At 38.5% G+C, this 288,358-nt stretch overlaps 1 long non-coding RNA gene and 1 pseudogene across 1 annotated transcript; both read left to right on the forward strand.

Moving 5' to 3' along the window:
* The first annotated feature begins 96,442 nt into the window (after positions 1-96,442).
* LOC121455379 lies at positions 96,443-98,726 on the forward strand (annotated as a pseudogene).
* Positions 98,727-126,107: 27,381 nt separating this feature from the next.
* LOC121454944 lies at positions 126,108-235,999 on the forward strand. Its single transcript, XR_005975390.1, has 3 exons — positions 126,108-126,172; positions 169,881-169,923; positions 235,961-235,999. It is a non-coding gene; the product is annotated as an uncharacterized LOC121454944 (long non-coding RNA).
* The last annotated feature ends 52,359 nt before the right edge of the window (positions 236,000-288,358 follow it).

Raw genomic sequence — 288,358 nt, forward strand, 5'->3', positions numbered from 1 at the left:
TGTGTCTATGGAAAGATCTGGGCTACTCCAATTCCTCGCAATCTCTTCTTTCTTTTACAGAATATTGTAGGATATTCTCTTCGAAACCTAAAATCTAATGCTTCATCCAGGCAAGAACCTATTTTCATTCAATGTACACTGGATATTAGACACAGGCCATGCCCACACTTGTCACAAGCTCTGCCACAGAGCCACACCCCAAACCTCAATGGACCCTTTCAATTAAAAAATGCACATCCTTGGCTTTTGGGGACTTTATGTTGAAGTATTTCTTTGATCATTTTCTCCACTGTCTTCCCTCCCCTCCCTTCTAAATACTCCCCTCCTTTCCTGTCACTCTCATTTTTTGAGACAAGATCTTAACATGGTGCAGACTGACCTAAAAGAACTTATGTAGTCAAGGATGACCATGAACTCATGATCCTGTCTTCATGCTGGGAGTCTAAGCATGGAACAAGGAGTGCATTACTCCCGCAAGCTTCACTGCTGCTCATACTGCTTTTATTACCTCCAAGAGGGGCTTAATTTGCAATCTTTTCTCTCTTATTTTTCTATGTCCATATTTTCATATTTTGCACTATTTATTTTCTTCTCACGCAACATGGTAAACATAGCCACAGCTAGCCTCATATATAGGTGAGGATGACATCCAACTCCTGATCCTGTTGCTCTGGAGTGGCGGAATTTGTGGTCATGTTCTACAACGCCCAGCTGTACTTCTTTTGTCCTCACTCATCTTCCAAGCCTTGGATTGAATATTTTATTTTTATTTTGTGCGTGCTTTATGAGAGTGTATATATTCCTGAGAAAGTCACAAGATGGCTTCAGAAGTCCTGGAACTGGAGTTACAGACAGTGTGTATGAGCTGCTATGTAGGGGCTTGGAATTGAATTTAGGTCTTCCAACTTGGAGGTTTTATTCATCTCTGATGCTGGTTATCTCTGAGTGGGAATGGTAAAAAGCACATGGGAGAGAATATCAGGAATTAACCACTTGCAAATCAAGTCAATGTCCTTGGTTTGATCCCTGACACTACAAAACAAACAAAAACATAAATAAAAACACAAAACAAAATAATAATAAAAAACAAAAACTGTTAGACATAAAGCAAAGAAAAACCAGCCAGCCTACAGTCAACAACCCTAGAGAACCTAGACAACAAAGAGGATCCTACAAGAGACATACATTCATCTACACAGGAAGGATAAAATGACCAGCTCTCCTGAGTAAATTGGAAGGATGGGGGGGGGGGTCACAGGAGAAGGTAAAAGAGTAGAAGGGAGGAAGGGAGGGGAGTGGAGAAAAATGTATAACTCAATAAAATGAGTAAAAAACAAAAAACCAAAAGCAAACAAAACAAGATAAAAACAAAAACCAACCAACCAAACAATAACAACAAAACAACCAAATAACCATAAAAAAGACCCAAACCAAAACAAAAAACTGCAAAGGGTCTAGAGTGATGACTCAATGCTTAAGAGCATTGACTGCTCTCCCAGAGGAGTTGGGTTCATTTTACAGCACTGACAAACAGCTCACAACTGTCTGTAACTACAGTGTCAGGGGTGATGGTGCCTTCTATGGTTTCCCAGACACTATGTACACATATGATATGGAAATACATGCTGGCAAAACATCCATTCACATAAATTTAAATAAAAAGGTAGTCAAAAGTAATTGTAAAGTCTGAGTACAATTTCACAAAACTTTAATTTTCTTTCTTTTTTTTGTGACTACGGACAAACTCATGCTACTGTGTCTGAAAAGGGTGGTTGGTAGACATTTTTGAGGAATCATTTTCTTCTACATGTGCCCTTTAAAGCATTGTCTGTTTATTAGTCACAGCAGTGAGGATCTACCTGCTGAGTCATCCCCATGACCCGTGTACACATGTGGGCTATGCATCTCACTGCAGATGAACTGGTGGGGCTATTTCCTCATTACCAGTACTTTTAGAACTCTTTTGTTAGGTTAGGCAGGGTCTTCCAGGAAGACTATTCATTAGTCACCTGGACTCATGTGTCTTGAAACTGAATGAAGGCTCGGATTTTACACTGTATCTGTCAATATCTGCATCATTCTCTGCTCTAAGTACAGAATGCCCTTACTAACTGAAGTCAATGTCCCCAAGCCTTATGAACTCTGGGTAACGAGAACCTGAGAATAAAACCATAACTTCCTAGCAATTGTTGAGGTGCCATAGTCTTGTAAAGATCCATTTGTGTCTCTGCCTCTCATGGTATTCAAAGTATGTGCCATCGTAACAAGTGAGACCATTGTTTCTTACAAGACTGAAAGAATTAGAACACCCGAGCCATCAAGGAAGTGAATCTGAGGTACACAGAACAAAAATGTGGGACCAGATTCCTATGTCACTGTCCAGGAAACAAGGAGAAACAGAATTAATCCTTGTGGGCTTCAGAGAGAAGGGAAATAGGCTCTCAGGTATGTTCTCCAGAAAGTGAACTGCAGCAATGGCCATTTCTTATTTTATTTTCATGATGAAAGGAGGTAATTAATTGATTCCAGCAAGCTATCCTCTGACTGATACATCATGCTGTGATATGTGCCTACCCTCCTACCAAATAAATAAGCATAACTTAATTTTTTTTTTTAAAAAAGAATGACCTTAAGACTCCTACCACAGAATGTCCCATGGGATATGAAGAGGGTGTTGTAGTCATGATGGCTGGTCTACAATTCTTACTGTCATTCTCTAAAAGGACTGTGGTAGAGAAGAGTCAAAATGCCACAGCCCACCACTTTTAATCTGGGTTATTTGCAGAAGGGGAAAGAAAGTGATACTGTGCTGTGTCCCATTCTTTCTTCCTGGACTTGGGCCAACCCCACTGAACACTTTCAGCACACTGGGCACAGTGTCTCAAGAACAAAGCCTGCAAGACAGCCAGTTTCATTGGTCTCCTACGCTGTATAAACCCCAGATACAAAGACCTCCTGGCAATGGGCAAACCTCGGTATAAGTCTCAGAAACCTTACTGAACATTCTGCCTGCTCCTCACATTATATTTTCTACTGTCAGGGCAACTTACTCTTCCAAAAGCCACCTGTTGACGAACTGTGCAGATGCCTACATCTTCAGGTCCCTTGCACTTTGCAGTTAGTGTCTGCCTGGACCTAGAAGATAGTACTGTGCATTCTTTGACTGAGTGGTGGATAACTGCTCTCATCTTAGAGGAGTGTGCTTGACAGAATAAAGCAGTGAAGGTGATCTGGACCAGCTGTGCGTCATCCAGGCCAATTCATCTTCACTAAAGTGGGCTCTCAGCTCTAGTTAAGGCTTCAACAGACCACAGACTGGCTTGTGTTTCATCACAAGGTACAGTCTCTTTGAGATAATCAGAGGTAGACAATTACACACACATCATTTGGAGCATTTTGGGTCTTACAATGGTATCAGTTCAGTTACAAATTCCAGATGGTGATTTTCCCCTTAATCAATGTTTCAGGTGATAAACTTTTTTGGTGGCTTTTTTTTGGGGGGGGGACAAAGAAAAAAACCAAAGTCTCAAATCTCTCAAAGGGAGCACACAATAATATGGTTACACGAGTGAATCAAATGGAGGGATTCTAGCCTAAGTGAAGAATGGAAAACCAGATGTTTTAGCTTCTGTGGGCCAAGCCTTAGTGCCCCTATCTACATAAACATCAGAGGACAATTTGTGGGAGGTTTGTTCTCTTCTTCAACTATGTAGGGCCCTGGGAAGGAATGCAGGTTTGTAGGCTTGTGTGCATTACCTTTGATCATGTAGCCTCCTCACCAGACACTCACCACAAACCCAAAATCCAATGAGCTATGTATCTTATTTGTGTTCTCTGTGTAGATCTGTCCTTTGTTTTAAAAGAGTAGCTTCTTTTTACCCCAAGCATGAAAACTTGCCTTGGAGAAAATACATGCTCAGCTAAAGACAAGAAATGGAGTCTGTAGAGGGATCTGTGAGGTTGTAGGAGGTCTTAAGCCAATTTGGAGAATCCTATTTTGTTGTATGCCACACCTCTGGATGAAATGGAATTATTTTTCTTCCCCTTTGGCCCTACAGTATTGGGAAACCTCCTTCAGCCAATAGCCTTTGAGAGGCTGGATCAGTTTGGGTATGGCTTTTGGGTACCAAAAGCCCATGGGAGAGCCTGCTTGGCCTCTTCCCACATGCCACACCTAGATGTTGGACCCCATTCTTGTTTTCTCATCGTGATCCACGAGTTTCCCTTTTAATGAAGAAAAACTTTAGTATACCCTATTCAGAGATAGTGTGGGATGATTTGATTCATGTTTCCCCCATTTGACATGTTCCGCTTTATCTGACTGCCCAATGAGGGGCTGAGTCCATGCCAGCCAGGGCATGTTTCTTGCCCACCCACATCCCACCTGCTGCTGCTTAGGAACCTGACTTTCCCTGCTGCAACTTGACATCTAAGGAACTTGTGACTGAGTGGGGAGCCTTGGGTGTCCTTATTAGTCTTTCCATCAACTCTCTCCATGTATGGAATTGTTTTAATTGTCCTTAATAACTGTTCTTATTTCATTAAACAAAGCATATTTATCAGTGACAGTGTGCATGGAACCAGTGTGGGAAGCTGTGTGGAACTAGTGTGGTAACACCACTGATCCTGGAGAAGCCTGCGGGAGCCCTGGCTGCTCAGGTCCCTCTGCCAGGTGGCTGCAATCATGATATCTCCTGGCCAATAAAGATTATTATACCTACTCTAATTCACTATAATAACCTAGGGCAGGTAAGTAAATTGTAAAACTCAAAAGTTATATGATGATTGATGATACTACCATTCAGGAATTTAATTACCATTATGCTTACACTATGGATGGTATTCTATAAGGATTATGTGATTTTTCTTTATACATCCATTTATTTAATTTTGGGAAGTAGCTTTTTTATATTATATCTTTAAGAAAATGGTTTGATAACAGAGCCAAAAATGAGGCACATATAGAAATGATACAGTCTTTACAGACTAATAATGAACAGGTAGCTCAAAACATTAATACTAAAGAAAAGGATAACATTAATTTGACAGACAAAATTCAATTCATGTTTAATGGTGCTGAGAAATTATCTGAAAGAATTCATACTGTTGAATTTAACAATTGGAATCTGTTGAAAACTTATAATAGGTTAACTCATGATAGGATAAGGTATCTCTCCAGTAAGGCAATATGCACATCATCCAAATAACATCCAAGGATGAGACATTATCTTTACTGGACAAATTTCATGCATTGGAATCATATGTGCAGAATAATGACCAGAACTAAATGAATCAATGAGGGCACTAGAACAGCACATAGGACTGGATATTTAGACTTTACAAAAGGCAAAGAGATTTGAGATAATTGAGGAAATTGTTGGAACTGATGAGCAGGGAGCAAAGGTACAAGAACAGACTCACCAGTATGGGTCAAAGTCAGGGATGATTTATCCAGGGTTTTTACTGCTTATCTGGCAATCTCCTCTGAGAAGCCACCTGGTACAAAATATACTAAGGTAGTCGAAATGTAAATGGCAACCTATAGGTATGAGAAATCTAAAGGAAATTAAGCATGTAATATTATCTTATATTAGGTAGATGGTGAAACCATGGGCTTCAAGTAATAAGGCCACCCAACAAGATTGGCTTCAGTTAGTCTCAGTGGCCCTAGAAGATGGACTTAAGCTGGTCTGGAAATGCTGTTGGTGAGAAGAAGCAAAAATTTTAGAACAACAGGGAAAAGCAAAAGGACTTGAGGTTTCCCAAGATCAAATTCTTGGCAAGGGCTATTATTCTGTTCCTCAGGTTCTCTATGATGAACAAACTTTGTCCCTATGTAGCACAGCAGCTTTAAATGCTTGGGACAGGATTAAGGAACTAGGAAAGAGAATTGAATCATATATCAGGGATAAACAGGGTCAGAGAGAACCCTTTAGTGACTTTTTACAAAGATTAACTAAGGCTGTACAAGTAGGAGTAACAGACTCAGAAGCTAGATTTGTACTTATTATTATCTCTGGCTTTTGAAAATGCCAACTTAGAATGCAAAAAGGTATTTTGGATTATAAAGGTCACTCAACACCAATAGATGAATGGATCGTGCATATAATTAATGTTGAGACATTTGAGTATAGTGCTGAGGCTTGGGTAGGAGAAGCAATTTCCAATGGTATGAGGAGACACCAAAATGCCAAATGTTTTAATTGTGATAGAATAGGAATCTGAGAAGGTATTGTAGGTGAGAAATAGCTAGAAATAAAGTCTTCTCTGTTAGTGGCAAAAATAGAAGGTATCAATCTTCTTGGGTCATTCCTTTGAAATTCTGAAGTGTCACCATGCACCATCTACCAAGGGCTTACCAACGGAAGAGTAGGGATATTGAATTCTCTCTGTGACATTACATTTAACTTAATTATGTAGAATGCACATCGTATCTTGGATAAATTCTGTATGAAACACACAAGGGAGAACATGTCACATCTTTAGAAACTATGTATGAGGGTTTAGATGTGTTCAGGGTTAACTCATGCTCCGTGATTTAGGACACACCTTTAAATATAACATTACATCCTCTTATTATCAAACATGCTTCCTTAGCATACCTCATCATTTCAAAATTACACCGTTGTAGATACGTTTGGAGTTTGGATCAACCACATAACATTCATCATGATTCTCCCCGCTCAACATTTGGTGTTGTGTGGTGAATAATTTATGGGGTCCTTAGGCTCTCTTTTCCCCTAAATGCAGCCAGTCTTGATTATTCTGAAATCTGGAAGTTATCTTTGACCTTGACATTTTGACCATCCTAGGGTTACTCCAAAACTTCATCATCTGCAGGCACAGTACAGGTGGCGAGCTTAGCATGCTCCCTGAGGTCATGTTTCCTGTTATTGTCTGGTTATTGTACTGTCACACAATCCTCAAGCAAATCCCACATGTGTTTCCTTTATACTCAGCTGGATCACATCATACTCTGAGGGCTTGGGAGTCTATCTCTTTTCAGTTGATGTAAGAAACTAAGGAAAATGGAGGGGGCCACTTTCAGGGAGTGTGCTCAGGAGGATTTCTGCTGGAAAGCCTGAGAACATTGAGCCTTGGCTATAAGCACTTTTCTCTCACTGTTACTCAAGTCAGACATCCATTGTACCTAAAGGAATCCTCTAGGGGTGACATGCACTGATGCCCTGAACTGTGCTGGGGACAGTTTACTCACCCCTTGCTGCCTCCTGCTCTTCTTAGTTTGTCTTACAAACTCTGAACCCCCCAGAGAAGTTAAAGCTAAAAGTTCCCAGCACAAAAACTTTGGCCTTATCAGTTCCTGTCTTCTGAGACAATTTAATGTGCTGGAATCCTTAAATTTCAGGAGCCAGGACAAATAGGGAAGCCAAGTTGATTCTTTAGAGTCTCTTAGTTCCTGAGATCCTTTACTGGAAGACCAAGCTCAAACTCACCTTTCCAGTAAGCTTCTCCTTTCCTGTTCAGGACTCACTATGCCTTCCCCATGATCATATATTTCTATTTCATGTTGAGACAGAAGGACAATTTCCTTCTGCCTTTTTGGTCTCGCTATGCTACCCATTCTCTCTCACAAGTAGCCCGCTCAGTCTTGCCCATGTGTCCCTTATAGGCACTGGAGAATGCTTCAAGAGCAGTTGGTGTCTCCACAACAAAGTGACATCACAAAGGATACCCAGGATATGATAGAATGTCCAGGAAAGTGACTGCTGAGGTCATGGAGAACTGTCCTCAACTACCTACTAACTAGCTCTCCTCCCTAACTACCAGAAATCAAGCTGTCCTTTCCAAGATCCTCTCCTGGATATAGGGAAGCCCTTCAGCACATCCTTCTTCCAAAGCTGGATATCTTTCTCTGGGTGGTTGGAAACCCGTCAGTAATTCATATAAAGAAAACTGAGTCTTTACTTTCCAAATGCTGCCCAGGAATATCCCATTACTTCCTCGAAATCAACCTATTTGTTATGATGAGCAGTAAAATACTCCCAAGAATTGCACTACTGTATGAAGAGGGATCAAACAACACACAGCAGTTCCCCCCTACCCTCGCCCCTGAGAGCAAGGTAACCCCCGCTCTGTGGGTATGTGTGTGGGGTGTGTAACTGTTAATGGAGATCAAACACAGGGCACAGGGATGCTAGGCAAGCACTCTATCACTGAGCTACATTCCCAGCTCTACTCTTTGGAAAAGGCTACTGCCAGAGTCCCGCTCCAGAGGAGAGCAGTCTGAAGATGGGTGGATGCGAGAGGGGTGACAACCTGTATCTCTCACAGGCCAAAAATGCCAAGAGCCAGCTCCGATGGTTGACTGGTCCCTAGAGGATGTAAGGAGTAGGCAACAGATGGAATGAGCCAGGCTTCATTGGGAGAAACTTGCAGCCTGACTGCCTAGCAGCCAGAGTGCATTTTTGTTTATACAGAATTTTGTAAGCAAGGTTACATTTATATTGTTCCAAACATAGAGCATATCTTTTTTTTTGTTTTTGGAAACGTGTCTCACTTCCTCTTGCTCATCTTTTAGTCATCATTAATAAACTATGACAGAGCAGACTTATTCCTTCCAATCATTTCCCCTCAAGTTTTGACATCATTATTAAACAATTATCATTTTTACTCATTAACACTATAATTCACTGTTTAAGAACCCAGAGACATATGAGATAAAAAAATTGAATGGACCCATAACAAATGAAAAGATTGATACAGTAATAAAAAGCCCTTTGACTAAAAAAAGTCTGGGCCCAGATGAATTATCAGCTGAATTCCATCATACTTCCAAAGTTTCACAGTTATTCCTTCTTATATTGTTTAAAAACAAAAAGCCATAAACAGAATAAATCATTTCAAACTCCTTCTGTGAATCCAGTAATACTATAAGACTAAAGACATGACCAAAATAAAACTACAGAGATATAACAAAATAATACAAATACAATAGCTAATGGTTTTAGAAAATGGGTAGTCCTTTTATATAAGAAAAACAAGCATGCTAAGAAAGGCATCATGAGTACACTCTCATTCACAATAGCCTAAAGAAAATTATATCTAGAAATGAACCTCACCAAGATATCAATACTTCATTTATGAAAGCATTAAGATGCCAAAGAAAGAAATTGAGGAAGATATTAGAAAATGCAAAAACCTCTTCATCATCATGGACTAGAAGAATTCAATATTGTAAGAGATGACTATTCTACCAAAAGCAACTGAGAGATCCCAGTAGCACAGATACTGAAAGCAACAATTAATAAATGGGACTTCCTGAAACTCTGCAGTTTCAATAGATTCTAGTGACATGATTCACAGAAATGTGGGAGTTTTCAGATTTTTACAGGTGCACAAAAGATTCAGAATAACCAAAGAAATCCCTAGTAAAAAGAACAATGCCCAGGGGATTTCATCATACATGATTCCATGTTATATTACAGAGACATAGTAATAACACCAACAAAGTACTGGCACAAAAGCAAACTCATTGATTAGTGGAATAGACTAGAGAGCTTGGCTACAAGGCCATGCAACTAAATCCACATGGTTTTCAACAAAGATACCTAACATACACATGGATATAAAAGTGACACAAAGATTAAGGGATAACCAAACACTTTTGGATTGGATTTGAGGCCAGGCAGGCTACACCCCTGAAACTCTCCAACTCTCAAAGTTGGGTTCCACAGACCCACTTTCTCATCACAACTTCTGCCATGCCCACAACACCCATTGACATTCACCTACCTATAATTTGGGGGAACATTCCTCTCGAGTACAGGTCATGCCAGTAAGAAGGAGAGATGGTCTACCTACCTCGGTTCTCTAACACTTCCTAGGTGGTTGTCGAAGATCAAATTTACCACCACCACTCTCCTCTTCAACCAATATCATACTACCAGCTCTGTGTCCTCACATGGACTGACATGACTGCTCAGTGCAGGCTACTCCAGCCAAAAGTACAGGAATCCCCCACTGCTCATGAGACATGAAATCTTTCCCAAAGATAAAAACCAAACATGACATCTTGCCGCCCCATGTCCCTGCTTTGCAGTCATGTCCCTGCCTGAAACTAGGCACGTCCATCCACTGGCAAATTGAAGGTCACACCATCAAGAAGAAAAGGAAGGCTACCTTGCTGCATAAATCTCCCACTCCATAGGCTTGGCAGGCTTGTAGACATTTGTAATTCTGGATGGAATGGCCTGCCCTGGAGACAGGGATGGGCTATCTAAATTGGAGGTAAGAATATAGCATTTGGGTGAAGGTAGGTGTGGAAGGAAGCTGTGTGAGAGATGTTGTACATGGGAACCTAATAGAAGTGAAAGGATCTTCTTGAGGTCAGTCTATCTGTTTTCCTGTGACCTGTGGTCTGCTGTTCAGTAGGAGAAACCCACAGGATTTCTGGATATGATCCTGCCTTTGTTGTTTGGTTGAGGGTCATGGGAATGATATAAAATCTCCTCTGATCAAGACATAGGATTTTTACAGAATACCTCCATGGGCATCATACCTTTTCTTAGTTTTTGGAAGGCATGCAAGTCATGTGTGAATATCTCACTGCATTGCATGGGAACTGTTACCTGCATGATGACTGGGGAGGGATGGGGTAGTAGCACATTGTGCTTTGTGAATGATTATTTAATGAAGATTTCATCAGAGGGAGATAGGAGATTTCTTAGGTGCCAGACATTTTGCAGAACACAAAAGAAAACAACTGATGAACTTTGCCAATGCAAGGCAGAACAGATCTTCAGAATTTCTGCTTTATGGAAAAGTCTTCAGAATATTATGAGCCTGTAGGCAGAAGATTGAATGCCCCATATTACAGAAGAACTTTGGGTGACTGTCTAGGTAGTGAGATGTATCTGTCAATTCTAAAGTTTTGAAAGTTGCTTACCATGCACTTCCTGTTTACTTAGGTAATATATTTTTCTGGAGTCTTTGATAGAGTTGAAGAATACATAGTTATAATTATAGTTTTCCTTAGTTATGATAAAAGATAAAGTAGGTAAAAATATTCTAACTGTAATTCTTGTTTGATACCTGTTTTGTTAAATGTAATTTTACTATGTTAAAGATAAAACCTTACTTTTTATTTAAACAGGAAAGGGGAGGTGATGTGGTATTCCCCTCTCTATGTTATGAATACCAATGATTAATAAGGAGACTATTTTGGACCTATAGCAGGGCACAAAACAGGTAGGTGGGGGAAAACTATACTGAATGCTGGGAGAAAGAAGGTGGAGTCAGGAGAAGCTATGGAGCCCTGCCAGAGACAGACACCAAACTTTACTCAGTAAGCCACAGCTTCATGGCGATACACAGATTAATGGATATGGGTTAATTTAAGATATGAGTTGGTCAGAAATACACTTAAGCTATTGGCCAAACAGTACTGCAAATAATACTGTTTCTGTGTGATTATTTTGGGGTTGAGCAGCCGGGAACAAACAAGTGGCCAACAGATGGCCAATCACTATGGAGCCTCGGTACTAAAAGCTGCTTGTCCAGTCTCAGCAGAGCCTGGTCTAGGGCATGAATGAGATTGAGGTCATGCTCCTGCTACTGGAACTTGGGACTTGTTAGTGGAGGCAGCTGGACATGGCAGCAGGAGGTGTCAAGGCCGAGCTGAGTGCCTGCGGAAGCTATTCCTGACCAAGGAGCAGGACCACTTCTAAGACCTGTGCTCCATGCTGGAGAAGATGCTGCCTCATCAGCTGCCCATCCCTTGGGCTGTTGCACTCCTCCTACGGTGTGGGTGAGTAGCAGTCTGTTCAGCCTCTCCTGCTGTTCTGCTGCCCCCTCTCTCCATAGTTCATTGGGGGAGGCCAGGTCAGTACCACTGCTCTATTTGAATAGTAAAGGTGACAACTTTTTCTCTTAGCCCAACAGGGGAGAGACAGATGCCTGAACCTGAATTCACACTTCCTACCTCTGTCCTGCTGGTTTTTGGGAATAACAACACCCTACCCAAAGCCTTATCTTCTTGTAACATTTGCCACTGCTTCAGAGTCCTCAGGAAGTTTTCATATCCAGTAGAGCACAAACAAAAGTAACACACCTTTACACAGTTAAAGTAATATTCTGCAGCATAAACAAATGTAGCACACGTTTTCTCAGTTAAAACTATATTCCACAACAGGAACTCAGCTAGTCACATTCCATATGAAGTCAAGAGCAGAGAGAAGCAAAGGCCCCCATGCTGCCTGTGTGTCTCTGGTTATGCTCTAGCCTTCTTCACTGTTACATACCTCCAATCCCATGCAATGAAATGATCCTGCCCCCCTTTCTGGTGGGTGTTCCCATTTCAATTAATAACCTATAAAGTCCCTTAAACATTTCCAAAATTAATCTGATCTAGACAGTTCCTCACTGAGGGTTCCTCCTCCCAGGTCACTTTAGTTTGGGTCAGGCTGATAATAACAATAACAAGAATACTACCCAGCATCACTGTCAAGCTTTGTGAAGCTTTGGGTCTTCATCTAACATCTCCAGTAGGACCGTAGGCTCCCAAAACATGAAAGGACTTGCAAAGGAATTTCCTGAATGTCTTTTTTTTCCCATAAGGAAACTAAAATGTTCTGTGTGGCAGATTCCGGCTCTCTGACCACCTTTATTACCTAATAAGAGCAGATCTGTTGGAACTATCAACACAGTGGACATCACCCCATGACACATATGCTGACAATACAGATCATAGTCACACTGTGAGCTCCTCTGACCATATCACTCCCCTATGGGTATTTATTTTTAGTCTGACACAAACACTGCCTGTCCCATTACTACTTCCATTCTAAACCCAAGAGAATCTATGTATTTTCTTTTAAGAAGCAGTAACCAGCTGGCCTTGGTGAGTTCCCAGGAGAATATCCCCATTGTCTCAGTGTGTGGGTGCACCCCTTGCGGTCCTGAGTTCCTTGCTCATGCTCTCTCTCCTTCTGCTCCTGATTTGGACCTTGAGGTTTATGTCCGGTGCTCCAATGTGGGTCTCTGTCTCTGTCTCCTTTCATCACCTGCTGAAGGTTAATATTCAGGAGGATGCCTATATGTTTTTCTTTGGGTTCTCCTTATTTAGCTTCTCTAGGATCCCTAATTATAGGCTCAATGTCCTTGGCTTATGGCTAGAAACCAAATATGAGTGAGTACATCCCATGTTCCTCTTTCTGGCCTGGGTCTGGAAAAGCCTGGGATAAAACCGGACTCTCTGAACATAGCGGACAATGAGGACTACTGAGAACTCAAGAACAACGGCAATGGGTTTCTGATCCTACTGCACGTACTGGCTTTGTGGGAGCCTAGGCAGTTTGGATGCTCAACTTACTAGACCTGGATGGAGGTGGGGGTTCCATGGACTTCCCACAGGATAGGGAACCCTGATTGCTTTTCGGGCTGAGGAGCGGGGGGACTTAATTGGGGGAGGGGGAGGGAAATGGGAAGCGGTGGCAGGGAAGAGACAGAAATCTTTAATAAATAAATAAATTTTTTAAAAAAGAAGCAGTAACCAGAAGCCCATAGCCAGTACTTTTCCTGACCTTTTCTTTCTTGCATCATATCCTTTTTTATCTCTTTCCTTCTAGGGCATAGAAATAGCCAAGTAGCCAGGCTGTGCAGTGGGTACACTCAGCATAGAGCAGTGGTGAGCCAGGCACTCACATGATCATGAATAATTTCTACTTTGTAAGAATAGCATCTAAATCCAAAACAATGTGGTAGAAGCTGCCAAGTTCTGCTGCTTGCTGGGGCTGGAACGTGACCCTCTCATTTGATTATGTCTTACCCAGCTTTCTGTTTCCCTTCACTGCCCATGCTTGGCTGTCCTTGAGTTTGCTCTGTAGACCATGCTAGCCTCAAACTCATAGATTCACCAGCCTCTCTACCTTCTCAGTGCTGGGATTAAAAGTGTGTCCCACCACACCCAACTCTAAAATTTTCTTTAATTCCCTATCCCATGTCTAACTGGATGACATCTTGTCTGAGGTCCCCATGCTCCTTTTATTCCATTTCTTAAGCCATTTATCTTTGTGAACACAGGATTTAGTGCTATTCCATTTCCTGGTGTCCCCTTTCTCAATCTGTACGTTTTTTATTTTTATTTGCTCAGCATGCTCCTTTTCGTTATAAATCTTCATCAGACTTAAGACTAATAACTACATGACAAAGTCTATACTAGGATCTTTTGAGATTTCCTTTGCCAACAGAATTAATCCAAAACTCTTTACTTTAGCCTCAGGCAGACATTTTGGATAAGGGCAAAATGCAGCCACATTCTTTACCAAAATATGACCAGAATGTTCTCCAGGCCACATACTCATATTCCTCTCTTCTGAAACCTCTTGAGCTAGCATGCCACTGTTGAGATCACTCTATGCACCACTGTCTTCCATGTACTCACTAGTATGACCAATTAAGCAATGCTTCAAGCATTCTGCTGCTTTCATAACCTAAACTCCCAAAGTCTACATCTCTCCAAACAAAAGCATGGCCTGGTCTATCACAGCAATACCTCAGTCCCTGGTAATCACTTCTGTCTTAGTTAGGCTTTCTACTGCTGTGAAGAAACTCCATGACTACAGCAACTCTGATAAAGGAAAACATTTTACTGAGGTGACTGATTTACAGTTCAGAGGTCCATTCCGTTATTGCCGTGGTGGGGAGCTTGCTCACTGGGAGTATGGCAGCATGCGGACAGACACAGTGCTGGGGGAATTCTGTATCTTGCCGGCAACAGAAAGTGAACTGAGGGTCACACTGAGCAAAACTTGAGTAAAAGAGACCTCAAAGCTCATCCCACAGAGACATACTTCTTCCAATAAGGACAAACATGATTCAACATGGACATACCTCTTAATAGAGCAATTTTCCTTCAAACCACCACAGAAAGTGATGGGTAGAGTTCTCTCAGCTGATATATGGTAGAATTGGGCCTTAGATCCTGAGTCAGCAATCCTGAACCTCTAATATTTCTCCATTGTGCGCATCCAGCTCTTTGCCCTTGGATTTGGTTGTTTCCAGGAATATTGAGTACATTGTCCTGAGAATCCTGGTGACCATCAAAACTGAGCCTTTCAAGATGTTGATGAAGGCTCACAGGGCACCAACCCATCCAGGACTCATTCTTTGAGACAAATGATTCCTACATACCTTTTGTTACATAATTAATAGCAGAAGGGTACCATTTCTCAACTTTACTCCTTGTCCCATCTTTACTGAATAGAAGAATTTTGTGTCTCTTGGATGGAAGCCTGAATGACCTTACTGGTACCCATGGTCAGACAAGGCCCATGAACTCCACAGGAGCTCCACAGTTGGGGAACTGGGACTCTGCTTGTGTCGTGACCTGTGGGGGCTCTATATTGTTGCTCACCTGATGTAAGTGCCTATTCCACTTCACTCTGTTCCTGGAGAGTCTCACACACTATACCCACACTTAGCTGTGAGACAGGTTTAGGTCCATAGAGACCAGGATGTAGTCCTAGTTTCCAATGTCTCAGTTATATTGGACTCTGTATTTACGTACTCATGTAAACACATTACTGTTCTTTAGTCTCTTGGGGAGATTTGCACTGTTGGTTGTTGATTTTCTTTTCAAATGAAGAATATGTAGAACCAAGAAAATAAACCTCAAAGCATCTCTGGAAAGGCACCTCAGAATGCAAAGTCCAAAATGCAAAGACTAGGCCCTCTTCAGGAACTGTCTTATAATTTAGATGCCTTAAAGGGAAGGGAGATAGATGCTTCTATTTTCCCAAGAGTCTTATGTATCCAAGCTGTGTTCAAACTAAATTTGTATCAAATGTTGACATTGAGCTTAGTATCATATTGCTTCTACTTCCCAAGGGCTCGTATCACAAGTAGAGCCATTAAGGCCAGTGAGGACAGAGCTGGTTATTAAACCCTAGGATTTTTTGCATGCCAGGAAATCACTCTGCCAACTGAGCTATGTCTACAGCTGTTCTTTTTCCCTTTACCCCTTTTATTTCTTTAACAAGCAATCTTAATGTAAACTCACAAGGCTTGTTACCTATCTTCCTTTAGTCTCTGTTTAGTGCAGAGTGGAGGGCACCACACTCAACCCAAGGACACTTTTTTTCTTGGTGACCCATTCTGCCTACAGCTCATCACACTTCCCCAACACTCTGATGGCTGTATTTTATCTACCTGCTGAGGCATCTTGGAGCAGTTTTCAAGAAACTGGGCACATGTCTCTTCTTCGAGAGTATCCCTTAGCTCAATTCCCATAATGTAACCAGCCCTGCAGGACCTCCCTGGGTGAAATTCTAGGCACCTGTACTGGAGGCAGGTGATCTGTTCTCCTATCCATTCATCCTTAAGTAATTTCCCTTGGTGTTTTATTTCTCAACTTGGTGGAAAACCTAGATAACAGAGAGGTAAGTGTGGTTCACTGCAACCTCACCATTCCCTACTCTGGACATTCTAGTGTATCCTGGAAAGACTTGTCACCCTCTGTGTGATGTCATCAGTGTTGTGACAATACCAAGTGGCCTTAAATACATTTCTTCAGTGCCTATAGTGTTCACTCATAGATATGTTGGCAAGACTGAGCAGGTAACTTGGGAGAGAGAATGGAGAGAATAGAGAGACCAGAGAGGAGCAGAAGGATGCTGGCCTTCAGCCTCAGTGTAAAACAACAAGAAATAAATTGTCCTAGGGAAGGTGGGTGATTCCTGAGCAGGGGATTGTGATCTTCCCAAGGAATATGGGCTTGAGCTGGGCCTTCTAGGAATGGGGATCAGGATCTGGGAGCCTCTGGGAAGGAAGTGTACTACATAGCTTGTCATAGTTCCTGAATGACAAGGTTTTCGTAATATTCATTCATCTATACTAGAAGCTAGAAACTTGGAAGGGCCCAGTCAGTTTGCTGAGAGCCCCAGGTTTCCACTCTTATTGTCTGGGGAAAAGGCCATAAAGAAGCAGGGAGGAACTAGTGAGGTGTCAGAAACTCAGAGTACGGCATCGCTGCACTTCAACCCCAGTGGAGTTCTTTGGGTACAATAGATGTCGGATACTAGTCAGCTGGTAAGTCAGGTACTTCTGGCCAAAACCTATGGTCTCTGACCACTTTCGGTTTCTGAGTCAGAAGCTTGGGTGCAGGTAGTTCTCTAGTTCAGCAAAGAACTGTTCAAGCCAATAACCAACACAGAGGCTGCCTCCTAATTGTTGGCTCTAGGGGTTCTAGATGGTGAGTGGAATTAATTCATGAGTCTACTGACCATATTCTACCCCTACATTGCTTCTCTATGATGCTGTAGTGACCTAGCAAAGAATCTGGGCATCTCCACAGCACCTGAGTGCTTGTGGGCTTTGACATGTTTATCCTGGCTCCTGAAACCATGCAGTTCAGTGTTTTGAAGCCAAGTTGCATCCTGTGGCGCTATAAATATTCCAGAGGAGTCTGTCCGCCATTTGTGTCCACTGAAGCATTGCTGCTGGAGCCAGAGGAAATCAGCATCCATTTCCCTATAGAGATATAGGAAAATTAACATCACAGCCTGAACTTTCAGAAAAAGCTAGGAAAAAGCCTCAGCTGTCAGTTTCCTTCCTGAACATCCTTCAGTGTGCTAGGAATGTACTGTAAAGTAGTTTGTAGGGCAGGTGTTGTTCCTCAGCTGCTGCACCTCAGTGTCTGTGGGAGACACCCAATCCTCTTCCGTGACAGGCAAGGCAGTGAACAGCAATCTCAAGCAAGGGGCTCTTTCTATGTTTTCCTTGGGTGGGGCTTGGACCGTGCATATGTGTTGTATCACACTTCATTGTTCATATGGGCAAGCTCTCGCTCTCTGAAAGCACCAGGGCACAACTGTTTCCCAGACGCCCTCCTAGGTCTGAGATTTGCAGGCATTCGTTCTTGCTTTGCCTTCTTCATCCCCTATTCCATCCGTTCTTCATCATGCATATCCACACTTGTGTCATTTTGTTATTTTCTTTTGTTTGTTTGGTTTGTTTTTGTGTGTACATTCATGAGGGAAGTTCTCAGTTTTTATACCAGTTTAGAGACTCTTTGCTATTAAACTTCATGGGAGCCTGCATAAGAAAGCTGGGAGCTATGGATGGGGCAGAGTCAGAATGTTCTTCTCACAAGGTGGCCTTCTAGAAAGAATTTCTTAAACTATAGATCAATATAATGAAAGCAAGGACATGAAAACAGTGTGATGCCAAGTATCTTTCTGGGAAAGCAGTGTGATGGCATGTATCTCTCTAGAAAATAAAGGCAAAGGACTGGGAGGAACATTCTTTGTTTTTCTCACATGAAAAAAGAGGTGAAGACAACTCCAGGTATATTCCCCTCACGATACTTATATTTGTTTAAACTAACTGAATTCACCTCATTTTTTATATGTGTTTTAATCAGGGTGTTTAACATAACAGAATTTATAGAATGACTCTCTTTCTTTCTTTCTTTCTTTCTCCCTCTTCCCCTCTCTCTCATTTATTTAGCTGCTATCTATCTATCTATCTATCTATCTATCTATCTATCTACCTAGGTACCTACCTAGGTACCTACCTACCTGGGATTTACTACAATGTTAGGCTGTGGTGGATCTAATTTAATAATGACTGCCTATGGAAGGGAGTTCCGAGAATCTAGTAGTAGTTCAGTCCATGAGTCTGTGTGTCTCAGCTGGTAGTAGATAAAGGGATCCTGAAGAAGTTGCCTCTAATGCCAGTGTAAGAATGGGCTTTTTAGGGAGGATGAAGACAAGCACACAGAGAGACAGACAGACAGAGAGAGAGAGAGAGAGGGAGAGAGAGAGAGAGAGAGAGAGAGAGAGAGAGAGAGAGAGATTCCCCCTTCTTTGTCTTTTACATAGGCTGCCATAAGATCAAATTAAGGATGTGTCTTCCCACCTCAATGATACCGTTTAGCTTCCAAACTGAACGATGTAGATTATAAGTGGATCTTCCTACTTTAAGTGATTTAATTACAAAACAAAACAAAAAATCCTCACAGGTTTGTCCGGTATTTGTGTTTTAGTTAATTACATATGTAGTCAACGTGGTGAAAAAGAATAGTCATTACAGGTTGCTTAATAAAAATGAGAAGTATTTGTTTGCACTGTTCTTGAGCTCAAAAGCCTTGCTTTCCCTGGTGTTGTACCCAGGTCTTTGAAATATGCTTTCATCTGTAGAGATTTAATCTCATCAGCCATGAGTCAGATTAGCAAACTCCAGTGTGGGCTCAACTTCTGATCCCTGTAAGATCCAATTTCCAAATCGGGTACACATTCCACTCAGCTGTAAGGGAATTCAACATCTGAAAGACAGTCCAACCATTTGTTATGGAGTCTAGGTTCAGGGAGGGCACAGGAGGTGTACTTAGGAGAACATACTACAGAGCTCTGGAGAATTTGCAATTCAGGTTTATCATTAGCAACCTTTTCATATTCAGTGGTCATCAGTAGAAGTAGGCGGACTATTTTTGGCTTTTGTCAAGTTGTAATCTTCAGTTTGCTAGGGACAGATTGCGATGGATTAGTGTGCATGCTATGTAATGTGCTAGCATGTACATGTGTAGTTTTTCATTTGAATTTTGCCTATATACTTCTCTGTAGCCTATAAAGTCTTCCCCCAGACAGATTGATGTCTGGTGGCAATACTGCAATGTCTTTGGTGCTAGCAAAACATCTAACTACTTTGTGAAGTTTGATTGGCCCCCCACTTATCATCTAAAGAATGTTGTTTGTCTCTACTTAGTGGTTTGCATTATCTGAGACAGAAACCCATATACAGACAGTTCACATATTGGCCATGTTCCCACTTCTTTTCTCCACGTAGGAAAGACTTGAGGGTTCAGAGTTTGATAATCCAGGATGTTTCCTCTTAATCCTAGAGCAGTTTCTAGGGAGGTGATGAGCTTTAGATGCAAGCCTTAATGTTTTCATGAATTCCCAGATGTCTCACAAAGGCACAAGTTCACGTCTCTATCAAGAAACAAGGAAGGTCATGGGCTTCCCATTTCACCATCACACTGACATTAATTTAAGCCCAAACTTAACTCTTATTTTTGATATACTTTTTCATAAATATTTAGGTTAAAGTTCTGCCATTCCTCAATTCTAGGCACTGCAGGTAGTCAGCAGCAACCATGCTCTCTAAATTCACACAAAAGTGTGTGTCTGTGAGAAACATGATATCCTCCTGGTCATCACTATTTCTTTAGTGTGTTGCACATGCTGCCCAACAGTACTGAATTCAATCAAAGGAGAAGAGCATAAAATGTATGCTCTTTTCTTACTGGCAAGATAGAAAACAAAATCTGAACTGAGGTTATTTTCAGAACTTCCTGGATGCTTTAAGAGTCTGAATTGAGGACTAGAACCCATTTCACAGTCCATCTAAAAACATTCTGAAGGCTTTAAATGGTGAGAGACAGAGCTTGGTTCTTCCTGCTAACTCTGGGTGTCATGAAAAGATACTTGGGAGGATGTCTTATTTAGTCTGGTGACCATGTTCTGACCCTACGAGTCTTCTCTAACCACAGGTAGGCTATAGAGTGATCAGGCAGATTAACTGGGCATCACAAACATAACTAGAGTGTTGTGAACTGTGAGAAGTTTCTTGCTTTTGAGGGGAAGACTTGAGAGCTCTTAAACCAAACTCTATCCTATGCAGCTGTGAATAAGCTTGAGGAGGCTGTTCTCTAGGTCACCTGAAGCCTGTGAAGTGAGGGAGAAGAAACCAGCTAGCAACCGAAACACATCTACTCTCTATAGAGAGATGGGGAGAGTTGATAATATTCACAGAGTGGGAGTCTCAAGCCTGAATGTTGATAACCAGGAAAAGTCTCATCTCTCAGTTCATTTCCTACACACACTCTTAAGTGCCAAGGGTAGATTGAGATGAAGTATTGTGGAGGGCAGCTGCTGTCCCCTGTCCCCTGGATCTCTGGGTTATTTGGAAGAACAGTAAGTCTCTTGTGGCACAGGCGATCAATGCTATTAGAGGCAGGCAGATACAGGAGGAGGTTCAGTGTGAGTTTACCTGGGCTGCCATTATATATCTCCCAGCCTGTGCCTTTGCTCATGGAAGTGTGATGTCTCACAGTTATTTGTTGGAAATGCCAAGCTGTCTGAAGCATCAGTGACACAACTGGCTCCAGGCCACTTTCTTAGTTTCTGGGATTTATAGGCAATCCTTTGTATCTTCCTTTTAGATCTACTGACTTATCCCTGCCTTCATTTTCACAAGGTATATTCTATACTTCATTGATTCATTATTCATTCATTTTTCCACCTTCTCTCTGTCCTCTCTTCAGCTGACTCCCACTCCCTCCTGTCTCTGTTTATAAAGATGCTTTTCATACCAGTTTAGGCACATACCTTGCTCCTAAACTCCAATATAGCCTCAACTTGGTGATCCCTACAAAATCCTATTTAGACATAGGTTGACATCCCTTCTATTAGATTAGTATTTCAACATCTGAATGGACAGAGACCATCAGACAGTCTTCAAGAAGTCTAGGGCACAAGAACAGATTTTCAGAAGGAAAAGTCCAAAGATTTGGAGAATGTACATTTCAAGCTGATTGTGGGTTGGCTTCTCTTTAGTGAGACTGTCGGGATAAGTAGGAGACTTTGATAAAGCTGTATGATACAAGAACCCTGAATCTCTTAGATTGTCTGCACCTTGCTTGCCCTTTTCCCATTCTCCTAATTGTTATTTTACCTAAATCCAGAAGTGCCACCTATTCGAGAGTATCTAAATTGTCACACATGGCTCTAGACCATGGAATTTGTTTTTTTGTTCACTGATTGAAGCACGATAGCAAGAGTTCTACCCAATGGCTGTATGCTTCTCTCTTCCCCCTCTCCCTTCTTCCCTCCCCACCTCTCTCATGCATGCTCTCACTCCCATTCTGTCCTTCTCTGTGTGTTTTATGCGTGTGTGTTTATTTCTCTCTCATGATGCCTCTACACAGCCCAGGCTGACCTTTTTCTTGCAACTACTCTTTCCTTAGTGTAGCTCAATGCCTGCTCTATGCACCATGCCCTACAGTATGGTTCGCGAGTCAGGCAAGGGGCTGGAAATTAAAACACACACACACACACACACACACACACACACACACACACACACACACACGTAATGTCAAGAATGCCCCCTTTATTGTGTTCCAGAGCAGCTTATATAGGGTCTCCTTGACTAATGACCATGCCCTTACTCTCAGCTGCAAGCCCACCAGAAACCACTCCCCTGCCATTAGGAATTCCTAAGGGTCTCATGCTCAGAACAGCTGCAAGCATAGGAAAACAAGTTGTTTACTCTGGCAAGCAGGGGGTCACAGGAAATTTAGGGTCTGGGGTCCACAGTCCCCAGCACCTTAGACAAAGGATTTCAGGTTTGGAATATCAAATACTTTCCAGGAGTATTTGCTTTCAATTCCTGGGGACATTCCTGTGCTGACACAGTGTTTAGGAGTGTCCAGTTGGACCTGTCAATAGCCCTCACATCTTATTCATCCTCATGGCTGGAGTGAGATCTCCTAATGTACTGGGGGAAATTTCCATCATTACATATATGATTTCTCTTTGTTTTGACCCCAACCCCCAAACTGTAGCAGTTTGAAAGTCTTTCCCAGGGGTTTGATCATTTTAGGGGACTCATCCCCCCATCATTATGACCATTTGTTGAAGATGCTTTTTTTCCATTGTACAATTTTGCCTTCTTTGTCAAAAATCAGGTGTTCATAGTATATGGATTTACATTAGGGTCTTAGAGTCAATTCCAATAATCCACCTGTCTGCTTTTTTTTTACCATACATTTTATGTCCTGAACTTTTCCCCCTCCCCTGAATTTCTTTTCTTTCTTTCTTTTCTTTTTTTTTTTTTTTTTTTTTTTTGATTTTCGAGACAGGGTTTCTCTGTGGCTTTGGAGCCTGTCCTGGAACTAGCTTTGTAGACCAGGCTGGTCTCGAACTCACAGAGATCCACCTGCCTCTGCCTCCCGAGTGCTGGGATTAAAGGCGTGCGCCACCACCGCCCGGCTTCCCCCTGAATTTCTGTACTGATATTTCCCCTAACATTTTGGCAGGATATTTTACTCACCATTGTGTTGAACTTTTGGCCAAGATTTCACTCTCAGCGTTTGCCTGTAGTTTTTGCACGTATCTTTTTTTGCTAGATGTTTAGCTTGACCTTTATGCATAGATTCTATCCTGCATTTTTATCAGGATTTTTCATCCCGCCTTTGGGAAGTACTTATTGATCTTGATTTTGATCAAAATGAATGCACTCATGTTCTTAGCATGGTTTTTTTTTTTTCTTGTTCTCGGCCTGGATTTTTTGCCCAGCTTCTTCACCTGGCCTCTTCAGCAGGATTTTCTAAAGCAATCTTTTTCCTAGCCTTTGTTCTCAGCTTTTTTTCTCTCTTGATTTTTTTGCCCAAATGTTTCTCTTGGATTTTTGTCTGAACTTTTTCATCCAGGCTTTTCACCTGGCATTTTTACCCAGCTTTGTACAGGATTTTTAGCCTAGATTTTCTTTCTCCTGGCGATTATGTGCCTATTTTTCATTTAATTTTTCTCTTAAATTTTTGCCCCTGCATTTTTATGCAGCCTTTTCACCTTGCATTTTTACCAGGGTATGTCAAAAGACTTTTGGGATGTACCTCTTGCCTAGATTTTCCTCCCAGTTGTTATTCCCATATTTTTGGTAGGAAGTTTTTTCCTACATTTATGGCTTAAAATTTTGGCCCATTCTCTCTCTCTCTCTCTCTCTCTCTCTCTCTCTCTCTCTCTCTCTCTCTCTGTGTGTGTGTGTGTGTGTGTGTTTTGTACTTTTGGCCTCAGTAGAAGTAGTTTGGTTTTTTTAGTCAGCTGTGAGTGTGGTTTCTAAATGAGTCCCTATATTGCCAAAGTCACATTAACAAACTTCCCTCCCATGCCTCTCTCGTTCTAACCCTAACCCTGACTCTCACCTAATTGTATTGTCCTTCTGCAGTGCAAAATCATTAGTATGTTGTATTACTGAGAGGCTGTGCTTTCTTGGAAATAATCACTACTTATGTCTGAGGTGCATTGCCACAAAAAAGTTTTGTTGTGGTAAAATAACTACAGTTTTCAGCCTGTTATTTTTAAAAATTAACTGTACTTGGGAATACACATACCATTCTTCTAATCCAAGCTACCGTAGAGTATTCAGAATGAAACTGACTACACTGTTGGAACTGGGATTGTGTCGTCGCTGTGATAGAAGTGCATTGGTTTTTAGGAATATGCCATTGTGAGATGTTTTAGTCGCTTGGCATGTGTTTTCTAAAGATGACACTCGGTACCTCACAGACACTTATGCTCTGCCCTCTTATTCCCTTCTTGTTAACATGTTAGCCATAGCTCTAACTCAGATGTCCTTGTACAGGGAGAGCTATGATAGTAAATTCATGTGCCTTGCTTTCTTACGCTAAGGCACCCCTTCCTTACTGAGTTTTGCACAGCGGTGCATTGACTTAAAGAGTTCTTACTCTTGTAAAAGTTCTATAGTTTGCCTTCTTGTCTTATCAAACTCACTCTACACAGGGATGTGCACACTTCCTTTCGGATGCAAGCAACTTTAGAGTTTTCATAGTAAAATCAACCATGTTGTAAGGGGCGACGTGTTCTACAGTAGACATACAGTGGTTTTCGCAAATTTGCCACCCCATGGTGTTTTAGTCAAATGCGCCTTTGGTTTCTAATGAAGTCACTGTGTTGCTGAAGTTACAGGTGCTTATCCTCTTCCATCACTTTCATTTCCTGTTCTAGCCCTAACCTCAAAGCTCTCTCTAATGTCCTTATGTGGTACAACCATGTTGCTATTGTATTGCCCATGTGTTGTGATTTCTTGTGAATTATCAGCTCTCCCCTATAGTACTTCCCTGGAAATGGAAATGCATTATAACAGAATTCTTGCTGTTAAAAAAAGTTCTACCATTTTCACTATTTTTTAAAAAACTCTATTTAGTAATTCATGCTCCGCACTTCCAATGCCAGCAACTTTGGAGGTGTATGACTAAATTTTTCCAAACTGTATTAAATGACTTTAGTTTTCAGTGTAGTAGAAGCATGTTGTTTTTTCCTAATGCGCCATCTTGTGGTGTTTTTGTCAAACGCATGTGTAGGTGCTAAAGAATTCATTGTGTTGCTAGAGGTATAGATACTTAGATTCGTCTCTCCTGTTCCCTTTTGTTCTAACCCTAAAGCTATGACTTTTACCCTAATGCCCTATGAAATGACACAACAGTAAATGCCTGCGCACTGCTTTCTTGTGAATTGTCACCATGTCCCTTCATGTACTTCTCTGTGAGATGCAGTGTTATAACAAAGTTCTTGCTATTGGAGAAGTACTATGTATTTCATTCTGTATTTTAAAAACTCATATTATTTGGAAATGTACATATTGTTCTTCTGATTCAAGCTACCTCAGAATATTCAGAGTGAAACCAACCGCACTGTTGCAAATGGGTAATTTTAACTACATTGGAATTATATGTAATATATTATATATAATGTATATATATATATATACTTATTACAATAGTTAGAAACATGAGATCTGCTTCTTTTCTAATGTCTGAGACTTTATAGATATATGAGAAAACCTTTCCAACCTGTTGTGGGATAGCTTTTATTATAGTAGAGGTACATTGGTTTTTGCAAGTATGCACCTGTGTAATATTTTAGTCACCTGTGAGCATGTTTTCCAAAGACAGTGTCATGTAATTACTAATGTCAGAGACACTCATCCTCTGCTCCCTCGTTCCTTACTGGTTATAATTTTGTTTATAACTGCAGTCCAAATGTCCTTGTACAGTGCTGCAATATCAAACCCATGTGCCCTTCTTTCTGGTACTAAATCACCAATTCACTGTCGTGGGAATTCATTCAGCCAATCGCCTTTTAGAACCAGCCCATTAAGCCATGGTTTGAGGTACTATATGCACAGACAGGAAGTGCTCTTGCCTCTCTCTTTTTCCCTTTACTTGGTTGGTAGTCAGAGTTCTGTTCGCAACCCCAGTGCCCATAGGGCAGAGGGACACAGCAGCTTTCTTTTGTGAGTGTTCTCCAATAAACATTTGTTATCCTTTATTATGGGCTTTTGTGAACCTCTTTTAATTACACAACATTCTGGACTCCAAAGTCCATGTGGTCTGGACCCCACTGCCCCTTCATGCCTGCCAGTGCCCCAACTGTAATGTCATTGAGCGGGAAAGGATAGTAAACTCATGTGCGGTGCTTTCTCGGGACCAGTCACCACTTTCCTTGAAGGGCTTCTTTGTAAGGTGGATCATTGTAACAGTTCTTGCAGTCCCAGGGGCACTATCAGTTCCACTGTTTTGTTAAGCATTGCTTAGAAATGTATGATTTGTTCTTGTGGTACAAGCCAATTCAGAGATGTATGAAAAACCTTTTCAAACTCACCTTCATCTTTCAAAGTAACCCCATCCCTCACTCTAGCCCTACATCTCAACCTAATGCCCTTGTAACAGTGCTTCAATAATAAATTCATATGCCCATATGTCCTGCTTCCTTGGGAAAAATAAGCCAGTTCTTGCTCTTGTGAAAATAAGAGTATTTACACGATGTTTTGTAACAAACCTGCTTTGCGTAGGAACATAAACACAGATGTTCTGATGCAAGCAATTTCAGAGTAGTGGGGAAAAGTCCCTTCCACTCTAAATGGGATTTAGGATTATATGGTCTAAAAGTACAATGATTTTTGCAAATAGGCCTCACTTACTTGTCTACTTCACATATGAGTGCGTTTTTCAAAGACTGTCCTAATAAGGCCACACATTTACTGGTGGGATGTTTTATTCCTTTCCTGTCCTCTAACCCTAATCCAAACCTTAGTCTTAACGCTAATGCCCTTGTTGAGGGCTCAAACAATAAACTCATGACCCTGCTCTTTTGGAAACAAAGTTCTTGCTCTCACAAAAGGGCTGCTGTTTTTAATGCATTTTTAAAATGTGCTTTATTTAGGAACATATGCAGTTCTGATATGAGCGCCATCAGACGCTCATTCTAGTTCATTCTGAAGGGGATTTGGGTTCTCTGCAGTGTAAATACAATGGTTTTTGGAAGTATGCTGCTCTGATTTGTTCTCTTCACATATGCATGGCTTATTGAGCCTCTGTCCTTCTGTAGTTATGAATTTTTATGCTCAGATATTCTATTCCTTTTATGGTCTTCTAACTGTAATGGACCTTGACTCTATCCTAACCTAAAGTCCTTGTGTCATGTTCTAGTATTAAACCCATGGTCCCTACTCTCTTTGGAAACAAAGTTCTTGCTCTTATAACATAATGCCATTTTCAGTTCTTAAAACCAGCTTTATGTAGGTAGAGTTTCTCTGTGTCTTGGCAGCCACTCCCAAATAACCATTCAGATACTTACTTTAAAGTGCCTGGCCAATAGCTCATGCATATTACTAGCTAAGTCTTACATTTTAAATTAACCCATATTTCTTATCTACCCTCTGCCATGTGATGGTAACTACTTTTACAATGACATGTTGTTCATCTTCTTTGTGAATCTCTTGCTGCTCCTGAGATACCATCCTTTTTCCCAGCATCCTCTGTGTCTTGATGTCCTGCCTTCTACCTCCTGCCTAACTACCAGCCACAGAGCTCTTTTATTAAACCAACCAAAAGGCACCTTGGCAAAGACACATCTTTGCAGAGTGCAAAAAGGTCATTCTATAACAATTCTCAAGCAGTCCAGGACAAGAGAGTGAGATCCTGTCTCAAACAAACAAATCCACAAAAGACACTGAGTACTCTCAAATTATTGTGTGTTATCATACAGCTCCATTATCTAAGGGGGGATAACATTGAAATCTTGAATATGGCTGGTATGAAGTGATAGCTGGGCTTCCACTCTGTGCCAGTGACCCCACCCTTGATGCTAGCATGCTGAAAGCTTGAATGCACTCAGAGCCCTGTAAAGCAATTGACTTCTGAAATGGTTACAGGGTAAAACTCAGTTCAGTGAATAAATTGATATAATGAATAAACTATAGATGAGTTGGAACACGAATGAATAAATCTTCAATATAATATACCTTCAAATACGTTCAGGAGAGTGTTGCTGCTGCTGCTGTTAAATGGATTTTAGTTAAATGAGTTAAAAAGGAAATAAAATTTAAAACACTTCATTATTCATTAATGTACTTCAACACTTCATTAATCAATTTGAGATCACTCAGGCCCATAAGTGCCTATTGTCAAAAAGTGATAAATTGTGAGGAATGGCTTTTTATGAAAAGTCAACCAAATGCAGTAATTTTCCTTATATGCCATTAAGGTCAAATCCATTGGGCATAAAATAAGTGTCCTTGCCTCAAACTTTTAGTAGGAGGAATTATCTTCATGTATAGATGTAATTCTACTTAAAAAATCTCTGCTATGGTGGTTTGAATAAGAATGGCCCCCAAAGGCATGAGGTATTTGAGAGATTGGCCATTAGGAAGTAGTACTACTTGTTAGGGATTAGAGGTGTGCCCTCTTTGGAATAGGTATGGTCATGTGAAGGAAACATGTCTCTGGGAGCAGGCTTTGGCATTTCAAATGCTCAGGTCAGGCCCAGTGTGTCTCTCCTGCCTACGCCTGCAGATCCAGATGTAGAACTCTCGGTTCCTTTCCAGCACCATGCCTGCCTACATGCTGGCATCCTTCCTGCCAAGATGACACAGGACGAAACAAATCTCTGCATTGTAAGCAAGCCCCAAATAAATGCTTTCCTTTTAAGAGTTTCCATGGTCATGGTGTTTCTTCAGAGCCATAGAACATTGATTAAGAAAACTACTTAGTAAATTTAGCATGAAATGGAAGAAACGTCGGAATCTTCAAGAACCCCAACATTCCTACCCAGAGGGAGAAGACCAAATGAAGGATTTCCCTAATTAAGGGACTAGTCAGAACTTTCTCAATAGTGGTATTGCTCATTTTGTCTTTAAGAAGTAAAGCTGTACATCTTGAAAGCATAAGAAATTTAAAAGAAGATATACTTCTCTATGATTTTATAGATAGTTTTATAAACAGTTTAGACAGAAACTGTCTGCTACAGGCTCTTTCTTTGAACAATTGGTTTACAATTAGTGTTTCTGTTTTGGGAGGTTGTGGAGCCTTTGGGAGGTGGGTTTAGCTTGAGGAAATATGTTACTGAAGGCAGTAGACCATGCTGTGAGCTGGATTTATAGAGATACAAGAGGCATGCATGAGATAGTACTGAAGGCTTGCATTAATCCAGACAGGAGCCTTGCTGGAGGTAAAGCAATGAGAAACAGGGTTAAGTGGGCTATGCATGACATTGTGAATGTTGAAGCCCAAGTGGAGTTGAAAACCTTGGAATTTTATTTTATTTTTTTAAAATTTATTAAAGATTTCTGCCTCCTCCCTGCCACCGCCTCCCATTTCCCTCCCCCTCCCCCACTATGTCCCCCTCCCTCATCAGCCCAAAGAGCAATCAGGGTTCCCTGCCCTGTGGGAAGTCCAACCTTGGAAATTTAGAGACAGGGGCTCTGAGTTAATGGGAATCTTGAGACTCAGAAGTGGTCTGGACTTTAATGTAGAAACTGGAAGACAATGAGGGTATTTTTTGAAATTAGAGAGCATTTACATTTGAGATGGCCATGGGACTGTGGAAGGCATCTGTGGGTAGAAGTTCTAACATATCAACACACACTCTGGCAAAAATAGTCCATGTTTAGAGTTGTCTTACATTTTTTGGAATTCCTTAAAATTCAGTACAAAGTGAGTCCTGGAGATAACAAAGCAAGAGTTAACGTGCAATATTTTGCTTTTAAAATGGTTTTGTTTTATTTTCATATGTGTGTGTGTGTGTGTGTGTGTGTGTGTGTATGTGTGTACTTGTTTGAGCAAATGAGCATAGTGCCCACATAGGCCAGAAGAAGGTGTGAAATCTGGAGCTGGAGTTCTATGCAGATGAGAGCTAACCAAATCTGTACTAGGAAATGAACTGAGGTTCTATGGAAGAAAAACAGACACTGAGTCATCTCTGCAGCTCCATGCCATGAGACACTTTCTAAATATTCTTTTAAAAGACTATTTTATCAATACATGCATTAACATATATATTAGGTAACATAGGCAACCCTGTTGGAAAATTGCCTAATTAGTCAAATAAAAATAACAGTAGTGTCAGGAGTAGTGCAAACAGAGTAAATTATACCAGAAGAAAAATATTGAACTTTTATAAAAATTACAATTACAAAAATTGACAAATTTGCATACTATTAAGTAGTAAGTTTGCTTTTGACTTTGTTTGATGTAAAAGCAAAAGAGGAATATTTGCTATATAATTTTTAATGTTAAGGAGAGAAAAAGAATGCATTTACTTTTGCCCAGCAGCACCTGGGCTGGGTAAAGACACATGTGTTTCTGCTGATTCATGTAAGGTTTCTGGGACTTTTGGTGTTTTGTTTTTGAGAGTCTTATTTATAGCCCAGACTTGCTTTAAACTTACAATTCTCCTGCCTCATCCTACCAAATGCTAGAATTATGAGCATGAGGCACAATGCTTGACTTTCCTTTACATCTTTTTCTAATGTCAGCATATGTATCTGGAACCAGAGAATATTCTGGTGATGTTTTCTCAGGACTGGTGACCCAGCAGTCAAACATCGTTGTCAGGTAACAAAAATGAGTCCTTGTGATCCAGCAGATGTGGAGAGCTACAAACAGGAATGACACAGTCTCTGAATATCACAAAGGTCCAAGGAATGCTCTGGCCAGTGTCACCTGAACACCCCCACCCTAACTGGGGTTCAGTTTAAAAGCAAAGTCATGTGAATAAAAAGAAAATGTCATTCATCCATCCAAGTTCCTTCATCCTTCCGTTCACTCTTTCCTCTGACAATTAGTTCATCCATTTGTCCAACCATCCATCTGTTCATCTATCTGTCCATTTACCTTTCCAGACATCTATAAACAGAGGCAGAGCTTTTCTTTTGTTCCAATCACTCAGTCCTAAATAAACAGACAAGACCCTGTCTGTATTAATTACAGAAAGTTTTGCCTATAGCTCAGGTTTATTATTACCTAGTTCTTCCAACTTAAATTAACCCCTTTCTATTCATCTACATTTTGTCACATGATTTTGTGACTTTATTTGTTCCTAGCACATCTTGTTCCTCTGGCTCGGACTTGCTTCTCTCCCTAACTCTTCCCTTCTCCTCTTTTCAGTTTGGCCTTCCTACCTGGCCTTATTATGTCTTGCTATATATAGGTCAAAGCAGCTTCTTTATTAACGAATGAGAGCAATACATATTCATGCATACAGAAGAATTATCCCATAGCTGTCATCTATCCATATGTCTGTCTCTCCAGCTGTTTATTATCTGTTGAAGTTATATTGCTTTTCTCTTGAAGACCACATTCAAAGGTGTGATTTTGCATGTAGGGTTTGTGATATGTTCAGCTCTATTGGAGCCATTTATAAAATATTTGGTCCTATCTATAACTTACAGATTCTTCATTTGGCTTGCATTTGAGAGGCAGAACATCTCATGGAAAAGGCGCCTTTTGCATCAAGTCTATTTGTGGAACTTTACAATTTCCAAAAATATGAAGTTGAATAATTTTTCCTATCAGACACAGAGAACTTCATCATTAGTTCAGCTGTTTATTCATGTTGTAGAAGAATAATTATATGCTATGCTTCTTTCTGTCATGAAAACAAATAATCCTTCATTCATCACTATAGTATAGAAGCTCAAATGGAAACTTCATAAGTTTCCAACATTAATAAACACTGAATTTTTATGGCTCGAGAGTAGTTATCTTATCAATTTATAATAGTTATATGAATTTAGGACACAGTTTAGGATCTCTCCGAGCCTCAATTTCTTTAGCTTGAAAATGGGAAAGGGAAAACCTTAGCATATGTCTCCCAAGGTTATGGTGAAGAATGCAGAATACAAGAGAATTTGTGAAGTCTGGCATCCAGTAACTTGCTCTTATTTTTGTGATGGCGATGAAATACTTTCTGGAGCATGACCTGGTAATGCTGCAAAGCCCTGTGTATATGATTATATAAACAGCGGGTCATTTGTATTCAAATTATGTAAGGTAGGACAATTCTTTTTCTTTATTGTTTTGAAGAAGGAAACTATTACAAAATAACAGAAAATAGAACTATTTGAAAACAGTTTATTTTCAAAGAATATCTGTCCATAGACCTGACAGTCTTGAAGATAATTGATCTCAACACTAAAATTCTGAGATCAATCTATGTTTATGCTACTTATTTGTTTTATAAAATAAAGAAAAAATTTTAAGTGTGTAGTTTTTTTTTTTTGTGCTTGCATGCATATCTGTGTATGTCTGTGCCAGAGGAGGCCAGAAAAGGGCATTGGATCACCTGAGACTGGAATTAAGGTTGGTTGTGAGCTGCCATGTAGGTGCTGGGTTTTAACATGGGTCTTCTAAAAGGGCAGTCTGTGCCTTTAACCACTGAGTCATCTCCCAAGTCCCTGACATTTATTTCATAAAAATTTGAGCTTTTTAGAATTTACAGTTTCATTATTTCTATATCAATACTATTAAGAATGCCATTCCTTTTGGATCTTAATGGCCACTTTAAAAATTCATTATTATTTTATAATTGGGAAGGCTGTTTATGAGTAGAGTAGAGGAAAAAGCAATTCTATCACGGGAGATGGGGCGTTAGAAAGAAAGAAAGGAGAAAAGAAGGAATCATAGTCTTTCATGGAGTTACTGTGTTCTTTTCTGTGATCATTTAGTAAGAAAGCAGTTGTCACGTAGCTGGGTGGTTGTGCCTCAAGTAAGCCTTTAACCCCAGTACTTGGATGGCACAGGCAGGTAAATCTCTGAGTTCAAGGTCAGCCTGGTTTACAGAATAAGTTCCAGGGCAGCCAGAGCTACACAGAGAAACTCTGTTTCAAAAGAAAAGGAGTTGTTACTTAATATAATCTTGTTGTGTTTATGAATTTTTATATGTAAGATAGACAGTCAGGTTAGAATGAAGTCCTGAAGAAGTTACCAGGCGAAATAACTTTTCAAAGCAAGGCTTGTGTGATGATATTTTGTTTGTGATCTAACAAATAAAGTTTGCCTGAAGATTGGAGTGTGAAGTCAAACCACTAGTTAGCCAGAGAAGATAGGCAGCGGTGGCGCACCTTTAATCCCAGCACTTAGGAGGTAGAGGCAGATGGGTTTCTGTGGGCTAGAAGAGGACGGATTTCTGTGAGTTCAAGGCCACCCTGGGCTACAGGAAGTTGATTCAGTCTAAAACAGACTCAGGGTTTTTGTTATTTTTATTATTAAAACCAATTAGAATTCAGGCTACAGGCTTGTTTCGTTTTTCTTTCATTGTTGATGGCTTATTTATGGAAAAATCAGTTGAGGTCATTTTATTTAATTACCTTAAAAGATGTGTTTGTTTTATCATTGTGTGCATGTTGCTGTGCGTGTGGGTCTATGAATGCAAGTGTGGGTGCCTGCATAGATCAGAGGTGTCTGATGCCCCCCGGAATTGAAGTTACAGGCAACCCACATGAATGCTGAGAACTGCCATATCTCTTCAGTCCCTCAAGTCATTTTATATCGGCATACAGACTCCAAACAAAATGCCTAGGCTGGGGAGAAGGTTTGTTCAATAAAATACTCACCACGTAAGCATGAGGACCTGAATTTGGTTCCCTAGCTCCTACACACCTTTAACCTTAGCTCTGGTGAAAGAAACCAGCTAGTTTGTCAGTCAGTGAACTTCTGATTCACAGAGAAATCATGCCTCAAGAACTCAGGTAGAGTCTGACTGAGGATGTAGACCTCTGACCTCCATGTGCAAACACACATGTTCACGTGTGTTTACATGTGCATACACAAGCATCCACTCACATTACATGATGCACATATGCATTCACAGTAAGTAAGTAAAATGAAAATGAATTCTGTGGCTATCTAATATCTAAAGAGTGTTTATATGGACCGCTGGAATACTGGCTCTGTTTCACATTAACACTGGTTCAGGATTTGTGAATAAGTTTCAATCTTGTGGATCACAGTGATTGACAGGAGGCAAATGAATGTGATGTGCATGTGGCGTGGTGTGTTGGCACCAGCCTCAGCACTGTCTGTGCCAACTGGCACCCTGATTTCTAGAAACAATTATGTATGCTATGCATTCTATTAATTAAGAAGTCACATAAGTTGGTTAATAGCTCATTAATTAATGCATCCATTTACTTATTCTTCCTAAATCAAAAGTTGAGTAAAAGCTCCAGATCTCGCCAAAGTGAAAAGGAGCTAATTCTATATGAAACTATGACAGTAAATACACTGACTGCAATTGTGCATTTATGTTCATAGTGTGAAGTTTCATAGCTTCTTACTTGTTCCACAGAATTTTATTAACGGATACCCTTGACTGAGCTTTCTATAAAAGTAGTATTTTATTAAGAGCAGGGAAGGCTAGTGCTATTGTTTGATACAGACCCAGACATATTATGCAGGAAAGTCTAATTTACCTGACATCATTGATCTTTTTCTTTCTTTTAAAATTTCCAAATGGAATATCAAGTGAATAAATTAGTAAATTCATCATTTTATCCATAATACTTTCATCAGGACAGTTTGATGAAATAGCTCATTATAGTCAGTGATGTGAAATATGAGTTCCATCCGCATATTTTCATCACGTGCAGCTACAGAAATTAGTTTGCTGCTATCGGGGATTGTGGAATGCAAAAATAAAATTAAACTTGCTATCATATTGGTTGAAATTTGGATTTGAGCCAAGTAAAATAAAATAGAAGCAAATGTCATAATGGCAGCAACAACAAACCTCAGGGGATCACACAGCATTAAAGACAAGAACAGAGTTTGTCATGTAAAGAGTGTGCTTGAATTGCTGGTATCTCTTTCAAAGGTGGTATGTCTCGCCATGATCTTTTCCATGTAGCTATGGCTCTTAAACATCATTTGCAGATCTCTGGTGGAGCAACCAGATCCTGTCCTATGTTCAGTATTTCCACCAGCTGTGTATGTGGACCAAGGACCTAATGTATTTCCACATTGAAACTATATTTCTCTCAAAGTGAGACATTTAAGAGTTAATGAAGTCATTTTAATTTTTATATGCTATATGGTTTGCATATGGATCTGATTTGACTGATAATTATTGATAGCAGTGCTTTTAATTCCTGTAGCTAGCTATCTCTATTAACTGCTCTTATAATGTAGCAGGTAGCCAATCACCACAAAGCCTTTGGAATATAACAATAATTCATGCAATGGTTGAAATTGGATGTTTTTGGTGGGAGTAGCTGGCTATGTGGGTCAAATCTATGAATCTCTCACCCTTTATTTGGAACCAACAGGGCTTTCTAGGCAAATTTTTCTTCATTGCAATATGAATACAGGATAGAAAAAAATGAAAATACTTGCACTCCTTCACTTTAAAAACATTTTTATTTATATTCATGTAAATGTGAGTGTGTGCATGCACATATGCATGTGTGCATGTGTGTGTGAATGCTCTGTGTCTGTGTGTGTGTGTGTGTGTGTGTGTGTGTGTGTGCACATGCCTGCTAAGGCTAGAAGGGGGCATTAGATCCCTTTGAGTGAAATTACAGGCAATTGTGGCCCAACTCTTGTGGATGTTGGGAACTGAATTCAGGTCCTCTGCAAAAGCTGCTTGTCCTCTTAAATATTAAACCATCTCGAAAACAGCACAGTTGTACTTTTAAGATCTAATTTCAGAAATGCAGATCATTATTTTTTAAAATATCAGTTAAGGCAGAGTCAAGAGCTGGAGATGTTCTTTGAATGGAAAAACTTCAAAATCATGTGTTAAGGGTCTTTATTCAGGCTGGAGAGTGAAAAATTGAGGCTGGAACAAGTTATTTGGTAGCATCAATTTCTTTAATATAGTAGTTAATCTTTTGAAAATGCATTTCTATTGAGATGTGATTGATATGTATCAAGGTGTGTATATTCCATGTACATAATTTTATGAATTTGTACATAATAAATACCCATGAAATGTCAGCATGATGTACACCGTACTCATTATTATCACTTTCAAAAATGTTCCCCTGCCATCTCATTATTTTTGTAAGAACACTGAAGAAAGATCTACCTTTTCAACAAATCTTCAAGGGGAGGGTCATAGTACAGGCCTATAATCAAAGCATTTGGGAAGTAGAGACAGGAGGATCAGAAATTTAAGGCTGGCCTGAGCTATATAAGATCATGCCTCAAAAAATATTGTGTATTATGGAATGTTTTAAACAAATGTGTTTACTCTGGCATCCTTCTTGTGAAAACTCTGATATTGAAAGTAATTCAAATTTACCTTAGCTAAAATTATAAAAAGGTTTTAAATAAGCTTTTGTTATCGTGGAGAAAAATGATCTTTTTAGTACATTTTGTCTGCACTACAATTCCATCATTAACTAAGGCATTATGATTTTGCGGTCTTATCTCTAAATAAATTCATTGTTATTTTTGTAAATATCATTTGTAATCCCTATCACACTCAAAGGTTACACATATTCTTAAAATTAACAATAATTAATTTTCTGCTGGCATAAACCAAATGCTGAGTTCAAATAAGGTAAACATTTGTCTTTCTCATATTTTATCTTGAACTATATTTCCCAACTATTATAGTTGAGAACATCTGAAATATGAGACTCACTGGAATTTCAATAGTCCATTCTAAACCATTTTTAATTTTCCACTATTTTATTCTTATTAATTTTCTATCTTCATTCTACTTCTAATGTTCATAGTAATTACTTTTATGATTAACCTTAGTTTATTACTAACCAAATGCTAACACAATATAATCCATTTAAAACAATACTTTAAAGATCATTCTAAGGACCTGCGGCTATTTGAGGGAATATGAATTAAAAATATTCGGGTGTTGGTTTTAAAAATAGAATGTCTGACATAAATACACATTTTGTCTATACACAACAGAAACTGACAGATGTTTTGTAATTATCTGGGCAACTAGACTAAGAAGAGCTCAACTGAATAGTTCCATGTTTTGATGAACCCAAAGATGAGTTGTTGTTCTTTGGGGCCAACTCAGCTCCTCTTGTGTTTAGGATGCATCTTCTATTCTCTTTCAGATCCTCTTTGCCAATGAAGTGACAAGAATAAAAAATGTCTCCACAGTGCTGTTTCCTGAGCTTGCATGACCCCTCATCATTGTGGATTGTGCATTGTCCAGTCTACTTAGCTACTCCCCATTCCCTAAGGGTCACTGCCTGAGTATTTCAGGAGACAATGGTTTCATTTTAACGGATCATTCAATGAGGTTCTAAGACATTCTATCCTGAATAAAAGTGGCTTTATGTGTGGCATCAGTTATGCTTGAGAACTATCTTTGCTTGTCCAGATAAAGAGCTAGCTGTTCTTCTAGTTTAAAGATTATATGATCAAAGACTGTGAGGTTTGGTGTAGAGGCTGAGCTTCTCTCATGTTCTCACCCTAAATGAGTGGCACTAAGTGTAGTTACTGATATTTGGGTGAAAAAAAGAATCCCCCTAGATATGGACCATTTTTATTTATTTATTTAATTCATCATTAAACCCTATCTGTTTTTATTTTTAAATGTCCATTATAAATCTACCCACTTTACTTTTATCTATTAAGTTAGCATGCTGGACCATGTTTCTGACATCTCCTATCTGAACAGTTGCTATATCATGTATCATGGTGTTCTTATATTTGTTATTGTGTCCCTCAATCTATTTTTATGCTTCATTTAGCCACTATGGTGTTCTTTTCAAAATGTAAAGTCAGTGACTAATCTGACACTAACATCATTAATTCCTTTTGATTGGCTTTAAGGCAGCTCCAGAATGATGTGGCTACTCATTTCTCTTCACGCTGTCACCCCGTGGCCCCAACTACACAAAACAGTGCTAATACCATAGACACATTTCATTCAAATGTAGGGTTTTTTTGAATGTTGTTACTTCTGCCTCGGTCTTAAAAGAGGCTGTTGCAGCCAAGCAGCAGTACTAAGAATGGGGGCTAGAAGAACACTAGCATATGAGGGTGCTGGAAATATGGGACAGTAGTGCTAAGGTCAAACCATGCAGACTCTACTTATGTATTTGTCATTTGTGAGACATATATGTGGTATATCTCACTCTGCCAAACAATATATTTTATAGCTGAGCTATAGCCGATAGAACTGTTGAGCTCCCTGAATCTATGTCTCAATTACTGAATCACAGGTGTGTATTCCACATATGCAGAGCTTTAAAAATTGTCCTCTTCTCAATTCTGATTTTGTTAATTTGGATATTCTTTCTGCCTTTTGGTTAGTTTGAATAAAGGTTTGTGCATTTTCTTGATTTTCTCAAAGAACCAACTCTTTGTCTCATTGGTTTTATGTATTGTTTTCTTTGTTTCTATTTTGTTGATTTCAGCTCTCAATTTGATTATTTCCTGCCATCTAGTTTTATTGGGTGAGTTTGCTTTTTTTTTTGTTCTAAAGTTTTCAAATGTCTTTTAATTCATTAGTGTGGGAGTTTTCCAACTTCTTTATGTAGGCATTTAACTCTGCTTTCATCATGTCCATAAAACTGAGTATGTTGTATGGTCATTTTCATTGAACTTTAGCAAGTCTTTAATTTCTTCCTTTATTTCTTCATTGACCCATTGATGATTCAGGTGAGCATTGTTTAATTTTCATGTGTTTGTGGGCTTTCTGGAATTAGTATTGCTGTTGAATTCTAATTTTAAGCCATTGTGAACTGATAAGATACATGGGGTTATTCCAGTTTTTTGTATCTCTTTAGGTTTCTTTTGTTACTCAGTTTGTGGTCAGTTTTTTGAGAAGGTTCCATGAGGTGCTGAGAAGAAGGTATATTCTTTTATATTTGGATGGAACATTCTATAGATGTCTGTTAAGTCCATTTGAGTCATAACATCTGTTAGTTCTCTTCTGTCTCTGTTAATTTTTTGTCTGACTGACCTGTCCAGTGGTGAGAGTGGAGTGTTGCCTAATTCTAGAACATCTATTTTATCTTTTATGTAATTTCTGTCTTGATTCATTTTTCATTCAGTAGAGAGTTGTTCAGTTTCCATCAGTCTGTAAGCTCTGTTGTTTCTGTGCTTGTTGGTACCCAGCTTTAATCCTTGGTGCTTTAATCAGATAGGATGCAGGATGTTTTTTGAATTATCTGATGTGGATTGAGACTTGCTTTGTTCCTGAGTATGTGGTCAATTTTGGATAAAGTTCCATAAGGTTCTGGAAATAAGGTGTATTCTTTTGTGTTTATGTGTGATGTTCTGCAGACACTTGTTATAACCCTTTGGTTTATAACATCAGATAGCTCCAAAATTTTTCTGTTTTGTTTTTGTATGAAGGACATGTCTATTGGAGAAAATAGAATATTGAAGTCCACCACTATAAATATGTGTGTCAGTTTGTGATTTCATCTGTAGTACTGTTTCTTTTACAAAGCTGGGTTCACTTTTGATTGGGGCATATAGATGTTAATAATTGAAATGAATATTTTACTTTTGATGAATATGTAGTATTTTTCCTTATCCATTCTGATAAGTTTTAGGTTGAAGTCTATTTTGCAAGATATCAAAATGGCTACTCCAGCTTGTTTTTTAGGTTAATTTGCATTGAATGTTTTCATCCAACCCTTTACTGTTAGAAGATGTCTATCTTTTATGTTAAGATAAAATTCTTGGGTGCAACAGAAGGATGGATCTGGCTTTTACAACCATTCTGAAAATCTGAAAGTCTATGTCTTTTTATTGAGGAATTGAGACAGTTGATGTTGAGAGACATCAATGATCAAGGGTAGTTGAATCCTGCCATTTTATTGGTGTCATTGTTATTGTTGTTGTTATTGGTGGTGGTGGTAGTGTTGTGGTGTGTGTGTGTGTGTGTGTGTGTGTGTGTATGCATGCTTCCCTCTTTTTGACCTTGCTACTATGAGATTACTCTTTGTTGTATTATGTAAAGTTAACCTCTTGAGGTTGGAGTTACAGAGCTGGGTTTGTAAATAGATATTGATATTGTTTAATTTGGTTTTATCATGAGATATCTTATTTTCTATATTTATTGTGATTGAAAATTTTGCTGGGTCTAGTAGTCTGGACTGGCATATCTGCTATCTTAGAGTCTACAAGACATCTTTCCAGGTCCTTATTATGAGAGAGTAACTTTGGAGGAAGTGAAGAAAAGGAAAGGAGAGACGCACAGAGGCGGAGCGGCGGCGGCCAGACGCACAGAGGCGGAGCGGCGGCGGCCAGACGCGGCGGAGCGGCGGCGGCCAGACGCGGCGGAGCGGCGGCGGCCAGACGCGGCGGAGCGGCGGCGGCCAGACGCGGCGGAGCGGCGGCGGCCAGACGCGGCGGAGCGGCGGCGGCCAGACGCGGCGGAGCAACACCGCATACAGGAAGAGGCTTTCGGGGACCGGCGCAGAGGCAGACCCAAGCGGCGGGAACAGGCGTGCAATAAGGAGAGCAGATCGCCCTACTACAATCGAATCAAAGAGGTAGGCCTTTGGTTGGCCAGGTCACTGGCACAAGGGGAGCCTGGTCCTGTCCTGAAGATCCTTCAGAGGGGTGAGAGGGTTCTTGGCCTGCAGCAGGAACCACGAAAGAGAGTGAGGGCATTTTGTAAGCGGAGCCCTTGGCCAGCAGGGAAACCTGATCCGGTTTTTAAAGGACCCATTGGATAGGATCAATAGGAGGAGATGGGCAGGCGCCAAGGCAAGAATTCTCCCAATAATCCGAAAAACAACATGAAAACATCAGAACCCAATGATCTTACAACAGAAGTATTTGAACAACCTAACACAGAAGAAATGGAAAAAATCGACTTTATGAAGATAATAGAGTCCCTTAAACAACATGTAAAAAATGCCCTTATAGAAATGGATGAGAAGTATAACAAAAAGTTTGAAGAAATGAGTAAATACGTACATGATACCCTGGGAAACCAAGAAAAAACCATCAAACAGGTAATGGAAACAGTTCAAGAATTGAAAACTGAAATGAAGGCAAAGAAGAAAATACAAACTGAGGACCAGCTGGATATGGAAAATCTAGGCCAACGAGCAGAGTCTACAGAAACAAGCATAATCAATAGAATACAAGAGCTAGAAGAAAGACTCTCAGATGCTGAGGACACCATAGAGAAAATAAACGAACAGATCAAAGAAAACAGCAAAGCCAACAAATTCTCAACACAAAACATTCAGGAACTATGGGACACAATAAAAAAACCAAACCTAAGAATAATAGGAATAGAAGAAGGAGAAGAGTCACAGCTCAAAGGCCCAGAAAATATTTTCAACAAAATTATGGAAGAAAACTTTCCCAACTTAAAGAAAGATATTCACTTAAATATTCAAGAAGCATACAGAACACCAAACAGACTGGATCAAAGAAAAACATCTCCTCGCCATATAATAATCAAAACACAAAATATACAGGTTAAAGAAAAAATATTAAGAGCTGCAAAAGAAAAAGGGCAAGTAACTTATAAAGGTAAACCGATCAGACTTACACCTGACTTCTCGATGGAAACTATGAAAGCCAGAAGGTCCTGGATAGAGGTTCTGCAGAAGCTAAGAGACCATGGATGCAAACCCAAACTACTATACCCAGCCAAGCTATCATTCATTATCAATGGAGAAAACAAAACATTCCAGGATAAGAACAAATTTAAACAATACGTAGCCACAAATCCAGCCCTACAGAAAGTAATAGAAGGAAAATCGCAACCCAAGGAATCCAACACTGCCAACACTGCCTACAATAACCCAGGCATCTAATGACCCTTCACGAGCACATCTCAAAGAAGGGAGACAATCTCTACTACCAAAAGCAATAAGAATAACCGGAGTAAACAACCACTGGTCATTAATATCACTTAATATTAATGGGCTCAATTCACCTATAAAAAGGCACAGGCTAAAAGATTGGATACGAAAACAGGATCCAACATTCTGCTGTTTGCAAGAAACACATCTCAACCACAAAGACAGGCACCTACTCAGAGTAAAGGGTTGGGAAAAGGTGTTTCAAGCAAATGGTCCTAAGAAAAAAGCAGGTGTGGCCATACTAATTTCTAACAAAACTGACTTCAAACTAAAATCAATCAGAAGAGACCGAGACGGTCACTTTATACTCATAACAGGAACAATTCATCAGGAGGAGGTCTCAATCCTGAATATATACGCCCCCAATATAAAAGCACCTACTTATGTAAAAGAAATATTACTAGAACTCAAGGCAGACATCAAACCACACACACTAGTAGTAGGAGACTTCAACACACCTCTCTCTCCAAGGGACAGGTCAATCAGACAGAAACCTAATAGAGAATTAAGAGAATTATTGGAGGTAATGAAGCAAATGGACTTAACAGACATCTATAGAACATTCCACCCAAATAGGAAAGAATATACCTTCTTCTCTGCAGCTCATGGAACCTTCTCAAAAATTGACCACATACTCGGAAACAAAGGAAACCTCCACAGATACAAAAAAATATCAGTGTCCACCTGTGTCTTATCAGATCATCACGGATTAAAATTAGAAGGCAACAACCACGCTGCCCCCAAAAAACCGACAAACTCATGGAAACTGAACAGTCAACTACTGAACCACACCTGGGTCAAGGAAGAAATCAAGAAAGAAATTAAAGTCTTCCTTGAATTTAATGAAAATAAAGGGACAACATACTCAAACCTATGGGACACAATGAAAGCAGTGCTAAGAGGAAAGTTCATAGCACTAAGTGCCCACTTAAAGAAAACGGAGAATGCATACATTGGGGACTTAACAACACACCTGAAAGCTCTAGAAAAAAAAGAAGCAGACGCGCCCAGGAGAAGTAGAAGACTGGAAATAATAAAACTGAGGGCTGAAATCAACAAAATAGAAACACAGAAAACAGTCCAAAGAATCAATGAAACAAAAAGCTGGTTCTTGGAGAAAATCAACAAGATCGACAAACCCCTATCCAAACTAATTAAACGACAGAGAGAGAACACGCAAATAAATAAGATCAGAAATGAAAAGGGGGACATAACCACAGACACAGAGGAAATTCAGAGAATCATTAGATCTTACTACAAAAGCCTGTATGCCACAAAACTGGAAAATACAAAAGAAATGGACATTTTTTTAAATAAGTACCACATACCAAAGCTAAACCAAGACCAGGTGAATGATCTAAATAGACCGGTTTCTCGCGAAGAATTAGAAATGGTTATCAAAAATCTCCCTTCGAAAAAAAGCCCAGGACCAGATGGTTTCAATGCAGAATTCTACCAGAACTTCCAAGAAGAACTAATACCTATACTCCTTAATGTATTTCACAATATAGAATCAGAAGAGTCATTGCCAAATTCCTTTTATGAAGCTACAGTTACCCTGATACCAAAACCACAAAAAGACCCAACCAAGAAAGAGAATTACAGACCGATCTCACTCATGAACATCGACGCAAAAATTTTCAATAAAATACTGGCAAACCGAATCCAAGAACACATAAGAAAAATTATCCATTATGATCAAGTAGGCTTCATCCCAGAGATGCAGGGCTGGTTCAACATACGCAAATCTATCAATGTAATCCACCATATAAATAAACTGAAAGAAAAAAACCATATGATCATTTCACTAGATGCTGAAAAAGCATTCGACAAAATTCAACACCCCTTTATGATAAAGGTCTTGGAGAGAATAGGGATACAAGGGTCCTACCTAAATATAATAAAAGCTATTTACAGCAAGCCAACAGCTAACATTAAATTAAACGGAGAAAAACTCAAAGCCATCCCACTTAAATCAGGAACACGACAAGGATGTCCACTCTCTCCATACCTCTTCAATATAGTGCTTGAAATTCTAGCAATAGCAATAAGACAACATAAGGAGATCAAGGGGATTCGTATTGGAAAGGAAGAAGTTAAGCTTTCGTTATTTGCAGATGATATGATAGTGTACATAAGCGACCCCAAAAATTCTACCAATGAACTCCTACAGCTGATAAACAGCTTTAGTAATGTGGCAGGATACAAGATCAACTCCAAAAAATCAGTTGCCTTCCTATACACTAAGGATAAGGAAGCAGAGAGGGAAATCAGAGAAGCATCACCTTTCACGATAGCCACAAATAGCATAAAATACCTTGGGGTAACCCTGACCAAGGAAGTGAAAGATCTACTTGACAAGAACTATAAGTCTTTGAAGAAAGAAATTGAAGAAGACACCAGAAAATGGAAAGACCTCCCTTGCTCTTGGATTGGGAGGATCAACATAGTAAAAATGGCAATTCTACCAAAAGCAATCTATAGATTCAATGCAATCCCCATCAAAATCCCATCAAAATTCTTCACAGATCTGGAGAAGACAATAATCAACTTTATATGGAAAAACAAAAAACCCAGGATAGCCAAAACAATCTTATACAATAAAGGATTGTCTGGAGGCATTACCATCCCTGACTTCAAACTCTATTACAGAGCTACAGTATTGAAAACAGCTTGGTATTGGCATAAAAACAGAGAAGTCGACCAATGGAATCGAATAGAAGACCCTGACATTAACCCACAAACCTATGAACACCTGATCTTCGATAAAGGAGCTAAAAGTATACAATGGAAAAAAGAGAGCATCTTCAACAAATGGTGCTGGCAAAACTGGATGTCAATCTGTAGAAGAATGAAAATAGATCCATATCTATCACCATGCACAAAACTCAAATCCAAATGGATTAAAGACCTCAATATCAGTCCGAACACACTGAACCTGATAGAAGAGAAAGTGGGAAGTACTCTACAGCACATGGGCACAGGAGACCACTTCCTATGTATAACCCCAGCAGCACAGACACTAAGGGCATCATTGAATAAATGGGACTCCCTGAGGCTGAGAAGCTTCTGTAAAGCAAAGGACACTGTCACTAAGACAAAAAGACAACCCACTGACTGGGAGAAGATCTTCACCAACCCTGCTACTGACAAAGGTTTGATCTCCAAAATATATAAAGAACTCAAGAAACTAGACCGTAAAAGGCTAATCAACCCAATTATAAAGTGGGGCACTGATCTGAACAGAGAATTCTCAACAGAAGAACTTCAAATGGCCAAAAGACACTTAAGGTCATGCTCAACTTCCTTAGCGATCAGGGAAATGCAAATCAAGACAACTTTAAGATACCACCTTACACCTGTCAGAATGGCGAAAATAAAAAACACCAATGATAGCCTTTGCTGGAGAGGTTGTGGAGAAAGGGGTACACTCACCCATTGCTGGTGGGAATGCAAACTTGTGCAACCACTCTGGAAAGCAGTGTTTCGGTTTCTCAGGAAATTCGGGATCAACCTACCCCTGGATCCAGCAATACCACTCTTGGGAATATACCCAAGAGAGGCCCTATCATACAACAAAAGTTTATGCTCAACTATGTTCATGGCAGCATTGTTTGTAATAGCCAGAACCTGGAAACAACCTAGATGCCCTTCAACGGAAGAATGGATGAAGAAAGTATGGAATATATACATATTAGAGTATTACTCAGCAGTAAAAAACAAGGACTTCTTGAATTTTGCATACAAATGGATGGAAATAGAAAACACTATCCTGAGTGAGGTAAGCCAGACCCAAAAAGAGGAACATGGGATGTACTCACTCATATTTGGTTTCTAGCCATAAATAAAGGACATTGAGCTTATAATTCATGTTCCTAGAGAAGCTAAATAAGAAGGTGAATCCAAAGACAAACACATAGGCATCCTCAGGAATATTAACCTTCATCAGGCGATGAAAGGAGACAGAGACAGAGACCCACACGGGAGCACCGGACAGAAATCTCAAGGTCCAAATCAGGAGCAGAAGGAGACGGAGCACGAGCAAGGAACTCAGGACCACGAGGGGTGCACCCACACACTAAGACAATGGGGATGTTCTATTGGGATCTCACCAAGGCCAGCTGGCCTAGGTCTGAAAAAACATGGGATAAATCCGGACTAGCTGAACATAGCGGACAATGAGGAATACTGAGAATTCAAGAACAATTGCAGTGGGTTTTTGATCCTACTGCACGTACTGGCTTTGTGGGAGCCTAGGCAGTTTGGTTGCTCACCTTACGAGACCTGGATAGAGGTGGGCAGTCCTTGGGCTTCCCACAGGTCAGGGAACCCTGATTGCTCTTCGAGCAGATGAGGGAGGGGGAATTGATCGGGGGAGGGGGAGGGAAATGGGAAGCGGTTGTGGGGACGAGGCAGAAATCCTTAATAAATAAATAAATTAAAAAAAAAAAAAAAAAAAAAAAAAAAAAAAGAAAAGGAAAGGAGTCTGCATCAGTTATCCTGTTGCAGAGCTGTGGGTGAGACTGGGGTTTTAGATTTGGCAGAACAGAAGAAGAGGTGAAATCTGCAATTGGCCTATCTGCTTGTCTGTCCACTGTGGACTGTGGGTTCTAAGAATGTATCTGCTGATGTTCTAGAGTAGAATAAGACAGAGAATGGAGGAAGGGAGGCTAAGAGAAGATCTGTAGGAGTTACCAGAGAAGACACAGGGGGATGTCACTGTAGGTGTTGTGCTGAAATGGGGAAAAACTGCAGGACTGAGCTTGGTGGAACTAAGAGAAATAAAGACCTGTAGTAACCCACCAGGGGAAGTCCCACAGCCTTTAAATTTATGAACAATCCTGGATTCAATAAAGCAATTAGAAGGTGCAGGTGTGTTATGAACTATCTCAACATATTTTGCAGCAGTGAGACAGATGGCTTAAAAAAAGACATGGCCAGGGGCATTTCAGGAAGCCTTAAAAAGAGGTGTGTCTTATTGTGAGTGTAGGGACTTTCAAGGTCTATTGAGAAATAGATTATAGCTTTAGACATGTCAATACACAAGTTTCCTAGAAGAGTTTACCTATTGCATTTATGTTTCTGTTAAGCATAATGTTGGAAATTGTCTTCTCTCTAAATACCATCAACAGTGTAAACAAAAACATTACAACTTGCCAAGGCTTTGAATTTGTGTGCTTGAATTTGTGCCTAAATGATATTGCAAAAACATTTTAAATACTTTGTAGTGGATATATATTCAAAATAAAAATTTGTGTTTTTCCATCAAATTCTTCCACTATGACATATTTATAAATCCATGGGAGAAAGTCTCACTAGATTTCCGTCACTCAGCTGTCTGGCTTCCAGAAAGGGAGACTCAAATGCACCTCTTGCTTATTCCTGATTTGTTGCACATTTAATAAAGCAACTGTACAGCTGATCCATTATCCCAATAATAAGCAAGAGTATCAAGACACACTAGTTCCTTGCTTAACTTTGGACAGTGACTATATATAACTATTTCTGACTTCAGTGTCAATTTAGGGTCATTACCAGGGCCAAAACAATACCGTAATAAAAAGGAAGTCAGAGACCAGACAAACCAATACTGGGATCCAAACATGTCCATAGGGATTGACTGTCTCATCCTGACTCTGTTGTTTTCCAAGTTTAAGAGTGATCTACCAACTCCTTCTCCACTCTCTGAATAGCCATTCAGTCTATTTTTTCTCATACCATAAAATAACTGGGTTGCACATATTTTTAAAAGATGAATTAAGAAAAAAAATTTGTTTTGGTGACTACACTGATAATTTTTACCACATCCTTTCAGATTATTAGAACTCACTGCTTGAGAAATATTCTCACTTAGCAATGAACATATGGAGTAATTTGGCAGGAAACCCCTGCAACAAGCTCACAGGGACCTGTCATTATGGACTCAACAAGTGGATCACTTGGCTGACTGTGTTTTGAGAACAAGAAGAAGGGAACTCCTCAGGCTTCTGGTAAACACATGCCAAATAGATGCCACTTCTTTCCCAGGGGCACTTTGTGATGCCGGCAAGAAAACATTGAAAGCAAAGGTGTAGGAGCTCTGCACACAGGGTCAGCAGGTAGCTGGTTAATGTCAAAACCTGACATCAAAGCAAACTGGAAGCTACTTGGGCAAACTGGAGAGCTGAATATCTAAATGTAGAATGTTTGTTCTGTAACTTTTAAGAAATAGAAGACATGTTATATTGTGACAACAGTTTCTCTATCAAAGTTCAGAGACAAATCTTCTCACTTTATAGTTTCCATAGGTACTTGACATTTAAGAGTGAATAACTGCAGTTGAGAATCTTTGATGTAGTCTAAGTTTGAGCTTGACATAAATATTTCTGTACACTCTGTATGGTAGGAGATTGACCTGCCCCTCTGTGTTGTACTGTCTATACTATACATACTGGTATAGATACATAATATGGGAATTATTCTATGTGTAGATACAGATCAGCCTTTTGTAGTCATACATTGAAGAGGTGTTTTGAGATAACTTGTATTCTTTGCTCAAATAGTAATTAATTGGGTACTGTGGTCCATGATTGAAAAACCAGCACACAGGGGACTGGGGCAAGATACTCATGAGTCTCAGGCTAGCCTGAGCTACACTGAAAGCCCATGCCTCAGAAAAAAAGTAAAAGGATATATAGGCACAGTTACGATGTGCTAGCATAATTGTGAAGTGTAAACAACTGATAAAGGTTAGCAAAGCTTACTCATACTCAAATGGTATCTTATCTTATATGGTTTCTATTGCTTCAATGAAACACCACAGCCAAAGCAAGTCAGGGAGGAAAGGGCTTAAGAAATGGTTTACTCTTCCATGTCTCTGTTCATCACTGAATAACGGCAGGACAGAAACTCAAATAGGACAGGAACCTGGAGACAAGAGCTGATGCAGAGGCCATGGAGGGTGCTGCTTATTATCTTGCTTTTTGTAGTTTTCTTAGACAGCTTCCTTACAGAACTTACGAGTATCAGCCCAGGGATGGCACCACACACAATGGACTACCTAAGCTCATCATCACTAATTAATAAAGTTCCTTATAGCTGGATCTTATGGAAGTATTTTCTAAATTGAAGTTCCCTCCTTTCATATAACTCTTGCTTTTATCAAGTTGACACAAAACTACTCAGCACAGTTGACCCCTTGTCATCTTGACAAATAGATCACTATTAAGACACGTTTCCTTTTTAATTCATCTCCAAGATCTTACATTAAGAAAGTAAATAACTTCAAAGTTCCACAGTCTTAACAAATTCAAACACACTAAAAATTAAATTTCGTTAAAAATATCTAGTCTCTTTTTAAAATCAAGATTCCCTTTAAAACTCCAAAGTCTCAGCCGGGCGGTGGTGGCGCACGCCTTTAATCCCAGCACTTGGGAGGCAGAGCTAGGCGGATCTCTGTGAGTTCGAGCCCAGCCTGGTCTACAAGAGCTAGTTCCAGGACAGGCTCCAAAACCACAGAGAAACCCTGTCTCGAAAAAAACAAAACAAACAAACAAAAAAACTCCAAAGTTTCTCTCTCTCTCTCTCTCTCTCTCTCTCTCCCTCCCTCCCCCCTCCCTGTTTTTCAAGACAGGATCTCTCTACCCATTGCATAATAATTATTTATGTTTCATTTCCGCATCTAGATTTCTTTTCACATAAAATGAGTCAGAAAATATTTTTTTTTCCAGATCATTTTCAGTTTTTACTGAGCATGAACCTTTAGTTCTGTACAGAAACTTTAGTTCTGTAAAACTGATTTTAATGCAAATCTTTCTTGTCTATAGTTATTGCAAATGAATTGTATCCTGAGGAAACATAGCCAATTGCAATTGGACCAAGTTTGCACATATTAATAAACTAGTCTCACCAATCCTGATTACTTATATTTGCTTATGCTTTCTCAAGTTCTTTTTCAAGTGATATGTGAAATATTTCTGGCTCCCTAATTAATTAGTAAGTTAAACAGCCCATATTCACTTTGCTTATGGATGATCATAAAAACTATTTTTTAGGATGTGAAAATTCAGTCTTTTCAAATTTTTACATATAATATGGCTCGATGGTCATCTTCTATGTCCAGGAAAGAGAACAGTAGTTACTATAGGCCATGGTCAGGAGGGAGGAAAAGAAGTTAATTAATAGAGTCTCAGCTCTAAGCACATAAGCACATTAGAGAAGCTCAGGTGCTGGCGTACACAGTTGTGGTCGTTTGAATAAGAATGACCCCCATGGGTTCATAAGTTTGCATGCTTGGTCACCAGGTAGGGCACTGTCTTGAAATATTTGGAGGTTTCACCTTGTTGGAGGAAGTATGTCACTTGGGGTGAGCTTTGACATTTCAAATGTCCATCCTAACTTGAGTCCTCTTTCAGGCAGATGATCAGGGTACAGATCTCAGCTGCACTCTCTAGCACCATTTCTGCCTATGTGCCACCATGCTTAGCATCAAGATGACAGTGTACTAAACTGCTGAAACTGTGGTGGTCGACCCCATTCCTTCCCTTGGACTTTCTCCCTAGGATTCTCAGTGCCCTCACAGCTCCACAGCGTCAATTCCCAAGGTTAGTGACCCCAGAGGGAGCAGGGCGGTTGCCATACTATGTCACTTTCACAGCCTACTCTGGCAGGGACCAGTGCTATGGTATGTGGAAGAGGAGGTAGCTTTAACTCAGGGCTAATCAGTAGGCAGGTCACCTTAACCTTGACTTTCAAATGTTGAGAAGGAAATGAGATTAGGACTGTGGTGTGTAAAGTGTCCAACGGATTATAAAGGTATTTTAGAAACCATATATTTCATTCCTTTTAAATGTCATATTTGGAGATGTTCACGCTATCTTATCTTAAAAATGAAAGGGGAAATGAGGACAGCCTGTGGCTTATCAATCAATCATTGAAGGTGCAGAAGGGAGCTGGTGATCAAGTTACCTCCCACCGGTTCTCTTATCTGCGGTTCTCAAAGCACTCTTGAGGATGAGTGGGGTGAGTCCCTGCTGAAAGAGTCAAATCTGATCTTCTAGAGACGGTCAGTAATTTACTACCAGCTTCCTAGCTACTGAGTAGTTGAAACCTCATCCGAATCTAGGCATCTGCGTGCTAACATTTGCGAATTTCTTATCAGCCCGTGCAGTATAGGCTAGCACACTCCAGGCGTGTGGGCACCAGTGCCTTCATCTCCTGTGGTGGATATGGACAACCAAGTGGTAGGTAATTGACAAATATTTGTGGAGTAACTGTAGCTGAAATTGTTAGTTTGTTTTTGCCGATATTATTACCTGAGAAATAGAAATTTGACCTTCAGAGATGGTGTTTTAGATAAATCAAGAACTTTGGGCTTCACTGAGTTTTATTTCCACACATTTGAAAAAAAAGTTCCACTAAGTTTGATAAAATAAAGTACAGAAATGTTGCTAGAATTTTCTGACTTATTTTATGTGTGTCAAAGCTGTTTCGCTACAATTTCCTATTAAGTTTTATTTAAGTCATTCTATTACTAAAACCAATCAAAGAACCAAAAACATAAATTTTAAGAAAGGAAAGGTATAATGTAATAATTGAAAAACATAGATTCTGAAGGCTAATTGCCAACTTTATTTGCAGTCTCCAGAAAAATATTAGAGCAATTTGATTATAGAGCAACTTGCAACTTGTGTGTGTGTGTGTGTGTGTGTGAGAGAGAGAGAGAGAGAGAGAGAGAGAGAGAGAGAGAGAGAACAGCTATTCAAGTGCTTTCAGGAAACAGTGATTGTGTTGGTAGTGGCAAGCTCTGGGTTGTCTGTTTTCATCCATCCTGACTGCTTTGCATTTTTCTTGTTCATTTTCTTCTAAGTCTCTGAATGGGTTGGGGGTCAGCCCTTGGCCAGTAGCCCACGGCTACATGAGCAGGACCTAGTACATTCATTTCTGGTCACCAAGGTTTAGGATGGTCTTCTTCACTGACAATGTTCCAAGCGTATTCTCATGTGTAATTTCCTGGAGCATTTAGTGTTCCCATGACTCTGCTAGAATACCCACTGGGAAGCTGATAAATATAAAGTCCTTTTCTGATTTATGGTCTGGGAACCAGCCCATAAAACCCAGAATTATGGTTGGTGAACTATTTTGCCCAAAGTATTGAACTGTTCCAAAGTAAATAGTCATGTGCCTATGTTAAGTATTTAAGCTATTCCTTCAACTACGGTCTCAGTTAAAAGCCAGCTTCAGCTGGTAAACAGAGTCAGCAAGCCTCTGGACAACTCTGTTGTATAGCTTTAGGCCACTTAGCTTGTAACATATAAAGCCAAAACAAGATGTCTCCAGTATGTCGTGCCAAAATCGCAGTATTGTTCAGTGTTTGAATCATTTTACCTTGGTGAGGAATACCAAGACCGGAGACAAATGAATAGCGAGGATCAAAAAGGGTTTAGTGGTCTGGTACACTATTGACCAAGGAGGGCACAGTATACAATACATGTTCTTTCATTAGCTATATATACACCAGGACTAGTCATTGTGCAGAAAGGAGAGGAGAGGCTGGACAAAAGGCTTTAGTTTTGATTTTGAGGAAAAAGAGTGAGAAAGAACAAATATGCCTCTCCTTGGCTAATTTAACGAACACTAGTGGCTGGGGAATAAAATGGCTTTCTTTGACTCCCTACTATGTGGCTCTGGGGTGACTAGGGAGACCGTGCAGTGGTTAATAGTGTAAAAGCCCAAGGGCAGTGCTTGAGAGAATAGCAGCACATCTTTTTGTGTTTTAGACTTTTTATTGATTCTTTGTGAATTTCTCATCATGTACCACCACTCCCGCTCTCTCTGTCCCCTCACTTCTGCCCTGTGCCCTTGCAACCTCCCCTCCAAAACAAAACAAAATTAAAAGAAAAATACCCAAACTAGCTAACCAAACAACCAAACAAAAACTCTCAGCATGGAAGCAGCAGTGTGGCCCAGTGAATCGCACAGTATACCTTTAGACCATACATCTTTATATGTAATGGTGCATTGTTATGAGTCATTGGCCTAGTTGAGGTCGCTGGCTTTTGTTGCACTATCAATAATCAGCCCTCACCGGAACTCCTCTTGGGTATCCTATTGTCCTGTGTTGTGGAGATCCTGTAGTTTTGCATCTGTAGCCTGGTCTCTTCACATGCTCCTGCATTTCACAGATGAGGTGGATGTTGGGGTGGGCCAACTCAGTCCTGGTTCTGGGCCCAGGTGGTAGCTGGCTTGGCCAGCCAGCCTGTTTTCCTTCATTGTCACCACATGGGTGAGCACTGCCCTGACTAGTTCACCCAATGCAGCAAGCAGCAATGAGCAAGGCCAGTTCTCCTGCTCTCAGACCCCTATGTCCAGCTCACCCTCACCCACACCACGAGGGCCAGCTCTACTGTGGTGCCTAGGTGAGGTACAGAGCCCACTGTCTCGATTTTTTAGGGGATAGGTTCAGCTCTCCTGCTCTCCTGCTCTCCTGCTCCCAGGGTGGGCGTGCCTGCTCTGGTATGCTGTCTGGGCAAGGTATAGGGCCCCACTCTCCTGTGTACCGCCCTCGTTGAGGGGCGGGGTTTGCTCTCCCAGTCTCATGATGCAGGGCCAGCTCTACTGTTTCCTGTAGGTGGCAGGAACAAGAAGGAGAGGGCCTCTTTCCTTTTCCTTTGCCATCACATGGCAGATGATGGGGGGGGGGCAGGGGCAGCTCCCCCGCTCCCATGTCCTCAGGGCTGGCTCACCTGCCCTCCTCCAACTGAGACAGCTGCACTCTGCTGCCTGGGTGAGGTGCGTAGCCTGCTGTTCTATGGGCTGCAGCCAGGGAGGGACACTCTAAGTGGCCACAGGGCCCTCAGAGGAAACAGGAGCCCCAGATATCAACACAGATTCCCCCACGGTTGCTTCAGGGCCACAGATCCAGACATGGTTCTTGACATGATCCGAGGCGTGGACATCACCATGAACCTGAGTGGCAATCAGGATATCAGTTTTTCTAATAGATGAATATTGGTCTCTAACTGCTGTTTCATTTGCATGTCCTCTATGATATTTGATGTGAAGTTCTTTTTTATGTTTATTTTTCATCTGCATGCCTGTTTTGATGAGATTTCCCTCAAAGCATCTGGACCATATTTAAGCTGGGAAGACTGTTTTCTTTGCTGTTTTAGTTTTATGTATTTTTTTAATCACAAGCCTCTGTTAGATCTTTTATAAATATTTTCTACCTATGGATTATCTCTTCATTTTTTTGGTGGATTTTTATTCATTGAAACATCTTCAGAAAAAAATGTGAGGGTCAGTCTATGAAATAAATCAGTAAGGACCATATATTCAGTATGAGGTTCTTGGACAGTTCATCAAACAGACACAGGTAAGTAGGAGGTTCAAAGCTACTGTATTTCCTGAACAACAGTCATACCTGCTTGCCTAGATGCATTTTAGTTCACCAGAGGGTCGAAATTAAATGGAATATAGCAGGTAAATGTATTTACAAAAGATGAATAATCTTTGTTTTTCTTAGATGGGGCCTGTGAAAAAGCCTTCACTATTATTTGTGAATCAGAGCGTTTATCATTGGAATTGGGCTGCTCTGTTGGACTTATGAATCTCTCCCCAGCAAAACTTCCTCTGAATGTGGAATTCTTAATTGACATTCTGATAGGTGGGTCAGCCAGGGCTCTGTGCCCAGGGTGTTTTCAGCAGTTGCAGGGTTTGAATTGAACAGTTGGACATCTGCTGATTAAGTACTGTTGATTTTTGGGCTGACAATTGAAAAAGGTATTTTTTTGATGCTTTCTCCAGCTGTTTCTGACAAATTAGCTGGGATGCTCTCCAGGTCCCTTCCCTGACACTGATAGAACTTTACAAGAGGAACACATGGACTGTGCATTCCTCGTGATTTGCTTGTGGAAAGAGTTTAGGAACACCCCTTGCCCTTCTCTCCAGGGCTATGAATCAGCTTTTCCAACTTGCGCTTACCAGATGTTGGTAGAAAACATTACTGTAGACAGTAAATTAAAAAGAAAGCTTATTAAATGATCAATCTTCTTGTCTTTGCCATCAATTCCACATTATTCTTTAAGGCTGCCACCATCTGTATCTTCTGAGTTGCAATGGGGACAAAGTGTTTGAGGATAATCCCATTCCTCTCCCCACTGAGGCCGGATCCTTTACCAGGGATTGTGTAACCATTTCCTCTGGGTTGGACCTGATCTTTGTCATTTGGAGTCATAGCAGTCATGATCACTTGCAAGAGACCTGTGAAAGAGGCAAGGGATGTGCTGTAAATAGTCCTCTCTGCCTGGAGAAGGATTCGTGAGGCTTCTAGGATCTGCCTTCTCCTAGATTGGGTACCACAAATATGTTGGTGAATGAAGCAAGCATTGCTCAAGAGCCACCTTCAAAGACCCAGTGACTAGCCTCCAGGAAATTTCAATAACGAATTTTGTGTTAGAATGACAAGTTACATGTGGTGGTATACACCTTTAAACACAGCACTCAGGAAGCAGAAACAGAAGGATAATTACTGTGGGATATTTGTACACTGAGTAAAAATGTATTGCTGGGATTGGTGTAATAAAAATCTGAACTGCCAATAACTAGACAGGAGGTATAGGTGGGAATTCTGGGTAAAGAGAGAATTCTAGTAAAAGAAAATCACAGTTACCACCAGCCAGATGTGGAGGAAGCAGTATAAGCAGTATGGAAATATCAGATAATGAGCCATTTGACAGATTATAGTAATATAGGTATAGATTAAACTATACAAAATATAGTTAATTTAGATAAGGATATAATTATACAGATTTAATTAATATAAATATAGATGAAAATAAATGAATTAATTAAGCTATAATAGTTAGTGGGACAAGCCTAAACTTAGGTGGGTCTTTGATAATTAATAAGTTTTTGTGTCATTATTTGTGAGCTGGTGGCCCAAAGATCAATCACACTACAGATCTGTCTGAGTTCAAGGCCACCCTAGTCTACACAGCAAGCTCCAAGGCAGTCAAGACTACAACTTGAGTTTTATGCAGAGTAATAAATATAGATCTATTTGCATTCCTCCACTTGCCAACATCCAGTTAGACCAGCACCATTTGTTGAAGATGTTTTTTTCCCTGTTGTATAATTTCAGTTTCTTTTTGAAAGATTATGTGTCCATAGATATGTGGATTTACATCTGGGTCTTCCATTTGATTTCATTGATCCGCCTGTGTGTTTTTAATGCCAGTACTATGTAGTTTTTATTACTCTAACTCTGTAGCAGAGCTTGAAATTGGGGATGGTAGTATTTATCTCTAAAAGTAATTTTAGTGTACATGGCTGTTTTGCTATTTTGGGATTTTTATTTTTCCATATGAAAAAGAGTATTTTTCTTTCAAGGTCTGTGAAGAATTGTGTTCGGATGTTAATGAGGATTGCATTGAGTCTGTAAACTGCTTTAGGTAAAGGCCATTTTTACTATGTTGATCCCACTGATCCATGAGTGTGGCAAATCTTTCCATCTTCTGATATCTTCTTCAATTTCTTAATACTTGAAGTCCTTGTTTTACAGGTCTTTCACTTGCTTGGTTAGAGTCACACCAAGATATTCATTTTATTTCACTTTAGGCTACTATGAAGGCTGTCTTTTCCATGATTTCTTTCTCAGCCTTTTTATCATTTGTGTATAAAAGAGTTACTGTTTTTTTTTTTAAGTTAATGTAGTATCCTGACACTTCACTAAAGGTGTTCGTCAGCAGGAGGAGTTCCCTGGTAGAATTTTTGGGATTGCTTATGTATACTATCATATCATTTGTGAATAATGTTACTTTTACTTTTTCCTTTCCAGTTTGCTTCCCCTTGATCTCCTTTTGTTGTCTTATTGCTCTAGCTAGAGCATTAGTTCTATGTTAAATAGAAATGGGGAGAATGAGGAGCCTTATCTTGTTCCTGATTTTAGCAGAATTGATTTGAGTTTCTCTTCATTTAATTTGATGTTGGATATGGACTTGCATGTTGGCTGCTTTATTATATTTAAGTATGTTCCTTGTATCCATGATCTCTCCATGACTTTTTATTATGAAAGGTTGTTGAATTTTACCAAAGGCTCTTTCAGCTTCAAATGAAATGATTATGTCATTTTTTTCTTTAAGTTTGTTTATATAGTGGATTACCCTGGTAAATTTTCATATGTTGAACCATCCCTGCATCTCTGGGATGAAGCCTACTTGATCATGGTGAATGATCTTTTTGATGTGTTCTTGAATTCAGTTTGCTAGTATTTTATTGAGTATTTTTGAATCAATGTTAATGTGGTAAAATGGTCTGTAATCCTTTTTCTTTGTTGATTATTTTGTGGTTGAGGAATTAGGGTAACTGTGGTCTCATAAAAAGAATTGGGAAATATTTCTTCTGTTTCTAATTTGTGGAATAATTTGCAGAGTATTGATACTAGTTTTTCTTTAAAAGTCTGGTTGAATTCTGGACTAAAACTATCTGGCACTGAACTCTTTTTGGTTGGAACACTTTTAATGATTGTTTCTATTTCCTGAGGAGTTATATGTCTATTTAAACTGTTTGTATGATCTTTATTTAATTTTGGTATGTGATATCTTTCAGGAAGTTTTCCTGTTTCTTTCTGATTTTCCAATTTTGTGGATGACAGGTTTTTGAAGTATGTCCTAATGATTTTCTGGATATCTTCTGTGTCTCTTGTTATATCCCCCTTTTCATTTCTGATTTTGTTTATTTGAATATTCTCTCTTTATGCTTTAGTCAGTTTGAATAATATTTGTCTATCTTTTTGACCTCATCAAAGAAGCAATTGTTTCATTGGATCTTTATATTCTTCTCTGTGTTTCTATTTTATTGATTTCAATTGGATTATTTCCTCCATCTACTCCTTGTGGATTTGTTTGCTTCTTTTTGTTCTATAGGTCTCAGGTGTGGTGTTAAGGCACCAGTATGAGATCTTTCCAAATTCTATATGAAGGTACTTAGTGCTATGAACTTTTCCTCTTAGCATTGATTTCACTGTGTCCCATAAGTCTGTGTGTATTGTGACTTCATTTTCATTTAATTCTAGGAAGTCCTTAGTTTATTTATTTCTTCCTTAATCCACTAGTAATTAATATAGTGTTGTTCAGTTTCCATGACTTTGTAGGCTTTTGTTATTGTTGAAATCCAACTTTAATCCTTGGTGGTCTGATAGAATGTAGGGGCTTATTTCAATTTTCTTGTATCTTTTGAAACATGTTGTGTGACCAATTATTTGGTCAGTTTTGGAGAGCTTTCCATGAGGTGCTGAGAAAAAAGTGTATTTTGTGTGTGTGTGTGTTTGGGTGAATTGTCTATATATCCGTTAGTTTCATTTATGTTATAATGTTTGTTACCTTCAGTATTTCTCTGCTATTGTCTGGATGACCTGTGCATTGGTTGGAGTGTGTTATTGAAGTCTTCCTTTATCAATGTGTGAGAGTAATTGTGTTATTTAAGATTTAGTTGTGTATTATTTACAAACATGGGTTTTCCTTGTGTTTGGAGCATAGATGTCGAGAATTGAGACATCATCTTGGTGGATTTTTTTCCTGTGATGAGTATGAAGTTAAATTTGGTTTGAAGTCTATTTTCTTAGGTATTGGAAAAGTCACACCAGCTTGCTTCTTAAAACAATTTGCTTGGAAAATATTTTTACAACTCTTTACTCTGAGGTAATGCCTTCTTTGATGTTGAGGAATGTTTCTCGTATGCAGCAGAAGGATGGATTGTGTTTTTGGTTCTATTCTGTTAGTCTCTATCTTTTTATTGGGGAATTGAGTTCATAGATATTGAGAGATAACAATGGACAGTAATTGCTGATTATTGTTATTTTTATGTTATTTTTTGTATTTGTTGTTTGTGACTTTTGTGTGTGTGTATTTCTTCTTTTTCCACCTATGGTAATTGAAAGTTTTGGTAGATATAGTATTCTGAGCTGGCAACTGTGGCCTTTTAGATTCTCTAAAACACTAGCCCGAGTCCTTCTGACTTATAGCGTCTCCATTGAGAAGTTGGGTGTAATTCTAACAGGTCTGTCTTTATATGTTATGTGTCCTTTTTCTTTTGAAGCTTTTAAATATTCTTATAGTCTTTCTTAGATCTATGTGTCTAGTGCCTTGATTATTATGTGGTAATAATCTTTCTTTTCTGGTCCAGTCTACTTGGTGTTTTGTAAGCTTATTGTAGCGTTATAGGCGCATCCTTCTTTAGGCTAGGGAAATTTTCTCCTATAATTTGGTTAAAGGTATTTTTCTGGGTCTTTGAGCTAGAAACCTTCTCTTTCTTCTTCTATTCCTGTTATTCTTAGGTTTGTTCTTTTCATACTGTCCTAGATTTCCTCAATGTTCTGTGTTAGAACTTTTTTAGATTTAATAATTTATTTGACCAATATATCAATTTCTTCTATTGTATCTTCAAGTCTGAGAGTTTCTCTTCCATCTCTTGTAGTCTGCTGGCGACGCTTGCATGTGTTGTCCCTGCTCACTTGCCTAGATTCTTCCATTTCAAAGTTTTCTTAATTTGTATTTTCTTTGTTGTCTCTATATCCGTTTTCAGGTCTTGAATAGTTTTATTCATGTCCGTCAATTGTTTGCTGTTTTTTTCTTGATATTCTTTAAAAGCTTTATTGATTTCTTCCAATTTCTTGATTGTCTTTTCATTGATTTCTTTAAAGGATTTACTAATTTTATCTTTAAGGTCCTTTATTATCAACATAAAGTTGGCTTTTAAGGTTATTTTCTTGGTGTTTCAGCTCTGTTGGAATATTCATGGCTTGCTGTAGTGGGATGATTGGATTCTAGTTGTGACATTTGCCTTGGCTGATATGGTTTATGTTATTATACTTATGTTTAGGTATCTGGATTTGGAGTGATTATAGTTTTTTTGCCATTTTTTTATTTGTCTTTGTTGGATAGGTGATTTAGTCTTTGCTTTCCATTTACTCTCTGATCCTCAGGCTGCTGTGGCTTATGGTTCAGGAGAATATCTCTACCTGGGCTGGGCTTCTTGGTGACAACAGAAAAGTGTTGCTACCCAAGTTTGGGGTTGGAGTCCTGGGTATGTGTGTGGTCTCTGACCTGGCTGGCATTTTTCTGGGGTTCAGGATCCTGATCTGGATTCTAGCGGGGTAGGAGGCTTCTGCCAAGTTTTCAGTGAGTTATCCTTGTATCTGGGCTTCAGAATGTTGGTCTGATTTCCAGGGTTTCTGATGAGGTAGTTTCTGCCAGAGATGTAGGCCAAAATACCCTGATGAGAATAGAAGGGGCAGTTAGAGTTATGTTGGGCAATCGTGGACAGGGTGAGTGACTATCTTCCATGAGGTTGAGGATGCTGGCCTGGCATCTGATGGAGTAGGAAGATTCCACCAGTGGTGTGGGTCAGTTTAAGGTGATTTATTTATTGATTGATTTTTTTGAACTGTCTACTTACATTTTTGCCTTCTGGTTCAGACACTACACTGAAAATTGAGAATAGTAAAGACAGAAGAGAGGAAAGACCACCATTCCCTATATTCTCTGCTATGTTCATTGGAATATAGTTGTTTCCTTACTTAAAGAGACAGAAACCTTGAATCCAGCTCCACCAACATTCAAGGAAGAATACACAAGAACCATTCAATTACAGGTTGTTAATTCATCTAATTCTCCCAACAAGATTTGCTTTTGGTAAAAACCAAATCACCTGTTGATGGGATTTGGCGAGGCCACTTAAGTGACGTCAACCTATTTCAGTTACTTTTCCCTCTAACCAGTGATTACAATGAATGCTTCTTTCCGGAGGTTGCAGTTGATGCATGGATTTCATTAGCCCTTTAACTTAAACCACCTTAGTCTTCTTGTGTCCTTCTGCTGGAATTGCTGTTTTGATGGAAGACCTTGATGCTGAATTTTAGTGGGGCTGGAGTTTTGAAGCAGCAGGGTTTAGAATCTAATGTTGTCTTTCCTAGCTGTATGAGCTGGGGCAATTTAAATTTTTCAAGAAGACATGTATTTTACCAGCCCCCATGCCCTGCTTAACTATGCTCTACCTCATGTGTCTGTCTGTCTGTCTGTCTGTCTGTCTGTCTGTCTCTTTTCTCTTGCTTTCTTCCTCTGTGAGTGTGTGTTGTATGTATGTGTGTGTGTGTGTGGATGAGCACATGAATTTGAAGGGTGCCTATTAGTATAGAAAATAACATTAGATCTCCTGGAGGTGGTGTTCCAAGTAGTTGTGAAACCACTTGGCATGGGGGTTGGGAACCAAACTTGAGTGCTTGGCCAGAGCCCTACACTTTCTTAACTGCTGAGCCATCTCTTCAGCAACTCCTAATTTTTTTTAAAGTAATTTTTTGCAGTTTTGAAATGCTATAGTGGTGTAGTGATGGTGAAGTAGAGGGATACAAAGAATGAAGTTTGCAGGTATAAAGTGTGCACAGAGTCCAGACAGTGAGACGCAGGGCTGTTCTTAAGGGAGAACACTGAGATGACAAAAATCTTGGATAAATAAGAAACACTAGAAACGTGAGGAACAATTTTATTTTCATGATAAATGCATCAACTACTAGAAAGAGTAGCATCTGGCTGATAGATTCCTATTCTGCTGTCAATACTAGAATCAGGCATTTTCTCAGAATACTTCTGTGTATTCTGTATAAACTCAATGATTTATTTTAATTGTTTTCTTATTTACATAATCCTATCATATATGTCTCTGTGACATATGTGAATGCAGGTGACAGCAGAGACCTGAGGTGTTTTAGTCCCTGGAGATGTAGATACAGACACCTGTGAGTCACCGAACTCCAGCCCTCTGCAATGGAAGCTGCATACACTCCTAACTTCTGAGAATCTATCCAGCCTCTAGAGCCCTTTACAAAGGCCATGCCATGTTAATGGGTAGATTATATGATACTTTTTAAGAGGCATACCGTAGTCACAGGGATTAATCTGTTAATGTAGATGGCAACACTGTGCTCCCTCTTTGGAAATTTAAATGTGTGGAAGTCTGAAGGTAATTGGCCCTCATAATCTCATAAGGAGTGGCACTATTAGTAGGTGTGGCTTTGTTGAAGTAGATGTGGCCTTACTGGATGAAGTATATCACTGTGGGGGTAGGTGTAGACGTCTCTCTTGCTAAGCATTCCTCAGTGTGACATGGACTGGATTTCCTCTTGCCCGCAAGATGTAGGGCTCTCAGCTACTTCACCAGTACCATGTCTGCCTGTACAACAGCATGCTCCACCATGATGAAAACTGGCTGAACCTCTGAACTCTAAGTCACCATCTCAATTAAATGTTTTCTTTATAAGAGTTGCCGTGGTCATAGTGTCTCTTCAAAGCAAAAGAAACCCTACCTTTCATTTAAAGGTGAAATTAGAAGCAGACCAAGAAGCATTTACAATGCCTAGTGATGTACATGTATGTATGCTCATACAGACGAGTGAAGGAGTACACGGAACAGAAATAAGACAGTAGTTTCTCATTGTGGAAGGAACAAGGAAAAGAACAAGTGAGAACACATTGCTACTGCTACCAACCTCAGTTTTACCACCATTTAAAACTGTGGATTAAAAACACTATTCCTAGACAAATTATTTTATTTCTGTGAAGAGAAAATATGAGGGATTATAAAATACTGACTTTTGAAGGCACTTGAAATTTCCAGCTTGGACATCTGTGATGGGAGCAGTATGGCTCACCATACCAAGATATTTTGTTTAGGCTGATATTAAACTTCACATTCTAAACACATATTGTTTTTGTCAATAAAAATAGTTTGAAAGATCAGTTTAGTTAGGCAGTTTTAAACATCTGCAGAGAACCTATACTTTGATAGGTATATAGTGAGGAAGACTAGAGGGTGTGGCTTTTTCTTTATTCCATGGTTTGCTTTGAGTTTAGATTTATTATCTTGGTTGGTTGAAGGCCAAGGAAGCTTTTACCTAGTTCAGAATTGGTTTAGCCTAGAGATGAAAATATTCACATGTTGCTAAATAGAGTTTGGTACATTCTTATCACTTTAAAAATGTTGCCTAATTTCCTAAGAATGGTTATAGAGAACAGAGACCTGCATCACAAAATAAGGAAATACCCCGAAATAGAACTAGCCACACTGGGGACTTCAGAAACAATCTCTTTGATGTTTCTCATCGTATCATCAATGTGATGGTTAATATATTGTCAACTTGCCAGGATCTAGAAATCCCCTGGCATGTCTATGAAGAAGGTTCTAGATTACAGTCAATGAGACGTTGGGGGGAGCTCCCTGTAAACGTGGGTGGCACCACTCCCTGACTTGAGATCCTGGACTTAGTAAAAGAAGAAACAAAGCTAAACACCGGAAATCAACTCTCTGCCTCCTGACTATGTGACCAACTTCCTCATGCACATACTATGCCTTTTCCTTTATGAAAAATTGTGCCCCTAGATAGTGAGCCAAATGAAATATTCATTCTTTAAGTTGTATTTGTCAGGTATTTTGTTATGGCAAGGAAACAAGTAACTAATATAATCAATATATTGTCATTTCTGTCTTGATGACTAATTTTGTCCTCATCAGCTTCTTTATTCCCCAAGACTAAAATGGTCTCTCGCTACTCTCCAGAAAGGGGAGGCTAGACCAAGAACAAGAAAAGGAAGGCACAAACCTTTTATTGCTCTTACTTGCCAAACTAAAATTAAAATAGGCTTAAAAATGGCTCTGAGAGGCTCCTGGGTTGGTGCTTTCTCTGATTTAATCCAACAGGCATTCCCATGTAGGGAAGTATATCTTCATAGGACCTTTTTTTTCTAGGATAGAATACTTGAATTGAATTCCTGCATAATTCACATTGTCAAAGAGCCTACAAAGCAAAAATTATCCTGGCTTTTGTGTCTATGTTCCGTGTAGTTTTGAAAGGAGTTCTGGGAGCTGGGAGGTGACAAAGTGCTATCCCATGAAGGGATAAGCCAGTGCCTGCCATTTTATGACCAGCTGGGGCTATAAGCAGAAACTCTTTAAACTTCACATTTGAAGGTAGCATCTGAATAGCAGAGCTTCAGGGACCACAGGAAAGTAAGAGAGGATGTTGGATATCCTTGTAGTTTTGATGCCAGGCCTTAAGGCCAGGATTACCAAAGCCGTAGTGAGATTTGTTTTACCATTTCAGGAAACACAGTCAATAGAACTTTGGCCAGAGTGCATAGCATTTTAGACTGACGAAAGAAGGGGTTGGAAATTGTTGTCAATTGTAGGGATAAGTCCCGCCCCTTAGGGGGCGTGTTCGCCTCGGGCTAATGTCTGCCTATAAATTTGGCGAGCAAGCTCCGAGCACTCGCTTCTGCTTTCCTGGTCTCCGCGGGAACGGTGGTTCTGTAAGTCTATTTCTACATTAAAGCTATATATATATATTTTTACTCTCTGTCTGCATTCGTTTACGCCGCTACATTTTGGCGTCCAACGTCGGGCTATTTTGCCCCCGACTCAAGCGGGTAGCCCGCTACCTAACACAGCATCCTCCCGGGTGCTGTTTTTCAGTTCGTGACTCCGGCCCCAGTGCCGAGTCCGAGACCCACTCGGCGACACAGGCCCATTCTGCCTGCCTTGGCTAAGTTTTGCAGCGGAACCCCACTGCCTGAATTAGCAGAAGCTCAAGTACTTGCGGTTTTGCAACAAAAGCTGCCACAGCGTCAGATTTGGTCTGTTACAAAGTGACTTGGCCGGTTGTGGTGGCCCACGCCGGTAGGATTTGCTGAAGGAGGCAGAGGCAGGAGGATCACAAGTTTGAGGCCGGCCAGGCAGTGGTAGAGCACGCCTTTAATCCCAGCACTTGGGAAGCAGAGGCAGGCAGATCTCTGTGAGTTTGAGGCCTGCCAGGCCTTGGTAGTGCACGCCTTCAATCCCAGCACTTGGGAGGCAGAGACAGGCGGATCTCTGTGAGTTCAAGGCCAGCCTGGTCTACAAGAGCTAGTTCTAGGACAGGCTCCAAAAACACAGAGACCACCACTGTCAGGAACCGATCTTTGCAGGTAAAAAAATTTTCTTTTATAAATAAAATGTCTGAACACATTACTGTTCAAGAATTTAATGATTTTTTTAATTGTACCATGTGGGAGATTTTACAAGAGGTGTCTATCACCCCACATATATGGATCCTTCTGGGAGTCGTAGTTTTCATTGGCACCAAATGGTTTGATAATAGAAATATGATAAAGTCTTTACGAGACGAATCCAGGATTCTTAAGGTAGAGATTGAACGCTTAAAAACAATTGAGAATGACAACAATCTTCTCAAGAATCAGTTTGAAGTTCTCCAGGCTGATAACAATCTTATCAAGAATCAGTTTGAAGTTCTCCAGGCTGATAACAATCTTCTCAAGAATCAGGTTGAAGTTCTTCAGGCTGATGTTAAGGAGAAATTCATTAGTATGGAAGAGGGAACAGCTGATCTGGACCATAAGATTCAGTCCCTTTCTGTTGGAAAGGAAACATTAACTGAGAGAATCAAAACTGCTGAATGTGACAATCGGATTTTGTCTAAAGCTTATGACAGATTGACGGAAAGATTGTCAATACAAGAAGGCACGGTTTATGCCATAAAAATTATGTCCAAAGATGAGATGTTATCTCTAACGGACAAACTTCATACATTAGAATCCTCAATGAAGGCTTTGGAACATAATTCTGGACAGGAGTTTCAGACATTGCAGAAGGCAATGGTGAACAGAATTGAAAAGATTGAGGAATTTCTAAATTCTGATGAAGAAGAGCAAAGGGTAGAAAGGCAAATTTTAACTACATCTGTGGGTAAGTCTCTCCGGGACAATTTCCACAAAGCTCTACCTACAGCTCTACCTGCCTTTCCAGTAATAACAACAGAGAAGGTGATTGGTTCCAAAAACCCTAGGGTCATCAAGGAGGATACATGGGAGCCTGTGCGTATGAATGATCTCAAGGAAATAAAACAGGCTGTCATGACTTTTGGGATGCAAGCCTCTTTTGTTAAAGAGATGCTAAGATCTTGGGCCACGACAAGCAGAGCAACCCCCTCAGACTGGCTCCAGCTGAGCTCTGCGGTACTCGAGAGTGGACCGCAATTGAAATGGAAATGCTTATTCAGGCAAGAGGCTAGACTCTTAGAACAGCAGGAAAAAGCGAAGGGAATTGACATTTCCCTAGATCAAATTCTAGGTGAAGGGCCCTTTTCCGATCCTCAGGAACAAGCTAATTTGGATGAAAACACACTCTCCATGTGTACTACAGCAGCCTTAAGGGCTTGGGACAGGGTACAAGACCCAGGACAGAGAATGGAATCATTTGTCAGAGTTAAACAGGGTCAGAGAGAACCCTTTAGTGACTTTTTACAAAGATTAACTAAGGCTGTACAAATAGGAATATCTGACCCAGAAGCAAGACGTATAATGATTGAGTCTTTGGCTTATGAAAATGCAAATGTGGAATGCAAAAGGATTTTGGGTCCTTTAAAGCTCAGATCAGCGCCGTTGGAAGAATGGGTCTTGCATACACTCAATGTTGATACATTTGATTATGGCACTGAAGCATGGGTAGAAGAAGCAATTTCCAATGGTAAAAGGAGACACCAGAATACCAAATGTTTTAATTGTGGAAAAATGGGTCATATTAAAAGGAATTGTAAACAACGGGTTTTCAGAAATAATAATAATAATAATAATAATAATAATAATAATAATAATAATGCATCTTTCAGAAATAATAATAATAATGCATCTTCTAGAAATAACAGAAATAGGAGGACTCAGCCTTCAGGTTTATGTAGAAGATGTGGAAAGGGCAGACATTGGACGAATGAATGCAGGTCTACAAGAGATAGACAAGGCAACCTGATACAGCCGGGAAACGTGAGAGGGGGGGCCTCACAGGCCCCCATGGCAAACATGGTTCAGTCATATCCAGTTTCTACAGAGAACGTGCCTCATCAGGACAATTAGGAAGCCCCATGCCTACCGTTACAAGCAATAATGATCAGAAAGATAAGTTACGTGTGTTTTGGCAAACTTCTATAAATGATCAAAGACCTAAACTGAGAGTGTGTGTAAATGGCATTTTTATTACTGGCCTGCTGGACACAGGTGCTGATGTAAGTATCATTACCCCAGAATCTTGGCATCCGTATTGGCCTCTTCAGAATGTAAATGTTCAGTTCCTGGGAATTGGAACCCTATCTCGAGTAAGGCAGAGCACGAGATGGGTTGAATGTATAGGGCCAGAGGGACAAATAGGAAAATTAAAGCCATATGTAGCCAATATTGCAATGAATTTATGGGGTCGTGACCTATTACAACAATGGAATACTGAAATTAACATCCCTGCTAAATCTAGAGCCTATATTTCTGAGAATAATATTAAAAGATATTACAAACTGAGAAAACCGGCCATTCGGGCTGTAAAAGAACAAGCAATTGATGTCCCTTCAGAGATACCAACAGCCTTGCCTCTAAAATGGTTGACTGAGAAACCAATATGGACAAAGCAATGGCCTTTAGCTGAGGAAAAGTTACAGGCTTTAGAACAGCTGGTACAAGAACAATTAGATGCTGGACATATAGAAGAATCTACCAGCCCTTGGAATTCTCCTGTATTTGTGGTTAAGAAAAAATCAGGTAAATGGAGAATGGTGACAGATCTCAGGGCCATCAACAAGGTTATTCAACCTATGGGCCCTCTGCAATCTGGAATTCCTTTGCCCTCTTTATTACCAAAAGGATGGCCTCTCATAGTTATTGATTTAAAGGATTGTTTTTTCACTATACCTTTGCAAAAAGAAGATAGAGAAAAATTTGCCTTCACAGTGCCTACTTACAACAATTCTCAACCTTCGAGGAGGTACCACTGGACCGTTCTCCCCCAGGGTATGTTAAATAGCCCCTCCCTGTGCCAATATTTTGTGAACCAACCATTGCAAATAATACGCAAGAAATTTCCCAAATCTATAGTATACCATTACATGGACGACATCTTGTTATCCGATTCAAACATGGATACCTTGAACAGACTGTTTGAAGAAATAAAGATACTTTTACCTAAATGGGGATTGCAAATAGCTCCTGAAAAGATTCAGAAGGGAGATTCTGTTAATTATTTAGGTTATAAAATAGGTTTGCAAAAAATTAAGACACAAAAAGCACAAATTAGGAGAGATCGCCTACGGACTCTTAATGACTTTCAAAGACTGTTAGGAGACATTTCCAGTCTACGACCAGCTATTGGAATAACACCTGATCTAATAATTCATTTGAACAAAACCTTGGATGGTGATAAGGATTTAAACAGTCCCAGAGAATTAACAGCTGAAGCAGAAAAGGAACTGACAATGATTGAGGAAAAATTACAACAGGCACATGTGGACAGGGTGAATCCAGAGCTCGATTGTATTCTCGTCATACTACCATCAAAAATTTCTCCTACAGGAATTTTAATGCAGAGAGATGATATTATTTTGGAATGGATCTTTTTACCACATAAACCAAGTAAGAAACTGAAAACTTATGTGGAAAAAGTCTCTGAGTTAATTATAAAAGGCAAGCTGAGACTTCGTCAACTAGCAGGTATAGACCCAGCAGAAATTATAGTGCCTTTCACTGCTGATGAACTAAAGAAATTATGGGAAGATAATGAACCATGGCAAAGAGCTTGTGCTAATTTTTTGGGAGACATTAATAACAACTATCCAAAAAGCAAGCGGCTTAACTTCATAAAGAGAACTTCTTGGATTCTTCCTCGAATCGTCCGTGATGCTCCAATAATTGGAGCCCGTACATTCTATACTGATGCCAATAAATCAGGGAAGGCAGGTTACAAATCAGAAGACTTGGATAAGGTGGAACAAAGTCCATATACTTCTGTCCAGAAGGCGGAATTATATGCCATTCTTATGGTGCTAAGGGATTTTAAAGAACCTATTAATATAGTTACAGATTCACAATACGCAGAAAGAGTTATTTTACATATTGAAACTGCTGAATTTATACCTGATGATACTGAACTAACCTCATTGTTCCTCCAGGTTCAAGATTTGATCAGGAACAGGCTTTGCCCTATGTACATAACACACATCCGATCCCATACGGGTCTGCCAGGTCCTCTAGCACAAGGTAATGCAGAAATTGATCAATTATTGATTGGTAGTGTGCTACAAGCCTCTGAATTTCATAAAAAACATCATGTTAATAGCAAAGGTTTGAAGAAAGAGTTTTCAATTACATGGCAACAAGCTAAGGAGATTGTAAAGAAATGCCCTACTTGCTCTTTCTATAACCAAACGCCACTGCCTGCAGGGGCTAATCCAAAGGGCACCCAAAGGAATGAAATCTGGCAGATGGATGTGTTCCACTTTGCAGAATTTGGCAAATTAAAATATGTACACCACACCATAGACACATATTCAGGTTTTCAATGGGCTACTGCCCTGAGCTCAGAAAAGGCTGATTCAGTAATCACACATTTATTGGAAGTTATGGCCATCATGGGTATACCTGCGCAAATAAAGACAGATAATGGTCCAGCATATGTATCTAAGAAAATGAAACGCTTTTTTGATTATTATAATATAAAACACATTACAGGTATACCAAATAATCCTACAGGTCAGGCAGTTATAGAAAGATCAAATCGTACTATAAAGGATATGCTGAACAAACAGAAAGGGACTGAAAATACCCCCAGAAATAGATTACATAATGCTTTACTAACCTTGAATTTTCTTAACGCTAATGAGAAAGGAACGACAGCAGCAGAAAGACATTGGATAATGGAAAAGTCTGCTGAACTAAATCAACCGATTTATTTCAAAGATGTGCTGACCTCTCAGTGGAAGCCAGGAGATGTGCTACGTTGGGGAAGGGGTTTTGCTCTTGTTTCCACAGGAGAAGAAAAATTGTGGATACCATCAAAATTAATAAAGTTTCGATTTGAAGAGGAGAAACCTCTTGGAAAGGAGAAATGACAACTCATCCACAACGATGATATTCATACAGGTGGTAAGAAAAACATATAAAATGGGGGCAGGGTTCTGTTCTTATCTCCACAGGAAAACACTCATCTTTGAGAAATTCAAGGGACCCTGGATGTTTGGATACTGACAGATGGAAAAATACCTGCCCAATAGGAAATATCAAGACAACTGAATGGGTTGTGTAAGTAATATTAAACCATATTTCCAAATTTATAAAGCTGGTTTTGAAGTTGGACTCTGGCTCAGTCCCTCTCCAATTCCAAGCCTGTTAGTAAGAGAAAATCCCAGAGTTTCTGGAGTTTCTGTCTCATGTCAAGAGCCATGATATGGGACAGAAAGAAATATGAGTTTAGAAAACATCTTTGCTTCTCTTCATATCTATCATACTTTTCATTGAATATATCTATCATGTCTTTCATTGAATATATATATATGTCTATATGATTAATGTTTAAGTTTTTCATAATGAACAATGAGTATTTCCTGAAGTGACATTTGAAGTTTCCAGGAAGAAGATGGGGCCCCATAACAACAACTCCACCTGGTTGATATGACGTCATGATACTGATAGCGCTACTACAAGACCTGCTTTTGGTACCAGCTGCACAAGACAGTTCCAACTTGGTTAGCTGAAATGGTGCACATCTTATACAACATTTTGGCCAGACCTGCACGAAAATACTCAGAGACTATTTGCAATTTTAAAAGACATTATCTTGAAATTTAACCATCATTTTACTTTCACAGGATCCCCCAGAAAGAACGTCGCCCCTATGACAGCAGGAAGTAATTCTAGAGAACGACGTCCCCTCTCCCAGTAAAGTTTGCCCTTGGGTTTAGGGACATCATTTAGGGGTTGATTATAATTAGTATATGATTTGAGGGTTGGGAGAGGAATTTTATAAGCTCAAGGATCATTTTGAAAAAAAAAAAAAAAAGAGGGAATGATGGGATAATAGATTTATAATTGTGAGTTACTGCTTTTAGACAAATATATTGGTATCAATTCTTGTATAATGAAACAAAGTTAAATTATATGGACTATTGTACGCATGCATGTTTCTACCTCTGTTTAAAACATTTTTATGTATTGACATATATTGTATTGATATATATATTGTATATATTTACCATATTGCAGTGTACATTTCTACCTCTGATTAAGATACTTATATAATATTTGTGTATTGATATATATTTACCTACTGCAATGTATATTTGTACATTGTTTATATTTGGAGGTCATTGTCCTCATTTGTTTCACAGTCGTTTATTGTCTTAGTCTTTAAGTTAGATAGATATTGAGAATTATATAGACTAATTGTCATCTAAGTTTGTCATTTATAATTAGACTAATCAGGTTCTTTAGATATATAGAGATTATACTCAGTATAGATAGATAATCTTCAACCTCTTCAAAGAGCTGTAGAATATGGCCTTTAATCTAACTCAGAGTTTCGTGATAGTGAGACACAATTGCTCCTGGCAACACCGCTCTATTCCCGAGAGAATGTTGAGCACCAAAAACACTCCACCTGGAGCCTTTCTATTTGGCAGAACTGGCCTTTGGGCAAAGAAATGCCCATACCTCAACCACTGACACAGATACAGAGCGTGCATCAATGGATAAAACAGGACTGTCATATCCTGCCAAGACAGGGTAAGATAGTTTTGAAAAGTTCCTTGCCTTTAATAATGGTATGTCAGTTATCTTAGGCCTTAGCCAAAATTGGTTGACTCAACGTTGCAAACGAGACTTTGGGTGATTGCCCAGGTAGTCAGTTGTCTCTGTCAATTGTTGCACATTTTGGATATATCTCATTTGTTGAGTAGTGTTTATTCCCTTCTCAGATCTTTGACTGAGTTGAAGATTATATAATTGTAGTTACTCTTTACATTATTTGGACTCCTTGAGATAGAATGTTTAGCAAAGCTTTTGTTCTCAATATTGTTTGTTATATTTATTATTTGTTGTTATTGTATGTAGTTGTATTTGGTTTAGTTCTGTCTTATTTAGACAAAAAGGGGAGATGTAGGGATAAGTCCCGCCCCTTAGGGGGCGTGTTCGCCTCGGGCTAATGTCTGCCTATAAATTTGGCGAGCAAGCTCCGAGCACTCGCTTCTGCTTTCCTGGTCTCCGCGGGAACGGTGGTTCTGTAAGTCTATTTCTACATTAAAGCTATATATATATATTTTTACTCTCTGTCTGCATTCGTTTACGCCGCTACAGTCAATTGCTTTGAAAGCAGTTTCTCAAGTGGTGATCCCTGGGTTGCGGGTGTCAATGTTACCTGGGAACTTGGCAGCAGTGTTCACACTTTGGCCTGCAGCTTAACTGAGTTCTAGGGTGGTCTGGGAGTGAGCACTGGAACAGGATGTGGTCCCCAGGTGTGTTACAATGTGAGCCCTTTCTTTAGGGTTTTAGGCTCACTCTTCCTTATAGGGCTCCCTAGACAAGGAGGTGGCTCCATCTGCTGTCCTGATAATTGGTTGTTTCAGATTTGTGAATGAATCAGCCCGTATAGGTGCTTCAAAAAGTAATGGAAGACCCTGGAAGATTTCATGCTGTTTTTCCCGAGTTTCACACCTACAGGTACTTTTCTCTAGGATGCATCTTTCTGCTGCAGCCTTGTCCACTTTTGTCCTTTGACTCTTGGAAGATAGTTTACTGTTCCATCACTACAGAACTGTGCTCCATGTGGCTATTGACATTAAAATGAATATTGAGTAAAGTAGAAAATTTATTTCTCCAGTCACATTGCCTTTATTTCTGATGTTTATGTAGCTATAGGTACCATGCGTACATAAAACACTTCTATCACAGAAAATTCTACAGAACACACCTGCAGAACTCCTTTCATCTCTTCTATGTTAAGCATGTAAATTCAACATGCAATACTTGCCAGTGTCTGCTGTAAATACTTCTGCCACAACTAAAGACAGCCTTCCTATGCGATGTTGCTGGACTTGGCCTAGGAATGAGATGCACACGGTATCTCTTGAGAACAAATGTAAACTGGATTCAGATCATTCCTGGATTTGGTAGAAAAATTCCTTCTTGATGGTAGAAGGCACTGATTTTGTTTTCTGCACTGCAATTTCATTTTAAAGCAGGGCTGGCTTTCTAAAATATTGTTAAAGGTGGTTAGTCATTTATTAAGTTTGAGGACATGATAGAAAGGTAAGTGAAATACAATGACATGGAAGAAATGAGGCCTTTCATAGTTTGGTTTTGTCTGATATGTTGTTTTTTCTTCTTGTTGAGAAAAGCATAGAACTTCAGATACCATGAATGAACTCCAAATTGTTTTCAGAGTCAGTATGTGTGTTCCAAAAGTCATCTTGTCAAGCACAAATAAACCATGCTCGCTGAAGGCCAGGATGATACACATTTTCCTGAAGACACCTTAATTAATGTAGCCCAAGAGAGCAAATTATCTGTGTTTACTTAGAACCAAAATGATGTAAAATTTTGAGTTTCTAGAACTCCCCTCACATTACTAAATCTGAAGAGGAGTTTTCATAAATTTATCTGATGACTTTGTTTACAAAATAAAATTCTTGAAATTTTAACCTTGTTGTCAAGAAGGCAGGTAGTGGGAGGGAGGGAGATGGGGTCTTAAGTTCTTAGCAACAATTAGAGATGTAATTGGGGCTCACACAAATCCTGTACACACTCATTATGAAGATACTTAATTTGATTCCTGTTAGAGAAATTCATACCTGTACTTAGATAATATGCTTAATTTTTTTCCCTGAGTAACTTTCTATTAACTCCTGTGTTATGTTTAAAATACCACTTCACAGCAGGATGTCAATGACACAGGACAACAGGATATCCAAGAGGAGCCCCAGTGACAGACCCTTATCCATGGCTTAGCAGAAGTCAGAGGTCTCCACTCTGGCAGTGAACACTTGCAGGTAAAGATGAGTGGACTGAAGGGTAAATTGTGTGACTCATTGGCCACACTACAGCTTCTAAGACAAGATTCTTCTTCTTTTTTTTTCTTTAAAATTTGGTTTTCTTTTGGGGGGGTGCGTCTTGCAAGGGCAGATGGCAGATGCAGGGAGATGGGGAAGATGATTGGGATCAAAATCCATTTTGTGAAATTCACAAAAAATCAATAAAAGTTAATAAAAAACTTTTCACTAAGAAAAATACCACTTAAAATTCTCCAACTTGGTTTTAATCTTATTCTCTCTCTCTCTCTCTCTCTCTCTCTCTGTCTCTCTCTCTGTCTCTTTCTGTCTTTGTCTCTGTCTCTCTCTCTCTGTCCCTCTCTCTAATGGAAGCCATAAAATAAATCCTGCTTTTGTCTAAATTAAAGTCCCTAATGGAAGGGAAATCATCAAACTTTTGCTTGGGATGGAGTAGAGGCATGCCCCTGGCCTTTACCAGTGACATTATAATTTTATTTTGGGTAAAACATGGGAATGTATGATAGAGATCTTTGAAAACCTTCCCCGTGTCACTGGAAACAATGCTCAGGATAAGCTGGGCTCATGTCTTACACTATCCATACACGGGGAACTGAAACATGAAGGATGCTGAGATACACATGTCCTGCTGTAAAATCAGAGGCTGGGTCTGTGAGTGTTTCTGCTGATAGGCATATGTACAGTCTGTTGCAGGTTGTGGACAATAAACCACTGCAATGCCTTACCCACTGGTTTGGAGTGGAAAGATGTGTGCATGTGTGCATGTGTGCATGTGTGTGTGTGTGCATGTGTGCGTGTGTGTGTTTGCAGTTATGAATGACTTGCAGATATGATGTCTAATCTGAGAAATGTGCTTAACATCAACAAAACTTGCCATTTAAATGTCCTTAGAAATTATTTTTGAGCTGGTTTAGACACTTGCAGGATTTGCTTAATATACTATCTAAACTGTTTTTAGAGGTGATGTGTGTTTACGGTCATGAGAAGAAATGGCACATCTAAGTGGCCATCTTGTCTGTTAGAAATAGGTTTGATGCTGTTAATTTCATCTCCAAAACACTTTTAAAAAGCCAAAAGTTTCCAATTTCCTGAACCTCTAGTTCTGCATGCCTCTGTTGCTAAAACTGTCCTTAATTGTAGCAGCTGCATTTGGTGTCAGTTACCAGCTGAAGAGACGCTCTGTTGGACCCATTTATTTCTGCAGGCTGATTATGGCTGCGTTGAGGCTTTTGGGAGCCTGCCATTCCAAAGTTGGTCCCGTCAAAGCTGAGTGACCTTGAGTGACAATGACTAAAATTTCAATCAATAAGCGGTGTCCAAATGTCAGAGAGTCTGCATGACTTGAGTCTGGGGAGTCAGAGTTTGAATTTGACCAAGGGAAAAATAAGATAGCATTCTTAATCCTCAAAAGGTCACACAGTATCTAACCCCGGACTTATCAAAGCCCAAAAATTCGATGTGGTTGGCACTACAGAGATTGGTGACGGGAGCTGCTTTTATTTCTTGCAATTGTGTTTAAAATCCAATATAGGGAAAGTTAGGCAGCCTGCTAGGTGGAGGAAAGGGTTGTGCATCCTGGTAAAGTGAGCCAGCCATGGCCAGGAGCTACACAGAGGTTGACTTGGTTCAGGAAGGAATGGAGACTTGCTAATTGCTTTTGTGTGTATTTCTTGTTCACGTTAAGGGTGTGATATTTTTAATATGTTCACATTTATTTTGAGAAAGCAGTCTTGTATATCATGAAACCCATGAAAACCAAAATACCAAGAGGAATATTGTTGTATCTTGTTGTTGCTATTAGTGTTGGCTTGGATTAGGAAATAAGAAAATGAAAAGAAATAAGCAGTTGTGTTTTTACCATTGCTCTTTCCAAAATCACTTGGCACACAGTTAAGATAACTGTGAAAATATGTCCTCAAGTTACTCATATACTGTTATAACCAAAAGAGGGCTCTCACACCATTTTCTATTTATAGATCATTTCAGAGAAAAGATGGAAAAGGTGAGAAGGAAGCTATTCTAACCAGATGTAACCAGAATCTTGTCACTACACACACACACACACACACTAACACACACAAACACATATATATATATATATATATGAAATGAAGACTCAGCAAATAAATTAATAAACAAAAACAGAAGACCAAAAAGTTCCTCATTACAATGAAAACATTTCCAGAGAGTATGTATATTTTGATTTTTATCTAGAAATACGGTTGTTGCAATTGGTCAAGAAATTAATCTAGAGGCTGGAGAGATGGCTCCTGGGTTAAGAGCACTTACTCTTCCATAGGATCCCAGTTTGGCTTGCAGAGTCCACATCACGTATACTACAGTGGCTTGTAACTTCAGCTGCAGGGGAACTCAGCACTACCTTCTGGACTCTGCCAACATCCACACACATGTGCCTTACCTCCACACAGATACACATAGATACCTATCATTAGAAAGATAAAAAAACTGGGTGCAAAAGATGCCTCAGTATGTAAAGGTGCTTGTTGCCCAAAGATGAATGCCTGAGGACCGAAGTTTGATCTCTGGAACCCACTTAAATGTGGAGGAAGACAACCAGTTTCACGGAGTTGTCATGTGACCTCCACATTCATGTTGTGACATGTGCACTCCCCACTCACACATATACACATAAAATAAGAAATAAGTACATTAAGAATACTGAATCTTAAAATTATTAATTTGTACTTAGCTAAGTTATTGGATTTCATTTTAATGAATATTACCACAGTTTAAAAAAATAGATGACTATTTCTAGACAAATTTTCCAATGGAAGGAGAAAATGTCCCACTCTTTCTGAAACTCTGAAGTGGGTCCAAATGAAGTTTGGATAGGCTGGAAGAAAGTAGCAGAAATGACATCACGGCAATCAGAAGCCTGCATCTAAGAAGGTGCTGTGTGTTTTAGAGTGTACTTTTGTAGAGAACACTGACTTGGGGACATTACTGGCCCAGATGCTGGATAAGTGACTTGGTCTAACAGACCTAGACATGAAAGAGAGCTGGGGTCATATCCTGAACAACCCAAAATTTAAGTCACAAACTTAACATCACATGCCCCAGTGTTTAGTAGATGCTTGCTTTGAGGCGTTATGGTTATGGTAGCAGTAGATCCAGATACAGAGGAGTAGTTTCTGCATTGATTGAAAGTGCATATATCTCATTAATTCTTCATTCAACTATTGATGCTTTATTAAAGTATGGAAGACCTTGAAGTGACAGCGTTGCTTAGCACAAACATCTCCCACAGGACATTTATTTATTGAGTTGATCTGACCTGGGGGCAAAGGTTTCCTCTCCCTGCCTTGCAGCAGTCACATGCAAACATATTTAGGTCTCTTTCAATCTGACAGATGACAAGTGTCCAGCAGTTACCAAGTCAATATTGCAGAGTACCTTCTGGTAGCAGCATTCTTCAGATCCCAGGCAAGAGCTTTCTCTGTGGGAAATTGGCAGTGGCTTTATAATGGGTAATGCCCCCTGGAATAGCTGTCCTTGCCATTACAGGTGCCCAGGCTTGCCAATAGTGCATCTGGGGGAATCGAAGCACCTTTTCTATTTGCCAGACTCATCGCTAGTGTGTGCCTGTGTGTGTGCGATGGATCAGAGTAACAGAGTTTTCAGGCTTCATGCATTCTCTTCTTGACCTATTTTTCCACCACTTTTACCCCCTTGCTAGATAAAATAATGGAATATTGAGGAAGTCTCTGGGCTTCTGTGTCCTAGAGGGACAGGCTTTTGTCTGTGAAGAACAGGTGGGATTTTGATTTAAAATAGAGGCTATTTAGGATTCATTCAGGGGAATTTTCCTCTCCATCACCTTGTTTGTCTAGTGAATTGCTTCTTACGGGCTCTTCAGAGCCCACTGTGAGATAACCATAGTCACACTGGATCTTCAAATATTTTTCAAGGGAAAACACTTCTCCCACAGGTTTCATTAACTGCAATGATTCTGTTCTGAACTATATTTATTCTGATTAATTCAACTTTAGCTTCCTTACTGCTTCACTGAATTTATCATGGTTAAAAGAATCCTGAGAAGTTTTATAAAAGAAGTGGTTAAAGCTGGTTTAGGTTCAGGATTAAGTGTGCAGAGTAACCTTTTGTATGTGGTGAGAGGCCAAGGCACACAGAGAATGAGATAGAGAGCAGAGCTAGATTCTTCCTGAGCCTCTGGCTCAGCATCGTTCGGTTTTGAGAAAATTTCAGAGGCATGAACGCAGAGACTTCATCCATCCAGAGGACTGACTGCTTCCCTCCCAGTCCCCATCCAAGAAGAGTAGCACAGGCAAAATAATGCAGTAAGCAGCCTTGGACAGCAGAGGGCAAGCGTGCCTCAGTGAAGTCACAATCTTTCCACTGTTCTGACTTGGACCAGTTGCACACCGCTCTCCAAACCAAATGACAGGGAACATGCAAGCCATTCTTTCGTGTGCCTTTGCTTTCCAAATTCTTTCTGCTGAAAGGGTAGATGAGGAGAGTCATTCCGGCAAGGATTAAATCTTAGCTTCCCTACATCCTCGCTTCATCTCACCCGAAGAACAGGAAAAGAACATGCGAAGTAACGATGATGCCTTTAGAGCGTGGCCTGCGGTCTAGGGCAGGAAGTTCTTGGTAAGAACTACCTACCTTCCGTCCACCCAGGTCTGTTTATAAAGGAGATCAAGATGGCGATAGTCCATGCAGGCCGATTGCTCTTTAATCTTTCAAACTTGTCTCTGCCAGCCATGATGCTACATGACTGACATCCCAGTCCTTGTGAGGCTGAGGAAAGAGAGAAGCTGAGGCTCATTGTGAGGCCTGGTTTCAACAAAACTAAATCAGAGGTAGGAGAGATGGCTCAGTGGTTAAGAGCGCTTGCTGCAGATATGTGCTGGTAATTCCGGCTCCTGGAGGGAGATAAAGACAGGAGAATTCCAGGATCTCACTGACTAACCAGACTAGCCAACTGGTGAGAGATCTTGTTAAGAGAGAGATCTTGTCTCAAAAATTAAGGTGGAGAGTGACAGAATAAGACAACTAATGTTGATCTCTGGCCTCCATACATGCATTATTGGACCACCCTCTACCCCACACGTATATATCTCCACACACACACACACACACACACACACACACACACACACACCCAAGAAAAATAGAATTATTTGTATATTTATCAGTAGATATATCCATATGCATGTGACCATTTTTTGTATGATGACATTTATCCATCTGTATAAGAAAATGGACAGCAAGATTCTCTTGATTCTGTGTCGCTAATCCCCATCTCCTAGCCTGCAGCCTCCCCGTCTGTCCCAGCAGCTGCTACATGGCAGTGTGCTTTTCTGTTTGTGTCACCCAAGTCATGAATCTGGCAAGTGGGACAGAGTCACCGAGCCGCTATTGCTACTTTTGTGTTGCCTGACTCAGCTAGGGGCAGGGACAGCCGAAACACTTTAAGGAGTTGTACAGAAAATGCAACAGCATCACTCGGTCCTTTGTAATCATGGTCTGGTTTTGCAAGGACCTGTCATAAATTCTAAGCTCTACTTTTAGTTTTTGTAGCAGGGATATAGCAGAGGTTTGGGACTTGGCACACCTTGTTCGAAAGGTAAGCTCTGTCATCGCATGCACGAGGGACAGATTCTTCGGTTTATTTACAGCTCAGAGCTCTGAGCTCCGTGGAAGAAAATGAAGTATGCTATGCACTTTCCAGACATAGACACTGAGCTTCAGGGAGTCCCACTGTCTGTGTGCAGTACTGAGTGTGTGCAGTATTAACAGACATGGTCTTCTGCAGAGATGCTGAATATAAGCCATGATTTCTTCTGGTGTGGCATTGAAAACACAGCAGTCTAAACTAAAGCTGGAGGCAGAACTAACTGTGGTAGTATTAGTAAGAAGCAATGTATTTCCTGATGGTCCCTCTGTTGTTTGTTTGTTTGTTGGTTGGTGTTTTTTTTTTTTTTTTTTGAGCTTGGTACAGTTTCCCAGAGCAGGTTTGTTCTTATCTGCACACACTGGGCTGTTTTAGAATGCTGTGTGCTGAGGATGTAACTAAAATGTTGTTTCACACTCATAAGAAAACGTGCAATGTGGTAACTAGGCCACCACAGCTTTTATCAAATGTTCACTTCCACACTAGGCATTTTGTTCTTTGATAAAGATAACAATACAATAGAAAAATCAATGAGACTTTTATCTGTCTGCACGGAACACAAAATACAGAACGATTTCAAATGGAGAGAAGTCAAACTCGGGTTGTAAGAAGCGTGAGGCATGTGAGGTCCAAAGGGGGCCCTTTGTTTCCGAGCTGGTGACTTGGGGCTGTAGCATTGGCTGCCTTTGGCTTGGAAGCAAAATTACAAGCAGGGAATGTGGACTTGGTGAATTGATGAGGAGAGCATCAACTCCCGCCTCTTCAAAATAACTCCCTTGCACGTCCTGCCAATCAAAAGCCTGTTTTAAATAGCAGATTCTTCTAAAAACTTCCATGAAAGTTAAGTTTCTCACTATCTGTTCTTCAGTTTTACCTGGTTTAATTTGGCATTTAAGTACTTTTCTTCTAAACTAGCTTGAAAGATGAAATAGTCTCCATCTGAGGGAGGAGGAAGAGAGGGAAAGGGCAATTTTAGATTGAGATATTTTGGGAAAGGTGCTTACTAGGGAGAAGTCCACGCTTAGAAACAACAGGGGACAGACTTAGTTCCTGGAGGTTGGAGGTTAGATGTAGGCAGAGGCCAGTTGATTCAAATTACTCAAATTACATATAAAGGAGGAAGAAGTGACTCAAATATGCCGGTGACTGGTGACTGACCATTCACAGCAGGAATCCTGCTTGGCTAGACTAGGGCACTCAGGTGATGCTCCTGTGACAGCAGGAGAACTACCTAGGCTCTTCCTCTTAAAGAGGCAACTCTGTCCAAATCTCTAATGCCCATCTGTAAACAGAGTAGCTCCACGCTAGTACTCAGCAAACATGGATGTAACTAAACATGGATGCTTTGTGCTTTGGGTAAACTTTGCTATGCTCATTTGATGAGTAGGGGAGAGATCAAAGAATACCTACCATCTTTGTGAGACAGTAGCTGTGGCAACAGACACTTCTTTTGTCTATTTGTAGTTATTTCCACTGCCCCCCAGATTCCTATGAATATTGCTTAGAATAAAAGTACTCAGGGAAAACCATGAACTCAGATCAGCCTAGACAGTCTATCTGTATTCAACCTCCACTGTACTGGGTCTGTGCCTGCTGATGTTGTCTTGGCTCTATGCTATTGCTTTACCCCAGTTTTCAAAGTCCTCACTACTTTACTCTAGCGTAAATTTCAATGTAAACTACATTTTTTGGCACCCCTGTTTAAAAGCTTTCAGAGAAGTTCTAGATGAGGAAGTAGAGAAGGTGGGCCAGGAGTAGGGAGGGGCTATATGCTTCAATACCTAACCCGAAGAACCCCGTGAAGCCTGCCTCCTCTTTTAAACTGTTCATGGCATTCCAAATTGTTGCTGTTAGCTCAGGACTAAGTCTCTAAACACAGGAGCGTCTGGGTTCATTTCACACTCATACTGGAAAACTTTGTCTCCAGTGTACATGGCAATGACCCAGTGGTGATGGGAAGTAAAGGCTCATAAATTGTACATTTGTGGATGCTGTTGCAGCTGCTACGGTTAGAGCTCACAGCTTGTGCCTCAGCTGCACACAGCTTTCTCACTCAGTGTGTAGTTCATCTGAAAAATGTTTTATAATAAGAATGTTAAGACATACAAAATGGAGACCTTACGCATGACCTAACTTTAGTGAGTATCAAAATCTTGTGATTTTTTTTGCGTGTCTTTTAAGCAAAGTCTAGACATTTTATACACCAATATAGCTCAATGAATCTCTATCAGACAAACGCATTTTAAAAATACTATAACCAATGAGACAATATCATATCCAGGGCTGTTCCTCTTTCTTCTCCCTCCCTTCCTTTCTTCTATAGTTGGTGTCTAAGCTTATTCAAAGTCACTTACTTTGAAATTTATCTCAGGAATCCTTTGTTATCTTGAGTTGTAGGAAATCTGGATTGGAGGCACAGACTATACCATAGCTTCAGGAGAATGAATCAACTGATACCAGGTGAATGAAGCAAGAAAATAGGATGTTATGTTTGAGTTCTATTTGTACATAATGAAGAATGAAATAAGTTCTAAGAAAATGAATGGAACTATTGATTGTATTAAACACAGTACACTACACCCAGGACATAAATATCACATGTGTTCTTCCATGTTCAGAATCTAGATATTTTTAAAAGTCATGAAATGAAAGGGGAGATTGCTTGAAAAAAAGGAAAGATTTCAGAAGGAATAAGGAGAGAAAACAAAGGGTCAGAGAAGAATGCAGTCAAAGCACACTGCATTCCTGTGGTAATAATGTCATGATGAAACCAATTATTATTTTTAAATATAATGCTCTTATTTTTTGACATTTCACATACTCGTATAATACACTTTATCATACTCATCCCTATTGCTTTCCATAATTCTCCTGAAATTCACCCACTGCTCCTAACTTTGTGTACTTTTCATTTTTAAATAGCCTACCAAGTCTGATTTGTTCTGCCCATATATCCATATGTCTGTATGTCCATTTCATTATCATACCCTTAAAGAAAACAGAATCTCTCTCCTTCAGAAGCCGCCAATTGTCAATGGCCCTTCATCTGTGGGTGGAGACTAGTTATTTTATATAAGTAATATAAGCTAATAAAATCTTCAAGCAAAACTCACATACTTAAGTATTATTTACACATTTTTATTGGTTGTGATTGTGCATGCTGTGTAATTAATTATATATGGAATGAACGCACAGTACCATTGTAAAGTATGCTCTCATTTGGAGGCTGGTCAGGGTAGTCATTGAGCTTGGATCTCTAGAAAGTATTTTGAGACACAGACCAAGTACAAAACCTCCTTTGAGAAATAAAAGTCCTAGGCAGTAACAGAGGGAAGAGAGGCAGAAGGAGACAGTGAATGGCACATGGTAGTTTGTACACTAACATTTCAGCATAAGCAGGGAGTGTGATACTTCTTTGGTCAGCCACCTGTACCTGCTGCCTGGCAAGACTGTCGTGCAGAGCATCTACAGATGTGAGGAAGGCTGCTGTCTTAGTTTTTTTCCCTGTTGTTGTCTAAAATGAAAATGAAGGGTAAAAAGGTTTATTCTAACTCAAGAGTGTAGTCTATTATAGGAGGAAAGCCAAGTTGGCAAAAGCTGGAAGTACTTAGTCGTATCATATTCACAATCAGGAAGCAGAAAGGAATGATGCTTGGGTTCATCACATTTTCACCTTCTATCCAGCCCATGATTTCAGTCAGGCATTGGTGCCCCCCATAGTGGGCAAGTCTCCCCATCTTTATACAGTCGAGATACCTTCAATGCATTTTTATAGACTCACCTCCTAGCAACTCTCAATTCCATCCAGTTGACAACACTGACCGTCACAGACTCTAGTGTTAGGTTACAGATGGTTTAAGCGTCCATTTCAAACCTGATTCCCATGTCGAAACCAAATTGTCAATGTTAAGTGGATTCTTTAGAAGGATTACAAGGGTTTTTGCTTTCATGAATGGATGAACACCTGCATAAAATCTTCAGGGAGATCTTTCGTCCCTTCTTATCCTTCTGTTATCCATTACATGAAGACTCAGGATTTGTCCCTTCTGGAAGACATAGCTTTTACTCCCTGCTATTTCTAGGTTTGGTCTTTTCATGGAGTCCCATATTTCCTGGGTATTTTGTGTTAGGCTTTTTTTTTTTTTTAGATTGAACTTTTTTTTGACCGATGGATCTATTTCCTCTCTAGTATCTTCATCACCTGAGATTCTCTCTTTCATATCTTGTATTCTGCTGTTTATGCTTGCATTTGTGGTTCTTAATCATTTACTCTTATTTTCTATTCCCAGAACTCCCTTAGTTTATGTTGTCTTTATTGTATCTATTTTGGTTTTCAAATCTTGAATTCTTTCACCTAGTTGATAGTTTTTCTTGGTTTTCTTTAAGGGAATTTGTTGATTTCTTCTAATTTTCTGTTTGTCCTTTCCTCTACTTCTTTGATGGAATTTTTCATTTCCTCTTTAAGGGCCTAAAACATTTTCTTAACATTGTTTTTTAGGTCATTTTCTTCTGCTTCATCTCTGTTAGGATATTCCAGACTTGCTGTTGGCCACTAGTGTTTGGTGGTGCTGTGTTGCTCTTTATGTTATTGAGTGTGTTCTTACCCTGTTGTCTACCCATCTTTTCCTCCAATTGGTGCCTCTGGGTCTGTGTCTTCAGTGGTTTCTCCTCCAGGTGCCAGTGGATCCAAGGCTCAGATGGTTGCTCATCATGATGGAGTTGGTGTCAGAGTTCCAATAACATTGGAGGTCACTAGGTGATCCTGGAGGTCAGGTGTGCTTTCACTGGCCCCAGTGGAGGACAGGTGGGCAGGTGGGCCTTCCTTGTCTGCTGGCTCCTGCAGAGGTCAGCGACACTGACATATCATTCATCTTGAAATGTCACCTTGAAAACAGAGCCCTTGCCAGATACCAAACACACTGGCATCTTGATCTCAACCTCCCAAACTTGGAGAAATAAAGTGTTTATGTTTATTAACAACCAGTCTCTAGTGGCTTAGTGTTGCAGCATGAACCAACTAAGACAATAGGAGATAGGTTTTATCTCTGAGATGTTCTCATACACATGGGTACCAGTCTGCTTCAGACACACTGACTAGTATCACCCAACACTTTCTTGGTCTTCATTAGAGCCAATGCTGCTGCACACTGCATCATGTGAATCTGAGTCAAAAAGTGGCAGAAAGCAGGCAATCCAGAGATGGATGTGTAATGGGTTGGTTTCAACAAAAGAGACACCAAAACAGTTGGAAAACTTTCCCAAAAATCTTTTTACCCTTCAGCTTTATCTGAGTCATAGACTTAAGCAGAGAAACTCTTCTTCTTCTTCTTCTTCTTCTTCTTCTTCTTCTTCTTCTTCTTCTTCTTCTTCTTCTCCTTATTCACCTCATCCTCTACCACCTCCTCCTATTCTTCTCATTATTATTATACATCATAGAATCCTGGGGGAGTAGCTATCTGGGTTTACCAAATGTTTATTATTTCTTTCCTCCACCATCCACTGTAGATGTTCCTTATCCTCTGCCAGGACTTCCACTGGAGTGTGTGCATAGTGGGGTGACTGTTCTTTTTCTGGGGACTTAAGATCTTCACTCCTCTCCTGCTATTGTTATGACCCTATTGAGGTTTGTACAGATGGCAAAAGTTGTTACTGGGTATGACAATGCTAAAAGATGTTTAGTGAGTCTCTTGTTTTCCAAGGAGTCCCCTTTTTATGTCTATTCTTCCCATTAATGCAGCTCTACCTGCTATCCTCCTAAAGGTTTTACCTTCTATATACTACCTCGGAAGCAAAGATTTTTTTAGGTTAATTTCACGGAGCTACAAGCACTGAGACCTTAGTAGTGATGTATGTCAAGAACAAATTAATGTGTTCTAATTCTCATTGATCAGTTAGATTTCACATCCAAGCAGAATCTTCTTCAGTTTGCTGTACTCTCATATAGGATGGATGCTTAAAAGTGACCAGTTTCTTCACTTTCATTAAAGCAAAGGCTGTCTTTAAGTAAATGATAAAATGAATAAACAAAACGTGGTGTGCCATTAACTTATAAGTCTAAAGTTTATCTTAGAATCTGAATGCATGCTATTAGCAGAGAAAACAGTTTTAAAAGATACCAGAAACAAACTCTTCAACATATGGAGGCACAGAGGCAGAGAGTAGTTTAGTGAAAGCGTATTGTTCTAGTTAACTATTTTTGTGCCTCTTTATCCAATTTCCCTCTCTCCCATTACCCTTCCACTTTAATAAGCGTCTTCCTCTTCTTCATCTCCTTTCTTCTCTTCATTCTTCTTTTCCTATTTTTCTATCTCTTCTTCCTCTAACAAAACCTTGCTATATATCCCAGGCTTCTCTTGAACCTGTGACCTCCTGCCTCAGCCTCCTGATTATAGACATCCTTTACCACATCTGACTATAATGTCATTGTCTTTGAGACTAACATTTATACATATTTTTAGTTTCCATGTGTCAATGTGAATATGTGGTATTTTTGTTTCTGTGCCTATTTTAATATAATATCTTCTACTTGCATTCTTTTTGTTTCACATGACAGTATTTCACTCTTAATAAATGCAATGCTTCATTCTAGACTTATCTGCTGATGGACACTCACTTTTTACCATATTTTTGCCAGTGTTCATTGTATTGCAACTTAGAAGTATAGGCATCAATCCTGATATGCTGATTTCCTTTCCTTGTCAAAGTCAAGCTTATGAGGGGAGTCAGAACTTGTGCATTCAAAATGCATGCACCATGAGATTTGGCTAAAAGACCTAAACATCACAGAGTATATATTGCGTGAGTGCTGGTTTATAGTTGTGAGCCCAGTGTAATACATGCTAGGTAATAGGCATAAGCCCCCACATTACATGCATTGTAAATATTGGGTTATCATCATGAGTCTCCCACAATACATTCCCCGCTAATGCTGGGTTATCGGCTTGAGCCTCTCACTGTAAATTCACCATGAGTGCTAGGATACAAGTGTGAGTCATTTACACTACATGCACCCTGACTGCTGGATTAAAGACCTGAGCTTCTCAGAGTACATTATTCAACATTAGTACTGAATTATAAGCATGTAACCCACAATAGTACATGCATCATGAATATTGGATTATACACATGAGCCCCCATGAGTACACGCATCTTGAGTGTGTAGGTACAGCCACAAGTTCACCAAAATATATGCATCATGTATTCTGAGTGAGCCTTTCACAGTACAGGCACCATGAGTACTAGTACACAAAAGTCAGCCTTCCACAGTACAAGAATCATGAGAGATGGATTACAAGCTGGTGTCTCTCACAGTGCATGTATTATGAGTGTTGGGTTACAACTATCAGTCTACCATAGTACATGTACTATGTCAGAGTTTACAGGCCTGCCCCTCACACTCTTCATGTACCATGAGTGCTGCAATACAGGCTTGAGCATCCAACAACAGTACATGTACCATGATTCAAGGATACAGGCAAAACCTCCCACAGTCAATACACCATGAGTGGTAGATTACAATGTGAACCCACCACAGTAAAGGCATCATGAATTTTCAACTATAGACATAAGCTCACCAGAGCATATGTAACATTCATTCTGGTTTACAACCATAATATTTTCCCAGTACATTCACCATGAGTGCATGATTACAGGCATGAGTCTCCCACAGTACATGCACCAGGAGTGTTGAGGTGCATGCATGGAAGCACTGTTGGGGCTCATAGAATGAATCTATTCCACCTTGACTAATGGTCAGAGAACTCAGCTCTGTTCTTGCTCTCTCAAGGTTATATGACAGGATGCTGGTCCTAAGGCATGGTTACAGGATGTTCTGCCTAGACAAAATGATATTTCGATCAAGGGTGTGATTACTTAATGTTTGGAGATGAATGGAATAAATTACTGTTTGTTCTTTGCATCATGGCAAGGAAGTCCTTCGTCTTCCTCCACTTTTGGATTGGGGTATATAAGAACTTGGAATAGTAAACTTGAGGCAGATCACAGTATCCACTGGATGCCCTCCCAACTCTTTTCTTTGTCTCTTAGCTATTTCTTTCCTCAATCCACACTTTTCTTCTCTGGAACGTACAGATCCATTGGACCGGACACAACAGCCTACTACATAGTATTTACAATGAATATGGGTGTCAGCCTCTTGAGTACAAGCACCACGTGTGCTTGATTACATACAGCAAACACCAAGAGTATATCCAATATGAGAACTGGGTCACAGGCATGAACCCTTTATAGTACTTGTTCCCTTAATGCTGCTTTATAAGCATAAGTCTCTCAGAGTATACACACCAGAAGTGCTGTATTATAGGCAAGAGCTTTCCACAGTAAATGCAACCTGAGTATGTATTAGTGGTGTTTGTCTTCCACAGAACATGTCCCAGGAATGCTGCATTATAACAATTAGCCTCCCACAATGATACATGCATCATGACCATTGGGTTATAGGCATGAGTCTCCCACAGTATATGCACCATAAGTCATATATTACAACCATAAGATGAGCACAGCATATGCATCGGGAAAGTTGGGTTATAGGCAAGAGCCTATGGTGCCAGAGTGCATGCACCTTAGTGCTGGGCTTCTTGCTTGAGTACTGGATTATAGACATGAGCCTCCCGTAGTCTATGCACAATGAGTACTGTGTTATAGGTGTGCATCTCCTGTTTGCGTGCACAATGAGTGGTGGGTTACAGGCATGAGCCACCCACAGAAAATGCACCGTGCATGCTGACTTACTGTTTTGAGTCTTGCACAGAATATTCAAATTGAAATCTGGGTTATAAACAACAGCCTCCCATCGTATATTGCACTGTGAATGATCACTTACAGTCACGAGAGCAGTATAAATGCTGCTCCTTGCATGCACCATAAATGCTGGATTATACGTGTGGGACTCACAATAGTTATGCTCCATGAGGGCTGGATATGGGCATGAGCCTCTCCCAGTTAAGCACACTATGGGTGCTGGCTTACTGGTATGAATCGTACACAGTACATTCGCAATGAGTGCTGTTCATAAACATGAGCCTCTTACAGAACATGTACCATGACTACTGGGTTAGTGGTGTGAGGTTTCAACAATACATAAAACACGAATGCTTGTTTGGTAGCAGTACTAGCACCCTGAGTGATGTGCTATATGCATGAGCTCCTCCCCCATACGCCATAAATGCACCATGAGTTCTGGCTTACTTTTAGGAATTCACACAGTAAATTCACAATGAATGCTGGGGTGTAGCAATGAGCCTCCCATAGTAGATGTACCACGAGTGTTGTGTCACAAGTGTGCATCCCCACAGTGCAAGCACCATAAATTTTGGTAATTTTTGTGGTACAGGCATGAGATGTACATGGTACATGCTCCATAAGTTCTGGATTTTCACTGTGAGGATCCCAACTCGCATGCACTATGGGTACCGGTGCACACATATCAGCCTACTATAGTACATGGACCACGAACGAAGGGTTGCATGCCTGATCCTCCCAGGCATATATATATATATTGTGAGTTCAGGCTTACTGTTTAGAATCTTGCACACTACATTAATAATGAGTGCTGAGCTATAGGCAGTAGCTTATAGCATTGCATGCATAATTAATGCTGCATTTATTGTGTGACTATCCAGCTTATATGCACCATGAGTGCTAGGGTAAGGCTTCAGTCCAACACACTCTATGAGTGCTAGGTTATAGGTGTGAGACTCCAACAGTAAATGTACCATGAATGCTTGGTTTGTGGTGTGAGTCTCCCAGAGGGCTGGGTTATAAACAGGAGCTTTTTCACAGAACATGCACCATGAGTACAGGGTTAAGGGTATCAGTATCCCATAGTATATAAACAATGAATCCTGAATTTGTTGTAACTACAGATTAAGTTTACCATGAGTGATGTGTTAAATGTGTGTGCCTCCAACAGTATACGCTCCATGGGTGCTGGCTAAGTAATTTGAGCCACACACAGTCCATTCTCAACGAATGCTGTGTTATGAACAGGAGTACCTTGAGTGATGGCTTACTGTTTGTAATCTAGCACTGTACATTCATGACAAATGCTAGCTTATGAACATGAGACTTGCACAGTACTAGCACAAGCTGTGTTAGTAGTGTGGGTCTCCCACAGTAATAAAAGATATATTGGATTACAAGCTTACATTTCCAGAATATGTGCACTGAAAGTGATGTGTTATCGTCTTGAGCCTCTCACAGAACACGGATGCTGGCTTCATGTTTTGAGTCATGCAGCATACACTCACAACGAGTGCTGGGCTATAAACACGAGCATCCCACAATACATGCATCTTGAGTGCTAGGTTGGATGTGGATCTCTGACAGCACATAAATCATGAATTTTGAGTTATCAGCATACACATCAAAAGTATGTACACCATGATTGCTGGCTTGTAGTTTTGAATCTAGCACATTATATTCACAGTGGGTGCTGAGTTATAGGAAGGAGAATTGTACAGTAAATGCAAGCACATGGGTATGCTTTATTATAGGTCTGTTTCTCCCAAGCATATTAACAATCAGTGCTGGGTTATAGGCATAAACCTTCTACTATAAATGCATGCACTATGGCTCCTGCATTACAAACTTTCATCTCCCAATTATATGCGTAAGGAGTTCTAGGTTGCAGGCAGGAATTTCACGCAGTATATGCACTGTTGAGTTCTGGCTTACAATTCGTAATCTATCACTGTACATTCGCAAAGAATTTCTGGGTTATAGGTATGAGCCTCCCATAGTACAGTCACCACGCATGCTGGATTACTGTCTTGAGACTCACATAGTACATTCACAGTTTGTGCTGTACTATAGGTAGGTATGAGCCTCTGACAGTATATTTTCACCGTTATTACTGGCTTAAAGAGTATTTCTTAGTACATTCCCAATGAATGCTGTGTTATGGAAATGAGCATCCCAATAAGTACTCTGGTAGGCTTATGCCTATTAACAAGCACTTATTGTGAACATTTTATAAGAGCCTGAAACAATAATCCAGTGCTGTTTGAGGTCTATCCATGTCTGTAACACGGTACTCGTGGTACATGGTGCCTTTAGACATGTGCCTGTAAGTGCAGCATTCAAAGTGCGTGTACTGTGGGAAGCGAATGCCTACAACTCAGCACCCATTGTGAATTCATTGTGTGGTTACTCAAAACAGTGAGCCAGCACTTGTGGTACATCTATTGTGGGTGGCTCATGCCTATAATCCAACTTCAATTGTAAGCACACTGTGGTAGGCTCACGGCTGTAAACCTGCACTCATTGCACATGTGCTGTGGGAGGCTCAGGCCTATAACCCAGTATTCATGATGCATGTATTGTACTCTGATCTTGGCAGTAAGCCATTACTCATGGTGCCCTCTGGGAAGATGACAATGTATTCCTATCACTTGTAAATTTACTCTGAGGCTCAAGCCTGTAACCCAACACTGATTGCGATGTTCTCTGAAAATGCGTGACTATAATGCAGTTCCAATAAAGTATATATTGTGGGAGTCTCATGTTCATACTACAGCAATAATTGTAAATGTAGTATCCTTGACTCAAAACAGTAAACCAGCTCTCGTGGTACATCTGCTCTGGGAAATTCATGTCTGTTAACAAGCACTCATTGTGAATGTAATGTAAATACTCAAAATGGTAAGCCAGTACTCGTGATGCATTTATCATGAGAAGCTCACACTGAAAACACATTATTCAGGGAGCATATACTGTGAGGGGCCCAGGCCCATAAACGAGAACACATTGTGCGTATACTTGGAAGATACACCCCTGAAACACAGTACTCATGGTACATGCACTCAGGAGGCTCATGCCTATAACTGAACACTCATTGTGAACGTACATTGTAAGACTCATGTACATGCACTGAATAAGCCTTAGCCTGTAACGGGAACTCATATGTCTCACAATGAGTGTTGAGTTGTTGGCATTATCTTCTCACTGTACACGCACCATGAATGCTGTACTTATAGGCACATGTCTAAAGAGACCATGCACCATGAGTACTGGGTTATAGACATGGATGGACCTCAAACAGTACTACTGCTTAAAACCCAGAACTCATGATGCATGCACTGTGGGAGGCTCATGTCAATTACGTATGCTCATTTTGAATGTGCTTTGAGAGACAACTCAAAACAGTATGTGAGGTTTATGGTGCATTTCCTCTGGGAGGTTCACACCCTTAACCACCACGCATGGAGAATGTACTGTGTCAGGTTCAAGCCTGTTATTGAAAACTCATTATGATATTCTCTGGAGAAGCACACCTGAAAATGCAGTCATGGCACATGAACTTTGGAGCCTGATGCCTATGAGCCAGTACTCATTACGAATGTACTCTTCGAGACACAAGCCAGTAATCCAGCATTTATCGTATATACTGGGGTGGGCTCTTGCCTAACACTCAACATTCATAGGATTTGTATTTTTGTAGGCTCATTGCTGTAACCCAGCAAACCATGGTATGTTTACTGTAGATGGTTCATGTTTGCAATCCAGCCCTCATTATAAATATATTATAAAAGATTTGAAACAGCAATCCAGAAAATCATGAAGCATGTATTGTGGGAGGCTCTTGCCTCTAAACCATCACACATTTAAATTTACTGTGCAGCCCTTTAAACAGTAACCTGACACTCAAATTACTTATTCTGCAGAAGGCTCATGCCTACAATGCAATCTTCATTGTGAATGTACTGTAAGGTGTTCAAAATGTCAAGCCAACACTCATGGTAATGTGTGAGATGCTTGTGCTGTGGGAGGTTACTGCCTAAAGCCCAGAATTCAGTGTGTATGTTCTTTAGTGGGCTAGTGGTTTAAGCAAGCACTCATGGTACATGTACTGTGGAGGTTGATACCTGTATACCCGTAAACATGGTGAATGCATTGTAGGATGGTTCAGTCTGTATTGTAGCACTCATTGCTCATCTAATATGTGAGGCTAATGTTAATGTAATATGGGAAATGCCAAAACAGTAAGTCAGCTCTCATAGTGCATATATTCTCAGAGGCTAATGACTCTAACCCAGCACTAATTTGAATGGATTGTGTGATACTCCAACCAGTATCTCAGCACTCATGGTGTAGTTACTCTGATGGTTTCAGGCTTGTAACCCTAATACATAATTGTGCATGGACAATGGTGGGTTCAGTGCTGTAACACAGCACTCATGGAACATGTATGATGTGGGAGAATGACAAATATATGCCTACCACTAAGAGTGCATTTACTGTGTGACACTCAAGCTTGCAACCCAGCACTCTGTGCACCTATACTCTGGAGACTCACATCTGTAACACAGGACTCTTGGTGCGTGTACAATGGGAGGATGACTCTTATAGTCTTAACACTCATGGTACATGTTCCCTGGTAGGCTCGTGCCTATTATCCAGCACTCACCGGGAATGTGCAGTGCAGGACTGAAAACATAAGTGCTGGGTTGTAGGCCCGAGCCTCACACATCACATGCATCACAAATTCAGGCTTCCTGTGTGTTTAGTGATGCACAGTCTATTTAAAATGTGTGCTGGATAACTGGCATGAGCATCTCAGAGTACAAGTACCATGAGTTATTGTAGGATGACTGACAACACACTCTCAGAGCCCATGCACAATGAGCGCTGACTTTCATCCATGAGTCCACCATAGTAATTCACCATGAATCCTGGTTTCTAGGCACGAGCTTTCCACAGTACACACACTGAGGGTGCTGAGTTACAGGCAGGTATCTCTCGAGTTTTCAGAACTTTGAAGTTTCAGTTACATGTCTAAGGTACACATAGTACATGCTCCATGCTCCATGTATTCTGGGTTATCATCTTGAGCCTCCTACAATAAATTCACCATGAGTCCTGTTCTTTTGTTTCAAATCTTACGTAGTACATTCACAATAAAATCTGTGTTGCGGGAGGTCCTTCAGCTCTAGCCTATAGCCGCTGAGATACCAGCCCATTGGGGCGTGGTCTCTCTCCCTTTAAAAAAGCGGCCACTTCCCTCTCCTCTCTCTCTTCACTTCCTGCTCCACTGGCGACTAGACTCCCTTCCTGGTTGTGCAGAGGGCTGTTGTCTGGGACGGTGATCTGTAAGTTTTTTCCCCTTGAAATAAATACCACCCTATTAATCATAATTCCAAACTGGTGTAGCATTGTTTGTGACTTACACCTTAAAATCTGGATCATAGGCATGGCTTTTACATAATATAAGCATCATGAGTGCTAGGTTACTGTTGTGAATCTCACACAGTACATTAACAATGAATATTGGATAATAGGCATGAGCCTCCTTCAGTATGTACTCCAGGAGTTCTGTGTTATAGGTGTTCATGTCCAGAGTCCATAACCATATTTACTGGATTATAGGTATGAGCTTTATAAACTGCTTGCATCTTGAGTGCTGGCTCACTGTTTTGCATTTTACACATTCCATTTACAACTAGTGCTGGGCAACAGGTCAAGTCTCACACAGTACATGCAAAATGAATAGTGGTTTATTATTTCAGGTCTCACAAAGTAAAATCAAAATGAGTGCTGGCTAATAGGCCCATGCCTACTTGTACCATGAGTGCTAGGATTACAAGGACTACCCTCTCACAGTACATGCATCATGAATGCTGACTTACAGTCATGAGCCCACCATACACTATGCACCGTGAGTCCTGGGTTATAGGCATGATCCTCCCATGTGTACTGTGAGTGCTAGCTTGCTGCTTGAAATCTCACACAGTACATTAATAATGAGTGCTAAGTTACAGGCATGACCCTACCACAGTATATATATGTATATATTATATAGCTATATATCCCATGAGTTTTGAAAAATTCATTAACAATGGGAACTGGATTATAAACATGAGCTCCAACAGTACATGGACCGTGAATCCTGAGTTAAAATCATGGGCATCTTACAGTAAATTTAATATTGGTGCTGCTTACTGTTTTATGCACAGCATAATACATTCACAATTAGTGACGGGGTTTAGGCATCAGCATGGCACAGAAAATGCAGCATGAGTATTTCATAACATTAGTCTGTCTCCAGAGTGCAAGAACAGGGAGGTCTTGGTTAAAAACTCGAGCTTCACATAGCAAATGCACCATGAGTGCTAGGAATACACTTGTCACACTCCTACAGTGCGTATAATAAGTTCTGGCTTATGGTTTTGAGTGTTATAATGTACAATGAATGGTTGGTTGTAGGCATTATCCTCACATAGTGTGTGCACTATGACTGCTGCATTACAGGCGTGCATCTTCAGAGTACAATACACAATGGGTGCTGGGTAATAGGTGTTGGTCACCCATAGTATATGCAAAAAGATTTCTGGGTTACTGTTTTGACTCTCACATTACAGTCACAATTAATGCAGTGTTATAGGCTCATATATGTCCCATGACTGCTGGTTCACTATTTTGAGTATCATACAGTGTATGAGCAGTGGGAGCTGATATATAGGGGTCCATCTCCAGATTACAATCAACAGTAAGTGCAGAATTCATATTATATTCAAGGTGAGTATTTGTTTACTTTTGACTCTCACATAGTATGTTTATGACAAGTGCTAGGCAATAGGCATCAGCGTCCCCAAGTGCTACATTCATGCACCCTGAGTGCTACATTAGCCTCCTACAGTAAATGCACCATGAGTTCTTGCTTAGTGTTTTGGGTATCACACAGTAATTCACAGTAAGTGCTGGGTTATAGGCATGATTCTTGCACAGTACATGCGCCATGAGTGCTGTGTTGTGGGTGTTCATTTCCAGATATATGTACAATGAATACCCATAAGTGCTGGTCCATGAGACTGACATAAACATGCACCATAGATCCTGAGTTTTATGCATGAGCCTCCCACAGTACATGAATACTAGCTTACTGTTTTGAAATTTACATATTACACACACAATGTGTGGTGGGCTATAGGCAAGAGCCTCCAATAGGATATGCACAATGAATTGCAGGGTTACAGAAATGAGTCTACCCAAGTACATGCCCCATAAATGTGAAATGTTAGGTAAGAGCCCACCAGAGTTCATAGACCATAGGAGCTGGCTTGTTTTGAGTCTAGCATGGTACATTTACAATGACTGCTAGATAATAGGCATGAATGCTGCCCAGTACACACATGGCAAGTGGGAAGTTATATATGTCTGCCTCTAGAGCACATGTACCATGAGTAATGCATTACAGGCAGGAGCTTCACAATGTATATAACACACACATACGTATATTTATATATACATATTCATATATATGTATACACACACACACACACACACACACACACATATATATATATATATATATATATATATATATATATGTGCTGGTTCACTGCTTTGATCACAGCACATTTACAGTGAGTGCTGGCTAATAGGAATGTGCCCACCAAAGTATATGTACATTATACTAAGATTGCAAGGGTCCTTCTGACACAGTACAGGAATACAATATATGTCAGTGTTGGGTTACTTGGGTTGGGTTTAGTGGGTAGGGAAAGTCTTAAAGTTAGGATTATGGTTAGGTTTAGTTGACTACTGGAACACAGGTTTAGGGTTAGGGTGAGGTGACTTCTTTAACTCAGTGTTAGGTTAAAAATTATTATTATTATTATTATTTAATGCATTAGGAATGGTTAGCGTAGTGTTAGGATTGGGGTGATGTTTAGGATTAGGTGACTTCTGTGACTCAAGGTTAGGTTTTGGGTTAGTTTTTTGGTTAGGGTTTTGTTTGGATAGTACCTGGAACACAAGGTTAGGATTAGAGTTACTCAGGCACAGGTTTAGAGTTATAGTTGGTGGTATAGGAAGTAGTGTTAGAATTAGTATTATGGAAAGGGTTAAGGGTAGGTAACTACTGGAATTCAGCATTAGAGTTAGTGTTAGGATTTGAAATTATTGTAAGAGTCTGGTTTATGGAACTCATTAATTTTAGGGCTAAGGTTAGGGTTATTGTTATGATTAGGTGGCTTATAATACTTATGTTAGGGTTACCATTAGGGTTGGTGATGACGTGAGTATCCCATGGTGTTTAAACCATGAATTCCAAGTTCAAATTATGTGTCTCCATTGTATATGCACCATGGGTCACATGTTATATGTGTGAGCCTTCCATAGTACATTCATCATGAGACTGACTTACTGTCTGTAATCTAGCACTGTATATTCTTGATTAGTTATTGGTAATAGGCATGAACTTACACATAAGGTACTTGAATGTGTCTTATAGGTTTTTAGTTACACACAGTATATTGACAAGTGTTCTGGGTTTATGGTGTGATTTTCCATCACTATTTAAACAGTAAGTGCTGAGTTCTAGGTGTGTTTCTTCAGATTATGAGGTTAAACACATTAGCTGCACACAGTACATCCTTGATGAGGGCTAGGTTATAATTATGAACATCATACAGTGAATGTGCCATGAGTACTGACTTACAGTTTGGAGTCCTGCAAGCTAGATTCACTATGAGTGCTCATAAACATGAGAACAGGATATGCACCATAAGTGCTTGTTAGTCGACTGGGTCCCCAACAGTACATAAACCATGAATGTTGGGTTACAATCCTGAGTCTCCAGAATATGTGCACCATTAATGACGTATTATGGACATGAGCCATACACACTAAAAGCACCATGAGTATTGGCTTAATGTTGTGTGTCATGAACAGTAAACTCTCAATGAATGCGGGTTATAAACATTAGCCTCCCACAGTACAGGCACTGTGAAAGAAAGCTGGATTAATTGTGTGAGTCTCTCATAGTACATGTACCATCAGTGCTGGGTTACTGGAGCGCATCTCCGGAGTAAAAACATCATGAGTGCCAGATTACAGGCATTAGCCTTGTCCATTTCATGCTCCATGAGTGCTGGGCTATAGGTACGAGATTCCCACAGTACAGGTACCACGAGTGCTGTCTCACTGCTTTGAATCATTCATTCTGAATTATTCCTGATGAATGCTAGGTTATAGACACTAGACTCCTAAAGTTTAGGCACCACGGTTGTTGCCTCATTGTTTTGAATCATGCACAGAGCAGGGTGTGTTAGTGGTGTGAGGCTTCCACAGTGTATGAAACATGATTGCTTGGTTTCACGCGTGCAACTCCAAAGTTCCATGTATGCATATCCCATAGTACATGCTTACTGCTTGGAATTGAGCACTGTAAGTTCACAGTGAGTGCTGACTTATAGGCATGGACCTTGTAAAATCAGTCCAAGCATCTGAGTCCTCTGTTATAGGGGCGTCTCTTGAGTACATTCACAATGAGTGCTCTGTTATAAGCATGAGTCTCACACAATACATGCTGAATGAGTGCTGGTTTATAAGCCTGAGTCTCCCACATAAAATGCACCACTGGTGCTTGCTCATTGTTTTGAGTCTCACAAAGTACATTCATAACAAAAGCTGGATTACAAATATGAACCGTGCACAGTACATGCATCACGAATGCTGGTTTAATTGTGTGAGTCTCCAACAGTACGTAAATGATGGATTACAAGTGCTGGGTTTGAGCTTCCTTCTTGGTCTGTTCCTTCTTCAGTCCATTATCACTAGGCTGGGTTAGAGCAGCCAAGACATCCAGCTTTGAAGATCAAGTGTCAGATGAAGAGAAGGTACACACAGCTGTGAAGATAGAAGGTTACAACAACCAGGTCTTAATTACAGTGTATGGTAACCTCAGTAACAGCAGATTATTAGATCCAAGACACAAAATTTACTTAAAGTTTGATCATTTACAGAAAGGAGCACATGACCCCCAGCCAGAAGATATGGATGGAGGCTTGAAATCTTGGAGAGAGTCCTGTGACAGGGCTTTAAGAGTCTGTGTGAAAGATCATTATTCCAATGGCTTCTGTACCGTTTGTGCTAAAACTAAAGATGGGCAACAGACTATTATTGCATGCATTGAAAGCCACCAGTTTCAGCCCAAAGACTTCTGGAATGGTCATTCGAGATGAGAATGGAAGTTCACCATCACACCACTATGGCCCTGGTGGTTGGGGTGCTCAAGATTCAGGTTCATTATTATTAAGATGGCAGTGTTCAGTTGGTTAGGCATAAAGATGTGCAGGATTCAATAACTGTTTCTAATGAAGCCCAAACCGCCAAGGAATTTATTAAACTCATAGGGAGTACAGAAAATGATAATCAGACAACAATCAGTGAAAACTGTCAACGTCAGACACCACATTCAAGGCCTTGCACCAGTAACTTCCAGTTGCCCGCACCAAAATCGAATGGAACGAGATACTCAGTCACAAGATTGGCATAGACATGAAGAATGCTTAAAGGCCAGCAGTAGGATTCTCCAGTACAAGGAAAGCAAAGGATTCACCATGGTGTGGTCCTATGATTAATAAGTGATTTATAAACAAACAAGAGTGATATTTTGCTAGTTAACAAAGTTAACAGATTTAGCCTCATGGAATGCTGTTGAATCGACAGTGCTGTCTTGATTCTTTTGTGTATGTGTTCTCTGCCTTGTAATTTTCTATTATCACTATATCTACTTGTAAATATATATACATATATACATATATATATATATATATATATATATATATATAATTCTGCTACATTTAGTGCCAAAGGGATCTATCCTGAAGTCATTTTACTGTTTTGAAAATTTCCTAGCTATGACATCCTATTGCTGGTTTTTACAGAGTATTTGGTCAGTACTTTGTACCCCATACTTTAAAGCATTTCCAGTGCTTCAGTGGCTTTTACTGATCCACCAATTGCTAAAGAGGCTGTGTTACAAACTGTAGCTAAGTGGATGACACACTCCTCTGTATGTCTGCATTGATCATTTATAGCATCTCACAATTACAGTTTTTTATACATTTGGATTGGGGCTTTTTGGCTCCAGGTTATGAGGCAAAGGAAGTTTTCTGAATATTACATGGTAGCAACTTTTCTGGGAACTTGTTTTTAAATCCGAAGGCTTGAACCACATCCTTTATACATAAACGTTCATTTTCATTCTCCTGTCTCCTCCCATATATTTCCACTGTAGCCATAGATGTCTGCAGGAAGTGGAGCTTGGAGAATGCATTGGGGGGAAACCAGGATTTCCAATCACATGGGCCTATTTTCTTCAATGGAAAGAAATGATGCCTGATCACCTGGAATGCTGGAATGACAGGATGAAATAACCTGAAGATCTTTGCTCTTCTATTAGGAGCTTCCAACTGAATCCCTCCTCTCTACCCCTCCCCCTACAATATTCTGAGCATTGTTTAGGCCCTAATCCTGGGCTTTGTCTCTCAATGACTAGAACTTATGCCTATTACATAGCCTTCCTCTCTAGGCCCCAGCTCTAAATTTTGTTTTTTGGCAAAAAAACTCATTCTTATTGTAAAGGCTACAGGTACTTTACTGTTTGGCAAGGGAATCTCAATGTGGCTATCCCCGAAGCTTTGTTTTGATAATTGCCACATGGAGACCTTTCCCCCAAAGTTCTACTATGTTTAAATGTGTGGAAAAATTAAAACAGAGTATCAGATTCTAGAAGTCTTGATCTTGTCTGACCAAGACTGGCTGCACCAAGTTTTCATTCTCTCTCCCCTCAGTCTGCTTTCTTTCCAGTGGCAATACCTGCAGGAATGTGTCAACAAATGTCAGCATTTTTAGGAGAGTTTTGCCCACTTGTATTTCTGTTTACTATTCAGGAATTGGTGACACACTGTGGATGTAATAGAGAGTAAAACTTGAAAAACATAGGTGTTGAAGAAATGACGGATATCTATGTTTTAATGCTGTCTAGCAAGGTTGTTCTATAAGCAGAGGAATGAAGCAGCTATGTCACTCACAAAGCTGAAATGAACCAAAGTCAAAAGGAGAATGCCTCGGCAGTGTCTGTTCAATTATGCTGGAGTTCAGAAAATGGTAAACAAGATGTAAAACTCATTCCAAACGTCTTTCTCCATCATTCTGCCTTCTTAGAACTTACGTACTGAGATATAGCTATCTTTCCAGGTATGTTGGAGGTATGTGTGTGATCTCAGAGCACACAGGTAATGTGATGTGACCTATGACAACTGATAATCATAGATTCATTTATATTGTTTACATTTCTATGGCCAGGCCTTAGGGGAAGGTCAGTTTTTGAAAAACCATGTAACGTCTACCTGTCTGCAAATACAAGTCAAAACAGAAGAGTGTTGGCTTCAGTTTTTTTTCTTTTTTCTTTTTTTGCTTAGTAATGCAGTCAAGCAGGAGTTGTTTGCAGATGAAAGCTGTGCAAGCATTCTTGTTTATTTCAAATGAAATACATTTGTATTGTTTGTCATTGATACTATCCATCCATTGCACTCTATCTTCTGTATCAGGTAGTCCAATAGAAGTACACCTGTTTTATTCTTAAATAAAAAGGTGCTGGGTTACTAGCTTTCATGCCCAGAGTACGTTTCCCATTAGTGCTGGCTTACTGCTTTTAACTTGGCACAGTACACTCACAATGTATTCTAGGTTATAGGCATGGTCTTTCACAGTGAGTGTAAGCACATGAGTGCTTTGTTATAGGCATGCGTTTTCAGAATGCATTAATGATTAATGCTGTATTCTAACCATAAGCTTCCCACTTGAAGTGAATGTACCATGAGTACTATATTATAGACTTTCATTTCCTGAGTATATGTACCATGAGTGCTGGGTCGGAGTGTGTGTCTCCTACAGGATATAAATCACAAGTACTAGGACACAATTGTGTATCTTCAGGATATGGGTTCCATGAGGGATGTGTTATTTTTGTGAGCTTCCCACAGTATTTTCACCACAAGTGCTTGGTTATAGGTGTGAGTTTTCAACAGTGAATGCCATGTAAGTGTTGGATTACTGTTTGGAATTGTGCACACAAATCTACAATGATTGTTGGTTTAAAAACATAAGCTTCCTATGGAACTTGCACCAAGAACTCTGAGTTAGTTACTAATCTCCCATAGTACATAAACCATAGGTGCTGGGGTATGTCTCCACAATATATGCATCTTGAGTAACAGATTACAGGCACACAGAGTTTATGCGGCATGCACCTTGGGGACTTACTGTTTTTAAATTCGCACAGTACACCCACATTGTGTGAAGTTTTCTAGCATGTCTCCCACAGTACACACACCTTGAGTGGTATGTTACAGTCGTGTGACTCTAGAATAAGTTATATCTGTAGGACTCAGCCACCATGGCAAGCTGAATAGAAATAGACCACCCAAAGGAAGTTCTTTACTTCCAGCCATTATCACCTGCCAGTGTAGGACTTGGCTATCAATAAGATTGATGGAGGCCTGAGTCTCAGTAGTTTATTCGGAGGCAATACCTGGTTGCAGGAAGGACCATAAACTGAGATTATCCAGGTACTATCCAAGAACAGGCCATCCAAAGTAAATGCCTAATGTTCCAACCATTGTAGAAAGGATCACCTTCCAACACACACTCACCAGGACACCCCTAGACAAATGTCAGTCAATCAGGGATCCTGAAACTTAAAAATCCCTTATCCCCACCTTTACTATTATAAAAACCCAACTCTAACTGAGCTCAGGGCTCTCTGATTACTCCAATACATTGGAAACACAGAGAGATCGAGTTTACAAACTTGTATAAAATAAAGGTTCTTTGCTTTTTCATACGGGACTCAGTCTCCTTGTTGATTTTGGGGGGATTTCGTGGATCTGGGCATAACAATACCACGAGTACTGAATAATAGGCATGAGCTCCACACAATTCATGTGTTATGAATTCTCAGGTACAGATGTGGGCCTCCCACAATAAATGTAGAATGAGTCCTGGCTTACTGTTTTGGTTCTCGAATGTACAATCACAGTGAGTGCTGGATAATAGGAATGAGCATCCCACAGTGTAAGCTGCATGAATTCTGGGACTGCAAATGTCCTTCTTCTACATTCCTAGCACCATGAGTGCTGCATTATAGGTGTGTATCTCTGGAGTACATGCTCTGTGAGTACTGGATTATAGGTGTGAGGCTCCCACAGTAAATGCTCTGTGAGTGCTGGGTTATAGGTGTGAGCCTCCCACAGTAAATGCACTGTGAGTACTGGCTTGCTCTCTTGGGTTGCACACTGTACATTGACAATGAGTGCTGCATTAAAAACATATTATTACTGCAGTACATGCACCATGCATACTGGATATGCGGTGCAATTTTCCCATAATACATAAACTATGGTTTCTGGATTATAGGTTTGCATCTCCAAAGGACATGTGCCATGAGTTGTGTATCTTACGTGTGAGCTTCCCCTATAATTGCACCACAAACCCTTCATTATTGGCATGAGTTTCTTACAGTACATGCACCATGACTGTTTACTTAATGTTTAGAATCTTGCACAGTATATTCACAGTACCTCTTGCGATATAGGCATGGTTCTCACATGGTAGGCACATGCACCATGAATGGTGCATTACAGAAATGCATATCAAGAGCATGTGCACAAAGAGTGCTGGGTTATAGGCATGAGCCTCAAACAACACATGCTACATGCACATTGGATTAGAGGAGTGAATTTTACGCAATAAATGCACCATGAATATTAGCTTACTGTTTTGAGTTCTTCATAGTGCATTGACAATGAGTGCTAGGTTATAAACATGAGCCTCTCACAGTACATGTACTGTAAGTACAGAGTTGGTTTTGTGACTCTCCCATAGTCTATGCTTTGAGAGTACTAAATTATAGGACTGAGACTCACATAGTAACTACAGCATGAAATCTGGAATATTGGGCTGAGTCCCCTGCAGTTCATGGAACATGGTTCCTAGGTTATAGGCATGAGCCTCTCCTTATCCATGCACAAATTATTCCAGTTTACTGTTTTGAGTCTTGTACAGTGCATCCACAGTGAGCGCTATGTTATAAGAATGTGTTCTTGGTTACTGGTGTGAGTCCCACATAGTACATAAACCATTACTTCTGGGTTACTAGTGTGAGTCTCCCACAGCACCCACAATACAAGTGGTGTGCTTCAGCACTTCTCCAGAGTACATGCACCATAAGTGTTTGGTTACAGGCTGCAGTCTCCAATAATGCATGTATCATGAGCCCAGAGTTATAGATGTGAGCCTCCTATAATACAGGCATCATGACTACTGGTACTTATACTGTCTGGGTCACAGGTTTTAGTTCCTCCAAGTACATAACCCAAGACTTCTTGGGTGCTAACATGAGGTCTCCACAGTATGAATACTGCATTACAGGCATGCATGCATGTCTTCAGATTACATGCACCGTGAGTGCTGGGTTCTAGGCATGAGCCTCAGACAGTATATGCTACCTGAGTGTTGGGGTGTAGGCATGAGCCTCTCACTGTTCATACAGCATGAGTGCTGGGTTGTAAATATGATACTTACTCCAGTACATGCACCATGAGGGGTGGTTTATGGGCCTGAACCTCTCAGAGAACGTGTAGCATAATTTCTGGGTTACAGGCATGAACCTAACTATGAGTCTTGGGTACAGGCATACATGCACCACAAATTTTGGGTACAGATATAAGCACCCTATTCACACACATAGTACAAGCACATAGGTACTCAGTTATAATCATGAACATCTCACAATGCTTGCACCATGAGAGCTATGTTCCAGGCATGAGCTCATCCACAGTACATGAACCAAGAGTAGTGGTATAAAGATATCAGCCTCCCACAATTCATGCAACATGAGCGATGAGTTACAGGTGGTTGTCTCTCATGGACTATGCATCATGGGTAATGCTTTATAGCTGGGAGCCTTCCACATTACATGCACCAAGAGTCTCCCACTGTTGAATGTAGCATGAGTGCTGAGGTACAGGCATGAGCTCCCCCAGTATATGAACTTTGAGTGATGTGTTATAGCCATGAACATCCTACAACACATGCACATGAGTGTTTGGTTATGGGCCTGAGCTTTCCACAGTTCAGGCAACATAAAAACAAGTATCTAGGTCCCAGCCTCCCATAGTATATGCATCATGAGAGATGGGTTAGAAGCTGGATCCCTAGGCTTACAACTCTTTGTCTTTTATGTGCTAAAACTACACCCTGTTGTGTTAGCACGTTTCGGGTATCTAGAGGTAGAAATGTAAATGTCTAAATCAAGGTTAGTAAATTTAGGCAATTCATGGACTCTTCTGGAATGTCACGTAGGTTCTAATTTGTGTTTAGCAGGGATTGAGGCTGACATGCTGGCTTTAAGTTCAGATTGGTGTCTCTGACATGACATTAGTTCTGCTACAGTCTGGGGGGGGTGTTACATGAATGACTAGCTTGTGGTCACAATCCTCCTTTGGAATAGCAAACATAAATCTAGCTTTCAGATAGACTATCCCAGGGGGTATATCATGGGCAATTCATTTTCAGCATTTCCGAAACTGGAGCTGTCATATGTCCTTTTAAATTTGTTTGCTACGAGGGCATACCGTCTTTCTAAATGAAGCTGCTAGCTCTGAAGGTTCCCGGTTTGAGGCCTGGGTCTGTGTTTTCTGTTTTCTATTCTCAGTTGCTCAGCTAGGCACTGTTTCTGAGCTTCTAGGTCCATAGGTTCCCTTCTCTATTCCTTTTCATAGCCACCACTATCAGCCTAATCTAAGATGCCATTATTTATTTTTGAGGAAATCTAGTTATCTTTTAATTGAGTTATAAAATTTGTTAAAGGAACACAAGGTACTTACTGCTTTCATATAGGCCCATGAATTGTGCATGTTTATTTTCACTGAATAAATGGTTGGGAGACAGTACCCAGTACTCATCCAATACTTGTGCCATATTCAGGGTTAAGTGTGTGAGGAGATACCAAGGCTTTGGGACAGGAAAAAGGTGATAAGTTAGTGAGAAAGTTTTGTGGTTAAATTCCCAGTGTAGTGAGAAAGAGAAGACAAAGAGAAAGGAGAAGAAACACATGAAGAACACTTGATAAGATCTAGTAGAAATTCATAAGACGGAGAGACCAGAATTATCTTCATGAAGGACACAGCTTCATTTTACCTTTTTTTTGTCTGAGATATTTTGCTCCTGTTGTTATCAAATATTTGACAAAAGCAAGTTATGAAGGAAGGGTTTGTTTTTGCTCACAATTTCAAGGTGTAGACAGTATATTATGGTGAGGAAGTCCTGATGGGCAGCTGATTCCATTTCACGTAGAGCCAGGAAGTGGTGAAAGATGAATGCCCGTCCTCACCTCACTTGCTTCTGAATGCCCGTCCTCACCTCACTTGCTTCTGTTCATTTGGTTGGTCAAGGAGGCCAGCTCATGATGCCACTCACAGGGAAGAGTTTCCTAACTTGGATGGAACAAAGCATGCATGGGCAGCCTGTTACTCACAGGTGTGCCCAGAGGTTTGCCTTGTAGGAGATTCTATGTTCTTTTAAGGTGACACTAAACACCACAACAACACTGTTACAAAGCAAATCTCTTTTTCATTTATAAGGTTTCTCAAAAGTTTTAAGGATGCTTGAATGTACATATTTTTGAGGAAGTGAACAGAGATGAATATTATGTCTGTGTTAATGAAATAATTTTTAGCTAGTGGTGATGTAGGCCATAAGACATAGACTTGTGGACACTTGAAGACAATTTAGAGGAGAATGCCGATTTCCTGCTTGGCCATGGAACTGTTAGGGGCACAAGAAAATGACTTCTGCATTTCCCATGAGACAAGCAGTCTGCAGATGTCATCTCATTTGCTTTTCATTGTATACAAAATCAGGACTTTCTGCATGATAAAATGATATTCCAAGAGACGAACATCTGTCTTCTTTGTGAGACAGTCAAGCAATGAATTGTTGAAATTTCAGAAATCAAGATGTTTAAGTAAGATAGAAATAGATTTGGAAATGGCAGTTCAATGAGGTGAGTCGTAACCACATTTCTACCTGTACGTGACTTCTAGTGACTCAACAATGATCTCATGCTTCTCTATTAAATGAGAGATCTATTCAACCAGTTATTCCCATAATCAGACCAATATGTATGGTCATGTTCCTAGACAGGATGATTGTAAATCTAGCTCATCCGATATAGGGTCAGTTTGTGTCCAATTCTTCCTGTAATTATCAAGAGTGTCTATTTTATATTTTAAAATGTCCACATTTGATACTAACATTTATGGTTAGAGGATTCTTTCACTAAAGAAAGCATATTTTGACAGTAATAAAGATTGAACCTAAGGCCTCATGCATTTTAGTAGAGTTCACTGCCAATGAACTACAGCCTTAGCCTTAGGTTAGGCTTCTTAACCATAAAATATTAAAGATCTTTTATTTTGTCAATGTACTTGTGGTTATCAGCATTTTGGTATTGACATTTTTATTTGATTTTATGAGGTTGAGTTATGAAAATTATTTTGGAAAGAGTATTAAATCAACAAATCTTAATTCCACAAATACTTATTAAAGTAGTTTGTGCTAAGTTATGGAAGAGGAAACAAAAAGACACAGTGATGAACAAACCTGCTTCTGTCCTAAAGCAGTTTATGACCTGATACATAAGTGAAGTGGGCCAGTGGTAGTTACAATAATGTTCAGAGAGGTGCTGTTCAGGGTCATGCTACAGCCTTAACATTCTATTCTTCGGATTAAAAGTATAAAATGAGTAGAGAAAACATTTGATATTAAGAATATAAAAAGAGCACACTAAAAACCTTCCCCAGTGAGAAGCTATGTGTTTACCTTAGTTCTGTCCATCAGATACTGCAATGTATTCCATCACTAACTTCTCACAATCTATGTAGCTTTTTTTGTGACTGAGGAAAGGAATGTTGAGAATCTTGCAGTTTCGGGTTTCCGTACCAACTTCTGCTGTTATCTGTGATTCCTGGTTAGGGTCTGAAGCTCAATCAAGGCTGGCACGGTATTCTCCTGTACCCTTCCTGGGCTTTCCTTCAATGCCTTGTTACCCAAGCAAGGGAGGATGTTAGAAATACCTCAATTTCAGATTACCACATTCAGTTTCTAGATTATCCATGTGAGTTAATCTCCCCTTTTCTTTCTGGATCCACTGAGCTCAGCCTCTGATTTCAGTTTCCAGTAGAACAAATTGTCTCTCCCAGGATCCTTTCAGCTCCACTTACTAATTTCTGAATCCCACTTTTTGCATGGTTCTCATAGGTGTTACCACAGTGAATTAATGTTTGAGTTACTTATGTAGACATTTTTCTTATTAAAAGACAATATCATGTTGTTACCTGTTTATAACATAAAAGGTCACTTCTTCCATCAAGTGAGAAGAGGGAAAGCTGGAAATTTTTCCTTTGAGCAAAAGACAGACAGGCAAAGACAAATCCTGTGTGTGTCTTTATGTGGGTTTTTCTTTGGGGTCTTGTTTTGCTTTTAAGAAAAATAAAAAACATGAAGTTTGGTAGGGATGGGAAAGAATATGATAAAAATATATTGTATAAAATTCTCAAGAAATAAAAATATAAAAACTTATCAAAAGCGAGACAATATCAATGTAAGAACCCACCCCAGGTAAGCTTTTCAGTCCCAGCAAGTGTTTTCTTAAAGTGTAGTCCAGTGTAACCTAGTTAAGTAAATTTTTTTTTCCTGTATGAGACACTACTTAATTTAGAGAGAAGAGCAAAGGGAATAACTTAATATCTTATAAACTTCTAAGTCATAAAGGCATTGAGATGGGGTGTCAAGCCTGACAAACTATTGAAGTGTAATGGAGACATAAGAAGTTTGTTGCAATATTCTTGAACATATGATTAATGTTTGAATCTTTTTAGTAGGTCAGAAAGATTAAACTTGGTGGGGAGGGGAAGTTAAGATGAGTGCTATAGTAAGCGTTGACTTAAAGTTGGCTTAAGACAACCTTTTTGTCTTTTCAACTGCAACATAATTCATAGTTTTTCAAACCTTATTGTTTTTATTAGGCTGATTAAATTGCAGCTTCAGATTCTATTTGTAGAGTTTTATTTATTTATTTGTTTGTTTTTCGAGACAGGGTTTCTCTGTAGTTTTAGAGGCTGTCCTGGAACTAGCTCTAATACACCAGGCTGGCAGAGTCAGGTAGATCTCTGTGAGTTTTAATTTTTTTAAAGACATTGTTAATTCATGTTTGTTTAAAAATAGCATTTTATTTTATTTTGAGATTTTTCTTTGATAATAAGATATATGTGAAATGTTGTTTTTAATCAATATATTTAGAATTGGGGAGAAAGCAGTTTTAGTCGTTCCGTCTTGTGAATATCACATTTGCTTATAATTTCCGGATATCATGGGAATCTAGTAGAAACACAGTGTCTTGGGCAACAGCCAAGACTCTCTCGCTGAATCAGAGTCTACATTTTTAAAACTTCCCCAGGAGATTTGTACTCACATAAACGTTTGGGATGAGCCAATCAATCAAGCCTTTTTCTGAAACTCCCCCTGCTGCAAAAGCATTTGAGTATAATGTATTCTTCAATGCAGACCACAGTTTGCAATTCTGATTTATATGATGCCTTAATGTTTATTGACTGCACCTGGTGTGCTAGGTGTTGCAAGGAAAGTAAAACATCATTCTGTGGTTTATTTACCCTAAAATAAAGAAGGCCTGGCCAGTGTGATATTTTCTTTCATTTTTTGCTTTCAATATATATATATATATATATATATATTTACACTGAAAGAAGATAAAGTATTGGGTAGGAACCTAATATGTTTAGAATTTCATCATAGAGGAATATGACTCATTGTTAAAATAAGAACAGTCAAGACATTCTCACCTACACAAACAGAAGAGGGAGGGATTCTGAGAACCATCAAGAAGTTTGGTCGCAGAAAGCAAACATCTGGTTGGCAGAATTTAGGATAGGCAAAGTATCTGGCAGTTACCTACATTCTCTGCTTCCTTTACAGATGTTTCAGTACTGTGTAAAGTAGCTCACACCTAATGTTTTGAGGCATTTCATGATTTTTATAGTAGAAGTGCTGAAGCCTTGGTTTCAGGTTCATAATCTATTTTTTTCATAAAAACTATAGTTTGGGGCTAGAACTTGAATAATTCTCGGATGGCTTGTGGAAGATAAGATCTTGTTCAATGCTCAATCCCACAAACAAACACAAAATATAACATTCAATTATGTTTTCTCCTATGTGACAAATGACCATTTATTTATTTATTTATTTATTGGTGGTGGTGCATGCTTTAATCCCAGAACTCTAAAAGCAGAGGCAGGTGAATCTCTGTGAGTTCGAGGCTAGCCTGGTCTACAGAGTGTGTTCCAGGACAGCCAGGGCTACACACAGAAACCCTGTCACGAAAAAACGAAACAAACAAGCAAAAGAACATAAAGGTGTTGCAGCTTCCTTGGAACCAGGAGACTAGTAATCACAGGTGAGACTGGGAGGAGACTGGATTCTTAATCTCCAGATCAACACAGCCCATCTGGGCTCTGTTTCCTGTGAGCAGAGGGAACATTACCTATGGTTGGGCCACAGCAGCTGGGTTTCTGTTATAATCTAGCTGTATTTCTGGCTGATGTCCTCCTTTCTTTCTTTCTTTCTTTCTTTCTTTCTTTCTTTCTTTCTTTCTTTTCAATTGAGAAAAGGAAAAAAAAAGTATCCGCCTCCTCCCAGCCTCCCATTTCTTTCCCCCTCCTCCCACCCTTCTCCCCCTCGCCCAAACTCCTCTCCCCCTCCCTCTCCAGTCCAAAGAGCAGTCAGGGTTCCCTGCCCTATGGAAAGTCCAAGGTCTGCCCCCTTCCGTCCATGTCTAGGAAGGTGAACATCCAAACTGGCTAGGCTCCCACAAAGCCAGAACATGAAGTAGAGTCAAAACCCCGTGCCATTGTCCTTGGCTTCTCATCAGTCCTCATTGTTCGCCATGTTCAGAGAGTCCGGTTTTATCCCATGCTTTTTCAGTCACAGTCCAGCTGGCCTTGGTGAGCTCCCAATAGATCAGCCCCATTGTCTCAGTGGGTGAGTGCACCCCTCGTGGTCCTGACTTCCTTGCTCATCTTCTCCCTCCTTCTGCTCCTCATTGGGACCTTGGGAGCTCAGTCCAGTGCTCCAGTGTGGGTCTCTGTTTCTATCTCCATCCATCACCAGATGAAGGTTCTATGGTGACATGCAAGATATTCGTCAGTATTGCTATAGGATAGGGTCATTTCAGGTTCTCTATCCTTAGCTGCCCAAGGGATTAACTGGGGACATCACCATGGGCTCCTGCGTGTCACTCTAGAGTCAAGTCTCTTGCCAACCCTAAGGTGGCTCCCTTAACTAAGAATTGTGCTTCCGTGCACCCCTGTCCAACTGTCCTTTATCCCAATCCTCCTGTTTCCTCAAGTTCCCCGCCTCCTTCCCTTCTCATTTTTCTCTCCCCATCTCCCCTTACCCCCATCCCACCCCACCCCCAATTTTCTCCCCGGCAATTTTGTCTACTACCCAGAGCCAAGAGGATAACTATATGTTTTTCCTTGGGTTCACCTTCTTATTTAGCTTATTTAGGTTCACCAATTTGTACTCTCTGTGACCGTTATTTATGGCTAGAAACCAATTATGAGTGAGTACATCCCATGTTCATCTTTTTGGGTCTGGGATACCTCACTCAGGATAGTGTTTTATATTTCCATCCATTTGGATGCAAAATTCGAGAAGTCATTGTTTTTTACCACAGCGTAGTACTCTAATGTGTATATATTCCATACTTTCTTCATCCATTCTTCCATTGAAGGGCATCTAGGTTGTTTCCAGGTTCTGGCTATTACAAATAATACTGCTATGAACATAGTTGAATAAATGCTTTTGTCATATGATAGGGCATCTCTTGGGTATATTCCCAAGAGTGGCATTGCTGGGTCCAGGGGTAGATTGATCCCAAATTTCCTGAGAAACCGAAACACTGATTTCCACAGTGGTTGCACAAGATTGCATTCGGCCAGCAATGGATGAGGGTACCCCTTCCTCCACAGCCTCTACAGCAAAGGTTATCCTCAGTGTCTTTGACTTTAGCCATTCTGACAGGTGTAAGATGATATCACAAAGTTGTTTTGATTTGCATTTCCCTGAATGCTAAGGAGGTTGAGCATGACCTTAAGTGTCTTTTAGCCATTTGAACTTCTTCTGTTGAGAATTCTCTGTTCAGTTCAGTGCCCCATTTTTTAATTGGGTTAATTAGCATTTTCAAGTCTAGTTTCTTGAGTTCTCTATATATTTTGGAGATCAGACCTTTGTTTGTTGCAGGGTTGGTGAAGATCTTCTCCCAGTCAGTAGGTTGCCTTTTTGTCTTAGTGACAGTGTCCTTTTCTTTACAGAAGCTTCTCAGTTTTAGTAGGTCCCATTTATTCAATGTTGCCCTTAATGTCTGTGCTGCTGGGGATATATATAGGAAGCAATCTCCTGTTCCCATCTGTTGTAGGGTACTTCCCACTTTCTCTTCTATCAGGTTCAGTGTGTTTGGGCTGATATTGAGGTCTTTAATCCATTTGGACTTGAGTTTTTGCATGGTGATAGATATGGGTCTATTTTCATTCTTCTACAGGTTGACATCCAGTTGTGCCAGCACCATTTGTTGAAGATGCTTTCTTTCTTCCATTGTATACTTTTAGCTCCTTTATCGAAAATCAGGTGTTCATAGGTTTGTGGGTTAAAATCCGGGTCTTCTATACGATTCCATTGGTCGACTTCTCTATTTTTATGCCAGTACCACACTGTTTTCATTACTGTAGCTCTGTAATAGAGTTTCAAGTCAGGGATGGTAATGCCTCCAGAAGATCCTTTATTGTATAGGATTGTTTTGGCTATCCTGGGTTTTTTGTTTTTCCATATAAAGGTGATTATTGTCCTCTCCAGATCTGTGAAGAATTTTGATGGGATCTTGATGGGGATTGCATTGAATCTATAAATTGCCTTTGGTAGAATTGCCATTTTTACTATGTTGATCCTCCCAATCCAAGAACAAGGGAGTTCCTTCCATTTTCTGGTATCCTCTTCAATTTCTTTCTTCAGTGTCTTATAGTTCTTGTCAAATAGATCTTTCACTTCCTTGGTTAGATTTACCCCAAGATATTTTATGCTGTTTGTTGCTATCATGAAAGTTGAAGCTTCTCTGATTTCCCTCTCTCTGCTTTCATATCCTTTGTGTATAAGAGGGCAACTGATATTTTGGAGTTGATCTTGTATCCTACCACATTACTAAAGCTGTTTAACAGCTGTAAAAGTTCTTTGGTGGAGTTTTGGGGGTCGCTTATGTACACTATCATATCATCTGCAAATAATGAAAGTTTAACTTCTTCCTTTCCAATTCGAATCCCCTTGATCCCATTATGTTGTCTTATTGCTATTGCTAGAACTTGAAGCACTATATTGAAGAGGTATGGCGAGAGTGGACAGCCTTGTCGTGTTCCTGAGTTTAGGGATGGCTTTGAGTTTCTCTCCGTTTAATTTGATGTTAGCTGTCAGCTTGCTGTATATAGCTTTTATTATATTTAGGTATGACCCTTGTACCCCTAATCTCTCCAATACTTTTATCATAAAGGGATGTTGAATCTTGTCAAATGCTTTTTCAGCATCTAATGAAATGATCATATGGATTTTTTCTTTCAGTTTATTTATATGATGGATTACATTGATAGATTTTCATATGTTGAACCAGCTCTGCATCTCTGGGATAAAGCCTACTTGATCATAATGGATAATTTTTCAGATGTGTTCTTGGATTCGGTCTGCCAGTACTTTGTTGAGGATTTTTGCGTCGATGTTCAGGAGTGAGATTGGCTTGTAATTCTCTTTCTTGGTTGAGTCTTTGTGTGGTTTTGGTATCAGAGTAACTGTAGCTTCATAAAAGGAATTTGGTAATGACCCTTCTGTTTCTATATTGTGGAATAGATTAAGGAGTATAGGTATTAGCTCTTCTTGCAATTCTGGTAGAATTCCGCATTGAAACCATCTGGTCCTGGGCTTTTTTTGGTAGGAAGGTTTTTGATAACAGCTTCTAATTCTTCGCGACTAACAGGTCTGTTTAGATTGTTCACCTGGTCCTGGTTTAACTTTTGTATATGGTATTTATCTAAAAAAGTGTCCATTTCTTTTACATTTTCCAGTTTTGTGGTATATTGGCTTTTGTAGTAAGATCTAATGATTCTCTGAATTTCCTCTGTGTCTGTGTTTATGTCCCCCTTTTCATTTCTGATCTTATTAATTTGCGTATTCTCTCTCTGCCGTTTGTTTAGTTTGGATAGGGGTTTATCAATCTTGTTGATTTTCTCCAGGAATCAGCTTTTTGTTTCATTGATTCGTTGGATTGTTTTCTGTGTTTCTATTTTGTTGATTTCAGCCCTCAGTTTGATTATTTCCAGTCTTCTACTCCTCCTAGGTGAGTCTGCTTCTTTTTTTTTTTCTAGAACTTTCAGGTGGGCTGTTAAGTCTCCAATGTGTGCTTTTTCTGTTTTCTTTAAGTGGGCATTTAGTGCTATGAACTTTCCTCTCAGGACTGCTTTCATAGTGTCCCATAAGTTTGAATAGGTTGTTTCTTTATTTTCATTGAATTTGAGGAAGACTTTAATTTCTTTCTTAATTTCTTCCTTGATCCAGGTATGGTTCAGTAGCTGATTGTTCAGTTTCCATGAGTTTGTAGGCTTTCTGGGGGTAGCATTGTTGTTGAATTCTAACTTTAATCCATGGTGATCTGATAAGACACAGGAGGTTACGAATATTTTTTTGTAACTGTGGAAGTTTGCTTTGTTACCCAGTATGTGGTCAATTTTCGAGAAGGTTCCATGAGCTGCACAGTAGAACGTATATTCTTTCCTATTTGGGTGGAATGTTCTATAGATGTCTGTTAAGTCCATTTGATTCATTACCTCCATTAATTCTCTTATTTCTCTGTTAGGTTTCTGTCTGATTGACCTGTCCATTGGTGAGAGAGGAGTGTTGAAGTCTCCTACTATTAGTGTGTGCGGTTTGATGGCAGCCTTGAGTTTTAGTAGCGTTTCTTTTACGTATGTGGGTGCTTTTATATTAGGGGCGTAGATATTCAGGATTGAGACTTCATCCTGATGAATTGTTCCTGTTATGAGTATAAAATGTCCCTTTCCATCTCTTCTGATTGATTTAAGTTTGAAGTCAACTTTGTTAGAAATTAGTATTTGCTTGATAAGCCTTTTCCCAGCCCTTTACTCTGAGTAGGTGCCTGTCTTTGTGGTTGAGGTGTGTTTCTTGTAAACAGCAGAATGTTGGATTCTGTTTTCATATCAAATCTCTTAGCCTGTGCCTTTTTATAGGTGAATTGAGCCCATTGACATTAATTGATATTAATGACCAGTGGTTGTTAACTCCGATCGCTTTTTTAGTAGTAGGGTTTGTGTGTTTCCCTTCTTTGAGTTGCGCTGGTGAAAGGTCTCTAGATGTCTGAGTTATTGTGGTCATTGTTGGACTCCTTGGTTAGTGATTTTCCTTCTATTATTTTCTGTAAGGCTGGATTTGTGGCTACGTATTGTTTAAATTTGTTTTTATCCTGGAAAATGTTGTTTTCTCCATTTATAGTGAATGAAAGCTTGGCTGGGTATAGTAGTCTGGGCTTGCATCCATGGTCTCTTAGTTTTTGGAGTACCTCTATCCAGGAACTTCTGGCTTTCATGGTTTCCATAGAGAAATCAGGTGACAGTCTGATAGGTTTACCTTTATAAGTAACTTGGCCTTTTTCCTTTGCAGCTCTTAATATTCTTTCTTTATTCTGTATGCTTTGTGTTTTGATTATTATATGGCGAGGGGATTTTTTTTTTTTTGATCCAGCCTATTCGGTGTTCTGTATGCTTCTTGAACCTTCATAGGTACATCTTTCTTCAGGTTGGGAAAGTTTTCTTCTATAATTTTATTAAGTATATTTTCTGGACCATTGAGCTGTACTTCTTCTCCTTCTTCTACTCCAATTATTCTTAGGTTTGGTCTTTTTATTGTGTCCCATATTTCCTGAATGTTTTGTGATGAGAGTTTGTTGGACTTGCTGTTTTCTTTGATCAGTGCGTTTATTTTCTCTATGTTATCTTCAGAATCTGAGATTCTTTCTTCCATCTCTTGTATTCTGCTGGTTATGCTTGTTTCTGTCGTCTCTATTCATTTACCTAGATTTTCCATGTCCAGCCGGCCCTCTGTTTGTGTTTTCTTCTTTGCCTCCATTTCAGTTTTCAAGTCTTGAACTGTTTCCATTATCTGCTTGATTGTTTTTCCTTGGTTTCCTTGGGTATCATTCACTGATTTACTCAATTCCTCAAACTTTCTGTTATACTTCTCATCCATTTCTATAAGGGCATTTTTATATGCTGTTTAAGGGCCTCTATCACTTTCATAAAGTCAGTTTTTTCTACTTCTTCTTGATTAAGGTGTTCATGTCCTCCTGTTGTGAGGTCGCTGGGTTCTGGAGGTTTCATGTTGTTTTTCAGATTGTCTGGTGAATTCTTGCATTGGCGCCTGCCCATCTCATTCTCCGAATACTCCCCTATGGATCTTCTTTTACAGGATCAGGTCTTTTTGCCCACTGATATACCTTCCCAGTGATGTCACTCCCCAGTGATGGTTCTCCTGGTGTCCAGATCTGATCTCTGTGCTGCTTGGGTAGCTCGCAAACAAAGGGCCCACCCTGCTTGCTGCAGGCAGGCTATGGAGACAAAGGAACTTCCGTCCTTCCTTTTGCCCTCCCGATTCGGGTTCAGTCTCAGCGCCCAAGCAGGCTGAGCTGGGAGGTGCTATGCCGCCAAAGAGGGGAGGGAGGGAGGGATGGAGACAGGGGGTAGGGGGTTCTGGATGTAAGCTGGGTGGGATAGGAAGAGAGAGGCGGTATCGGGCAGTATAGCCCCTGCAGGATGACCTCTTTCTTTCTTTCTTTCTTTCTTTCTTTCTTTGTTTCTTTCTTTCTTTCTTTCTTTCTTCCACCGCCTCCCATTTCCCTCTCCCTCCCCCAAATCAAGTCCCCCTCCCTAGTCAGCCCAAAGAGCAATCAGAGTTCCCTGCCCTGTGGGAAGTCCAAGGACCACCCACCTCCATCCAGGTCTAGTAAGGTGAGCATCCATACTGCCTAGGTTCCCACAAAGCCAGTATGTGCAGTAGGATCAAAAACCCATTGTCATTGTTCTTGAGTTCTCAGTAGTCCTCATTATCCGCTATGTTCAGCAAGTCCGGTTTTATCCCATGCTTTTTCAGACCCAGGCCAGCTGGCCTTGGTGAGTTCCCTATAGAACATCCCCATTGTGTCAGTGTGTGGGTGCACCCCTCTCGGTCCTGAGATGACCATTTTATGTAGTCAGCCTAGAAGATATTCCTAATTTATCATTAAGATGTAATGGAATAAAAGTAAAGATTGCATAGGTCCTGAGCATGCCTCCTGAGCATGTCACTTCTATCTGAGTGTTATTTTGATGAAGGCCATTGAGAATCGACAAATAAAGGAAGACATTTGTTCCAGTTCAATTTCCATTGCTGTGATAAACACCATGACTGAAAGCAATTGGAAGGAAAAGGTTTACCTTATCTTCCAGGTGATAGTCTATTATCCAGGGAAGCTAAGACAGGAATTTAAACCAGGAGCTTGAAGTAGAAGCCAGGGAGAAACATTTCTTACTTCCTTGCTCATAGGCACATTCTCAGTTACCTTTCTTATAGAGGCTAGAGTCACCTGCCTACAGATGACACTGCCCTGCAGTGTCCTAGACTTTCCGATACCAATTAGTAACCAAGAAAATATCCAGTAAGCCAATGTGGTGAAGAAAAATTTTCAACTGAGGTTTCTTCTTCCTCCAAAATATCAAATTGACAACCAATGTTAGCCATTAGAAGTCTACCACTTGTCAACTCAGTATGCAAACACACCACTGTCAAACCATAACCTCTCTTTGTACTCAAGACCTCATGCGCATATCACAATATAATCCAAGTTTAAAATGTCCCAGTCTTCAGGAGTCACAACAGTCAAAGTTGTGAGTCTTTTATCTGTAAGATCCTGTGATGACTGAAACCACATTGTGTCCTTTCAACATTTTACAGTACCAAGCTTAGGTTTTTATACCAAAAGACACCTTAGATTCAAGAAATCAGGGAAAGCGTCCATCCTTTCCAGCAATGGACCTTTACTAAAACTCCCTTTTTAAACATTTCATATGTTATTTAAAAGAGGAAAGAAAGAAAGAATAAAGGAAGGAGAGCTAAGAATTGTGAAAGGTCTGAGGCATTGATGGAAATGGGATGAAAGGTTTTTTTTGAAATTAGCTATTTAGTTTCCTCCAATCATCACTCAACCTGTCGATGTGTGCAGGAGCTGTGTGGAGAGATTATCACTGTCACTCTGAGCTAGCAGTGAGGTCAGCTGTGGGATCAATAACACCCTGCTGCCTCAGATAGTGAATCTAAATGAGAATTACCACTGTTAAGCAGCTATCTAGAAATCCTTGCACAGGGCACTGTGATAAATGACTGCCAACAATTGTTCTCCCTTTAACCCCAGTAGACTTTGCTTGCCCATATTTTTAATTAACTAATTGAGTTCAGGACATTTAAGATGCTGACATCCTTTCAAAATTCTCTCCAGGGAGGTTATTGCTAACATCAGGATGATGAATGTCCTTCCTTTCTTTGTGGAGAGGTATTTAGTATATTTTAAGTTTTTTCTACCCTTAGAGAAACATATTTATGAAGAAGATTTTTTTTTTCAAATTTCACTTACTACTTAGTCTTTCACTTATGAGAGTGGTAGTATTTTAAAAACCAGATAAAATGGACAATATTCTTTACAGGGTATTAAACAAAATCCAAAGCTTTGGAAAATTCCAAACTTCAGTGAAAAGGGAGCTATCTTTTGTTTCAAAAGTTAGTTCTCATTGAAAATTACTTTTGGAGAAAGATATTGAGTTAAATTGTGGTTGTGGATAAATCTTAAAATTTTAAAATACTCCCAGTTTTACTTTTTAAATATTTCTTTATATGTATGTGTGTGTGTGTGTGTGTGTGTGTGTGCGTGTGTAAAGCGCATGAGTTGTTTCTCTCCTTCTGTGACATGAGTCCCAGGGATGGAACACAGGTTGTCAGGTTTTTTAGAAAGGACTTTCATCTGCTGAGCCATCTCCCTAAACCTCTTAATTTATGAAGCACATTGAGAAACTAAGATTTGGGGATTCCTCTACATTTATTGTCATTTTTTGTGCTTCAATTTGTATTATTAAGAACTAACATTTTAAAAACTTAAGCTTGCACAATATCTGGTGTTCAGGTAGAGGATTCTAATGTACTGAGAGGTAGCTCAAATTAATGGGGGCTAGAATGATCTGTAGTGTTTTCATTCACATTTCTGGATTGTGGGTGGAGGTGGCTTAAAGCCAGGGGTCTGTGGAGCTGTTGACAGAAGTGTGTACACATGGCCTCTTCACATGGGCTGTGTTCTCAGTGTGGAGTTTGGAGTCTGGATGTTTATAAGAGGCAAGAAGATAGTGGGAACTGTAAGAGAGCTAGCTGACTCAGGAACTCTGATACCTAGCATCTGCTACATATAAAGTTTAAGACCAGCCTGTGCTCATGAGGCACTGACTATCTCAAACCACCACTATCACTACCAGCCATCACCAGCACCAACCTCCTACCATCAAAAAAATCATCACCACCCACCATCAACCACTACCACCATCACCACCAATAACGACCACCACCAAAAAACCATTACCACCACCACCACCACCACACCACCACCAAAACCCAAAAAGACTCATCCAAACCAGAATAACACAACAAACCACCATAAATCCAACCAAAACAAATTTCACATCCTGTCGCTTCTAGTTTCTTGATCAAAGCAGGCAGAGACCTGTTAATATCTATCTTGGGAGCAGTATCAAAGAATTTGTAATCAGTCTGTAAAATCATTATGACATATTTTCATAGTTGTGTTCTCCCTAAGAGATTATTTTTCCTAATCAGTTATCTTAAAATATAATAGGAGACCCAGTGTTGGGAAGGTAGGGATTTGATTAAAATATATCATCTGATATGCTCAAAGAATAAATAGCAATATTTTTAAGAGTATCAGGGGATGCCTAGTATCTCAAATTAAAACAGAAATAAGGTTTTTGTTCAGAAAGCCAAGTGCCTGAATCTTAACACCTCTTCTTCTCCCAGTTCACCCATCCTCACATACTGGGTTCCAGAAGAGAGGTGTGGAGATCAGCATTACACTAGAGTCATATCTGCAAAGGCCTCTCTGCACTCCGCCAGGGCGTTTCATTAGTGTTCTCTCTTACGCAGTCATCATTAACTACAGCTGGCTGTTTGCCACATAAAACAGAGTATTGCTTTTTCACAGAGCCGCTGTCTCATGAATATTAGACCGCAAATCAATGAGTATTGACTGGATTTGTGCAGATGACTGAAAAAATTGCCCTCAACAAAATATGGTTCATTTTTTCAAAACAACGTGCAAGTTAAGAATAAAAGTAAGAGGCACTTAAGTTTTTCAAGATATTGAACTCTTGGTTTGGAGCTAATAAGTTCATTTCTTCAAATGCTTGAAGTGATGTATATAGAGGGTGGGCTTTCTTTTTTTTTATTTATAATTTTTTTTATTAAGAAAAGAAGAAAAAAAAACATAAACAAAAAACAAGTTTCCACCTCCTCCCAGCCTCCCATTTCCCTTCCCCTCCTCCCACCCTTCTCCCCCTCCCCCCACTCCTCCCCCCCTCCCTCTCCAGTCCACAGAGCAGTCCGGGTTCCCTGCCCTGTGGTAAGTCCTAGGTCCTCCCCCCTCCGTCCATATCTAGGAAGGTGAACATCCAAACTGGCTAGGCTTCCACAAAGCCAGCACATTAAGTAGGATCAAAACCCCGTGCCATTGTCCTTGGCGTCTCATCAGCCCTCATTGTTCGCCATGTTCAGAGAGTCCGGTTTTATCCCATGCTTTTTCGGTCCCAGTCCAGCTGGCCTTGGTGAGCTCCCAGTAGATCAGCTCCACTGTCTCAGTGGGTGGGTGCACGCCTCGTGGTCCCGACTTCTTTGCTCATGTTCTCCCTCCTTCTGCTCCTCATTGGGACCTTGGGAGTTCAGTCCAGAGCTCATGTGTGGGTCTCTGTCTCTATCTCTATCCATCACCAGATGAAGGTTCTATGATGATATGCAAGATATTCGTCAGTATTGCTCTAGGATAGGGTCATTTCAGGTTCCCAATCCTCAGCTGCCCAAGGAACTAACTGGGAACCTCATGTTGGGCACTTTCTCTGTGGATATGTGGGTCAGAGGCCACAGGAAGGTAATACCTGTGAAAAGTGTTCCATTGTCTCCAAATGACATAAGCAAGTTGATGCCAAATGCTTCCTGTAGTGAGCTCAAGATCATTTCTTTGCAGTAGCTCAAGGTAGATATAAATTTCTCAATTAGGGTCACAATTGGGGCCATACTGGACTCAGCTCTGTCAAATTAAAGTACTCTGCTGTACTCATAATATGTTGGTAATTTATTCATATTCACACTTGTACTGAAACTATCTTGAAGTTGTTTCTCCTACCTGACTACAAAGGAACCATACATGTATTTCATATATATATTTACATTGACTAATAGCTTGGCCTTGAGGAGTCACTGCTTTTGGAATGACCATCTGACCAATGAAAAATCTTTTAATTCTAACTTCTTTTGAGTACCTCACAATAATTTCAAAACACCCTGTCAGTATAAGATGAGGAAGAGCTGGTATCATGGTTAAGGCATAAAGGAACCTGGAAGAGAGAGATAATGTGTAGTTCCTGGTGCCATGGGAGTGTCATCTATTGCTAGTCTTTTTTTTTTCTTTTTTATTTATTTTTTTTAAATACTGTTTTTTTAAATTTTTTTCCGTTTTTTTTTAATTGAGAAAAGGAAAAAAACCAAGTTTCTGCCTCCTCCCAGCCTCCCATTTCCCTCCCCCTCCTCCTACCCTTCTCCCCCTCCTCCCACCCTTCTCCCCCTCCCCCTACTCCTCTCCCCCTCCCTCTCCAGTCCAAAGAGCAGTCAGGGTTCCCTGCCCTGTGGAAAGTCCAAGGTCCTCCCCGCTCCGTCCATATCTAGGAAGGTGAACATCCAAACTGGCTGGGGTCCCACAAAGCCAGCACATTATAATACTCTCCGTAGGAGGCTTTTTCTCAGCCTGGGATGGTTTATTGCCCATGCATGCAGGTTGAGCACTTCAGCTACAGATGGAGGAAGACATCTCTGTCTTGGTCTCCTTTACTTCTCTCTGCTCTCCTGCCTTGTTACTCTAGCTATGCTGGCTTCTTTGACTCTCAGGTTCGTGGCATTAGGGAGACAATTGTAGTCTGCCCACAGTCAATGCAGAGAGTAAGCTGGATAGACCACAGGACACAGCTTTCTCGACTTCTGTCTTTCTGAGATCATTAAACATTGCGCGTTGATTCTACTATCTTCAAAGCTAATTGCTGTGTAGAATTTGGTAAAAAAATATTTTGAGTCAGGGTCAAAATGTTTACGTAGCTCATGTAGTCCTGGATCTGTGACTCCTCGTGCATCAGCCATTCATGTGCTAGGATTGCAGGCATACAGCTCCATGACTGATTTATATTTTTCTTTTGTTGTTGCTTCTCTTGACCAGCTACATCATGACCCCAGAAGCAGTTCATGGAAGTTTGTTACAATTCAACTTTTTGTTTTTGGAAGTGTGTATTAACTTTGTACGCATTAGTGACTCAGACATTGATTATCGTATGGTTAAGGGGACTTGGGAAGAGTAATTCTGGGGAGGGTATGTGTGTAGTGCGATCAGCATGAGAGAAACTGGTAGTTAGAGTCTAATATTATCAATCTACAGTCATGTCAACCTTGGGAAAAACAACTTTAGACCTTTAATCATTTTGAAAAAAAAAGAAATTATTATTGAAGTAATGCTGTTATTTACCTTAAGACCGTCATGTGTCTTTTAGTTGCCCATCATAAATGTAGAACAAGATGAATGGCCTATCTTTTCTTCTTGTTTTTTTTTTTATTTCAATAGTGGTTCTCTACAGTATTGTGCAGAAAAATCATTGTATTTATAATCAATATAAAACTTTTGTGATCTATGTTCAACTGTAAGAAGCAATTCTCATTACTGAGAATAAATGAAAAGCTTAAAGAGAGTAAGGCAAAGGAGACTTTGCTTTCAGAGCCACAAACTACATAGCATAATAAAACAATAATTACTGGCCAACGTTCTACAAAGGAAGACTACTCCAGGTTTACATGATGTGTTTCTACTGAATAGTTTCTTTGGAGATAAGCTTCCCATTCATACCCCTCTCCTACAACTACCAAGCAGTGAGCTTACAAGGAAGATCTAAGCAACATAGGAACAGGAGTGATGCTTTCTTGGCAAGCTCCACTCATGGGATTGTTAGATGCCTGTTCTCTTTGTTAGTCTCTATTTACAATTCCCTGAAGCAAGATGTTTCCTTCACATACATTTTCTATGTGAGATTTGGGAGCTAGTCCCTTTCCTATGGTAAAATGAGCTGTTAATTTAACTCTTTGGAAGTGGAGCAGAGAGGAGGAAACAGAAAGCAGAAGACCGAGTTGAGTGAGCCAATAGATTTATTGGTATGTTGAAAAGTAAGATGAGAGTTGTAACAGAGGTATAAAATTAAAAAAAAAACAGGCGAGGTTAATTTTCTAGTTCATGGTCTTGGAGTGAATTTCATTCTGTGACCCATCTCCTCATTCAGCAGTGAGTCACTTTGGGGTATAAATAGCACTGGAGGAAGCTAGGGAGGTCCTTTACGTGTAATGGTACAACAGCTGTTTGGAAGAAGGTCAGTCGGAAAGGTCAGACATTTTTGTCCAGGGTCCTGTTCGCCATGGCAAAAGAATTTATTTATAGATGGACAGTAAGCAAAAGGTTTACTTGGAAACACTAGAGAAAGTGAACTAGTCATACTGGGGAACAGTGTGGGTACCCTCATATATTAGTCAGGGTTGTTTAAAAAGGAAAAGAACTGATAGAATGAATGCACACACACACACACACACACACACACACACACTATTATATATATTGAAGGGGGATTCATTGGAGTGGCTTTCAGGCTAGTCCAAGAATGACTGTCTTTCAAAGGAAGTAGAGGTCAGTCTTGTAGGTGTTAGTCCATGAGCCTGGATATCTCAGCTGGTCTTCAGTATATACTGGAATCCCCAAGAAGTAGGTTCTGATACCAGCAAAGCAATGTTCTAGCATAGGACAACTGAACTTTCCAGGGAGAGTGAGAGAAAGTAGGCTAAAGCAAAAGTTCATGTCCTTTTAGGCAAACTGCACAGTATGGTTCAGGTATAGGATGGGTCTTTCCATCTTGTGTGATCTAGTCAAGAAAATATGTCATAGGCATTTGTAGGTGTTTGTGTTTTAGTGGATTTCATAGCGAATTGACAACTAAGATGGCTATACCCTATCACTGATGACTGTGCAGGAACCACAGCAATGAGGATCAGGTAATCTCTCCATTAAGAACTGTTCTGGGAGTAGTTAGCATACGGTTATTATGGGCTCGAGATTTTGATGAGGGGATAGTGTAAAATGGAGACCATTTGAACTGTTCTACCGTCTGTGACAATTTGATTACGTAGCAGACATTGTTATCTTGAAGATGAGCTTAGTTTTTCCATTTTCCTCCTACTTTTGCCCTTATTGGTTCTAAGCACTGCCATGAGAAGCTAATATACCCATCTTCTGCAGTGTGTGACTGTGTGTGTTTTCAGGGAAATGGGCTTGCTCAGAGGTTTTATTCCTAGCAATGACTTTAGAAGTCCTGGAGAACTTCCTGAAGGGTCCAGTTTCTTTTTTATTTTTTCCCCTGGTTAATTAAGAGTGATTGGCACTTTGTCTCATGGTGTACAAATAAGGATAAGGCAATATAACAAGGGAGTTAACCCTTGTTTTAGATCTTTTCATTCATGCATATTAATTTTTTCCCACTGTTCTGAGAGACATGTGAGGGAAATCTTCTAAATGAATGTGGTCAGGAGCCTGGGCTGTCATCCTTCCTTTCCTAGGACCTCTTTTAGTACACATGAGCACAGGAGCCACATCCATATTGACATACAACACTTAGTTTGAGCATTTTAAGCATTGTTTTACTGGTTAGCAGAAGTCTTACTGATTTTTTTCTAGAGAATGTTGATATCGCAAGTTTTGAGGTCCATAAGGACTTGGGCTCTTAGGGGCCCTCATGAGGAGCTGTGGATTTTCTCATACGCCACAGGCAGTAGCCATGCCAGTGCCCCACAAAGTCTGTGCTTAGTTATGCAGTAAAGACACAATTTGCATGTAATGAAATTGAGTCATAAAAATTTGAGGTTGGCTAGAGTAAACAAGATTAATTTTTTCATAATTTTAGTGTATGAAATGTACCTAGTGAAAATTATTAAATATTAATACATTCAAGATAAATGCCCATTCAGATCTCATAAAAAGCAAGACTTCAATCTCTGAAAAACCTTAATGTCTTATGATGCTGAACAATGCCCCAAGGTAAACATTAGTAAGTATGTCATACTTATATTCATGCCTTGTATGTATTTGCACTCACTCGTATGTAAATTTATTCTGTCATTCTTTTAACAATATATTATTGAGTTATATTTCATTATATTAAAATATTGAAGATAGAAAGATAAATAAACCTCTTGTCTAATAAGTTATGGCTGGAGTAGTAATTTTTTTAGATATATGGATTTTGAAATTACATTAGCTGTATTGATCAGAGTCATATAAAGATAAGACTAGGGTGTGATTTGGAGTGTGAGTTGCAGGCTGTCTTTACAGAACCAGTACTGAGGTAGGTCAGAAAAGCAAAAACAGAGGCAGGCATCTGTTTTATTAAAAAATTACGTTCAGAATGACTTTTCACCTTCAGGGTAAAAGTTTGTTCTTCAGAGGTGAGTACACATCCTTCTTCCTTGTCTCTGGGCTTTTCTGGGCAGTTAAGATCTTTTCTAGGTTGAGAGCAGAGTCCTGATGCTTCACCTGCTCAATACTCCTTGGAATTCACATTTTCTCTACTTTGGATGCCAGGCAGGTCCTGGTTTACTTCCTAGTACTGCCTCAATAAGATCCAGCTGTAGCCAAGACTATGGGGCATTTTCTTGGTCAATAATTGATGTGGGAGGGCCCAGTTCAACTTGGCAGTGCCACCTGCGCAAAATTGGAGCCTAGCCCAGGTTTAATTGGAGGCCTTCATCCAGCACGTTATGGAAACAGATGTAGAGACTCATAGCTAACCATTGCGTGGAGCTTGGGTAACCCACCAGAAGAGGGGAAGGAAGGTCTGTAGAAGCCAGAAGAGTCAAGATCACCACTAGAACATGGCCCACAGAATCAACTAAGCAGGACTGGTAGGAGCTCCCAGAAACTAAGATGACAATCACAAATCATGTATGGGTCAAATGAGCTAGGTCCTATGAATCTTATGACTATGTAGTTTGGTGTTCTTATGTGATTTATAACAGTGGGAGTGGCGGGTATTTCTGACTCTTTTGCCTGCACTTGGGACTTTCCCCCTCCTACTGGTTTGCCTTGTCCAGTCTTGATATGACAGTATTTGCTTAGGCTTGTTAAGCCATATTTGGTTGATATCTCTGGGAGACCTGTTCTTTCTCTGAAAGGAAATGGAGGAGGAGTAGAACTGGTGGAGAAGGGAGGTAGAGGAGAGCCTGGGAGAAGTAGAGGGAGGTTAAACTTTAGTGTGGATGTAATGTATGAAAGAAGAATAGATAAGTTTAAAAAAGAAAGAAAGAAATTAGACACTAAGTAAGCCATAAGGATCAAGCTGGTAAGTAGCATTTGTGCATGGCCCTATATATAATTTCACGCTTTCAGGATCCTACCTAGAATTCCTACTTTGGCTTCTCTGGATGAAATAATCTCTTCTCTCTAAGCTGCAAGCTGCTTATGGTCATGGTGTTTTGTGACAGCCTAAATCACATGCCGACTTCCAACACAGTAAATCATTTGTACACGCTCTCCCAGATATACTGAGTTTCAGAGCAGACTCAACTCTCTGTGTCCAAAGCCTACTAACCAGAGGAACCTAGTTAAAGCTTTCTCAGGTGGTGGGAAATTCCACTGTTTCCCTGCAGTTTTTGGATCAAGAAACAAGCGTTCCTCACCCAAGCCTTACCACTGCCTTTCTCCAACACTGAGAACAGTGGTGGGTTGGGTTGGGTTGGGTTGGGGACGAAGAGACAGCGGAAGTGGACATGACATTCATGTTCTCTCGGTTCTCCCCAAGAAATTTTGGAAAGGAATTTTTTTTTCTTGAGCTACTGGTATCATGAAAGTTTTCAAGTCCCTCATTATCTCCCACTAGAGTGGCATCAGATAGTGTGTTCTCCATTTATCAGCAGGTCAACAGAATTGTGGGAAGTAGAGATCATTGTTTCTTAACTGTGGGCTTTGCAAATGGTCATGTTTACTGGAGTCACATCATCACTCAAGTGTTCCTTATCCTGTGACATGTCACTCTTTTAAGAAGGAGGCCAGGGAAAAAGAGAGAGAGAGAGAGAGAGAGAGAGAGAGAGAGAGAGAGAGAGATAGTAAATGAATGTGTACTGAAGTGACACAACCAAGTGTAAATGAGGGAGAAAAGGTGGGCTGTTCAGAGTGACTTAGATATGCATGAGTATTTTATATGCTGTAACTTTCCTCAAGGCAGAACAGTTCTCTTCTGGTACTTTCTTCACTTTAGGAATTGCATTTTTACCTATTTGTGTGTGGGTGTATATATGTGTGTGTGTGTATGTGTGTCTATAAGTGGAGGAAACTTCTGAAAATTTAACTTTAATACAAGAAAATGACTTCAACTCATGCTTATTTAACATATTTTCATAGTGTTTAAATCCTAAAATTAAAGTTTCATTGGTAGCTTTTTATTCAGAATTTTATCATGGGTTATTAAATGGTGGCATTGATTCTAATGGGCAGGACCCACACAGTTTCAGTGGGGGTCAACTTAGTGGGAAGTCAGTTGTAGTTACATGGCTTCTGAGGTCTGCCTGTTGCACAGTTGTGTGACCTTGGCAGAATTTTTATCTCCTTTATCTTATGTATTTATCTAACAAAATGAAGGCACTGTCTTCTACATTAAGATATTATGAAATCAGATGACACACATCTACATTTCCAGGATTCAGAAGACTGAGGGTTAGAGGGTAGGAAGTTGAAATATAGCCTGGGCTACATAGTGAGACAAGAAACAAAAACTAAAAATTTGAATATGTATAATGTGATCCATCCATATAGTCAACAATGATGTCCCAGAGTGAATTATAGAGGTGAAGTCTTCGTTTTGTGAAAGTACTGTGAAAACAGTCATCATTAGATGTGTTTATTATTTTTTCCTACTACCTTGTTAGAGCCACAGTGAGAATTTATTATCTTGTTTTCCACATTAGCAGTAAAAAATAGTTCTTAGACATGGCTAGACTTCAAGATAGATTTGGTGAATAAGCTAAAATGAGCATAGTCATCACCTCTCACTTCTGACTGCCTGCATCCAAAAATCACATGGTGACCTGCTTCCAGCTATGCCATGGACAAGTCATTGGTGTAATTACTACACTTTCTAAGAGGTGAGAGAGTCTGTTAGGACCAATGTGGGAATCAGAGTCATGAATGGGAAGATTCCATGTCTTGGAATCCTGCCATATTCTAAAGATTTGATGGAAATAGGAGTCTGATAGCAAACATTACCTTCATGTATTAGATACACAATTCAATAGCTCTAAATAGAGAAAGGTTAATGAAGTAAGATGGCTCCTCTTAATTTTCTCTTTAACTTCTCTCTGACTCTGATCTAAGCTACTCTCTCACCCATACTGCACCATCCTCACCAGCTCGCAGATTGTTGCAGGGACAGCGGGTAGCCCTTTGTCCCGGCTGCCCGGCTAGCTTACACCTGAAATAATCACATAGAAACTGTATTCATTTAAACACTGCCTGGCCTATTAGCTCTAACTTCTTATTGGCTAAATTCTTACATCTTTTTTTTTTTTTTTTTGGTTTTTTGAGACAGGGTTTCTCTGTGGCTTTGGAGCTCGTCCTGGAACTAGCTCTGTAGACCAGGCTGGTCTCGAACTCACAGAGATCCGCCTGCCTCTGCCTCCCGAGTGCTGGGATTAAAGGCGTGCGCCACCATCGCCCGGCTCTTACATCTTAATTTAATCCATTTCTATCAAATCTATGCATTACCATGTGACTGTGGCTTACTGGCAAGATTCTGATCGTCTCAGGCAGGAGATCCATGGCTTCTGCCACTCTGCCCTTCTTCCCAGCATTCAGTTCTGTCAGCTCCACCTACTTAAATTCTGTCCTATCAACTAGGCCAAGGCATTTTCTTTATTCATTACCCAATGAAAGCAACACAAAAACAGAAGGACCTACTATCAGTTCATTTGATTTCATCTTTAGGTTTTCATGCTACATCCACATTTCTTACTTTCCTAGTCCTCTCTGAAAAGAAGTGTCCTCATGTTTAGGGTTGGCTTTCCTTCCACCCTATCTGTTCAGGGATCAGCTTGGACCCATTGATCTGAAAAATGAATGACTACAAACCTTTCTTTTCTCCCAGAACCCAGGGATTTTATACTGCAAAATTCTCTTATTTCGTATTTACTTTCATTTACTGATGTAATCACCATTACATGGATAGACTTTCTGATGGAAACTCCTGAGTGAATCTGAAACCAAGATTGTGCTGCTGTGGGAAAAGATTGTTTACTTAGTGCTCAAAGAGAAGTGTTGGTAGCTCTTCAAGGTTTTGCTCCAGTTGTCTCTTTTTCTCTCTTTTCTTACAAAGAAAACCTTATAATTCTCAGTAGTATGAAAGAATTTAGATTCTTTAAAAAATGTATGAGTGAACATTTATTTAGAATGAGGCAAAAATTCATAGCCAGTTGTACCTTTATCATAAAAGGTGGAAAAATAAAAATCTTAATTAAATACATGTATCACACATTAGCCAATTAATTTTAATGTTTCCTTTAATATTCACATCCTTGTCTAATTCTTTACTTTTTTAATAATTGAAAATTTTATTTATTATACATCCTGATGGCAATTTTCCCTTCTTCCACTTCTCCCATTTCCTTCCCCCTCACCTCTTCCTCTCTCCCACTCCTCCTCAGTCTCCATTCAGAAAGGGGCAGGCCTCCTATGGCTTCAACAAAGCAAGGCATGCTACATTGAGGCAGGAGCAAGCTTCTCCCCCAGCATCAAGGATGGGCAAGGCAACCCAGCATGGGGGATAGGTTCCCAAAAGCCAGCTTAAGCTCTAAGAACAGCTCCTGATCCCACTGCTAGGAGTCCCACAAATAGACCAACCTACACAACTGTTGCACATGTTCAGGGGGGTCTACACTGGTTCCATGCAAGCTCCCTAGCTGTCCCGCTAGAGTCCCTGAGCTGCAAGGTCAGCACCTTCATGACCTTGACCCTCTTGACTCCCTCTCCTCAACAGGATTCCCTGTTAATTTAGGCCCTGTGCTTAACATTGAATATCTATATCCATTCCATCAGTTACTGGATGTAGACTCTCACATGAAAATTAAGGTAGTCACTAATCTGATTATATATTAGGCGACTTTTGATTTGCATTTCCTTGATGGCTAATGATGTTGGACAGTTCATTAGGCATATCTTGGCCATTTCAGATTTTTCTGTTGAGAATTGTGTTTAGATTTGTATTCCATTTTGAATTGGATATTTTGGTATTTTAATGTCTTATTTCTTGAGTTCTTTATATATTTTGGAGATCAGTCTTCTGTCAGATGTAGAGGTGGTTAGAAGCTATTCCCATTTTGTAAGGCTTCTGTTTTGTCTTATTTACAGTGTCATTTACTATACAAAATCTTTTTTCTTTCAGGAGGTACCATTTATTAATTGTTGATCTCAGTGTCTGTGCCGTTGGTGTTATATACAGGAAGATGTCTCCTGTGCCAATGTGTTCAAGGTTACTTCCCAGGTTCAGTGTAACTGGATTTTTGTTGTAGTGCTTTATCCACTTTGACTTGAGTTTTCTGCAGGCTGATAGATAAGAATCTATTTGCATTCTTCTAATTGTTGATATACAGTTAGGCCAGCACTATTTGTTGAAGATCCTTTCATTTATCCATTGTATAATTTTGTTTTCTACATAAAAATCAGGTGTTCATAGCAATGCAGATTCATGTTAGGATATTCAGTTTGAGTCAATTAATCATCCTGTCTTTTTATGCCAATGCTATGCTGTTTCTATTACTATAGCTCTATAGTAGATCTTGAAGTCAAGGATGGTGATACCTCCAGATCTTCCTTTATTGTATAGAATTCTTTTAGCTGTCTTGTTTTTTTTTTCCATTTGAAGTTGAGTACTGTTCTTTTGAGGTCTGTAAATAATTGTGATTGAATTTTGATGGGGATTGTACTGAATCTGTAGATTGCTTTTGGTAAGATTACCATTTTTGTTATATTCATTCTAATAATCCATGAGTATGTGAGACCCTTCTGGTTTCTGATATCTTCTCTGATTGTTTTCTTCAAAGATCTAAAGCTTTTGTTATACAGGTCTTGCATTTGTTTGGTTAGAATAATCCCAAGATATTTCATATTGTTTGTGGCTGTTGTAAAAAGTATTGTTTCTCTGATTTCTTCCTCAGCCCATTTATCATTTATATATAGGGGGATTAGGGAGGCTGGAGGTATTACTGATTTTTTTTTGAGTTAATATTGTATCCAGTCACATTGCTGAAGGTGTTTATCAGCTATAAGAGTTCCCTGATAGAAATTTTAGGGTCACTTACTTATATTATCATATCATCTATAAATAGTAAAAGTTCAACTTCTTCCTTCCTAATTTATTACCTCACTGATCCCCCTTTTGCCCTAGCTAAAATTTTGAGTACTATATTGAATAGCTATGAAGAGAGAGGACAACTTTGTCTTGTTCCTGATTTTAGTGGAATTTCTTTGAATGTCTCTCCATTTCATTTGATGTTGGCTATTTGCTATCTGTATGTTTTGTATCCCTGATCTTTCCCAGACCTTTAACATGACAGGGTGTTGCATTTTGTCAAAGGCATTTTCAGCGTCTAATGAGATGATAATATTTTCTTTTTTCATTTCTTTATATGGTGGATTACGTTGACAGATTTTCATATGTTGAACCATCTCTTAATCTCTCTGGGATGAATCCTACTTGCTCATGGTGGATGTCCTTGCATTTGTTTACCAGTATCTTATTGTGCATTTTTGCATCAATGTTCATGAGGGAGATGGAGCTATAATTATTTTCTTGGTTGCATCTTTTCGTGGTTTGGGTATCTGGGTAAGGGTAGCCTCATAAAAGAAATTTGGCAGTGCTCATTCTATTTCTATTATGTGGAACAATTTGAGGAGTATTGGTATTAATTCTCTGAAATTCTGGTAGAATTCTGCATTTAAACCATCTGGCCCTAGGCTTTTTTTTTTCTTGTCAATTTTTAAATTACTGCTTCTATTTCCTTAGGGATTTTAGGTCTATTTAAATTGTTTATCTAATTTTGACTTGATTTAATCTTGGTATATGGTACCTATCAAGAAAAATGTACATTTCTTTTAGATTTTCCAATTTTGTGGAATACATGTTTTTGAAGTATGACCTAATGATTCTCTGGATTTCCTCTCTATCTGTTGTTATGTACCCCTTTTTGCTACTGATTTTATTAATTTGGATATCCTCTATATCCTTTTTAGTTTGTATAAAGGTTTGTCTATCTTGTTGATTTTCTTAAAGAACCAACTCCTTGTTTCATTGATTCTTTGTATTGTTCTCTTTGTTTCTATTTTATTGATTTCAGGCCTCAGTTTTATTATTTCCTGCCATCTACTGGGTGAGTTTGTTTCTTTCTTTTCTAGAGCTTTCAGGTGTGCTGTTAAGTCACTAGTGTGAGATTTCTCCAAATTCTTTATGTAGGCACTTAATGCTTTGAACTTTCTTCTTAACACTGCTTTCATGGTGCCTCCTATGTTTGTGTATGTTGTACATTTATTTTCATTGAATTCTAGGAAACTTTTAATCTCTTTTTTTTTCTTCCTTGGCCCATTGCTTAAAAAGTTGAAAGTTTTTCAGTTTCCATGCATTTGTAGGATTTCTATAGTTTATGCTGTTGGTAAACTCTAACATAACTTGTGGTGAACCAAAAGATACAGGGAATTATTACAATTTTTACATCTGTTGAGATTTGCTTTGTGACAGTGTTTGTGGTTAGTTTTAGAGAAAGTTTCAAGAGGTGTTGAGAAGAAGTTATATTCTTTTATGTCTTGGGGGAATGTTCTATACATATCTATTAAGTCCATTTGTATTATAACATTTGTTAATTCCCTTATTTTTCTGTTAAGTTTCTGTCTGGAAGACCAGTCCATTGGTGAGAGTGGAGTATTGAAGTCTCCTAGTATTGATATGTGGGGTTTGATGTGTGATTTAAGCTTTGGTAATTTTTTTCACATATATGATTGCCCTTGTTTTGGGGGCATAGATGTTCAGAACTGAGACATCATCCTGATGAACTTTTCTTTTAATGAATATGTAATAAATCTTTTGATTAATTTTTTAAAAAATTTTGTTAGATATTAAGATAGCTACATGGACTTTCTTATTAGGTCCATTTGATTGGAAAATATTTTCCCAAACTTTACTCTGAGTTAATTCTGTCTTGAAAGTTGAATGTGTTTCTTGTATTCAGCAGAAGCATGAATTCTGTTTTGATATCCATTCATATCCATTAGCCTGTCTCTTTTTATTGGTGAATTGAGTCCATTGAAAATATGAGATATTAATGACAAGTGATTGTTAATTCCTGTTTGTTTTGTGGTCAAAGTAGGTAGTAGTAGTATGTGTGTGTGTATGTATGTGTGTGTGTGTGTATGTGTGTATGTATGTGTGTGTGTGATATGTGTGTTTCACTTATTTGTGTTTTGCTGGTGCAAGATTATCTATTGCCTGTATTTTTGTGTGTGCAGCTAACTTCCCGGGGTTGAAGTTTTTCTTCTAGTACTTTCTGTAGGGCTAGATTTCTGGATAGGAATTGTTTAAATCTGGTTTTGTCATGATATATATTGTTTTTTGTGTCTTTGGTGATTGAAAACTTTGTTGGGTGTAGTAGTCTGGGCTGGCTCCTATGGTTTCTTAGTTTCTTTAACATGTATGTTCAGGGCCTTCTGGCTTACAGAATTTCCATGGAGAAGTCAGGTGCAATTCTGATAAGTCTGCTTTATATGTTACTTGGTCTTTTTCCTTTTCAGATCTTAATATTCCCTTTTTATTCTTTATGTTTTTTTGCTTTGATATTTTATGGTGAGAGGGCTTTATTTGGCCCAGACTATTTGTGTTCTGTAAGCTTCTTGTATCTTTACAGTCATGTCCTTTTTAGGTTGGCAAAGGCTTCTACTATGATTTTATTGAGTATATTTTCTTTCTCTTGAGCTGGGATTATTCTCCTTCTTCTATTCCTTTTATTTTTAGATTTGATCTTTTCATGTTGTCCCAGATTTTCTGAATGTTTTGTGTTAGGAATTTGGGGAATTTAACATTTTCTTTTATAGTTAAATCTATTTCCTCTATTGGATCCTCAATGCCCAAGATTCTCTCTTCTATCTCTTGTATTCTGTTGGTGATGTAATTCCTGTTCACTTACCTAGATTCTCCATTTCCACAATTCCTTCATTGTGTGTTTTCTTTATTGCTTCTATTTTTATTTTCAAGTCTTGCACCATTTCTTCAACTGTTCTATTGTTTTTCTCTTGAATTTCTTTAAGGAATTTATTTATTTCTTCCAATTTTTATCTTTTCTTCAATTTCCTTAAGCGAATTTTTTATTTACTATTTAAGGGTCTCTATTATCTCCATAAAGCTGTTTTTAAGGTGGTGTTCTTGTGCTTCAACTGCCTTGGAATGTTCAAGTCTTGCTGTTGTAGAATTGCCAGGTTTGGTGGTGCCATATTGCCCTTTCTGTTGTTGAATGTTTTCTTACACTAGCATTTACACATCTGGGTTTGGGATGATTTATAAGTATGGGTGTTGATTCTTGTGTTGCCTTTGTTGCATGGCTATTTTGTTCCTTTATTTTCTGTTTCCTTTATTGTCTTCTGGCCTTAATGGCCCAGAGTTCCGGTGATTATTAGGTCCTTAGTTTGAGTAGATTTGTCACAACTGAGGTTTTTGTATATTTGAGTGTATAGATTCAGCATATCTTCCTTTTCTTCTGAATGGTGTGATCTATACTCTGCTTTTGCAATCTGTTCTTCCAACTAGCGTGGGTTGTACCAGAGCGTATGGAGTCTATTGGAGTTTTGGGGGAGGGTTGCCATGGAGAGGCTGATGATGTGCAAGGGGTTGTCAGTGGAGTAGTTCTTGTGGGAAAATAATCCAGTGATGACAGTGGTGGTGCTACCACCTGCAGGCAAATCTCTAACTTGCTGGCCATCTGCTGGGGACTATCAGGATTTAAAACTTATTGTATTTGAAATCAAATTTTACAGTTTAGTGATTGACAAAGAACTAGCATATATAATGCCTGTACTGACAAAAAGTTGGATCTGACTCAAGTGTCTCTCCTGAGAAACTGTTTTCTCCTATAACGTACTCTCAGCATTATACCTCTAAGGAGTCATGATTGATGTCTATGGAGCCATTAGTAAATAAAAACTGAGGAAAAAGGAAGTATTAACTAAGGCATTAATCACCAGAGCATGGCATTTATGGTTTTTATGAATCTTCAAATAATTTTCTTAAATTATTACTTACTTTGTTATATAAACATTTATGCTGCTGTATAGATCTCTACAATGATTATAGTTAATGTGTTTAATATTCCATAAAGCAGATTTACCATGACTGATTAGCTGTTCTCTTGCTATTGATTGTATTCAGCCTTTCAGTAATTAAAATTTAAGCTATTCTTATGATTGTGTTTATATATATGCATATATGTTTGCATGCATACATGCATATATGTATATATGCATGCATGTCTGAGTCTCACTCACTGTGTAGTCCTGAATAACCTGTAACTCAAGATCCTCCTGCCTCACCTTCCTGAATTCTGTATTTAAAGGCGATACCAACCACACTTTTGTCTTGATTTTTATTTCTGAAAGATACCATTGACATTACAAAAGTGATAAATGTTATCCAGAAAAGTAATGAACTTCACTGATTAGTGAAAAAAGGAAAAGTCCATTCCAAGCCTTGGTGTCACTGGGAAATTATAAGTATGACGTGAGTGCTATGGGTGTTGTCTTTCTAGGAATATAAATATGAAATGTATGTTTACCCTCCTTAATCATTTCTGTGTAGCTCTCTATGTGTGCCTTGATCCAGGAGGCTCAAGTCTTCAGGAATGTAGAGTCAAGAACAGTAACTGTCAAACCTGTGTCCATATTGTAATGACTTCACGATGGTTGAATGATTAACAGAGATGTTCAGGACCTTTTCTTAAGTAATTTCAAAAGCTTCAAAAAAACCTTATTGACATTTTCTCTATACTCTCCACAACAATGGTTTTCAAAGTCAAATGATATTGAGAGATGACTTCTACCATACACATAAATCCAGGCCTAATGAATTTTATCATTTGAATAGCTTATAGGTAGAGAAACACATTGTAAATGAAATGTTTTCCCAAATGTGAGATGACATTTTCACATGGACTAAGTGATTAGGAAGCATCATGTTCAAGTTTTTCACATGGCTTTAAAAAATAAAAAGAAACGTATCAGCTTCTGTAAGGACCCCAGACCAGGAAACTTGAAGAAAACCAAAATAACAGAGATGTTGGCAGAAGAAAATGGGCATGAAGAATAGAATCTGGACAAAGGTCCTGTTCTCCATTTTGTGTCTGGAGAGTCAAAGACCAAGACTATTTCTGAAAGTCATAGTGAAGCTTTGTGGAGCTCCAAGAGGGCTAGAAGACACAGTGGGACCAGAAATACATGTTAGAAACAAGGACTATATTGTTAGCTGCAGGCCTGTGTGTGCTAGCCCCTCTCCTGTATCCCACTGATTCTGTGGTTACCATCAAGCAAAAGACCTAGTCCAGAGAACACAGGAAAATTGAGTACCTTTTCTTTCTCACTCATACAAGGCTGGCATACACGAAGCACACCCGGTGCTGTCTTAAAGCACAAGAAAAGCAGAAGAGTTTACCTTAGATATATAACCTACTAAAAGTAGAGCTAATTATTGACTAGCATCATGGTCACTAGGAAATCTTACAAAATATCATTGGTTTGGGCATTGTAATTTGGAGGGGACATCCTCTTACCCAGTTAGTAGGTTGGTAATATCTTGTAACAAAAATTTATTCTGTTACCTAACAATGACACTTTGGGGGTAAATGTTTGAACTCGTTATGCAGCATGGTCAAGCCTCACACTTGAAAGTATCCTGCCTCTGTCTTCCAAGTTCTGGAGTTACAGGCATGAGTCTGACTGGCGTTGTTTTTTCGTCAGCTAGAGGACTTCCAGGGCAGGTTTCCCTTTAAGTCCATGGAGAATCCAAAAAGATTTATAAAGCATATACTGTGATTGCTTCCTTTGGCCAGCTTGTATCAGAGAGTTTTAAATTATTTAAGATGAAAATATTCACTAGGGCCAATAAAAATAAATGTTTTAACATGTGACCTCCTTTAAAGTCACTATTTTTCCAAAAGGCTTTCTTTTATGTTTCCATGATTCACTTTAGGACCATCTTTCTAAAATGCTTATGATCTCAAAGTCACACCAAAGCACAGAGCAATCAAAATACATTGGCTTTAGATCAAAATGACACTTTCGTTTTATAAGTATTGTGAATTCTTGGGGCAAGGATTACTGTCACAACCACCCTGGGAAGTTGCAAAGATTTAAAGAGATTGGATTTGGAGAAACTTTGCCCCTTTCCCTTCCTTGACTAACTGTGAACATCTATGGTCCATACAGTTATCTTAACATCTTCCACTGGATCAATACAATGGTCTTATGGACTTTAGGTTAGAAACTTTTGGTTTTAAAACCCCTAACACCTACTTTAGGATTAGGGATGAGGTTAAATGCATAGTCTGTGGCCTCTCGGTGCTGGATCACACAGAAAAAGTCATATCAGCGGTTACTCAGGTGCAATTGGAAACCTGTGACTATAAAGGGAAAGTCACAGAACCTCTCCAACATTTCACAGTGGTCTGTCCTTCCTCCCTTCCAGGCCAGATGTAAAGCCTGCCATATTTTTTGTCAAGGATATGTGGCAGATGGAACGATGCTGGGCTGGCATTCAGTTGCGCTGTTCTTGGGAGATGGAGGGAAGAATGAAGGGCTTACTAAGGCTGTAATGTTCTTTCCTTACAAGTCTGTTTTGTTGTAATACACTCCTGGCTAGTTGACATATTAATCCCTCTGCTGGCGAGGAGAAAGTGCAGTGGCCATGTGAAGTGTGACAAAAGATGGCCTGATGGCTTCTGGTCTCTGGTTATAGAACTATACAGCAACGTTTTATGATGGAGTTCAAGTACACTCAATCGTGAACATTGAGCATAGGAAAAGAGCATAACTATGTTCATCTGGCAAAGGACCAGAAGATTGATCATCTAGATCCTGACATGATAAAGTTTTCTAATAACTATATACATATATATTTATATATAAATATATCTTGAGTTATCATTTCTTAGTTTTATTGCAACAAACATCTTACAATGTGGGCTGCATGTTTTTTCATATTCTTAAAAACTCAAGTCTCTGAAAGATATTAGATGATAGTGTAATGAAATATTGTATTTCTCTATGTAGGTGAGGCCTGTGAGTTTAAAGTCTTAGAAACATAGTGGAGTGTTGGCATGGTGTTAAGTCTCATATGCAATTTACTTTATCAATAGCTAAAATTAATTCATTTTCTGTTCAGTTGAATATTACTCAACTAGATGAAATATTTTCTTTATATTAACATCTTAGGTGTACACAATTATACTTTCTAAAGATGCCTATGTAACTCTATATAACAAATATTAATTCTGTTAAATGTTGGTGTTTTTTACATATCATGTTAAAAAGTATGTGTGTGTGGCATCTGTGCTATTCTTACAGTGTGAAACTGTCCTGACTTGTTTTATTTCCACTTGGCACTCAAACAAGTCATCTGAAAGAAGAGAAATTCAATTGAGAAAATGCCTCCGTAAAATCCAGCTGTAGGGCACTTTTATAAATTATTGGTGAAGAAGGGCCCTGACTATGTTAGGTGGTACCATCTCTGATTTGGGTATCATCACATCTATTAGAAATCAGGATGAGCAAGGCATGATGAGTAAACTAATAAATAGCATCCCTCCATGACCTCTGCATTAGATTGCTGTCTCCTGATTCCTGTTTCGCTTGAGTCCTGTCCTGGCTTCCTTAAATAATGAACAATGATGTAGAAGGAAAAGTAAAACAAACACTTTTCTCTCCTACTTGCTTTTTGTGATGCTGTTTTACCACAACAATAGAAACGTTAACTAAGATTGATATTCTATAAGAAAGGAATCCACATTCCCTCATATGTTATCCGTGGAACTGCTAAAAATGCATTGAAATTCCAAGGCTTAGTCATAAAAAGAAAATAGCATCCATCTTTACCTCCCTTCTCCTATCTCTGTGATGCTTCCTTCTGACCAATATTCACTCTTGTAACCAAACTATCTTGTTCTTAGAAGACCCAAGCTAACCTCTGTAGAAAGCATTTATCAACACAGGCTAATACAGATAAAAACCAATATCACCAACCACTTCTTAGTGATAACTATAGCCCCTGCCTTTATGTCTTTTATCTGAGGCTCTAGAAAGTTTGTCTTGGGTCTCAGCCCACAGAAACTACAAAGGTAGAATCAAGGATCCCTCCTGTTTGAAGCCATCGATATTTCAGATGTTTATACAACATGCTAATGAAAAGGCCAGAGATTTCAGAGCTTTGAGACATGTTGTCTTTTAGAACCTTTAGTTACTCATGATCTCTGCTTTATATGGAGGGCATATATAGACAGCATCTGACTGCTGACGTTTCTCCACACTTATTAGATAGACCTTTCTTAAGAGCCTTTCTCTGAAACTCCTGGCATAGTTTATCTATGATTTCCTGGGTTATAATGGCAGATCTGTTGTAGGTGGTCACAATGCACTATCAGTGTTGGTGCACTCTGTCTTCCTGTTGAGCTGCACCCCACACCATGTGAGCCATTCATTTCAGTCTTGTATTTAAATTGTTTTTATTTCTTTGAAACATGATAGGTGTTTAATAAATTCTCATTCTGGGTTAGAACTTAACTTATTTGTGTCATTTCAAAGAAAATGTGGGTGAGGTGAATGTATACCTAGAAATGGGGCTTTGAAGTAATATATCTATTGTTAGTATAGTGAAACTACACGTAGGAAACTTTTTGTTGGGGGAGGCCACCTGTTTTGTTCCCCGCCACTTAGCCCCAAAATAATTACATAGAAACTATATTATTTAAAACACTGCTTGGCCCATTAGCTCTAGCTTCTTATTGGCTAACTCTTACATATTAATTTAACTTATTTCTATTAACCTGTGTATCACCACATGACTGTGGTGTACCTGCTAAATTTCCGGTGTCTGTCTCTGGTGGGGCTACATGGCTTCTCCCTAACTCCTCCTCCTTTCTCCTAGAATTCGGTTCAGCTTTCCCCACAAACCTCTCTTCCCTGCGCAGGCCCAAGACAGTTTCTTTGTTAACCAGTGGTAATCACAACATACAGAGGGGAATCCTCGCATCAATTTTCACCATGTCCTAAAGGAGCATTCTTTTTTAGACGATATATAAAATTGTAGAGAATCCAAAAGAGTAACTATTATGAGGTGGTTCAAGTCAGGCAGTAATCTGTTGAACTCTTGCTGGCTTCTCCATGAATTCCAGTGTTGTATGAGATGATAGATTTCTGTCCAGTGGGAGCTGGACCATGATGGTTTAGGAGATCATCCTGCTTACTACTTTCTGCTGCTTCTTTCTCCTCTTCTTCTTTGTTCTCTTTGCAGTAGCCATCTTCCTTTGCTTCCTCCATTTCTTGATTCAGTACTACTACTCTGCTACCATGTTATGGCTGAACCCTACTATTTTAGTTTTGTTTTTTAAACTTTATTTTCATCATTAATGACATTAATGTGTCATAATCACTCATGCCACATTAAATATGTGTCAGTGTGTGGGTATATGCATGTGAGTGTAGACTGAGTACAGACACCAGATGTCTTGGATCTCCCAGGTGCTGGAGTTACAGGTGGTTGTGGACCACGTGATATGGGTGCCAAGAATCAAATTTGCACCCTCTAAAATACATGCTCCTCTTACCTGCCGAGCCGTTGCCCCAGACTTATTTTTTCCTTCATTGTAGCCAAAGGAATGCCTTTAGTATTCCTTAGTGCTTGGTTCTTCTTTATTTTAACACTTCACAGTAGTATGAACCTTGTTATAAGTACAGATATATAGGCCACAGTTTCTAAAGTCTGAAGCACTAAATGAAGCATGTGATGTGATTCAGATACAGGAAGCTCAAGGGAAATATACTGTAGCAAAATAATCAAAGCATGATAACATTAGCATTGAAACCTCTAATCCCGATGAACCCAGCTGTTATTCAATGCCAAATGTCAGCCCTAAACACATGGATATAGAATAACATTAAATGAATTCATCAGGATAGATTTATGTACATCGTGTGTGTGTTGTGTGTTGTTGTGTTGTGTAACAATAACTTATGAATATGAGAGGGAGTTGTGTGGTGGGGATGACTGAGGGCAAGTCAGAGTAGGGAAGGGGAGAAGCAGAAATGAATATAGTACTTACATATAAAATTCTAAAAATTTATTAAACTCTCTTTTGCATAACCTGGTTCTATTTTGGGACTTGAAACCCTTGAAGATACTTTAATAAGTTACAGAAATCATATGCAAACTTAAGTTCTTAATTCTTAGATGGGGTATGTTAATATTTGAATTTATGGGGGAATAGGGCCTCACTATGTGGTTTTGGTTGGCCTAGAACTCACTATATAGACAAACCTGCCTTTCAACATAGAGAACCTCCTGCCTCTGCCTCCCAAGTGCTGGGATTAGAGGTGTTCACTGACTCATTTAGTCCTGAAAGCTGGACTGTTCTCAAGTTTAGAAGAGAATTCTCACAAAGAACTTTCACCATACATCTTTTTCTATAGCTTAGTCACCCTGATATTTTTTTTTTAAATCTTCATTGACAGGCAAGCATCAAATGGATTATTTGCTGACAAATAATAATAATATTCTGACTGTATACTTTACTATCTAACAACTAAGTTATTGTGTTGGTCCTCCATTGAAGCCTTGGAACTCAACTTTGAATTTCAGCAGAGAGACAAGATATTCTGGTGGAGAAGAACTATTGAGGCTACGCAAACTGAACACACTAGAAGAGGTAAAAAGGGAAAATTGTTCACAAATGGCTTTGGTTGTCACATAGCACTCCAGGCCATCATACGTCTCATGGTGTCCTATTGCAGAAACCAACAGACTGCTAGTAACTCTAGTGGCTGACGAAGGAGGCTCCTGACTTCCTGATGTTGTCAGTTTGTTGATGATAATGTGATTGATTTTTCATATGGAGACATCCGTAAACAGTGAGGTTATGATTTTTTGTGATTGGTCTTGGAACTGTGACCAATATGGGGTGTGCAGGACAGCGTGTTTCACTATGCTGGTTTTTACCATCACCAAGGAAATGACCTTGGGAGGCATAGAAGGAGGCATCCTCGTGGTGATTTTGCACAGGTAAGTAGAGGCAAGTGTTTCTGAAGTGTAGTATCAAATGTGTTGTCTTACTAAGGGCATCATTGAATAAATGGGACCTCCTGAGACTGAGAGGCTTCTGTAAAGCAAAGGACACTGTCACTAAGACAAAAAGGCAACCTACTGACTGGGAGAAGATCTTCACCAAGCCCACAACTGACAAAGGTCTGATCTCCAAAATATATAAAGAACTCAAGAAACTAGAACGTAAAAGGCTAATCAACCCAATTATAAAATGGGGCACTGAGCTGAACAGAGAATTCTCAACAGAAGACGTTCAAATGGCCAACAGACACTTATGATCATGCTCAACTTCCTTAGCGATCAGGGAAATGCAAATCAAGACAACTTGAAGATACCATCTTACACTGGTCAGAATGGCTAAAATCAAAACACCAATGATAGTCTTTGCTGGAGAGGTTGTGGAGGAAGAGGTACACTCATCCATTGCTGGTGGAAATGCAAACTTGTGCAACCACTTTGGAAAGCAGTGTGGCAGTTTCTCAGGAAATTCGGAATCAACCTACCCCTGGACCCAGCAATACCACTCTTGGGAATATACCCAAGAGATGCCCTATCATATAACAAAAGTATATGCTCAACTATGTTCATAGCAGCATTGTTTGTAAAAGCCAGAACCTGGAAACAACCTAGATGACCTTCAATGGAAGAATGGATGAAGAAAGTATGGAATATATACATATTAGAGTACTACTCAGCAGTAAAAAATAATGACTTCTTGAATTTTGCATGCAAATGGACGGAAATAGAAAACACTATCCTGAGTGAGGTAAGCCAGACACAAAAAGAGGAACATGGAATGTACTCACTCATATTTGGTTTCTACCCATAAATAAAGGATATTGAGCCTATTATTCGTGATCCTAGCGAAGCTAAATAAGAAGGTGAACCCAAAGAAAACCATATAGGCATCCTCCTGAATATTAACCTTCATCAGGCGATGAAAGGAGACGGAGACAGAGACCCACATTGGAGCACCGGACTGAAATCTCAAGGTCCAAATCAGGAGCAGAAGGAGAGAGAGCACGAGCAAGGAACTCAGGACCGCGAGGGGTGCACCCACACACTGAGAGAATGGGGATGTTTTATGGGGAACTCAGCAAGGCCAGCTGGCCTGGGTCTGAAAAAGCATGGGATAAAACCGGACTGGCTGAACATAATGGACAATGAGGACTACGGAGATCTCAAGAACAATGGCAGTGGGTTTTTGATCCTACTGCATGTACTGGCTTTGTGGGAGCCTAGGCAGTTAGGATGCTCACCTTACTAGACCAGGATGGAGGTGGGTGGTCCTTGGACTTCCCACAGGGCAGGGAACCCTGATTGCTCTTTGGGCTGACAAGGGAGGGGGACTTGATCTGGGGAGGGGGAGGGAAATGGGAGGCGGTGGCGGGGAGGAGGCAGAAATCTTCAATCAATCAATCAATCAATAAATAAATAAATAAAAACATGCTGTTAGCAATGCCACAGAACTGAACTAATGACAACCCATTGTGCACCATAAGTTACATAGGTTAGGAAGGAACACTAGAGGAACTTCAAGTCATCTCCATGCAGCAGCTATCGAAATGCAATGTGGCTACTATGGAGACAAGCAATACAACTGTACATATACCCATCTGGACTGTGACAGTCCATATATTCAGATTCTGTACTGAAAAGCCCAAAGGCTTTCAAGGTCAAAAAAATAAACATTCTAATGTACCATGAATGTGACATATGTTTTCATGCATAAAGGGCCTCAATAAAAGTAAATAAAATTAAAAAACAAAACAAAACAATTGTATTGTCTTATTCTACCTAAGAACATGTGATCAATGAGATAATTATGAAATTAATTGATTTGACTTTATTCTTTCTTATGAAATGTCCTCTGTTATTAAAAATAGACTTTCTCATATACGATATCCTGATTACAATTTCTCCTCCCTCTCTCCTTCCAGTTCCTTCTTCCCTCCCCTCCCATACAGATCTACTTCCTTTCTGTCTCTCTTTAGGAAAGAACAGGCTTCTAAGAGATAACAACCAGACATACACAATAAAATATCAGATCAAATAAAAACTATCCCATCAAAGCTGGACAGGGCAAATGGACAGAAAGAAAAGAGTTGCTAGAAAGACATAAGAATTTGATACCCACCTTTTATTCACATACTCAGGATTCCCACACAAATACTAATAGAAAGCTAACATATATATATATATATATATATATATATATATATATATATATATATATATATATGTAGAGTAGTAGAGGACCTGGTGCAGACCCTGTTCAACCCTGTGCTTGCTGCTTCAGTCTCGATGAGTTTATGAGCCCTTGAATGTAGATAGAGAGGTCCTTGTTCTCTTGGTGTCCTCCATACCCTCTGGCTCTTACAGTCTTTCCATTTTCTCTTCCACAGGGATCCTGAGCTCTGAGGGTAAGGATTTGATGGAGATATCCCATTTAGAGCAATGTGTTCCAGATCTCTATCTATGCTTAATGTCTGGCTTGGGTCTCTCTCTGCATCTGTTGCCATGTGCTGTAGGAGGAAGCTTCTCTGATAATGGCTGAGCACGGCACTAACCTGTAAGTATAGAAGAGTGTCTGTAGGCATCATTTTGTTTCTACATTGTTTTAATAGAATAATAGTATATGGCTTTACACTAGGTTTCTTGGCTGTCTAGTGTCTGGTTCTTGGTTACCCAAGCAGTGGTGGGTATGGGTTCTATCTTGTAGAGTTGGTCTTATGTGGAATCAGCCCTTGTTTGGTTAGCTCCTGCAAGTTATATGCAACAATTGACCTAGCATATTTCACAGACAAGATAACGTTGTAGATCAAAGGTTTTGGGTGGTTTGGTGTTTATGTTTCTCTTTTGATAGGCTATACAGATAGATGTTTGTTTTGTAAATTAGTATTTATATTATTGTCTTTGTATTCTGCTGAGACAGATCAGTAGTTAAGAATCCTTTCTGCTCCTCCAAAGGACCAGGTTTTGTTTCTTAGCACCGTGGTTGGGTAGCATAAAACCACCAGTAACTCCAGCTCTAGGGGATATGATGCTGTCTTCTAGCCTACATGGGTACCTACACTTAAACACATAACTACACACACACACAGACACACACACACTTTAAAAAACCAAAGTATTAAAATAGTTTTTGTAGTAATAAGTGCGGTGGGGCTGCGTTCCCAGCACCCTGGCCGCCTGCTCGGCTAGCTTATGCCCCGAAATAATTACACGGACACTGTATTCTTTTAATCACTGCTTGGCTCATTTCTATCTAGCCTCTTCTAGGCTAATTCTCACATATTAATTTAGCCCATTTCTAATCATCTGTGCAGCGCCCTTAGGTGCGCTTACCAGGAAGATTCTAGCCTATGTCCATCCTGGGTCGGAGCTTCATCGTGTGCGTCTGCCTGGGAGCTGGGAGCATGGCGTCTCTCTGAGGCTTCTGCTCCCGAGAAGAGAGCTGTGGAGCCTGAGCTCACTTCCTCTTCCTCCCAGCGTTCTGTTCTGTTTACTCCTCCCACCTATCTTCTAACCAATGAGGGCCAAGCAGTTTCTTTTTATTTAACCAATGACCTTCCTGCATCAAGATTTTATTTTTCTTAAAAAAAAAAAAAACACAAACAAATCCTAAGTAATACGTGAAAGAAATAAAGGAAAGAAGAATAATGGTAAAATGAAAGTGTGAGGTGTGTCCATTAGGCAAGCAGAATAGTATAATTAAAGAGCAGAAGTATATAGTCACTTACTGAGGGGATGATCCTAGTATTTTCATGAAAGTGGGATGAAATCAAGACACACAGTTCAATCTTCAGTAAGATTAAAAGAACAGTTGTCAAAGAAAACAATCTAGTATTCATTGTTGACAGTAATTTTAACAGTAATTAATTTCTGAGTAGGACATAGGGTGATGTCAGGAATGACACTGTAGTGTTTTGAGTCAGAATGTGTCCCATAGGTTTAGATATTTCAATATTTGTCTGCAGTTGGTGATGCTGTTTGGGAAGGTTTAGGAGGTGTGTATGTCCTTGCTGGAAGAATGTCACTGAAGCTGGGCTTTGGGTGTTTACAGTCTTGAATTATGCCCATTTTAGTCTTTCTACTTTGTACTTGAGTTTGAAGATGAGAGTATCCAGCTTCCTGCTTCAGCTACCATGCCTGCTGCCTGTTGCTATGCCTCCCTGCTATAATGAACTTACTTATTCTTTTAGAGACAAAGTCAGATAAATGCTTCGTTCTATAAGTTGCTTTTGGTCATTAATATTTTACAGCAATAAAGTAACTAATACAGTTGGTCTCAATGGTATTCTCCAAGAATATTCTTCAGTATGGGTAAATTATGGTGCACTAACAAAATACAGTAAAAGTAGTATTTTTTATTTTTAATTTTGTATATGCATGTGTATCTGTGTATGGGTATGCTCACATCAGAGAACAGAAGGGATGTCTGATCTCTTGTACCTAGAGTTCATAGGTGACTGTGGACTACCCTATGTGGATGCTAGAAAAAGCACTATCAATAGAAATAGCACCTTCATGGATATCCTGTCATGCTGATCATTGCTCATAGGCTTCACAGCTGAATAAAAACAAGTTTTTAAAACTTATGTCTATATTTGGCATATATTCATTATATGTGTTACTGGATTCCATTGAGAAAGGTTTATGAAAATATTCACAGTAATTAGATAATATCCTCCTATTCCTAGGCTGGCCTTGAACTCATGATCCTCCTGCTTCTGTCTTCTTCAGCAAATACTACCAGCATGCACCTCCACAACACTTATCATCCCATTCTTTTCTCCTCCATTTTTATTTCTCTCTTCTCTAGTCTCCCATTCCTTTCCTTTTTTTTTGCCTAGACAGTATTGCTTATACTTTTCTTTTTAAATTAATTAATAAAAATCATTCTTTGACAATTTCACACATATATATGATACTCTTCTACCATCTCTTATCTCTCTCTAGCTCTTCTCAGTTCTCTTTCTTCCCTGCAAATCACTTTCCGTATATATGACTTTGTGTTTTGTTTTGTGTCACACTGAGTTTAGCCAGGGAAGTCTATGTCGACTTGGGCCTGGTAGGCTCACCAAAAAGTAGATAACTAGATACTATGTTTTCCCCTCTCCCCCAGATTCTTGTTAGCTCCCAATAGCTCAGCAGTAAATTCTTAGACTCTTGTAAGCTTTTCCTCCATCTTCAGTTGACTGTTGGTAATACTAACTAGTATTTTCTAGTCTGATTACCCATGAATGAAGCTGCTGTAGGTCCATGAGCTTCCACTTTCAAGTCGTGTGTTTGTGTGTGTGTGTGTGTGTGTGTGTCTATACACAATATTATACACATAGTAAGATAATACCATATTATTTATTTACATAAAATCTAGGACCTGTAAGTGCGAAACATGAAAGGTTTTAGTTTTTGTGATGAGAATATTTCGTCTCTCACTGTGCTGCAAAGTTTTTGATTTGCTGTACGAAAATAGTAGCAGCAAATGCAGCACATTGCAAAATTAAGGCAGTGTTGTCCTTCACCTGACACTGAACAGCACATTTTGCTGAACTTCCAATCGGGTCCACTGAGAAGATAAAGTCTTTGGATCTAAATATAGGCAGGAATATGAGTAAGTTACAATACTGGGTGAGACTTACAATAACATGGTTATCTTGAGAATTCTTATGTCCCACCTTTATTTTTAAACCATAGCTAATTTCACAAATTTTGGATATTGAAATCTACTCTATAGTCTACCATATTATAAAAAATAAAAAATTATTGTGTTGTATTGTGTTTTATTATAACCATTAGCAATTTGAGGGAGATTTTCTTCCAGCAGCCCTGTTGATAGGCATTTTGTATCAGTGTTGCTAAAAGTTACTTAGAATTCTGTCTGCTGCTAAGTTTAGATAGTCATTCTAGAGAGTCCTTCCCTATTGGCTAATTTCGGGATGCCACATTCATTTCTTAGTGGATTTCTTGTATTTCTCATGTGTACTGTTACTCATTAACTCAACTGGCTCTTAAGGATGGCTCAGTGTCTTCTTGATCAACCAGGTATTTCACAGCAGGGTTTTTAGAGGAGCCCTGGATTTTCTGCAAGGGCTTAATTGATTTCAGTTACTTGTCCCTGCCACCATTATTTCCCCAGAGAAGACTGGTGTTTCTGATTTACTGGCTGAACTTTATAAGGCACCAAACTCATTTGCCTTTTCATTTTGGTTCCAACTTCAGGCCACCTACTAGGCAATATCTCTCAAAAATTCATGTACAAAGTAGTGGATTCCACTGTTCAGTTGTCTTCTCTGTTGTTAACCATGAGTGTTTCTCTATTAATTTACAAACTGTGGGCAGGCAGGCGCTCCACTAATGCCTTGGGGTTCAGTGACTACTCTTAATGGCTCCACCTTTTTACATGGGGTGCAAAGATTTCTTCTTTAACTTACCAAAGAAGAAGAAAGGTCACAGAGCAGAAATGTAAAAATGGCATGGCCAAGAACTGGAGCCCCAGGAGTGGAGACCCCAAGTTGAGCAGCTTAGCTTGAGGGGAGTCAGATGCCTGCTGGCACATGTGTGCCACACCCTGCAAAGAGTGGGGTGAGGCCAGTGTTTATCATGTCTGGGAGAACACTAAGGCTGGAGGAAGTGTCCCATGTGGTCCTTGAATTTTTATTTTTGGTTTGTTTTTTAATTTTAATTAATCCTTTTGGTGTATAGTTGAGGACTGAATAGAGATTCTCACGGACACTTGAGAAACATTGACCTATACCCCTTGTCCAGTTTATATTTATCTACAGCCCTTGTCCGGGTTATATTTACCAATATTATTTAAGAATTAACAGTGAGTTATTGTGATGGAGAGTATATGAAATGCCTCTGCCATTTACCAACTCAAGACAGGCCTGACCGAGTAATGCACACTTTAACTCAGTCCCTTTTAATTCAAAAAAGTGACAGGAATGATGGTATTTCATTCTGGTAAAAATTTGCGCATAACTCACAGGGAGGTGCTGGTTGGACTGCTTTTTCATCCTTTATCCATCTGAGAAACTGCTACATAGTATGAAAAGTGATTTGAATGAAGCATCAGTGGAGTTGGACTGACTCTCTCTCCTTCTGGAAGTCTTACCATCTCCCTCCTCCCTGAATTCATAGAAGTATGGTTCCCAGCTGTGCTCTGCGTCAGCCCAATGGAAAGCCTGCTTCTGCCCTCATCTGCAGGTGTACCTCTCTGTTGCCTTGGGGTTCAGTGACTACTCTTAATGGCTGTGACTACTCTTAATGCACTGTCATGGCTTACTGAGAGTTCAGTAGCCCGAGCGTGAGGGGAGAGGACATATGTGTGAAAAATGCTCTAGTAGCCCTAGAACCCAAGGCATTTCTAACCTTACAAATGTGGAAAGATTGTGTGTGTATATGGAAATAGGATTGGATATACGCTTTTACCATAGTAAGGCATACTAAAAATTGGAATCTGGGATAATATGAATCCATTGGTTATTGGAATGTTGAAATAAAAGCGGTGGGCTGGGCTGCGTCCCGCCACCCGGCTAGCTTTACCCGAAATAATTACACGGAAACTGTGTTCTTTTAAACACTGCTTGGCCCATTTCTATCTAGCCTCTTCTAGGCTAGCTCTCGCACCTGGACTAGCCCATTTCTAATAATCTGTGTAGCCCACGAGCTGGTTTACCAGGAATGATCTTAACCTGCATCTGTCTGGAGTGGGAGAATCATGGCGACTCCTTGACTCAGCTTCTTTCTCCCAGCCTTCTGTTCTGTTTACTCCTCCCACCTATGTTTTAACCTATGAGGGCCAAGTAGTTTCTTTATTGCTTAACCAATGAAATCAACAAATAGAAAGATGACCCTCCTCCATCATTGGAAGATAATTTTCTTGTGAAAAATGAGGTTTCTGCTCATTTTGGATGGTAAAACCCAAAGATAAGAGGCATATAGCCTGGAGTTGAGTATCACCTAAGGGCTTCTCTCTCTGCCTGGGACTGCCCACTACCTTTATCAAGGAAATAAAGTTTATAGGAAATGTTTTCTATGATGAACAAGCCTCTAGGAAACCTGAATGTTTCTATGACACAGATGCAGACTGGGATGGTTAACTAATGGGGAAGGGTTAGTGACTGCCAGAAGCAGAAGTGGAGACTTCAGGAGAATGCAAAAAAATTGAAGGTGTCCATCAGAGGACACTAGCTATCAGGAAGTTGGCACTCATGCCCTAGTGGCTCAAGGATCTCTAGCCAGACAAAGTTTGTTTTATTTATTTTTATTTGTTTGTTTTGTTTTCTGGAGTAGGGTGTATACTAGTTAGAAACACTAGAAGCATAGTGTTCCTCAACTTTTCCTACTTAGAAATTTCATGTCGATAACCACCAAGAAGAAAACTCAGCAGTAGCAATAATAAAATCTATTCTGTTGTTTGTCCTTTGCCCTACTCCATAAATAAAAAAATTTTCACCAGTCATCAGAGAAAGGGTGCATAAGGATTAGAATATTACAATAGGGTTGACTCCCCGCTGGTTCTGCAGTGTTCCTTTTCTCAGTTCTCTCTCTCTCTCTCTCTCTCTCTCTCTCTCTCTTTGTCTTTCTCTCTCTCCTTTCCCCCCTCTCTCCTTTTCCCACCCCCCTCTCCCTCTCTATCTCCTATTTACTGTTTAAGTATAAATTTCCACATTGTATCCCATGCTGTTCTTGGACTTATTGCAATCCTCCTGCATCAGCCTCCTAAATTTTGTGACTATAAATGTGAGCTGCATTGTTAGTTATCCTGGTCTAGATTGGTTTCCTTTCCTCCTAAAGCTGATTTTCTAAACTGGCTGAACATTTCCAGACCATCACCCAATACTTAGCCACTCTGACTTCAGAAGACCTGCAGTAGTAGCCAGTCACCTGTGTGTTATGTCACCTGTCATTTGTGGTGCCAGTACCACTGAGTTTTGAGCTATACATATACTTCATCAGCTTCCAAATGGGTGCACAGCCTGTCAGCAGCACAATGTGGCATGATACACAGCACTTCCAGAGAATGGTTCAGGTAGGCCCAGAAAGAAAAATGACAAGGACTGGAGATAGTTTCAGCTCTTGTTGCATCACTCTTGAGAGTTCACCAAAGTTACTGAAGTAGGTTATCAAATTTTTTGTGCATCACAGTTAAAGTTCATTATATGATTTTAATTTGACATGATACACAGACACACACTGTGTATACATATCATATACATTCATACACACACGCATATGTGTAGTATACCTTCATACATTAAGAAGAAAATTATGATAGGAAAAAGTGAGAGAAAGGGAAAAGAATAGTTGTTGTGGAGAGATTATAGATGGGTACATTTTTGTTCTCTCTTTCAGGAAAGAAAAAGAAAAGATTCAGAGACAGGGACAGAGGCACATTTAGGTGATGCTCCTCCTTGAGTAGTAGGAACTCCATGATGTGGGTTGGTTGTTAAGTATTATGTACTTAGAGTCTGCTGTCTTTCCAGGGTTGGGTTAGTGCCAGTGTGTGCATCATGTTACCAAAACCTTAAGGGCCCCATGAGATGAATTAGTAGCAGGTTGAATAGCAGGACTCCTGTGTTTTAGTAGACATTGGCATTAGATAAAGACAAAGACAGAGAATGGACCTTGGGTCATAACTACAGTCACTATGACCTTGAATGACTTAAGACATTCCAGGTTCTATACTCATTTCCATAATTAATCAGGACGCAGATACTGAGAATTTAAGTTATCCCTTCAACTCCACATCCTCCAGAACAGTCTTAGGATCACTCGAATTCTCAGAAACTATTATCTGAATCTACCTAGCATGATGTTTTACAGCCGTATTTCCTATCATTTGAAAAACATTTATTCTCTCTTTACCACTGTGACAGTCTGCCTGGAGATAGGTGCAATGTATCATTTTCGACAATAATGGAAGGTAGGCTAGGAATTACCCATAATTTGTTTTTCCATCCAGGCATGTCAAGCTAAGTTATGATGGAAGCGGAGCAGCAACCTTGATCACCTACCGTTTTATAGCTGATGTGATTGTTTTTATGACTCCTGTAACGTTTTAAACGCTATTGCTGCAATGATCTCCATTCTTGTCTCAGCAGAATAGTGTTATAAGAGTCGAGTCAGTTCTGATTGCAGAGGATAGGAAAAATGCTTGCTAGTGACAGAGCTTGAGAGAAAACTGCACAAACCCCACTTTTATTATCCTGGAAAGCCAACCTCGAGGGACTCTTTGGTCTGTATTCAGTTCCCTCCATGGATTATTCATTTTTCTGATGAGCAAGGGGGAGACATAAATCACAACTGAGCTATTTTCAAATAACTATATATATAAGATGAATTCCCTTCTAGAGCTCTGTATTTGAAGAATAGATATGGCACAAGGACAATGGAACCAGACTTATAGCATCAGAAGAGTTTTCAGGAAGATGGTATGGCTATTTTTCCTTTCTGTAGAGGATGATGGCAATAGTATCACAGTGGTAGTCTTTGCACTCTAATTTTATTTGAACATCCTTATTGGTGATACTGAGAATAGGTATCACAGATGTGCTGTGATGTGCAAACATGTGCTGCTATCTCCAGCACTGCTCAATGATAGAGACTATTAGAAAATTTAATGTTTATTGATAAATGCTATAATAATATGATGACAAAAAAATGACTGCTGGGATGGTGGTATATGCTGCATACATAGCTACTCAAGAGGCTGAGGCAGGAAGAAGAGTTCCTTGGTGAGCTCAGGCCCAAGAAGAGTTCAGCATTAACCTGGGAAATGTATGGAGACCCTGTCTAAAGATATACAGAAAAGGCTATGAATATAGTTAAGTGTACTTACCTGGCATGCATGAGGCCTTAACTCGAATCCTTGGTATGGAGAATAATTGACAAAATGTATAGAAGCTATTAGGAAAATCTACAGAGAAGTGATCCATAGTTTTCAGATCAGGAAGTTACACTAAACATGGAAGCCAGCATTTAATTAGCATACAAATGTACACAAAGTGGAAAAGGGATCTACCAGGTACTTATGGGTACTTGTGGGTGCGGTTTGTGGGAGAAATAGGGCCTGGTAAAGTGGAACACTTTGGGAAGCTGTAAAGAAGCGTTGGACTCATACTACAGGTTATAAATTAGACTCAGTTGAGTTCAAGGCCACAGTAGTAAGAATGAAAAAGTGACACTTGATGAGGTTTCTTCCAGGAATGATGTCAGAAACTCCATTTCCACAGAGATTGCTTTCCTAGGGTGAGAATCCTATATTATCCTAAAGGCATAGTTTTCCAAGAGAATCCTGTGGTTTCATTTCAATGAGATGTCATTTTAATTAAAGGCTGGAAACTAAAGCCAGTTTTTAGATTGTCTGTATGCCAGTAGCAGGTGACATCTGAACACAAATTACACGAAAAACGTCAACTCCACCCTGAATGCTTTGAGGGAGGGAATTCAGAGCACATTGAATGGAGGTAAGGGACACTTGAGGTAACACGAGGGTTGAACTGCTGGAGGCAAATAGCGGAGGAAAACTAGACCACATGCAGCTGGGCAGAGTTTTCCATGATCTAATTACTAGAGTGGAGTGGGCCCCTGCCCACCTTGAGCATTTCTGAGGTAGGGCGAAACACTTGGCTGCCCTCATAGCACTAGGAAGACAGTGTCACAGTTAACGGTGGAAAATGAAATATGCCCCATGTTATGTGTGTTCTGCTAATGATCTTTTTCTGTTGTGCATTTGCTTTTCAACATATTTTTATACTTTCTGTGACCTATGCTATAATTCTGGGGAAAATTCTGTGGACCAAAGAGAATGGTTAAACTATACTCCTTTCTCACCTCTCACTCATATCCCAAAATGAAGGAGGAAAATTAAATGCTGGATTGCAGTTTTTTAAAAAGTCTTATATAGCATAAAAGATCAATTTTTTTGAAGCAAAGGGCTGAGAGTGTTTAATCCTTGATAGACAGCAGCAGAAGAGAACTTATGAGTCCAATTCCTTTTAAGTTTGAAGATATGATTTTTTTTCCTCTTCTGACTCTTCCTTCTCTCCTGTATTATATATTTGGTGACAGCATGTCAGATACACCGTCATCCCATCCACAAGCCTTGATGGCAGCAACAAAGTTGTGACAAGATTTGTACCAAGATTGGAGGACACTTTCTTGTCTTTTTCTCTTCTGGTCTTCAGTTCTCAGTGTTATTTCATTGCGGATATTGGTAGTCTCTTCATTAAAGAGTTCGAAGTTTTGTAGTGTACCTATCATGTTTTGATTTCCTTATGGGATCTCTGGAATAGGAGAGGGCCTTTGCTGGTGTAGCTGTGAGACAGCGAAGTGTGTGCTAACGTTCACTACCAACTTGACTTGCTCTTCCCATGGATCCAACCCAGGGCCCTAGGCAATACTCCTACACTGAGCAGTATCTCCAGCCCTCATTAGTAATCTTAAAATACACAAGTATAGTTAATTTTAAAAAATCAAATGTGTGCATTTAAAATTCCAGATATTTCTAAATTATTTTAAATAATTGAAAATCATGACAAGAGCTGTAGAAAGGAAGAATAAAAGAGATTGAAGCCCATTTCAACTTTTGATATGATTTTGATCATATCAGCGGAATTATGATACTGATATGTTTTATACTAATCCTATGAGGTGGTGAAAGTGTAATAAACCAAATATGTGGAACTGATAAAGTCATAAAGACTAACGGATTCCTGCTTAGTTTTTCAGTATCTTAGTTGGCAGTCCATCAGACATAGACTGCTTGCTTGCTACAGGCTCCAAGATGATGCCTCAAAGTGGTTTTTGATTATTTTAAAAACTCGGTTTCATTTATAACAATTTTACACATTGATATCATGTACTTTGTTCATATGTGTTACCCCACTACCCTTTTTATACCTCCTCTTTCTCCTTTCTTGGTCTCTTTCCCACTCCCAACCTGTATCCCTTCTGCTATGAATCCATATTGCACATGAGAGAAAATGTGTACTATTTTGACTTTCTTATTCAGTTACCTTTTCTTGTTCTCACTCGCCCTGTATTTTTTTCTTTCTTTCTTTCTTTCTTTTTTTTTTTTGTTTAAAACAGGGTTTCTTTGTAGCTTTGGAACCTATCCTGGAACTAGCTCTTATAAACCAGGCTGGCCTCGAACTCAGAGATCCATATGCCTCTGCCTCCCTAGTGCTGGGATTAAAGCCATGCACCACCACTGCCAGGCTTCACTCACCCTTGCTATCAGACTCTTTTCTCCGCACTCATAGCTCCCTTTCTATTGTCATTTATACACATCCTTAAACATATACTCTGAACATGAAAGAATACATGCAGTATCTGTCTCTGTCTTATTCCATCTGTGACATCATTTTATTAATGAAATACCCTATATAAGTGAAGCATAGCATCTCATGCCTTTAATCACAGCACTTGAGAAACTGAGGCAGTGTTGCTGTGAGTTCAAGGTTGAGAACCTGGTGACTTCTGGGCTATTTGTATAACCGGCCACATCTGACTCCCCCAGACTTTTATGGTTACATCAGTAATTTTCCCTAGACTTTTATCTTGAGGATTGTTTCTTGGTCAATAGAAGCCATCATTGTAGGAGAGATCACGTGCATATTGAAAATAGCTCTAATTTAATCATGTCTGAAGCTTTGCTGTATGCATGGGATGGAGCTAATTATCATCAGAAAGCTTCCAAAATTGTGCTATTCTTAAATAACTCTAAAATAAACTTCCTGGGATTGTACTCTAGAAGTTTAAATAACACCGGCCAATGAGTCATGCTGATACAGATTTTTTTTCTTGCTGCATGTGGATCGGCACTCTGCTGGCCCTGGTGCTTGAAGAGATCCCCAAAATATGCAAACTTGTAAGTTCTTGGAATTATTTTCAAGGTTGCTGGGGTCCTTTCAAGAAAGTGATTTCATCTTGGGATGTTTCCCCTAAGTTTTACTGTAGCAATTTTGGAGTTTTAGGTCACACATTAAGGACACTGGTCTGTGTTAACTGACTTATGTGCAAACTAAAATAGGGGATTTCCAACCATTCATTTTTACACGTAGAGATTCAGTTTACATGTGGAGAAGTTTTGAAAAGCTGTTTCTTCTTCTTTCCCCCCCTTCAGTGTTTGTTTTCGACAAGTTTGTCAAATATTCTGTGGCAGTGGCTAGGTATGTTGATTTCTGTGCCCTCTGTTCTGTTCCATAATGCCAGTGTTCATTTCTGCGCCAGGGCCATGCTGTTTTATGGTTATGCAATATGTCATGTGATAGGATAGTGGCATGCCTCCCCCATTGCTCTTTATGTTTATGATTGCTGTGGCCATCCAGGGTCTTTTGTATTTACATATGAGTTTTAGGATTTTGTTTTCAATTTCTCTAAAAGCTGCTGTTCGAATTTTAATGGGGCTTAGTACCCTAAGGTTGCTCTATCCCGTCACTTCTGTACATAGTCCAGTTGTGTAACTGAGTTAATTGCATTATAGATCAGGCAGCAATAGCACACACTTTTAATCCCAGTTGTCATGCTAGTTTCTAGAAACCAGGCAATAGTGAATAATCCCAGCTAAATAGTTTTTAACAGGAAAGTAGAGCAGAAGAGACACTGTGGGGCTTGTATTTTCTGTTCTTCCTTCCTTTTCTGCTTTGCAGAACTTTTGTAAACCTTCATATCTTCTGAGGGTCCTCCTGTGACTACCATCAAACATCTTCCTCAGACTCACAACTGGAATAATGGCTGATGTTCATTCATCCTTAATAAGCTCCATCTCTGGAGCTATATAATTGTGTAGTTGGTTTCAGCTGCATGGAACAAAATGTTTTAATGAAATTGATTTATGAGATAAGTAATCTTTATTATTTACGAAGAATGTTTTATGTCTAAATAATCTGGTGAGTTCAGAACGATGACGTTTAAAATGGTGGCAACAGATATAAGTTTCACAGTCTTGCCTTAGCAAGATTGGTAGGTGAGAAGAGAATTCTGGACATGTGTGTGCATGCATACATACATGCGTATGTGTGTGCATGCTTGTGCGTGTGTGTGTGTTTAAAGTTATGATTTCCATAGAAGACTTTACCTTGTTTCCTCAGTCCTGGTAGAGTTCATGTGCAAACATAAGGAACTATTAAAGGATATGAGTAGGGAGAAGTTTCTGCCCCACCTTGTCTCACAGCCTTTCAGTTCCAACTAAACACACAGAAGCTGATATTAATTATAAACTTGTTAGCCAATTTCTTAGGTTTATTTTAACCAGCTCTTACAGCTTAAATTAACCCATTAATTATTTCTTATGTTTAGCCATGAGACTTGGTATCTTACTCAGTGAGGCATTCCCATCTTGCTTCCTCTGTATCTGGCTGGTGACTGCAACTGCTTTTCCTCTTTCCAAACTTTTCCTAGTCTGTTTTCCCTGCCTATACTTCTGGCCAATTAGTGTTTTATTAAATCAATGAGAGAGACAAATTCTTACAGTGTACAAAAGCATTATCCCACAGAAGTCATGAAGTCCCCAGAGTTTACTTTGATTGAACACCAAGACTGATCTTATGAATATATAACGAGTGAACTTCCCCTGAATACATGGAAGTAAATTCAGTGTGGTTATAGGAAATGGCAGAAAAGCAAAGTCCTCCACGATCTGCCACATGCTTTGGCTAAGGTACATTTTTTAAGCACAAATTCTCTTTTAAAGCCTTTTCTAAACAATTCTCTCTGGTATTCAAGGTATATTTGGAAAAACTTTTCCATTTTCAAAAATTTCAAAAAATGTTGCATTTTTATAGTAGCATATGGTTGTCACATTTTTGTTAGCATGTATTAATTGATTAGAGTAAGGGCTTCATTGTGTCAATACACAGGCATAGGATGTAGTTGGGTCATTCAGACTCTTTTATTGCTTCCCAATGTTGTCATCTCTTACCCTTTCCTTTCTATACCTCCTGTATTCTCAAGTTTGGTTTCATGTCCTTCATATTGTTTTTGTCTTGCTACGTTGCCATTTTGAACTGTTTAAAACAATTTGAGGTTTGTGGCTAGAGAGACGCAACAATGGTTAACAGCTCTGTTTGATCTTCTCGAGGACCTGGGTTTAATCCCCAGCAATCACATGGGTGCTGCAATTTGGGAAACAATCATGTTTTATTTAAACCATTGCTTTACCTTTCTCTATTGATTTAGCTACATACCCAAGAGTGGATGATTTTCCTCATGTTGGAGTCCAGCACCAGTAGCTGCTTTGAGTCTGTGAAGGCCTCATATGGCCAATACCACCAGCCAGGTTCTGCAGATCTTCACATTCTTTGCAATAAGCAATTTTCCCTGCTAGTTGAAACACACAGTTAACTGCTGTGAGGTTTCAGGGAAAAGGAATGGAAATGTGAGTCAAATGATGGATCTCAGATGTACCATTTCATAGTCATTGGCTCTTATACCTTAAATATTATGTGCACCAATTTGTTTAATTTAATGATGAGAATACCATGGCACTAAACAATTTTTGTGACTGACTAAAGATTATTTTATTAATTAGCATTTAACATGGTCCTTCTGTCGTGTTTTTCCCCAAGAAAACAATTACAGGGTATTGTTAAACAGCCCATCATATAATAATTAAGTATACTAAAATTAGATTATAAATATAATTTTTTGTATAGTAGAGCCTGATTAATTATAATAACAAATTGTCCACCTCTCCTCCTTCCTCTATTTCTTACTCATGCTTTTCAGCTACTGCATATTTGATGGAGGTGTGTCTTGTATTTTATCTGTTGCTTTCATTGGTTAACTAATAAGAAAAACTGCTTGGCCTGATAGGACAGAAAATTAGGTAGGCAGAGTAAACAGAACAGAATGCTGGGAGAAAGAAGCCAAGTCAGTCAGTCGCCATGATTCTCCCACCCAACACAGCCGCAGGTTAAGATCTTCCCTGGTAAATCATCTCATGGGCTACACAGATTATTAGCAATGGGTTAGATCAATATATAAGAGCTAGCCAATAAGAGGCTGAAACTAATGGGCCAAGCAGTGCTTAAAAGAATACAGTCTCCATGTAATTATTTCAGGGCATAAGTTAGCTGGCAGCCAGGAGCCGGGCGGCAGGAAAGCAGTCTGCAGCTCTCTCAACACACATTGAGGTTAAGAAGACTATAAGTGCTGCATGGACTAGGCTCACTCCCTTGTACTCATAGAGCAGCTGGGAGCTTCATCTCGGATAATCTCTATTACTTCTAACAATGTAACAATGAATCTTTCCTTTCCCCTTCCCGCTCTATGCTTTTTATTTTTGTCTTTATCTTTTTTTTGGGGGGGGGATTCTAAGGATTAAATCTAGGCTCTGACCCTCACTAGACAGGAACTCTACAATTGAACTGGAGCCCTTGTCAGGCTCTTGACCTAGTAATCTCCCAGCACTTCCTCTCTGTGGAAATGTGATGCTATAGTCGGTCCTCGGACTTATCCGGATGAATGTGCTGCCCCGTTTTAAAGTGTGAAGAAGAAAAGCACTTTCTCATAGACTCACTTGGGGTCACTTAAAATATTTTATGCAAGAACAGGAATCCTTAGTTTGGGAGAAAAACGAACCTGATTTTGCTACATGTTTCTTGTTGGTTTCTAGAAGGATTGAGTGACAGTTTATAAAGAGAAATCACTCATTTATTTTATCAAGCTTGTGAACGGCCTGTTTCCAGCAGAGCTAAGAGGCATTTCCTTCTGTCTTATTTTCCTGTTTGCTTATATTAGTGCGTTGACATTTTTAGAGGCTATGGGAAAAGAAGGGAAACATCTGGTAATATCATTTTCCAGTGGAGACTGAGGATTACATCCAAGAAATATTCACAGCCCAGTTTTGAACCTCCCATATCTCATCAACAGAAGCAGATGAGAAGGGGATGGAAGTCCAGTGGGATAGCTTTATTCCATATTTTATTACTTCATGGGATTTTTTATTTCTATTTAATCCAAGTCCTCTTAAGCCTAAGAACTCTGCATTCAGAGTAATGTAACAGTTGAAGAAATAAGCATGTAAACACTCCCATGTGCCCAGGTATATTTTTTATGCGATTTAAAATTTTATGTTTAAATAACCAACCCAAGACTGTTAATTATTGGAAAACTACATTTTTTTCCTTAGACCTAATGTCTTTTAAAATTTTTTATTACTTAACACCATTTTTAAATCAAAATATATTTTTATTAAATTCTTACCCTCCTCCAAGATCTTCCAGATTGTGTCCTTCTCCCCACCCACCTAACTTTAAGTCCTTTCTCAAAAACTCAATACAACAACAAATGCCCCAAAACTAAGAAAACAAAATACAGCAAGACAACGAATAGAAAAAACCAAGCAATCAAACCAAACTGTAGCAACATAAAGCACAAACATACAAAACCAGGAAACCAAAAAAAAAAAAATCAAACCAAAACATAACAAAAAACAAAAAAAAATATCAAACAATCAAAAAACCACGTGGATTTTACTATTTGGTGAACATGAGATCTGCCCTGGAGTAGTTCATATACCCAGTTTGCTTCCACTTCCTGAGGACTGGATTAATGAGACAGTTTATGAAGATGTATTACTTTGAGGAGATGGATGTGAAGGAGGAATTTGGGGAGGAAATAGATTGAGATGGAGATTAACAAGCAGGTGGATGTTTCCACTTTGGGGTTGAAATGTGCTCCAGCTTTGGCTAAAGTGTCCCTTTAACTCTGCTATTATAAGAGGAAATTTAATAAACGTAAATTTGTTAATTGTGTATACAAAGGATTTTGGAATATGCATGTTCACAAGATTATTAAAATCACAGAGTGGGAAAGGGAAGGAAAGATTCATTGTTACATTGTTAGAAGTAATAAAGATCATAAGAGATGAGGATTTCACCTGCCTTATGGGATACAGGTGAGTGAGCCTAGTTCATGTGGCACTTACAGTCTTCTTAACTTCAGTATGCACTACCTGAAAAGCAAAAGTAAGAAACAGAAGGAAGGAGAAGAGGTGGATCACTTGTTGATACAAAGAATCAGGCTCTACTACATAAACCATTTAGAACCATCCTACACACTCTTGTTCATTGCAAAACGAAAGTGTGTCTGATCTACTATGCATAGTGTAACTATTAGGAATGGGAACCCCTGGGAACTTGCTTTCCTCCTTTATTCCTCACCTAGGTGTGGTAGTACCTTCTCTTCAGGAATGCCAGAATGCAAATAATGGCATGGAGAGTTATTATTAATTAGCTTAGGCTTGTTCCAACTAATTCTTTTAACTTAAATTAAACCACATTTTAAATTTGTGTTCTTTTATGAGGCTCATTACCCTCTCTCCATTCTGCCCATTCTGCTTCCTTCACATCTGGATGGTAAATCAGCCTTTCTTCTTCCAAGAATTCTCTCTCTGTCTGGAAGCCCTGCCTATACCTTCCTGCCTAGCTATTGGTTGTTCAGCTTTTTAGTACACCAATAACAGCGTTGCATCTTCATACAGTGTACAAATATCATACAACACCTACAAGCTCCAGGGAGTATGCAGGAACCAGAGATCTCTGTGGGTCCAGGCTTGAGTCTGGGACCTCAGAGGGAGTATGCCTGAGCCATGGTTTAATACTAGAAATCAACAGCAATACTAATTCCAGAAAACCCACAGACACATGGAATTTAAACAATGCTCACCTGACTCATTAATGGGTCAAGGAAGAAATACAGGGAGAAATTAAAGACTTCCTAAAATTCAATGTAAATGACCACACAACATATGCAAATTTATGGGACACAACAAAGGCAGTGTTAAGAGGGAAGTTCACAGCACTAAATGCCTACATAAAGAAGCTGGAAAAAAATCCACACTAGTGAATTAACAGAACATTTGAAAACTTTAGAACAAAAAGAAGCAAACTCACCTAAGAGAATTAAATGGCATGAAATAATCAAATTGAGAGCTGAAATACACAAAATAGAAACAAAGAAAACAATACAAAGAATCAATGAGACAAAGAGTTGGTTTTTCGAGAAAATCAACAAAATAGATAAACTTTTATCCAAAAGGCAGAGAAAGAATATTCAAATTAACAAAACAGAAATGAAAAGGGGGACATATCAACAGACATGGAGGAAATAGAGAATCATCAGGTCATATTTCAAAAACCTGTACTACACAAAATTGGAAAACTTAAAGGATACACCCCTCGCGGTCCTGAGTGCCTTGCTCGTGCTCTCTCTCCTTCTGCTCCTGATTTGGACCTTGAGATTTCAGTCCAGTGCTCCAATGTGGGTCTCTGTCTCTGTCTCCTTTCATTGCCCGATGAAGGTTAATATTGAGGAGGATGCCTATATGTTTTTCTTTGGGTTCACCTTCTTATTTAGCTTCTCTAGTATCATGAATTATAGGCTAAATGTCCTTTATTTATGGCTAGAAACCAAATATGAGTGAGTACATCCCATGTTCCCCACCCACACACTGAGACAATGGGGATGTTCTATCAGGAACTCACCAAGGCCAGCTGGTCTGAAAAAGCATGGGATAAAACCGGACTCGCTGAACATAGCGGACAATGAGGACTACTGAGAACTCAAGAACAATGGCAATGGGTTTTTGATCCTACTGCATGTACTGGCTTTGTGGGAGCCTAGGCAGTTTGGATGCTCACCTTACTAGACTAGGATGGAGGTGAGTGGTCCTTGGACTTCCCACAGGGCAGGGAACCCTGATTGCTCTTTGGGCTGATGAGGGAGGGGGACTTGATTGGGGGAGGGGGAGGGAAATGGGAGGCGGTGGCGGGGAGGAGGCAGAAATCTTTAATAAATAAATTAATTAATTAAAAAAAGAAAACTTAAAGGAATTGGACAACTTTCTGGATAAATATCACCTCCACATGATCCTTCCTGTTCCCATCCACACCTGACTGCCAGTCCACTGGCAAAATCTAATCTATTTCTTCTTCCCAGGGAGATCCATATATACCTCCTTGGACCCTCATTGTTGCTGAGCTTCTCTGGGCATATTGATTAAAGTATAATTATCTTGTACATAACAGCTACTCTCCACTTATAAGTGAATATATACCATGTTTGTCTTTCTGTGTCTGAAATATCTCACTCCGATTGATATCTTCCAGTTCTGTTTGTGTGCAAATTTCATGAAGTTATTGTTTTAAACATCTGAGTAATACTCCATTGTGTAAGTGTACCACATTTTCTCTATCCATTCTTCCATTGAGGGACTTCTAAGTTTTTCCATTTTCTGGCTGTCATGAATAAAGTTGCAATGAATATGGTTAACCTATGTCCTTGTCATAGGATGGGCACTTTTTAGATACAAGTAACTTGCTACCATCCTATGTACTCAGCTTCTTTAATCTTGCCTGTAAGAGAACAATGTAACCAAATATTATTTGCCTTGGATTTTCCATGGAACCAGAGTAATGTATGCATGTATGTATGCAAGTGTATTGTGATAATCATTAGATGAAAATAGTTCAAATTCTGAAAACAACTTAAATATCCGCTATATATTTTGAAAGTAACATGGGTATAGCTTGATACCTGTTTGCAGCAATGTTTGCTTTTCCGAGAGCTTCACCGTACTTTGGGGGTCACTAAAGATTTTTCCCTTGAAAAACTCTTATCCATTTCTTTAAAGAATCCTCATTCCTTTCCAATGCCATGATTTCTGAGCCAAGACCTTTGCTGAGGGCAGATGCAAGATAGAGGAAAAAAAGTATAGAATGTAAATTTGGGCTTGGTCGTAGTCCAACTATTCCATGTTGAAGCCTGTGTCTTCATTCCTCAGGATGTGAATCAATGCACATGTGTTTGGCACGTTTCCCAACTAGTGGTGTTTGTACGTTAAGCACAGACTCAACCTTTGTTCAGTGCCATAGTCTGTCTTGTCCACTTGAGTATCTGGGCAGGATTAACTCAGTTTTTCATCATTGTGACAAAGCACATTGACAAAAGCAGCATAGGAATTTATTTTGGTTCATCATTCACAAAGGGCAGTCTATCATGCCAGGAGAGTCATGGTGAATGGAGGCACTTGAGCCTGTGGTAGCAGGAGGAGGAGGCTGCTGGTTTTATCACACTGACCGTCAGCAAGCAGAGCTGGATGTGAAGCGGGTCTGCTTATAAAACCCCAAGTCCCTCCTCCCCAGGTTCTCCAATGAGACTTTGCCTCTAGATTCAAAAGACTCCCAAATAACACTACCAGCTGCAGACCAAATATCTAAGTACACAAGGTTACCCGTGGCATTTTTTTTAAAAAATTCAATCTATCAAGGGCTCAAAATCTTTGACTTTCTTTTTATTTATTATTTTTTTCTGTAAAATATTTCTTTATTTTATTTATTTATTAAAGATTTCTGCCTTCTCCCTGCCACTGCCTCCCATTTCCCTCCCCGTCCCCCGATTAAGTTCCCCTCCCTCATCAGCTCGAAAAGCAGTCAGGTTTCCCTGACCTGTGGGAAGTCCAAGGGCCACCCACCTCCATCCAGGTCTAGTAAGGTGAGCATCCAAACTGCCTAGGCTCCCACAAAGCCAGTACATGCAGTAGGATCAAAAACCCATTGCCATTGTTCTTGAGTTCTCAGTAGTCCCCATTGTCCGCTATGTTCAGCATGTCCGCTTTTATCCCATGCATTTTCAGACCCAGGCCACCTGGCCTTGGTGGGTTCCCGATAGAACATCCCCATTGTCTCAGTGTGTGGGTGCACCCCTCGCGGTCCTGAGTTCCTTGCTCGGGCTCTCTCTCCTTCTGCTCCTGATTTGGACCTTGAGATTTCAGTCCGGTGCTACAATGTGGGTCTCTGTCTCTGTCTCCTTTCATCGCCTGATGAAGGTTAATATTGAGGAGGATGCCTATATGTTTGTCTTTGGGTTCACCTTCTTATTTAGCTTCTCTAGGATCACGAATTATAGGCTCAATGTCTTTTATTTATGGGTAGAAACCAAATATGAGTGAGTACATTCCATGTTCCTCTTTTTGGGTCTGGCTTACCTCACTCAAGATAGTGTTTCCTACTTCCATCCATTTGTATGCAAAATTCAAGAAGTCCTTGTTTTTTTTACTGCTGAGTAGTACTCTAATATGTATATATTCCATACTTTCTTCGTCCATCCTTCCATTGAGGGTCATCTAGGTTGTTTCCAGGTTCTGGCTATTACAAACAATGCTGCTATAAACATAGTTGAGCATATACTTTTGTTGTATGATAGGGCCTCTCTTGGGTATATTCCCAAGAGTGGTATTGCTGGGTTCAGGGGAAGGTTGATCCCGAATTTCCTGAGAAACTGCCACACTGCTTTCCAGAGTGGTTGCACAAGTTTGCATTCCCACTAGCAATTGATTAGTTCTCCCTTTCTCTACAATCTCTCCAGCAAAGACTATCATTGGTGTTTTTTATTTTAGCCATTCTGACAGGTGTAAGATGGTATCTTAAAGTTGTCTTGATTTGCATTTCCCTGATCACTAAGGAAGTTGAGCATGACCTTAAGTGTCTTTTGGCCATTTGAACTTCTTCTGTTGAGAATTCAATGTTCAGCTCAGTGCCCCATTTTATAATTGGGTTGATTAGCCTTTTACAGTCTAGTTTCTTGAGTTCTTTATATATTTTGGAGATCAGACCTTTGTATGTTGCAGGGTTGGTGAAGATCTTCTCCCAGTAAGTGGGTTGCCTTTTTGTCTTAGTGACAGTGTCCTTTGCTTTACAGAAGCTTCTCAGTCTCAGGAGGTTCCATTTATTCAATGAGGCCCTTAGTGTCTGTGCTGCTGGGGTTATAAGTAGGAAGTGGTCTCCTGTGCCCATGTGTTGTAGAGTACTTCCCACTTTCTCTTCTATAAGGTTCAGTGTGTTCAGACTGATATTGAGGTCTTTAATCATTTGGACTTGAGTTTTGTGCATGGTAATAGATATGTCTCTATTTTCATTCTTCTACAGGTTGACATCCAGTTTTGCCAGCACAATTTGTTGAAGATGCTCTCTTTTTTCCATTGTATACTTTTAGCTACTTTATCAAAAATCAGGTGTTCATAGGTTTGTGGGCTAAAGTCAGGGTCTTCTATTTGATTCCATTGGTCGGCTTCTCTGTTTTTATGCCAATACCAAGCTGTTTTCAATACTGTAGCTCTGTAATAGAGTTTGAAGTCAGGGATGGTAATGCCTCCAGACAATCCTTTATCGTATAAGATTGTTTTGGCTATCCTGGGTTTTTTGTTTTTCCATATAAAGTTGATTATTGTCTTCTCCAGATCTGTGAAGAATTTTGATGGGGATAGCATTGAATCTATAGATTGCTTTTGGTAGAATTGCCATTTTTACTATGTTGATCCTCCCAATCCAAGAGGAAGGGAGGTCTTTCCATTTTCTGGTGTCCTCTTCAATTTCTTTCTTCAAAGACTTAAAGTTCTTGTCCAACAGATCTTTCACTTCCTTGGTCAGAGTTACCCCAAGATATTTTATGCTATTTGTGGCTATAGTGAAAGGTGATGCTTCTCTGATTTCCCTCTCTGCTTCCTTATCCTTAGTGTATAGGAAGGCAACTGATTTTTTGGAGTTGATCTTGTATCCTGCCACATTACTAAAGGTGTTTATCAGCTGTAGGAGTTCTTTGGTAGAGATTTTGGGGTCGCTTATGTATACCATCATATCATCTGCAAATAATGAATGCTTAACTTCTTCCTTTCCAATACGAATCCCCTTGATCCCCTTATGTTGTCTTAATACTATTGCTAGAACTTCAAGCACTATACTGAAGAGGTATGGAGAGAGTGGACATCCTTGTCATTTTCCTGATTTTAGTGGGATGGCTTTGAGTTTTTCTCTGTTTAATTTAATGTTAGCTGTCAGCTTGCTGTAAATAGCTTTTATTATATTTAGGTATGACCATTGTATCTCTAATCTCTCAAGACCTTTATCATAAAGGGGTGTTGAATTTTGTGGAATGCTTTTTCAGCATCTAATGAAATGATCATATGGTTTTTTTTCTTTCAGTTTATTTATATGGTGGATTACTTTGGTAGATTTACGTATGTTGAACCAGCCCTGCATCTCTGGGATGAAGCCTACTTGATCATAATGGATAATTTTTCTAATGTGTTCTTGGATTCGGTTTGTCAGTATTTTATTGAGAATTTTTGCGTCGATATTCATGAGTGAGATAGGCCTGTAATTCTTTTTCTTGATTGGGTCTTTGTGTGGTTTTGGTATCACGGTAACTGTAGCTTCATAAAAGGAATTTGGCAAAGACTCTTCTGCTTCTATATTGTGAAATACATTAAGGAGTATAGGTATTAGCTCTTCTTGGAAGTTCTGGTAGAATTCTGCATTGAAACCATCTGGTCCTGGGCTTTATTTGAAAGGGAGATTTTTGATAACAGTTTCTAGTTCTTCGCGACTAACAGGTCTATTTAGATTGTTCACCTGGTCTTGGTTTAGCTTTGGTATATGGTACTTATCTAAAAAACAATGTCCATTTCTTTTGCATTTTCCAGTTTTGTGGCATACAGGCTTTTGTAGTAGATTTTTTTTTATATGAAAAGCAGGAAATCTGGAGGAGGCCTTTCTGTTTATGTGTTACTTTCGTTGGTTACTAAAGAAACTGCCTTGGCCCTTTGATAGGACAGAAAATTAGGTAGGTGGAGTAAACAGAACAGGATGCTGGGTAGAAAGCAGTGAGGCAGACACAATGGAGCCAGCCACCAGGTCAGACATGTTGAATCTTTCCTGGTAAGTCACCACCTCGTGGTGCTACACAGATTATCAGAAATGGGTTAATCAAGATGTTAGAATTAGCCAATAAGAGACTCTAACTAATGGGCCTGGCAGTGTTTACGTGAATACAGTTTGTGTGTTGTTATTTCGGGTGCAAAGCTAACCATGCGAGATTCGGGTGGGACGAAAAGCAGGCCTGCCCGCAGCTCATCACTACATCATCCACTATGGAGAGGACACAAAGTAAGTCTGGAGCCATGTTGTGGTTCTTTCTGGCTTTCCCACCAGGCAGCTGTTGCACGTACTACCTGCCCAACCTGGGAGTTAGACTGTAGTGTGGAGAGTTCATATAGAAGCAGACTCTTTTCAAGAGTCTTATAACAGGCTTCTAAAGTAGAATTAAGTTTCATTTTAAGTAGATTTTTCTTTCCAGGTCTCAGACTATTGTGATAATGCCATCTTTACTGTTAGTATTGTCAGTTTGGAAATAAAATAAAATGGTTGATTCATTTAACTTTTATTTTTCCAGTATTTTTAATACTTCTACACACCTTGCCAGTTAGTGGAGCATCAAAAAGGTATATGTTATCTCTTACTCTGTAGTGGCTAGCAGCCAGTTTTTCCATTTAAAGGCAGCCTGTCAACTATTTAGAAAGATTTGATCTATTCTGAAAGAGGGGAGGCCGAGACCATGTAGGATAAATGCTTGTGGCAAGAACTGAAGACATTTCTTACTCAGTCAGTTTTCTGTTAACAGCAATAATGCTTAAGCAGCTGACTTCTCTCAAGTGGAGAAGTCAAAAGGGCAAGGTTTTCTACAGTCTCAGTGCAATTCATCCCAGCAGTTGGTCGATCAATCATCCATCCTTTATGAGCAGCGTGTGGCAGACACTGTAGCGGATCCCAAGCACAGGGTGATGTCTCTTTATATCATTTCTCAATCTTAAGAAAACCAGCATGGACCACAGAATGGGCTCAGATGCTGCTGATAATGTGTCTATAGATGCTATAAAGAGCTGTCTAGACTCATCTCCATAAGCCTTGCAATACAGGGATACCTTCATCTTACAGCTGAGGAAATTAAGGTTTCACCTAGTTGCATAGCTAATGTTTCAATTGTGCTGCCTGTTTCTGGGATTGCTACAATGCAATTCACAGCTCTTGGCAGTCATATTAATAAGATTTGACCAGGAGAGTCAATAAAAGCATTCTCTGCTCTTCAATTTCATCCCATGTTTTGTTTTCAGAGAAATCTGGACATAAAACCAACTATGTTTCTAATTGCCAGGAGAATCGTAAATAGCTTACTCTGATTATAGGCACATAAGTAGGAAACAATGTTAAGAATAAAATGAAGTGTAGAGAGTCTGAGTTGTGAGGCCTGCATTCTATCGCAGTGCTTAATAAACCTCAGTGGGGATGAGAATCACCTAGAAAACTTTATTTTATTTTGTCATTTCAAATTGTTTTTGCTTCCTCTTTTCTGATGTTCCCCGAACACAATAGATGCAGGAGTTATGCTGCCTGTAGTCATTGGCAATAGGACCCAACTGATTCATTGACGTTTGCATTGTGTACAAATAGCAAAGAATGTACAAATGAAGGAATGTGAGTAAAATGTCTCAAAAATACTACTGAATTTGTTTTGGGTTCACTGTCCACTACTGACCACGGGTTTACCCTCAAGTGTAACTAATATATCCAAGTGGAGAAAACCAATGTTTTCTTTGCAAGTAGGTGTCACTTGAGGAGAGCTTCTTGGTTAGGGATAAGAGACTGTGTTCTATTTTCCTTGTCAACACTGGAACCCTGTCTCCATTGAACCTGTATAGGTCCTGTGAGTGCCACCAATCTCTATTAGTTCATCAATACTGTTGTGTCTAGAAAACGTTTTTTTGATTCATCAGTGTTCTCTGTATCTTAGAATCCTTTGATCTCCTCTTCCACAGAGTTTCCTGAGCCCCGATGGGAGGATTTAATGAATTCATCAAGGTACTATTTCAATTTTTTTCTGAATTTTTTAACATTTTGTGAGTGCTTATTTGTATTTACCAGCACACAGTCTGTTTTAGAGAAATTTGTCTGTGCTTCTGGGTAGAGTGGATATTTTTTGGTGTTTGGATGGAATATTCTGTAGATATCTGTTAAATCTATTTATTGTAAGATGTCAATTAATTCTGATTTCTTTTTTTTTTGTTGTTTAGATGACCTAACTCTTAGGAAAAGTGGGGTGTTGAAATCATATACTACTAATGGCTTTGTTTTAAACTCTGTTATTAATTCTAGTAGTATGCATCTTTATGAATGAAGTTGGATTCATCAGAGTTTGATACAAGTATGATTAGTATTAGAATATTTTGTTAATTAACTGATTTCTTGATTAGAATGAAGTTTCCTTTTTTGTCTCTTCTGATAAATTCTAGTTTGAAGTCTTATTACCAGATGTCAGCATGAAAAAACCTTTTTGCTTCTTTTTGCTTCCATTTGCTTGAGATATTTTTCTACCTTTTCAATTTAAGGTGATGTCTATCATTAAAGTTGAGATGTATTCCTTGTAGAAAAGAGAAAGGTGGATTTTGTTTCTTAATCCATTAAAGTAGTCTGTCTTTTGATTCAAGAATTGAGGTGACTTTTATTTAAAATTATTATTGAAAGGTGTATGTTGACTGCAAATATTTTGATATTTTTTGATATTTGTTATTTTCGTCATACTTTATGGAATTCATTTTTCCAAATCCTAAATTATATTAATCATTTCATTCAGCTGTAATTTAAATTTTCTTGGACATCACTCAAGCATTTAAATTTCACGAACGAAATTCAGTGAAGGTCTTGATTGTTTTCTTTAAATTTCTTGAATTGGCGATTATTCTTTCAAATTTTACCTTTGGGTTCATTTAGGTAGTTGTAATTAGGGATTACTTTTACAGGACTAGTGGGTTTGATAATCATTCCCAATGTTTTTGTTTATAGTTCTGTCTCTTGAGAATGTGGACTTCCTTGGCTGTGTATCAGGTGTGTGAAGTTTTCCTACCTTAGTCCTGGCTAGTGTATGAACTTTGTGACCTGAGTTAGGTAAACCAAAACTGATGGACAAGCTGTTTGTTTCATTGACCCAGGAAAAGAAAGCCTTGAAACCAAGTCTGGAGCTTGTTCTATGGATGTAGGACTGTCAAAATATGGAGCAAAGGGTGGGAGAAGAAGGGAGCACTTCAACAATCAAAAATGAATTTCAAGCCAAGCAGGTTTGGTTCTCATAAAACTGGAGCTAGACCTGTGATGGTGAAGATGGATGTAGATGAGGTAAAGAATGGGAAAGGGAAGAAATGAGTTACCAGGTAAAGGCAACTACAGAACAAACTTTGTGCTTGAGGTACAGCTCTGAAATCATGCCCGCGGGTGTGGAGATGGCCACACACTTGGAAGTAGCAAAGGAGTGACTTACCATTTGAAGGTGGCTTGCCAAGAAAGGTTAGCAAAAGACAGGGCAAAAACTAGGCTTATGGGTATCTGAATGGTGACTGGCAGTGGGCAGTATAGCATTTCTTTTTTTTTTTTTTTTGGTTTTTCGAGACAGGGTTTCTCTGTGGTTTTGGAGCCTGTCCTGGAACTAGCTCTTGTAGACCAGGCTGGTCTCGAACTCACAGAGATCCGCCTGCCTCTGCCTCCCGAGTGCTGGGATTAAAGGCTAGCATTTCTTTTCTAAAGTGAATAGTCACATATTTAATCAATAAAAATTATTTTGAGATTTCACAAAAGAGTTGGTACTGCACTGGAAATAAGATCTGCTTCGTACAGCACCGTGTTGTTGGTTACCCACAAAGTACTCAGCTCCTCAGCAATTTGCTGATGATAGGAAGAGAACCCTTGATCACCACACATGAGCATTTTACTTTTCCTCTGGGTAAACACAGAGACATGAAAGCACTTTGCATCATAGGGGAAAACCTTTTAAAGAGTTTAACACCAAGTCACTGAATTCCTTTTAGTAAAGCATTTGTTAACATATGGCCCAATAGCCAACACTCCGTTTAATAATCCTGCATTGTTGCAAAATATAATTTATATTTAGGTGTTTTCCTTGCCCTTATTCAATTACCAGTGTCCTTTATCCAATATCTTTGAGCTTTGGAAAGCCTAAGGATTTCAAAGGTTATATCTTAGTCTATGCTAAGTAACCTTGAAAGAATTGCCTTGTGTCTTTCTAGATACCAAATAACAGGAGTGTGGCAGGAAGAGGCTGTCTTCCTGCAGGAACAAGTGGCAAAATGATTTTAAAGAACGGGTTCCTCAATAGTTTTCTCACAAACTGAACAAGCATCAGTGGATGTCTTGCTATTTATATTGCTTTTGTGCCTGTGGTGCATTGAATGGGAGCTGTAGAATACCTTAACAGGGAAGCATGGAGAGCCAACGTATCTCACCGGTAAATCTAAGAGGGAAAAGGTCCTTTTATGTTTATATTCATTAAGGTAAAAAAAAAACTGAGAAAGACACCAAGCAGCAACAATAATTCATCATTGACCTGTTTTGTATTCATAACTTTTCAATGATAGCACGTTGCTTTAATACAGTATTGATTCACCCAAGAAATGTTGCTCCATTACTTTCGTAGACTGTTGAATGAGGTTAAAGGACATTGTTCTGCTTTTAAAATGGAGATTGAAATTCTTATAAAGTCATTTCCCTTATAATTTTTCAAAGGTCACTGGCTGAAAAGTTGACTTTTTTAAATTATGGGTATTAATTTTATTCTGAAACATTCCCAGAACAACAAAATGTTGCAGACATTTAGTAGGAAGAGAGTGGGGATGGTCTCTGCTCATCTGCCATTGTTTCAACACTCAGTACACATAGCATTAATAAAATGAAAGGGTGTGAAGTAATGACTTGGTAGATGGAAAGGGGTGTCTGAGTGTTCATGGAAAGAGAGAATACAAAGGCTTTCATGTGGTCTCGGGAAAAGGATCAATGAAATCAATACTTAGTCTATTACAAATGGGACACAGTTGGTTTCAGCAACACAAAACAAGTGAATCTCTCAGCCTGCTATATACCCACGCAATCAGAGCTAGCAAGCTCATGCTAATCTTGTGCATTATAAGCCTGACTTCTTTTCTTACAGTCAATAACAGAGTCCATTGCTTGAGTCTCCTCTGTAGTCTAGAAGCAACCATGATCTTTTTAATCTATTGAGTACAGCAGGGTCACCCAAGGTGTCCAAGATGGAAGAAAGCTAAACTGTTATGGTGGTGAGTGCTTGAAAGAAAATCAAAGGCAGATGGATACCCATGAAAATATGGAAGATACTCACACAGTTCTCAGAATGTTAATCATTTTTGTATTGGAATTCTCTCTCATCTAAGTGTGTGAACATATATACATATATACATCATATTCATATACACATCCACACACATATACACATATACTTATGCAAACACATATATACATCTATTCAAAGCAATTCCATTATTTAATTCATTTTTATTATGTGTGTGTGTGCATGAAAGTGTGCCATCATGTTTCTTCAGACACATATGTACACATGTTCACCATATCACACTTGTGGAAGTCAGAGAACAACTTTTGGGAAGTAGTTTTTTTTTTTGCTATGCAAATCATGGGGATTAAATGCACATTATCAGTCTTGGCAGCAAATGCCTTTTGCAGATAAGTCACTGTGCTGGTCCTATAAATGTAATTCTTGATGGCTAGATGACATTTTTGGATACTTTCCTTGCCTGACCACAAACATGATTCCATATTTATGGAGCAAACATACTTTTTCTTAAAGGAATACCTCGTCAATCCAAAAAGTAGCAATATTTATTTTCTTTTTAAAACCTCAGATTTTTTTTCATTTTTAGAAAACAATTCCCTAAAGCTGAACAAGTGTGCTTTATTAACTATTTTTCTGTTGCTGTGACAAAACATTGTGACTACAAGCAACTTATGGAAGTGTTTATTTTGGCTTATGGTTCCAAGAGTCCATCATGGTGACAGCACATGAGAGCAAGCATCAGGCACCGTGGTCAGAAGCAGGAAGCATCTGAAAACAAAAGCTCAGACAGGAAATAACACTAGACTATAGACATTCAAAGCCTATTTTTAGGGGTGTACTTCCTAAAACCAGAGTCAGCCTTCCAAGGTTTAACAGTTTTCTCAACTGTGCCTCCATCTGGGCACCAAGTATACAAATATCTGAGCCTACTGGGATATCGTACATTCAAATTCCATATGTAGTGTTTGGGGATCAATTGCCAAACTCTGTTGCTACTACCAAAGCCTCTAAGGCTGCCAAGTTATCTTCACAAAGTGCCCCAACTCTTGCTCCATGGACTGTTGTCCATTCTTCTTTTTGTCACTTTCTCCAGTTGTTGTTGTCACTCGAAGTGATGGATCAAGGCAGTGTAAACATGGATCTTGTGTGAATTAAATATGGACAGTTAAGTAGAGGAGACTCTCCATGTTCCTGTGTGTTTCAACTGCTCAGGAAGTCTATTCTGTACCTAAGATCATCTTGGTGATGCAAATGATTTAAGAACCTCATTTTGCTAAGACAAAAATGTCTCGTTCTCATATTTCATTAGCTTATATTAATTTTATAAAATAATGAGTTTATTATTACATTTTCTTTCATTTTCAAGTGTGTATGTTTGTGTGTGAGGTGGTATACATTCACATATATACATATTCATGTATGTGTGTTAGTAGTGTGGAGGCCAAAAGAGAACATTGGGTGTAATTATTTTATGAATCATTTGCCTCATAAATAGGGTTCCTAGCTGGGTCTAGAGGTTTGCTAATTAGGTAAGGTAGGTCAGTCAGAAAGCCTTAGGGATCTTTCAGTCTCACTTCTTTATTCCTAGGATTGCAAATGAATGTCACAGTACTTGGACCTTTGCATGAGTCCTGGAAAAGAAACTCAGTCATTGCAGGTAGTTTAACACCTGAACAAACTGTATAGCCCTCATTGTGATAATTTCATATCTATGTATATCCTTGTCAATATCTCTCTCTCTCTCTCTCTCTCTCTCTCTCTCTAACACCTGAGAAAACTGAATAACTGTCATTTTGGCAGGTTCATGTCTACCTATAGCTTTATCTATCTAATTATCTATCTGTATGTATATATGTATGCATACCATATATTGGTCATTGATTTTTATTAACTTCTCATTATCTTTTCTCATGCCCGTCTTCCCTTCCTGTTCCCATTTAGAAATAGGTCTCCAATAGCTCAGGAATAAAGTTTAAAATGGTAAATTAAATTGTATCAAGCTAAAAAGGTTCTCCACAGCAAAATAAATTATCAACAAAGCAAATAAAGCCTGCAAAATGGAAGAACATCTTTGCTAGCCATTTATCTGATAAAACATTATCATCCAGAATATGGAACTCAATTTAATAACAAATATATATAATCTAGTCAATAAGTGAATATATGAACTGGACAGACACTTCTCAAAACAAGAACAAATTTGGACAAGATCAGTGGCACAGTGGGTAAGAGAACTTACTGCAGTTACAAAGGATCTCTGTTCAGTTCCCAGAAAACACATAGTGGTTCAAAGCCTTCTTCAGCTTCAGTTTTGGGAACCCGATCCTCCCTTCTCACTCTGTAGGAACAAGACATACACATGGTGCATAAACATACATGAAAGAAAAGCATTCCATTCATATACATAAAATAAATCTTAATATATTATTTTAAATTGGCAATAAAGATATAAAAAATATCCAACACTTTAGTTAACAGGTAAGTTGGAAGAAAAGGTGTAGACCACAGCAGTCAGAAAAACTGAGCACACCAGTCAAAAGAATAGAGACACCCCTACTGATGCACCAAAGGTCAAGCTGCCTATCAGAAAGCCAATCCCCAACTTGGAAAGAGACCTTCTACTGGATCAGAGGTCACACTGACCACTATAAAAACTGGAAGACAAAAACAAACAAACAAACCAGAAATTGAGGAATAAAACAGCCATCCCACAAAGAAAAACTCAAAAATCAGGACTTAGACCTATAATCAACCCCAAATGCCTAAAAGCTAATGTATGAATACAATCAACAAAAGCTAGGGATATATGTCACCACCAGATCTCTATGACAATAAGATCTAAATATTCTAAGGCAGATGAATCACAAATAATGATAGAGAATCCTTAAAGAGGAAAAAATTTAAATACCTTTAAAGAAACAGAAGAAAAGATAACTAAAAACTTGGAGGAAATCAATAGATCTCTTAAAGAATGTCAATAAAAGCAAGAACAACCAAATAGTTAAAGGAAACTATTCAAGATCTGAAACTTAAAATAGAAGCAATAAACACACACACACACACACACACACACGAAGGAATCCTGGAAATAGAAAAATCTGGAAAGCAACAGAGGCTACAGCCATTGCAAACAGAATTTAAAAGTTGGAAAAAAAAAGAATCTCAGGTTTTGAAGATATGATAGAAGAAATAGATTGATTTGTCAAAGAAAATGTTAAATCTAAAAAAAAAAAAAAAAAAAAAAAAACTCCCAGCAGAAAAGTCCCTGGGTATCTGGGACACCATGAAAAGAGCAAACTGAAGAATAATAGAAGAATGAGAAAATCCTAGTCAAAGACAGAGAATATATTTAACAAAAACATAAAAGAAAAAGTTTCTAACTTAAAGAAGGATATACCTATGACAATTCAAGATTGCACCCTTTTTTTTGAGGAATTGACTGTGAGTATTAATCATTTGTAATCAACCCCCTTTAAATGAAAATAAACATTCATAAGCAATCTTTTGGGAATTTGAGCACAGTTTTCTCCAAACTGCTTCCTGCTGTTTGTTGGGCAAAATATTTTTAGGGTTCATGGAGACCTTTGTGGAGTCTTGTTCAATCAAGCCACATTAGCCTGGAATGAGTCTACAGGTTCTCATTTTCTTTGGTAACAAAAGCAGAACATCTTTCCCAAATTACATATCCTTAGACTCAAATTTGAAGTAAAAATACCATATGTATATATATATATATATGCTGGTTTAGCTAAGAGCTGTCAGAATCAAATGTTTCTCTGCAGTCAAAAATTCAAAGAAAATATAATAATATGCATAATCCAGACTGTCTGTGTATTTTCCATCTTTATGTCACTTTCTTTTTATTTTATTACTTTTTAAATATTTATCTTTTCTTTATGCTCTTAGTCTATGACTGCCTATACTCTTTTTTTCTTTTTTTAATTTTTATTTTTTGCCTATACTCTTTTATATCATGTTTACTGTGTCTTTAAAGACCACTTCTTTTTTTAAGTGTCTATATACTTTTCCCTCTCTCTCCCAAGCCTATCTGCATTCTTAAACATACTGTGTCTTGTTTAGAGGTCTTTTATGTCTGAATCTGTCCTACTGTGTATCTGAAATCATTTTCTGTCAAGGAACAAACATTTTAAAATGGTAAGCTGTATGGTTGCGATATCCTTGGATGCTGGCTCCACCTCTCTTGGCCTTTCAATGTGGTGGAGGTACATTACCACTAGGTCTGGGACTACTGGTGTGGGAGCCAGTAGTCACTTGCTCAACTCCAGGAAGCACCGTGCAGCACATAAACCGTTTTGCATGAGTAAAAGCTAAATCTGCCATGAAGTGTGCTGTGTAACCTAGAAATATCTCCATCTATGGTGGTGGGAATCCACTGTGTGCTCAGGAAAGAATGTTGAACAGCAGGTATATTCAGAGCTACTTTACTCCTAACCCTACACAGGCATACAAGCACCTAGACCTAAAGTGTCTTGGTGACCACACAGGTTAGCCCCAAACATATGGGCACCATTTTTTAAGAAGAGACTACTCTTTTGTTTCCCGGCCACCAGACCCTAGTAATCACATAGAATCTATGTTAATTACAAAACTGTTTGGCCTATTAGCTCAGTAATAATATTAATAATTCTTATTAACTAATATATCTTAAATTAACCAATTTCTATTAATCTGTGTACCAACCATGATGGTTGTGGCCTACCATTAAGGTTCTGGTATGTTTCTCTCCTTTGTCAGTTACATAGAGTCTCCCTGACTTTGCCTACTCTCTCCCAGTATCTCTTCCAATCTGGCTATATTCTGCCCTGCTATAGGCGAAAACAGCTTCTTTATTAATCAATGGTAATAAAAATATTGATAGCATACAGAGGGGAATCCCACATCATGCTTATGTGTGCATGTGTGTGTATACAGTCTCAAACGCAGAAAGTTTTTGATGCTGTTGTTCTGGAGAAAACCTGGACTGTCAGTCTCTGACTCTGGTGAAAACCAATCTATTTTGGATGAAGTAGTCTATAGTTGTAACTGTGTAAGATGTGAGAAATGGAGAAGTTTGAACTCCGGTGTTAGGTTGGCTAATGAATCATCACTCCATCTTCTAGACAGTTTCCTTATTATCACATTTCCCCCTTTATCTTTAGCAATGATTTTGCCTTAAAGGCTATTATTTGTGCTGTTACCATTGTCTCCACTTTTTTTCTTGTTTATCATTTGAAAGACTTGTTTTCCTTTTAAATTTTAATTTATTGTTATATTGTTTTTCTTTTAAGGCTTATTTTGTAGAAAGCTTTCTAGAAAGAATTTGATTTGGTATATTTATAGAAGCTTTACTTTCTTATAGTAAATGTTTTTCCAATGTTCTGAAAGCAGCAAACAAGATCATAGAATATAGACCCATATTTCTTTTATTTTATATTACAGGAAGTTATATGAGTATGTATATTAAACAATATCATTTCCATATATTAGTTGGATATTTGGAAAGTGTATATGATCTATGAGAGTTTATTTCACTTCATTTCACCTTTAAAATTAATATCAGAACAAAATCATACTTTTTTGGTTTTTCGAGACAGGATTTCTCTGTAGCTTTGGATCTTGTCCTGGAACTAGCTCTTATAGACCAGGCTGGCCTTGAACACAGAGATCTGCCTCCCTCTGCCTCCCAAGTGCTGGGATTAAGGATGTGCACCACCACCGCCTGGCCAAAATCACAAGGTTTTGATATCTGGCCAAAGTCCAGACAAATTCTGACTCCATTGTGTTCAGGCTAAGCCCCAGCTTTCCTAGCTCAGAAGTGGGAATAATCTAGCACATGCTGCTTAAGATGATTAGATATAGAAAAATGTAGAAAAGAGTTTGTGTGATCCTCTGTGACCTCAAAAGCAAGAAATTGTGAGAACATAGTAGAAAACAAAATGACCTTGAAATCTACATGAATTGAGGATAAGATATCAATCAAGCTACAAGGACTTGAAAATGTGGAGGAAGGGGATGTGTTCCAAAAGTTAGGTCTCATTGGACAAGATAAAGCAACTGGCAAAAGATAATGAAAGGCTTATTGTAGACCACCTCTGATAACATTTATCAAGTTCTGAAGACACTTCTTTTTTTTTTCTGTATTGTCATTGTTGCCATTAAAGGACTTAGTAAGGATTTTAGTAACCCAGGAACCCAATTAACACACATGAGATATATGGGATCATATCAGTCAGGTTTTTGTTCTTAGCCACCACCTCCATTTGTCAGATCTACCTAAGTCAATTGTAAACACTCATGAACCCTCTCATTTTCTCTCCATATTATCTATATGTGCCTAGATTTAATGCTGGTTATGGGGTATCAAATGATCCTAACAGTCCTTGTTTGCCCTTCCCCCCTCTCTCTCTCTCTCCCTCCCTCCCTCCCTTCCTTCCTTCCTTCTTTTCTCTCTCACTTTTTCTCTGTGTCTTTTTCTTTCTTTTTTAATGTTTGTATTGGTTTTTTAACATAATTTTTAATATTTCTTTAGGAATTCAACAACATGCACCCCAATCTTGTCCATTTCCTAGTCCCTCCATATCCACCTGTCACTCTATAGAATCCTCAACAAAAGAAAATTTTAAAAATTAATTAAAATCAAATCAAAACAAATGAACAAAACCACTTTGTTCCTCTATCTGTCTTTCCCACTCTTCCACACCTCTTCCTCCCTGTTAGTGGCACTAGGAGATGCGATGTGTCACACAGTAGGCCCTTTTGTCCACTCAGCTTTATTTCCAAACATTCATCACAGTGAGGCTTTGGTCTGGTTCAAGGCCTCTGGCTTTTGGTACACCACCAATACTGGACGCTCACTGAAATTTCTCTCGGCTCTTCTTCTGTTGCCTGAGTCATGGAGACCCACAGTATCAGTCCCTGCATGCATCTGGCAGGTCACAGTCTGGGTAGATGTTGGGATAAACCAACTCAAAGTCCTGAATGTGAGTCTGAGTGTTAGCTGACTTGGTCAGTCTGGGTTGCTGGAACTGACACGGTGCCCATGGCAGTAGGACCAGCTCTTCCACATTCATGATGAACGGCAGAGCCATCTCTCCTGAGCGTTGGACCAGTTCACTCATAAGGGGCAGAGTCAGCTCTTTTGCTGCAGTAGCCAGGGTCAGCTTTCCCAGTGCCAGTGAAGGCCAGTGCTGGCTCAGCACAGCTCTCAGATTTCAAAACACATGGTTCGTGTGGTAACTTGGTCCCCAGAGATCAACACAGACATCAACTGCAGCACGACTATGAGCCTAAATATGACGTAGAGCAGCAGCTCTTGTCCTGACATCACCATGGCCCCAGTGGCAACACAATGTTGAACTGTTTTCAATGTCAATTTTTCTTTTCAGTGCTTCTTTCATTTCCTTCTTCTATTTTTTTCTTTTTTCTTCCGCAATTCTTCCTATGTTGCTGTAGATGAACCTGAACTCTGGGTTCACGTGATCTTCCCATAGCACCACCCTGAGAAGATATGACTATACAGTATGATTTTAAAAAGCAATAGAGATTTATACGAATAAATCCATTTTGATAATCTCTGTCTATAAATCTGTTTTTCTCCCTCTCCCCTCCCTACTTTGTGTGTGTACGGTGTAGGTGTGTGCTGAATGCAGGTGCACACACAAGTGACCAGAAGTGAGAGGGAGATGTTGGTATCCTATTCTATTACCCTACTTAATTACCTTGAGACCATGTCTAGCAAGCCCTAGCTATTCTTCTCTGCTCCCTCCTGGAGTGGGGGTAACAGGCTCATATAGTCACACCTGGCTTGCTATGAGAGCTTTTAAGGATTTGAACCTAGGGATCTGAACTCATCATTTAAAATAGCCCACCCAATAGTTACGTGGCATTTGCCACCCACTCAGTCACTCCTGTTCTCATATGCTTTACCTTGGTGATGGCTTTAAAAATTTCAATCTTAAGTATTTGTGTATTATTGCTGTATGCTTGAGCTAAAATGTCTGTATCAACATGTAACTCTTCTGTACCACCTTAGATAGAGTCCACTGCTTTTTGACCTGAACATTTGCCTCCTAGTGTCATTTGCTTTTGGACAGTAGTTAATGTCAAAGTAGGAAAACTAAGACATCAGAAAAAAGGCTGAATTTCTTCCCAAGTTTCTTTCTGTTATCAGTTTGGAGAATTTGGAGGTGTGTTGTGGTCATCACAGAATTGGTTTGCTTTTGGAGACTTTACAGTCATCATCCCATCAACAGGGAAGTTTGTCTATTTTTAGTATTGGCTACAGTGCTCATTAATTCTGCTTACTGTGTTTAAGGGTATGTCTGACTATTTTGGAGTTTGACAGCCATATCTTTTAGGCATTTTCTACTATGGTTATAAGTAAATCAATCAAGGATAAGCCTTCAAGGTCTTGTAAAAATTATCCACTTACTTATTATTATTATTTCTTCTTAAAAGTATTATACAAAGTAAGCATAACATGTTAATAGATCATCTTCTGAGAAACAGAAATGCACAAATATTAATTAATACACCAACACTAAGTATCATGAAGTACTGCTTTCCCACCTAGGGATTCATCATCAACTATTTAATGTATCTTTAATAAAAATCTTTTGCAAATCTATTGCCTCTCATGCAAAAGAAATGTTTTCTTGTTCGCAGATACTAGTCTCTGGTTCTGCATTAGTGGGTTTAGTAGCAAGCACAGTGAAAGGAGGCAGTAAGAGCAAGATTAGCCTTTTTATGAATTACATGTGCTCTATATAATCAATATCAAATTAATAATTGTATATGAAAGATGATGTTAATTTTTACAACCTCAAAGATATAAGGCAAACATCATCTTTAGCACTAATGAAATATCACACATGAATTTGAATGATGGATCAAAGAAAAGAGGTATTGTATAAGTATTGCCCAAGTGCATCTCTCTCTTCTATTAGCTCTTGAGAAGTTATTACAATAGGACGATGAATCCAAATCATAGTTGCATCATTAATTATTTAAAAAGTTTACACAGTTGTATTCTTTTCTGTTGAGAGCTGTTAGTGGCTAATGGGACTTAAAAGTCTAAGCATCACTCCCAAAAAGACTTTGACTTTGGGAAAAACATCTCTATAAACCTTTCACAAATGCTGAACAGAGACAATGAATATCTAATTTTCAATGGCAGTAATGCTTTGGCAGTAAAATTTTGCATTACTTGAAGGAAATTTCCAACCCAAGGAAGCTACATCTACAAAAATACAGCAAATCCCACACCTGCAAAACTAAAAAAAGGGGAACACACACACAATACCCCCCACCAAAATAAAAAAAATAACAAGTACTAATGATCGCTGGTTATTAATATCTCTTAATATCAATGGTTTTAATTCTGATGGAGGAAGGTCATTGGTTAAATAAAAAGAAACTGCTTGGCCCTCATTGGTTAGAAGATAGGTGGGAGGAGTAAACAGAACAAAACGCTGGGAGGAAGAGGAAGTGAGCTCAGACTCCACAGCTCTCCTCTCAGAAGCAGACGCCTCAGAGAGATGCCATGCTCTGCTCTCCCGGGCTGATGCACGCGATGAAGCAAGCCACCAGGTTAGACATGCTTAATCTTTCCTGGTAAGACCGGTGCTCACAGATTATTAGAGATGTGTTGATCGGGATGTGAGAATTAGCCTGTAAGGGCTAGAGCTAAAGGGCCAAGCAGTGTTTAAATGAATACAGTTTGTGTGTTGTTATTTCAGGCATAAGCTAGCCGGGCAGGCGGCCAGGGTGCTGGGAACACAGCCCCGTCGCCCCTATTTACTACATAATTCACCTATAAAAACACTCAGGCTAACAGAATGGATATGAAAACAGGCTCCATCCTTCTGCTGCTTACAAAAAGCACACCTCAACTTCAAAGACAGACATTACCTCAGAGTAACGGGTTAGAAAAAGATTTTCAATGAAATGGACCAAGAAACAAGCTGGTGTAGCTATCATAATATCTAATAATCAAATAATCAAAATGCATGAAAAAGGATATTTCAACACAGGAAAAATACATTGATATGAAGTCTCAATTCTGAATATCCATGTCGTAAATATAATGGCAAACCCATTTGTAAAAGAAACATTACTAAACCATAAATCACACATCAAACTCCACACAGTAATATCAGAGATTGTAATACCCCGCTCTAACCTCTGGACAGGACTATCAGAAAGAAACTTAACAGACAAATAAAGGAACTAACAAATGTTATGACTTAATAGGGTTAAAAGACAATCCACCCAAACACAAAAGAATATATCCTCTTTTCAGCACCTCATGGAACCTTCTCTAAAACTGACCACATACTTAGTAACCAAGCAAAACTCAACAGATAGAAGAAAATTAAAATAACCCTATGTATGTTATCATCTCACCATGGCTTAAAGTTAGAATTCAACAGCAACACTAATGGCAGAAATCCCTCAAACTTATGGAAATTGACTAATGCTCAACTGGGTCAATGAAGAAATAAAGAGAGAAATTAAAGTCTTCCTGGAATTCAATGAAAATGAATGTGCAGTATACACAAAACTTAGGGGACACTTAGGAAAGTTCAAAGCACTAAGTGCCTACATAAAGAACCTGGGGGAAATCTCACACTAGTGACTTAACAGCATACCTGAAACATCTAGAACAAAAGAAACAAACTCAACCAGAAGTAACAGACACCAGGAAATAATCAAATTGAGGGCTGAAATCAATAAAATAGAAACAAAGAAAACAATACAAAGAGTTAATGAGAAAAAGAACTGGTTCTTTGAGAAAATCAACAAGATAGGCAAACCCTTATCTAAACTAATTAAAAGGCAGACAGAATACCCAAATTAACAAACTCAGAAATTAAAAGGAGGACAACAGACACCGAGGAAATTCAGATAATTATCAAGTCATATGTCAAAAATCTCTACTCCACAAGTTTGGATAATTTTAAGAAAACAGTCAATTTCCTGGATAGACACGACATACCAAAATTAAATTGAGATCAGGTAAGCAATTTAAATAGACCTATATCCCTTAAGGAAACAAGCAGTCATCAAGTCTCCCCACAAAAAAAAAAAAAAAAGCCCGGTGTCAGAGAGTTTCAGAGCAGAATTCTACCAGAATTTCAAAGAACAACTAATATCAATACTCCTCAAATTGTTTCACACAACAGAGACAGAAGGGACATTGACAAACTCTTTTTTACGAGGGATTGCTACCCTGATAATCAAGCCACACAATGATACAACTAAGAAAGATGGTGCAGTGTTGGAACTGCAGATTCCGCTATTAATTAAGGTTTTACCACACAACCAAGGACAACTAGTACCTTTCTATCCTACCATAAAGTTTTCTATGTTTAATAATTCAATTTTTTTTTTACTTCATGTGATTTAAATTTAAACGTCCCCACAAAGTTATGTGGTTAAGGCGTGACCTCCAAGTAAGCAGGGTTCAGAGGTAGGGCTTTTGGGAAATGATCAAATCATGAGGGTCTTGTCTCAGACACGAATGTTTCTATCATAAATGTAGAACTTAAGTTTATTTTGAGATGGTGGGGATATTATGAGACAGAAGGTAGTTAAAGGAATGAGGTCATTGAGTACATGTCCTTGAAGGGCACATTTTGTTCCAGGCATGTTATATTTTTTCTTTTCTTCCTGGCCACCATGAGAAGGGAAGCTGTTGCAGTGATGCACTGCTCCACTATAGGCTCAACACTAGCAATCTCTGGAATTATGAGCTTGGGTAAAGCTTTGTTGCTTTACATTGCTCACCTTGGGCATTTTTTCACAGTGATAGGAAGCTGACTAACATGTTGCCTAGTATTTCAGCCTCAGTCTTTGATGTCTGTGTCTATCCCTTACAAGTGTACTCCTCATCCCAGTTAAAAGGCTATCAAACTATAGAATTCAGAAGCACCTTCTGTGTTAAACTACATAAAAATGAAATACATCATGAGTTAAAATGTTTATTATTGGACAGTGACATTGGTTTTATTTCATTTCCATAAAGAAGCTACAGAATTATACTTGGGCTTGAAAGGGTTATGTTGGTGAGAATATTCACACAATTTTATTAAGCACAATAGATATCTCACATACTCTTATATCTTATATGAGTAAGGAGGTCCAATATGTTTTGTAAAATTTGTCTTTGGCTCAGGAAAATGTGATAGTTGGGAAAATTAAATTTCATTACTTATTTCTCTTTATGGCAATATCTTCATGTGCTTAATATGCTTTCCAGATTGTGGTTTGTTGTACAAGTTTATTAAAATCATGTTGAATCACTTCCACAAAACCAGTTACTGTTTCTGTCATAGTAATTTATTCTTTCTTGAGCCCAACTATAATACCTTTCAATATGGTATATTGAATCATGTCTCAAAAGAGGATTCCATCTAAGATTTATACACACATCCATTTTTGTTGTCACTTAAATGATGAAATATTTCCTGCTCTGTTTCAGGCTTTAGTAATCTTTTTTTAAAAAAAATCCCTCAATTTTGGTGGAATTCTCTGCTACATGCATATGTAAATCAGATGGGATGTTCATGCTTCTAGGAAGCATCTTCAAGCTTCAGAACTTCAAAGGGTAGAAAAAAGATGGGCAGTCAGGTTGGGAAGAAGAAGTAGATAGAAGGCCATAGTAGCAGTTATTTAACAATATGATAATATAATGAAATTATTTTATTATATTATTAATTTATAATAATATAATATTATTATATTTTTATATTATAACCATATAATAATATTGTTACACAATATTATTTTTATGAACTTATATCCTTTGCTTCAGGAAATCGGGTGTGGATATGAGGCTATCATAAGAATACAGTCACCAATTCCCAGGGCAATATTGCATCAGCTCAGCCCAGCTATGTCAAGCCCTGGATATTCCAACACAGTGAAAGCACAAGAAAAAGACTTTAAAGTCAATCTTATGAAAACAATAGAGGTCTTTAAACAGGAAATAAACAAACCTCTCAAAACCAGGAAAATATAAACAGGTGAAGGAAATTAATAAAACCATTCAAACTAGAAGAGATGAAAAAAAAAAACCTCTCAGGTATACAAGACATTATAGAAGAAATATAGTGAGGCCCATTTCTTGGGCCACAATATCTCATCACCAGTCACTCTGCTGGGCCCTGCCCCCAACTACAATGGATTTTCCCTACTCAGAGGCAGACCACACCAGTCAGAACCTGTGAGATACCCACCTGATGGTGGAAGTTTCATACTCCGAAGATTTTATATTTCAAGACCCTTCCCACAGTCCATGCCTTCCCAGTTCCTCTCCTGTCCTGCTTCTGGACCCTGCCCTGAACTACAGTCCACTTCCATCACTCAAGTTCTAGCAGCACCAGCCAGAACAGGTGCAAGCCACACCAGCTTGAACAGACTTCAGGTGTTCACATGAAGGCCACACCAGTCAGAAGACCAGAGAACCCCTGCCATACCAAAGGCCACCTAACCTCCAGAAGGCTAGAACACAACTTAGATAACAACTCCCAACTAGACCAGCGATCATACCAGTCACCAGAAATCCAGGTCACACAGATTAGAAAACCAAAGAGGAAATAGAAAGCAAAGGGAAAAAACACTCGTCCAACAAAGACAAACTCAGAAATCAAGGACTAGAACTAATAATTCTATACCTAGATGACTAAAAGCCAATGTAAAAATACAATAAATGACATCCAGGACAACATGGCTCTCCAAGAGCAAGGTATCCTACAACAGCAAGATCTGAATATTTTAAGGCAGCTAAAGCACAAGGAAAGGACTTTAAGAAAACTTTATGAAGATGATAGAGTTCCTTAAAGAAGAAATGAAAAATCCCTTTAATCAAATTGTGGACAAGGCAAACAAATTGAAGAAACAAATTCAATAGTCAAACAAAATGTTGGATTTTAAAAACACTCCTAACACAAAACATCCAGGAAATCTGGGACACCATGATCCTCGCCAGTATGCCGCGAGTTAAACAGTCTGATGTGTTTAAGATTTTTATGTTTAGATTCTTCTCTTTCTATTCCTGTTATTCTTACATTTGGTTTTTGCTGTGTAAGAATAATAGGAGTGGAATGAGTATCACAATCTCATGGTAAAATCCCAGAAAATATTTTTAAGAATATCATAGAAGAAAATTTCCCTGACCTAAAGAAGGCATACTTATAAAGAATCAGGAAGCTCATTACAGTACCAAATAGCTAGGATCAGAAAAGATAATTCCCACATCACATAATAATCAAAACACTAAACATACAGGACAAGAATGAATATTGAAAGCTACAAGGGAAAAAGGTCAAGTAACATAAATGCAGACCTATATGAATTACATTTGACTTCTCAACTGAGACTCTTAAAGACACTACAGGACAGTTGTCTTGCAGACTCTAAGAAAGCACAGATGTGATCCCAGATTAACAGATTCAGCAAAAATTTCTATCACAATGCACGGAAAAAGCAATATATTTCATGACAAGTCAAATTAAAAAAAATTTTTATCCACAAATTCATTCTTACAGAAGGTACTGGAAGGAAAACCTCCAACCCCAAAAAGTTAAAGATATCCACAAAAAAAGGTAACATATAATCTCTTGTCATCAAAACCCAAAAAAGTGAAACTTGCAAACACACACACACAGTACCACCATAACCACCCCCCCCCCCCAAAGAAACTAACAGGAATTAAAAATCACTGGTTGATAATATCTCTCAGTATCAATAAACACAATTTGCAAGTAAAAAGAGAAACTAACAAAATGTATATGAAAGCAGGACCCATCCACATAACTCAACTTCAAAGATAGATGTTTTCTCAGAGTAAAACGTTGAGAAAAGATTTTCTAATCAAAAAAGACTTAAGAAGAATCCTAGTATAGCTATTTAATATCTAATAAATAGATTTTGGACCAAAATTAATCAAAAGAGATAGAGAAGGACACCTCATACTCTTTAAAGGAAAATTTTGCAAGGTTGAAACCCCAATTCAGAACACATATGTCCCAAATGCAAATGAACCCACATTTGTAAAAGAAACATTACTAAAACTTAAATCACATATTCAACCCCACACACTAAGATCTAATAAACCCACACTTGCCAATGGACACGTTGTCAAGACAGAAAATAAACAGAGAAAAAAATGACAAAAATGAACTTAACATATCTACAGAACATTTCATCCAAATGCTAAAGAATATACCTTTTTCTTATCTCCTAGGACATTCTCCTAAATTAACCATATATTCAGTCACAAAGCAAATCTCAAAAGATACAAGAAAATTTAAATAACTCTTCATCCTAACAGACCACCATGGATTTCAAGTCCGTGGATGTGAAAAAGTGGATTTCAACAACAGCAGAAACAGAAGAAATCCTATAAACTCATGGAAACTGACAGCTGTTTTCTGAATTATCAATGGGTTGTGGAAGAAATAAAGAAATTAAAGACTTTCTAGAATTGAATTAAAATGAATACATAACATACACAAACTTATGGGACACCATGAAAGCTGTGCTAAGAGGAAAATTCATAGCACTAAGTGATTGCATGAAGAAATTCTCATACCAGAACTTAACAGTGCACCTGAAAGGTTTAGAACAATAAAGCAAACTTACCTAAGGTGAGTTGATGTCAGGATATAATAAAACTCATAGCTGAAATCAATAAGATAGAAACAAAGAGAACAAAAAGAATCAATGAAACAAAGAGTTGGTTCTTTGAGAAAATCAACAGGATAGACACACACTTATCCAAACTAATTAAAAGACAGAGAGAGAGCATCCAAATCAACAAAATAAGAAATGAAAAATGGGACATAACAGACACTGATAAAATCCAAAGATCTTGAGGTTGTTTTCCACATAATTTGAAAATCTAAAAGAAATGTACAATTTTCTCAATAGATAGCACTTACCAATATTAAATTAAAATCAGAATAAAAACAATTTAAATAGACCCATAACACAAAGGAAATAGAAGCAGTCCTTAAAAGTTTTTCAGCCAAAAAAAAAAAAAAAAAGCCCAGGACCAAATGTAACAGAATTCTACCAGACCTTTAAGGAAGAGCTAATACCACTACTCTTCAAATTATTCCACAAAAAAGTCAAAGAAGGAACATTCTAAAAGTCATTTTATGAGGTCATAGTCACCCTGATACCAAACCCACAAAAAGTCTCCGTAAAGAGAACTACAGAACAATATCCTCAAGAACATTGATGGGAAAATACTTAATAAAATACTGGCAAACCAAATCCAAGGACACATCAAAAAGATCATCCACCATGATCAAGTAGGCTTTATCCCAGAGATTCAGGAATAGTTCAATATACCAAAATCTGTCGATGTCATCCATCATATAAACAAACAAAGAAAAAGCACAGATCATCTCATTAGATGCTCAGAAAGCTTTTAATAATATTCTACACACCCTTATGATAAAAGAGAAATCAAGGATACAAGGAGCATACCTAATCATAATGAAGGTGAATATACAGCAAGCTGATAACCAACATCAAATGGGGAGAAACTAAAAGCAATTTCACTAAAATCAGAAATAATACAAGGCTGTCCACTCTCCCCATATCTATTCAATATAGTACTTGAATTTCTAGCTATAGCAATAATACATCTAAAGCAGATCAAGGGTATACAAACTGAAAAGGAGGAAGTTAAAGTATCACTATTTGCAGATGATATCCTAATATACATAAATGACCCCAAGAATAAAGATTAACTCAAAAGAATCAACAGCCCTCCTATATTCAAACAATCAAGAAGCAGAGATGGAAATCATGGGAAAACACCCTTCTTAACACCCACAAAGAATATAAAATACCCTAGGTTACTCTAACATATCAAGTAAAAGACTGGTATGAGAAGAACTTCAAGTCTTTGAAGAAAGACATTAGAGAAGGTATCAGAAGATGGAACGATCTCCCATGCTCATGGGTCAGTAGGATTAAAATATTTAAAACTGTACATCTTATCAGAGAAATCTGAAGATTTAAAGCAATTCTCAAATATAGACCTTGAAAAACAATATCAAGTTCACATGTACAAAACTCTCAGCATAGCTAAGACAATCCTGTACAATAAAAGAACTTGCAGAGTTTCTGCCATTCCTGGTTTCCAGCTCTACTACAGAGCTATGGTAATAAAATATTGGTATTGGTCAGTGGAATCTAATTAAAGACCCAAACATAAATTCACATACCTATTGATATCTTTTCTAATCAGAGAATTCTCAATAAAAGAAGCTGAAAAGCACTTATAGAAAATTTTAGCATCCTTAATCATTTGAGAAACCCAAATCAAAATAATTCCAACTAACACCTGTCAGAAGATTAAAAGCACAAGTGATAGCAAGGGGAATACCCTTCCATTGCTTGTAGGAGTGCAAACATGCACAGCCACTTTGGAAGACAATACAAGAAAGAATTTCTCAGAAAATGGCTGATTGATTTACCTCAAGACCCAGCTATGCCACTCTTGGTCATATACACAAAGGCTGTTAATAATGAAAAGACACTTGCTCAACAATGTTCATAGCAGCTTTATTTGTAATATTCAGAACCTGCAAATAAACTAGATGTCCCTCAACCAAAGAATGGATAAAGAAAATATGCCACACTTACACAATGAAGTATTACTCAGCTGTTAAAAATAATGACATCATAAAATTTGCAGGCAAATGGATGAAACTTGATAAAAAAATCATCCTGAGTGAAATAACTCATATCCAGAAAGCCAGTGATGGCATTTACTCACTTATAAGTGGATATTATCTATAAATTAAAGGATAACCATGCTACAATCTACAGACCCAGAGGGGCTAGGTAACAAGGAGGGCTTAAGGGGCGAAAATTGGATCTCCTCAGAAAGGGGAAATAGACTAGATTTGTGGGAGGACTGGGGGTGGTTTAGATGGGAACACGAGGAATCGTGTGGAGACTGAAATAGTGGGGTATTTCAGGGTAAAGTCAAAACCTAGTGCCAGGAAACCAGCAGGAATCTGCAAGGATAATCCCAGTTAAGACTGCTAGCCATATGGGATATATATCCTAACCTGGTCATCTTCTGGGACCAGGCGAGTCTTTCTGTGGAGAGAATTGGAAATCACATAATCATTGACCTACAGTCTGTCCTGCCAATGGGATGTGCTGGTGTAAAGATTGTGGGAGTGGCCAACCAATGACTTTTCCACTCTGAGATCCATGCAGAAAGGTAAACCCACTCTTTTCATTGTGTGGAGCTCTAAAACCCAGAGGATAGGTCTCCCAATGTACTGGCTAGTTTTGTGTGTCAACTTGACACAAGTTAGAGTCATCAGAGAAAGGAAATGACTGGATAAGATCCAGCTCTCAGACGATTTCTTGCTTAGTGATGAAGAGAGGAGGACCTCTGGTATGTAATCCCATCCCTGGACTGTCAATCCTGGGTTCTATAGGAATATGGGCTGAGCAAGCCATGGGAAGAAAGCTAGTAAGCAGCATCCTGCTATGGCTTCTGCATCAGTTCCTGCATTCAGGATCCAGCCCTGTTGGAATTCTTGTCCTGATTTCCTTTAGCCATGAAGAGCAAAACTAAAGTGTAAGCCAAATAAAACATTTCCTCTCCAACTTGCTTTTTGGTAATGGTGCTTTGTTGCAGCAATAGAAACCCTAACCGAGACTTTCAGAGACCCAGTATATAATCAAATTTGACTGACAGAATAAATAAATAAATAAATAAATAAATAAATAAAGTCAATCTAATGATGTCTAAGGATATTCTGCTGTACTCATAGATTGGTGCTTAGTTCAGTTGTCATCACAGAGGCTTCGTTCAGCAACTAATGAAAACAAATGCAGAGTGCCACAGCCAAACATTTGGTTGAGCTTAGGGAATCCTAAAGAAGAGAGAGAGTAAGTACTGTAGGAGCCAGAGGGACCAAGGGCAGTATAAAAAACACACAGGATCAACTTAACTGGACTGATAGAGGCTCACAAAGATTGGACAAACAACCAGGGAGCCTGGATGGTATTGGCCTGGGCCCTCACAGTTGTGAATCTTGGTCTTCTTGTAGGACTCCTAACAATGGAAGTAGGGACTGTCTCTGACTCTTTTGCAACCATTTGTGACCCTATTCTTCATACTGGGTTGCCTTGTCCAGCCTTAATAAGAGGGGAAGTGCTTTGTCATACGGCAACTTGATATGCTATGTTTTGTTGATGTCCATGGGAGGTCTGCTTTTTCCTGAATAGGATCAAAGAAGGAGTGGGGGGAGGGCAGAGGAGACTTAGAGGATAAACTGGGAGGAGAGGAGGGGCTAAAGTGCAATCTGGGTGGGAAATAAATAAATTTAAAAAGTTATATTGAGCAGTCCTGGTTTTATTGAGCAAAAGAAGGAAGAAAGGCACAATGGATGTGAAGGATTTGAAAGAATCTGAAGGGAAAATAGGGGCTAAAGGAAAGAGCAGCTCTGGTTAAAGCAGGTTTTCATGTAGAAATCAAGGTTGGTGCTAGCTGCTTAAGCAGAAGGATCAATCTCTTCTGCACCAGCACTGGGTGCTGCTAATTAAATGATAGCACATCTTATCTCCAGACTTTCTTAGCTCCTCCGCTAAGTGCTGAACTTGCTTCTTTTGCTGATAAGATTCTCCTTTGGAAGCTACCTGTAACTTTCCCTGAAAGCCGAAGGTCTTCACTGCTTTAAAGTTTTCTTTTTATTCACTTGGAGAGCAAATAAAAGTTGCTTAATTTCGCTGACTAAAATTAGCCAAGCTGTAACAGAAGAGATTAGGAATGATCACCTAATGCTTTCCCCCCTCTGTTTAAAAAAGTAGGAGGTCACAGGCTTTCCATTATTTAACAGGAGTAAGTCAGGGCACTTTGGTGTTTCACAGTTTTGTTTCTGTGGGGCTTACATCTTTGTTTCATTTTGGCTTCTTCCTTATTTCACTTAATGGAGACAAACACCATGAGTTTAGAAAATGTGATTATGGAGAAATCTTTAGATGTAACTCACTTACAGGTAATACTATAATGCATAGAGTTCTGTTCTATGTTGAGATGAGAGCAGCTATATTTAGGTGTTTAGGGAAGTCTACTCTGACCAGTTAGATTCCAGGTCACTTCCTAATGTTCTGCATTCTGTCCCAGTGCCACAGGCACAGACAGGAGCTCTTTAGCTATGTCCAGCATGGGTATGACTGTGCTGCCTCTGTTTCTTTGGGAAGTAGAACTGAATATCCTGGCTGTGAGTTAGCTGTCATCATAAACACATTGACCGTGAAGGATGTATTCCCTACATTGTACTGACAACATCATGATACAGGCAGGTTGTGAAGAAGTCTGCATTGCCTGATATAACCAGATCTTGCTTTGGTAACTTATATTATAATTTGTATCTTTTATTTTTTTCACATTTACCAAAGAGAACTTTGTGGTTTTCCCATGAAGTTTTATCCATTTCCTTATGTTATCCTCTAGCTCATGACTTCAGTAAATTGAAGGTGTAAGTCATAAACAATGCCACACCAGTTTGGAATTATGATTAATAGGGTGGTATTTATTTAAAGGGGAAAAATCTTACAGATCACCGTCAGCCCTCTGTGCAACCAGGAAGGGAGTCTAGTCACCGGTGGAGCAGGAAGTGAAGAGAGAGAGGAGAGGGAAGTGGCCACTTTTGTAAAGGGAGAGAGACCTCGCCCCAATGGGCTGGTATCTCAGCAGCTATAGGCTGGAGGAGCGGGAGGACCTCCCACAACAGTAAATTCCTCAATTATTCCAAGATAGTTTTTCTGAAGGGGCCAATTTGTGTTCAGAAATTTTGGGGAGGGTCCTGTACATTCATGCAACCCATTCTTATGTGGATTCAACCTGAAATATATTTTGTGATTTGAAGACAACACCTACATGTGAACACGCAAAGAGACACACAATATAGTGGATGTTATAATCTGCTGGCTTGGCCTGTTACCTGGGTGCCCTGTGCTTTTAAGAGACAAGCCTTCCACTTCCAATCTCTCCTTTCCCACTGAGGCAAGCTGATTGCCAGCCTTAACTCCCCCCCCCCCCCCCCCCCCCTGTGTCCTTCTCCTGAAGAGGCAGTTTCTGCCTCTCTCTCTCTCTCTCCTCTCTTTACCCTTCTTTCTTCCCATCTTCCCCTTCTCCATAACCCTATACTCTATACTGTTCCCAATACCCACTATATAAACTCTGTACCCAAGCTCTTTCTACATGGCATATCTGTCTGTCTCCCACCCATATGACCTCGAGTCACCCATCACCACCCCTCGTGGGACCGGGCTCGGGTCACCTCTGTCATGAATGATAACATTGGTATGTGACTCAGCCAGGCTTTCTTCATGTTCCCTTTTGCCTACATGGGGGTGGGGGGGGCAGGAAGTATCTGGACCACTTCCTGTGCCCGCTCCATTGCTGCAAATGGTAAGGTCCTCTTCTCCAAGTCAGCTTTTGCTGACATTCATTTCTGCTGATTCCCCATGGCTGAGGCCTAGGATCTTGTTTCTCATTTCAAACTGTTATCCTTGTCTCGTCTGGGACCACTGCCCTTCTCAGACGGTTGTCCTCATCTTGGGCCACTGGGGGTGGTCCTGCCTGGTCCTCCATTCCTATACTGATGGAACTCAGATTGGCCTGACTGATCACTCAATCTTTGCTCTGTCTCAAAGACATTTGCAGACATTTAGCCTTTGGGTCTTGTCTCTTTTTCATGTCCTCGGCCATAAGAAGTACTTTCATTCCAACCTGCCTCCTGAGGATGTCTTTTCGAGATTCTACAATCTTTAAGCTTAATGCCTTATTTACAGATTCCTAATCTTACTTGCCTTTGCACTAACAAATGGCCTACATACCCCTTAAAAACAAGCTAAAGTGGGAGCTTCCTAATTTCTATCAGTTAAGAGGCAGATATTAAAGTTTCTATCCAGCCATGGATGCATGCCTGCTTTTCCTTTCACTAGGCAGCTACACCCCTCCCCCTGCATGTAAATGCTCCTCTTCTTGCTCTTATTCTGTCACTGCTCCATCTGCTGGGGTGTGTGTGTGTGTGTGTGTTTGTGTGTGTGTGTGTGTGTGTGTATCACGTTGTACACTTTGCATACATACAATTTTGTCAGTTAAATAGAACAAAATGTTAAAAGTGAAAGCACTATGGTGGTTTTTAAAAGTAAATCTGCAAGGATAAAGTATTTCATTTCTTTGGTTTAAAAGTCTCTCAAGTTGAGAGACGTGCTACAGAAGGGGTTTTGAAAAAGCTTGCTTGTACCTCCAAAATTAAAGCCAATGACGACTGTGTCTTTGACAGCACCATTTAGGCTTCTTGACCTGAGCACCTGCACAAGTTTGTTGAGTCAGCTCACATTCTGCACACAAAGGCACTCTCCCTGCTAATCCTGCTGGGTCACCACAGGAGGTCTTTGCTGATGGCCAAAGCATTTTCCTGCCCAGACTTGCCTTTTGCATGGTGGCTTTCTGCCATGTTATTCCCATAAGATTATACATCCCAAGTGGCCTGTAATAAGGTATTCCACTTAGCTGCTTGTTTTACATTAAGTTGGACTGTAAGAAGAGAATGGTGAGTTGTAACTTATGAAGTGAATATAGTGAATATGGGTCAACTCAGGTCAGGAGAAACAAACCATATGCATATTCCAGAGGAGGACAGAACAAAATAAAAGAATGCAGAAGGGAAATGTGGCTGGCAGAGCCCAACAGATAGATAGCAAGTAAAAAATGGAGATCATATCTATCACTGGAAGTGACTTAGCCAAATATGTAATCATTGTCAGAGTGCACAAATTAACTTGTCACTGAGATGGCAGCAATTCTAAGTAATGTTATGTTTTTAAAAATATACATGTGGAGGCCAGTGAAGCACAATAAATTGTACACAAGAGGAATGTATTAAAACATGAGAAGAAAATAATCTGTCATAAAAGCCAAATATTCAGTGCCAGAAAGAGATCTCAGTAAATGATGCACAATAACCGCATGTCTGTGACAGCAGACACACACATCTGTGTAGTTGTGAAGCCAAGTGGTCAACGCTTTATAGAGCCACTCTTAGTTTGGAGAGAAAAAACTGTGCCCATGTTCCCAAAATATTGTTTATAAATGTTCTTTTACATTTAAAGGGGGAAACGATATAGGTATGAATAATTTGCACTGGTATGGATTTTAAGGTCAATTTTGTTATATGTATATGTATTTCTTGATCTTGATTAAGGTATTGTGATTGTGTAGTTCATTTAAAATGTAATGTATAATAGGAAATATAGGTTGCTAATGGATAATCATAAATAATAGTCAAGTTTGTAGTCATGTTACTTAGGTTTTCTAGATATATAGAGATATATTTCAGATAGGCATTCTTCATATCTCTCAAAACTGCAGAATATGGCATTTAAAATATTTTAATAACTTATGACTTTTCATGACATTGAGACATGTCTGCTCCTGGCGGCACCAATCTACTTCAAGAGGAAGATGGGCATCGAAGAGGCTCATTATGGAGTTGGATAGCCATTTGGGCAAGAAACTGCTCTTGCCTGGACTGATGCATAAACTGGACACAAAGAACCCACAGAGAGAGGACTGCTGAACTTGCCTAAAGGTGAGATGATCTTTCAGGGTTCCTGACTCATGAAAGAGTCTATGAGACATTTTGCAGGATACAGAAGAAAGTGACTGAACTGTCTTTGGAATTTCCTACTTCATGAATGTGTCTGCTGGATACTATGGGCCTGAAGGCTGAAGATGGATGCCCCAACGGTACAAAAGAACTTTGGGTGACTGTCCAGGCAGCGAGATGTCTCTGTCATTTCTAGAGTTTTCTTATTTCTTGTTTACTTAGGTAGTATTATATCCTTCTGGAGTCTCTGATGGAGTTGAAGAAAGGATAGTTATAGTTTTCCTTAGTTATGATAAAAGATAAAATAGATATAAATATTGTAACTGTAATTCTTGCTTGATAACTGTTTTGTTATATGTAATTTTACTATGTTAAAATGAAAGCCTTTCTTTTTTGTTTAAACAGAAAAAGGGGAAATGATGTGGGAGTGTCATATATCAATCTGTTGATTTCATTGGTTAAGCAATAAAGAAACTGCTTGGCCCTGATAGGTTAAAACATAGGTGGGAGGAGTAAACAGAACAGAAGGCTGGGAGAAAGAAGCTGAAACAGTGAGTCGCCATGATTCTCCCACTCCAGGCAGATGCAGGTTAAGATCATTCCTGGTAAGCCAGCTCGTGGGCTGCACAGATTATGAGAAATGGGCTAGTCCAGGTGCCAGAGTTAGCTGAGAAAAGGCTAGATATAATGGGCCAAGCAGTGTTTAAAAGAATACAGTTTCCATGTAATTATTTCGGGCATAAGCTAGCCGTGCAGGCGGCCGGGAGCTGGGGACGCAGCCCCGCTGCTCTTACTACAACATTGTTTTATTTTCTACAGTGGCTTCAGGTGATAGTACTGCTTTGACATTCATTTAGGACTTCTGAGATTAGATTTATTCATACTCTGACCAAAAACAAAGGTCCAAGAAAAAGTTAGGCAAAATGTAAGTAATATTGTGTTTGTGAATATTGAATCCCCATGCTACAACTTCTAACAAATGCTTTTGGACATTCATCTGTCATGGGTGGTAAGTGTGAGGCTGACTCAGAAATAGACGAAGGAAGGCTTTATTTTGCTTTACCTAAAAATGTTTTCAATTAACCTTTAAAATTTCATACAAAGTAATTTAATGATATGCCAAACTCCTCTCAGATTTTCCCTTGCCTACCATCCCTAACCCAGTTTCTTGCTCTCTCTCTCTCTCTCTCTCTCTCTCTCTTTGTTATTAACTTAAATTTGTGGTAACTACTTTGGAATATGGGACTGTCCAGTGGAGCAACCTACCAAGAGCCATATCCTAAAAAAATTGACTCTTGTTATACCAGAAGCCATCAACTGTCCCTAACTCTTCATTTGAAAGTAAGAATATCCCGGGTGGTGGTGGCTAATGCCTTTTATCCTAGCACTCGGGAGGCAGAGGCAGGTGGATCTCTGTGAGTTGAGGCCAGCCTGATCTACAAGAGCTAGTTCCAGGACAGACTTCAAAGCTACAGAGAAACCCTGTCTCAAAAAACCAAAACAACAACAACAACAACAAAAACAAATAACAAAACAAAACCAACAAAAACTAAAAGAAAAGATATGAGATCATCTGCTTTCCACCTTAGAATGTAGACTGAGTGGATCTTCTGCAGGTTTTATGTAAGCAGCTACAGCTGCTGAGGCCACTAGTGCAGTGGTTCTTTCATACCCAGAGGACATTATTTATGTTGGGTCCTCCATGAATAATTTTTATTTGTATGACTGTTAAAACTACTAAGATCACAAAGCAGTGTCACTGTTTTTTTAGTCAAATATCTTGCTAATTGTATTTATAGGTGCATATTTTTAACCCTACTAACATCCTGCAGTGGTTTAGGTGACTTATCCACTTAGTAGTCATTTGATAGTAAGTGACAGATATTAACAATGGACTCTAATATCTTCTTTGCTTTTAATAAAACTAACAGGTGAACTGTGTTAGCATAGTCTTTGAGGGCAATCAGGAGAGATTATACATGAATGGATCATGAACTAGTATTGATTCTTAAATGTGTTTTGTGTTCTCTTCAGAAACCAATGTTGGTATTAAACTAAGGAACATATATAATAGTCTAGATTTTTCAAATTTTGAATATGTGTCTTGTGTACATAAGACCCTAGATTTCATTTCCAGTACAGAAAGAGGTGAGGAAAAAGGGATTTTGAAAGTTTCTGAAAGTCAAAGCAGTTTAGGTATACTTGACAAACATTTGTATAAGGTAAGATTTGCTAGGAACTTCAGTGTTTTAGCTCCGGTTTCATGGATTATCCAACCCTTTCATACCCATCCTTACTCGTCCAGTTTTGACTAAAAAAAGCATTACAAATTAAGAGCCCAGACAGGTGGAGAAATAGGACATTAAGCACTACCATCTGAGGTATGGGCAGAGAGCATGTAAAGAAAAGATTTTGAGAAAGTCTTTTTTTTTTCAGTTTTTTTTTGTATTTTATTTTTTTTTATTGAAAAAAATATTTCCACCTCCTCTCATTCCCCCCTCCCCCCACTCCTCTCTCCCTCCCTCTCCAGTCCTAAGAGCAGTCAGGGTTCCCTGCCCTGTGGAAAGTCCAAGGTCCTTCCCTCACTCCGTCCAGGTCTAGGAAGGTGAGCAGCTAAACTGGCTAGGCTCCCACAAAGCCAGAACATGAAGTAGGATCAAAACCCAGTGCCATTGTCTTTGGCTTCTCATTAGCCCTCATTGTCTGCCATGTTCAGAGAGTCCGGTTTTATCCCATGCTTTTTCAGTCCCAGTCCAGCTCCCAATAGATCAGCCCCACTGTCTCAGTTGGTGGGTGCACCCCTCATGGTCCTGACTTCCTTGCTCATGTTCTCCCTCCTTCTGCTCCTCATTTGGACCTTGGAAGCTCAGTCCGGTGCTCCAATGTGGGTCTCCGTCTCTATCTCCATCCATCGCCAGATGAAGTTTCTATGGTGATATGTAAGATATTCATCAGTATGGCTATAGGATAGGATCATTTCAGGTTCCCTATCTTCAGCTGCCCAAGGAACTAACTGGGGACTTGGCCCTGGGCACCTGGGATCCCCTCTAGGTTCAAGTCTCTTGCCAACCCTAAGATGGCTCCCTTAATTAAGATATATACTTCCCTGCTCCCAAATCCATCCTTCCTTTATCCCAACCATCCCATTTCTAATTGAAGTTGAACTCTCGGTCTTTGCCTTCTTTCCCTTAGGCAGGAAATTTAATGTCTCCATTCATATGTCTGTTGGGATGTGCATGTATGTGTATGGTTGAGCATGTGTGTGTTCCGCATGGGCATGTGTTTGTAGGGATTGGGGTTGTATATGTGCATGTGTGGTATATGATTTTTGTGTTTTGTGTATGTGTGTATATATATGGAATAGGGGTGTACTTTTACATGAGTGTGTGTACATTTTTATGGAGGTTGTGATGTGTTTGTAGAGGGTGGGCTGTATATATATGTGTGTGTGTGTGTGTGTGTGCGCATGAATATGTGTATGTGTACAATATTTACATTTGTTGGTATGGATGTGCACATGTGTGTATTGTATGTAGGGGTGATAAAATGAATGTTCACAGGTGTATGTTTAAGGGCTGTATGTGTGTGCCATATACATGGTGTGCTTGTGAAGGTCAAAAGACAGCTTGTGGGAATCAGTTCTGTCCTACTACATGGCTTCCACGGATGGAATTAAGGTTATCTGGCTCAGTGGCAAGTTCCTTTCTCTACTGAGCTGTCTCTTTACCTCAAGACACAGAGAGACTCAACGTGGCCTTGAAACTCACTATATAGTGCTGTTTGGGTGATCTCAAACATTGGTCTCCATGGTCTGAGATTACATTAATTACTTTGGAATTAAGAGATACATGGAGGCATTTGCTTATTTATTTTTACTATGGTTTCTTGTGTCTGTAATCCCAAAGTGATTTGGGTTTGTGATGTACTAATTGTCCAGAAAATTCTAGAGAAAATACCCTTTGTTTTCACGTGGTCTCTAACAACAGCCTTCTACAGAAGGAAATTTGTTCTAGAGTCCCTACAATGTTTATTTTATTTTTAATTTTCTGACAGAGTTAGATTTGATTTCTTCATATGGAATGTTTTTGGGTAGAAAGCTCATTGATGTTTTAAGAAGTCTCAGGTTGTGCTCTCAATGTCGATGAAACAGGAAAGGCCATGGCACCAGTTTTTTCTGCTCAGTGCTGATCATTTGCAGTGAATTAGGGCTTCATGAAGCACCCAACTTGATGGAATTGTCTTAAAACCTGGAGACAAGCTGTTAGAAGAGAAAAGGGCACTAGGAATTGCAGCTGATTGCAGTTGATTCCCTCAGGCGCTTTCCCGCAAAGAGCACTAAACACAGCCAGCTTCTGTTATGTCTAGATTGTGCTTATATTTTTGCAAGTGCTCTCTCTGAAGCCCCATCTCATGCAGTCCCACAGCATACAGGCGGTGATTCTGGGAATGGTGTTCTTGCTTCATTCAGGACCGCTTGGCTGGTGTGTTTATTGTAGTATAAGATAGCTTGCCTTCTAGACACGGGGATGCTGCTGGCTCAGGCTTCACTGCAGCTTTTTGTCTGTGCTATTTGCTTTTTGGAAATAGTTCTCAAATTTCGGCTCCCCATGTGAATGTGGGCTAGAAACCAAGGAGAATTCATTCAGTCCATCTAACTGATTAAACTCACTGTGCTGCAGTTTTGGACCTGTTTGTTCTCTTCTCCCACACAATCTGCAGAAAAACACAAAGTAGCAAAAAATGATACCCCCTACTTCAGCCTTAAGACAAGGTCAGTGGGCTGTTGACATGCTATCTCCTTTTGTGTTAAAATAGGTATCTGTCTGAAATTAAAGATGAAATCAAATATCACTTGCTTGAGCTTCTGGTTTATACATTAGTTACTTTCTTGGTTTGCAAGGTAAGGCCTACCAGGCCAAAAGGAGCCTAGTATCTTCCCTTGATATTTAACTACAATACAACGTTGGGGGAAACACACTATGCATGGAAGTTAGTTGTCTTCCATCTGAAGGTACCCAGTCATATTAACACTAGAACACAGCTGTAGCAAGCACTGTCTGCATGCTTCCTAAACCGGCTGCTGGGTCTGTGCCTTTTCAGTTACATTTGGGTTAAGCGAGACCTCTTCTATTCCCCATGCAGGCAAAGTCCTTCTTTGTGCTACATCTTCATTCCATCTCTGTTCCCACTTTTTACCCTTCTAACACCATGTCTCCTCTAAGACTTCAGATTCCTCTGAACAAACAAAACAAAGCAAAACACAAAACAACTTTTATATGACTTTTCTGTTATTTTTTTAAGTTTCAGCTTTCCTGTTGATTCTTTTAGTTTGTCAGTGGTCAGTTAGCTCTCAAAAATGGACCAAATCTTACCCACATAACAACTGGGTAAATGTTGTTCTATAGATATATACAGTTGCTTATTTTGCATTGATTATAGGCATTGTTCTACCATGAAAGAACCAAAGTCTTTTGAATAAAATGGCAAAGTTACTACAAATTGCATGACCCAAGAAAACTACAATACTTTGTTGTTCTTACAGAGACATTTTCTTAACCACTTGACACATTTATTAAATGTGTAAAGTTTTGCTGTGTACTAGATGTTGTTGACCTAAGTATAAATGTCTTGTTCATTCCTGTCAAAGAGATCACAGTCTTAGAGACACAAATATACCAGGAACAAAGTAATTACTGATTGCAGCAAAGTGTTCTGAACATAAATTAGCATGAATCACATTGAATGGACTTAAAAATGGAACTTAGGCAAGGTACAAAAGGAAACTTTCCTGTAAAGATAATCTGAATGTCTGGCTTGTAGATCAAGAGTTTTCCTCATAATGAGTAGAAAAATAAGGCGCCTTCCTTAAAAGGATCAGTGTATACACACTGCCACGTGAACAAAAGATCTCTGCCAAGTTCATAGTTCATATGCTGAAAGATGAACAGAAGTTGGAAAGGCAAGCAGTGGTAGATCTCAAGGAAGTTTTTAGTGGCACAGGTTCTTGCACTGTGCGAATTTTATGATTTTTTTAATGTCATATGGAGAACCTAAGGAAGGGAATCATTCTAGAGGTTGGCTTCTCTTGTTTGTTCAGACACTAGTATGGCTTCTCTAACATCTGATTTCTCTTGTCTTCTATCTCAGTGGTGATCTATTTGCTCAGGAAGCCATACTCAAAAAAAAAAAAGCAGGTGTGTGTGTGTTTATATACAGGGGGGGTCTCTGTTAAGGTGAAACCACCACATTATTGCTTTCTTGCTTCAAGTCGGCCTGGTTTTCTATTAGGGTTCAGGGCTGGGGAAGGCTGCTTTCTATAGTCTTTGTTGCAAGGGCAAATCAGGGATCTACTTCTGTTAATCCCATCAAGCACTTTTCACATTTGAAGTAGAAAATCACAAGTATTAGAACTTTTGACAAAAGTCAATTTATTGGCAGTGTTATATCAAGTGGCCTGAATAACTTATGATATCCTTTGCCTCTTAGTATTGACTTTAAATTTTAGTTTTATGATAAAATTAGTTTTATTATTAGTTTGTCTGCATATATGTAATATTCTCAGATCACATTAATCTTCTCTACTATTTCTTAATGCTCCCTTTCCATTTTTCCTTCTTTAACAGGGCTCCTACTTTTGCTGACATAACTTACTCCCATCTTACCTTGCACTTAAGAGGATGGGCAGTTATCTTGTAAAAGGCCTTACTCATTTAACATGATTTTCTTTACTTCTACCCATACATATGCAAAAATACAACTCTATTCCCTTTCATGGCTTAATTAACCTTCACTGTATTTATGTGCATTATTTGAATTTCCATACAAATTTTTAATTTATTCATTGAAGTGTATCTAAGCTGATTCAATTTTCAAGCAACAGTTAATAGTACAGCAATAAATAGATGCATAAATATTTCTGAATATGTTAACTTTGATTCAGCTATGGAGTATATGGTAGCTGTATGGCTATTTTCATAAACCTTGGTCTAGAAGAGCTTTTTGATCCTTTAGAAATAGATTCTCGGCCGGGCGGTGGTGGCGCACGCCTGTAATCCCAGCACTCGGAAGGCAGAGGCAGGCGGATCTCTGTGAGTTCGAGACCAGCCTGGTCTACAGAGCTAGTTCCAGGACAGGATCCAAAACCACAGAGAAACCTTGTCTCGAAAAAACCAAAAAAAAAAAAAAAAGAAAAAAAAGAAATAGATTCTCTGATATAGAGAAGTGGGAATTAAGCAAACCGAATTTAAAAAGTAGTCCTTTATTTGCCATGAAATCTGCTTCTGTGTAATTAAAAGATACTACTAATTAATAGATAACATGAGTGAGGATTAGTCCAGTCAATTTATTCTCCTTGCCATAAGAAACAATGTTTTTACATATTGTACCATGCTATTTATCTTTGTTCAACTTCAAATCCTCTTATCTTTGACGTCTGCCAGAAGTGCTGCCATCACACTTCAGAGTATAGAAATATTCTTCAAAATTCCTAATCAGTTCGATTATTCAAAGAATAACAATAAATAGCACTTACATTGAGCTACATAGAAATGGTGGGCTCTCCATGCACCATCTCATTTTTTCCTTCAGGAACTTGTGAGGTTGAAACCATTCTTACAAGTTGGAAATGTAGGTTTCACAAAGTTAACAATTTAGCTTGGAGTCTCATATCAAGTAAGTAGCTAACTCCAGAATGAAAATTTGAAATTTGAAATCCAGGACCTGGTTCAATTCTGGAACATTTGACTTTTAACATGAATAACATAAATATGTAACAACAGAACCATAGACAGCAGCTCCTTTTCCAAAGAACCAAGGTGGTAAACCAGGTTTGCCTGATGGAGCTATGCAGGTCCTCTGTTGTATCAGGAAAACAATTCACAGTGGCATCTGTGACCCATCCCTCCACCTTGTTGGCTGTTTTGAAACTTGCAGGACAAGAACAATTCATACCAGCTTCTGACCCAAGTTCAGAATTCAAACTCATTGTCCCTATTTCAATTTTTTATTGTTGTAAACTGAATACCAAAGACTTGCTATTTATCAAGAAAAGAGGCTTATTTCCTTCATTTTCCTGGAATTACAGTACTACCATCTGTTGTATATGATAGACATAGTCAGGGACAACAGGTGAGGAGCCTGCAGTCCTCAGCCCCTGCTCCACAGCCTCTGTGATCACAAAGACCACCTCCAAATGTCAGTTAGCTCTGGTAGTTAATCTTCCAACAAGAGACATGCTCAAACCACTGCATTCACTTATGTGATTATTTCCACCTTCTCTCTTCCTGAATATAGGATTCTGCCTTTTACTATAAGGCACCGAGTTGCTTGGACAATTTTTTCTACCCAAAATTGCATTTAATTCAAGTAGCATTTTTGTTGTATCTAAGATATGATTTTAACTCTGTAATGTAATCAATACAAAGAATTATTGAAAAGAATAGACTACTGTTGGCCATTGCTATATAGAAAATTACTGTGTTACATTCTTGGGCTCTCATGGTTGGTATGGTGCACATTTGTTTGCTATAGTGTTAGATTCCAAGAAGAGAGACAAGATAGAAGTAATTACATAAGTGAATGTTGTAACTAGAGTGTGTCTCCTGCTGGATATTTAAGCTTCATAGAAAAATGGCATGTGGAAATGGGCCTTCACAATTGCAATTTCTAATATCTTAGAAAGGCAGATTCAGACTTGTGCTGACAAATTCCATCAAAGGCAAGTGTTTTTAGATAGTGTAGGAGTCATTTATTAGTAAGGGCTTTATCAGAAATTACCATCAAGTTGTGTGGTGCATCCTTTGGTTTTAGGATGGGGGGAGCAAACTCTAGAGAGGACACAATGAATGATAAGTTTTTTCATTGAAATACATAACACATTTGAATTTATTTTATGTTTATGTGCATGAGTTTATGTAGAGTGCACCATATTCATGGAGGAAACCTTGGAGGTCTGAAGAGGGCACTGGATCCCCGGAACTAAGGGTTGGGTGGTTGTACAACAACCCAGGGTGCTGTGAACCAAACCTACCCCCTCTGTGAGTACAGTAAGTGGCCTTAACTGCTGTGCCATCTCTCCAGCCCCAACTAAAAACATTTTTTTTCTCCCTATGTTTCCTGTTTTGTCTTTCCACCCTTTCTCGCTAGCTACTATGGTTTGTATCTGAAAAGGATCCTACCAGCCAATTTTTAAAGTTTGTTTCCATCTGGTGGTGTTATTGGGAAGGTGGGGTCTGGCTGGAGGAAGTAGAGCATTAGGTAGACACTAAAGTATATATTGAGATCCTGGTCCCTCCTGTTTCCTGGTGAGTGGTGTCCACCATGTGCTTCTATTTTGATATTCTGTCTGACTCCAGGTGCAGAAACAAGAGATCTACTGACCTTGGATTGATACCTATGAAACTATGAAGTGAAATAAATCTTTCCTCTCAAGTTGATTTTCTCATTGTTTTGTCATAGCTATGCAAAGTTAACGTACTCACTCAGTGACTTTTTTCCTAGGTGCTCATTTATCTGTGGATGCTTATTTATAACTGAATTATCTGAGGCTTGAATAAAATGAGGAATATGTGTTTTGTTTTCTTGTTTATTTATTTTAGTAAATTTGATGATAACCACAAATTTAAAGGAAAAGAAGTGCGTGGCAAAATAAGAAGTTCCAAACTTTTGTAGATTCATTTAAATGTTGGGGATACTTTTCTGGTTAATAATCCATAACTGCCTGGGTACTGCAGAAAGATTTAGTTTTTATAAATTGGGCAGTTGTCTCTATTCAAGAGCATAGGACCTATATAGATGCTACAAACAGTATTCTGTACTAGCAGAATTGAAGGCATTAATTTCTGGAAGTATTATTACTATCTCAAATCCCATGAAGTATCACCTGCTGTAGGTTCTGACTATAGATATTACATGATGATCTATTTAGTTTGTCTTAATATGAACTCTGTAGTTGTATAGTTTCTAGCTTTCCAAATGTTATAAGGCAGTTGTGACAACGTAAGGATCACCTTGGCCATATTTTACCTCTCATCTTCGTCAAAATCTTCTACTTTATATCTCTCTCTGCTTCTTTGTTCTTACTGATGTTTTCGAGGGCTACTTCTTTTCTGTGATTCAATTAGAACTCAGTGATATTTTGTTTTGCTGTTGTTTCTACTGAAACATACTCTGGCCATTTTTATGGCCAGTGAGGGAGATAGTTGAATATAGTGTTAAATAGGATAACCATGATGGCTATGTTCTAAATATTTATAAGAGGAATATTGAAGGAGGCAGAATAAAAATGAAGGAAAGTTGGTTTAGGTACTGGTGATCACTAACTTTACGCAAAATAATCAACTTCTTTGAAGTTTTAACTTGTTCACGACGAGAACAATGATAATCATATAGACAGAAGTATAGTATTTGAAGTTGGATCTAACCCATATTAAGATGCCCCAAACAGCATCTTTTTCAGGTTGTCATTTTATTTTTTTGGCATCCTAAAAGTTGCCAGGCCTAGTACATTGATTCTTCTATAACTTTGCAGCTTCTCTTTTAGTATCTGATCATTTTCTTCATTTTGATGTTACCTTATCTAATGTAAATATGGTCTCACATTTCTCTTTCTTTTACAAACATTTATACTATTTTTTTTGTTTGTGTGATGTTTCTGTTTTAATGAATGCCATCTGTGATTGTGGAGATCAAGGAGGCTGTCAGATTTCTATAACAGATGGTTGCGAACCTCCCAGCATGTGTACTGGGGAAGAAAGTCAGGACTTCTGGAAGAGCAAGTGCTCAGAACTGTTGAGCCATCTCTTCATTCCCATAAACAATTTTCTTTTGATTTTGGAGTTTGGATTTGGTTCACTTTTGGTTTTGAAAAGCCTAGACACTGAAGGTTAAATGACAGAGATTAAGAGCCTTGACAGATAAGAGGTACAAAGATCATTTCCTATAACAAAGTCTGTTGCAGCATTAAAGTGTCTTTGCTTTGTTGATTTGCTTTGTTGATTTGCTTTGTTGCTTCTAAAATCTTTATGCTTTATGAAATCCATTTGTTTGCAAGCTAATGGTTCTACTTAAAGTACATACAAAAGAAATAATATATTTATATTCATTTGTATCTTGACATTTTCACCAACTATTATGTTTATATTCCAGATTTAAAATTAATTTATCTAGATTTATGCATGCAGATCTACAGCAAAAATATGTAAATCAATGGAAAATCAGAAAATACTCCTACAAACATTTTAAAAGGAAGGAAGTTGGACCAAAGAGTATACTGTAAAATACATGATACTGTTAATAACTGGAAGTATGCAAGTTAAAACACCATTACAAACCCACTAAACTGGGAAAGAATGTAAAAATTGTGGCAGTACTCTGTAGTCTGCTGAAAAGAAATAATGAGAACCTTCATACTTATTAGAAGAAACTTAATACATGTGGCTTGAAAAACATCTTAGCTCCTTGCTTGGCAGCATATCAACTCCTCATTATCTATATACTATAGAAAGACGGGTGCAAAGGTGAATTAAGATTCCAAAATTTTTATTGTGTATATATAATTTGTGTATGTGTGTATGTGTAAATGTATGTGTGCGTGCACGCATAGTCCAGGAAAGAGAACTGGACCCCTGGAGCTGGAGTCACAGGCAGTTGTCAGCTGCCATGTGAGTTCTAGGCAAGTGAACCTAGCTCCTGAGTCTTCTCCCAAGCCCTTGAATGAATGTGCATGCCTAAGAAAATTTACAACGTGATTGCTCACAGTTGCTTAAACGTAAGGAAGCTGTAGTATAGTTCTGGAGTGGAAAATGAGAGAGTAGAGATGTGAGTTCAGATCTATACACCTCATGTTTCCATGCATCCCGTCCTGGCTCTACCCACCTCATCACTCTTCTGCGCTAGACTGCTGGGCAGTTTCCTTAAAATAACACAAGTTATAGATATGGTTAATTTTACATATTACAGACTCAATGCTTTCTACTTTCACTCCCTTTCCTCATAAATCTAACAGAAGCAGTATGTGGCATTTGTTCAATCAGAGAACAAAGCAAAAGAGAAGTGTGATGATGGTTATATTTCCCTACACAGGTCAAACCCGTGCAATTCTGCTTATCTTGGTTATGAGCTCCTAATTCTTACCAAGGGTCATTGGAAATTCCAGGAGATAAAGTTCAGCCAGAGGCGAAGTCAGCACAGATAATTCAAATGTCAGAGAAAATATCTGACAACATTCTGCAATTCTGTACCCAAACCATTAGGAAATAATTGGTTTTCTATAGTTTTAATAATGTATATATGCTGGTGAACAGATTTTGAAATTTTAACTTTTCTCTCTCCTATAAAAACCTGAGGGGTAAAAAAGGAAAAGATAAATGTTCCATCCATGATCCCCCAAACCCTACTACTCTTCTAAGCTTTCTATAGCTGGTTTAGGATTAGGGGATTTAATACAAATATTAGGGAATAAAACTTTATATAATACCACATCTCTCTCTGTAGTCTATTGCTGGTCCGACAGTACTGTGTTTTCAAGCACTACACACCTGGCAATCCCTTAAAATACTCTGAGTTAATTGTAACCCACTAGCAGTAAGTATCCTAGCCATTTTCTCGACTGTTTCTGACAGCATTTGTTAAGCTTTACTACTTATAATGCCAGACTTAAATGGAGATATACCAGGATTATAGGCACTTTGGAGGATTTAAATTGTTTCCAAAGGAGAATTTGGCTTTCAAACTCAAGATTCTCTTTTCTTTTTTGTCTGTAGGTAAAAACATCACTGTACTGCAAAGTGAATATATTCATGATACGTTATGGAAAGGAGGAAACCCAGATTATTAAACCTTCCTGGAAGTAACTAATAGGAGACACCCTAAGGGCTCTGTCTCACCATATATTATTTACTTCTGTTACTCCAAGGCCTGCCAAAGAACCTGCTTGATTGGCATCTAAATGTGATCTTGGTTCACTTAGTACTCTGCTTTTGGAGTGAAGTGTTTAACTCGCTTAACGAGTTAATGAGTCTTAACCTGATACATGTCAAAAAGAACCTGTGATCTGGACCAAAGTTATGCATATGCTGAAGAGCTACATATTACTGTGCCCTGGTCTATTCGTTGGTATTCAATATTTTTATCTGTAAACTTAAACAGAAGTGGGTTGATTTAGATGTGAGCTTGCACTTGGATGTGATGAAATTTACTTCTGTCCTTGTTGAAATAAGTTCTTGCATTTAGACTGAGATTATTCTGTCTAACATTATACATTAAAAAGAAAAAAATATCCTAGCATTTAATGTATCTCTGGCTCAAGATCTCATTTCACAAACACCTATTCTTGTATTAGAGTCTGTTCACAAAGATATTCAACATGGCCATTTCACTTCCAGAACTCTGGAGAAATCAATGTCATTCATAATACCATTGTGAGATCATAGATTAAGGGATTGATGCCTCATTTTGAGATGCATAAAGACATGTGGGTTAAGTTAAAGTCATCGATGCTGCCTCAAAAGACATCTGTTTTGCAGTGAAATTCTTATATTCTAAGCTGCCCAGTTTGGGATAGCATGTTAAGTAGTAGTAGATGAATACTAAAGGGTCTAAGAAGTCACTGTTATTTGTACATTTATTTAATTTATAGTCTCAATGTGTTGCCCTGGCTGGTCTGAAACTCACACTATTGACCAGAATGGCTGTTGATTCACAGAGATCTTCTTCCTGTTTCTATTTCCCAAGTGCTAGCATCAAAGGCATGTGACATCATATCCAGCTTTGGAATATATATATATATATATATATATATATATATATATATATATAAACAATATGTTTGTTATTTATAATAACGGCACCATATAGCTTTATTTATCTGAAATTGATCAAATTCTTTGACGCCACATGGCACAAGAGCCAAACCATTGCTAGAGGGAATATTTGTCTTCTTTTATTTAACAATAAATACTTTCCTGCTAATATAGATTTATTTATTGTAATCATTTAAATTAGCATATAAAGTAATGATATCCATTATAAGGCTGTTATACATTCATTGTTTTTTGTTGATTCTCTTCCCAAACTCTTCTTCTCAAGTCTCCTCTTGTCTACTGGTCCCTTTTCCTCTTTAGCTAACCCACCTGTTATCCTTCATATCCCCTATACAACTCTCATGTAAGACCTCTATTTCTGTTCTCATGCTTTTCTTTCTAGTTTCATGATTTATTACATGCCAAATATACACATAGATTAAAGTTAAAATACAGGGTCCATATGTGGAAATCCCACAGCCAACATAACATTAAGTGCGTAAAACCCAAGATCACTTACTCAAAAATCTGGAAAAAATAAGTGTGTTCACTGTGTGTACTTGTAGTCAGTAAGGCTTGAAATGTCATCTAGTGCAATAAAATCATTAGCAAATAAAAGGTTTACAAAAAGAAAAGAAGATAAACTATCCCTATTTGAAGTTGATGCAATCCTGTACTTAAAGATCCTATGGACTTCGCCTGAAAATTACTGAACCTATAAACACTTTAAACTAAGTACCAGGACAAAAAAAATAAACATAAAATTAGTAGCTTTTATATTCACTAATATTAAATTTTCTCTTAAGAAATTAAGAAACCGAAACACTGACTTCCACAGTGGTTGCACAAGATGGCATTCCCACCAGCAATGGATGAGGGTACCCGTTCCTCCACAGCCTCTCCAGCAAAGGTTATCCTTGGTGTTTTTGACTTTAGCCATTCTGACAGGTGTAAGATGATATCTCAAAGTTGTTTTGATTTGCATTTCCCTGATTGCTAAGGAAGTTGAGCACGACTTTAAGTGTCTTTTGGCCATTTGAACTTCCTCTGCTGAGAATTCTCTGTTCAGTTCAGTGCCCCATTTTTTAATTGGGTTAATTAGCATTTTAAGGTCTAGTTTCTTGAGTTCTTTATATATTTTGGAGATCAGACCTTTGTCTGTTGTGGGGTTGGTGAAGATCTTCTCCCAATCAGTAGGTTGCCTTTGTGTCTTATTGACTATGTCCTTTGCTTTACAGAAGCTTCTCAGTTTAAGTAGGTCCCATTTATTCAATGTTGCCCTTAATGTCTGTGCTTCTGGGGTCATACATAGGAAGTGATCTCCTGTGCCCAGCTCCTGTAGGGTACTTCCCACTTTCTCTTCTATCAGGTTCAGTGTGTTCGGGCTGATATCGAGGTCTTTAATCCATTTGGACTTGAGTTTTGTGCACGGTGATAGATAAGGGTCTATTTTCATTCTTCTACAAGATGACATCCAGTTGTGCCAGCACCATTTGTTGAAGATGCTTTCTTTCTTCCATTTTATACTTTTAGCTCCTGGTGATGGATGGAGACAGAGACAGAAACCCACACTGGAGCACTGGACTGAGCTCCCAAGGTCCCAATGAGGAGCAGAAGGAGGGAGAACTTGAGCAAAGAAGTCGGGACCACGAGGCGTGCACCCACCCACTGAGACAGTGGAGCTGATCTACTGGGAGCTCACCAAGGCCAGCTGGACTGTGACCGAAAAAGCATGGGATAAAACCGGACTCTCTGAACATGGCGAACAATGAGGGCTGATGAGACGCCAAGGACAATGGCACGGGGTTTTGATCCTACTTAATGTGCTGGCTTTGTGGAAGCCTAGCCAGTTTGGATGTTCACCTTCCTAGATATGGACGGAGGGGGGAGGACCTAGGACTTACCACAGGGCAGGGAACCTGGACTGCTCTGTGGACTGGAGAGGGAGGGGGAGAGGAGTGGGGGGAGGGGTAGAAGGGTGGGAGGAGGGGGAGAAGGGTGGGAGGAGGGGGAGGGAAATGGGAGGCTGGGAGGAGGTGGAAACTTGTTTTTTGTTTATGTTTTTTTCTTCTTTTCTTAATAAAAAAATTATTAAAAAAAGAAATTAAGAAAATATTCTTTTTAATAGTAGCTTATGAAAACCCAGAAATAAACCTACCAAGGAAGTGAATGGTCTCTATAATTAAAAATTTAAGACTCTGAAGGAAAAGAAAATTTAAAGAGGATAGTGGGGCATGGAAAGACTAATCCCATGTACATGGGTAGGCAGAATTAGTATTGTGAAATGTCCATATTACCAAATGTAGTCTACAGATTAGATTCAATGCGATGCTCGTTTGACTTCTACTGATAGTCTATATAATTTCTTGACCAAGTAATAAAGGTCCTTTAAACTTAAGCTTGTGTTGTTCACTACCATTGTGCCTTTTCTGTTATAGAAAATAGCATATATAAAATTTAAAAATTATTCACTAGGATTTTCTAAAACCATTTTTTAAAATTTCTGTGTGTGCACACGTGTCAATGCAAGCTTGCAGGCTCACGTGTGCACCTGCAAAGAAGTTGACTAAAGAGGCCAGGAGAGGGTGTCAGATGCCCGGGAGCTAATGTTGTAGGCAGTTGTGAGGTGAGCTGTCTGATGTGAGTACTGGGAAGGGAACTCAGATCTATCTGAAAAAGCAGCAAGAACTCTTAAACTCTGAGCCATCTCTCTTCACTAGAAGTTTAAATTGTTGAAAAAAGAGAAAGTCTATTCCAGTAGTAGATTCAAATCCGTAAACATTGACTGAGTTCTAAGCCTACATAAGTGGAGAGAACTGCTACTCCAGAGTCCAATTCACTTTGCTAATATTTCTGATAGGCAAAATAATCCTGCTTAATATAAAAGATAAAGAAATGAAGACATAAGAAAGATTGACATTTGCTTGATTCTGCCCTATTGTGAATTAAAGTGGTTTAATTCTTTATTCTCTCTGTGACTACATCTCTGTGAATAAGTCTGTCTTCCTATAGCCTTCAAGGTGTCCTTTGATATCAAATCCATCTATCTCATCATTGAAATTCTGGTGAATTTCTTCTAAACTTTGGCATGGAATTTATATCATGTTAACTTGCTATGCATGAGGAATCTCCATCAGATTGAAGTTTCCATGTACTGCAAGTAAAAACAAACAGAACTGGCAGCATCATTTTTTGAACTTGAAAAGCATTATCAATAAGTGATATTGTTCTCAAGGATGGCAAACTGTGTAAAAGTATGTTCTCTGTCAGCTCTACATCAGTCTTTCACAAGGGCAAGGGAATCTGAGATTGTTTTTCTAATATACCACATATCCTGGGAATGATTTAAACTAATGGATTAAGTATAAACGTTTGAAGTATTGCCTAATATATCATGAATAACAAGAAAGAACAGTTCTTGGATGAATAAAATTAGTGTGTTCATATTCTGTGTTATACTCTATCAGAGGGAATCATATAACAATCAGTGAAGTTTTTTTCTGTTAGAAGTTCTTCCCATTCCTGTCATTACTAGTTAGGACCCTCTCTGTTTATTAGAAGATTAAGATTATGGGGAGGTGAGATGGCTCATTGGGTAAAGGTAATTACTTCCAAGCCTGATGACTTCTGATGGATCATTGTGCAAGGATCATATGGTGGGAGGAGAGAACCTATTCTTGTAAGTTGTTCTCTGACTTCCACATACACCTGTGACACATACAGCCTTCCAAAATATTTGAGGATGTTTATGAAAATGAATGTTTTTAGGACGTATTTGAGGATGTGGATGAAAGCATATAATTGTGCCCTCACAGAAACACTAAATGGAATTACCCTGAATGACTGATTCAGCTGTATAGTGTAACTGAGGGACTGCCAGATTGCTTACGTCATTTAGGGAGTTCTTCTCTTCTGCACTTACCGTTACAAAGAAGGAAACTGTGACCACCTTCCTGCCTTGAATTGAGTTTTACAACTTCTACCTTGTCTCCTTGCTCAAGTTCAAATTAAAAACATTCTGTAAAACTAAACAACTTCTCATTTGTATCAGGGAATTGCAGTAGGCATAACTCCTACACTTCAATTAGAAATCTTTAATTAGCCCAGAGTCCCTGGTGTCTTGTGTGTTGCTGCACACATTTATAACCTTTTTCTCAAGTCTGCACAGACTGACATAGTAAATGGTATGTAGCCCAGGTGCAGATCGGTGATTCTTTTCCCAAGGGCTTTTTTTTTTTTTCAAGTCTCATGTTCTGTGGTTCTTATCCTTTAGCCTGAGGGGAAGTGATGCTTCTTCTGAGACTGATACAGCCATGGTCCTCTGGCTGGTGCTTTCTCTTTAATATATATATATATATATAAAAAAGCAAGGACATCTAGGCACTGTGCTTTGTCCATGAGCCAAATAGCTGTGGTCATTCTAAAAGGAGACAATGCATAATGAGACCAAGCCTTGGTGGTAACATGCTGTCATGGTCCTGGATTTTACAGTATTGTCTGGTACTTGTGAAGTTAGGCAATTTGGGGAATTTTAGAGATAAAAAGTAGTGTGTGGTTAAAGCAATTATTAAAGAGTACTATGCAATCATAATGGTGGCACATGGGAACTGGATGCTGGAGATTAGAAATCTGAGCTCAGCTTGGGTTACCCAAAGAGTTCAAGTTCAGCCTAATCTAAGCTACTTAGTGAGATCCTATCTCACAAAAAAATAAAGAAAAAAAATTACCAAAAACAAGTACTGGGGATGTAACTCAGTGCTAGAGTATTTTTCTAGAACACACATAGTTCAGGATTTGATAAATAGCACAAAACAAAGCAAAACAAGACCACACTCTGTTTCAAGTGTGAACATCTGCTATCTGGAAAAAATCAACTTGATTGATAACTACTCAGTAAAATCTCCACCATTTGCCCACATGGAGAATAGAGTGCATCCTGTACTCCAAGAACTTTTGCTAAAATAGAAACTTTTGTTTTCTGATTGTCTTTGAAGTCTCATAAAATAACCAATATAAATTGTTTCTTCTTTCTAAGCAGCAGCTCATATAAGAACAAGAAGAAAGAGAATGCAGCACAGCGTTTGAAATTACTCTTACCCAGTGGTAGGATCATCTCCTGCAGTGCCTCATTTTGAGTATCACAATTATTGTTGGCCTATCTGAGACATTATCAGTTCCTTAAGCAATATCTACTTATCTCTTTCTTAGTCTTCCCAGTGGCCTCATTGCTTACACAGGGAAAAGATGAGGTGGAAAGCAGCATTAAACGAGCACCCTAACTTTATGGGGTGTATCTCCCAGCCTTTAAGCTTCCACACAACGTAAGATTGTATTGCTTTCAAGAGGGGTTCTCAAGGACTCTCTAATGCTGTGAGAAAATTCCTCCTTGGAGAAATCAGGTTACAGACTCTATGTAAGAGGCAATTCTGTATGTTAAATGCATTATATGAATAAATACAGAAGAAAGGATAAAAGGCCATTGGATCACAGATGGTGTTTGTTCTTTGCGTCCCCAGCCATATTTTTGTACTATGCATGAACATTACAATTGCATTAAGAACAAAATAAATGTATTTTAGTGAAACAAAAATATTTCGTTCTAGCCCAGCGGTGGTGGCACATGCCTTTAATCCCAACACTTAGGAGGCAGAGACAAGAGGATCCCCGTGAGAGGCGGAGGCAAAGAGTTCGACATTGGAGGCCAAGATGTTACGGCATAAATGAACGGCAGACAGAAATTATAATAAAATATTCAGCTTTAATAAGGGAAGGACTTACAAAGCCGAGGTTCCCACGGAGAACAGGAAAACAGAAGGCAAGCCGGGAAGCACACCCGCAATATTTATAAGTAAATAATATCCTCAGGGAACCCTGCCCTACAAGCAAGGTGATTGGCTGGGCTTCCCCTACAACAAAATATATGTATTTTAGTGAAACAAAAATATTTCGTTCTAGCCCAGCGGTGGTGGCACATGCCTTTAATCCCAACACTTAGGAGGCAGAGACAGGAGGATCTCTGTGAGTTTGAGGCCAACCTGGTCTACAGAGTGAGTTACAGGGAAGGCTCCAAAGCTTCAGAGAAAGCCTGTTTTGAACAACAAAATGAAACAAAACCTTCCAAAATATTTAGTTCTAATAGTCTACCTGTTCTGGTTATGTGTCGGAGTAAACATGACACACATTCCCAAGGGTTTTCTTTCTAAATTTGCAGAACATGCCTCTCCCTGTCCCTGTACTGCTAGGACTACTTACAGAATTAACTCAGAGAATCTAGAATATTCTCTTGACCCCTTGATTCATATTATTCATCTCTGTCTGAAATGCTTGTGTGCGTGCGCATGTACGCATATATGTATTCATGGGTGTGTATGTATGTGTGTGCGTTTTCTTTTTAAAACTTTTTGGTCGGCATGAAAACTTTCCAACCAGAGGGATCTTTTTGGTCTTATTAACAGCTGAGGAAATAGTCAATAGCTAAGTGTTGAATAAGTCATGGCTATCAGTAATTGCTGCCAAGTGCTTCAGAAAACATTAGCCATTGTTATCACTGGTAGACTTGTAATTCACTCCAAACAACTGAAAAATAAGCCAGAAGCGATGTTTTCTTTGGTATAGGGGATATGCACACTACCATCTCAGCAGATGTCCATTGCTCAGCATACTAGATGACTGTTCATGCTTTCAAAGCTCTAACTTCTGTATTCCTAACAGAAATACTTTTCCTTCCATTTTACAAAACTGATGTGCCATTTTCCACATGAAGCAAATGAGGCAAATTTCTATGAAAATTAAATACCTCTTGTATGCTCATAAAACTAGCAGTGCTTAGCTTGTGATTGACATCTCTGGTTTCTGCTTTAATCACCATATTATCGGATAAAAGCCAGAACTCTAGAGTTGTCATCTAGGAAATTTTGCACACATCAGTACATATAAACTCAGGTCCCCAAGTGATTGCCAACTCAGAGTCACATCAAAGCAAAAGCAAGAACTGTATATAAAAACCTCCATCCGATATGTAATGTTTACACCATACATCTCCAAAATTCAAAACCCCAAAATGTCAATTATACAAGTTTAATTTCACATTACAAAATATGTAATGATTAAAAGCAGTATCACTTTTTGTGAACCTCACATATCTTGACTATAATGCTAATCTTAAGCATGTATTTAAACGCTAATAGCTCAAGTATGTAAAGTACTCTTAAAAACATCAATAGGATATTTATTGAAATCCTGAAGAGACATGGAGATGAATATAGATTCCCACAAAATTAGAAAGTTTCACCAAATCTGAGAAATGCAAATTTGTGGGAAAACCTTTACTTTTAAACAATAATATAGAAGAATATTAATATGGCAGTACTGTGATAATTTGTCAAGAAAGCTGGTAAAGTTTCTTTAAAATGTAATTCACTTCACCACCAGGACTAGGGAAGCAATGCCCTCATATAGTATCTGTAGTGTCAATTAGGGCAGATATGAAGACTAGCAATTCATTTTGTTATTTTAAAATCCCTAAATGTCCCCATCCTTTGTCTAATTAACAGTTCTTAGAGGAAATTATCAGAGATATAGACATTCTTTTGTTCATCTTAGTATTTTTGTATTTGTGTGTGTGATAGAGAGGGGGAGAGTATGATGAAGTACTCAGCCTACAAAATTATTTAGGAGTAACTAGATAGATAATTGCTTGCATCTAGAAAGATATTTTTAACCTTCTAGAATAGTGCTTATGATACAATGCTATTTGACAAAAAAAAGAGGGACTGAAATACTAAACTGAGATTAAACTATATGTGCATGTCTGAAAATTGGGTGGATTTTCTATAAGTATATTTGGATTCTGAGATGTCAGGTATTTATTATTTTCATATTTTTAAAGCTGTCCCTGATTTTGAATATGAATCAAAAAGAAACACTATGAGAAATAGATATATAACCTGAAAATACAGGGTAAGAACTTAGTGATTCATCCAGTACAAATCTATATTAACAATATCTATATGCCAATAGTAGAATCCTTGAAAATAGATGGTACAATTTAAGTTAAATGTTATTTTACAGCATAGCTACCAAAAAAGAAAACACAGATAGTTCACATTTTTCCCATATATATGATGCACTAATCCCATCTCTAAAAACAAAGACTAAAAATTTTAATTATGTATATGTATGTATGTTTATGTGGAGAAATTTGAATGTTTTCAGGTGCCAGTGGATGCTAGAAGAGGGTAATGGATCCCTTGGAGTTGGAGTTAGAAGTAGTTGGAAGCTACCCAATGTGGGTACTGGGAATTAAAATTTAAGCTGCTAAAGCATTTTTCCAGCTCTCAACAATCCTTCTGAAATGTAGTTAGTCACTATATCTGCTAGTTCTTATTTCACTGATTCCACCAACTACAATTCAAAAGTACTTGAAATAAATGTGTTTATAATGAACACATGGTTCTTTGTCATCTCTCTAAATATGACAGTGTAAAAACCATTTTGTTAGGGAGAATTTTATTGAATCAGTAATTATAAATCTATAAATAATATAAAATGTACAGGAGTGTCTGTATAGATTATATGAAAATTTTATGGCATTTTGTATGTGGATGCTGGACATCTGCAGATTTTTGGTACCCACTGGGGATCTTGATCAAATCTCTCATCATTCCTGAGGAATGATTATATGTCAAAAGTGCATGAAACCATGAATTGTTATACCTCCAAATTTATTGCAGTTTTGTTCACAATGTTATCATGTTATAGTGACACATAGCCCCACTCTTATGTATCATGGCTTAAAACAACCAATATTTATTTCAGCCTCACAGTATAAATCCATTGTAGGTCATCATGTAGCTCATGCTTTCATGCCATCCATGAAACACAGATAAGGACCTGACATATAAGGAACAAAGCAAATCTACACTTTTGGATAACTTAGTGCCTAGTTTTCTCTCTCTCTTTCTCTCCTTTCCTCTTCCCCACTCCCTCTATCTCTGCCTCTGCCTCTCTCCCCCTCTTTTGCTAACATTTATTTTTTTATATTTTGTTGAAAATAGATTTTTTTCACAAAATATATACTCATTATAGTTTACCTTCTCTGCTCTTCCAAATTCTTTCTGTTCAGATCCATCACCTTTCTGTCACTCATTTTAAAATAATCATACTTTTAAAAGATAATATTAGATGAAATTAAAATGTAATAAGACAAAAGCTAATGTATTGGAATTGGACAAAACAAAGAAAGGGAAAAGAGCCCAAGAGAATGAATAAGAAACAAAGACCCACTTTTTTGCACATTCTGGAATCTCATAAAAACACTAAATTGCAAGTGATGGGCCACCCTGACTCCATCTTAAGATAAGCAGCCATTTTATTAAAAACTTAAAACAAGTTTACTTATGTTTACTACAAAGCTTGCATATCTGAACCTTGACATATTACATATCCTATACCCTAACTTCTACTCTGATAAGTAAAAGATATTCTGCCAAATAATTATGAGATGTTCTGACAATTTCCTACATAAACAAAATTCCACTGGAAATCACCTAACCCTTGGAAACCCCTAGGTTTGTAGTTTAGGGATTTTAAAACCTCCTCTTCTACTATGTTCAGAGCTCTCCTTTCAAACCCTGCTTTAGGGAGACACCCTTGTTTGAATCTCTAAGAAAGCTTTCTTAATTTGACCAAAATATTTCAGTCAGTGTCCTTTAACTCATTTGGTGTTATTAAAAGAATCCATAATATATACACAAAGGATGTGTAGAGTAAAAAGAGAAAAGTGTGTGTGTGTGTGTGTGTGTGTGTGTGTGTGTGTGTAATTTAAAAAATAAAAAATGAGATTGTCTTAGTTAGGGTTTCTATTGCTCTGAAGAGAAACCATGACCACAGCGACTCTTATAAAGTAAAAAACATTTAGCTGACACTACTTTACATTTTCAAAAGTTTGTTCTGTTATCATCAGGGTACGACATTTCAGTGTACAGGCAGACATGGTGCTGGAGGATTAGATGATTGTCCTTATATCTTGACATACAGGAAGTAATTTGAGTCAGTTGGCATTGCTTGAGTATAGATGTGACCTCAAAGTCTACCTTCACATTGACATACTTCCTCCAACAAGGTGACACACCATAATAGTGACACTCTCTTTAGGGGCTATTTTTCTTTTAAATCACCACAGAGATAAAATTGTTAAAAATTAAAAATTGTAAAAAGGGAAATCATGACATGACATTGTAAGACAACGACCCTCTTTGTGTGGTACATTTACACAATGGAGTACTACACAGCAGAAAAAAGAACAACATTTTGACTTTTGCAGGCAAAGAGATGGAGCTAGAAAGCATCATTTTGAGTGGGATAATTCAGACACAGAAATACAAGTATCACATGTACTCACTCATAAGTGGTCTTTAAACATAAAGTAAATAAAACCAGCAGACAAATCACAATCCCAGAGAACCTGGACAACAATGAGGAACCGAAGAGAGACATACATAGATCTAATCTACATAATAAGTAGAAAAAGACAAGATCTTCTCAGTAAATTGGGAGCATGGGGACCTTGGGGTAGGGTTGAAGGGGAGGGGAGAGGCAGGGAGGGGAGCAGAGAAAGATGAAGAGCTCAATAAAAATTAATAAAAAAAGACACTCCCCCCATAAAAAAAAAAGAAAGGAAAAAAGTCTAGTAGAATTAGAATTCGGTGCTAAAATCATCTGACTCTGAGCTTTTTTTTTTTTTAGGTCTGTTTAAATTGATTATCTGATTTTGGCTTAGGTTTTGTAAATAGTATGTGTTGAGAAAATTGTCCATTTCTTTTGAATTTTCCAATTTCATCGATCTTAGGCTTTAGAAGTATTGCCTTTCTTTTCTCTGGATTTATTTCATTGACTCTTATTATGTCCTCATTTTCATTTCTAATTTTACTAATTTAAGTGTTCTTTATCTGTCTTTTAATTAATTTGGATAAGTGTCTGTGAACTTTATTTTCTCAAAGCACCAACCATTTGTTTCATTGATTATTAGTATTTTTTGTTGTTGTTTGTTTTTCTATTTTACTGATTTCAGCCGTGAGTTTATTTTTTACTTTCTACTCCTTTTGGGTATGAGATTTCTACTCTTTATTCTAGAGTTTTCAGAAGTGCATTAGGTTGCTAACATGAGATCTATGTGTGTGTGTGTGTGTCTGTCTGTCTCTCTCTTTCTGTGTGTGTGTACGCACTTAGTGACCTGTACTTTTGTCTTAAAAGTTTCTTATTGTGTTCTATAAGTTTGGATATGTTGTTTATCCATTTTCATTCAAATCAATGTAGTATTTACCTTTTATTCTTAATTTCTATCTTGACCCACTTTTTTCATTTTGTTGTTCCATTTCCATAAGTTTGTAAGTTTTCTGTTGTTGATGATATCCAACTTTAATCCAGGGTAGGATTAAAGATAGAATCCAGGGTTCCATTTAAAATTTCTTGTGCCTATTGAGACTTGCTTTGTGTTTGAGTATATCATCAATTTTTGAATGGTTCCATGAAGTCCTGAGAAGACGGTATATTCTTTCTGTTTGAGTGAAACATTCTCTAAATATCTGCTAGTCCATTTGGTTTATTTAAGAATATCAGTTAGCATATCAGTTAGCATTTGCTAACTGATTTCTACTGGGTAGTAAATCTGAACCTCAGGCTCAAGAAACTAATGCAAACATCTCTATGAGTCTTTTAAGTTTTTATCAAGTCAAGTCACTTGTCATGCCTTCCAGTGAAGACCACCACTATATTCTCCTTTTTCCTCTTTCTCCTTTCATCTGTCCTTCCTTTCCTTCTTCCTTTCCTGTCTTTAGTCATCTTCTTAATAAACACAACCATGGCATTTCTCTCTTTCTTCCATCCTTTACATTCTTTAATACCTCTTTATCTACTGTCTGTTCTGAAACCATGTGATTAACAAGTTTCATCATCTCTCTGTTTCTCTCTTTGTGCATCTTACATACTCTCTCTTCTCTCTCATTCTCTCTCTCTCTCTCTCTCTCTCACACACACACACACACACACACACACACACACACACACATTCAAGGGAAGAACTGCAGAATATAGGACAGTTGAACTAGGACCTCAGATCTAATTTTAAACTCTGATGGGTTGACTTTGGGTAAATCATCGACTTGACCCCCATTTCCTCAACCATACAAGGAAGAAAAGCCTTCAAGATTCATTCTATTTTTGACTCTGTAAGTTTTCTAACACCTTACCGGTGACATTTCTTTTGTGTCCCTAAGTCTTACTTTTGCAAAATCCTAAGGCCACAGGCAGTTACAGAGCAATATTACATTTTGGTTTCTTTTTATAATATAGAGAAGATAATGTAACAGCATTGAAATAGAATGATGGGGTGCCTTTCGGTGTGGTAGAGCCTTTCTCAGCCTTTTGTTTGCAGAGTGAGGGTCCTAGAGACTTAATACCCCAGCTGCTATCAGGTTCATTTCCTGCAAACTCAAAGAATGTAATTCATGGACCATGGGGAATGAGCTTTAGAGTAATACTATTTCTCCATAGGGAGCCTAAGCAAAGAAAGAAGGCATAGTGCCCTACGGCACAGAGGCAGAGAGGTACCTGAGAGTGGGATTTTGCCTCACTGCCTTAGAAGTTAAGGCTTTGTGGGATAGGAGAAGGAAAAAGAGATTGAGATGGTTAGTCCAGCTCCTGTTTCAGGTGTCCAGGTGTTTGCAGTTTCAGCCAGGGCCTCAGTACTATTTCCAGAAAAGAGTACTGTCTCAGGAAAAGGAATATTGAAAAGCAATCACCTTTTGGGAATGTTCACCCTCTGGCCATGGTGGAACCAGAGATTCTTTGACTTAACACCTCTGTCATCTCTGGTCTTCAGCAAAGACAATTCTGCCAACAGACCCAAGGACCTTTCTGACTTTCTGGCAAGAAACATACTGGCTACTTTTCTTTAAGATCTTTTAACCCTAACCTGCCTAGCTAATTTCCTCCTCCAATTGTCCTCAGAGTTAATAGGGAAATGGGGTTTTAATCCAATCCCATGCTTGAGGGACCACAGATTACCAGGAAACTATGATCCCTTATCTGAGTCTTTACTCTCATTAGTGAAATAATTAAAAATGTTCTTGAGGAGGTGGCGGGGAAGAGACAGAAATCTTTAATAAATAAATAAACGGAAAAAAAAGATAAAAAAAATGTTCTTAATACTCTGGACTTTCTTACCCCTTTTCTGAATCCTTAGACTCTCCCTGAACTGTGTAGTTGCTTGCTGACATTTATTGAAAAGTCATGGCTTTATCTTCTCCTGTTGCCTGCCTGGATTCTCAGTTTGTCTTTTTTTTTTAAAGTGTTTTTTTTTTTTATTTTTGGTTTTTCTTTCAAACTTTGGTAAAATTGTTCTCAAACAGCATTCCCAGTCCTTCCTTCCTTCCTTCCTTCCTTCCTTCCTTCCTTCCTTCTTTCCTTCCTTCCTTCCTTCCTTCCTTCCTTCCTTCCTTCTTCCTACCTTTCCTCATTCCTTCCATTATTTTTTACATCCCTTCCTTTCATTTATTATTTTGAGACTGGGTCTCACTATATAGCCCTGTTGGCCTGGAATTCTTTACATAGGCTAAGATGTCTTCAACTCATGTAAATCTACCTGCCTCTGCTTTCCCAGGACTGGGATTAGAGACAGATGCCACCACACATGGCTCTGAGTCCATTTTAAAATATCCTGTTAATGGAAGCAGGTGTTCATGAACCAACCTTGGTTTCTTTCCTCAGTAATGACAAGGCTGAAACGACTCTTTCAAGCTTGCACAAAGCTGATATTTATGGAAAGCTACAGCTTGTCCGATCTGTTCAGGGGGAAGCAAACGACGTTGTTAGAGGTACCAACCTTATCCTCACTATGTGCAATATTTTTGAAGAAGACAAGGCTTTATTTATTTTTATTAGTTTTCATACTAATATTTAACTACTAATTATTTTCATACTTTGGTCATGTTTTCCCCCTTCCTCCAACTACTCCCAGATCCTCTTCCACCTTCATGCTTAATCAAATTCATGTTCTTTCTCTCGACAAAAAGTAAAAAGACAAAAAAAGAGTTGAAAACAAAAATACCACAAACAAACAAACATGAAGTCAATTTTGTGTTGGCCAACTATTCCTAGTCATGTACTTGCCCAGAAGTGGGCTTGATATAACCAGTAACACTCTATTGCATATATATTGATTTTCCCTCTGCAAAGACAACATGAATAAATTGTAAATAGTTTTTTAGATAGGGGTAGAACCCTGTGTCTACTTTCTCCTCTTCCTCTTCTCAGTGCTGATGCCTACTACATGCAGAGTCTGAGCCTGGAGAGCTGTCAAGTGAATTTGAGACAGGATAGAAAGATTCACTATAAACTTGGAATAGCGAAAGAGTTGTTTCTAGGTCATATGGGAAAAAGCCTTAGCAATGGAGAGTATTCTGCATTTTGGACAAAAATACAGTAAAATTGTCAGTGAAAACTATTCTACTGCAAAGAATGGCTGACACTGGAGAACTAATGTTTTCTTGCTGAAAGTTCAGTCCAGTCAGACACTCCTTCATGTTCATGGAGAAATGAAGCAGGGAAGCAGGAGTAAGTGAAGGTCAACAGAAACCTCAGTGTGGGAAATCACAAATGCTTGGCAAAAAAGACAGGCTGCTCTGTCTTAAGAGTATGCACTTTTGGAGTATACCATCCATGAAATTCAGCAGGAGCCTGTTACAAATTGTGTAGTCCAAGTCATTTCTAAATCTATTTATAAAACATGTATTCCTACTTTAAGCAGGATGGTAAAAACTGCCTTATATGGTTGAATGTATCTCTGGATAGTTATTTCAAGTAGTCTGTGAACACGTGACAGTGTTTCATGGCATTACCAAGAATACATGGATTATGTGCAGACTTTTTCAATGTGGATCCCACATTTTGTGGTATGGGAGGTTCTTCTGTCTGTGTGTTGCTTTTATTGGTTAATAAAGAACTGCTTTGAGCCTATGGCAGGGAAGAACAGAACTAGGTGGGGAAAGGGGGAAAGGTAGGCTGTATGTTGGGAGAAAGAAAAGCAAAGTCAGAGAGAAGCTATGGAGTCTCTGGAAACAGACACTGGGGACTTTATCTAGTAAGCCACTGTCATGTGACAATACACAGATTAATAAAATGGGTTAAATTAAGATGTAAGAATTAGCCAATAATAAACTAGAGCTAACAGGCCAAGCAGTATTTTAATTAATACAGTTTCTGTGTGATTATTTTGGTTCTTGGCAGCCAGGACGAACAAGTGGCTCTTGGCAACAATTTTGTACATGCCTGTCTCTAGTAAAACATTGGGTATGAGTTAAAGTAACCAGAAACAACCACAGCTTTCACCAAATCATCCAGGAAGCTGATTAACTAATTGGAATTTGCATGACCTTGAGGTTGGAGTATTATAGGTTTAGAACCAAATCACAATTTATCTATTACTAACATTAGAGGCCTAAGAAGGCATTTCTTGTCCACCTCTATGTGTGATCTAGCATCCTGTGACTGACATATGAAACATTTTGGAATGTGTGGAATATGTTAACTTAAAACCCTGGTCCCAGCAACCAAAAGACTGAGTCATTAGTACTACCCGAGGCTTGTAGATGAGGTCTGCCTGTTTTCCTGTAACTGCCCAATGTCTTCATCCATGTTTCTGATTTTCTTTGCTCTGTTACTATTAAAAATTTGGAATGTAGAATCTGAGATATTCTAAATCTGAGCTCCTGAACTATTGCCCCTCATATTTGACTCTAGAATAAACTATCTCTTATGTACTTTGAGGCAAAAATTGTGTTTTTGCGTTGGCAGGAATATTCAAGGAAACAGAAAATAATGAGATGGATTTGAATATAAATGGAAAAATACAAAATTTTACTTGACCCCACAATAAAACAACTTGTTAAACTGTCGAAGTATCCATATATCTCTGAATGTCAAAGAATGACAGTGGATAGAACAATATGTCCAACTCTAGCCTCACATAATTTCAAAATATCACAGAAGTAATAACTAACTGCTTGAGCTAGTTTCATCCTTGCATGTGAACTTACATTGATTTTTGTGATAATGACATCCATTATTTTATGAACTTAGCCTTCAAAACAATAATGAATGGAACATTGAGTGAACTGCAGTCAATAGCCTATTATAATTTCCCTTAAGACAGCAATATTGAAGAACTCCAGCTTATTTGAAAGCTTAGAGTTGCTGGATAACTATAAAAATGGTAAAGTGATGAAGATATTGAAAAATATTTTTAAAAGTCTAAAGATTGAAAACAAAGGATGGTAAACACAAAAGAAAAAACTTCCCTTTCAAGTAGTTTTAGCTAACATTGTGCTTTGAATTTATTTTTGAGGTGTGAATTAGATTTTCAATGCAGCCAACTTTCATTTCATGTTTATTAGGTGCCTGGCATGGTAGATGTTATCTCTTATATTTTATTTAACCTCCTTAGCGTGGACACTTCTAAGTTTTCATATCAGAAATCCTATCCTTATATTGGATAATAAATGTGTAAACAAATCAAATGAAGTTTATGTGTGTTTGTAGGTTAGGATTCAGTGTAACTATAGCTGGTATGTTCTCTGCAAATAGGGTTTTACTGGTACACAGCTCAATTGCTTACAAACTACACATGTGCTAAAGCTATGGAGCTGAAGAGCTGGGAAAGAAACTGCTTGGCCCACAAAGCCTTAAACATTTGTTTGGTCATATGATGCTGGGGATGAAACATACAGTCTCAGGCATGACAGGCACATGCTCTAATACTTAACTACAAACCTTTAACATTTTTAGTTGAAGGAAAGATCTTGCTAAGGATGCCCTGCCTAACTTTAAATTTAAGATCCTCTTATTTTAGCACCATGATTTGCTGGGATATAGACTTATCTTACTAGGATCTATGCAATCTCTATATGTTTACTTTACTAAAACTTTTAAGCAATGAGCAGAGAATCTTTTATGGTACGCTGCTGTGCATGAGTTTAGACAGCACCAGCCTCTCTGGAATCATTGCTAGTCACCGAGAAATGCATACTTATCTTTTAGTACTGATTGTGTTGCTAACTATTCCAGCAGATGACTACCTTACTCTAGAATAAATCGGGCTGAGGTGGGAGAAACATGGCCAGGCTATGAAATAGTCAGTTTACAAAAGATAATTCTTGGATCTCTGCCATTAGACTTTTTTATTAACTCATTAATTTTAAATTAGCATAAAATATATTGGATTTATTATGATATTTTCTTGCATATTTTGTTTTTGTTGATCTTAATTCTCCACTTTTGTCCCTTTCCTCATGACCATTGCTTCCTCCTGTAAATCTAGACTCCATATTCAAAAGAAATCATGTGGTATTCTCCTTCTGAGTCTGAATTACTTACCTTAATTTGATAATTCCAAATTCTATTTATTTTCTATAAATCCTGTAATTTCTTTTTTCTTTATGCCTCGATACAATTTCATTGTGTATACACATATTTCTTTACCCAGTCATCCACTGCTGGATATATAGCATGTCTTCAGTTTTTAGCCATTGTGAACTCTTTACCTACATACATGGATCTATAAGGACCTAAGTGGTAGGATTGAGGTCAGTTCTTTAGGTGAGTACTCTGGAGTGGTATCACTGTGCCATATATAAGTTCTGAAAGCTTTCCCTATCTTTCCACAGTGGTTGTGTCAGTACACTCCGACCAACAGTGAATGAGGGTTTCCCATTCTCCACATTCTCCCCTGCATTTGACATGATAGAGCTAGAATCTCAAAATACCTCTTCTTTTTTCTTCTAATGCCTAAGGATGCTGAATACTTCTTAAAATATTATTAGGAATTCTTTGGAAACTGTCCATTAATTTCTCTAGTCTATTATTTATGGATTAGGAGAATTGTACTATCTCTGGCTTAACATAGAGCTGGCAAAAATTTGTTCTTTTCCGAAAAAAGAATTTCTGCCTCAATTTACTTCTGGTTTTGTTTTTTAATGTTTGTTTGGTTGGTTTTTTTGTGTTTTTTTCCCTATATTTTAGTTTGTGTTTTGATGAGGTCATTTAGCTATAGCTTGTACACTGCTGTTTAACTTGGATCCAGACTTGGAAGTCTGGATCTGTCATTGACCTTTAAAATTTGGTTTTCACATGCCTTGAAAATTAGGATGTCCCTCCAGCCACCTCTTTGATTTTACAATTCAAAAGTAGAGAAAATAGGGCAATCTGGAGGAACAGAATTTAGGGACAAGTAGTTCTAATAAACCATTTTGAGATGACATAGAGCAAGGATCCTTTTAGGGGGAAATACATGACAGAAACTAAAATTGCAGGCCCACCTTATTTCACCACTATTCTTCCAAACCAAGAAAGCACATGGTTCAATTACTTGTTGGTAATGGAACTCTAGTTGAATAAATTGAACAACTATACCCATCAAACCTCTCCTACATATTTAACTTATCATATATAGCTATATGAAAAGAAGGTCCTGGAAGAAAATGGTCACTCAATAAATACAAATAATTTAGCATTTGCCTGTGTGAGAATAGTTGAAAAGGGTTCTCTTCAGCCATTGTCACCAAACAATAACATCATATAAATATAAATATAGAAGTACCAATAAAATATTCTGAATTTTTATTAATGTATTATTCTAGTCAAGTTTAATTACAGACTTTTTATTTCACTATATTCTGCAGATGATCAGTCAAATATATTTTCCCTTGAATATAAATTTATCATAGTGTTAAAACAGTAAAGCATGGTCAGGGGAGGTTAATATGCTATTAAAAATAACAAAACAATCTTTTGAGCTGGGCATGGTAACACAAAACTGAAATCATAGCACCCAAGAAGTAGAGGAACAAGGTTTTGAGTTTGAGGCCATTGGAGGCTGTATATTGAGACACTGCCTGGACAAAGAAAAGCAAGCTAAAATCTAAAATGTAGCAAATACTATCATCACCACTACCATAAAAACTACAAGTTGCTCTAAAAGAAATAGCAACCTTCAATTTTTTTTTTGCTTATTTGTTGGAACCAGGGATTTCTCCTGCATCATAGGTTGGCATCAATGTCCTCTGTAGCCTAAGCTAGCCTCCATCATTGGGACTTTCGGCTTCAAGTGTCTGAGTACTGGCACATCTATCAAATTGACAAAGCACATCTCTACCTTCTTTTATCTAATAGTCATTTTGTAATATATTCCTATTGCATAAAAATAAAAATAATGTTTCTCTAAATCCATGCTTCTCTCTTCAAATACATTCAAAATTTTATAGCATAACCCATTTGGAGGTTCATCCCAAGAGAAAACTATTTTTTTCTGCCCTAAGGCTTCCTTAGTAACCTATATTCTTTGTTTAGGGATGAACCCTCAGGAGGTTTCCTCGTCCCCTTTTAGAATGTCTATTGGTGTTGCTCTTGACCAGGTCTTGCTAAGGCAGCCAGATTGTTCAGGTATCATTGGTAAAGTTCCCCTGCTACCATTTCACATCAGATTTTTTATTCCTCCTGCTCTTACAATCTTTTTGCCCACTCTCATCATTGTTAACTGAGCCTTATGTGCAGGTGCTGCTTTATAGATGAATTTTATTGGTGCTACACACTCCATAATCAGTGATTCTCTGCATTTTGAGCAGTTGTGAGTTTCTGAAAGGGTCTCCGTGCAATTAGTCAGAACTAAAATCATGTACAAGTAACAATAATGGCCTGAGCAGGGTGCATTTAATGTATTTGCATATATATAGGCAAATAGCAATCACAATGAAAGAAAAGAGTTGATGCTTGTATAAATATGGACCAGATTTTGCCTGAAGCGTATGCTACCTGATAGGAGAATAACTACACCAGCTAGTTTAACATTTCTGTTTATCTGTTGGGAGTATTTTATTACTTTCATTCTCAATTTTGCATGCATTTTCTTGTAAAGTATGCTTTTTAGAGACAAAGATAGCTGTAAATTTTTATCTCTTTTTACTGAAAATAGATTCTTTTTTTATACAGTATTTCCTAAGTAGAGTTTCCCCTCCCTGTATACAATCCCTTTCTGTCTCTTATCAGAAAATATCAGGATTCTAGGAAATAACAAAGTAATACATAATAAGGTAAAAATTACCAAACTTGGAAGGAGTCCCATAAAAATACTAAACTAAATCTATACTATATACACAAAGAACCATATATATGGTGGCTTGCTGCTTTAGTCTCTGTTAGTTCATCTGAGCTTTGCTCAGTTGATTTAGAGGGTCTTGTTCTCCTGATATTTTTAATCTCCACTTGTGGTGTCTCTTCATAGCATTGGAAACCCTGAGACAATTGCTATAGCAGATTTTGCAGGCAGGACAGCATTATAGATCAAACACGTTGTTCTGTCAATAGTTGGAGACTTCTTTAGGATTGCCGTCATATATTTTAGGAAGCTTCCACTGCACTGGACTTTCAAGACACCCTTCAAGTGCCCTTCAGTTCTGTCAGTCTCTCCCTGCATTTCCTCCTTCAAACCCATCTCCCCTCTCCCTCCTCACCTGACTTTTCTATTCCTGTCTCTCACTCCTCATCCACCCTTAAAAATCTATTCTATTTACACCCTTCAGGGAAATCCATGTGTCATTCCTTGTACCTTCCTATACACCTGACATCTCCAGGACTATGGATTGTAGTTTTATCATAATTTATTTAATGGCCAATATCCATATAAGGGTATTACATATTTATTTTTCCTGGGTCTGGCTTACCTCACTCAGTGTGATATATCCTAGTTGCATCCATTTGCCTTCAGATTTAATGGTGCTTTTTTAACAACCGAGTAATATTCCATTGTGTTAATCGACCATATTTTCTTTATCCTTTCTTCTGTTGAGGAACATCTAGGTTGTCTCCAGTTTCTATCTATTATGAATAGAGCAGCAGTGAACATGGTTGAGCAAATGTCTTCATGGTAGCATGAAGTGGATGAAGTACCCATTAGGTATATGCCCAAGAATAGTATATTAGCTTTTGAGGTAGATCAATTTGCACCATTCTGAATAACTACCATACTGTTTTTCCTGGTGACAGCACAAGTTTGCATTCTCACGAGCAATGAAATGGTGTTCCCCTTATTCCACATCCTTGCATTAACTGTCCCTTGTGTTCTTGATCTTAGCCTTCTGGGAGGTATAAGAAGGAATCTTAAAGTAGAATTTAGTCTGTTACTATGCATCATTTAATTGATGAGTTTATTCTGTTTACATTTGTGTGCATTTTTGAAAAAAATGTTGGCTGTATCCTCTTGTTTGTTTTTTTTTCTCATTGGTTGGATTATTATTTTTTCTTTTCTTTCTGTCCTGTCAACATCAGGTATTTTCTGTGCTTCTGAATTGTATGAGTTAATCCTAATCTTCTCTTTTCATCTGTCCATTATTTACTTTTTTTCTTGTGGGTGACAGTGACTTTCTTCTCAATCCACGTAGTGACTTCTATATTGATGGTTTGGTTGCTATGTATCACCTTAGTTAGTGTTTGTCTTGAAATATTTTTATTTCTCTAATTATAAGCCACGATTTTACTGAGTACAGGAATCTTAGTTGACATTTTTTTTTCTTTTCTAGGCTTGGACTATATCATGCTTTCCTGGCTTTGTTTTATCTGAAACATTCGCCTGTTTCTGCTTTTGCATATGTGTTAGCCTATTCCTGTAGTGGCTTTTAATATCATGGTTTTGCATTGCTTTTGCAGAGGAAAAATGATGTGAATTTAATTTGCATCTTTGGTAAGTTTTGGACAGTCATACTGGAAGACTGATTGGAGGAAAGTGGCTTACAGTTGCTTTGAGAGTTAAGGGCATTGATATTAATGAAATTGAGAGATAATAAGAAAGGACTCAAAGAGAGGTAAATAATGAGAAGAACGTATGGCTTAAATAAATAAGAAAGAGCTGAGAAAATATTCCAAAGTAGGTGAAAAGAAATGGCAGCCTACTTGCCTTGTCCAATGAGGTGATAGTTAAAACACAACTGAGCATTTAAAGTACAAAAACATAAATATTCAAAATATGTAAGAATAGAAAACTGAGTACAACTTGTCCCTGCCAGTATTTCTTTCTTATTGTGACAATTGTTTCTTTCTTCTCCAAATTCTTATTAGTATCCATTTCCACAGGAGTAGGGAGAGTTCCTATATAGTTAGCTCAGTTATGTCAGACTGCCCTGGGTAAGGAAGATATCAAGTTATCTGTGACAAACATCTCTTTTCTGCCATAACTCCCTCATCTGAGGTGGTACACCAGTGAACCCCAACCCTGGCTCTGGTGTTGGGGGATGATTCTTTTACTTTCAGGGCTTTGTGTGGCTGAAGAACAAAGATGTGAGTCAAATAACCTGCTGTTACTTGTCTTCATCAGAATACTGGACAAAGTCTTATAGCTTCGTCTTTGTTCATCCAAGCAGTGGTAGAGGAGGGAGGTTTCCCTCTCAAGGAATATCTATTAGTCTCATCTTTAGGCTTGTGCCACACATCTGCTACTATTTCACTGCAATATTTCAACAAGCTTCCCTTTCTTCATGCTGCCTTAAGTTTCTCTCTCTCTCTCTCTCTCTCTCTCTCTCTCTCTCTCTGTGTGTGTGTGTGTATGTGTGTGTGTGTGTGTGTGTGTGTGTGTGTGTTCTGACAGCCCTTTCCTAGTTCTCAGCCATGAAAGCACTTCCCTGTTAACAAAGTTTGATTTCAGCAGAAGCAGCATACTGCAGCTGGACACTTCTGACTTGAAGAAATCTCCACTCAGGCTGCTGGTATTATCTTCACCTCTCATAGGATAAATAATAGAATCTGTTGTTTGCATCTGAACGTTTCCCACTTGATTGTATAGACATATCCTGGAGTTTCCATCACACCTGGAGCTCCAGATATTAGCTTTGGAATTCAACATTTCTATTGTCTTAGATATTAGTTGAATTCCCATATGTTCTTATTTTAGTTTTCTACATTTTGAGTAGCCCATAACTTATGGTTCTAAATATTTTGTAACCCCACTACCTTTCCATAAGTGTTTCTTTTTCCTTTCCTTTTTTTCTTCAAAAAGGCACTTTTTACTATTTTATGTCTAAGTAGCAATTTTAAATGTTTTAAGATGGACAAGTTAGTTTGAAAAGTGTTCTGAAACTCCTAGGTAACAGGGCTTATTTTTATTACACTGCTATTTATTGAATGCCAGTTTTTTTTGTATTGTGGTGAAATGTGTTTTTTCTATTTTATACTCCTTGTAGCTTTTCTCTTTGTACTTTAATTGTTGTGATTACACCAGGGAACCATCTACAGCTATTTGTAAGTTTGATTTATAGCAACAATGTAAAAGCTACTTACATCATTCAGGTCCTCTCTGCTTATATTTCATTACTGTTAACTAAGGAATTGCAAGAACTTCATGTTTTATGGTTATATTTCTGTCAAGTTAGTCAAAAATGTGTAATAAGTTTTGCAATAGATTGTACTGTATTATCTGGAGCATTAAAATTGTCACTGTTTTGTTTTATTGTACATTATCTGCTTCATGAATATAAATGTATGATCTCTAAACAAGTAATACCTTTTGTCTATACTTTTTAGTTGCAATTTATTTTTCTCCAAATTGTTTATGCTTGTACCTTAAAAATAAACTTTGGGTATGGGGAGATGGCTCAGTGGGTAAGTATGCTTTCTGTATAAATAAGAGGTTCTGAGTTTGCATAACCAGCCTTCACATAAAAAGTCAGGTATGGTTGTAAGAAACGGTAACCCCAGCATTGTCCAGAGGTCCCGGCGATGGGGTGTGAGGGTAGACTGAGATGGGTAGATGCTGGCCATTCATTAGTTAACCAATCTAGCCAAAATGGCTCTTTAGGCTCTTTGACAGACACTGCCACAATGCAATAAGGCAGAGAATGAAAGAGGGAGACGTGTTGTCTGCCTCTTGACTCAGCATATATGTGTAGAGAGATGCAAACTCAAATGCATGTGATACACATACACATACACACACATACACACACACACATACACACACATTACCATTATTCAAGATCTCCTTCAGGTATCTTTCCTAGCTCTCCTTCTTATGTGTGATTCCTCTCTGTATGCTGTGAATACCATTGGTTAATAAAGAAACTGTCTTAGGCCTGAGCAATGCAGAATACGGTAGGTGGGGAAAAGTAAAGTGAATGCTGGGAGAAAGAAGGTAGAGTCAAAGGAAGCCATATAGCCCAGATAAAGGCAGAGGCTGAAACTTTACCTGGTAAGCCACAGCCACGTGACGATACACAAATTACTAGAAATGGGTTAAATTAAGGTTTAAGAGTTAGCCAATAAGAAGCTAGAGCTAATGGGCCAAGCAGTGATTTAATTAATATAGTTTCTATGTGATTATCTCAGTTCTAGGTTGCCAGGTTAAACAAGCAGCTTCCTACAACATCCTTCTTAATCCCTAAATTAAATATCAGTGTATGTATTGTTATAGTCACTGCTTCCTTCCCTTTCCTCCTTCCTTTGTTCCTAACTTTACTTATCATTTTCTTTGTCAGTTCATATTAGCTCACCTCTGTAATGAAAACGTGACACAATAGTGACTTACAAATGCTCTTTTTTTTTTCTGTCACATTCTTTGTGAGTGTTGGGAGGAAAGAACAAAGTGGATTATTGATAACTTTCAGGCATTTCCAGGGATGTTTTATTTGCACCTTTCTGGTATTTTCTTATGACTTCCTTCCTGGAGCCCTTTTATTATATGTCTAAGCTACCATTTACATGAGGGAGGAGGGGCAGAAGAGAGTCCCTTCCCAGAAGAGTTACCCCTCTGATGTTATTTGTGTTGTAGTCCAGCATTTTGAAGTTTTCACCTACATCTTCTTAACCATAATTTGTCACCTGCAAAGACATTTAGGAAATCTTGATTTTATTATCTCAGCTAAAACTTATCAGGCACTATTGAGTACCAGCTCAGCACTCCCTCAGGGTTCAGAATAGGACTTTTTCAACAAGTGAAAACTGACTTGGGAACAGGATCTGAAGGGTAAAACAAACTGACTGACTTAGGTACATTTTTATTGCCTGATTCTTTATTCCTTGGGAAAGATGCAAAGAAAAGGGGGGGGGGGGAGAAGAAGAAGCATAAAGACAAAGGGCATAAGGGTAAAAAAAGGTGATCTCCACAAAACTTTCAGTTTTTATAGGCATACAGACAAGTTAACAATACCATAGGCAGTAACAATACTATCAATTATGCATTTTCATAGGGTCACAGGAAACCGGTGGATCTGGATCTGGCAAAGAGGTACCTTATGTCTCAGAGGGGGCATGGCCATGAAGTTCTCCTGCAACTAAGAACACAGCATTGGTAGCTATAATTGTTATTCTTTTGGTTCCTGCCCTAGCCACGCCCACTCCTTTTTTACCCCTGTTCTCTCCTGGTGTACACATGGGGCTTTGCCTCCTCCTCCTCCTCCTCCTCCTCCTCCTCCTCCTCCTCTTCCTCCTCCTCCTTCTTCTTCTTCTCTCTCTCTCTCTCTCTCTCTCTCTCTCTCTCCCTCTTTCTCTCTCTCTCTCCCTTAATAAATACTTATGGCTATTTCCTGTGTCTATGGTGCGTGCCCTCCCGCTGGTGGGAAACTGTAGCCGCTTGTCTCATGGTGGGCTCCGCCAGCCGGCCCACAAACATCTTAGAAACATCTTAGGAATAAGAATAATAACCTGCAGGTTTGATTTGTCTCAAAACCCAGCTGGTTGAGTTAAAAGGAATCTCTTGGGGGTGGGGCTGCTTTTGATTCCAGCAGGGTGCCCAGGAGAGAATATTTCTCTCTGCAGCTAGTTTTAGCAAACCAGGTTTTTTTCTTGCATGAACAGTTATTTTCTGGGACATTGAAATGTTAGTTGACACCAAGGTAAAGGGTAATACAGACTATTAGTAGCCTGTTAAGGCAGAGCAGAAGACCAGTAGATTACACCTTCTGAGTCTGCTGTAAGAGCAGACATATTACCTCCTGTATGAGGCTCCTTCCTTGTCAGTGACTACTGTAAATAAAGAAAGTCTGTGGGGGTCTATTTTTATGTAGATTTTGAGTGTGAGAACAAAGTTTTGACTGAATGAATTTTTTTCACACCTTGGCTTCATGATGTGGGGGCAAATATCTGGTTATCCTACAGGAAAAGTTAGGTTTATATACTGCTGGGATACTATAGAAGGAGGAAAATGCTATAATTTCACAAGATTTTTACAGAATTGACAGTGACTTTTCCAAAGGATAGGTGTGTCCATAGCTCTGTAAAATGAGTTAGTCCAAGGGGATGTGTATGAATACACTTCCTGTGGGTAGTCCAATAGATTTGTCAGCTGTACATTTACTGTATAATACTTGTGAACTCATCACAAGAAATGAAGAGTTTCATCCTGTTGTCGAAGGGCAGAATGTTTAAATCAGGCAATTATCAGCTCTGTGAGATAATACAAGCCCTTTTCATTTTCCCTTGTACTTTAGCTAGAGTTTGTATTGCTGTGGAGAGACACCCTGACCACGGTAGTTCTTAATAAGGAAAACATTTAATTGGATCTGGCTTACAATTTAGATGTGTCATTGTCATTGTCATGGCAGGAAGCACGATAGTACACAGGCAGTCGTGGTGCTGGAGAAGGAGCCACAGTACCACATCTGGATTGACAGGCAGCTGGAAGAGAGACTGAGCCAATGGGTTTGACTTAAGCTTCGGAAATCTGAAAACCCACCCCCAGTGACACACTTTCTCTAATAAGATCACAACTACTCTAACAAGGTCACACCTCCAAAAATGCCAATCCCTATGTGTCTATGGGGGCCTTTTCATTCAAGCCACCACACCCTGACTTTGTCACAAACTCAAATTTACCATTGCTTCAAGAACCAATTGTTGATACATATGTCAAACATGTACTGATACAGCTTACATCTGAGTTAGGTGGCATATTGGTCACCTTCCATTCTTGGGCACATCGTTTTGATTCTGAAGCTGAGACCGTATAACCATACCGCACCCATCCCAACCCCTGTCTGTGCACTGATGTTTCCCCAGTTTCCTTGAAGCCAGATGTACACATATGGAAGAGTTCTAAATGAAGCAATGACAAACTGTGTTTTGCTGTTTTGTTGACTCTTTTAATGCCAGAAGGTTTTTGAGTTTTGTTGTTGTTGTTGTTTTTAACCAATAGGTGTAGTTGGATTTGATAATAGCTTCTCCCCATTACATTAATGCTATATTTAATCATTGTTAATTCTACCTGTTCCAAAGAGCTACCAATTTTTTGTTGACAGAAATTTTTCCCAGTTTGGAGATAGTAATTGACAGAAAAATTTTGATTTCACATTTTGCAAGATTTATTTCCTAGCTACATGAATTAGGTTTCTGTTGCTTTGAATTAGTATCATGACCACGGTAAACAGTTGAAGGAAAAGTTTGTTTTGACTTACAGTTCCAGAGGGGTAAGTGTCCATCATGGTGGGGGAGCATGGCAGGAAATGGCAGGCACAGATGATATCTTACACATTCAAATGTGTATGAAGCAGAAACAATGAGCTTGAAGTTGTGTGAGGCTTTAACTATTGAAGCCTTCTGCTACTTTTATACTTCCTCCACCAAAGCCATACTTTCTTAATACCCACAAACAGTACCATCCACTGGGTACCAAGTATTCTAATATCTGAATCTATGAGTCACATTCTCATTCAAATCACTTTTATTGTTATTTTACCACAAATATATTAATTTTATGTAAGGTAATATTATTCAGGTACTAAATGAAAGTCAATAAATTAAAAACTTTTGACTTTAATATTTACATTTAAACATAACTTTTAAAAATGCATCTATGTCTTCAATGAATAAGGTGTCCAAATTTCTTTTCCTTCAAGAAACTAATTTTTCAAAGTAGAAGTAGATTTTTTTTTCAGTTAAACAACAACAGCAAGTTAGGGTGCTAGCTAGTCCTCTGTAGAAATAATGAAATAATGTCAGCAATATTATTATGTCAGTAATTGTAATTTAGCAATTTGAAATTTGTGTGTGTTCCATTCTTATTAATAAGGAAATTTCACAATCTCAGCAAAGAAGGAAACAGCCAATTCTGTTATTTTCCTTCTGATGAAGAACTTTTATTCAGGACTTTGGTGGGGAGAAATATAGTTTGATCTACATGTTCACTCATACTTTCAATTTGTACTTACTGATACATTCAGATCTTTTTTTTAGACTAAAAATGTTGACGGTCTTATTCACTTTTTTCTTTTGTTTTCTATCCTTAACCCTAACCCTAACTGTGATTCCTAACCTTGAGCCCTAGCACTAACTATAACTCTAGCCCTACCTAACTTTATTCACCTTTTAATCTCCTTTTTATCATTAAAAACTAATAACTAAGTTTGAAAATTTGATATAAAATTCTATAAATGATTGATTCAGTGACTATAATTTTATGTTCCTTAGATTGGCAGCATGGGTATTATCTAGGAACTTGTTAGACATGCAGGTAGTAAGAGCCAAATTATACATGGGGATTAATAAACTAGGAATGGGCAAACCTGTGTTTGAAGAAGCCAATAATTATAATGCACACATGGCAATACAACAACAACACATACAGAGAGAAGTAATCAGATTTAATAATTAGACATGATAGAAATATTCAGAGTATTATAGTTGTGCACTGTCTTAAATTATTAGAAAAACAACAAAGCCAGAAGTTCTGATTAGCCCACAAATCTTAATCCAGTTTGTTTGTGAACCTGAAGGAAAAACATGAAAATGTGAGGGGTAGTTTTCCTTGTTAGCAGGGACTGTTACAGGCAGCAGTCAGTGAAAAAGATGCTTTAGTAAAATGGTGTTAAGTGTATAATAGGAGTAAAGAAAAATGATGCTATCATTTGTTGCTTCATTTCTTAGTAATTTTATTTATTAATGTATTAATGGTAGCTATTAATTCTACCTATTATTTCCTTCCTTCCTTTTTTCCTTCCTTCCCTCCCTCTCTTTCTTTCTTTTTTTCTTTCTTAACCTGACTGCAGGTTTCTCCCTCTTCTGTCATTCCCTTCCCCATCTTCTCCTCCTAAATCTACTCCTCCTCTGTTTCTGTTCAGAAATGGGCAGGCCTCCAATGGGTATCAACAAAGTATGGCATATTAAGTAGTGGTAACACTAAGCGCTTCCCCTTGTATTTAGACTAGGACAGGCAATCCAGTAGGAGGAATAGGTTTTCAAGGGCCAGCTAAAGCATCAGGACTGCTCCTATTCCCACTGTTAGGAGTTCCACAAATAGACGAAGCTATATAGCTCTCACATATGTGTAGAAGGCTTAGATCAGTCCCATGCAGGCTCGTAGTTGACGGTTCAGATTCTGTGAGGTCCTGTGAGTCAGGTTAGTTGTTTCTATGAATTTTCTTGTGAAGTCCTTTAGCCCTTTGGTTCCTACAATCCTTCTTCTCATTCTTCAGCAGGATCCCTAAGCTTGGCCTAATGTTTGGCTGTGAATCTCTTCATCTATTTCTATCATCTACTGGATGATGGCTCTTTAATGATAATTAGAATAGTCACTTATCTGATCACAGGAGATGGCAAATTCAGGCTACATACCCAAAATTATTTGGCATCTTAGCTGGGGTCACCCTTGTAGATTTCTGGAGGTTTCCCTTGTATCCAGTGCTCCCAAAACACCCCCTTCCAGTCTTCTTTTTCAATACTCTCCTCTTTATTTACCTCCCAACCTGATCCCTCAAGTTCCCATCCCCACCTGCCCCCTGTCCATCCAGGAGATCACTTCAATTTTCCTTTCCCAAGGTGATCCAGGAACCCCTACCTTGGGTCCTTCTTGTTACCTGCCCTCTCTGAGTCTGTGGATTGTAGTGTGATTATTTTATTTTTATTATATAAAAATATAATAATATTATATATTATTACTTTACATTTAATATCCAATTATGAGTGAGTAAATACTATTTTTGCTTTTGGGTCTGAGGTACCTCACTCAGGATGATTGTTTTCTAGTTCCATTCATTTGCCTTCAAATTTCATAATCTAATTCTTTAGTAGTCAAGTAATAATCCATTGTATAAATGTGCCACATTTTCTTTATCCATTCTTTGACTGAGGGGCATCTAGGTTGCTTCCAGTTTCTGGCTATTACAAATAAAGTTTCTATAAATGTAGTTGAGGAAGTATCCTTGTAATATAGTTGAGCATCCTTTTATTGAACTATGATTTGAAAAGTATATAAGGGCTTTAAAACATAGCATCAATTCTTCAATAATTTATGTTGTTTGGGAGAGAAAGCTGGAAATCTTGGGAAAAAGAAAAGGGGAATCAACCAAGCACTGAAAGGAGCACAAATGAAAAGCACATGGAAGTGTTTTTAGGAAGAATCAATCACCTTTGTGAATCTGGATAACACATCTTCTTTACAGAAGAAAATACACCTCATTCATAATAGAACCCTTTTCTTATCATTCGACTGTGATGTAGCTGAGTTATCATCTGTGAAGTCAATAACGCTCTATTGATTTCTTCTGGACCACACAATCAATTTTGTGCATTTTTTCTCATATAAATCAAATCCCTGTATACATTTTCCAGGAAACTCTTTCCATATATCCAAGAAGAGAGTAAGCTAGTTGAAAACAGGAGACTACCATGTGGATAAACCCACCATTTTGAGATTTCAGAAATGTATGTCATTCCCAGTTAGCTCTCTCTTCCTTGTGTTTGTGGATCTTAGCTCCCAAGTCAAGACAATGCCTGCCAGTTGGCTGCCACATTCCTCACCTTGGTGTTTGTGATGGTTATTCTTAGTTGTGTCAACTTGACTACATCTGAAATGAACTGCATTCTAGAAATGGAGGGCACACCTATGAGAGATTGTTTTTGCTTGTTCTGAAGTGGGTGAATCTGTTTCTTGTCTTTAAGCTGGGTCACACCTTCTGCTGGAAACCTCTGTAATGACATGGAAGAAGGAAACTTTTGTTTGTCTGCTTGTCCTTGCCTTTCTTGCATAGTCATACCTACGCTGGCATTGGAGCCTATTTCCCTGGGATTCCAGCAAGTACTAAATACCAACAGTGATATCATCCTGTGGGCTGAGCAACTATTGAAGTTTTGGACTCTCTGATAGTAAGAGGAGAAGAGTCTGCTTGTTCATCCCGATTCCCTGGCTAGCTTAGCCCTGAAATAACCACACAAAAACTGTATTAATAAAATCACTGCTTGGCCCATTAGCTCTAACTTCTTATTGGTTTACTTTTACATATTGATTTAATCATTTTCTATTAATTTGTATATCACCATGAGGTTGTGGCCTACCAGCAAATTTCCAGCATGTCTATCTCTGTTGGCAGATCCATGGTGGTTCTTAACTCTACCCTTTGTTCTCCCAGGATGCCGTTTAGTTGTCCCCGCCTACCGGAATTCTGCCCTATCAACAGGCCACTGCAGTTTATTTATTCATTAGTGGCAATCACAGCACAGAGAGTGGATCCCCACATCACCTCCACTTTTCTGTTTAAATAAAAATGTAGGTTTTAACATTAACATAGCAAAATTACATATAACAAAACAATTATCAAGCAAGAATTGCAGTTACAATACTTCTATTTACTTTATATTTTATCATAACTAAGGAAAACTATTACTATTACTATCTATTCTTCAACTCCATCAAAGACTCCAGAAGGGTATACTATTACCTACATAAACAAGAAGTGCATAGAAACAACTTCCAAAACTCTAGAATTGACAGAGACATCTCGCTGCCTGGACAGTCACCCAAAGTTCTTCTGTACTGTAAGGGCATCCATTTTCAGCCTACAGGCCCATAGTATCCAGCAGACTTTTCCATGAAGAAGGAAATTTCAAAGACAGGTCTGCCTATGTAGGCAGTTTGCCAGTCACTTTCTTCTACATCCTGCAGAATATCTCTTAGACTCTTTCATGAAGCAGCAAACCCAAAGGACCATCTCACCTTTAGAAAAGTGTAGCAGTCATTTCTCTGTGGTCCTGCATGTCTAGTTCAGCAGTCCAGGCAAGAGCAGGTTTTTGCCAAATGGCTAACCAACTCCATAAGAAGATTCTTCAATGCCCATTTGGTGCAGGACAATTCTGTATTTTGTCAATTATGTGTTAAATAAATGCTGGTTGGCCAGTAGCCAGGCAGGAAGTATAGACAGGACAATCAGACAGAAAGTAGATGCAGGGCAATGAGAACAAGATTATTCTGGGAAGAAGGAATCTCTTTCCCCAGTTCTGTCCAGACACTGAAGAAGCAGGGTGTGACCTGCCCTGCCAAAAAAGGCACTGAGCCCTGTGGCTAACATAGATAAGAATAATGAGTTAATATAAGTTATAAGAGATAATACGACGCTTGAGCTAATGGGCCAATCAGTTTATAACTTATGGAGACCTCTGTGTGATTTTCTTTGGGACCGAATGACTGTGGGAACCAGGCTGGACAGAAACCCCAACAAGCAGGCCCTCATGTTACACCCATTTTCCTCTTGAAGTAGCTTGGTGCTGCCAGGAGCAGATGTGTCTCACTGTCATGAAAAGTCCTAAATTTTTAAAACATTTAAATACCATATTCTGAAGGTCTCTGAAAGATCTGAAGAATACTTATCTAATCGAAATATATCTCTATATATCTAGAAAACCTAACATGACTACAATCTTGACTATTATAGATGGCTATCTATTAACCTATATTTCTTAATTATACATTACATTTTTAAATGAGCTACACAAACATAATAGCTTAATCAAGATTAGAAATACATATATGTATAACAAAACTTACTTTAAATTTGTATCAGTAAACCAAGATCTATACCACAGCAAATTATTCATCTCTATAGCATCTGATCATAGCCAGCCATTTTTAATTAGCTATACTGAAGCTTGTAATTTATTCCAATAAATTCGATATGCACATATGTGTGTGTGTACAGAGAGATAGATAGATAGATAGATAGATAGAGTGAAAGATTCATTCTATAAGTTCTGTTACATTAGAGAACCCCTGCTAATACAGATTTTTGTAACTGATGTAAAGTATAAGGATAAACCTTTTAAGTATCTGAAAGAAGCTTTCTAGTTTGCCAAAACCCCAGTACCTACAGATTTCAAAGTCTCTCTAAGTCACTCCATTTCCTGGGAGCTGGAGAGTACTGGTAGCCTATGGTGTAAACTATATTACACACTTATGGAGATAAATGCATTTGATTATCCTCAATCACCCATTGTGAGTGACAATGTATTTGGTGATGTCGTTTATGAAACTTTTGACAGTTTGGAGGAAATAAGGAAAATGATGCTGAATGGTTGCTTTTACCATCTATGAATAAGTTGATAAAAGATAATGATGAGCTCTGTGATTAAATTAACCAACTTTAAGAAAACCAGCCTGCAATTCAAAATCCCAGAGAACCTAGACAATAATGAGGACCCTAAGAGAGACATACATGGATTTAACCTATATGTGAAGTAGAAAAAAAACCTGGATCTTCTGAGTAAATTAGGAGCATGAGACCATGGGAGAGGATAGAAAGAAAGGGGAGAGTAAGGCAGGGAGCAGAGAAAAATGTGTAGCTCAATAAAATAAGAAGATAAAAAAATGAAGACTGCTATATAGATAGACACACACAAGATACAGCACTAGATGTAATAAGGGGAGATATGTAGAAACTTGGACAAATGCATTCATAGGTAGTTAGCTAGATAAATACCATGCATGAATAAGATGTTTCTAGGGAAAGATCCAAGGTGTGGGTGCTTGCAACCATTTTTTTCCTCCTCATTAAATTTCAGAATGCACTCAGGTATTTAAACTTAACAATAACAAGAGATTTTGAGTTTTTTCTTCCTGTTGCTGGTATCTTCTCCTTGAGCTATGCACCCAACTTGCTCTCCCTTTATTCAGTGTGTTTATTCAAACACCATGTTATCAGAAGGGTGTTCTCTGGCTAGAACTCTCTACTTATAGTCTCCTTTGTTCTTCCCTGGAGCTTCTACATCCTGTCTTCAGATCATTTTACTTTTTATGTTATCTCTCATTTGAATGGTAAGCGAATGTGAATATAAGAGCCTTATATCCTCAATGTTAGAACAGTAACTGACAGTGTAGTATGTAATGCATTATTACTATTGCTTGATTAATAATGAGATACTTGCTGGGCGGTGGTGTTACACACCTTTAATCTCAGCACTTGGGAGGCAGAGGCAGGCAGAGCTCTGTGAGTTCGAGGCCAGCCTACTCCAAAAGAGCTAGTTCCAGAACAGGCTCCAAAGCTACAGAAAAAAAAAAACTGTCTAAAAAAAAAAACTAAAGGAAAAAATAATGAGATACTTATGTGATAGAAGTATGTATAAGGCCAAGGAACATATTGCATTATAGTTAAGGAATGGGGATGTATTTTTGCAGTTACTGCTACAAGAATTTATTGCCCTGGAACAACTTTATTCTCATTTTCTGGAGGTCTGTGGGTAATGTCAAACTAACTTTGGTATTTCTCAGCAGGATAGTTCTGATGGCCTTGATTGGGCTACCTTCACATGTCTAGAATAAGTTCAGATATACAGAAGATCCTGATCCACACTGAATTTAGGTCCAGTCTGACTCACCACTGTCTTGTTTAATTAACTAATTAATTAATTAATTATTTTATTTTTTAGACTATCAGACTAAACTGAACACTGTCTTCTAGGAAGAAGATGCACCCAGAAGAAAGCAAGAACTCCTTTACCATAAGAATTCAAGACTACTCTTGCAACCATTCTGTTACCATCCCAGTGATGGACCAAAGCAAATCCACAGTTGTGCTGAAAGAAGCAGAAAGGGTAAGATTCCAACCAATTCGTTGGCTTTGCTGTTTTCTTTGATCAGTGCGCTTATTTTCTCTATGGTGTCCTCAGAATCTGAGATTCTTTCTTCTATTTCTTGTATTCTATTGATTATGCTTGTTTCTGTAGGCTCTGCTCATTGACCTAGATTTTTCCTATCCAACTGGTCCTCCGTTTGTGTTTTCTTCCTTGCTTCCATTTCAGTTTTCAATTCTTGAACTGTTTCCATTACCTGTTTGATCGCTCACCTTACTAGACCTGGATGGATGTGGGTGGTCCTTGGACTTCCCACAGGGCAGGGAACCCTGATAGCTCTATAGGCTGACAAGGGAGGGGAACGTGATTGGGGGAGGGGAAGGGAAATGGGAGGTGGTGGCGGGGAAGAGACAGAAATCTTTAATAAATAAATAAACAGAAAAAAAAAAGATTCCAACCAATTCACTACAGCAGAGGATGTAATGTTATAGTTTTGGCCAATTTGTGATAAGGTGAAAAGGCTGTATAACATTACAAAATATATTATTTGGGGTCTGTTTTGATTTAATGAATGCTAATTGTCATTCAGGTTTTCAATAATGCATGTTTTTATCACAATATGCCCAGGGTATGTACAATAACTTGTGCTGTTCAGACATAGTTTGCCTTATACTCTATTTACCAGATTTTATTGTAGAAACAACTAAGTGTTCCCTTTGCTCCCATCCAATTTCCCCTTTGTAGGAATTTAATTTATAACACTGCTGACTTTAATTACAGATGGAGGCATGAAACTGTTATATCAAAATGTAATTGACTGTCATAATAGTACAGCTTTGAGAGTTCCTTATTTTCCTCTTCCATTTGAAAAGAGTAGACCCTAGAGAGGCAAGTTAATGATGCTGGTGGTGTGCTGATTACCAGATTATTTGCTATTTTTCTTCTTGCATTAGGGACTCACATGGCTCTTTGAAAGACACCTGCAATTATTTATCAAATATTCAGTTTCAAACAGGGAAATCTACCATCCCATTTGTGAGCACTGTATTATATTTCCCAATGATACTAAAATTGTATGTTTGTGTGTGTGTATGTTTGTGTGTGTGTGCATGCATGTGTATGACTTTGTAATAGTTTCAGTACTGGGGAAATATCTGAGATTAGATCCTGTTACTAGCAAGGTCATATTAAAAAGATTTTCTAAGTTTCATTTCCTAGAAAAAAGTAGTCATTATAGTGGTTTGAATGAAAATGGACCCCATAAGCTCATAGGGAGTGGTACTATTGGGAGGTGTGGCCGTATTGGAGTAGGTGTCACCTTGTTGGAGGAAGTGTGTCACTGGAGGGTGGGCTTTGTGGTTTCAGAAGCACAAGCCAGACCCAGTGTCACTCTCTCTTCCTGCTGCTTGGTGGTCCTAAGGTAGAACTCTCAGTTACCCTTTAAGACCATGTTTGCCTGTGTGCTATCAGACTTTCCACAAATATGATAATGGACTAATCCTCTGAATTGTAATCAAGCCACAGTTAAATGTTTTCCTTTATAAGGATTGCTATGGTCATGGTGTCTTTGCACAGAGATAAAAATCCTAAGACAGTCACATTGGTCACATCCAAAAAGTAAGGACAGAAAGGTTTTGAAGATGCTAAAGATGGTTCCTTTTCTTAGAGGTTTACTTGCTTACTAATTTGACCACTAATAAATGTTTAATAAATTTATACCATACATTTCATAGAGGTTACATATGATAACTAATGTTGGTTATCAACATGACAAGCCTAAGAAGCAAGAACTTTGGTTGAGGAATTTATTCAAATTGGGCTGTGAGCATGTCTGTGGAACATTTTGTTATTAATATTTCTAATTGACACAGGAAGTCCCAGCTTACTGTGTGTCGTGCCAACCCTAGGCAAGTGTATCTGGGCTTTGTAAGACACACGGCCATTCATGGCAGGGAAAGCATGCTAGAAAACAGCATTCCTCCATGGTCTCTGCTTTGGTTCCTACTTCCTGTATTCTGCCTTGACTTCTTTTGATGGTCAACTACAAAGTGTCAAACAAAATAAATCCTTCCCTTCTGAAGTTGCTTTTGGTCAGCATTTTGTTACAGCAAATACAAGCTAGAATACTATAGCATTGACTGAAAGTCCTAGTGACTTCTGTGAATTGTCACCTAAGTGATGTTCATTACCATCGGATGAATCTTTTTATACTATCAATGATGATGTTTACTGCTCTCATTTCAGTTAGATTTTATCATTTTAACAATCAAAGAATGACTATACACCATGACTTTGCAAAAATAGAATTGACCTATCTGCATGCCTTCTTTCTTTGTCTTCTTGCTGCAGTGTGATGCAGGAATTCTCACTCCACATCTCAATTGTTCAATTTGTCAATTTTCTACAAATGACTTAGTTGGTAAGTTCTCCAGTATTATTTGGCCTATGGAATAGGGGTAATTAAATGTTAACAAGACAATATAGGCACACTCAACTCAACAAAGGTATTTAAGGATAAGAGAAACAAAGAAAACACGTTTTTTTACTGTGTTGTAAAAAAACAAAACCTGAAATGGTAATAAGTTTGATGGGATAACCTGTATGTAGTTCAGACTCCTTTGATTTTTTCCTGATTTACAGTTGTCATTATCACAATGTATGACTGATATTTCTCACTGGCGTGATTTGTAGCCCAACACTAATATCTGTATTAAAATGCTGAGTTATTGCAATGTAGATTTGGCTTTGCAATTGGCTCTCAACTGTTGGTTTTTAAGGTTTCATCTCCATGGGACAATAACACTGATGAGGTGTGTATGTGTGTGTGTGTGTGTGTGTGTGTGTGCATGTTGAGTTTTAAGATGTGACTCATAATGGAAAACTAAGAATGCAAAAAAGTATGCTATCAAATTTCTATAGACGGACAAATTCAGCCTCCACTGCTGATACATATAGATATATTGTTACATGAAATTGATTTCTCAATTTTACCTGCAACTTTTGATGTAATTGGGTGCCATATTTTCTTAATACATTGACCATAACTATATTTTGTTGCTAAGAACACTAGAAATTCTTGCACCATTGCTACACCTAGCCCAATGCACCATGCAGTACTCTGACATCAAAGAGGGTTGAATACTTACATTCTGGAACAAGCAACATTTGTGGTTATAGGACCAGAAGTTTTCAGTCTATAATGTGCTAAGGTTTATTTAATTAATACTCCAGCTTAATGAGATTGTCATGTTTGCAGGAAGAAAGTAATTGACTAAGAATCTTCATTCCCTGTCTTTGGGCTAGCCTAATGTCTTTTTCAAGATATTTTGAAAAGCATAGGGATTTATTGTCATAATTTTAAAAGTAGTGCAAGAGAGAGACACGCTATGTGACAAAGCTCACATGAAGGGGTTTTTGTTGAAGGAAAGGGAATGGTAAAAGGGGGAATACAGGGGGATACCAATCTCTGAGAACAGGAGTGGCAGAAGAGAAGAGAGAGACAGAGAGAGAAAGAGAAAGAGAGAAAGAAGAAAAAGAGACAAGAGGTAAGCAAGGCTCTCCTTTTAAAAAGAAACATAGAGAATGTGCACAGGAGGTGCTCTTAGTGGTTACAGCTGAGGATATATTCTGTCAGGACCCTAAGGACAGGCCAGTATAGGTGTCAGAATATTAACATTCTTCCCTTTTGTTTATTATATAAAGGTGAGGATTTAGGAAGGAGTAGAAGGTGAGGCAGGGATGATGATACCATGTTCTTGAGACTACTTCTTCCTAACCTGGGAGTGTCACAATCTTTGGGGGACCTGAGAAAGCTGGGGTGCTGGCCAAGACCAGGAATATCTATCTATTTCACTTCACTGTCCAGGCTCTTGTTCAATCCTGAAAAAAACTCTTGACCTTCTCCAATTCCACATGATCATTTAATGAAGTTTAACATTGGCATGTTTTCCTGCCTGGCACATAAATAATCTTAGAATTTTTCTTTTCTTTTATTTCCTTTTTTATTTGTGATATTTTATGTAGATTGTGACAATTCTTTCTATGGCAGATTCACATATTAGAAAGTAGGAGTGTTTTCTAATCTGTTGGCTTAAAAGCTATTCTTATGGTTTCTGAAATGGTAGCTACTGACAGAAAATTAAAAGTCATAGTCATCATGATAAAGAATGGAAAGGGACAAACAAGGTTTGTGTGCTAATGGTAGAGAATGTTGCTTTTATTATTGAGAAAAGTTAGCTACTCTTTGCTAGAAAATGTGTAAGTTTCTGAAATTGGCAAAATTGATCACTGAATGTACTGCAAATTTTCGAAAGTTGGCAATAATGCAAATGATGTTCATTCATAAGAGTGTAAATGAAATTTTATAGGTGCAACTCCTTGTCATACATAGAAGACCTAATCTCATAGCAGATGCCTTAGTCATCTGACACTTATTGTCTCTTTCACAATGACACCTGAGAATTCATTGAAAGGATTGTGTTACTAATATATCAACCAGTGTTGATCCAACTGTGTGATTTGTTCCTATCTGTATTTTTAACTAGTTTTGGATTTCTGTAATGATCTCTGCCTGCTTGGAGTATGAACTATACTGTTCTGTGTGTATAAGGATACACATTTTGAATGCAGTAAAAAGTATACTGGTTTAGGAAAGTGGCAGCAACAGGTTGCTCTCCAGGATCTATGACTATGCATCCTATGGGTAGTTGGCTAGTTTTAGGGTACTGGGTATAAATTTCCTCCTATTAAGTAGGACTTAAGTCCAATTATACCTTGTTTGTCAACCCTAGGAATAAGTGCCCTACTGTATCCTTGTGGATATCTTTCAATGTTACCAATTAGTAGAACTATTGATTGCTTTTCTTACAGCTAGCATAGCATCTTCAGACACTATGAGAACTGTTTCACAGGGCAGAGGCTTCTAGGTCTGTTCCTGCCCTATTCCTCCATGTCCTGTATCCGAAATTTGTGTTGTTTTTAGCAATAGAGTTTTACTTTCAAGTTCTGGGAGGCAACAAAAGACAATGGCAACAACTGAAATTAATTTGGATTTCTCTTTGACTTTGTTGATGGAGAACTCAAAGGGAAGGTTCCCATACCTACCACTAGTGGTTTTGTTAGATAACCTGTGGCTCTTCAGGGGAGCATTATCACCCCAAGTGGTGAAATCTCAGTCTCTATCATTGTCTCTGTCTCTACCTCTCTCTGTCTCTCTTTCACACTCACACGCACACGTACACACACACACACACACACACACATACCACACACACACAAACACACACACGCCCCCACTCGTTTGATTAAATGAGACCTGTAAAATGACACCATTGATACGCCAACATGGATGTGGAAATCTATAAGGCCTCACTCTAGAGGAAGAGCTATAGGAAATTAATTGATACTGAGTGGAAATATTAGTCTCCTCCAGGGATGAATTTTCTGATAGCTTAACCAATTACAGCTGGCCAGCACTAAATAAATAAAATACACATAAGAGCAACACTAAACAGACTCAGTACTCTCTGTTTCTATAAAATAGTTAAAGAGGAGTTGGGAACATTGGAGGACTGGGGGAGTAGAGGGAGGGGTAGAATTATGTAAATATAGTACCCGTGTAAGTAATTTCTCCCCAAATTAATTTCTATGTTTTCTTCTCTTCAGATTATTTTTTATTGTTATTACTTTCCTACATTTAGATGTGACTTTCCTAGATGCATCATTTTTTCTTATTTTATTTCCTTGAGCTTCAAGACACTTTTCTTTTCACATTCTTAAGTTCCCACATCTTGGGTTTCATGCTTATTATTAGTTATTATTGTTTTAAGTATATTCTGTTTCCTTTCTCGTGGTGTATCTATTACACATAAACCTATATGATAGTCTTATTACTGTCTGTGTCTTGGTTTCAGTTTTCTGATTTTTCAGCTTTTTTGGTCATTCTTCCCTTTTGAAAGTTTCTATTAGGGATTGATCCACATTGGTGCACTGGACTGAGTTCCCAAGATCCAGTTGAAGACTGGAGGGACTGAGAGTATGAGCAAGGAATTCAATACCATGAGGGGTTCATTCACTGAAACAGTTTACCTGAGTTAATGGTAGCTCACCAACTCCAACAGAACTGGAAGTGAATGAGCATGTGAACAACCAGGCCCCTCTGAAGTGGAGCAGACTGAGGGGCCACTGATAGTGTCACTGGGATTTGTCTCTACTGCATGTACTGGTTTCTTAGGATTCTATTCTCTTTGGATGTATACCTTGCTGAACCTAGATGTAGTAGGGAAGGCCTTGGACTTTCCACAGAGTGTGGTGCATTGCTCTTCCTTAGGATTGGAGGGGGTTGGGTGGGTGGGTTTGTGGAGGGAGTAAAAGAAGGGGAGTGGGAGGAGGGGAGAGAGTGGGAATTTGGATTGTATTTTTTAAGTAATGATAAAAAAGAAAAAAAGAGAAAGTTTCTATTACCTACTCTCAAGATCACAGATTCTTTCCTCAATTATGATTGGTTTTCTACCTGCTTGCCAGACTCTCAGAAGTTGGCGCATATTTTATGTACATTTCTTTATGATTTTTTCTTAGAATTTTCATTTATTATCTGAGTTTGCTATTCTCTGAAATGTTATCAACTCATTTAATGCCATTAACATAATCTCCATAGTTTTAAGTAGTTCTGATTTTAGAAACACATCATTCTGTCACAATTTCTAGTTCTATTCTAATATGTATTCTGTTGCTTCACATTCTGCATTTTACCTCTTAGAATGCCTTGTGATTATTTTTAATTGCAAAGTGTGTATAAGATGGTTGAGAGTCATTTAAGTGACAGATCCTTTAAAGGTGAAGTTAAGGTATTGAACAACAGAACTCATTCTGGAGTTCTGCCAGTAGGCTTTCTGAGGGTGAGCCTGCATGTCAGCTCTTAGCACTCCTGAAGTGCATGTCAGGAACCTTCTCTCAGGTGTAACAAATAGCTAGGGGTTGTTGCCCCTTCTGTGATCCTTTTCCCATATAAAAAGCAAAGTAAAGCTACAGCTGAGTTTCGCTTTCTCTTAAAGAAAAGTTAAGCTGTTTCTAAACCCTAGTAGTTCAGACTGTGGACAAACATTTATCCTAAAGCAGGCTCTTGTTAAGAAATTGTTCTGTCAGGCATATCTTCAGATCTTTGTATTTACACACCTTCTGCCCCAATAAGAGAAATCACCCTATGATCTTCAATGTATAATATAACTCCATTTTGTATTAATTCTCAAAAGATCCTATGTACAATGTAAAAAGAATATATAAAAAGGAATCACCTCACCTAGACATCTGGAGTAGATTCATCTGGTGTGAGAGTTTTTGTTTTGTCATCTCATGACAAAAAGGGAAAGTTCAATAAGTGGGTGTAGAAAGAGGTGGAAAAAGGCTCCTTCTTTTATTAGGAATCTATTAGTGGGGTGAATATAGTCTAATCTTGATATCAATGTCTCTCAATTCTTGTGGTGATATTTTTGCCTGGCTAGCTCAGTTTGTAAAGCACGAGACTCTTAATCTCATGATTTTGGGTTTGAGTCACACGTTGGGTGCCAATTGTTGCATGAGTTCTAATTGGTCTTAATAATAAAAACCTGGAGCCAAATATCAGAGCAAATGTTAAAAAATCAGAGAGACAAAGGAGCAAGCCACAGCCAATTCTTTTTATCTTTTCAGTGGAAAGGGGGTGAGCTCCTGTCTCCTCCCACCTTATTATAGTCCTCTATCTACCTAGGCATATCACTTTCTGTCTCTCTGTACAGACCTCCAGCCCTCTATGGTTACCTAGTGGCTAGCTCTGTCCTCTGATCGCCAGGCAAGTTTAATTTTTAGAATACAAACAAGATACCACCACAAACTTGTGTGATGTAAATTAACACACAAGGAACACGTTCAAGAGAAGTCAGTTTTGTTTCTTTGAATTCATCCATTTCACAATTTTGGGGATATATATTTAACTGTGACATAACTTCTACGATAACTGTAAGTCATTTTGTTGAGTTTTGGTGTATTGAGCTTTTTCTTTCCTTTTGAGATGGAATGAAGACTTTCAGCTTCTTGCATTCTATGCTGGAGATCTGTTATCTCCTTAAAGTATGCCCTGGACATCTGTTACTGCCTTTAAGTATTATAAGACTCTAGCAAAGCCTGATAATTTGTATTAATTTTTGTTACATATTGATTCTGATTGCTAAATTAGAAGAAACTGTTCAATTAATATGAATATGTGTATGAATACTAATGGCCTGAAAAATGTAAAATAGTTAGTCAAGGACTCTTAAAAATGTTGTTTCTTTATTTTGTAATGCTCCAATCTTCTGGATAAGAGTGAATTTAAATGAGAAGGCACCAGAAGTTGGCACATGCAGAATTTTTTTTCTATGTTAGATTTTTGAGAGTTTGTTATCATCTTGTATACCATTTTCAAACTGTTCAATACTTCTAAATTTAAAGCTTGATTAGATTTTAATCTATGACTTTTTAATACAAAAATAAGAATACAAAAATTTATGACTTTCTTTCAGTAGAAAGTAATAAATATTCTAGAAGGACAACATGACTTTCAGGAAATATAAAATTAGTCTGTCTTCAGAAATATCTTTAAAATGTGATCTGTCCTTGAAGTTTTCTTTAACAGTGATGACTTCTGATAAAATTAAAACTCTTATACTTCAATTTGAATTGACTAAAGTGATTTGTGAATGTTTAGAACATTTAATACAATTCCATTCAGTCTATTTTTCTGGGTTCATGAGCCAGGCATCATGTCTGATAAGATGCAGATTCTTCATCTACTGAGCATATGTGATGAGTTAGGCTGAGAAGACATGGAAAACACTGGGTGCTGGTATAACTTGGAAGTGTATCTTGGAAGATAAGATAGGAGTCAGCCTACATTCTGTAGATGAGACAAAACATGTTTATTTCTTTCAGTATTGCCTATTTATCTTAACACAATAACTTTCTGTTACACTCATTTTCCTGTAATTGTCAAGATTTCATTTTCTGTTTGAATTTCCATTGTATGTATATGGACATTTTCTTAATTTCATCTGCTGATTTATTTATAAGATATATATATATCTTATAAAAATTATATATACATATATGTATATTTTATATTTTTATATATAATTTTTATATTTTTTAAATCTACTCATCTGTTAATTTATTTAACAATACACACACACACACATACATACATACATGCATGTGTGCATATGTTGGGTCTTTAATCCCACCAGGCAAGAATAAGACCACTACCAGCATTTAGGTAAATTTGAAGCAAGCTTTAATTGAATACTGGCAAGAAGAGTGGGATCTGACCATCACCATCCCGAGGTTCTCAGGAAGTGACCATGAGACACATTTTGCAGGAGCTTAAAAAGGCAAAGTTACTGAGTGAACTATATATTTCATCAGGCCCAATCACGGGGCAAGCGTACATCATGACATAACTCTTGCTCATGTACCTCCTGCTCACATATGATCAAGAATATCTGCTGAGGTTAGCTCAAACAAACATAGGACAAACAGGAACTTATTCTTAATTTCAATCAGAACCCTTAACCTGTAAGGTATGTTTTCCTGTTTTGGTCTCACATTTTTATAGTCAAATTGGCATGGGTTAGAATCATCTGGGAAGACTATCTAAATGCAAGATTATCTCATGCAGATTGGTCTGTGGGGTTGTCTTAATTCTATAAATGATAAGAGAGGACCTGGTTCATTGTTGGTAGCACCATTCTCTAGGCAGTGCATCCTTGACTGAGAACGTGTAGAACTTGAGCAGAGCACTGGGAAACATGCATATATTCATTTCTCTCTACTCTTGACTGTGACTGTTATGTGACCATCTGTTTTAAGTGGCTGCCACATTCATTTCCCAATAGACTAAAACTTGGAATTGTGAGCTGAAACTTTATGAAATTGTTTTTCATCAGTGTATTTATCAGAGAAATAGAAATTAATTTATGAGAGAAAATAACTCAAAATAGCTAAATAGTATGCTATAATATAAGAAAAAAGTAATACAAGGCCTAAGGACATAGGCATGGTTCAGTAGGAGACATCCATAATTCTGTCCTGGAGATTTTGATGTCATTCCTGAAAAGGAAGTGGTTGCACATGACAGAAGATGGGTAGTGAAGGGGAAGAATTTAGCAGGAAATCTTCTTTCTGTCATGTTGCAATTAATATAAGCCAAATGAAGATCAACAGGACATTTGGAAGAATTCAGTATTGGAATTGAATGCTACTCAGAGCCCTATATTTAGGACTTAGAAATGTATCCATGAAGAAATATATGGATGATGTGGGATTCCCCTCTGTATGCTGTGGATATCATTGGTTAATAAAGTAACTGCTTTGGGCCTATAGCAGAGCTAAAAGGGAACAGAGCTAGGTGGGGCAAACTAAACTGAATTCTGGGAGAAAGGAGGTGGAGTCAGGGAGAAGTGATGGAGCCGCCACCAGAGACAGACATGCTGCAATTTTACTGCTAGGCCACTCCCCTGTGGTGATGCACAGATTAATGGAGATGGGTTAAATTAATATGTAAGAGTTAGCCAATAAGAAGCTAGAGCTAATGGGTCAAGCAGTGATTTAATTAATACAGATTCTGTGTGATTATTTAGTTCTGAATGGCCAGGAACTAACAAGGAGCAACACGTGAAAATAGAGTAAAACAAGACTGGAAATGAGTGCCAGTGTATCTAATTTGTAAGAGATAAAGTCAGAAGCATGGGGAAGAAAACCAGAAAAAAAAACATTAAGAATGAGTAATCCACAAGTTTAGAGTAAGGGGGGGGTTATGGAGACTCCAAAATGTCAAAATGTCCAATAATGATAATGACGTCAAAGGCCTAGGGAGACCCAAAGAAAAACCAAAATAACAACATGAATTGAAGCAAAATGCTTGAAGAGTTTGATGACAATACATTGCATGAGAATTAAAGCCAGAATGAAATAGGTTATGGAGTAAGAGAAATGAGGGTGATGTTACGTATTATTCATCTTAAACACTTCTTTCTGAAGGGAATGGAGAGAAGTGTTACAGTGAAATATTACTTGAGAGCAGAGGCTTGTGGGTCTTGTCAAGAGCTGGACACCTCTCAAAGCATTTACTGAAGTCATTTACTGACAGAATATGTAAACAAAATAAAGACTGAGACACTTCTAATTGTGAGTGGAAGAGAACTCAGGGCAGGGGGTGGCTTGTACCAAGGGGGAGCCGAATAGAAGTGGCTAGAAAAGAAAGATTCTGAGAAGATCATGAAATTTTTGAAATCTTCCCCCTGGAGTGAAGATTCCCCATCTGCAGCCTGTGTGGATATGCAGGTTGAAAACAGCAGATGATTGCAGCTTAATTTCATGCAGAGTTAACAGACACAGAAAAGTTCCTGAAATTCCTTCAACTTTTGGTTTACAAAACCAATAATAAGCAGAACAAAGTGCACCTTAAAAAACCAAGACAAACAATCCTGCTCGTTTCCATACGTAGCTGAGGTGAAAGGAGCCAAATTACTGGAGGGAATGACCTCAATTCTTCACTTAACATGTTGTTCAGAACTTTTTTTGTTTGTTTGTTTCATTTTGTTGTGTTCAGAGTATTTCACCAACTCTTCATGGAAAATTAGGTCAATCATTTACATTAATAGAAAACACCTATCTCAGCAGAATACCCCAAATGTTTAACACTGTGAAGATGAACTCAACACTTCCAGCCTCAGTGAAAAATACAAATGTGGTTCCATGAATGGTGAAATTCAAGTTTCACCAGCCGTTTACCCACTCCAAAAAGACCCCCTTCCATGCCCAGAATGCTTTACTTGTTTCTCTGTCTTGATGCGAAGCAGGCTCTATTTACTCAAACTTGGTTCTCATCACATCATGGATAGCTACATAAAGTTAGAACCACTAGACAGCCTGTCCTTATAGGGGTAAGAATGATATGGCAGAGGGTTATACTCCAAGGTAGATTTTAGTTCTGGGAAATTTCAGATGTCGCTTGAAAGAGTCTGGTAAGCAAGACTGGATTGCAGATTCTGTTTCAGGTAAACATTTCAGGGGTGTCTTTCTTCAGCAACCTTGAAGATCTCTGCAGGCCATTCCAAGAGGATATTTTTAATTTTTTTTAAAACATAGGTAGATTACTAAACAATAGATGTGTCTAAAGCTGTTAGTTTGACTTGAAGATCTATTTGGTAGACCCTAACACAGGGTTAGCAGGAATTTGGGACAGTTTACAATAGAAACTAAATAATGTGTTCTCAAGCAGTCAGAGGGACCGAGAGGAAACAGGAAGAGAAATTAAGGAGTATTTTGAGATACGGAACATGGTCGAGTTCTCCTCTGGTGGATGTATTCATGTCTTTTGATGACTCTACTAACTGATTCCCATATAGGTCTTGGTGGAAACCAACATTTGGTTAAATGGTTTTAAAGCCCACTCAACAGAGGGGAAATCATGCCTAATACTAGAAACCTATTAAGTTGTGCAGAGATAATAAGGGCAGGTTATTTGCTTTCTTAATTACTGCAATTATAACTGGGGTGAGATAGAATTCAACTTAGTTTTCATTTACAGTTTCCTGTTGGCTTATGAGGTTGAACATTTTTCATTTGTTCATTGAACATATGCACTTCAACTTATGACAGCTGTCTGTTTACTTTGTAAATCTATTTCATGATTGACTTGTTTGTTTTGTTGATAGTGTTGTGGAATATTATTTTAATGGGAAAAGATGTGTTATATTTGTTTATGCCGCAGAATATTATTTTAACTGTGCAAAGGTGTATTTTATTTGTTTATGAAGTATTTGTTTAATGATGTAAGGATGTGTGTTTAACTATGTAACGATGTGGTACGTTTGTTTCACCTCACCTGCATAAGGCACCTGATTGGTCTAATAAAAAGCTGATGGCCAATAGTTAGGCAGGAGAGGGATTGGTGGGGCTCATGAGCAGAAAGAATAAATAAGAGAAATCTAGAATGAGGAAAAAGAGAGAAAAGAAGGAGGAGAAAGAGGGAACAAACTTGGGGCTAGAAGTCAGGCAACTGCCAGCCAGCTATACATGAGAAGCAGTGAAAGAAAGACACAATACAGAAGGAAAGAAAAATAAAAATCCCTGAAAAAGGTAGATAAAGAGAAACAAGTTAATTTAAGTTAAAAGAGCTAGCCACAAACAAGCCTAAGCTAAGGCTTGTTTGTCATAATTTTGGATCTGGTTGGTGGCCCAAAAGAAAACGCCTAGAACAAGTAAGACTGAGCTTGCTTTATTGTCTAGATATTATTTCTTGGTCAGATATGTAGTTAGCAAAGACTCCCCGGCTCACTCACCCTGTTTTGTAGTTTGTCTCTCCACGTAATTGTTTACTCTTCTGTGCAGAGGATTTTAATTCCATGCCATGCTACTTGTCAACACACATATATGAAGTGTAACATTTACTCCATATAGTATCCAAGTTCAACTGAATTTTAGCACCTTCCACTATTACTGGAGAATTGTATCATATATATTAAAAAAATCCACTAATTTGGTCACACAAAGATTCTCTGTTGTGCAGAGACAGAAACCCAACGGTTGATTTTTTTTTCTACCCGACAATATTTTATTGATTTGATAGTTGTGGCCTCGTGTACTCAATCTCTTGCGATCTGTTTAATTTACATTTTAAAAGTTAAGGTCAATTTGAGTTTGAAAAATGATTTTAATTATGAATTCTAACTTTCACAAACATTAAAATGATAAAAACTAATTTAATTCTGTTACTCTAAAATCAATGAACAGATGCAATATAATCTCCATCAAAATTCTAATGTATTTTTATGGAAATTCAGACATTAACCTCAAAAATCAGATGTAAATGCAAAAAACCAAGTATAGCCAAAATAGTCCTGGACAATTAAACACTTTTGGAAGTATCATCCACAATTTCAAGTTATAGTATAGAGCTATAGCAGTAAAAATAGTGTGAGGAACACAAAAAAGTAGACACATTGACCAGTGGAATAGAATTAGGCTCCATAAAAAAGTTCTCACTCTTAGAGACACTTTATTTTTGACAAAGACCTCTCAAATGCACACTTCTGAATAGTCAGACTCTTAGCAAATGGTGCCGGTCAAACTGGATGCAGAAGAACGAACCCGGACCCTTATCACTCACACTTCACAAAAGTCAATTTCAAATGGATCAAGGACATCAATATAAGACCTGATACCCCTAATCTGATAGGGGAAATAGTTGGGAATGCACTTTGATTTATAAACACAGAAAAGGATTCTTTTCTTTTTGCATAGGACTGTGGTAGTACAGGCATTAAAATCAATAATTGATAATGGAAAATCTTGAAACTTACGATCTTCTGTATAGCAAAAGACACCATTATGCAAATAACGAGGTAGTCCATAAAATTGAAAATAGCCTTTATTACTTAAACATATGAAAAAGACTTACAGACTAGACTAAGCAAAGAACTATAAAGACCAAACATCAAGAAAGCAAACAACTCAATGGGGAAAAATGGGTTCTAGATCTAAATAGAGGTTGCAAAAATGAAATTTATCCAGCTACTCAACTATAAAAATAGCCACCAGGAAAATATAAATTAAAACTACTTCAAGATTTCATCTTGGGCCAATCAAAATGGCTAAGATTAAAACAAAAGTGGAAATTAATGCCAATGTGGATGTAGAAAACGGAAAATACTTACTAGTGGGAGTGAAAATTGGTTCAGACACCATGAAAATGCCAAAAGACTCTATAACCTACTACGGTAACTTGTATTCATGTTCTTTGCTGTTCTATTCACAATACTCCCCTCTGTCTGTCCATCCATTTATTTGTCTGTGTGTCTCTGTCACAGTTGCTGTGTAGTTTAAGCTTGCCTGGGACTCACTGTGTATTCCATGTTATCATCAAACTTATGACAAGACCCCTGTTTCAAGTGTCCCAGTTTTAAAAAGCAGTTTTATTATATTATATTTAGTTGTGTGAACATGTACTGCTGCTGCATGTTCACATAGGTGGGAGTTCAAACTTTGCCATTTTCAACGACTCTTCCTCTCTTTGTCTTCCTCTCTTTGTCTCCCTTCTTTCCCTCCCCTCCTTTCATCTGTGAGAGCTTTTAGCATGAAACAGGCTTGCCTTTTGGGTAATCTCCCAAACTGTTTGAGTTTTTCAAATAACGAGTCTTTAGCTCTCTGGAGTTAGCCTGCATAGTGCAGCTCCCTTCTGAAGTTTATCACAACTGAAGTCCTAGGTACGTAAAAAGGGACTGCTTAAAGTCATACAGAGACCCAACCATCTGCAGTGATAGCAACCATACTAGGTAGCCACTACCTGCTCGAATGTCTGATGGAATGCAGAAAGACTCTTTTCAGGAAGCTGTCTTTACTCACAGTTCCCAGTCACTGAACCTCTGTAGATGATGACCTGTTCCATGACCTGGTCTCTGCTTCTGTCGCTGTCTCCCAGGATACTTCACTTCTGGACATTGACTAATTTCTGTCTTCTTCAAAATCTGTGTCTTCTATGTTGGCCTTGTTTGCTTAAACCTCCCAATCTCTTTTTTAATAATGGCTTTTTCTTCTTTTATGGAGTTATGGATTGGTAAGCACAAAATACCCATATTTAGAGGTCACTAGCAATGATTTCGCTCTGAGTTAGGCAAGTCATGCATATACAGCTATTCTTTCCAATGAGATGCAGAGTCCTTTGTTCTTTCTTTCAATCTGGTTTAGCCTTATACCTTATGTTGATTGATAGAATATGGAAAAATTTTTCTTTTTTATTTCTGGAAATATTCCTAAAAGATCCTATAGTTTGTGTTTTCACCTTTCAACCATCAAAGCAACTGTGTGATGAAGACTATTGCTTACCAGCACAAAACTCCACGGAGACAGAGAGGCTCATCCAGCACCCACTAACTGCCCATTGCAGATGCCTCACCAGACCTGTCCATCACAGCAGGGATTCCAGATGAAGAATTTTACCTAATATCTCAATTTTCAACAAAAGTACCAGGGTACACCAACTGCTAGCTGTCTCACAGAATTGAGAAGCATTAGAATGTTGTCTGAAGCTACTACTGTGTTTCAAGTTGGTTAAGAACACAACACTAGATGAATGAACTAGTGAACATCAAGGAAAATATGCAAATACCAATAAATTGAGTACAGACAGCTGTATAATTAGGCTGCTCCAAAAAGTTATTCCGGGTGAGAGCTTATTTCTAGAAGATGAGAAGGAATAAATGAATAAAATAAGTAGTGTCATGAATGTTATTTTTAGGCAATAGCAGAACATTTATGTTTTTGAAATGTCTGCATTTTATCAATACTTTTATAATTAACATATGTCTAGAAAAAGGACAACAACAATTTTAGAATTTTTGAGTATTTCTGACACTACGACTATACGATAAAAGCAGTTCTTAGCTACTGCTTGACTTCTTAATGTTCTCAGCGTCTCTGCCCTGCACTCATTCTTTTTGTTTATTCTAAGTTTATCTGAGGGTGAATATTTAAAAGCTGTATGGTTTACTCACAGGCTAAGGTTTGTTAAGCACATTCCAAAGAAATGTGTCACACAAGTACGACCTTCAACTTTTAGATTTTAAACGTCCTGTTCTATTTTTTCAAGTCTTAGACCTTAGGAGAATCTAGGTAGACAGATGAAGGCTCTGAAAGCTGAGCTATTACTATAGTTAGCAAACACATTACTAAATATAGTAATTTTGTTGATTGTATATGCTGTACACATCTTTTTCTTTCATTGACATATTCAAATTTAATGCAGACAGGAGCGTCATCAATATTTTATTCAAATAAAACTAAGTGCTATGCATATATCATAACAAGTTAAACAATAAGATATTTGCATCAAGGTGAAAGGCAATGTTTCTATGTCCTGCTGTCTAGGTTGATTTCTCCTTGCTCATGTAACTGCATTACTCTCACAGAGATGAGTACTTTCTGCATTGTAATTATCCAAAATAATTCTTCCTGGCAATAGTAACCCTTAGGTATCAGTGAGCTAAGAGAAGAAGATCACTACTTGAACATTTGAGCTGATGGAGAGGGTGCATAAAAGGAAATGATTTGGGATTTGTTTTTAAAGGTGTTTTTAAAACAAAGTTATTTTAAAAAAAGAGTTTTGTAGACAAGCTGAAATTACAGACACTTTGGGACTATAGTTACTGGAAGGAGGATGGGCAAAAATGTTTAAGTCTCTGTTCAGTTTTATTGGATATCTTTTGACATTCTGGGAAGCTCCAACTGGTAAAGGTAATCGTGTTATCAATAGGGCAGAAGAAGATCCCAAAGTTGTAATTAACACATTATTGTACAAATCAAAGTAACAGTTAAAAGGCAATTTGGTCACCTTGATCCAGGCCTGGAAAATCAGTGTGCAGAGAATAAGGGAGATGCAGCACTGGGGTGGAGAACAAGGACGTCAAAACACTCTGATCTTTGTCTTTTCTTTCAAGCTTAGTGCTAGCCTGTGCACAGTGTTTCCCCCTGACAGCTTTGCAGCTGGAGCAATGCGTCCATTGTTTCTCAGATTTGTAAACCACCCTCAGAAGCTTTTCATGACCCTACCAAATTGTTTGGATATTAGTTTTATAGTTTTTGATACACCGTATAACACTTTTATAAAATTTGAGTTATACAGTTCAGCAATAGTTCTTTTGGATAAATGTTCATTTATATCTTTCTAACCACATCTGGCACAAAACAAGTACATATTGTTCTACTTGTTGAGTAAAATTCACAGAGTATTTTTTAAAAGTTTACAAAGATGTAAAACTATGAGACGTTGCAGAACAAAAGCTACATGGTCTGTACAATACACCTTAGCATCTTTTAGTTCTATTTTTATTTAAAAAGTGCTCTTGAATACAATTCTAATTTTATTTACTGACTAGGTTTATGGAAAATATGTGACAGACCTCACTCTGTTCTTGCTGAAACTTCTCTAAAAGGATGGGGCTGTTTGGTATTTATTAGACTTGAAACTACAGTGCGGTTCTCGAATCACTGAGGAAATGAATAAACAGTACCATGCATCCCATTTTTTGGTTCCAGAAACAGAGAAATACCTTCTAAATGCCTTGGTGTTCATGTATGTTAATACATATAAGACTGTTATAACACTTGATGTTTTTTTAATCAGTGTTATTTGTTCATAAATTCAACAAGTATTTATCTAAAAATCTAAAGTATTCTAAATATTTAGAATGTATGATATTTTTATTTAAAAAAGTAAAAATGCTTATAAGGTTTTACTATTTAGACTTATGATAACAAGGAAATCTCAGGATAGATGGCTTTGTTTTAAAAATCAACTGTCTTTTAGTAGAACATATTTTTTTAACTTTATCAGTAAAACTAAAGAACTATTTCTCTCAAGAAACTGTTCAAAGGTCAAAGAGAGTATATACCTAAGATTCTAATACTCCTAGATTTTGTATTTGAATAGTGCCTGAAACAGATAGACAGACAGACACAAATACACAAACACACAAAGACACACACATACACAACTATGCCATTGGAAATTATTTCATAACTTGTAGTTTTGACCTTGGGTACCTAGTATTGGATAGATGAGAAGAAAGAAGGGGACACACTCAGATCAAGAAGCCAGGCAGCTGCCAGCCAACCATGCATGATAAGGAGTGAATGCAAAATAAAATACAGAAAGGAAAGTAAAAATCCCTGGGACAAAAGGTAGATAAAGAGAAACCAGTTAATTTAAGTTAAAAGAGCTAGCCACAAACAAGCTTAAGCTAAAGTCTAGCATCCAAAACTAGTAAGTCTCTGTGTCCTGATTTGGAATCTGGTTGGTGGCAAAAGAAAATGCCTAGAACAAGTAAGATTGCATTTGGTATATATTCTAGATATTATTCCTTTGCAATATGTGTAGTTAGATGCAATTTAAAGTTGTCCAGAGTAGAGGTGAGGGGGAGGGATTAGAGAGCAAAAAATAGATGAAAGATGGATGGAGGAAGGGAAGGTGTTGTGTGTGTGTGTGTGTGTGTGTGTGTGTGTGTGTGAGAGAGAGAGAGAGAGAGAGAGAGAGAAAGAGAGAGAGAGAGATATCAAATGAGTTTAAGTCTAAGTCTAAAGCTTGTGTGAGGTAGGATTCCATATACTCATGACTGTGTCCAGAATTTCTCTGATTATAACATTTTTGAAAGGAAATGGATGGAACTGAAGGTCATCATATTGGCAAAATGGTACTTATTCAGAAAGAAAAAATCCTGTGTTTTCTCTCATATATAGAGTTAATATGTGTATTATATATGCTGTATGTGTGTGTGGCAAAATAATAGAAGGAGAACTATTCGGGAGACAAATGGGGCTGCAGAATAAGGAAGAATGGGTGAGAAAGGGTTAGTGGAGAGTAAATATTAACAAAGTATAATGCAAATAAGTGAAAATGTCACAATGAACCCCATTCTTTATGTAAATCTAAAACACAAATTAGATATAAAAATAAAAGACTCAAGTTCAAACCAGGGTCAGGGTACAAAGGATTTGTTTAAGTTGTCCTGTAGACATTAGGGAGTTACTAGAAATTATTATTAAACATAGAGTACAATCTGTAGTTAATTAATTTTTCTTGGAGACATTCTGTTGGCAGTGGTATGAGATTATTTTGGCAAGAGGCAGACCTGAAACAAATTCAGCTGTGAGAATATAAATTCAATTATTTTGTACCTCTGATGTGAGGAATAAAATTTTCAGAGATTTCTGTATTAGAATTTTTGGGGGGTTTGGGTGAGATCTGAGGGAACTGGGGAGCAGGCACTCGAAATGTGACACAGAATTGCTATTTGAGCCTGCAAGCAATCCTTAAGTACACGCTGTTAAAAACACCATAGAAGGCTTTGGATATATATTTTAGAGTTTATGTAGTTATCATAAATTTATCTTTCTTATAAATTAATTTATCAAATAATACTGGAGACATATTCTCTCTCTTTCATAAACACACACAATTAAAAACCAAATCTCAAACTACTAGAATGGTTACTTTGGGGAAAAGTAAAGGCTATATATATATATATATATATATATATATATATATATATCCAAATATAAGTAAAACCAAGCCAGATGTACAAGGTGTACATCCCCAAGCCAGCAACACTTTCTAAATGTCACATCTCCCAGGCCAGAACCATAGGTGATTGAATAATGTACAATAGCTATTTGGATACCTCTGTCTCAGGCACCATTCAAATATACATGAGGATTGGAACCCTAGATAAATGGCAGAGGACAAATGCTGTCAACTGTGCACTGGGGCGTGGCAGTTGAGGTAGAGGGATCATGGAGTTCAAGGTCATTCTTGGCTACATTTCAAGTCTGAAGTCAATCTGAGATACAGAAGAATCTGTCTCAAAACAAACTGACAAAAAAAAGCAATCAAGAGAACAACAACAACAACAACAAACCAAACAGACACACACAGACACCAAAGAGAGAGACAGAAAAAGAAAAGAAAAAAGAGGAACCTGCATAGTTTAATGTAGGTGATGGCTATAAGCTAATTAACATAATTACTCAACCACTGACACTCATTTATAAACTAATCAGTATGACTGTTCAACCTTCTCCACCTGAGGCCAAAATAAGAGAGAAATTCATTTGGCCCATTTCCTTTGGACCAGGTGAACTTCACTGCTGCACGCCAAATACAGAGTATAAACAAAGTAAATGTTGATTGATTCCCATTGTGTGTCCTGGTTAGGCTGTAAAAAGTCATTGAGCATCAAAAATTTGTTGGTGTTGAAAAGTTATAAATCAAAATTACTACAGAGTTAGTTGCCACCTGATGGTTTAGAACACAAGAAACTAGCTAGCATCTTTTAGCTGAAGATATTTAGCTATGTTTCATGAACTTCCTTGTAGAGGTTAATTGTCACAGCAAGCCAACCCTTTTCTTACTGTTTGTTGAGTCAAGACTCTGAGGCACTGAGGGCCTACTTAAAAGCTAGTGAGCAAGGAGCAGTTTCTGATAAGGAGCAATCTAGTAAGGCTAGTTAGCTTGAGCCTGACTAGATTCAGAGAGAATCAACATGTATCATCCAAAGGGTGAGAACAAACCAAGGAGTGAGGCATTGTAACCGACACCCAGATTCTAGATCTGAAGTCTGCCAACAAATCTTGTGAAAGCCTTGACCAGTCATCACAGACCTGGTGTTAATTCCACTGAAGCACTCTGAATACCTGGCTGAGTTTATTGTCAAAGGGTTTTCCTGCTACATGAAAATAGAGTAGGCAAATAAACCAGAAATATGAGACAAATAATAGAGGAAAAAGTTAGAAAATCAACAAAGATAAATCTTATATGGGACCAACTGGAAATTTAGGAACTTCTCAAAATATAATGAGTGAAATAGGGGAAAGGAAGAGAGATGGGAGGGAGCCAGGCAGATGGACATACTTTGGGATATGCAGAATGATGCTTAATATGTGCCCTGCAGGATTAAAGAGAAGAGAAAGGAACTAAAAACTTGTTCCAAGAATTAATGACTAAAGGCCAGTATGTCTAGGTATAGAAATGGGTGCTCAGATTTACAACGACTAGAGGATTCCACATTCCTTACCCTTAAAGAGGCAAATTCCAGATCATCTTATGATTAAATCATCAAAAGTCAAAGGGGAATGGAGAATTTAGAGTAAAAGCTTTGTCAGGAAAGTTATTGGCACATTTCTCAGCAGGAGCTCTGCAGAACGGAAGAGTGTCCTGAGAATACTGCATTTGGAAACTCCATCTGTACAAATGAAAGTAAGATAAAGATGTCTCCAAAGAGCAACACCTGAGGGGTTCCACACAATTCTGCTCCCCGATGAGAAGTGCTCAGCGGTGCAGGGAACGATGCTGAACAGCAGTGCAGAGGCCTGTGGGAATGAACGCCTGTCTGCCAGCAGTAAACAGATAGGCCAACACAGAGTGTAACTTAAGGTGGCAGAAAACCACTTCCCTAATATGAGAAACATACCATATTTTACGTGTATTAGTGCTTTTGTCTGCAGGCATGTCTGCACCTTGTGCTCAGGGAGGCCAGGAGAGGACATCAGGTCCCCCAGAACTGGAGTTATAGATAGTGGTGAGTTATATGGCTGCTAGGAATCAAATCCCAGTCATTTCAAAGAGGAGCCAAGATTTTAAGAACTAACCCATCTCTCCAGATTCATCAAAACCACTTCTAAACTTAGCATACCAGTTAAAAAAGAAACAAAATTACTAAAAGTATGAACATATTTTAGGGAATATATAATTTACAAAGAATTCCAGGCTCAATAACATGAGGAGAGAGTGTGTGTGTAAATATAAAGGTTTTGTTGCTTTTTCAATAAAGTTAAATTGTAACTTAACTTTACATGTAAATATTCATTGTCATTACATAGAAAAAAATGTTTCCATATCAGACAGATAAAATAATCAAAGTATACTTTTAGAAAACTTAATTAAATCACAAAGGAAAGTAAGAGTCATAAAATAACTTACCCCCCCCCAAGAAACAATTTCAAAATGGTACTAATAAGTCATTAACCTACCAGTAATTGAGTTTATAAATAGAATAAATTGAAAGCCATCAAAAAGTATGACAGATTTTACAAGAAAAAAAATTGAACTCCATTCTCCCTGTAGAAGGCTCAATTTAGATTTAAGGAATTGAAAATTAAGGGAAGAAAAAGACATTTTAATGGAGTGCTCAAAAGATAGCAAGGGTGGCTGTCTGTCCTTACATCAAAGAACTTAAAAGTTGTTAGAAGAGAAGAGACAAAGAGGGGAATTGTGTGATGATAAAAATGTCAGTGTGCGAGAAAGATTTAACAATTATAAATATCTGTGCAGTCAGCAACAGGTTATTCAAACAGATAAAGCTAACACTGACATAACTAGAGGGAGAAATTTATAACAGTGCAATGATATTCAACTTCAACACAGGTATGTAATTTCAAGGCCAATGTGGGCTACAGAACAATACCCTCCTCAAAAACCAACCAACCGATCAACCAGCCAAGCAATCAATCAATCAACTAGCCACCTACAACAAAACAGACACAGACCAATTGAACCTGTGAAGCTTCCTATTGTATGGTTAACTAGTTTTTCAATAGGGGTACAAAGAACAAATGTTTATTAAGGAGAAAAATATTCCATTTAATAATGGTGTTGGAAAAATTGAAAGTCAACAAGAAAAATATTGACACTATGGACAGGGCTTATAGATCACTTGGTAGAGTGCTTGCCCAGCATGTATGATGCCCTGAGTTTGAACCCCAGCACAGCTGAGCTGACCATGGTGGTTAATACTTGCCATCCCACTTTTGAAAGGTGGAAGCAGGAGGGCCCAAAACTCAATGTTAGCCTCAGCTGAGTTGGATGCCAGCCTGGACTACATCAGACCCTTTTTAAATGAATGAATGAATAAATAAAAGGATGATATTGATTAATGCTTTATACTATAGCGACATCAACTAAACACAGTTTATAGACCTCAAAATTTTTTGAATGGTAGACCTTTGGATAAAAATATAAGGACACTTTTCTTGATGTTGGCATTTCTAGTGATTTTTTTTTACTGCATCAAAATTATATGTATTGGAACTAAAAATAGAAATGTCTGATTACATCAAGTTAAAAACTTTCTACAAAGCAAAACATATTGTCAGCATAATGAAAATACAGTCAAGGAATAGGAAAAAAGATTTACAAACTCTAAATTATAATAAACATATTAGTTGTGACTAAATATAACTGAAGACTCAAAATATTTTTACCTAGAACTATATTCTCCAACTCATTAGGGAAAAAAACTTATAAATAAATTAATACACAAAGGAACTGAGTAGCTGATTTGTTGAAATGACAGAAATGGTGGCCAAGATTATGAATAAGTGTTCAATGTCAATAGTTACCAGGGTAACACACACCAGTATCACAATGGATTATCAGTGTCCCTGTGTTAGCACAGCTGCTCCATAAACAAGACTCCAAGCAGTAGCAAGGATTCTAAACAGAAGCAAGTACACTACAGCATTGATAGGAATGTAAATTTCTTCACACACTGTAGAAAACTGTGTGCTGATGCCTAAAGATAAAAAGTGGAACAATCCCAGAGAACCTAGACGACAATGATGACCCTAAGAGAGACATACATGAATCTAGTCTACATCGGAAGTAGAAAAAGACAAGATCTCCTGAGTAAATTGAGAGCATGGGGACCATGGGAGAGGATTGAAGGGGCGAGGGAGAGAAAGAGAGGGGAGCAGAGAAAAATGTGTAGCTCAATAAAATCAATTTTAAAAAAGTGGAACTACTATGTATGTGACTGAGTAGCCCCATGTCAGCTTATATCTCCCAAGGATTTTTTTTTTTAGTGGTGAAAACATGAAAGCAACCTGCCTGTTCATTTGTCATTGCAAGGATAAGAAAGTGTCATACATATACACAAAAGAACGTTGTTTCACCCTTCATGATGAAATTGCATTTTTGTAGCAATATGGAAGGGCTTTATGGTCACTAAAGCAAGCCAGTCCTAGAAAGTCAAGCCTTGCACAATAGCACTTTTGATGCTAAAGGATCGACCCTCCCAGATTAGAGAAAAAGGGGTGATTGGTAGGAGGTGCATGGAATGAGAAGACATTTGTTGGTCAAAAATGAAGACTTTTACTTACACCAAATGAATATGTTTTATTCATTTGGCGTAAGTAAACAATAACACAATATACCACTATATGAGCTATATAACTTTATGTCTATAATAAACAATATTGCATAACTAAAAAATTAGTAATAGGAAGATCTTAAGTACAATTATCAAAGTAATTAAAAGGCATCCAAAAAGAAACTTTCCAGCTAATAAACATAATTATGCCTGTGTTAGGTTGGATGTGGTCTGATTATGTCACCAGGTCTTGGAAACTTAACAAGCAGTGCAATGCTTTTAGAAGTCATATGTGTAATGGATGTTTGTAGGGGGCAGGAGAGGGTGTTAGACCCACTGGACTGGGGTTAAAGGTGGTTGTAAGCCATCTGCTGTGGGTGCTAGAAATAGAGCAAGGGTCATCTGGAACAGCAGCAAGTGTTCCCAGTTGCTGAGCTTCAAGTTTATGTTCTGCATGTAAAAACTGCCCAATTGCATACTATAGAACAAGGTCAGATCTACATATGAGGATACAGAAAATTTAAATTAAAAAAAATATAGGTCAGACAGGGTAGTACACAACTTTAATCTTAGAGGCAGGCAGTCCTCTTCTGTTTAGACGTCCACATGGGATACATGGTGAGACAACCTCAAAAAAAAAAAAAAGGAAAGAATAAGACAAATGGACGTGGCTAGCAAGTCCATGGACCATATAGAAGAACTTAATACTGCCACTTATATCTAAACGAGTATAATTTCTAACTGTGTTCCTGTTTTCCTTAGACTCACATTCAGCTGTAGCTCTCATTCATCATTAGAGAAGCTTCAGTGTGCAGAATAAATCATCACAAAAAAATCCACAACTGGTCAAGACATAGAGAACAAATGACAATGGGGTATCGGACATCTGAGTGCCAGCCTCAGTGGCCCTTTCAGAGCTCAGAAGAAGGCTCACAGCAAGTGCGGGACTTAGATCTGAGGGCAAAATGAAATCTCCACGACATACTTTTTTGCATCAGTTACTTTATTCTTCTCCTGCTGTTCTCTTTTATTCTGGAAAGTTTACAGTTTATATACACATGCAACAAAGGCATTTCTCTGAGTTTGGACGTCGCTTTGTCTTTGAAGGTCCCAATGCGATCTATATAAAATACTCCTTTCCTGGCTGCATGTCCTGCCAAATGGAAGATAGTTGCAGAGAGGTGACTTTTAATGTATTTCAGGGAACAAAACAGAGATTAGACTGTGGGAACCAAGGTTATTGAGTTCTTGACTAAATTTCCCACTGGAGGTCCCACAGACTGTGTGTGTGTGAATAACACAATATACCACTGTATGGGAAAAAGGTTGTGCCCACTTATGCATACACTGTTGAATCCTACACCAAGGGAGAATGCTTATGGCTTCACAAAAGATCTGCTGTAAGAATCAGCTGATATATAAAAGGTTGTAGGCCCAGTGCCTTGCGAACTGGGTTTACCTCCATTAGAACACATTTGTTCTGGTGGGTCAGCCTTCTGCTATATCAACTGAAATCTCACTACATGATTCCTGTGGACCATCGCAGTGGAGTGCCTAGCTTTGGTGAATACATCTATTACAAAATCCCCAAGCTTGAGACTCATGGAACATAGTAGAAAATGGAGGCAGAAAAGATGGTAAGAGTCAGAGGACCAGGAATTCTGGTGTGAGATTGTGTCTTCTGTATATGAGAAGGATGCTGCACCCATGAACTCTCTACCATGTTGCTTCCTAAACAAGACCTGAACAATGACATCATCAGTTGGCATTTCAACAATAATGGAGAAAATCTCACAAGTATCCACCCCTAAATAAGGCAATTAATGACTACTGAGAGGAAAATCAGTCTTTTCCAGGGATGGAACTCCTAACTGGTTACCTAACATCAAGTGATCAGCCCTAACATCATAATACAACCAACACTAAATGGACTCATAAGGTTGTGTTTATAGTTTTCATATGTATTGTTTGTATACACACATTTATATATACATACACACACATATATAGTTACATATGTGCAACAACAATAATAAAATCTTGGGTGTGAATAGAGACAAGTTTTGTCTAGGTGCTGTCTTATCTGAACAGAGAACATTTTTGGAGAAGGGTCTGCCCTTCTCCCACTGACTTCGGTTATGGTCTCCAGCTTGTCCTCTGGACAATGGAGAAACTTCACACTCCACACGGCTTTCAGACTTCTTTTTGTACTTGTTTAAAGGCTTGTCCTGAGCTGGGATGATCAGTTGTGTGATGAGGTGCCTGGGAGGCACATAGCTCTCACCCTTCTGCCTGCTTTCAGGATGTCCCTGAACTTCCTCCTGTCCTTTTCTCCATTCTAAGCATCATGAACTCCATAGTCCAGTTATTTCTGATCATCATCCTAAGGGTGCCAATCTAGTTTTTATTGACTTACATACTCTTTTACTACTGAGGACATGCTTGCAGTCCCAAATGATCCAGCTATTAGTTCATCAGACAAAATACAAACTATCAGACTATTTTGATGGGCAAGAATTGGTGATGAGTCTGTGCCTCAAACTGTATCTGAACCAAGTAATCAACTGATCACATATTTAGTGATGATCTGTGCTTATATTGACTCTCCCTAGCTTTCTCATTGTTGATTTAACAGCCTTTGTCTTGACATTTTTTCTTTTTGATATGACACAAGACAGAGTTTTGTGGGAATAGGAAATTTGAAAATTGAGAAACTTTCTCCAACATATTGCTTATAGGCAAATGTGTAGTAAAATACTGGTCAGCTGGAGCTATACTATCAGCTACAAGAAAAAGAGATCAGAAGATTGAGACCAAATCTTCAGGAGATTTTTTGTTTTTAACCTTAGGGTCAGCACACAGAAGCTGTGGTCCAGAGGAGCACAAAGCTATACCTCATGATGGCATACAGTTTCCCAGGTGGTACTGATTCTGTAGGAGAAAAGGAGTCATGGAAAGCAGCTGAGGCTTCAAAGGGTATGAGACCAGGAGAAGCTTTGGTGATAGCGCAGCTTCAGTTGCAGAAGAAGCCCACAGGTGAAAGAAGTTTTGTCGAGAATTTGAGACTTCACATGCTATGGCAGACACAGAGTCCCAGAAGAGAGCCCCAGAGAAGCTACTGATGAAGCTGCATCCTAACTGCATCAGAGAAAAAGCGTTCTGTGTGTGACGTGAAGGTGAGACCTACAGAAGTACCGATTCCAAGGCTATTTACAGTCCATAGGGTTGGGAGAGGGTCTCAGACAACAACCCTTGAACTTTATATTTTTGTCTTTGGTTTTTGTCTGATCTTTAATGTAACCACAGTCTGGCCCGTTCCTTTTGAAGTAGAAAGCATTTAACATATTTTTGATTTTACAAGTGTCCATAGACTTTCAACCTTTAAAGAAAGTTTGAAATCCTAAAGAGACCAGGTATTTTAATCAAACTGAATGTTTAAAACTTCTATTTTAAAGGACTGCGGGGTTTAAAAAATTTGAATATTTTTTATACTGAGCTACTGATATGAAATATTGGGGAGAAACAAGAAAGGAAAGGTTGTTATAGCTGAACCTTTGTATTGGTCTGTCAAATTGACAATGTGTCAATTTCACGTTTGGTACTGTAATCTGACACAAGCTAGGGAGAATATATAATTGAGAGAATGCTTTCAGATTCTATAGACAAGCATGCTGGCCCATATATAATTAATGATTGATGTGGAGTGGATGTTGTTATCCTTGGCAGGTGGTCTTGGATGTTACAAGAAAGCAGGTTAAGCAGGTCATGAGGTGCAAGCCTGCAAGCAACTCCTCTTCTGCTCTAGTTCATGACTCCAGCTTTCTGCCTTGAGTATGTGCCTTGATTCCTTCAATCTGATGGTGATATGGAAATGTAAGTTGAAATAAACCCTTTCCTCCCCCAAGTAACTTGTAAAGGTCTTCATCACAGTAATAGAAATCTGAACTAAGACCACTTTATTATTTAGGAGAATTTCCCAAAAGATGGCTACCGAGGTTGGTTTGTTTGTTTTTGTTTTTGTTTTTCCAAATTAGCCATACAAAACACCATAATTTGAGTCTGGACTAACACTAGCCTGGTATCTTGTTGCAGTAGGCTTGCGATAGTTCCTTTACGTTAAATGTCATTGTTATTTGCTGATGCCATCCACAAGCCATGGTAAGTTCCACAAACACACACTTACTATGCAGGTGGGGTGACACACAACAAAAATATTTTTTTTTGATTTTTCGAGACAGGGTTTCTCCGTAGCTTTTGGTTCTTGTCCTGGAACTAGCTCTTGTAGACCAGGCTGGCCTCGAACTCACAGAGATCTGCCTGCCTCTGCCTCCCGAGTGCTGGGATTAAAGGCGTGCACCACCACCGCCCGGCCAAAAATAATTTTGAATTGCTTTTGATCCTCTGCTATTTAAAAGAAAGAGAGAAATTTCCATCACATACCCACCTGGATTTCCATCCATTCTTTAAACTGATGTCTCGTGGCTGCTGTCTGTTGTGATATTCTATTTACAAGCTCTTGGTATTTTCAGTGTCATCACTTCCGCCATTATTCTGTGTGTTGAATTAACCAGGAATTATCTCAGTTTTCTGTTTATGTCACCCCAAGTCAGGCTCCCTCACCAGTATTTAAACATCATGTAGTTATATACATTATTTTACTTAGATCGCATTTTCCTCTCTCCCCAGTCCTTGAATGTTTGTGCTTCTGTATTCTGCAATCCATAGTCCTGTGGCATATATTTTCTTCCTCTTTGGTGAATTCTACTCCCCATCTCACTCATTTAACTAAGCCCATCTCTATTCTGGAGACCTTTCCCCTGTAGAATTCAATAAGCAGCTTTCCCAAAGTCCAGGCATTGCATTAGAGCTGTAGTCCACGTGTTTCCTTATTGTTTCAATTGCTGGTGTTGCTGCCACCTTCTTCATCCCAGAAGACCTCTTCTTGGGTATTCATCTCCTGCTATTCATTTTTCTGCCCAAATTTCTGAACACACCCCTTTACTCTGTTTCAGCTTCTGCTTCATGGCCACTCTCAACATTAGTCTAGTTTATTAAACTTAATTCTTGTATATGTGTTTTTAAGTAGGTGTGCAGGTGTATGTGTGTATATACACATATGTTTGTTGTCTGAGGACTACTGTGGGTGTCATTCTTCAATTTCTCTCCACTTTGATTTTTGAGACAGGAACTTTCATTGGTCTAGAGCTTTTCAATTAGGCTAAGTTAGCCTCCAGGGTCTCGGTGTCTTCTCTTCCACAGTGTTTTAGGTTAAAAGTGCACATAACTATGATGGACATGTTTTATATAGGTTCTAGGAATTAAACCCAAGTTCTCATAAAGCGATCACTTACCAACTATTCAATCTTACTCATCTCCAAAATTTTAATTTCTCCTTCCAGCTCACCATGCTCTGTGGTTCTGCTGTGGGCCTTGTTTCCCCAGAGACTTCTGTTTCAAGAATTGCTCCTCTAGCCGACCATTTTCTGTCTTTTCACCTAGCTCTCTACTGATCTTTAATTTAATTGTTTGCTAACTTCCACCTCTTCCCCTTCTTGGTTCATGGTGTTTTCTAGAATAAACTTTCTTAACAAGTAGGTAGTCTTAATCCCTGTCATCAAATTTAGTTTACCTCCCATTTTAATAACTGTGAATTTTATTTGCAAACTCATAATTATGATTAAAAATATTTTTCTCCATATTCTATACCTGCACTAAAAATAGAAGAACATAGATGAATAAAATATCATTTTGGTGATCTGACATTACTTTCAGAGTGCTTGCCTATTTCATTTCTTATAACCACACAATTAATGAACCAAACAAAAGTTGCATTATAGGTCTCAACTTCAACTTCAACTTGTATCCAGGGGCATTTTTCAACTTGTTTTTTGATACTTCAACTTCTCAAATTTAAAACATTTAAAACTAAATTTGTCATCTAAATCAAAAGCCTTTCAATATGATTTTCAGTACCCGCGGTTTTCCCTATTTTATTTGGTTTTAAACTCCACATTTTGACTTATTTGGGGGAAAGTACCCAGCCTGACTCTGTATTGTTAATTACTTTCAAGCCTTTACATAATCCTGGAGTCTCTCCTCCACATATTTCCATGGCCAGATTCTATCTTTCATTGTCATTCTTGCTAACAGCCTGAACTAAGCAATGGCTCCTCATGGTGTTTTGTTCCAACTTCGACATTTGAGATTTTACAGATATATTAAAGGGCTGTGAGGAAGAACTCCATCAACACTCACAAGATAGAGCTGAGATTTTTGAAACGGTTTAGAGGGCTTGTCCCTCTCTCTACTTTTCTGACCTGGTCTGCCATCCTTACCACCTAAATATCAGCAATACATGGTCTCATTCCTGGTTTCTCAAATGTCTTAGAAGTTCTCCCACTGGAAAGCCTTCAACATGTTTTCTCTCATCTACATGTCTAATTTCCTCTCTTCCTGGAACTTTTTCTCAAATATTATTTCTTCCACAAATTAATCTTGATGAAACCATTAATATCTCCAACTTACTTTGATCCTCTTCTCAATCTGCTTTTCATTTTCTTGTAGCTCTAGCTTCTAACACATTGAGTACAGACTGTTTTTTGACTTAATATTTTCTCTGATTAAAAAACGTGCCTGACATATGTAAGATGTTTGGCATTGGGAAATATTTGTTTAATGCTGAATTTTTTCACACATTGTAGTATCTTTAGTTCATCTACAAAAAAGGATATTGACTTCTTTTTCATGCTGAGAGAGAATACACAGGTGCATGTAATGGTCATTGTGTTTACAATTTTCATAATCTTGCAAGGGAAGCGTGTGGTAGATTTCATCCTAATTAAATTGAATTAGTTGTAATATCTTTATGGTTATGAACCTGCTGAGGAACTCATGAGTGATTAGTTTATAGAAGGTAAAATATTAAAGAAAATTTGAAGTATGTGTTAGGGTTTCCTAAGTAGAAAACAAAGCAAGGAATTTTTTATTTCTATCTATCTATCTATCTATCTATCTATCTATCTATCATCATCATCTATCTATCTGTATCTATATATGACCTATCATCTATATATTTGTATGAAAGTATTTGAGTGTGTAGGAATGATATTATTCTTCTATGAGGATCCTGAGATGGAACTCAGTCTTGACAACTTAGTCAATTCCCAGGGCATTTGTTTTGCAACAATACTTCCTGAATCATGAGCCTCAAATTTATAAGCTGCAATCTTAATTCAAAATAGAAAATTTTTAGAAAATATCACACTTGAAAAGTAGTTGGGCCAGAAAGGCAGAACTCCTAAAATGAGACATGGAGTTTGTTTCCTTTCTTAGCTCTCACATCATCAGCATGAAAAAGATGGATTATGATAATCTGGACACTAGATATGAAACTATCTGAGAACCTGATTTTGGATATGGCAGGTCCCATATCTCAGATATAAATGTTGGTTGTCCCATACGTCTAGATAATAGTCATTTGTTGCAGTAGTTTAAACTAACTTAGATGGTTTCTTCAGATTTGGAAAAAACATGCACACTCTTGTCTCTTTATCTTAGTAGGACATAAAAGTATATTTTGTTATTGTTATTTCATATAGTAGGAATTATCCATCATTGGAGTCAGTTTACTACAAAGCTAATGAAGTAGCAGCCTTGGAATTCTTGCTTGCATGGGCCCTTTTAAGACAGAATTTTACCAATGTGTTCAACAAACACATTCTCTTTGGGGGTGGATACTTTAAAAAGAAGGTATATTATTTATTTCTTCTTTTATTGCAATGAATTTATTATTTATTTCAGGAAATGATTCTGCTGTAGCTTTGCTCATTCTTCTGATACAGTGCACCTTGTGTATATGCTTGTTGAGATGATTATGCAATTTCTGGGATTGGGAAAGCAATGGATAAATGGACTACATGTATTTTAAGCCTAGTTTGATGCAGTTTTGTGATTCTATCATCTATGTGTATAGTTATTTTACACAAGTTTCCAATGCCTCCTCTGTTTGATTGCAATTGATAAGGTATATTGAACCAGGAGCCATACAATTTTATGAATTTTTGTCATAGAGAAATACAGCCTGAGTTGTGGGTGCACAGGAAAACTACAGTGTGAAACAGAAAGTGAGGAACTAGAGTGAGGAAAAAATATCTATGAATTTTCTAATATAGAAAACTGTAATGAATTGTAAGATATGGAATATATAGATATAGATATATAGATATATATATATATCTTTTGTTAAGATGGAGTATTGAGAAAAGATAACATATATCCACTGTACATCAAAGAACAGAGAACTATAATTAAAAATTCTGGCTAACAATCATCACCTAAAAATTTCTTAAAAATTTTGTAGAAAGATAGCATGAAATGATGGAATTCTTAGGTTTTGCACTGAAAGAAAGGAACACATGGCTATGTTAGTTTCTGAGGTGCCCCAGAAAATCACCACAAGGTTGGTAACTTGACACAGCATAAAGTTATTTATAGCAGAAAGTTATTCTTTTTGCCAGGAGTTATTCTGTTGTGTTATCAAGGCTTGAAGTGAGTAATCCCGGGTGTGAGCAGGGCAGCCTACATGGAAGATCTGAGGGTGAGTCGGTTCCTGACTTATCTCCTGGCTGGTCCTCAGCACTCCTTACCTAATAGATATCTCAACCTAATCTCTACTTTCATCTTCTAGGTCTCTCTCCTATGTCTTTCTTTCCTCAAAACTAGCCAACGAATTACTGACAACAAATTTTAAATTCAAGATTATCTAAGCTGAAAGTTCTTGGTCACACCAACAAAGATTCTACTTCCAAGTTAGTTACAGCACAGAACTCGGAAAATAGAGGATTATCATTTTTAGAGGGGCATAATGTAACAACAATGGCATTGCCAATATGATGACACCTGGGAACTAAAGAAAACCTTACTAGCCATAGAGAGTAGGGTTTGGTTAACTATGAGGGGAACAAGTTTTAATTTTATTCTCCTTACTAAAAATTAAGAGGAATCAGATGATCAGAATGGGAGCATGACAAAATGGTTCATTGGAGGAATGCAATTAAAAAATATATATATATGTAAAAAATATACATACAACAAAGGCCATAGGTTTAAAAATTACTGTGTGCTAGCAAATAAATGAGAAAAATATATTTTAAAATTATTATTATATGAAAGGTGTTTAAAAAGCATAAGTTAAATATTGTAGATATGATTCAGGTGTGTTAAGTTAGTTAATTAATAAAATTCTTTGGAGCACCAGACTGAGCTCCCAACGTCCCAATGAGGAACAGAAGGAGGGAGAACATGAGCAAGAAAGTCAGGACCACGAGGGGTGCACCCACCCACTGAGACAGTGGGGCTGATCTACTGGGAGCTCACCAAGGCCAGCTGGACTGGGACTGAAAAAGCATGGGATAAAACCGGACTCTCTGAACATGGCGAACAATGAGGGCTGATGAGAAGCCAAAGACAATGGCACGGGGTTTTGACCCTACTTCATGTTCTGGCTTTGTGGGAGCCTAGCCAGTTTGGATGTTCACCTTCCTAGACATGGACGGAGCGGGGAGGACCTTGGACTTTCCACAGGGCAGGGAACCCTGACTGCTCTTTGGACTGGAGAGGGAGGGGGAGAGGAGTGGGGGGAAGGGGAGAGGGGCGGGAGGAGGGGGAGGGAAATGGGAGGTTGGGAGGAGGCGGAAACTTTTTTTTTCTCAATAAAAAATTAATTAAAAAAAGAGACCTCAGAGAATAAACAAGCACCATTAAAAAAATTCTTTGCGTAATTTTCTTGATTTGTAATATTATTGGTAATCCTCACTTTTTCATATTTGTGTACTAGCTATTGTAGTGAATCTATACTCTGTACCTAATTACCTACTTAAAATTTGTACTTTTTATCACAAATTATATTCCAAATTATAGTTTTCTTTACACTGTATCAAACTATTTTGGTCTCTTTATATTTTCATAACACATCAAAATTTTATGAAGATCAGTTTTCTATGGTGGTGTGATATTCTGTGATATACTTGTTCTGCTTTGAGCCTTGATTTTAATTTTCTGTTTAGTGTTATGGTGGTAATTAAAGTTATGCCCCTGCAAAGGCTTACTTGTTACACTACAGAGGACGCAGCCCTCTTCATCTGCGCTGGAAGGTTTACAGTTTCATGTCGTGCTCAGCTTCCCCCAGAACAAGCCCTAATCTTCTTGGAATGAAGTTTAAATGAGCAAGGAATATTTGAGAACCTTTAACTAATATGCACTTATTACCATTTTTTTCTATTATGTTCATGTGGAAAACTTCATCTTATTAGTTCATCAGGAAGCGGGTTGAGGCCAAACACCAGAGTAATCATTTGAAATGTAATTTCCTGTGTTCTTCTTTGTCTGGGTCCATAAGGATAACACAGTAAATGACAGCTGATATTCATAAGGTCGACTCACCAAATGAAGGATAAATACATAAACAAGGTTGATGGGTCCATTGCTTATGTATAACAGATCAATTCTGCTGGTAAATTTCTAGTTCGAAACCATGATCTCTCTCCTAATACAGTCATGAGATTTTCCCCACAACCTTAGTAGTGTGTTCCTCACTTTTTGGACACTGTTGTTCCTGTGTACTGACAGAAGGATGACTTCTCCCCACACTGTGTAACTCTGGTGAATAAAACAAGCTCTCATAGTTCAGCCTTTGTTCCACAAAGTGATGAGAAACTTAGGAAACTGTTTTCTATAGTTAGCTAAGCTGACAGGGCACATTAACTAGACTGGGAGTCTGTATGCATGGATCGTAAGTTAGACTTTTCCCAGATAATGCTCAGGGGCAGAGGTGCAAATGTCCAGTTTGTTAGATCAAGACCCTGTAGACACAGCGTGACCTGGATCATTTGCCAGTTTCTCTAACCAAACCTGACTGATAACAAAGACCAGTAGCCACTCCCTGCTAAGTTCCTTAGCAATTAACAGTTGTACAAACACCTAACCTCAGTTTATGGTACAATTCAAGGCTCAGTTGACTATGTTTAAGTCCTAAAATGTATATAGAGGATCAGAATAACAATTAACCAATTAACCAAGTCCAGAGAGAAACAGCTTTACGTGGAAAAAGTTTCATAGATAACCAGGGCTACAGAAATCGTCTGGCCTCACAGCTTTGAAAAAGAAGTTATAGGCTTCCCTTGATGTGCTCTGGGGAAGCATGTAGGATAAAAAAAAAATGCATCTTTAGGCTTGGGATGCTTTTCAGTGCCAGACTTGGCCAAGAGTGCTGAAATGCCCAGAGCTCCCCACCCCACCTATGTGTTGCCAAGGTAAATGGCGCTGCTCCTCATCACTTACTCAAGGAATGCCTTGTGACCCTGAGAAGTTTCTGCAACCTTTTTTATTGAAAGAAGTTTATTGTTAAATATGTATAGATAAGCTGTATGAACAAGGGAATTAGAGAAATTTGGAATAAGAAAAAAAGAGCAGAAGAAATTAGAGCAAAACATTAGAGAATTATAGTAGAGAATGAGTTGGAAATAAAAAGAGCGTGACCTCAGGTCCTGTATGTGAGTCTTTTACTTCAGATAGATAGGAAATTCTGCTAAGTTCTCATTGCTTTTAAGGCTTTCTTGTTGTGACCCCAGTGCAGTTCTAGGAGCTGGACTCCTAGGCTGCAGTACTTCTTCATTAATCTTTTGGTGTCTACATTTAGAATAGGACTATAAGTGTATTTAGTTCCTATAATTAGAAAAAGGACTAGTCAGTAGGAACAGCCTGTTAGTTCAAAAGTCCTATCCTGTGGCTGGAGAGATGACCTAAGAGTTAAGAGCATTTGCTATTCTCTCAGAGGATCCAAGATACTTGGTGTCTCATAACTGTCTGGAATTCCAGCTCCAGAGGATTCAACATCCTTTTCTGGATTCTACAGATATCTGCACACGTGTGTACACACTCTCATACATAGAAATACCATATCTGCTGCCCTGGCTGATTTTATGTGTGAACTTAACATAAGGTAGAGTCATGAGAGAGGAAGGAGCCTCAGTTGAGGAAGTACCTCCATGAGATCCAGCTGTAAGGCATTTTCTCAATTATGTGCAGTGAGGGAGGAACCGGCTCACTGTGTGGTGTTATCCCTGGGGTGGTGCTCTATAAGAAAGCAGGCTCAGCAAGTCACAGGAACCAAACCAGTAAGCAGCACTCTTCCATGGTCTCTGCATCAGCTCTTGCCTCCATGATCCTGTGCTGTTTGAGTTCCTGTCTTGACTTCCTGTGGTGATAAAGAGCAATAGAAACCGTATGACATACACATAATTCAAAATATAACAAATCTTTTAAAAGGCTAATTCTCTCTCATTTAAAACATTAGTATCTTGATGATTTATTGTCATATACCATGAGTTTTAGTTTATAATAACAATACGATGATTCAATCATTGTGTTAGTTAGGAGATGTGATTATCTATTTGCTACAATCTCTATTTTCACAATACGTTTCTGGCCTGATGCACAGCAGTCAGCGAGAGTCCCATTACAATGAAGATTCCTATAAGTCTCTATTGCACATAAGATGTACACTCTTTTCAGTGTAAAACGATAAAGCTAGCTCAGGTGGAGCTTGCAACATCTACAGAGGAAAAAAAATCAATGCCAGAATAAATGCTTAAATGAATAGAATCTGCACAACTCCATGTCACTCAACACTCCCCCATGCAGCTCTGTGAGTCCTTGCCAATCCAGACAATGTGCACTCTGGATAGAAACTCACTTCCCATAGCTGCCCTGTTCTTCCTGACAATTCATCTTCTTTAGTTTTCTCTCTTTGTCCATGCCTCATAGTTCTGTGATTTGCTTAGAAAAAAATGATTTCAGAAAAATAAACAATGTTATGGACTTCACATCTGGAAGTATAAGAAAATGAATTAAAGAAGAGATTTTTGCTTTGTGTGAGTGGGATTTCCATTTTCCATAATGCTTCTCATCAGAGACTACAGGAGGGCAATGTGGTTGAGGTGGAGAACCAGATGTTTGTCTTACACCTTCCACTGGATTGTTTTGAATGCCGGTAAGTTAGGATCTCTCACAGAGTACCATGTTTTTTCAGTAATTCTGATGTATCAGAAAATGCCAAACTGTTTCAGCAGGTGACAACATTGCTACAAAATCTACAGCTTGAGTACTGAGAGAATCAAAATGACATTCTGTGTCTGGAATGTGACAGCAAGTGAGACACTTTGTGTATTTCATGCCCTTTTCCTTCCCACACACGTATACACACATTGTATTAAAATTTCATTACCTACGTGACAGAATGAGCCTGCTTTTTATATGTGTTTTACATTATGAATGCCTTTAACACATTTTTTTGCTTATAAATATTAGTGTTGATTGTGAAACATGATGTGTGTAAAGCTTTGGAGGCAGATAAGTTTTGTGAATCCCGTTTTGCTTACTTCTCCACTGTGATCCAAAGTAAATCTTGTATATGATGGAGATTAGAAATACAGTCATGTTTTATGCCAAACCATGCCCTCTGGTAGCATATGGATTGTTTGAACTCTATTGACACATATGGATGCATGGTGTGTATCATGTGAAAAATGAATCTTTTCAAAAAGAAGGTTAGCTGTGTCATTCAACATGATGCTTGCTGCAGGGTAGAAAATCCTTTTCCATGCCTTCCATGGGATGCAGAATTATTATAATTGTCATGTTCAGTAATGCTTTTGAGGCTCAGCTTCAGGGGCAGGTATACTTTGGCAGACCCTTTAAAGGAGTCTCATTGATTTTAGTACCTTGGCCCCAACACTTCAGCTTAATTGAAATAATGACCTAAGGTAACATACCCTCTGGATCTCAAAACTTGGAAACTCTAAGATTTATCTTAAATGGACTACTGTACACACAATTCCCAAGACTTGGTATTTGGAGGAAATTCATAATTATTTATACTGAAATGAAATCTAGGTTGAAAATCATTTGGAATTGACTTTCAACTTCTGAAATTAATTCTTCCTGATACATGTGAGAATTTAATTACCTGTGTTTATCCAACCAAAAATTCCAGTGGTTCATTCTTCATCTGTAAATGGAATGATTTATATCATAATTAACTGATTTATTTTGCAGTACTTTTAGAGAGAATCTAATCTAATTCCACACAGTTTTATCCTTGCTTTGTAGCCAAGGCTGACCTTGAACACCTGATATCTTTATTCAGCTTCCTGAGTGTTGGAGTATCAACTTTGCATACTCAACTCCTTGTTATTTTTAAAGAAGCAATGTAGGACTGATGAGATTAATCATTCAGTAAAGGCACCTGCAGCAAAGCTTGATGGCCCAAGTTCTACCCCTGGAACCTACATTGTAGAAGGAGAAAACCAATTCCTGGCAGTTTTCCTCTGGTCTCCACATGCTTACTTTGACATGGATGTATCCACACATACTAAACAAGTAAATAAAATAAAAAATAAAGTAGGATTCTGTTGTTTTTTTTCTCTGTCAGTTTTATTGCCATAGACATCTATGCATTTTAATAATGGACCATACAATAATTTGATAGATATATATATGGTTTATAGTGATCAAATAATGGTCAAATAATACTTCTCTTTTCAGAATAGTGATTATTTCCATGTGCTGAGAACCAGTCATGTGAAAAGTATTGTCGCAGCATCTTGTAACCAATAGTGACTTTACTGCTAAGTAGAAAAGCAGAGCTAAGGTTCATCTTGTGTTTGGTGCACTGTGTCTAAGTTGTTCCCATTCCCTGTCCCCATCTTTTTTGACTACTAGGGACTGTGACTTCACTTCATTATTCCATCAAACAAACTTTTTACTTTCCCAAAGTATAGACCATGTAGCATTTTCTTTACATGTCTAGTTTATTTCACTTAATGTAATCACTATTAGTTCCTTCTACATTGTTGCAAAGAATAAGAATAGCATTTTAGGACCATAGATGCACATATGTACCTCATCCTCCTTATACTTCCATGTCTTTATAGACTCCTTAATTTCACATTGTAGGTATATCAATACCATAATTATGGGCAAACATAATGTCCTTCATCAAACACTTTGGCATATTACTACTTTTGGGCTAGGGGTTTGGATATGTCTCATACTATTTGAAGTCCCATGTTTTTATCAAAATGGTGGTACTAACTTACAGTCCCACCCATAGTTTATGATGTATAATAATGGGGATAATAAGGAGTGGGATAAGGATGAAATAATTCAGCAAAGATGGGCAATTAGAACACAAGGTGTGTGGTCTAAGTTATGATATTCAGGTTTTATTTTTCACATTATACATTTTTTCAAAATATCATGAAATCTCCACCATTTGCAGGTGGAGAATTTACATTTTATAAGGAGATTTTATATATATATATATATATATATATATTTCATTTTTTACTGTAAATATAATGCTCAAATGAAGCTAAAAAGTAATACTTGTAAAAATTTATTTTAATTATTTAATTACATTTATTTTATTTGTGCATTGTGTGTGTATGTATATGTGTGTATGGGGGGCAACTAGTTATAGACATTGCTTTTCTTCTACACTGTGGGTACTGGAGATGACATTCAAGTTATCAGGCTTAGTAACAAGTGCCTTCAACTTCTGAGCCACCACACTGACCCTCATCTTATTTTAACAAAAAATAAAAATCACTCATGGTATGACACCCACTTAGAGGAAAAGCATCTCTATTTAATTTTATATGCAAGTTAGTATGTATGTATACATACATTTTAACAGCAATAAAAACTATTTTATGACTTGATTTTTTACAATTTACTAATTTTAACATTTTCCCAAAGTACAAAGTATTTTTCTTTGGAACATTTTATGATTCTTCCTCCATGTTATATGGCTCTGCCATACTTTATTCCCCTCCTCCACCTTTCAGCTACTTCGTTTGCTTTCACTTTTATTATTACAATAAGTAGTTCTTCAGGGAAAGCATTCACAGCGATTTATTCACTGGGAACTTGATCTATGTTTACACTTACTCAAGTCATCATCGTCCTCTCTCAGGGATGTTTTATAGCTTGTATAGATATTGGATAACATTCCACTTTGGCAACTATTGGAATAATCAGAGAGCTTTTGGGATTGGGGATAAAAAACATGACTAAATTTTATAAGGCTTTAAGTACTAGAGTTAGCTGTGAAACTGTAGAAGTTATACTCAGAGAAAGGAAAACTTGCTGGGGCTGAGTCATTGTTATTCAATGTATTTAATTGACCATTGTATTGAAGTCATTCATCTGCTTTCCTCTGGATCACAGTGTTAATGCTGATTTTCTAATATGACCCTTTTATTTTCCCTGTTGCAAAGTCTTTAAAAAATGCTTTCCTGAAATAATGCATTCTGGCAAATCATGTGTGCAGCATGAATGAACACTTGATATTGGGGTAGACTCAGCCACATAACTCTTATTTCAAGACTACAATTATGAGAGTATACTAGAAATGTGAGCCAAAATGTTTAAATATCAGGAACTTAACCTGGATCTAATTTTTAAATATATATTTTTAAAAGATGGAGCATTATGTAGCCCAGACTAGATATGAACTAATTATATATCTGAGATTGACGCTGAGTTATTGATCCTCCTGCATCCTCCTTCTAATGCTGGGTTTCCAGGTATTCACACATCTATGGTTAAGATTAAACCAAACTGAGCTATAACCCTTGCCCCTGCATCTTCATAGAAGTAGGCTACTGTTACCAGCATGATTTAGAAAGCAACATTTTGCAAAAAGAAATTTTGGGAGCAGAAGTTTTGGGGAGTTTAACTGAATTTTGAAGTTTAATAAAGCACCAAGATACCACAGTCATTTCCTTCAATAAACAGCAGTGAATTTTCAGCCAACTTTCTTTGCCTTGTTTGGGTGGCTTTTGCCTTCATCTGTAGTCCTGGGTACTTTAAATTCTAAAAACAGGAAGCAAAAAAATACAAAAACAAAAAAGTTAATAAGTTGGTAAATGCAAGTCCATACATTTTCATTATGTGGTTAAAAGAATTTTATGAGTTTCTAATTCAAGCAATTTAATACCCGTTAAGTTTTCAGGGACATTATCATATTATTTCATGCTCATTAGAATCAAAGACACAGCTGTATAAATATTAGAAAGTAGAAAAGAAAATGAAGCCCAGGAACCAGGAACAATTGTTATAACGTGAAATGTACAGCATTGTAAACAACTTTATAGGTCACTTTGCTTTGTTTCCTTCCTTAAGTATGCGTGTATGTGTGCATCTGCATGTGGGTGTGTGCACAGGAGTGCAGTACTCATGGAGACCAGAAGAGGAAACTGCATCTCCAAGGACTAGAAAAATTATAGGCAGTTTCCCAGTGTGAGTCCTGGGAACAAAACTTGGGTCCTCTGCAAGAGCAGTCTGTGTTCTTAACTTTCGAACCATCTTTCCAATCTCAAAAACGTGAGTCTTTTTTACTTTCTGGGAGTGTCATTGTACTATGAGGTAACCACAACTGTTAGAAGGTTTAATATTTCTTATATATACTATAAACCACCTTTAAAATTTGATAGGACACTGAAACTTTAGCCTAGAAGAGTGAGTCAAGCTTTGGCTGTGACACTGCACATTTGTAATAGGATTCTAGAAAATCGGTCATTGTATATAGATTAAAAACCTCCTCAAGGCACATGCCATTCAGACAGTCCAAGAAAGTGCATACAATCATTATTGGCCTTATCATTCTCATCATTATTAATACAAATGCATATAAACTTCACATACCTCTAAGAAAGGTGCACAAGAACAACTAAACTTCTTTTTCTAAATTCATACACTTGTCCAAGAACTTAAATACTGTCTTACCATAATGGAGACTATCTGAATTTCTTTCTTTACTGTTCTTCTAAAAGAGTTCTTTGGGACAAAGTATCCCTTCCTCAGCAAAGTGTGGAAGGATGTGCTCTGACTGGGAACTGAAACATGAAGAGATGAGAGCCAAAGCATCCTTGGTAAGAAGAAACCCTGGAAAGTCTTCAAATCATCTTCGCACCACGCAGACAGAGAACTCTAAAAGCTCTGTAGGACTGCATGTAGAGACTCTGCTGTGATGCTTTGAGGAAGTGATAT

This window comes from Microtus oregoni, unplaced genomic scaffold (genome assembly GCF_018167655.1).
Source record: "Microtus oregoni isolate MIOR12 unplaced genomic scaffold, Mior012 000013F_ref0000133, whole genome shotgun sequence".
Lineage (NCBI taxonomy): Eukaryota > Metazoa > Chordata > Mammalia > Rodentia > Cricetidae > Microtus > Microtus oregoni.